Source organism: Oryctolagus cuniculus, chromosome 4, assembly GCF_051225735.1.
Source record: "Oryctolagus cuniculus isolate XC-2025 breed Fujian yellow rabbit chromosome 4, ASM5122573v1, whole genome shotgun sequence".
Lineage (NCBI taxonomy): Eukaryota > Metazoa > Chordata > Mammalia > Lagomorpha > Leporidae > Oryctolagus > Oryctolagus cuniculus.
This window is the reverse complement of record NC_142870.1, coordinates 32,203,069-32,491,426: the sequence shown is the minus strand read 5'-3', so window position 1 is coordinate 32,491,426 and position 288,358 is coordinate 32,203,069. Positions and strand designations below refer to the sequence as shown.

Sequence of the window (288,358 nt, the reverse complement as noted above, 5' to 3'; positions counted from 1 at the left end):
TTTACAGTTGTGTCCATTTTGTTGCAAAAGACATGATTTCATATTTTTTTAACTGCTGAGTAGTATTCCATAGGATATAATACTATAAATTTCTACCAGTCATGAGTTAAAGGGCATTTGGGTTGATTCCATATCTTAGCTATTGTGAATTGAGCAGCAGTGAACATGGGGTACAGATAATTCTTTCATATGCTGATTTCTTTTTGGTAGGGTAAATTCCCATAAGTGGGATGGCTAGATCATAAGGTAGATCTATTTTCAGATTTCTGAGGTATTTCCATAATGTCTTCCACAGTGGTTGCACAAGTTTACAATTCCACCAACAGTGGATTAGGGTACCTTTTTCCCCACACCCTCAAGAGCATCTGTTGTTTGTTGATTTCTATATGACAGCCATTCTGAATGGAGTGAGGTGAAACCTCATCGTGGTTTTGATTTGTATTTCCCTGAGCATTTTTTTCAAGTGTCTGTTGGCCTTTTGAATTTCATCTTTTGAAAAATGCCTATCCAAGTCCTTTGCTCATTTCTTAAATGGATTGTTTGTTTTTCTGTTGTTTAGTTTTCTGAGCTCTTTATAGATTCTAGGTATTAACCCTTTATCAGTTGCATAGTTTGCAAATATTTTCTCCCATTCTATCAGTTGCCTCTTCACTTTGTTGAGTATTTCTTTTGCAGTGCAGAAGTTTCTCAGCTTGATGTAATCCCATTTGTCAAATTTGGCTTTGATTGCCTATGGTTCTGGGGTCTTTTCCAAGAAATCTTTGCCTATGTCAATGTGTTATAGAATTTCTCTAATAATTTGATGGTTTCAGGTAATAAGTTTAGGTCCTTGAGCATTTGGAGTGGATTTGATATAAATTAGGGGCCTTGTTTCATATTTGCACATGCAGAGATCTAAATTTCCCAGCAGCATTTGTTGAAGAGACTATACCTGCTTCAGGGATTGATTTAGTTCCCTTGACAAAGATAAGTTGGTTGTAGATCAACATGGGTTGATTGTTGAAGTTTCTATTCTGTTCCATAGCTCTACAAATCTATTTCTGTGCCAGTACCAAGCTGTTTTGATTATAACTGCCCTGTAGTATGTCTTGAAAACTAACTAGTATTTGTGAAGCCATTGGCTTTGTTTTTGTTGCATAAGATTGCTTTAGCTATTTGGAGTTTCTTGTGTTTCCATACCAATTTCAGCATCATTTTTTCTATATATGAGAGGAATGTCCTTGGTATTTTGATTGGTATCTCATAGAATCTGTAAATTGCTTTTGGCAGTATGGACATTTTGACGATATTGATTCTACCAATCCATGAACATGGAAGATTTTTCCATTGTCTGTGTATACAAAGGCTATTGATTTTTGTATATTGATTTTATATCCTGCCACTTAATCAAACTCTTTTATCAGTTTCAATGGTCTCTTGGTGGAGTCTGTTGTTTCTGGTATATATGGAATCGTGTCATCTGCAAATACAGATATATGATATCCTCCTTCCCAATTTGTATCCCTTTGATTTCTTGTTCTTGCCTAATGGCTCTGGCTAAAACTTCTAGTATATTGAATAGCAATGGTGAAGAGTGGGCATCCTAGTTGGGTTCCAGTTCTTATAGGGAATGCTTCAAATTTTTCCCATTCAATAAAATGGTGGCTGTGGGTTTGTCATAAATTACCATGATTGTGTTGAGGAATGTTCCTTCTATATCCAATTTGCATAAGGTTTTCATCATGAAACGATGTTGTATTTTATCAAATGCTTTCTCTGCATCTATTGCAATAATTATGTGCTTTTTGTTATTCAGTTTATTAATGTGATGTATCACATTATTGATTTTTGAATGCTGATGCACCCTGCATACCCAGGATAAATCCCTCTGGGTCTGGGTGAATGATCTTTCTGATGTGCTGTTGGATTTGATTAGCTATTATGTTGTCGAAGATTTTTGCATCTATGTAGATAAGGGATATTGGTCTATAGTTCTCTTTCTCTGTTATGTCTTTTTCTGGTTTAGGAATTAAGGTGATTCAGGCTTCCTAGAAGGAGTTTGGGAATATTCTTTACCTTTACATTGTACTGAATAGCTTTGGAAGAATTGGAATTAGCTCTTTTTTAAATGTCTGGTAGAATTCAGCAGTGAAGCTACATGGTCCTGAGCTTTTGTTTGTTCAAGGGTCTTAATTACTTATTCAATCTCCATTTGTCCCTTTCCCTTTCAGTTTGCATGTATCTTTGTTGATGAGGTGTGTTTCTTGCAGGCAGAAAATAGATGGGTCTTTTTTTTAAACCACTTTGCCAGTCTGTATCTTTTAATTGGAGAATTTAAGTCATTTATATTCAAGGTTATTATTGATAAGTACTGACTTTGCCCTACCATTTTTCTTTAAATATTCCTATTGTTTGCTTTGGATTTCCTTTGTATTTTACTGGGAGATTTTCTGTCTTCACATTCTTTCATCTTTCTGTGATTTATATCTTTCGGTGATTATGTGTGTAGATGTGTAAGCAAATTTTGTAAGGCTGGACAAGTTCTGACAAATTCTTTCAATTTCTGTTTGCTATGGAAGGTCTTTATTTTACCTTCATTCATAAATGAGAGATTTGGAGGGTACAGTATTCTGGGTCGAGTTTTTTTTCTCTTAAGAGTTGGACTATGTCACTCCATTCTTTCCCAGCCTGTAAGGTTTTTGATGAGACATCAGCTATGAGTCTAATCGGATATCCTCTGAAAGTAATCTGGTGTTTCTCTTATATACATTTTAAAATCTTTTCTTTATATTTTATGGTTGAATGTCAACTACAATGTGTCATGGTGAAGATCTTTTCTGATCATGTCTATTAGTAGATCTATGAGCACTGTGTACTTGAATGTCCATTTCTTAGGGAGGTTTTTGTAATTATTTCAATAAAAAAGGCCTTATAATACATTCTCTCTTTCCATACCTTCAGGAGCTCCTAAGACCCCTACATTGGGTCATTTGATAGTTTACCAGAAATTTCCAACACTGTTTTCATTTTTTCTAATTTCTTCTTATTTCTTTGGTCTAACTGAAAAATTTCCAATGATTTGTCTTCTAGCTCAGATACTTTTTCTTCTGTCTTACGAAGTCTGTTTTTAAGTCTTTCCACTGTATCTTTTATTTGACATGTTCAATTATTCATTTCTAATATTTCATTTTGATATCTCTCCAAAATCTCAATTTCATGGGATAATTTTTCACCCATATTGTGCATGGATTTCTTTAATGGATTTGTTTCTGAGTAATCCTATGATTGCTATAATTACTGAGCAATCCTATGATTAATCTTAAATTCTGTTTCAGGCATTTCATCAATTTCTTCAACTTCACATTCTAATGCTGAAATGTTCTTTTGTCCCTTTGGGGACATCATGTTGTCTTCCTTATTCTTGAATTTCTGCATTTATTTTTGAGCATTTTTGGATGTACTTGTTGTTGTTTTTTTCCCTCTGATGGCTTTTATCTTAGGACTTTGACTCTATGGCTTAGTGGAGTGTCTGCTGTTTCTGTGAATACCCAGAGGCATGTGGTGGGTATGACTAGCAGCTCTGATAAGTGTTTCAGGGTGGCTTGAGTATCCAGTGTGATACCCAAGTTGGGCATGGTATAGTTCTTGTTAGCAGGAAGGAGGGTATGATCAGCTATGTTGGCTTAATCACATCCTCACCTCCTCTCTTCCAAGGTGATCAATGCCCAGGTGTTAGCCCACAGTGGACGCAATACTCAACTGCACTGCTGCATGAACCACACAAAGGATCTGTGCAATCCTCAAGGTTAGCACTGATCCCACTGCAATGAGTCATCTCAGACAACCAGGGGGCTTTGTGCATGTGTAGCCACACACAGTGATTGCCCAGAAACCCAGCTACACCCTGCATACTCTCATGCAGTCAGAGTTACCATTGTCTCACCACACAGGGCTCCCAGTCATGGAGTGCAGAGGATCCACTCTGCCCTGGTAGCCTGTCCCATTCATGAAGAGCCAGAGATGTTTCTGGAGCCAGCTGTCTATGGACGCTCCACCTAGGTTGTTTGATCCCCAGAATCTGTAATACGTTGAGAGGCTGGGGCACCTCATATTAATATGTGGGTACCCAGCACCCTGTCAATCCTTCCAGCCAGACTCAAAGCCATTGGGAAATACAGATTTTTCCCTCTGGTAAAATCTCTGGATCACATGTGTACCCAAAAGCTGCCTGCCACAGCCCTTACTCATTTCACTATGGTACCTTCTCCCTGCTGGTTGCTAGGAGTGCACAAGAGCTTTTGCAGCTGGTATTGATGTCAGAATGGCTCCTTTTCCCAACCCATTGCCGGGTGCATGCACCTGAGTTGCTGCTGCCACTACTGCTCTCAAGATGGCTTCTTACCCCCCCAGTTCCTTGGTGTGTGCTTAAGAGCTGCAGCAACAGCTACTTATGTACAAAATGGTACCCGCCCTCTCTCAGCTGGTTTTTAGTTGCCATTGTGGAGGGATATATATAGAGAAAAATGTGCCCCTTTTTTCCACTGGATTTTCAGGTACCCTGTCCCACTTCGGACCCAGGCCAGAAGCAGTGACAGTGTAGTTCACCAGGCTCTCCCTCCAGCTACATCGCCTGTGACAAGGGCTGCTGCAGTCTGATGTCACCTCTCCAAAGCTGGCACTTTCTCCAGGTCTCGGCTGCTGGGGTTGTGTTTTATGTCTGTTCTCACTGCTACACATCTGCACCTTCCACACAGATCTGTGGTGCCCTTCTTCCTTATACAGAGTTTTCATGCAGTTTTTCTAACACTCCCCTGAGAATGTACTTCCTCCACTTTTTGTTTTGTTTTGTTTTCTTTTCTTTTGTTTTTCCCTAAGTTAAAGCAGTACTCACTTTTCCTATTCTGCCATCTTGGAATTCTACATTTTTGTTTTTTACAGATGCAATCTGTTTTAATAGCAGAGATGTAGGTATAGATAATTTTTTTTTCTTAAAAGAAACCAGTCCAGCTCTCTGCTGTGGCCTGGGAATGCAATGGAGGATGGCCCAAGTGCTTGGGCCCCTGCACCCGCATGGGAGACCAGGAGGAAGCACCTGGCTCCTGGCTTCAGATCGGCACAGCGTGCTGGCCGCAATGCGCTGGCCATAATGCGCCAGCTGTGGCAGCCACTTGGGGGGTGAACCAACGGAAAAAGGAAGATCTTTCTCTGTCTCTCTCTCTCTCTCTCACTATCTAACTCTGCCTGTCAAAAAAAAAAAAAAAAAAAGGAACTGGACTAGAAAAACTAAAATATTTAGGCTTTTGGAACCCAACTTGTTCTGATAAATTGTTTTGTGTTAACCAATAGCCACAATCTTGTTGTTGATCTATGTGAATATCTTTATAAATTAAAACATCATCATCCATCAATTTTCACTAAATATAGTCTAGCAAAGATTTTTCATCAGGCTTAAATGCTACTAATATGGGTCATGTAGAAAAACCATTTTTATATTGAAATTGAGGGAAATATCTGTGTGTGTGTGTGTGTGTGTTTGAGTTTGTAACATATTCTTTGGAAGCTGATATCACTCCTACTACTTATATTCCCTAAGTATTTTCTTTTATTGAGACTGTCTTTACAATTTTATCATTAGTGCCCATTAAAATCATGGACTGTGGATGATAGCAATGATGCACTTTCCCATCTTCATCTCAATAAACTCCAGAGATGGCTTGCCTATGCACAGGCACAGTAAACCACTTTTAAGTAATGATGCAATTAACAGCTAAAAAGTAGCATTTGAAAATGAGAGAGAAATATTATGGGTTGATAAGGATGGCACTAATTACCTAGAAATATTCTGAGCCTTCCAAATGGAGCCACTACTCCCATAAAATTTGAGTCAACTTGTAGTTCTGCCTCACTCCCTGAACTATTTCTTTCAATTTATATTGGCACTAACAGCCTTGGTCTCAGGCCATCAAATTTTTCTAGCATGGCATTAATCCCTAGGAAATGTCCTGTGACTCAACTGCTACTGCTAAAATGTCAGCTGAACTTCTTGAATACGAACTCACACATACACACACACACAGACATGCCAAACACACATTGTCATTTAAGAAGCTGAGAAATATCAGAGCTGAGAAATATTCTGTAAAGTTGTTCATTTTCCCTTCTCTGACAAAGTACACTTCATCAATCAGAAACACGTCACTTAAGGTCAAGATCCTTTGCTACTTTGTCAGCAAACCTTTAACAGGATTACCTGCTTAAATTAAAACAAACAAAACACAAAGGAATCATTTCATAGAAAGGCAGTTTTAGAAAATAGAAACTATATATATATATATTTTTTTTTTTTTAATTTATTTGACAGGTAGAGTTATGGACAATGAGAGAGAGAGAGACAGAGAGAAAGGTCTTCCTTCTGTTGGTTCACTCCACAAATGGTAGCTACGGCCAGCATTGCGCTGATCCAAAGCCAGGAGCCAGGTGCTTCCTCCTGGTCTCCCATGCGGGTGCAGGGGCCCAAGCACTTGGGCCATCCTCTCCCGGGGCAAAGCAGAGAGCTGGACTGGAAGAGGAGGAACCGGGACTAGAACCCGGCACCCATACGGGATGCTGGTGCCACAGGCGAAGGATTAACCAAGTGAGTCATGGCACCGGCCCAGAAAATTTAAGGAGATTTATAGAAAAATTTATAATTAAAAATAATCTACAATACAGTTATACATTATTTATCATAGATCAATATACAATAGTGTTATCGGAGTGATCAGTGATGAATGGAGTCATAGATGGATAGACAGTGGATGAATGAGTGACAGAGCATGTGGACGAATATAGCTGGTATCTATGGATGAAGGCAGTCAAATTAAAACATAACAATTTTAAAACTTTCCCTTTAAGTAAAAGAAAATGTTTCAAATAAGCCTGAAATGTTTCACTTATTTATTACACATAAAATTTTAAATATTTTAAAACCCAATTAAATTATTAATGAAAATTAAAATATTTCAAAAGAAAATGTTTATTTTCATAAATAATAGCTTTTGAAATCTAAGCTTTGTAAAAAAATGTAAAATTTAATCAGAATGTATAATCACACTATTAAATTTAACTATGAAACTATGTTAAAATTTCCTCTGTCCAACAATATCAAAAAATCTTTTTCATTTAAACATTATTGATAAACTCCTAAACTATCAATAACTAATATCATTATTTCTTGTCCCAAGAACCTTGTGGAGAAAACACCAAGCAAATCAGTTTCTCAAGCTGTTGTTCATCTCTGTGAAATCTGAAAACTTTCTGTTTTATTCATTATCTTTTCAAAGTAAGTTTAATTAAGAAGTTATTTATTATTAATAAATTTTTAAGCCTCATTGCTAATTTGCTCTTCCCAGGAATTTTTAAATTATAAAAATAATGCAATTTTGTGTTGATAATAAAATTTATTTCTCCTAAATTATTTTAGTAAATCAAAATATAACAACTATTTATATATTGATGTTACCTTTCCAGGGCTTTTCTATGTGCTGATTTTTATGTATTTTAAAATTCTTTGGCTGGTGCCGCAGCTCACTTGGCTAATCCTCTGCCTGTGGTGCCGGCACCCCAGGTTCTAGTCCCAGTTGGGGCGCCAGATTCTGTCCCGGTTGCTCCTCTTCCAGTCCAGCTCTCTGCTGTGGCCTGGGAGGGCAGTGGAGTATGGCCCAAGTGCTTGGGCCCTGCACCTGCATAGGAGACCAGGAGAAGCACCTGGCTCCTGGCTTCGGATCGGCGCAGTGCCAGCCGTAGCGGCCATTTGGGGGGTGAACCAACGGAAGGAAGACCTTTCTGTCTGTCTCTCTCTCTCTCTCACTGTCTAACTCTGCCTGTCAAAAAAAATTTTTTTGGTCATTAAAGACATTCAAATACTATTTGCTATTGATTCTTCACTTTTTACTTCAACAGGCAACTTAATTATATTTCACTTCCTTTTCGTGTGTGTATGTGTGTGCTTGATTTATTATGATATATTCCATTCTACCTTGTTTTTTCCTTTTTCCTTTTTAAGTAGACCACAATGCCCTGTTTATTTTAAATGGTGAAAGATGTAAATTTTTCTTACCTGCCCTTTAAACTACTTTGAGAAAATGCAGAGTCAGCTAAACTAAATTTAGCAATTACCTTTTAGCTGACAGGGCCTTTTGATGTGGGAATCATTTTCAGGCTTGCTGGGTTCCTGCCAGATTATGTCATTCACAGTTTTTCCTTCTAAAGTAAAGCAGAGGATTGGTTAGCATAATTCACAGCTACATTTAAAATCAAAACAAATTCAGCACCTGATTGCAACTTGGTAAATGAGATTTTACGAGTGCTCTGTGGCCTGTTCTGGGGAATTCTGGTCCCTGATGGCCAATCCCTAACGGCCTATGCACTAACATAAGCACCTGTGCATACATGGTAGCATGCTGTCACCAAATGTCTTCTGATAAATTATGATTATACTATTCTTGGGAGTTTTCTTGAATTTGTTATCATTTATTTTATGCATAAATTAACGTGTCTCCGTCTTCCCAACTTCAATCATTTTTAAGGCAATCTTAGAGGGAATATTGAGCTGTGGTAGCTCTAAGAAACTGTTAAGATTCTTGAATGAAAGGACTCTAATTTGCCTTGGCCTCCCAACAGTTAGAGTATTAGGGCCTGGACATGTGAAGAAATGACTGCATTAAAAGAAAAATTGGAATCCTTCCTAATCTGCTTATCAATGATTAATCATTCTACATGTTGTACATCCATAACGCAGATTTGAAACAGGGCAGACAAAGTGTAGCACGGAGAGAAGCTCCAGTTTCTGTATTAAAGTCCCTATTTTCTCTTGTGTATTGACTATGGAACAGGCAGTTGGTTCTCAAAAATTGCTAGGATAGAAGCATTCGTGGTCATATATGCACAAATGGAAAAGACTGCTATCAGAATAGATCTAGATGGAAAAGATAAATTTGCCCTACTTCCTTTTATTTAAGAATATGCATTATTCAAATCAGGCCTGTTATTCAAAATAGTTGATATTTAGGGCTCTCAGGACCCTGAATAAGGAGATAGGAGTCAGCCTCTGGAGATGCCATTGTCAAAGGGATATCAACCTGAATAAAACACGATCTCCTTAGAAGATGTATTCATTGTGCATTATCATCTTGGTCATAATGAGGTCTTTAGATCCTACTTGGAAATTGGTTTTGAAAAGAGAAAAAAAAAATGAGCTCTCCTAATCTCTGTTGAAGAAAAGCAAAGGAGAAAGTATACACACAAATTTGACCACTGAATAAAACAATGAATTATTGACTATAATACAAAAGTTTTGCCACCGTGAATGCTTGGTAATTACTGATTCCCTATAGTATGTAAAAGAAAGAGAAAGATAACCCATTAACTTTCTAAATATTATTAATAGAATTAAAATGATACAAACTACTTGCCTTTATTTTTGCTATATTATAACCACTGAAGAGCAAATCTGCTGTGTACAATGCTAAGAAAGAGTCTTTCAAAATAAAACCATTTTCTGTTTCTTTTTTAATGACATCCACATTCATAGATCTGAAAAAAATCTCTAAAAAGCCACCTTGCCATGGACCAGCTAAGCTACATGTGGAAAGCTAGAAGATAATCAGCCAATAAGCCAGCAAAGAGAATTTTTCTTTTTAAATAAAAGAGGAAATTATTTTAAATATATTAATGATTTCTTTGTCTTGGCCATTTAAAATTAAAATGGAGGCACATTTCTCTTTAAAATTTCTTCTATAGGGCTCAGTGCTGTGGTCTAGCTGGTTAAGCCACTGTCTGCAGCACCAGCATCCCATAGGGGCGCCAGTTAGGGTCTCAACTGCTCAACTTTGATGTGTCTGGGAAAGCAGCGAAGGATGACCTTAGTGCTTGGGTCCCTGAGCCCATGTAAAAGACCCAGAAGAAGCAGCTGGCTTTGGCCTAGACCAGCTCTAGCCCACTCTGTCTCTCCTTCTCTTGTTGTAACTCTGACATCAAATAAATAAATACATCTCTTTTATTTTTTAATTGCTCTATAGAATTCAAAGATAATGCAACATGACATTCATTAATCAACTGTGGTTGCTATATGGTGGTAACAAAAGAAAGGAACTTTTAAAAAAGATGTATTTATTTATTTGAAAGATGGACAGGCAGAGAGAATGCTGGATCAGCAGAGGAATACATCCTGCATCATTCCCAAATATCTGCAATAGCCAGGGCTGGACCAGGCTGAAGCCAGGTGCCAGGAACTCCATCTCCTATGTGGGTTTCCCACATGGGTGTCAGGAACTCAAGCTCTTGGGTTACCATCTGCTGCCTCCCAGGTGCACCAGCAGGCGGCTGGATCAGATCAGAAGCAGAGCAACCAGGACTCGAACCTGGCACTCCAACATGGGATGAGGGAACTCCAAGTGGCAGCCCAATCTCCTGCCTGGAAAAGAACTTTTAGGAAATAATGCATCATTTACTCAAGAAATCTTATGAATAACTTACCAAATATTTTATTTTCAGAACTACATCTTCGGAATGACCTAGAAGAACAAAATAGAAAGAGATATTTAAGTCCAGATTTAATAAGATAGATTATAATCAAGCAGAAATTAAAATGTGTGCAAAGCCTTTGAGAGCAGGAATAAATTCTACGTCAAACTAAGGTCACCCCATGGTCTTGAATTACCTGATCTTATGTGGTAAACTACAGCTAACACAATTACAACCTTGCTCTGGAAATTTCCATATGGAAAAATGAATATTCATAGAACCTGAAAATGAAAAGAGTAGGCATTTCTAGCTGAATATATCTCAAAATAACCAAAGTATTAGTGGGGGCAAGTTCTTTTCCAAACACAGTCATTCCTTGCTTTTGTCAGGGGATTGGTTCAGGGAACTCCCTCTCGCCCAACTTGAAAATCTGATAGCAATGGAGTCCTTTATACAAATGGCAGAGTATTTGCATATAACCTATGCACATCCTTCTGCATGTTTTAAACCAAAGCTAGCTTATTTATAATACCTGAAAATGCTGTACAAAGTTATACTATATTTAGCGAATAATGACAACACAAAAATCTGCAAGTGCTCAGTACAGACACAGTATGTTTTCAAATATGTTTGATCGATGGTTGGTTGAATCCATAGATACTGAACTGTGGATACAGAGGGGAATAGTAATTCTGTTTAATAAATAAATAATGATACAAGTTAATACAGCTCTTACATAGTCTCTAATAAAACAATAGAAAGTAATAATCACCAATTACTGTAGAGCTTTTAGTTGAAAGTTATGTGGTCAACTTTATTCTGGATGAATCACTATGATACCACTGGAACCTACTGAGCAATATCACTGTCAGAAAAATAGGGGTTCGCAGACATGTGGATTACAGTGCGATGTAACAGGGAGTATGCTATCGCTTAAGACCTACTTTTAAAAGTATACATAAAGCTTCAATCCTGAAACTCGTTTTAGCTAAAAATTTTCAGAAAATAAAGTACAGAAGAATCTGACTTTTAGAAATATTAGAATGATTCAATCGGCTTAATTAAAAATTATAGGAAATTCCTAAGGACACGTAACCCAGTTTCTTTTACAAATAAATGGAGAAACTTATAAATTAGGAGACATGAACTGAATGCATTGCATAGAACTTGTTTGGCTCCTGATTCAGACATCCCAACTCTAAAAAAGCACTTCAGGCTATCTGAGATATTTTAACCCTGTCTATTTGCCAGTATTATGCCATTTCTCTTCTTTTGTTCTAGTACAATAGAGATATTGTTGTTATGCTTTAAAAAACACAGGTCTTTTTTTATAATGATATTTGCTGCAGCATGAAATTATGTGCCTGAAATTTGCTTTATAAAAACCAAACCCAGTGGTGGTGAGGGTGCAAGAAGTAGAATGGCTAGAGATGAAATCAGATTAGCTATAGATGGATACTCAGGCTTGGCAATGTGAGTTCATCATCATTTCTTCTTTGCAATAAGGACTGAAAATGTCCATAATGGAATGTGTAACAGAGGATGAGACTATGCATGCCTGACCTGGTGAATCTGTGAATCAGTTCAGCAGTGGGGTTACACACATAGGCTGTACATATTAACTTACTTTGTTATGTTAGCTTATGTCTTTGCCACTATGGATATACAATTGTCATGAAAGTAAAGCTAATTCCCCTTTTTTTATAAGGTCAGAGTTTTAAGCAGAAACCTGCATATATAAATTTGCTTTTTTTTTTTTTTTTTTTTTTTTTTTTTTTTTTTTGACAGGCAGAGTGGACAGTGAGAGAGAGAGAGACAGAGAGAAAGGTCTTCCTTTTGCCGTTGGTTCACCCTCCAATGGCCGCCGCGGCCGGCGCGCTGTGGCCGGCGCACCGCACCGATCCGATGGCAGGAGCCAGGAGCCAGGTGCTTTTCCTGGTCTCCCATGGGGTGCAGGGCCCAAGCACCTGGGCCATCCTCCACTGCACTCCCGGGCCACAGCAGAGGGCTGGCCTGGAAGAGGGGCAACCGGGACAGAATCCGGTGCCCCGACCGGGACTAGAACCCGGTGTGCCGGCGCCGCTAGGCGGAGGATTAGCCTAGTGAGCCGCGGCGCCGGCCATAAATTTGCTTTTTCTCTTAGCCATTTTTGTTTTTTAACATAAATAACAGCTTCATTTAATAGAATGTTTCTCTTTAATTTAAAAGCTTATAAAATAATTAAATTATATGAAATTATAACTCTGAGATAATTTTAAGTAAAATAAACTTGCAAAATAGGACATTTGTTTAAAAATCCATACATATGCTTATTTGTACAAAATTCTAAGCATATAACAAGACTCTTCTCCTCTCCCAAATAAGCTGTTTATAACAAAAAGGTGAGGTAGGTAATTAACAATGTGAAATGCTATTCCCCTCGGTAGAGTTGTGAACAAAAAAAGCTGAAGAATTCAAAGGAGTCTTCAGTTTTATTTTAAGCAGTTGAGATCCTGAGAGCACCTCAATTGATTTGGTTCCTTTTGGAAATCCCACCAGCATGAAGCACTCTCCCTTTAATTCATTCTCCTTCTTCCCCTCCATATTTTGGGGATCCTCAGATCTGTGGAAATACCAGGTAACCCAATGCTTGCAAGTTCACTATAGTATTTGACTTGGAAGAGGTGTATTATTTATCCTTGCACAGAATAAACATCTACATAGGTGGATTGATAAGATTGAGACCAGCCCTGCCAAAATCCCTTCTTTATTCAAACTCATGCTTAAAGTGTTATAGTTTAAGCAGTTAAATTTGTCTAGAATACAACTACCATTGCCTGGTAGGCAACCTAAGCTATTAATCACCCAATTACCTACTTAAAATGGAAGGCTTTTATTTCCTTAGTGGGGTAAAAGCTTTGAGGTGGACAGGTAGGAAAGAATAAGAAAGCAGAAAGCAAAGATTGTTCAGAGAGAGGACAACGTGAGAGATTTTCACATAGTTGACAATTTGGTTTCAGACCAGTCTAGGGTATAAGGAAGCCATTCTTCTGTATCACCAGCAAGCAATCTGGAAATTTCCCCCCACAAACCAACGTCCTGCCCCTATGATTTCCTGCTTACAGCTTAAAATTCCATTAACTTAAGCAACATGTGCATGTCACGTCCTCTGGTAGCTACACGTGCTGACTGTAAAGCCAGGCCTGACCTGACTAACCCACACCTCCCCGCGAACATTTTTATTTGGATTTGAGACTTCAGAAGATTAATAGGTTCTGCTAGGAACGAGGCTCCCCTTTTAATCTGAGCCTAGTTTAAACACATTTCTTCTTCTTCTGAAAATTTAATTTTTGCATCCTTGGGTAAACAAATGTCACAACACAGGTTTCCAATGCATCAGCATAAACAGGAAAATGTCACAGGGTAATACACAACGAGGTTTGTACATAGCAGTTTTTTTTTTTTAACCCTCTGGCAGGACGCTTGCCACAATATGCATGTTCAACATTATAAAACTAAGAGAACATGAAGTTTACTGGGTAAATTTGACTTACTTTCTCCTGTTCGGTTTTGCATTCTCGAAATTAGAAGTTTCCTGTAAAATAAAATAATGTGAAATTAAGTAAAGCTAAACCAAGAAATCAAAATGAGAATTCAAGCACAGTTATTCTTAGCATTTAACCCAAGGGAAGTGCATTTGCCTTTTTCCTAGTGAAAAGAATAGGGGTTTCCCCCATGTGGTTCTATTAATGTATCACAGCATCTTAACGCAAGTCTTTTGTTTATTTCTCCTTTTGTGTATAACTTTGAGAAAGTTAAGATGTGTCCTTTTAAAAATAGGTTTTATGCCTTATTCGAAGCCCTTGACAGTTTTATTTTTTAAAAAGTCTTTTGAACAAAATATTTGCAATTAAATCCTTACAACTTCAACTTTCTATTCCCCATCAATCCACCAAAAACCAAAGGAGAACTACACATCAGAGCATTTAATTATATCATATAATACTTTCTTTTCCAAAAGATGGAAAATAGTTGTTAAGTTGAAATGTGTCTGTGATTCATCTGACTTTTTTTTTGAGAGGAGGGGGAAGAGAGAGAGAGAGAGAGAGAGAGAGAGACTGAATGTTGCATAAAATCCCATAGACTTTTGGGAAAAGAATATGCCACATCTTTCACCATCCTTGAAAAAGCTTAAACCGCCCAAGGCACTTTTTTTAAGGATTTATTTATTTGAAAGGCAGAATGAAAGAGAATAGAAAAGATAGCAAGAGATCATCCATCTTCTGATTCAATCCCCAAATGCCTGCAATCGGCAGAGCTGGGTCAGGTAGAGGACAGGAGCCAAGAACTCAAACAAAATCTCCTGTGTGGATGACACCATTATCTGCTGCCTCCCAGGAGCATTAGCAGGAAGCTGGATTGGGAGTGTTGAGTAGCTGGACTCATATAAGCACTCTGATGTGAAATGTAGGCATAGCCCACTGCACCACAATGCCCACACCACCTTGGTATCTTTAAAAATCCTTTAGATTCTCTCTTTATCTGCTCCTTTATTTAAAAGACACTTCCTGAACAGCTACTACATGATAAACAATGGATCATGTTCTGGAAGGATTTAACTGAAACGGTAGGAATGTGAATACAATACATGCTCAAGGAGGAAAACTTGAAATCTGTTTTCTTAGTTGTTGGATGAGCTTTACCAAAACCTATTAACACTGGAAAAAATCAGTCCTTGAACTTGAGAAACAAGTTCTGCCAAGTTTGAAATGTCTGTGAATCACCCAGAGGAAATTATCTGAGTGTGGGAGAGGGATAAAGATGTGGGAGTAAGAACCAAGTCTTGGGACAAGCACTGTGGCACGTTCACACCCTGCCACCCAAGTAGGGGACCAAGATGGAGTTACAGACATCTGGCTTTGTCCTGGCCCAGTACCAGCTGTTGTGCCATTTGGGGAATGAACCAGTGGTTGGAAAAAGATTCTCTCTCTCTCCCTTTGTAACTTGCCTTTCAAAGAAATAAGTCTTAAACAAATGAAAACCAAGCCCTGAGGTGACCAGCAAACAGGCCTTCAAGCAATTTATGATCAGACTGACCACTCCTTCAATCCTCCATACTTTGTCTATCCAATGTCTTTTGATGAAATTACCAATGTCTTGATCCAGATATCTTCAAACCTCATCCCAGGCTATTTTCCTCACACTGTCATTTAACTAGCTTTGTGTTGGTCATCAAGACAGAGCATGGCTGTCCACCTTTTGTTTTTCCTATTTTATGTATTTAGAATCTTCTAGAAAGGCAAAAACTTCAGGGTCCCACAACCTGTGCATTCTGAGAAAATTATGTCCCAATAGTTACAACCTGTTATCCTGAGTCTCATTAATTTGTAATAAGGGTTTAGATAAACTTGCCAAGATTACAGTTATTGGATTCTTCAAAATAGATTCTCTCTCTTGTGAGAACAGAGAGAAGGGGTCCAGTCTAGAGTTAGTCCATAATAAAAGTAGATTTTCAAGAAGCTAGATAGGAAACATTAGATACCCTTTGTATTTTTATCATTTGGATCATAGCACTTTAAAACGTTATTTATTTTATTTATTTGATAGATAGAGGGTTTGGGAGCTCCTATCTGCTGGTTCACTTCACAAATGACTGAGAGTTGTGAAGTCAAACCAGGTCTTCCACATGGGTAGGAGGAATCCATCACTAGAGAGCTGAGCTGACTTGAACTTGAGTTCTCAGATACAGAATGTGGGCGCCCAATGTGCATCTAAACCACTGTACCAAATATTCACCCTCTACTCACAGTATGTTTCAGTCAACTTCTCAATATCTCATTATCTTTGCTATGTTATCAAACAGATGAGCTCCAAATGGTTCACAAGATATATGTGCACTAACGAAGTTATGGAATTACTGAGAGAACGTGCCATTTAAGCAGTCTCCTGCTTCAAACTTGGGCAAAACTTCGTTAATGCTTATAGACTGATGTTAGTCCCACAGAGCAAGTTAAATACTTGTGACTGCTGATTGTGGTGAAAGGGACACAGTTAGCTTCTGCATTGAGGTTAAAAAACACCTGCACTAAGACCACAGATAGAGATTAGTTATTTTTAGGACATATCACAGCATTCTCTAAGAACTATCTACTTTGTTCTGATTTACTGGAATAAGGATAATCTAATTGTTTGCTGTCATGAATCAGTTTAAATTCAGGGTCTTTTGTTAAAAAATTTTTTCTTATAATGAACATTTTAGAATATTTTTTGAGCTGAAACTGCCTTTTTAGCCCCTGTAATGGTGAAAGAGTTAATGTAGTTCTCCTTAGGCAATCTACTTCCTACAAATTTAGGGAGAGTCAAGCACATTAAATGTGGGTCTGAAGTGTGATTATACCAGGAAAAGGGATTACTTAAACAGGGCAACATAGACTTAATTAGAATCACAGGTCTGTTCCCTGGGTGTTGCCTAGTTGTAGATTGCCACTGAACTGGTTAAGCAATTTTTAGTACTGCTTGTACCAGTCTCAAAACAGCTGTGGAAAATATAAACTGCTTTCATTTCTGATTTCTGCTTACATAAGCAGACCGTCACATACTTGGAGTTTAGACTTTGGGTTCTTCATTCCTAGAGGGGAAAGTCAAAGAAAGACTACATACAGCTTCATTTTTAGAACTACAGCTGTGTGTGTGTGTGTGTGTGTGTGTGTGTGTGTGTCTGAGAGAGAGAGAGAGAGAGAGAGATTCTGAACTCTAAAAGGAAGGTACTTCTTCAGAGAGTCAGCAAAATCATTCTGTCTAGTCCACTAATTTGACATTTACTATAAATACCAGGTAAAATTTACTCCTAAAATTTATTTCATTATCCCCTAAATAAGTGCTAATCATCGGTCTTACCTTCCATTCACTAGGGAATCTGTGACTTAATTTAATTTTTATGACTGGCATTTGTTAAGAAAATTAAAGAATGAAATGTAGGCAAGCGACTATGCACTGGCTGGTAGAAACTTAAGAATCTGTCCACTGTGTGTTATTTTAAGGTGAATGAAAGTAGGCTCCAGGAGCAAAGTATTTCCACATAACTATGAATCTAGGTCAAATAAAAGTACATGTAAATGAAGAGAAGACGCCACTTAAAGAAGAGATGCATCTTAGACATCAAATGCCGCATTTCTATTTTCATGTGCTGGGTACAGATGACTGTCTTTTGGGGTTGAGGCTCATGTGTGCGTGTTTCTTGCAGTATTGGTTTTTAAATCACTCAAATCACAAAGTCAAAAGAAAAAGGAAGTGAATATGTTAGGAGTTGTTGTTGCCTGGCTAATGGAAATGTGGAAGTTGTTTCTTCACCAGAGAAAAATGACTGACTGTAATTGATGGTGTAAATCCCATGGTGAGTTTTTAACACTGTGGAATTAACGCGATCTACCTTTGATTTGCAATTGCATAAACTGAGGCTCAAAATGATAACTGACTTATGTATTGTCATGCATTATAATGCTTTATTTTATTAAATATACATTGCTTTTTTGCTCTAATATATTCCTTTGGAATTATACAATTCATTCATTCCTACTTTTACAATTAATTAAAAATAATTATTGAGCATCTACTATATAATCAGACACTGTTATAAGGCAGAAAAGATTTCTTCTCTTACCCATTATACAAGGTTCAAGGTTGAAACTCCTAAACAAAGCCAGATTAACAAGAGAAAAGCATATAAATGTACTTAATAAAAATTTTATGTGGCACAAGAGCCTTCAGAAATGAAGACCCAATGACCTAGGAAAAATTGTGTATTTTTATGAACTGTTGTGCAGACGAATGATTGGAGCACAAGAGGCTATGACCTAGTGGTCATAAACTGGGAGGAATTTAACCGGGTTTTTTGTTCAGATTCTTCTTGACCTCTCTGTGTGACATTCCTTTCCTCCAGGTACAAGGCAGGATACTTGTCACCTGAGGGTCTTCAAGAGATCAGGGGAGAAGTTCAGAGAGTGACCTCCTTGGGTTTTATGGCCTGCTACAGGGATGAAGGACCAAGGGTATTTTTTAATTATTAACCTGTAATACATACGCATGTTATAGGATACAGCATGACATTTCAACACATATAAAGCATAATTTGATCAAATGTGGCAATTAGCCTTTCTATTTGTTCAATTTTTCTTTAGGCTTGGAGACTACTAGTTCCCTTCTTCCAGCTCATTTTACATTTTATAATATATTGTTGTGGATGGCAGTTAGAACACGGGAAATTCTAATGCCTATGGATTGCTTCTGGAGAGCAAAAGGCAAAGGGAGTTCCAGTTTCCTGCTCCTCCCACAGCAGGAAAGAGGAGGCAGAAGAACAGAGCCAACTTCCTCATTCTGTGTGGTTTTTTTCTCAGTTTCTTTCAGCCTAAGAAACTCAGCATGTCAAGGTTCCATATTCTGAGGTAGGGTTCCCTGCACATTTTCAGGTACAAAGAAACTCAAGCAGTCTTTCAATTTTCTGATTCCAGAGTCCTATTGGATTTATTAACTTTGAAATGTAAATGAGCTAACCTTCATAAAATCCTTACCTGGTGCCAAATACATTAAAGATCCTTATGGATGATGTGGCTTCTCATTATGTGAAGTACTCATTAATAGTTATGAAGAATTCTAATATTGAAGTAAGAATTGAACATAAACATAGACTCATATGTATACATGTGTTCATACATATAACTTTCCATTCAAATAAGTAACTCACTTTTTATTTTGTTCATTTTTTTCTCTTGCAAAAATGAAGATTATTCACTTGTTTGACTAAAATGATTTTTATTAATATTGAAATCCACTGATTCCAACAATAGCACATCCAAACTGAATGCGTGTGTTTCTGGGCATTTTTTAGCTTTTTATGCTCAACAAAGTTCCTACAGATATTTGAAAGGGGCATAGCAGTTAACAGAAATTCCTTTAAAGAATTCTAATAGACATTTTTCAAAGAGAATGATTATACTCCTTAAAAGTTAAAAAACAAAAGCAGATGGATTTGGCATGTAAAGCTACTAAAGAGATGAAAAACTATATATCCAGCTCTGTCCACAATACAAAGGAGAGATTTATATGGTGGTATAACTAATGATCAAAGAGGTAGAAGAGTTCTACCACCCATTAGCCCCTCTGCCTTGCCTTTATACCTGATTGCAGAAGTGTAGGGAAAAAAATGTCATGTCAGAGAAGTTTCCTGAGTTATAGACCAGATCACATGGCAAAGGGGAGTGCTGATAAATAAACATAGTTGAGTTCACCTGGTTAAAGGAAATCTATTAAGAATGGCAAGTCTTGAATCCTCTCCCTATCCTAATTGATTGATTTTAGACATTTACAGAACAATAATGACAGAAAAACCATGAAGAATCAAGCACCGTTCTAAATACCTGATGTGTAATAAGTCATTTGATCCCACAACGACCCTGTGAAGGTGATACTGCTACAGTACTTGCCGTTTATAAATGAGTAAACACAGGCAGGGGGGAGTAGTTATTCTTGTCTAAGTCCATAAAACTAGTTAAGTGGTAAAACTGTGATCGTATGGGGTTGTCTTCACTTCTTCACAATAGTATGTCTGTACTGACAACATAGATTCAAAGTCCACTTCTCATCTAATGATTTCAAAAAATAAGCCCTCTTTGCCCCAGGTGAGATCAGCTATGAAAATGCAGAGAAAATGCAACATCATATGTCCCCAAAAACCAACAACTCAGAAAGCACACTCTTCTAGAAGCATTAACGCTGATAATTGAGTACTATTTGAAGACAAGGGTGTAGACTGCATATTGATGTGTTTGAAAAGCATTACTCTTTCTGTGACTGCTATCATCATTATCAAAGAATGTCCAGTAATTTATGACCAAGCATTTAATTAAAAGTGGTCACTGGAGGAACTAATGAATTCAGATGAAAGTCTGTACGTTAGAGGTCCCAGTATATCACTATAATACTTTTATGGTTCTCAGAGAAAACAGATTTCATCCTCTCATAAGAATGTAACCAAGATGAAAAAGCAATGGTCAGCTCATTTGGATGGGAAAAGTGGACTTTCTCACCAGCATGAGAGATAACAACCCTATACACCTAATGAACTCTGATTTCCCTGGCAGGGTGGAATACAGCATGGCCCTTCAGCTCAGGGTAGATTGTAGCTGCAGTACCTAGACAACATACACAGTGACCATATCTAATCCATCAGGGATAGAGCTCTAAATTGCCTGTGAATTTTACCATCTGTCCATTGGTGTGCCAAGTGAGCTTTCTATTAATCCTGAAGTAACAAACTCTGCTCACAGCACTATAAACATCTAGGATGGCGAAACAGGTCATCTAGGAAATGGTTATTTGCATCATAAAGGAGTCTTCCTTTTCAAAAAAATTTCATTCTAGATTTCTTGAAACAGAGTTCATGTACATAAACTTAAAGGCATGTGATTTAAGAAATTATTTCTGCACAAGATTTTAGAAAGGAAAAGAACAATTACTAAGTTCCATGTTTCCTGCCACTTACTTATTTTTTAGATCCTCATAGCCCCAATGGAACATGAGAAAGCCAAACACCCTTGGAAGATGAGTGCTAGGAAATAAGATGGGCAAAAATACCAAATTTCATCTTTACAACGGAAAAGCACTGAACCAGCACTTGAGAATCTGGCTTGCTTTCCAAGGGCTGCTACTAAACTGGATAATGTCCAATGACTCTCTCTGAGCCTCAGACAGGCCTCCACATCTACAGAAATGAAGTTGATGAACAAGAGCTGTAAAGCCTCTTCCAGTAGAAATGTTCCACGGTGCCTGATCTATCCAAAGTCAGTAGAGATGACAAAAGCTTTTAAGAGAAATTGAAAGCAGGAATGTGCTCTTTCTGCTTTACAGCTTTTTCTTTAAAGCATGATTAAAGAGATACCATGGCTTTCATTAGATTCAATTAGTAATTGTATCATAAGCCTGGGAAGTAAAAAAGAGAATAGGGCATAATTAACCTTAATCTATTGATTTCATTTTATTTTAACATAAGTCTCTATTTATGGGAGGAAACTAATTAAAACCACCAGAAAGTGTCCACAAATGAATTGGTGGCAGAAGAATAGCTGTATGTGATTGTAGATACAATGGGAAAAATTAAAAATGAAAGAAAATTGCAGTCTTTCTAATGAGCGTAATCCGTTTTATATGTGGGCTTGTTATGAGTCATTTGACAATCTAGAAATGCAGAAAAGGATCACACGCGCTGTTTTGACACTGACTCCTCTCGTTCATAATTTCATGAAGACCTAACTGATGGGATGCCATTGTTAATCTCATTGTCTCTCCTTAGTGTCTATGTTATTAATAGCTCTGTCAATGCTGGTGCTAATACAGAGACAGAACAAAAAACTCCCAATGTTAACAGTTTGGAGCCAACTAAGAAATGCGGTTAAGTGGTTAGAATACCAACCTGCAAGTCACCTATCCTGATTTACTCACCTATTCTAAGATGATACGCCACACTTCCATGTGTCTGTTTATTCATTTTTAACAAATTAAACTCTAAGCTTTTAAAGGCCTTTTGTGAAAGGTCCTAGGACACTGGGAAGTGATAATGTATTAGACACCTTTCACCATTTTCAACCTTAGGTTTACATTTTAAAGTCGTTGGTCACAACACTGGCAACACAAATGGCTCCATTCCCAATCCAATTCCCTGCTAATGGCCTGGGAAAGCAGCAGTATATGGCCTAAGTGTCTGGATCCCTGACACCCACAAGAGAGACCTGTGAGAGGCTTCTGGCTCCTGACTTTGGCCTGCTCCACTCCTGGCCAAGTCTTGGCCATTGCAGCCATCTGAGGAGTGAACCAGCCGATGAAGATTCTCTCTCTCCCTCTCTCTCTCTTTCTCTAACTCTTTAAAAAATAAAATTGCTAAGAAAATAAATATAGTTCAGCCTAAATCTCACCATTTCCTTGGCACGTCCATCTTTAAACTATAAACCACAGCAGGGTTAAAAACTATTGGTGATAATTTACTTTATGTCAGTCACCAATGTTAATACTGTGAAATACATCAAAATTTCTAGTCCTACAGGATGACGAAGAGGTAACAAATAGTTTTTTCATTTTATAGAAGGAATCAGGGCTTAAAGAGTTTAAGGAATTTGTCTAAGATCACATAGCTGACAACTCTCAAAGCTGAACTTTTTGTTTGCTTCCTCAAATTTTGTGCTCCCAATTAAAACATTATGTTATTTTTTGGAATTTCTTCTGAGAATTCTTATTGAGGTTAAGTTTGATACTCATAATTACAAAATTTCTTAAATTATTCTCTAGGCCAGCGCCGCGGCTCACAAGGCTAATCCTCCACCTTGCGGCGCCAGCACACCGGGTTCTAGTCCTGATCGGGGTGCTGGATTCTGTCCCGGTTGCCCCTCTTCCAGGCCAGCTCTCTGCTGTGGCCAGGGAGTGCAGTGGAGGATGGCCCAAGTGCTTGGGCCCTGCACCCCATGGGAGACCAGGATAAGTACCTGGCTCCTGCCATCAGATCAGCGCGGTGCGCCGGCCGCAGCACGCTGGCTGCGGCGGCCATTGGAGGGTGAACCAACAGCAAAGGAAGACCTTTCTCTCTGTCTCTCTCTCTCTCACTGTCCACTCTACCTGTCAAAAAAAAAAATTATTCTCTAGATACTTTGGACATATGAGGGTATTTCAAAAAGTTCATGGGGAACAGAATTCGAAGTTTATATTGTTGTATAACATGTTGTGAAATCTATGTATGTTTGTTTGTTTGTTTATTTATTTATTTATTTATTTATTTTTGACAGGCAGAGTGAGACAGAGAGAGACAGAGAGAAAGGTCTTCCTTCCGTTGGTTCACCCCCCAAATGGCTGCTATGGCCAGAGCTATGCCGATCTGAAGCCAAGATCCAGGAGCTTTCTCCTGGTCTCCCATGCGGGTGCAGGGGCCCAAGCACCTGGGCCATCCTCCACTGCCTTCCCGGGCCACAGCAGAGAGCTGGACTGGAAGAGGAGCAACCAGGACTAGAACCTGGTACCCATATGGGATGCCGCTGCTGCAGGCAGAGGATTAACCAAGTGAGCCATGGTGCTGGCCCTATGTATAGTTTTTTACAGTACACATTTTCCATTAAGTTTATTCCATGAATCTTTCAATGATTAATTTCAAAAATTTTGCACCAAAATAAATTTTTAAATTAACTGCATTCTTCATGAAATTTCTGAATGACTCTGATACAGGTTAAGTATCTTTTTTCCAAAATGCTTAGAATCAAGTGCTTCTGATTTCAAAATTTTTCACAGTTTGGTATACTTTCATAGAATTGGACAGTTGAGCTTACTTAATCCAAAATATGATATGCTCTAAAATATGAAATATTTTGGGTGTCATGTGGGTGCTCAAAAAGTTTCAGATTTTGGATTTTTGGCATTTTGGTTTAAGGATCCTTAGCCTGCATATATTCCTTGGTGAAGTGGACATCTGTCATTCATTGATCATATCGATGTGTAGAAGAAGGAGGAGGAAGAGGGAAAGGGGAAGACAGACAGGAAAGAAAGCAGGAAGGCAGGGAGGCAAGGCAAGGAGGAAGGGAAGGTATACTTCTAACTTCCTTCACCAACAGAATAAAATACGTTGCTCAAGTCCCATCCATCGAATGACTGATAAAACTAAATAACATGGTGTGGGCAGCCATTTTTTTTCCTTTATTTTTTATAGAAAGATCTTCCTTCTGTTGGTTCACCCCCCAAATGGTCGCTACGGCCAGAGCTATGCCAATCTGAAGCCAGGAGTCAGGTGCTTCCTCCTGGTCTCCCATGCAGGTACAGGGCCCAAGCACTTGAGCCATCCTCCACTGACTTCCCGGGCCACAGCAGAGAGCTGGACTGGAAGAGGAGCAGCCAGGACTAGGACCCGGCACCCATATGGGATGCCGGAGCCACAGGCAGAGGATTAACAAAGCGAGCCAGGGCGCCGGCCCCAGGCACCCATTTTTAATGCCACAAAAATCAGCAGACAGGAGCCTGCTACCGTGGTGGGGTAGCTTCTCATCTGACCACTTGCTAATTGTGGAAGAAGCTGCAGCTCTCTTGGGTGGAGGGTTTTACAGTGTGTTTCATGGAGTAACATCTGTAAGCTCAGAAAAGCAGCAATTCTGGCTCTCTCTAACCTATAATATATTCTTTTCTGCTTCAATTAGCTAGCATGGGTTTGGTTATCTGCAAATAACTGATCAATTTTACATCATATTAATTTTAGTTACTGTACCAGTTACCTACTCTGTACAACAAAATTACTCCAAAATTCAGTGTTTAATACAGACATTTGCAATCTTACAATCTCTGTGGGTCAAGAATACAGACATGATTTAGAGAGGTCTTCTGTCTATTTCAAAGTCTCTGACAGAGTTACAATCAAGTTGTTGGCCCAAAGAACTGAGGTCTCATCTGAAGTTTCAGCTGGGGGAAGAATGTTTGTCCAAGCCTGATTGTTGAAAGCTTTCTGTTTTTTTAAGGCTGTTTACTAAACACCTCACTTCTTTGCTCTCTGTAGACTGAAAACTGCTTTCAGTTCTTTATAGCATGAGCTCCTTTAACGGGGGGGGGGGGGGGGGGGAGGCTTGTGTTTTGTGTTATCATAGCATGCAAACAAGGAGGGCAAGAGAGACTCCACTTGCAAGTCTTTTGTCATCTAATCACGATGTGACTTCCTGTCATTTTGCCATATTTTATTGTAATCAAGACACATGCCAACAGTGAGAATTAATCAATAACATAAACATAAAAGGTGGATGTGGTGGTTAATTTTATGTGTCAATATGGTTAAACTGCAGCACCCAGATATTTGACAAAACTCATCTAGATGTTACTGTCCAGGTATTTTTAAGATGAATTTACCACTTATATCATTAGGCTTTGAATGAAGCAGATCACCCTTCACAATTTTGTTGGCCCTCACTCAATTAGTTGCTAAGGCCTTAAAACAAAAAGAATGTGCCAAAAAAAAAAAAAAAAAAAGAAGAGGGAATTTTGTCTCCATTCTAAGGGAATTCTGTCTCCATACTACCATCAGCAAATGGCTTATGAATCCTTCCCTGGACCTCCAGCCTGTCCTACAAATTGTGGACATGCTAGAACTCTTTTGGACTCTCTCTCTCTCTTTCTGCAGAGAGCGAGAAATATAGAGAGAAATAGAGATAGAGATATATAACTTCACACAACTTAGCATAATGAAATTCACTGGAGTCCATTTTAGAATTCTGCCCTTGAAGTACCAAAAGGAAAATAATAGTGTTCAATGTTAGACAACCCTTCCCCTTTCAAAAAAAAAACAAAAAAACCTTTAAATACATTCATGGAACCATTTCACACCAGCAAGGGATGTTATTCTAACCTGAGATTTTACAGATGTGGAAACTTAGCTGCAGATTCAATGCCATGCAGAAACGAAGCCAGGGCAAGAACTCAGTTTTGTTTCCTAACACTCTCACTATTATCCAGCAAATCATCTTAAGTTCAAGTCTGAGAATTGCACTTGGTGGCTTTCAGACTGAAAATAGTGAAGGAAAATCTTCTTGGACAAATGAGGCATGTCAGTTCTTCCCTCATGTTCTTCCTACAGTGGGTAATTGTTCTGTACTGATGCCCCCTGTACTCCAACCAAGATTCATTAATGACCAGTGGAGAGCAAATCCAAGTCAGCTGGCTGGGGTCCCGAATGCTGCCACTGGCCATGGAGCAGAGCAAGACTAACTGGCCATAAGGGGATTAACCCTTGACTTTGGTCTCATTAGTACTGAGCTATAACCAACTCTTACAAACACATTGTATTGTTTGTTCTGAAAACTATGCTTAATCTGCTATATTGCTCTCTCCTTAACATCTGGTAACTGGGAACAATTTAAATAATTTCTCTAGTGCTTTTTATTAGTGCATAATGTTGATGGGTATATAAAACATCAAACTTGCATTTTAAAAAATATTGACGTTTAAAAAACTCTAAAACATAAAAGTAAGTGAACAAGCATTGGTATGATAGATTTTCTTGTTTACAGCTGTCTATACGTTGTGGGAAATCTAAGGCTCAATGGTCAAACACTGCACTAAACCTAAGTATTTGAGGCAATTTGTGGAGATTAAAATCTTAGGTTTCCTAATGCACATCAACAATAAATACTGTTGCTTCTTCTCGTCCATCCAGGTAAAAGTCAATGCTTTTAGGTAAGAAGTGGTAATTGCAAATTTTTAGCTGTTATTTTTAGACGACACCGCAGCTCAAGTAAGAGTTTGACTTAAAGTCATTTAATCAAAGATATTAAATCAAAAGATCACTCCGCCCATGGGAAGGTTTGCAGGGGAAAGGAACTGATCATTAACATGTACTCTATCAGGTTTTCAAAGTGTGTTATCACCTTTGTGTGTTATTACATTTGATTCCCCACAACAAACCAGGAGACAGACATTTTTATCCTTACTCTATGCTCAGCAAATTTAGGGTTAGGGGTTAGTGAAGTTCAATAATATTTCCAGGGACTCAAAATTTCCAGCCTATGAACGTCATTGTCCATCTCAAGTTCTTTCACTGTCTTTTAGGTATCAGATTCTATTTAGCACATATATTAAAAGGTTGAGTTCTTTCTCCTACCAATTTTCTTTCCTCCACATTTTGGCTGTCATATAAACCTGTTCTCCCATTCACCTCTCTCTTAATATCTCTTATTCTATTCTAAATGTACATGCACATCCCACACACCCTTAAATTTAGCAGAGAAACAAAAAAAACAAACAAAACAAAACAAAACAAAAACCATAAGTCTTGTATTTGGGAAGCCGAACTCTAGCCTTGACCCTGTTTCTTAAGACATCTTACTTTCTTCACTGGTATATATGCATGCCCTAAAATCTTACCTGTTTATAATGCATATTACTAAATGTTTATTATCAAGTATTGTTACACCTTAACCTATGTTCTTTCTAAGAGTACAGAGTTAAATCCTTCTCATCAAGTATTTTTATATTTTCACATCTATACTCCCTTGAAGAACTTATATTACCTGGTTATTTTGATGCTCCAAGACCACTTGGAATTTCAAGACTTAATTCTACGATGTTCGTTAGGGAAAATGCCAATGGCCCCATGTTGCCATAGAGTACTTGATATCTGGCTCATGCAACTTTGGAACTAAATTTCTTTTTTTTTTTTAAGGGAAAGAGTTTACTGGGGAAAACCCAACAGACTGGAAGGAAGGGGCGAAGAAGGAAGAGGGAGAGAGAGCGCATAACAGAGACAGAGACAGAGGTCAGGAGATGGAGAGAAAGAGAGAGAGAGAGAGAGACGTGTTCAGGAGCAGGTCCTTTTAAAACTTTGCAGGGGGCGTGGGCAGGGAAGTAGGAGCAGCGAATCCCGTTAGGATGCGGGTAGGGCTGACACTGGTGGTTGAGCCAAGTGGCCACCTGGCTTCCAGCAAGGGCAGAGGGGGCTAGAGCCTAGGATGATGTCAGGATGTAGATAGCGCCATTGATAAGACTGCGCCATTTTAGTAACATTCCCCCCTTTTGTTTTGTATAAAGCAGGAGTTGTTTGGGATTACATTAGTCCCGAAAGTCCAGGAGGGGTGGAGGGGTGATGATCTGCTTTAGAGCTACTTCCTGCTGACATGGGGCAGTGAGGTACTCTTTGCTGGCCTGGGGCAATGTCTCAAGCCGCTGTCTCCTGGGTGGGGAGTATATCCCTGTAGCAGCATTTGGTTGACCGCCTGGTTGCTGAAGGCCTTGGTTCATGCAACTAAATTTCCACTCAGGTTAAGTGAATTTTAATTTAGAAACAGAAGTTGGGTAAAAAATACATAACTTTTGTTGTTTCCTGGGAATTGATTTCCCTTTTACAATGGAAATTTTAGCATCTGAATTGAGATGTGTTGTTAAGTATAAAATTAACACCAGATTTGAAAGTCTCAGTTTAAAATGAAGCAAGAATATAAACTATTAATTTTATATTAAATACCAATTTAAATAATAGTTTATATTTAGTTTAAATATATTAAAACCCATTTTACTGTTTCTCCTTTTAAGAATTTTAATGGGGCTACTAAAGTGTCTAAATTAAATATATGGGTCAAGTTGTTTTAGATTTCTAATGGACAGGGCTGCCATAGTTGCGTTTTTCCAATGTAGTGTGTCTATAGTGAGGGTTGAACATTTATTTGTGCTTTCAGATGATTCTAAAGTCCAGCTGTTGTTGAAAACTGCCAAAAGTGATACCAAGATTTTTGTCTAGCAATTCCTTTGTGATATATTCTCTCCTTTTTGATTATGCAATGAGAATACTAAATACTTTAAGGGGCCTTTTGTCATTCTTCTCCATCTTAACTGAAACAAATGGCAAGTCCTCATTTATTAACATTTTAAAATACCCCAAAACTGCAGGGGAGTTGTTATATCCAACCCACTTTATTTTTTAATTAATTAATTTATTTATTTGAGAGGCAGAGACAGAAGACAGAGAGACTATTGCAATCAGCTGCCTCACTCCTCAAATGTCCACAATGGCTGAGCAAGGAACAAACAGCATCCAGGAGCTAGGAACTCAAACCAGTGAGTGGCAGGAAGTCAGCTAGTTAAACCTTCACTGCAGCCTCCCAGGGCTTACATTAGCAGGAGCACACAAATACATGAAGTGGGAATCTTGAATGGTGTCTTAACCACTAGATCAAATGCCCACAGCCAATTCATTTTACTTTTTTTTTTTTTTTTTTTTGGACAGGCAGAGTGGACAGTGAGAGAGAGAGACAGAGAGAAAGGTCTTCCTTTGCTGATGGTTCACCCTCCAATGGCCACCGCGGTCGGCGCGCTGCGGCCAGCGCACCACGCTGATCCAATGGCAGGAGCCAGGTACCTATCCTGGTCCCCCATGGGGTGCAGGGCCCAAGCACTTGGGCCATCCTCCACTGCACTCCCTGGCCACAGCAGAGAGCTGGCCTGGAAGAGGGGCAACCGGGACAGAATCCGGCGCCCTGACCGGGACTAGAACCCGGTGTGCTGGCGCCACAAGGCAGAGGATTAGCCTAGTGAGCCGCGGCGCCAGCCCAATTCATTTTAAATATCAGCATAAAACTATGAGCCTAGGGTAGGTATATTACAGGTTATTTTGGCTTGAAATGGGGGAGAGACACTTTAAGATAGCACCCTCTGTACCCACTGTACAGTTCCAGTGGTGAGAGGGCACTGTTCTTTATTGAGCAGATAACAATTACAACAATTATAATAAGAAGGATTGAAAGGCACTTACTAGACTCACACTGAACATCTCACTTCCCTTCTAGGATGTCATCTGTGCAAACTCTGGCAGCCTATAAACCACATTCCACAAGTTTCACCAGAGCCTGGCAAACGGGTATGATTTAATTTGGCAGAACATAGGTATTCACATAAAATTCGGAAGGGGGATTATGAAAGCGAAGCCATCCCTAGTAGTCACGTTAAACAAAAACTAAGAATGGGATGGGAGAGGGAGTGGGAGATGGGATGGTTGTGGGTGGGATGGTGGTTATGGGGGGAAAAACCACTATAATTCAAAAGTTGTACTTTGGAAATTTATATTTATTAAATAAAAGTTGAAAAAAAATAAAAATTAAGTGGAATTTTGTTGAACCTATTATGTCTCAAATATTACTATTTCAGCACATAAATAATCTGCAATTACTGATGACCTACTTACACTCCTTTTTCATATGAAGCCTTAAAAAATATGGCATCTCGGGGCCGCTGCCGTGGCTCACTTGGTTAATCCTCCACCTGTGGCACCGTCATCCCATATGGGTGCCGGGTTCTAGTCCTGGCTGCTCCTCTTCCAGTCCAGCTCTCCGCTGTGGCCCGGGGAGGTAGTGGAGGATGGCCCAAGTGCTTGGGCTCCTACCCCCGCATAGGAGACTGGGAGGAGGCACCTGGCTCCTGGCTTCGGATCAGTGCAGCGCAGGCCGTAGCGGCTATTTGGGGGGTGAACCAACGGAAGGAAGACCTTTCTCTGTCTCTCTCTCTCATTGTCTATAACTCTACCTGTCAAATAAATTAAAAAATATGGCACCTATTTTGTCCTTATGGCCCATCTGCCTTTGGATTAGATGCTTTTCAAGTACCCAGTAGCCACCTGTGGCTGCATGGTGCAGCTCCAATCTTGGGGTTAACACACTTTTTCTGTGAAAAGCCAGACACTTTATATTGTAAGCAAAATACAGTTTCCACTGCATTCTATTTTCCCTTGTTTTGGTTTTACAACAAACTTATTAAAACAGAAGAGCCATTCTTAGTTCATGGGCATTGCAAGCATAATACAGGCCGCCTTAAGCAGTACTTTGCCACTGTCGTTGCTACAGCATGACACATCTGCCCTTCCGGTGGTTCCTTAATTTTTTAATCCTTCCTGCTTCCATGAGCAAGAGTAAACTTCGTTCTCCACAATGAAACTTGGCAAATTTATGCAAAGGCTGACTCTTCCCATTCTATAGCAAAATGAAACGGAGTTTAAGAGACTTCAAGCAACAGTCCAAGGCCCTGAAGCTTGCCAGTAGAAGAACTAGAATGAGAATTCAGAGCTGCTCAACTCCAAAGCTCATGCTTTTTGAACCCGCATCATTGCTTCTCCATTATTATTAAGACTTTGTAATGAACCTTCACTAATCCATTCATTTAGCTTACAAATATTTATTGAATGACCACTATGTGCAAGATCTAAATAGGAACACTGCCACTGCCCCACATTTAAGCTCCTTTTTGAAAAGGCTCATCTCTCTTATCAATTTAATTTATGAGACACAAAATGAAGTGGAAAATTGACAATTATTTGCTTACTTCAATCAATATAGATAGTAAGCCAGATGATTCAGGCTTGATCCAGTTAACCCCAAATTGGCAGAGTTACAAATATTTTATGTCCTCACTCTTTCTCATTTAATATATTTTATTAGCTTCAGACTTAATAAAGAGATAGTAAAATAGGTATAGACTCAAGTAGGTATGTTCTACATTTAAAATGACAACAAACTAGTCAGTCCTTAGTAGCCTAGTATGTCATTTTATTTTTTTTCCAGCACATTTATTTAACTGCATGATTATTTACTCCATAGGACCTTTGCTCTCTATTTTTGACAGTAAATCCTCCAAAAATCCATGAGTTCACTAATCTACTGCAAGTGGGTCACGTATTATTCCTCTTTTAAAGTGTAATGAAGTTTTATATTTTGCATGGCTTCCTCTCTGGGCCAGCTCTACAAAGCAAACCCCTCCTAGAACTGCAATTAAAATGCAAGGTGGATATTTGCTATGTTTCTTGTTTAAAACCCAAGATAGAATCATTTCCCCTCAATACCACCACTACCTTGATTTGTAATGGATCATCCCCTTTGAGATGCTAGATAATTTTATGTGAATCTATGGAATGCTCTACCATGCTTTGAACAGTGTTTTCTGAGAAATAACATTCTTAATAAATATATCTAAATAAAATATCTCATAAAGAAAATTGTAAAGCCAAATATTTTTCTCTTATTTTTTCTTTTCATTCATGTGACAAATGAGAATATTTTAAGCATGAGCTATAATTTTGACGGTGGCAATTAGATGCACTGTCAGGTTCATTCTAAATATTTTGGGAGAAGATCTCTTCTCTGGGAAGATCACAGATGCACTTGGATTTGACCACAGAGAGCTCAAGGCATAACTCCATTTATTGTTAGAGGTGCTTTCATTATTTCTAGAGAAGTAGTTCAAACAGAATAAGTTTCTCTGATAATGTCAAGACGGATTCAACGCATCTTTTTCTTAAATTGGGGAAGGGGAAAGGAAGATTAAATACCAAATGGGAAAAAAATCTATTCTTCAGAAATTAGAGGATGTCAGAAAAGCTCTAAATCACAAGAGACTAAGATGACTAACAATTTCAAATATTTTAAATTATTATTGTTTTTGTACTGACTTATCCAAGCTATTTTAAGTCTTATGCTGGTGCCAGGGCTGTGGTGCAGCAGGTTAAGCTACCACATGTTATGCCACCATCCCATTTCAGATTGCTGGTTCAAGTCCTGGTGGCTCAGCTTCCATTCCAGCTCCCTACTGGTGCATCTCGGAAAGCACCAGGAGATGGCTCAAATTCTTGAGCTCCTGCTACCAAGGGAGAGACCAGGATGGAGTTCCAGGATTTTGGCTTTAGTCTGGATGAGCCCAGGCTGTTGCAGTCATTTGGAAGTAAACCAGTGGATGGGATATTTCTTTCTGTCTCTGTCTCTGTCTCTGTCACTCTGCCTTCAAATAAATAAATATAAGAATAAATAAGAAGACATACATCTACTAGGAATATAATAAATATCAATAATAATTTGATAGGATTAGTTTAATAAAACAAATGCTAGAATCAACAGTTGATGCAGTATGTATATATGCTTGCCACATGTTTATATAGGCATATACTTTTTTTTACGTTTGTGGGGAGCAACTCAGACTAGACTAAGTTACTGGAATTAAGACTTATTCTATGCATCTGCTCTCCCACAATATGGCGCTGAGAAGGGAGAAACAGCTTCTACACAGCTGCCTCCAGTTCAACCAATAAACTGTAGGACCTACTCCTGATTGGAGGAGAGCAGCATACTCGGCGTGTGGGTAGCAGAGTTGGGATTGGTGGAAGAGGACTATAAAGGAGGAGAGAGACAACATGCACCAGGAACATCTAGGGGGAACATCTATCTGAAGGAACACCTGTGCAGCCCCCAAGAGAGCTGGCTGGCGGTGTGCCGCTCCCCCGCGGAAGTGGGGAATGTGGCAGGGGGAACCGCCCTTCCACGGAGGTGGAAGGGTTGGCAGCCAACCCGGGAAGAACCAGCAGCAAACCCGGGAAGGGCGGAGCAGACAAAAGAACAGCGCAGGGTCCTGTGTCGTTTCTCCACGAAGACGGGGAGCGACATAATGGTGCCGTGACTCGGATATGAAGCCTAGGCAGGGCTTAGTGTCGTTCCTCCACGAAGAGGGGGAGCGACATAATGGTGCCGTGACTCGGATTAGGAAACCTAGGAGGGAAGAAGCAGGAAAATACCGGAGAGAGAGACTAGAAGAGCCTAGGGGAAAGCCGGACGGAAAAGGTGCCGGAAGAAGCTATTGAAATCCTAGACATAGACTCGGATACGGACTGTGGGAAAGAAGTTAGGATTTAAAGTGAAAGCAAGAAGAAACTTAGACTCAGATACGGACTGCAGGTTGAAAGTGAAAGTGAAACCTATAAGAAACTTAGACTTGGATACGGACTGTGGGGAGAGGCCAGGAGAAATGAGGGAGGAATATTGTTGGAAGAAAACTTAGGGAAACATACCGGGTAGAGAAAAATGTTAGGGAGGATGAAGCCGCGAGTGCAGGCTGAGGCAGAGACAGAAGCCATCTTGGAATTCTTCAAGTCAGCCCGGGGAGCAAAAGGCAAAAATCTGGAACCAGAGGCAGAGACGTGGGCCGCCAGGTTGGAATTCGCCAGGTTAGTCCGGGGAACTTGGACTGAATACCGGTGGTGGCGGAAACGTGAGCTGTGCTGTGTGACTCATGGAAGCCGCCGTGTGCAGAGAGAGCACGGGGCGTGAATAGATAGGGAACGCGGGGCTGGCGCGAAGGCCGTGGTGCGGGCGCGAAGTGCGTGGAGACCGCGGAGTGTGCGCGTGAAGCCGAGCCGTGCAGAGCCGGGAGCCCGCCGCAGGGCGGGCGCCGGGAAGCCGCGCAGATGAGAGAAGCAGCTGAAGCGGCTCAGAGCCGGGAAGCCGCCGAGAAGCAGCCTCGGAGCGGGCGCCGGGAAGCCGCAGGGATAAGAGAAACAGAAGTATAGAAGTAAAATGAGAGAAATAGGAATGCTGGTAGATAGAAGTAAAATAGGAGAAATAGGAATGCCCGGAGATAGAGAAAAATAAGGCCTCCCCTCAACATGGCAATGAGAGAGCTTGGATTCGGTCTGCCTGATTAGGGAGGTGGTGAGCACCTGTGGGCGGCTAGCAGCTTATGCGCCGCAGGTCACCGAAGACAGGCACGAATTAACATCAATAAGTCTCCCCACAATACCGCAATGAGAAGGCTTGGATTCGGTCTGCCTGATTAGACAATAAGTACCTGCTGGCGGCTAGCAGCTTACCCGCTGCAGGTCACCGAAGACAGGCACGTTATCAACACCAATAAGTCTCCCCACAATATGGCAATGAGAAGGCTTGGATTCGGTTTGCCTGATTGGTAGGGCTTGTAAGCACCTGCAAGCAGTTCTAGCAGAGTAGAGCATGTGCTGCAGGGCACCGAACACAGGCACGCATCAGCGCCTAAAAACCTCCTCACAACATGGCGAAGAGAGGACCCGGATTCGGTTTGCCTGATTGGTAGGGCTTGTAAGCACCTGTGGGCAACTCTAGCAAGCAGAGCAGAGTGTGTGCCGCGGGGCACCGAAGACAGGCGCGTATCAACGCCAAAAAATAAAAAGAAAGGGGGATCTGTAGGGAGCAACTCGGACTAGACTAAGTTACTGGAATTAAGACTTATTCTATGCATCTGCTCTCCCACAATATGGCGCTGAGAAGGGAGAAACAGCTTCTACACAGCTGCCTCCAGTTCAACCAATAAACTGTAGGAACTACTCCTGATTGGAGGAGAGCAGCGTACTCGGCGTGTGGGTAGCAGAGTTGGGATTGGTGGAAGAGGACTATAAAGGAGGAGAGAGACAACATGCACCAGGAACATCTAGGGGGAACATCTATCTGAAGGAACACCTGTGCAGCCCCCAAGAGAGCTGGCTGGCGGTGTGCCGCTCCCCCGCGGAAGTGGGGAATGTGGCAGGGGGAACCGCCCTTCCACGGAGGTGGAAGGGTTGGCAGCCAACCCGGGAAGAACCAGCAGCAAACCCGGGAAGGGCCGAGCAGACAAAAGAACAGCGCAGGGTCCTGTGTCGTTCCTCCACGAAGACGGGGAGCGACAACGTTTTACTTGTTTATTTGAAAGGCAGAGTTACAGAGAGGAAGAGGCAGAGGCAGAGGCAGAGAGAGACGGGTCTTCTATCCTCTGGTTCATTCCCCAAATGGCCACAATGCCCAGAGCTGGGACTACTGGAAGCCAGGAGCCTGGCGCTTCTTGCAGGTCTCCCACATTTGTACAGAGACCCAAGGACTTTGGCCATCCTCTACTGCTTTCAAAGGTCATAGCAGGGAGCTGGATCAAAGTGGAGCAGCCAGGACATTACTGGGTGCCCATATGGGATTCCAGAACTGCAGGCAGCAGCTTTATCCACTAAGCCACACTGCCAGCCCAGCATATACTTTTAATTAAATAGTGAGACATTATACACACATATTTATAGGGAGAGCAGCAGCAATTATATCATGCTTTTATTATTCTTATCTAGTTTTGTAAGATAAGCAATGTTTGAAAAAATTCTAGTTGACTGATGGCCATGAACTTGTTTACCGTTAATGCATACTTAGTAAACTAACACATTTAAGTACATATCTTCAAGATCTTCAGCCGATTCAATTTTGATTTTCTATTATAGGGTAAAATGCCTACAGACATTTTTGCAATGTCAATTGGCAGCCTCCTTGCGAATGGCATCTTTCACATTAATGTGCAAAGTATTTCATCGCCTCCTTTTCTGTGTATCTTGGTCAACTTCAATGTTTAAGGATATTGAAAAGGCTCAGAGAACTGAGGGATGAGTTTCTGTTGCATTTATATACGTTTGTATTGTTTTGACCTTACTGAGACTTAATACTGAACTTCACCTGCTAGGAAACAAACCTGCTATAAGCTATGTAAAGAATTTTTAATCAATCAAAAGACAAAATAGGTAGATGTGAGCCGTGTATAAAACTCCAACATGCTTTGTTGTAAGCCTTTCTCTAAAGTAAAAAGATTGGAAATTGAATTCTGGCTTATCCTCTTTTTAACTGGGAAACTTATTTAACCTTTCTCAACATTTATAAACCTCTCAGAAGTTATTATGAGAATAAACATGAATAATTTCATATGCACACATCACCTAATGCAGAACCTTACAAAAGGAGGCACTGAATAAATGATATTTTGGAAAAGTGTAGTTAGAAGGTGTGAAGGGGCACCAAAGTCTTCAAGTATAGGAATATTCTTTTTTGTAGCAAATATATGCTGTTTTGTATTATCTTATACCACGATTGATCAGAATAATTTTATTAGTATGGGAACAATTTAAGTACAGCATAATTACCTAAGGGCAGCTGCTACTGTTAAATAGCTACCATATCAGTGTTCCTACACATAGAGAACTGTCTGTCTTTAGTAATTTTAAAGATAATTCAGCAAAATGATTTTTACTTATAGTCTTTTAAATTTTTTTAAAGTGAATGAATTTCATGTGTTTCGTACATACAGACTTAGGAGCAGAGTGAAACTGCCCACCCTACCCTCCCTCCTGCCCATGCTCCCCCCACCACCAACACCTCTTTCTTACTTTTTTATTCTTTCTTTCAACAACCTAAGTACAGTTTTTTGCAACAGTCTAAGTCCAGTTTATTTTATGGTCATAAGATTAACCCAACACTAAGTAAAGAATTCAACAAATAATAATAAGAAAAAAAACAGGGACCAAGGCTGTGGCATAGTAAGTTAAGCCTCCACCTGCAGCGCCAACATCCCACATGGGCACTGGTTTGTGTCCCAGCTGCTCCTCTTTTGACCCCATCTCTCTGCCATGGGTTGGGAAAGCAGTAGAAAATGGTCCAAGTGCTCTGGCAGTTTTGGCCATTTGGGGAGTGAATCAGTGGATGAAAGAACTTTTTCTCTGCCTTTCCCTCTCTCTGTCTGTAATTCTACCTCTCAAATAAAAAAATATTTTAAAAAGAAAAAAAAAAACACTGTTCTTCAACAGTAGAGACAAGGACTATAAATAGTCATGAATCAAAAATGTCAATTTGCTCATAAATAGTATATTTTAGATACTCTATTAGTTACCACAGCTCAGGGAAAACATACACTATTTGTCTTTTTGGGGTTGGCTTATTTCACTAAGTATAATGGTTTTTCACTTATATTCTGATAACATTTTGTAAGGTGATGGTATACAGTTGCAACATTAAGACAACATTTAAAAAGTGATTGGCGAATAGCTTTGAAAGCAGTCAAGTGGATGCTGGAGCTGGACTTGAGATAACTGATGGGTAAACATTCAAATGTTGCGCACTTGTGGTTAACCATTGGTAGCTTGATATAGGCCATGGTGAGAATATTTACACCAAGGAAATTGACAAATGCTACAGATCCAGATCTTCCAACTTCAGGCATGCAGTCATGACTTTCCCGAAACTACTGAGATGGAAACATCTGCTTAAATGCCAGTTTTAACGTTAATGGATTAAAAAGATTTGTTCATTTATTCGAAAGGCAGTTACTGAGCGAGAGGGACAGAGAGACAGAGGAAAGAGAGATTTCATTGGCTCATTAATGACCCAAATGGACACGATAGGCAGGCAGGGACCAGGCTGAAGCTAAAAGTCAAGAACTCCACCCAATTCTCCCAAGTAACTGGTAGGTCTCCAAGTACTTAGGGCAAGATCCACTACCATCCCAGGTGCATTAGAATTAAGCTGGGTTGAAAACAGATCAGCTGGGATTTGAACTGACACTGCAATATCTGAATACCAGTATCATGAGTGGTGGCTTAACCCACTGCAAAAAAACATCAGTCCAGAGGGTACAGCCTTTAAGAAATGACCTTGCTTTTCTCTTGAGATTTCTTCATCTAAGAAATTGAATAATTACTTCTATAGCCAACGTTTCTGTATCTTAGATTTCTTTATATCTTAGGTTGCTTTGAGGACTCAGTTAACTTACATAATCATCCAATATATATTCAATAAATGGTAGTACATATTAATAAGCCAACATTATGAAGGAGACAATGATTAAGAGAAAAGCAGGAACGAGAAAGAAATTAAGAACCATATAACAGCAGTGAAATTTTGCTGTATTCACAACTATCATTAATGAAGTGTTTTTAAATACATAATACGGAAGATCCATTCAACTCAAGGGTTGGCTTCACCTACCATGAAGAGATTATTGTGTGCTTGTCCACTGTCTCCACAGGATGAAATAGGAGAATCAGGTCTACCAAAGGTGCTTTCTTGAGTAGCCCGTTGCTCTGGGACGGGCTCATATAAGCTATCCATAGACCCCTCCTGTAATAGAGATATTTGTAAGTCAAAGAATAAGAGAATAATATGTCAAAGAATAAGAGAATAATAATTTTCCTTGAGAAGCTACCTAAATTATCTATATACCTTTATATACTACAACATTTGAAATCCTAGACATAGAGATTAAAAGTTGAGGGTAACAATGAGCAAGACAGTAAAGAAAGACCTTCTCATCACTTACATAGAGTCAAGAATTCAAAGGGGGAGGTATATAGAAAATGAAGCACTTCCTCAAGAGGCATAAGGAAGACATTAAATTCAAAGCACAAAATTAGGCCCATTTAAGATGCCAATAAACCATGCTGGGCATAGGTTTTAGTCACATGTATATCTACCATGTCCTTGTATAAGAAACACAATCTGCTGTACTTATGCACTTTCTCATTCTCTCACTCTCGTTCTTGCTCTCTCTCTGGCTCTGGCTCTTGCTGTTTTAGTTTATTAATTTATCTGAAGGCAGAGAGACAGAGATATTCCATCTGCTGAAGTCACTCCCCAAATGCCTGCAGCAGCCAAGGCTAGGCTGAGCTGAAACCAAGAGCCTGGGATTCAATCCAGGGCTGCACATGGGTGACAGTGACCCAAACACTGTAGCTATCACCTGCTGTCTCATTCTTGCATATTAGCAAAAAGCTGGAATCAGAAGCTTTCTCCAAGGTAAAACAGTAGTTTTATTCACCTTACAGAGGAACCCAAAGGATACAATGAACACAATGCATTGTAGGAAACAGCAAAAAGTACTTCATTTTCCAAGAACAGTCAAGGCATTAATAGTAACTTTAGATATTAGTGAAATAATAGTTTGTTTTTTTCTTTTTAAAAAGATTTATTAATTTATTTGAAAGGCACAGTTACAGAGAGAAAGAGGCAGAGAAAGGAAGAAAGATCTTCCATCCACTGGTTCACTCCCCAGATGGCCACAACGCCAGGAGCTTCTTCCAGGTTTCCCATATGGGAGCAGGGGCCAAGGACTTGGGCCATCTTATACTGTCTTCCCAGGCCATAGCAGAGAGCTGGATCGGAAGTGGAGCAGCCGGACTGGAACTGGTGCCCATATCGGATGTCAGCACTGCAGGCAGTTGCTTTACTTGCTATGCCACGTGTTGGCCCCTTGTTTTTATGCTCCAATGGAAGAATGAATTCTAAAATGCATGAATGTGGATTTCAAACCATGGCAAACTACATTGTAATTCTTCTTTGTATTTGTGAACCAAAGGTATTAACTAAATTGACTTTCTTTTTAGAAATTGGTTTAATTATGACATCATCTGCAGTATTCTAAAAAGAAAGAGATACTTTATATATTGCAAATTTCTAGCTATTAATTACTTATAATGCTGATAATGACATTGTCAACATAAAGATCTTCTGGATTATGAAAAAATTATGTACAATTTTTAAAACTTAGCACTTGGGCGAGCATTTCGCCTAGCAGTTAAGACATGTACCACATTAGAGTACTTGGGTTCAAGTCCTGGCTTTGATTCTTAATTCCAGATCCTGCTAATGTAGAACCTAGCAGGGAGCAGTGATGGTTTAAGTAACTTGGTCACTGAACCCATGTGGGGGACCTGGACTGAGTTCCCAGCTATTGGGTTTGGCTTAACATAATCCCAGTCATTGTGGGTATTTGAGAAGTGAAGCAGACAATGGGAGTTCTGTGTGTGTGTGTGTGTGTGTGTGTGTGTATGTCTATGCCTCTCAAATAATATAATAATAATACTTTTTCAATGCAGTACTGATTTTGAATATGTTCTCACCCTAAAATATATATTTTATGAACATATAAGGAAAAATTGAATGCACTGTCTAAGTTGAGATCTTTCAGCAAATATGCTTTGCAGTTTACTATCTTAAGTACCCTCTGTTCTAAACACATGGCAAATTATTGGGAAAGCGATAAAGAGTTTAAGACATGGGTGTTGTAAAATACATAACATATATGGAAACCCAGGCCCTAACAGAAACACAAAGTAGTGAGTATGACTAAAACTTTGAGCCTGCCAATCCCCCATCCAAAACCAAGCAGCATTAACTAAATCTTAAGTCCTACTGGGAAGCACAGAACAGAAGCCCTCCACGTAAAGCACACTCCATACTGACATCTGGGGGCTGCAGCGGCACACACAGCAAAGGAAGCTGAAAAATCTGCTGCCAATATTTGCTGAAGCTCTTACTGATAAGAAGCTGAGAACCAGAAAACCAACTTCAACAACAGCCAGCAGGGGTTCAGTGTTTGCATCAATAATACATCCAGGGGCCGGCGCTGTGGCACAGCGGGTTAAAGCCCCGGCCTGAAGTGATGGCATCCCATATGCCCAATGGTTCTAGTCCTGGCTGCTCCACTTTCGATCCAGCTCTCTGCTATGGCCTAGGAAAGCAGTAGAAGCTGGCCCAAGTCCTTGGGCCCCTGCACCCATGTGGGAGACTCGATAGACGCTCCTGGCTCTTGTCTTCAGATCGGCACAGCTCTGGCTGTTGCGGCCATCTGGGGAGTGCACCAGCAGAAGGAAGACCTCTGTCTCTGTCTCTACCTCTCTCTGTAACTCTGTCTTTCAAATAAATAAAATAAATAAATCTTAAAAAAAAATGCATCCTTACATCCCTCTGAGTGAGGTCTCTGGACCTAAACTGGGGTCTCAGAAAGACCTGAACTTATGTCTCAAAAGTCAATGGAGAAAGGCAGAGAAGCCAGGAAGAGGGAGAGAGATGAGGCAGAGAGAGAGGGATCACTCAAAAGTAGCCAAAACACACAAAGAAATTAAATTGTGAGAATGAAGGACAACTGAATTGACAATCGGAAAATAAGACCAATTCATTCCAGATGAAATTAAAACCATAAAATCCATGGAAAAATAATTAAAGAAAGAGAATTTATCATCTATACAGAGCTAAATGAAAAAGTGACATCCAGTTAAAAATGCATTATGATGTAACCAAAACAGAGAGGAATGAACAGGAACCATGCAATGGGCACAAAAGTAAACAACTGAATTCTTAAAAATGAATAATGTAATCATGGGAAATTATATTAAAAGTTGGGATGCGGCCGGCGCCATGGCTCACTAGGCTAATCCTCCGCCTAGCGGCGCCGGCACACCGGGTTCTAGTCCCGGTCAGGGCGCCAGATTCTGTCCCGGTTGCCCCTCTTCCAGGCCAGCCCTCTGCTGTGGCCAGGGAGTGCAGTGGAGGATGGCCCAGGTGCTTGGGCCCTGCACCCCATGGGAGACCAGGAAAAGCACCTGGCTCCTGGCTCCTGCCATCGGATCAGCGCGGTGCGCCGGCCGCAGCGCGCCTGCCGCGGCGGCCATTGGAGGGTGAACCAACGGCAAAGGAAGACCTTTCTCTCTGTCTCTCTCTCTCACTGTCCACTCTGCCTGTCAAAAAAAAAGAAAAAAAAAAAAAAAAAAAGTTGGGATGCACTCCAGACTTCCCAGTGGAGGATTAGATCATGTGGACGAGCTCACCCAGGGTGCAGCGTAGAAAGCAAGTGAAACACACCCATAAAGTATAGCAGGCAGATTAGGAGACAGCCACATAGGACTAATAAAAATCCTAGATAGATAAAATGATGGGATTTTCTTGTTGATATTTGAAAACAAAAGATTAATTTTACTTACTAGCATAATTCCAAAAATCCTAAATTCAAGATTAACAAAATTAAATGTACTAGTGTATAAATAAATACATCATTTCCAATCCATGTTTAACACGGGTATATAAGGATTTTTTTAAAGATATATTTATTTATTTGAATGGGATAGTTTATAGAGAGAGAAAGAGACACAGAGAAAGAGATTTTCCACCCACAGGTTCACTCCCAACAATTCCGCCATGGCTGAAGTTGGGCCTGTCCAAAGCCAGGTGTCAGGGGCTTCTTCTGGATCTACCACATGGGTGCAGGGGCTTAAGGACTTGGGCCATCTTCCACTGCTTTCCCAGGCCATTAGCAGAGAGCTGAACTGGAAGTGGGGCAACCGTACTTGAAGTGGCATACTTCTAGGATGCCAGTGTTGCAGGCAGCGGCTTTACCCAAGCTATTCCACGATGCCAGGCATGATAACATAGATATTCAAAGGAAAGTATATCTCAAGAAATATTCTAAGGCCGGTGCCGTGGCTCAATAGGCTAATCCTCCGCCTTGCGGCACCGGCACACCGGGTTCTAGTCCTGGTCAGGACACCGGATTCTGTCCCGGTTGCCCCTCTTCCAGGCCAGCTCTCTGCTGTGGCCTGGGAAGGCAGTGGAGGATGGCCCAGGTCCTTGGGCCCTGCACCCCATGGGAGACCAGGAGAAGCACCTGGCTCCTGCCATAGGATCAGCTCGGTGCGCTGGCCACAGCGCGCCAGCCGCGGCGGCCATTAGAGGGTGAACCAACAGCAAAAGGAAGACCTTTCTCTCTGTCTCTCTCTCACTGTCCACTCTGCCTGTCAAAAAAAAAAATCAAATAAATAAAAAAAAATAAATATTCTAAGGTATTTGAGAAATTTACCATTTACCCATGACAGAACCGTAGCAAACTGCAAGCAGACAGGCATTACTTAACCTCTTTAGGGTTATCTCTTAAAATCTTCAGGAGGATTCACAAATGTTAGGAATGAGACTAGAATGCCAGCCATCATAGCATTCTTATTTGTTAGGGTCATAAAGACAGAGAGAAGTTGAGATTAGCAAAACTGCTGAAAAAAAGAGGAAAATGTATATATTATTTGCATAGAAAATCACAGACCTCCAGGACTTTTTAAAGTCGCAGAATTAGTTATTTGTAATAACAATTATAATTATCTAAAATCTATCTACAAATGGGCAAAAACAAACTAGGAAAATAATTTGTGTATGGCAGCCAAAATTCTTAGATACCCTAGCAGTTGAATTTGACAAATTATGTGTGAGAATGTTTATGGAGTCAATTATTATTAAAGGCCATGAAATAACTGCATAAATGATGGGGCCTATGCTGTGCTCAGCAGTTAAGCCTCTGTGTGTGAAGCAGGTGTCCACATAGGCACCAGTTAGAGTCTCATCTGTTCCACTTCCCATCCAACTCCCTGCTAATGTTCCTGGAAAAGCAGGAGAGGATGGCCCAAGTGCTTGGGCCCCTGCCACCCATGTCAGAGACCTGGATAAAGTTCCAGGCTCCCAACTTTGGCCTGGCTGAGTCCTGGCCACTGTGATCATTTAGGGAGTAAACTAGCAGATAGAAGGTGTATCTCTCCCTCTCTCTCTCTTTCCTCTTCCTCTGTAACTCTGCCTTAAAAAAAAAAAACAACAAACATATTTTATTTATTTGAAAGACAGAGTTAGAGAGAGAGGTAGAGACAGAGAGAGAGGTCTTCCATCCACTGGTTCACTTCCCTGATGGCTGCAACAGCTGGAGCTGTGCCGGTCCAAAGCCAGGAGCCAGGAACTTCTTCCGGGTGTCCCATGCAGGTGCAAGGGCCCAAGGACTTGGGCCAGCTTCTACTGCTTTCCCAGGCCATAGCAGAGAGCTGGATCAGAAGAGGAGCAGTGGGGACTAGAACCGGCACCCATATGGGATGCCAGTGCTTCAGGGCAGGGTGTTAACCCGCTGCACCACAGCACCGACACTGTAACTCTGCCTTTAAAATAATTGAATAAGTCTTTTAAAAAATAATTGAATAAATGAAAAACTACATATGTTTGTGGACAGTAGAGTTCAATACCATAATGAAATCAATTTCCCTAAAATTATATAAAATTCAAATCTATTTTAATCAAAATGCCACCAAAGATTTTCATATACTTTGACAATGTTTCTAGATTTATGTAAAAGAACAAGAACATTAAAACAAATTTTGAAGAACAAAGAGAATTCTTTGAATAAAATATCTATTTGGCATTACAATTATCTTCATAGATATTTTAAACAGAAATATGGATAAACCAATGGCATATAATAGATAATCCAAATAGAGAGGAAAGCATTTCAAGTCACTGAAGAAATGGTGCAGGGATAATTGATTTGTAACCTCAGGGGTCACAAAGTCATGTTCAACTCAATAACTATGTGATGAGCTCAACAGGAAAATCACCTTGCTTCAAATGAGCAAGCTTTCTAAAAGCTTCCTCACTAGGTAAAACTCTAAGAAAGATTATGGAGTCAGAGTGGCGTATATAAAAGGGGTTCCCTGCCTTTTCTAAAGGTAGCCCCTCATTGCAAGTTTATAGATCCAAAATAATAGCAATCACCTTTAATGGATTATTTATAGTCTCCTTAATTCAGAGTAGGAAATTCATTAAGTTTCTGCCTTTATACTTCTCTTAAAAATCCCATTTACCCAAAGATTTACAATTTCCCCCTATACTTAAATAAGAGGATGTTTAACTCTTTCATTCTTTACTCAGTGGTAATCTTTATGTGTTATTTAATGTTCAAATCACTGCTCCTCTGAGATTTAAAGGTCTATCTAACCTATCTATCTCTCTGTGTGTGTGTGCGTGTAGTTTTAAATTCTGTAATCTGTCTTGCCTCTAAATCAGTGGTTTTTATTGTCTTTTCTTAAATTCAGCATCCCATATGTTCACATTTCTACAGGCACAGATAAAATATGTTTTGTATTATGCATAAATTCTTGGTGAAAGCTGTACCACCACCTCTTTTTCACAGTTCATAACAGCACAGTAGGGTGTCACAACATCCTGGATGAGAACCCATGCACTAAATGGTTTTACTTATTTATGCCAAAAGAAGGAAGAAAAATAACCGAAATGGTTTTGATTTTTTTTCTTAAGTACATTGTGTACATATTCTTACTAAAGCAATTAATTTTAATGATACACAAATTTTGGAATCCTGGAACAAAATATTCCCAATGTTCAAAATGGTTTAGTCTAATCAAATATGTTATGGAGCAAATAATTTTTAAGAACAACTTTAAGAGAAAGGAAAGAGTCACAGTTTCATTGATCCATGATCCAGGACTTTGAAGCAAGCTTTTTAAAGTATGCGCTTCCTTTCCTATATTACAGAGAAAGACAATCGTGCTCATTATATGGTTATATGTCTTTAGCAGCAGGATTACAAACGTATGCCATGCTATGCTATGCTATGCTGAACCATGTTGTTATAAAACATTAGCATACTGATTATACTAACATCCAAAGTGATTTCAGAACACAATTGTCCTTTGTTACACTGCCTATTTCCATGGGAAGTATATTCATATAAACCACACTCATATAAACCATATAGGCCTTTTAGAATAACTAGAAAAGAATGCACCATAACACTTAAATCACCTGAAATGGAATTTCTCCAGTCAGATTGATACGGCACAAAGCAAAGTTGAGGCCTGGAAGTTATTTTGTAAATTGGACTATATAAGCAACTCAAACTCGATGATTCAGCCTTCCACAACTCACAATGGCATTTTACTTTTCAAGATGCTCTAAGATTAAATCCCCTATCTGGGCTTAAAATGCCTCCTGTTTAGGTATTGTAACGCACGTCAGTACCATCCCTAGCACTTATGGTAATCTTATTTGCAATTTGGAAAGAAAACAAACATCAAAAGTAGAGCATTTTATTTTCCCAGATGAGAGGGATCTCCCATCAACAGCTTGAAAACCCAGTGAATAGACATGATGTCCTGCTGTAAGCAGAGATAGAAATGAATAAAATTATTTTTAAATCCATTTTAAGCATTGGCAGATGTGCACAATTGCAGGTTAGAATTATAAACTATATCCAGATCTATGAGTACCTGATAACTTTCCCTGATCTACTTCAGGCTAAAGGGAAAAAAAATAAATAATTTTGAAAAAAGAATCTGGGAGGTGTATATATCCTTGAGTGAGCGCATCTTCAGGACTGGATTAATCTATTGTACCCTTATATATACAGTGCTATGTAACTCAGAAAACTGCCTCCATGGAAGTTTAACCAAGCCAACAGGGAAAGGAATTCATTACTCAAACAATAAGGGAAAAAAACTTGATTTCTGGATGTCTAAAAGCAAGGCAAGTAACTCAAATGCAGCATATTTGGCATACTTTTTCTCATAGTCATAACAAACAGAAGAAGATAGTTCCTCAGAAACCAACATTCACAGAAGATCGTGCTTTAAAATTAGGCATCAGAAACGTTAAACAGCCAGTAATTATTATACATGATTGAATTTTTAAAAATTCCTTGTGTCTCAATAAATTTGGATCAATGCTTTAAAGTAAGTGTCCTTTCTATTCTTCCATGTGAACTGTCTTATGAGATGCTAAATATGTTAATGTTATCATACTGGAAGTTTAAGATACATTCATTTCTTTAATTGACACAATAGAATAAAATTGAAAACATAAATGGCGCATGTAAAGGAACTTACCAGTGAGAAGCAGAAAAGATTCATTTTGGTCAGCTTCAGTCACTCGCTGCTGTGCTTCAAACAATACGATTGCCACTGGTAGCTCTCTCGCTTGCCTTCACAGCTGTTTGGACAGTACTCATGGGAGATTATTACAAAGTCAAATCCCTGACATAATCCGGGGGATTCAGAGACCATTACCAAATGACATAGGTCTTTATTGAACAAATAATTTCCTAAATTAATAAAGAATCTTGACTAATAAAATGAAAGAATTAGACTTACCATGGTCTGTGTAAACAGTTTTAAAGGTGACAGTGATACTTCTAAAATAAGGAGGAAAACTGTAGTGAAAACTATAGGCTGACTTAATTAGAAATATGAAGCAAACCAATATAAAATTATCAACATCCTTTTAAAAGTAGTAGATGAAGGTTCTACCTCATGCTCCTTTCTAACTTCCATCTTCTCATCTCCTACAAAAATATTTGATCCCTTACCTGAAAAGATAATTAGGGCACCTGTCTGGTGACAAAATATACATATTAGAAAATTTACTGTTTTCACTATTTTAAGTGTACATTGTTGTGATATTAAGCTTATTCATATAACAATATGCAAACATCACTGCAATCCATCTCTAGAACTTTTCAACCTTTCTTAACTGAAAATTCTGTCTCCTCCTTAAATACCATCTCTCCATTCTCCCCTTCTTCTTCCACCCAGAAACTACCATTTTACTTTGTGTTTCTAAAAATTTGATGACTCTAGGTATCTCACAAAACTGAAATCATGAACTATTTGTCCTTTTGTAACTGGCATATTTCATTTAACAAAATATCTTTAAGGTTTATCTAAGGTGTAGCATGTGTTAGAATTTCCTACTTTTTAAAGACTGAATTATGTTCCATTTATATATACACCATATTTTGTTTGTTCATTCATTGATTGGTAAACACTTGGGTTCCTTCTATCTTTTAGTGATTAGAAATAATGATCCTATGAACATGGGAGTAAAAATATCTGAACAGGCCTTGTTTTCAGTTCTTTTGGGTGCATCACCAGGAATGGAATTATTTCATATGGTAATTCTATGTTAATAAGTAACCACCAAAATGTTTTTCACAGTGACTGCACCACTTAACTTTCCCACCAACACAGTATACAAGTTCTAATTTCTCCAATCCCTCACCAACAATTGCTATTCTCTGGGTTGTATTATTTTGTTTTTTTATACTAGCTATCCACATGGCTGTGAACTCAGTTCTTATGATTTTTATTTGTATTGGCTTAATGATTAGTGATGTATTTATTGGTCATTTTTATAACTTCTATGGATAAATGTTTATGGATGCCATTTTTCATTTTATCAAGTTATATGTTATTTTGTAGATTTGTTGCAGTTTTTAAATATATCTTGTTGTTCAATCTCTTGTCAGATATATAATTTGTAAATGTGTTCTATTATTAAGTTCCCTTTTCATTCTTTTGATACACAGAAGTTTTTAATTTTGAAGAAGTCTAATGTATCCAGTTTTATTTTTGTTGCCTATACTTTTGATATCATATCCAAGAAGTCATCGCCAAATTCACTGTCATGGAGATTTTCCATGTTTTCTTCTAAGGCTTTAATAGTCTTGGATCTTACTCTCAGTTACCTATTTTGAGTTAATTTTTGTACATGGTGGAAAGTAAGAGTTTAACTTCATTGCGCATCTCCTATTTTTTCAATATCATTTGTTAAAAAGACCATCCTTTATCCATTGAATGGTCTTGACACCCTTGTTGAAAATCATTATATAAAAGGGTTTCTCTCTAGGCCTTCAGAACTATTCCATTGATCCATATGTCTGTCTTTATTCTAGAATCATACTATTTTGATTACTGTAGCTTTATAGTAAGTTGTGAAATTAAGCTCTCTTTATGCTCTTATTCCATCTTCACACAAACAACTCAAAAAGTGTTATTCCTATTTTAAGGATTAAAAAAAAAATGGGCCTCGGGAAAAAAGTAACTTTTCCAAGTAAAAAAAAAAAAAGGTAGATTCTGAAATCTAGCCCAGGAAATCTCTCGCTCCAGATTTCGTGTTTTCTTATGCTCTATATCATTCTGTGTAAACTTGAGGATGATAGCTAGCTTCTGACCTTTCAGTAAACTCATCTGTAAAATGGTCTCGGTAAATCTTGCTATCTAAAAGTAGAAGCTGGTAATCAATAATTCCTTGATATCCACTTAGTCCTTTAGTTTTAGATATGGTGGAGATACAATTATTTTTTAGAATATTCATTTTTTTTAAAAGCAAAGTGAGAGAGAACAGAGGGAGAGACAAACAGAAAGAGAGAGAGGAAGAGAGATCTATCTTTCTTCTGCTGGTTCACTCCTCAAATATCAGCAGTTGCTGGAACTGGGCCAGGCCAAAGCCAGGAGCCAAGAACTCCATCCAGGTCTCCCACTCGGGTAGCAGCATTCCAAGTACATGAGCCATCACTTGCTGCTTCTTAAGGTGTACTGGATTATGAATTGGATGCAGAGGTGGGACTTGTTCCCAGGCACTATGATAGTGGATGCCTGTGTCCCAAGTGCCAGATCAATCAGCAGCTTAACCGTAATGACCACTCTAGTTATTTTAAAAATACACTAATATTTCTAAAAATAAAATTCATTGCTTAAAATGTATTTTAATTTTTCTTATTAATTTTAATTGAAAAAATTATTATATATATTTCTGGAATACAGCATAATATTTTGAGATATGTGTGTGGAATAATTATATCAAAATACTGAACATATACATTAACTCACTTTTCATTTTCTATGGGAAGAACACTTCACCTTTACTCTCTTGGCAATTTCAATTATCTAACACACAGTTGCTAACTATAGTCACTGTACAGTATGAAAGATTTACTGAATTTTCTAACTAATGAAATTTTGTATCCTTGACCAGAGTATCTCCTCCTCTTAGTTCCTGGTAACCACCATTCTACACTGTTTCTATGAATTCAGCTCCCTTACATTTTACATGTAAGTGAGACAATGTAGTATTTGTCAATATCTGACTTATTTCACTAAACATAATATCCTCTAGGTTCATCAGTACTGTTATGAATAGCAGAATTTTCTTCTTTAAGGTTAAACAGTAATTCATTCAGTACATGTCACATTTTCCAGTGGTCTCACTGCTGTGTACACACACACATACACACACACATACACACATATATATTCAAAGGAAACTAAATAAAAATGTCAAAGGGATATTTGTTCTCTTATATTTGTTGAAGTATTATTCAAGATAGGCATGATACAGAATTAACTAGGTTTTAATCAACATATGTATAGATAATGAATGTTAAAGTTAGATCTTGCAAAGTTTCCTTAGCTAGTTCTGGACTGATTTTTTTCTTAAGTAACATTTACTTTTCTCCCATGTGGAAAGAAGGGATATAGTCCTATAATTAGCAACACCTGAAGAGTTACAATGACCTCTTCTTCTTTTAAGTGTTACTAGTTATGAATGCTTCAAGTTGCAGTAACAGACTATATGAAAATGAGAATTTATGGGGGAAGGGTTATTCTTTTTTTTGGTACTTTTTTATTTTTTATTTAGTAAATATAAATTTCCAAAGTACAGTTAATGGATTGCAATGCCCCCCCCATAATTTCCCTCCCACTCACACCCCTCCCATCTCCCGCTCCCTCTCCCATTCCATTCACATCAAGATTCATTTTTCAATTATATAAAGGGTTATTCTTCTCATGTTAGAATAGGTCTGGAGATTGACAGTTCTTAGCATTAATGAAGAGGACCAGTGAGATCAGAGTCATGGCTACAGGCTGCACTTCCCTTACCTTTCCTTACATGGTTTGAAGATGGCTGCAGAAGCTCAAAGCATCAAGCTCCGAAACAATAAACAAATATTACAGGCACCAATGTTAAGCAGGCCTCACATTTTGATGTCTTTATATTGTGTCTCTCAATAGCCTCCGTACCTCTGTAAATTTCTCTATTTCTGCAAATTTTCCCAAGCTTGTACTTTTCAGGAGTATTATTTAAGGAATATTTAAGGAAATACAATATTAAAATTTAATCAAACATTAAGTAAAAAATCTTTACTTAATATATACTAAATTGATTTTCTGTAAAAAAATTAATCAAAAAACAAAATGAAACTACAATTTTGAATCTCTTCCTTATAATCTTCTCATTTTGGAACTATAGTAATACTTCAAATCCTGATATTTAAAAAACATGAAAATGTCCACACACACTCACATCTATAGTACAATGATCCCTCTAGATACCCTTCACCTACACTCAGCAATTAGCAAGCTATTGCAACAGATACTTTACCTACCCCATCTTGTACTTATCATTTTTCCTACTAAAGTATTTTAAAACAAACCCCAGACATCTTGTTTTTCATTCCTACACATTTCATTTGTGTCGTTAACATTTTTTGACATTTTCATAAATAATCATATTACCATTGCTAAATCTAAAAATTATCCCATCCCATGATATCTTCAAATACCTTCCTGTGTCACTCCCCTCAGAGAAAAATGTAGTCAATTTCTTCAGTTTCTTAATGTGGACAAATACTATAATTACAATGATAAATGCCATATGGATGAAATATCATTATGCTAGTGTTTTTTTCCTCTTATGTCTTTCTTCTATTTTCCCTGTTTTATTAAGGTATAATTGATTAAAGTTGCATACACTTACTGTGTACCATATGATAGCTTGAAATAGGTATATGTTGTAAAATAAATAGATTATTAACATACCTATCACCTCACATACTTATTTTGTGTTTGTGTTGAGAAAACATAGAAGAGCTAATCTCTTACAAATTTATAAATACATAGTAACATTATTATTACCTCTTGTCATTATGCTGTACAATATATCTCCAGAACTTACTACAAAGTTTCAGTTAAGCCTAATTTTAAGAGGATTCCCAGCTTCTGCTATCTCCTCGGGAACCCCACCAACTATCCTGCTGTGAGGAGCTCAAGCAGCATGTGAAGAGACCCACACGAAAGAAAAGTACGGGCTCCAATGACAGCTCCAGGTGATCTCTAAGATGACACAGCCCCAGGTGGTCTCAAAGCACCAATGTGTTAGCCCTGAGAGTGATGCCATCTTGGACATCATGTCTCTCAAGTGTCTGTACTCGCTCTTTCTCCCTAATTATTAGCTTGCTGTGAACAACTGTAAAATGTATCACATTCTGAATTTTTTTCTCTTTGTTTCTTTGTGTATCATTTCTGTTCTTCTATCATTTGTATATTCTACAAATGGAAGTTGATTATTCTGAGTCGAATTTTCTGCAAGAACATTTAATGAGTGCTGGGTGCTGTCTTTTGCATAATACCAGGAAGCACACAGTATTTCCTGCCCTTGTTATGGCTAAAATAATTTCATCTATTGAATATCTAACTTAAGAAAATTATTAAAGAAATACAACATAATGTCTGTCTTAATTTTGTAACTCATCAAATATTAGCTAGAAACTTTCGTAAAGCAAAATTTCCCTCATCAGTTAGTTCTATCATTAAATACAGTTCATAGAGGAAAAAGAAAGACATGTACCATTTCCAAACTGAGGAATTTACACATTTTTTTTCAATGATGTCCAATAAACTACTTTTATCTTCTCTTCCCTCCTCCTAATGACATTGTGAGCTTATAAACTTTTATATGTACAATGTGCTTCAATTAATATTTCCATATTCTTCTTGGTACATAATTTTGTTCTATCTTTACCCATTGAGAGATTTTCAGTGAATGTGTGGCTATATTCCTTTGAACTAACTTATTGTTCTTTGATTTTATTGAATTCTAGCTCTACAGGTTGTACCAGGCTCATTTTCCCTTCCAATCCAGTCACTCACCACCCAAGGAAATACAGAAATACATCCACAATTTCTGAAAGCCCACATTCACATGTCATGATATTTTACTTTTCCTTTTTCCCCTCTGGTGCTCACTTCTGTGTCTGAGGAATGCCAGTTATTTCCCATGTACTCAGCCCCATGGATATGTAATGATTAGAGAGCTTATTTCTTCAAACCACCTGTTGGTCATAAAGGTGGATTAACAAAGTTCAAGACAAGACCTTTGGTCAGTTTAAGAACAGAGATAGCCCCTCATTATCCCTCTTTATGTACACTACTGTGATTAGGGAGAAGATGTCCACTGGGACAATGTAAAGGTAATACAAATACTGTGGTGTCTAACTTTCTTAATCTTTGTAAAAATATATTTCTCTGTACTTATTTTCCAATTTAATTTTTTTCCCAAATCCTATGCCTTGTAGTAGCAATAAAACATCCGACATTCTTTTTCAAAAGGTCTTGACATGTTCGAAATTACTGCAGAATCCCCATTACCCCCAAGCCATTGCTAATTCAAAGAGGAGAACAGGTCCTGACAGCTACAACCAATGCCTCATTGCCTCCCTTAACAATCTTCCCTTCTCATATACTGAAAATCAGCCACCTTGTATCTATTCCCTTTGAAGGCCCAATTCTTTTCCCTTGCAAGTTGACAATTACTGTTCATTATGACAACTAGTTATGATATTGGTTATGATATTGTGCAAAGAGCATAAGCTTTGGATTGAAGCAGATCTGTATGTGAATTCTATAACTTATTCTGAAGTCTCTGACAAGTCACTTCACTTCTCTGAATGTCAATTTCCACTTCCATTTAAAAAGTGATGACAGAATCTATCTTAAAGCCTTCTTATACAAATTTATAAAAAAATGCAGAAAATAAATTCCAGGAAAAATTCAGCAATTAAGGTATATACCAAGATCAGAAACTCAATTTTACTGTCTCATTCAACAGGAAAGAAAGAAGTATGTCATGATCACAATGCATCATAGCAAAAGCTAGAAAAGTCTGGATTTTATGCCTAGCATTGCATCTAAGGAACTCTGTAATAAAGTCACACTCAAATGATTTCAGCTTCTTTATCTACAAGAGTTATGATTAGTTCTTCTCAACACTTACATGTAACAGAACAATAAAAGTGGACAGTATTTCAAGGCTCCACTAATCCTATCAAGATCCCAGGAGCTGGTATCACCACACAGCTGTAGCCATTCTGGGCATAGCAGTGTATCACTACACACCGTTTGGGAAACTCTGGAGGATCTTTAGAGTTCCATGTATATGCTGTATATGTATATATGCAAATATATACATATACTGTATATGTGGTATACTGTATATATCACAGTTCCATGATACCCATGAAGGAGATTTCAGAACAGGTGTTAGAGTTGAGACAAGGAAACTCTTTCAAACTCCCTAGGGAAATCCACTTTCTATATCAAACAATATAGAGTGCTGCATGAAATTATTGTTCAGATAATTCTGAGACTATCCCCCACTAAATCCCCAGTTGGTAGTTCCTAAAGTTAGACTGAAATAAGAGAAATCGTATAGTCCTTCTCATTCTGAAGAAATAAGTTTTAGCTTATGCAGTAATCATATATTGTCTCACGTTTATCACTACAATTTCTTTTTTTAAGATTTTTATTTATTTGAAAGACATGTTACAGAGAGAGGTAGAGCCAGAGAGAGAAAGAGGTCTTCTACCCACTGGTTCACTCCCCAAATGACCACTACGGCCAGAGCCGAGCTGATCTGAAGCCAAGATCCAGGAGTTTCTTCCAGGTCTCCCACTCAGGTGCAGGGTCCCAAGGACTTGGGCCATCTTCTCTTGCTTTCCCAGGCCATAGCAGAGAGCTGGATCAGACGTGGAGCAGCTGGGACTCGAACCGGCACCCATATGGGATGCCAGTGCTGCAGGCTGGGGCTTTAACCCACTGCACCACAGTGCGGATCCCACTAAAATTTCATAAAGTACAGGAGTAAAGTTACGAATTTCAAAGAATGATAATTAGCATAGATTAACACAAAAATAACCATGTTTTTGGAGATGATTTACAGAAAGGATTATCATCACATCTAATACCCACTGAGACCAGATGCCATTTTCTTCTCATTTTGAAACATCTAGTGTTAAAGGAAGAGAGACCAAGAGAGGGAATGAGAGAAACTCCCACAATGTGTACATTTTGGTGACCCACAACAAGCATTTTACCTTTTCAGAGACTGCTTTTGAGAGAAAGTTTTGGAGAGCCATGCCTGCCTCATAAAGGTTTGCAGAAATATGTTTATTTTTTGAAATGGTGAAATTCTAAGCTTTGGTAGAGATCTGCCATGTTTCTTGCAAGCAAAACACTATTTGTCAAGGAATAAGGTTGTAAGAAGTTTAAGAGCTGTTTTAGAAAGTAGTAATCTGAAGATAGAGGAGAGAAGGGAAATGTCTCTTTAAAAGGGGTTTCCAAATAGTGACAGAGTTCACAAATGATATTCCTGTGTTTCATCTTCACCTGCCAAGTCCATGGCAGAAGACAGCAATCTCCGAGTTCTTCCATCTTCTAAATTCCTGTGGAAAATCAGAGTGAATGAAACACTTTGTGAGAAACCTTGATAAATTAGAGGTTTACAGCATTTGATAAAACTAAATTTTAAAATGTATTTAATTTATAATAATGCATTATGACTACAAATGAAATGTCATTTTTATTAGTGTCCTTTAAGGTTTTAATTAATTTGGGGGGGGGAGGTGTGGCAAGAGAAAAGAGTTTATTTTAGGAGGCCAACATCTTAGGGAAAGTGATCTCTTGATCCAAAATGTGCTCCTCATTATTATTTTTTTTTTTTACTTATTTGAAAGGCAAGACATTAGAGAGAGAGGGAAAGACAGACAAAGAGAAAGATTGTCCATCTACTGGTTCACTTGTCAAATGACCAGAACAGCCAGCTCTGTGCCAGGTTGAAGACAGGTGCCAGGAACTCCATCCAGATCCTTCACATGGGTGGTAGGACCCAATCACTTGGACCAACATCGGCTGCATTCTCAGATGCATTGACAGGTGCTGGATAGGAAGCAGAACATAAAGGCGTAGAAGCAGCCCTCTAATAAATGCCTGCTTAAACCTCTGCACCATGAGGTCAGCCCATAAGGTTTTAATTTAACAGTTATAGACAAATCATACCAGACATGACTAGTGTCTTCTACCAAATTTCAACTAAAAAAAACCCTTATCAATAGCTCCAGAGAATAGTCAATATAAGCCCCATGATGCCAATGACTAGAATACCACATTTCTTCCCACTCAAATGCTTTTCCCCTGGCAAGAATTTATGACACTGTGAAATGCACATCACTGCTTTAGATACCATTCGGGGGTGGGATTTTGGCTCAGATGTTGGGACACATCTTGAGACACGGGTTTCTCACATTGGAGCCCCAGAGTTGAGTTTGAGTCTAGCCTCAGCTTCTTGCTAACGCAACCTGGGAGGCAGCAGGGGATGATTCAAGTATGCGGATCTCTGCATCCATGTAGGAGACCCAGATGGAGTTCTTAGCCTGGCTGTTGCCTGTCCCAGCCCTAGCTGTTGTGGGCATTAGGGGAGTAAATCAGCAGAAGGAAGATTCATTCTTTCTCTCCCCTCTCTCCTCTCCCTAATGTTTGTTTGAGAATGCTAACATAGTCAATATTTTTATGGAGTTCTCCAAACTAAATTACCAGTACATTGACATATTGATTCCTCCAGCTGCCAGGCAAACCCTTGAAGATCTAGGGATCCCAGACCTGCGTTCTCCGGCTGTGTAACCCGGCAGAGAACCACAAAAATACTAGCATTGTCTATGTGCGCTATGATGAGACCAAGACTGGACGCTATGGTGTTGGGATTCCAACCTCTGGAAAGCAAATGCTTGAAGAACTTACCAGCCTAAAAAGAATTAGATGTTTTTTTCTCCTAGATATTGAAATGGTAAAATCTCTTCAGGAAAGAACATCTTTGGCATTTTTTTATAAAATGAGATATAATTTAGACAAAGCAAACATACAGAATACTTCTATACATATATACACATATATATACATGTGTATATACACATGAATGGATGCATACATATATACACATATGAAGACATTTATATGCACACACATATATACATTCAGAGATCCACCAAGGATGTTAAGGCTACTTTGTGTCATCTCCATGCAGTACCTTCTCCATCTGTAACCCCAGGCAACCACTATTTTGACCTCTTTCATCTATATTAGTTTTACCTGTCTTCTAAATTTAATCTAAATGGTACCATGTAATATGTACTCTTTTTATTTGTCGTCTTTTCTTCAACATGATGTCAGTGAGATTCATCTGTTATAATTTATTCTTCATTATGTTGTGATATTTTCTTACGTAACCATTTGATAATAGTTTTTACACATGCTATCATTGACTGACAATGTGAGTTTTTCCCACTTCATTCTTTTTCAGATTGTTTCTATTTGCTAAGTAGACAGAGAGAGAGTTAGAGAGAGAAAGAGAGAGAGAGAGAGAATCTCTTCCATCCACTGGTTCACTCCCCAGGACAAGACAGTCTTCAACACGGGAGGCATGGGCCCACGTACTTGGATTGTCTTCCACTGCTTTTTCAGACTCATAAGCGAGGAACCAAGTGAGCAGCAGAGCCGCTGGGACTCCAACCTGGATGCCAGCACAGGTGACAGCTCAACTTGCTGCAGCACAATGTCGCCGTCCCCACCTCAGCCTTGATGAACAAACCCTCTGTATACTCCCATCTATGTATGTCTTCTGAGGGCCACGCACACTCCTTTCTCTTGGTATACATGTAACTAAGAGTAGAAAAGGATGATTAGCTTTGGTAGATATTGCTAAACAGTTTTCTAAAGTTTTGCACCAGTTTACACTCCCATCAGCAATGAAGAATTCTAGTTACTTCATATATGACTTATATGCCAATAATCTTTAATTTTATCTACTGAGGTACATGTGTTTTCATGGTGGTTTTGACAATATTGATCCACTTTTCATGTTTCTTAACCATTTTGACATGATAAAATATCTGTTTAAGACTTTCATTCTTGGGCCAGCACTGTAGTACAGCGGGTTAACGCCCTGGCCTAAAGCACTGGCTTCCCACATTGGTGCTGGTTTTAGTCCCGGCTGTTCCACTTCCAATCCAGCTCTCAGCTATGGCCTGGGAAAGCGGAAGAAGATGGCCCAACTCCTTGGGCCCCTGCACCCACGTGGGAGACCCAGAGGAAGCTTCTGGCTCCTGGCTTCAGATTGGTGCAGCTCTGGCCATTGCGGCCAACTGGGGAGTGAACCATTGGATGAAAGAACTCCCTCTCTCTCTCTCTCCTCTCTCTCTGCCTCTCCTTCTCTCTCTGTGTAACTCTGACTTTCAAATAAATAAATAAATCTTAAAAAAAAAAGACTTTCATTCATTTATATTTGAATTTTCTGCCTGCTTCTTTGATTTGTAAGAGTTCTTTACATTCTGCTGATGAGTAATTTGATAAATACAAATATATTACCTAAATTATTTACCAACCTGTGGCTTTATTTGTAATTCTCCTAAGGATATCACTTTATGAGCAGAAATTCTCTAACATCCCATTTATTAACCTTTTTTATGGCCAGTGAATTTGTGTCTTAGTTAAGAAATCTACATATTTTAAAGCAATGAATATATTCTCTATGTTTTAACAGAATGATCAATGTAAGTTTTGTATTTTTTGTACTTGAATCCATTCAAATTTATTCCTCTGTTTAGTTTGAGGTAGGAGTGTAGATTCTTTTTAGATTTTTCTTGCTACATCCTATTAAGTGCAATTTTTTGAGAAGGCCATTGATTCCATTTTAAAGGGTAGGGACAGTCTTATATCTGTGCATCATTTTAGTGTAGATGTATTTCTATCATTATGCCAATATTATATTTTCTTAATTGCTGTAGTTTTACAGCAAGTTTACCTACCTGGTACTGAAAGTATAACAGCTTTTCTCTTTTCCTTAATTTTGTTTTGGCTATCTTAGGTCCTACAGTACACCGTTTTATAGCATTAAATTAATAATCCAGAGAGAAGTGTAAGTTTTTTGGCTGCTGACTAGCTATGACCTTGTGAAAAACATTTAACCTCTCTTTCTCTGCTCCCTCATTTGTAAAATGTGCAGAGCTTGGATTAGGCAATCCCGAAGATTTTTTACATTTGTGATTTTTTGGCCTAATTCATACAGTAAGGGAAGGCAAGTAACATTTATAAATAAAACACAGGAAACATCTCTTGGAGGGATGATGACAACACACAGCCAAATTTTGTCTCCACAAATGTTTCACATTTAAAATAATGCATTTTGAAATTGGGTTTAGAGACCAATTGTTTAATATAACACCAACAGCATTACAAATTAATTAAGTTCCTATAATTTGCCTCTTTACAAGTGACAAAACAAAATGCATTGCTTTTATTGGAAGCAAAATTTGTATAAATTGGAAGAATTGGTTCACATGTATTTCTCTGACACTAGAACTAGAATTTAAATCTTTAAATCCTGGCACTACTCAAGCTTTCTAAAAATTATCTCAGGGCTCGGCGCCATGCCTTGGCTGGTAGTGGGCACCAGTTAGAGCCTCGTGTCGCCACTGAACCACTTCCTGTCCAACTCTCTGCTAACATGTCTGGGAAAGCAATGGAAGGTGGCCCAAGTGGTTGGGCTCCACACCCATGTTAGAGTCCCTGAAGTAGCACCTGGCTTCTGGCTTTGGCCTGGCCCAGCCCCGGTCATTGTGGCCAGTTGAGGAGTGGACCAGTGGGTGGAAGATATCTTTGTCTTTGTCTCTGCTTTAATCTCTCTCTCTCTCTCTCTCTGTAACTTTGCCTTTTAAATACATAATTAAATCTTTTTAAAAAAATCTTAAACCTATAATACATCCTCTCCATTTTACTGAACTAGCACCACAATTTGATATTGAAGAACTCTTAGATTGAGTGTGTCAGTTGTATGTGTTATCTCATTTGAGAGCCACTACATTTGTAGTCTCCCTCTTTTTTTTTTATTATGAGGAAATCATGATTATTAAAATTAGTTAATATCCTCAGTATCACTTTCATTATCTGGGTCTCTTCTTCCCTCAGGGAAATAGGAACCACTAAAAATTGGCCTTTACAACAGCAATGGAAAACAGTATGGAGATTGGAGACTCCTCAGAAAGCTGCAAATGAAACTACTATATGACTCAGCTACCCCATTTCTGGGAATGTATCCAAAGGGAATAGAAATGAAAGAGACACCTACACTCCCATGTTTACAGCACCTCAACTCACAATAGCAAAAATAGGAGATCAACATAGATGTCCTTCAGCTGACTACTAGATAAAGAAAATATGATATATATACATCATGGAATATTACTCAGCCATAAAAAGAATAAAATACTGACATATTTAACAAAATGGACTAGAGATCACTATACTAAGTGAAATAAGCCAGAGCTAGAAAGAAAACCTAATGTTTTTTTCTTATCTGTGGAAAACTTAATATATCAACAGTATAAAAATTGTTTCAATATCATATCATTTGGTAAATGGCTATAAAAATTGTTTCACTGAATTGTATCATGTATGTGACAATATACCCTTCTTTCCCCCACATTATGATAAATGCTATCACTTACCTTGTAATATTAATATTAATGTAATATTAATTAATATTTTTAGAAAAAAATACATATGTATATAATATCCACACATAAAGTAAATGAGGCAAAATGTCAAATAATTATTGAATCTTTAAATGATAACTATCAAAAATTAGCTTAGATGGCATAGCAGCCATTAGGGACAGGGAGAGGTCTTTCAAGGCAGAGCTGGACAAAGGAGTTATTATTAGCAACAACAAGAGGTACTAGAGCTAGAATTGACTATGAGAGAATTAACACATTCCATTCAGAGTATAGGGTAAGAAATCCAAGATGCATGTCAAATCTACAAGAGTAAAAAATAGGGATATAAGACATAGCACAGCACAATTTGAAACTAAGGGGTGAGACAGAAAAGGGGAGGAAATAAAGCAATAGAAAAGGGGAAAAGTGAACGAACATTTACAAGATGCAAACATTCAGAAATAAATGGGTAAGTTACAAGGTATACATGAGAGAGATATCAAAAACTTATTTTGAGATAGGAAACATTGGTCCTGGGGAAAATGTTAGTATTATTTTAAAGAATCAGGTTAGTCAGAAGAAAAAAAAAGGCCTGGCGAATACATATTGAGACGGATTTTCGACAAAAGATAATCAACAATGTCCAATAGGTAACTGAAAATGTACGGAGCTTAGCAGCCTACAAAATGTGTGACATACTTTATCTTTCTACCCAAAATAATGAAGTAATGAAGAAATGGAGTTTGAGAGTTTTGTGACTTGCCCAAAGTGACACAATTAATGGGTTGAAGATCCAAAATTTCAACTCAGGTTTCCTATAATAAAATCCATTACTCATTTTATTACATCATACTGTCTCTCATTTAAGAGTGAGTAAATCCACAAAAGCAACAATTAAAAAAAAAACAGATAATATGATTGTATTTGGGCTGCAAATATGACAATGCCTTATGCTAATGGGCATAGCTGTAGGTGACAAATGAAATTTATCAAATACAAGTTGACCTTCCCGTTCATCAAAGATATTTTTTTCACTTATTCCAGAGTGACTTGCTTGCTGCAATTTGCCTGCTGGTATGGACATAGAAGACAGCATCACCTGCTTGCTGAAAAAAAATATAAATGTGCTGGAAGCTGTTAAGTGGATTACAACTTTGTGCCACAAAGTAATATGAATAGCATAGACAAAAATTTTATCTCAGTCAAATGTGTTTCTAAAAGCTCATAAAAAGAAAAGAACACATTTAGAAAGCTTTCCAAAGTAGAAGATGCAAAGAAATTGCATACAAAGTAAAAATTTGAAAATTTGCCAAATACTTGGAAGAAGGTGCTGAGCAAAGAAAAAACTTGAACATGAAAAAACAAAAGCAAAAAAAAAAATACAAAAAAACCCACTATGCACTTTGCTGTTTTCCAGAATACTCTGGAAGTTAAGAACATATATAAAAAAATGATGCATTAGTGATCTATTGCTGCTTAACTGGCACTTTATTTTCCCCAAATTCTATCAGTGAGAGGAAGTCAAACTGTAAGGTAAAATTCAAGTACTGGGAAACAGCTGCCACCTTTTGAAGAAACAAGCTGAAAAGCCCCAACGCAATGGATGTAGACACAGATGACAAGAACGCCTGCAGCCATTTGGTTACCAGTACGTCACAACCTGTATTTGGTGGTTTCACCTTAGACAGTTAACCTCTGCTGGCTTCAGTTTCTTCATTCCTAAAATCAAATTTAGGAGCAGTTTTCCCCCCACGATTTCATAAACTTCTCTACTTCTAAGAGAATACAGAGCTCTTCTAAGGCAATATTTTCCAAAACTGTTTTTAAGGCCAATTAGAAGACTTCTAGGAATCTCCAGGAAAAAAATCTACAAGCAAAGTGACACTACGTAGTTGCTTGGTTAAGCATAAAGCCACTTACTGGAAAGCAAAAATTGCACATGAATAAAAAAATAGAACAGGAAGATGTAATAAAACCACACAATGTTAAACAACCGAAGTTTAAAATGATTGAAAATCTCCAGTTTTGCCATTCAACATCACTAATGTAAGTCATGTGGACAGAAACACTATATGCTGGAAACTAAACTGGCAACTTCATTTAAACTTTTAAACCCAGCTTGGCATTGGATCATAACCAATACTCCACGTTATTGATTTGTTTTCATCAATAATTCAGGTAGTGAAAGTGTCCAATATTAGAATTACTTGGATTGACTGTTAGCATAGTTTAAATTAAGTGGTTAATTGCTTCTTCTACTATTTCACTTAGACCATAAAGATTAAACTGCTTCTGTGAAACACAAACTTTAGCAAAGCAAATATTAAGCGAAGGAAATCAGTCAACCAGGCCTACAGTGCTTCCTCTTTCAATACCTAGAAAATGTGCATACTTTTAGTAAAAGTCCCAACTGCAAGAGAGGACTGAATGTTTCAATTTTCTCAGACTGTTGAGGAAACATGGCTAAAAGAGAAAGTGCAATTGCCCACAAATAAAAACAGGCTATCTTTGAATGCAAAAAAAAAAAAAATATTTTCCATTGGTTTAATTTGCAAATATCCGTATGTATTTCTTTTCTACAGGATACATGGTGGAAATGTCAAAGTACTGGCATCTGGAGATTCATTAGATTAGATCTTGCCTAGTGTAAAGCATGCTCAAGAAGTTAACCCTAACCGCCCCATTTTTCACTAAGAAAGAACATGTCTGAATTTAGCATGAATTGAAACTTACAATGCTCTGCAGTCAGGCAAAAAAAAAAAAAAAAAAAAAAGAGGAAATGCTCATATCTAAATGGAGCTATCACTGTAAGAAAACCATTTCCTTGATATCTGCATGTTCATCATCTTAACTCTCAGGCCCCCAGACAGCTGTCTCTCGGACTTCAGGAAATCAGACACCAGAAAAGAAGATCTGAAAAACTGAAACCTTCCAGCCTGTGCCCTGCAGCCAAAGGCCCAGCACAGCTATATTTAGGAAGAAAAACCACTAGAGTGATCGCTGTGTACAGCTTAGGTCGAATTTAGAGAATTTAATAAGTAAATACAAAGAAGTAACAACCTACTGCATTAAGTCCAACAGCATTCATTGACTCTCTCTCCCTCCACCCCTTTCTCACTCTGCATTTCAAAAGAATTTTTCAAAAGTAACAACAAACACAATTTATGTGACATTAACAATGGGAAACTGTAAAACAAACAATGTGAAAAGTTTATCTTCCAAACTTCACATTGCTTCCAAAAATAGTTGAAAATGAGTAGTACAAGCTTCAGAGGCCCATTTCCCAAATCGATTTCCCCTCTTTCCTCACTCCCTATTCTTGGTTATATGTATCACCTTCTTTTTCTGTGGCACATGGCGGAAGACCCAGGATCACAAGTACAACAAACACTGACTTTCTTCAGGCACCTGGGTATTTACAAACACTAGAAAGCAACACTAAGAAATAACATATAGTATATTCTCTTAAATCAGCTTCCTGATTCCTTCATCTATTCATGTGTCTAGCATGTGAAGAGCTTCTCTTTAATTTGACAAAAAATGAGGTGAAACTTCTTGCAATGTTCATGAACCCCTCCCCCTACTTCTTCTAGAACAAAGACCTTATTTGTTCTAGCCCTGCAGACTATACATCAGCTCAAGCCCTCCCTACCTTTAAAAAAAGAATCTGAATTTAAGCCTCCTTCCATTGAGTATGTCTTTTTTAAAGATCAGTGTATTTATATTTAATTATTTTAAAGTCAGAGTGATAGAAGGAGAGAGAGAGAGAGTGAAAAGGAGATCTTCCATCTGCAGGTTCACTTCCCAAATGGTTGGAACGACCAGGGGTGGGCCAGACTGAAGCCAAGTGCCAAGAACTCCATCTGGGTCTCCTATGTGTATGGCAAGAACTCAATTACAAGAACCATCATCTGCTGCCTCTCAGGCACATTTCCAGGAAGCTGAATCAGAAACAGAGGCGGAATTCCATCCCAGCCACTCCAATGTGGGATATGGAATCTCAAGTGGCAGCTTAACCTACTGTGCACAATTCCTGTGCCAATCCTCACTCTAGTTTCCTTTCCCTGACAACACAAAGACTTGTTCATTATCTCTTAGTCACCGTATGTGTTATTCAATGTGTTCTAATCAGAGTTTTGTCCCCATCATTCACTGGAAAGCAATTTGTGGAAGATTATTAATGATTAGTTTTCTAATCCAAAAGACTCATTGCAGACGTCATCTTTCTCGAGCTCTTAGGACATTTGAGTACTCATGTGTCCTCCCTGTGTTGCTCCCTCCCTTGGACATTAACAATGTCTCTTTAACTGTTTCCTCCCGGTCCTCCCTACGGCCTTAATTCTACCACTCCCTATCTCCTGCCCTCGTATTCCCCCAGCACCTCCATTACTCTCCATCTCCACTCTTGTGCATCCTAGTGCCCTAGTTCAGTCTTGGAAGTCTTTCCTTGGGCTCTGGCAATTCTCCTTACTGGTCTTCCTACTCTGGTTATCTTTCACTCCCACTTCATATGGCCCCTCACAGTCAAGGTGATCTCTCAAAATATGATGGAACTGATTTTTTTAAATATTAATTTTATTTTACTTGACTCAAACAGGCTCCTATATGGGATGCCGGGGCTGCAGGTAGAGGCTTTACCTGCTATGTCACAATGCAGGCCCCCATGTTATGATCTTGATAGGAGCTCTTGAATTGGAAATTTGGGAGGCTTTTGTCTTATAATCTAAATCACAAAGTGTGTCCCATGTGTCTATACCTAAAGGTAGTTGTACAGGTACACTGAATCAATACTAACTTCAAGGAGAATAATATGTAACTGTGCTACAGAATTAAGAAGGAAATTCCACTAAATATTTCCATAGAAATTGTCCTTGGAAAACTGACAATCATCCTTGATTCTTTCCATTTTCCTTAAAGAGAGAAACCTGCAAAATGTGTATCAAATAGAAGTTAAACACACATGATAGAGGCATGCATTTTGCCTGCTGGTTAAGCAACTGACCAACACTCCACATCTGAGTGCCTGGGTTCAAGACCTATCTCTGGCTTCTGATTCATTTCCTACTAATGTGGACCCTGGCAGGCAGCGGTGATGAATCAGGTATTTGGGTCACTGCCACCCGTGAAGAAAACAAATTGAGTTCTGGCTCCCAGCTTCAAATGAACTTTCGTGGCTGTTGTGGGCATTTGAGGAGTGAACCAGAAGATGACAATACTGTCTCTCTCTGTTTTTCTCTCCCATCTAACTGTGTGTTCTGTCTCCCTCTTGAGCTCAAATAAAGAAACAAATTTAAAGACAAATTATTGATAAGGCAATAGTGCATTAAATATGTAACATTGGAGTCCTTCTTAATATTTAAAATTATCAGTACTGAGTAAAAAGGGATATTTTTAAAAACTTTCCAGCTATTAAAGTTGACCATTCATGATTTTCTGCAAAGATAGTAATAAGTTTATAGTCTTACTAACCTGGATGCTACTCTTCTTATTAATGGAAAGAAGGAAGAAAGGAAGGAAAGGAAGAAGAGAACACAGTGAGGAAGGGGAGTGGAAGGGGAGAGAGAGAGAGAATCCACTCATAAATGCAGCAAGGGCATTTGGTGATATAGACAAAATGCAAACGCACCACAGGCTGACTTAGTGGAACCCTAGGCCTCTGACCTACCTGAGGCCTCAGCCTGCACTACACTGAGCTCACATCTTGTGGTGCCTTGAAGTCAGTTAGATTCATACTTCCTCTTTCCCAAACCACTTCAGTTGTCAGCCACATATAATTAATCATAACTTACTAGGAATGTTATACCCATGCCAGGACTCAAATCTGAAGGCAGCATCCCTCCTGCCTCCCTTTCAGTGACCATACTTCTGCAATGGCTCCCCAGGCTCACTGCACACACGACTCTCTTAAGCACCAACAGACTCCTCCCCATGCTGATAGAACTAAATATGCCCCTGCCCACAATGAGGTTACTGCTTCTCCTTTATCCAAAGTACCAGATGTTAGTCTATGATCAGACCTGAAAGCTTCCTGAAACCTGTACTTATTTGATTCTTTCTGTGTAAATATGTATTTCTCTTGGTAGGAGATGTATTATGTCCTTCGAAACATGTCTGGAACACTTTCAACGTAAACACTTTGAAGGCAGACCAAAGACTTTCGTGTGGAGTCCAAGATGCTTCATGATCTATCCCCAGATGACCTGTGCCATCCTAGTGTCACCATCTGCCTGGAATACTTAATGCCCATCCAAACCAAACTCCCTTTGGTTTTCTGAATGCGCTAATTCTCTATTTTTTCCCTGCTTTTGCAATGGTGCTACTTTTTCTGAAGGACTCTGGCCTCTCTACCTCCAATCACTATTTAACTGCAATTCCACCTTTCAAAAATCAACTTACAGGTCAGTTTCTCTGTGAAATCTTCTCTGCGACTCCTACACTGGTGTGTACCTTTCTTCTATGTTGTCATGGTACCTGGGTATACCTGTATCACACCACTTACCAAATATGGCAGATATCTACAGAGTGTTCCACAACTGGAGAGTTTCAGAATGCAGAATTTGTATTTTGTGTTGGCAAGCTCAGAGCCCAGCAGTACCTGACATGAGTAGGTTCACAACCAGAGTTTGATGAGTGAAAGAACAGAGTCAGCTGAGCAAGAGGACAGACAGCTTAGATGGAAACAGAGAGCTTTGGGGCCAAGTTCAATACGTGGAAATCGTCCCCAGGGTAATAATTAATACCAATAATTTGGCAGAGCAGGTTGCTGGGCATGTACCCCTTTATAAATAGAAGTGATAAAAATAAGAATAATACTTAGGTATGCTCAGAGTGAGGTAGGCATTAGGCCCAGCAGTTAAGACCCCAGTTAGGATACCAAAGTCCCATATCAGAGTATTTGAATTTCATATCAAGCTCCAGCTCCTGACTCTGTCTTCCTGCTAACACAGACCCTGGAAGGGGGCAGTGCCAGTCCAAGAGATTGGATTCTTGCCACCCATGTGGGAGATCTGGGCTGAGTTCCTAGCTCCTGACTCCACTCCCCATCACAGTCTAGGACCACTGCTGGAATTTGAAGAATGAAACAACAGATGGCATCTCTCTCTTTCTCCTTCTCTCTGCCTCGAAATGAGGCAAAAAATAGATTCTTTGAGCAATCATATGGACAGAGGCTGAGAACTGTCTGCTTAGAGCAAAAGGAATTTGAAATAAGGAAGTGATGTCCAGGGCAGAACCACATGTTACCTAAGTAGTTCAGCTGCGTTTGTGTAGTAAAGAAATTAACAACTGAAACCAACCCTGAAGAAAATTATTTTCACAATTTTAAGTGGTTAAAAATAACCATTTAGGGGCGGCACTGTGGCATATGGGGTACAGTCACCACCTGAGGCAACAACATTCCATAGGGTGACTGTTCGAGTTCCAGCTGCTCCACTTCCAATCCAGCTCCCTGTTAATGTGCCTGGGAAAGCAGCAGAAGATTGCCCAAGTACTTAGGCCCCTGTACCCATGTGGGGAATGAGAACAAAAACTATATGCTTATCTGCACAGATGCAATGAAAGCATTTGATAAAATACAACATCCTTTTACAATGAAAACCTTAAGCAAATTGGGTATAGAAAGAAGATTCCTCAACAAAACCAAGGCAATTTATAATACACCTACAGCTAGCCTCCTATTGAGTGGGAAAAGCAGGAAGCATTCCCCTTAAGATCCAGAACCAGACAAGCACGTTCAGTCTCACCATTGCTTTTTAATATATTCCTGAAAGTTTTAGCCAGAGCCATTAGGCAAGAAAAAGAAATCAAAGGGATACAAATTGGGAAGGAGGAAGTCAAACTATCCCTCTTTGCAGATGACATGATTCTATATATTAGGGGATCCAAAAGACTCCACTACTGAGACTACTCCACTAAAGAGACTATTGGAACTCACAGAAGAGTTTAGTAACTAGCAGGATATAAAATCAATGCACAAAAATCAACAGCTTTTGTATATACAGACAATGCCATGACTGAGAAAGAACTCATAAGATCAATCCTATTCACAATAGCTACAGAAAAAATCAAATACCTTGGAAAAATTGAACCAAGGATGTCAAAGATCTCCATGTTGAGAATTACAAAACATTAAGGAAAGAAACAGAAGAAGATATAAAAAATGGAAAATCTTCCATGTTCATGAATTGGAAGAATCAACATCATCAAAATGTCTATACTACCAAAAGCAATTTACATATTCAATGTGATCTCAATCAAAATATTAATGACATTCTTCTCAGATCTAGAAAATGATGCCAAAATTCATATGGAAACACAAGAGACCCTGAATAACTAAAGCAACTTTAAACAACAAAAACAAAACCAGAGGCAACACAAAACCAGATTTCAAGACATACTGCAGGGCTATTACTGGCATAAAAACAGATCTGTAGACCAACAAAACAGAATAAAAACTCCAGAAATCAATCCACACATCTACAAACAACTTAACTTTGACAAAGGAGCTAAAATCAATCCCTGGAGCAAGGACAGTCTCTTCAACAAATGGTGCTGGAAAAACTGGAACTCTGCATGCAGAGGTATGAAACTAGACAACTACCTTTCACAGTGCACATAAATCCATACAAAATGGATCAAAAACCTAAATATATGACCTAATACCAGCAAATTACTAGAGAACATTGGGGAAACTCTGCAAAACACTGGCACAGACAAAGGCTTCTTGGAAAAAACCCCAGAAGCACAGATAATCAAAGCCAAATTTGATAAATGGGATTAATTCAAGCTGAGAAACTTCTGCACTGCAAAAGAAACACTCAGCAAAGTGAGGAGGCAACTGACAGAATGGGAGAAAATATTTGCAAACTATACACTGATAAAGGGTAAATATCCAGAATCTATAAAGAAATTAAGAAATTCAACAACGAGGGCTGGTGCCGCAGCTCACTTGGCTAATCCTCCACCTGTGGTGCTGCTACCCCAGGTTCTAGTTCCAGTTGGAGCGCCGGATTCTGTCTGGTTGCTGCTCTTCCAGTCCAACTCTCTGCTGTGGCCCGGGAAGGCAGTGGAGGATGGCCCAAGTCCTTGGGCCCTGTACCTGCATGGGAGACCAGGAGGAAGCACCTAGCTCCTGGCTTTGGATCGGCGCAGTGCACCGGCTGTAGCAGCCATTTGCAGGGTGAACCAATGGAAGGAAGACTTTTCTCTCTGTCACTCTCTCTCTCTTTCACTGTCTAACTCTGCCTATCAAAAGAAAAAAAAAAAAGAAATTCAACAACAGCAAAACAAATAATCCAGTTAAGAAATGGGCAAAGGACTTGAATAGGCATTTTTCAAAGAGAAAATTCAAATGGCCAACAAATGTTCAGGATCACTAGCCATCAGGGAAATGCAAATCAAAACCACAATGAGGTTTCACCTCACCCAAGTTAGAATGGCTCTCATACAGAAATCAACAAACAAGAAATGCTGTTGATGATGTAGGGATTCCACTGTTGCCAGGAATGTAAACTAGCGGTAACTGTGGAATACAGTATGGTGATATCTCAGAAATCTGAATATAGACCCACCATATGATCCAGCCATCCCACATCTGGGAATTTACTCAAACCAGAATAAATCAGTATATTAAAGAGTTACCTGCACCGTCATGTTCATTGCAGCTCAATTCACAACAGCAAAGATAAAGCATCAACTTAAATGTTTATCAGTTGTTGACTGGATGAAGAAATTATGGTATATATACACTATGGAGTACTAAACAGCTGTAAAAAAAATGAAATCCTGTCTTTTGCAACAAAATGTATGCAACTGGAAACTGTTATATTTAGTGAAATAAGCCAGTTCCAAAAAGATAGACAGCATATGTTTTCCCTGATGCAAAGTACTAATAGAGTACCTGAAATATTGGCATAAAATAGGCATTTTGAGATTTGATAATTGCTTACAGCCCTTGTCTCTCCTGTTGAGGCACAGTGTTTCTTTTATTCATACTATTTGTTGAAATATTACCTAGTATAGGGTTAATTTATGATCATTAAGTACACTGAAAGTAGATCTTTGTAAAAATTAAGAGTAGGAATGGGTAAGGGAGGAGGAAAAAGGGCTGGAGTGTGGGCAAGAGGGAGGGTAGAGTGGGAAGTATCACTATGTTTCTAAAATTGCATATATGAAATATATGAAACTTGTATAATTTAAATTTTTAAAAAAAATTTTTAAATCAACAGAACAGAAATATCTGATTGTACTATTTTTTAAATGAGATTAAAGTAAAGTAGATTTTGAATATCCTAACCTTTTGGGTTATTCATAAGGGACTGCCATAAAGATTCAAAATGCTTTGCAAATATCCCTGGTGCCAGACTGATGCTTTTTCCAAAACAGCACCCAATGGTTGGATTTTGGAGGCTAACATGTATTTTGGATGCTTTATAAATAACTATGATCTGTTTCTACTTCACCTAATTTATCCAGAGCGCTTCACAAAGAACATAATTGAATGTCCCACATTTCCCTCCACCTCTTTTCCTGACCTTCTGTACAGATAACCAGAGCAATGGTTGAGAACACAAGTTGTGGAACCAGACTGTCTGGCTTACTATGGCAGTAACCGTGGGAAGGGTGTTTGCATTACTTGCCTCACTAGTCTAAAGAGGATAATAATAATTCCTCTTGAGTTTGTTACAAGAGTAAGTAGAATTGCAGTAAAGTGAAGCTCTCAGCTCAGTTCCTGGAACATTAGAAGCTGTGTACGTACATGCTAAATAAACAGCTCAGCAATGAGTAGGTAAAGTGAAGCATTGGATAAGCTGCTCCTTCATAGTGAACAAAGCAAAATTTATGGGATTCCCACCATGTGCCTTAAACACATTTGTGCATGCCTGTGGTAGTGCCAGCAATGACACAGTGAGAACAGCTCTCATTATGGTCTCCACCCATAAACAAGTTAAAAGAATCACAGAAAAGCCAGAGGATGTGTTCACATAGCCTGTGCCAAGTCAGAGGCAGAGCTCAGCAGACTCAAGACCAGTGCTCTGACTGCACTCTAGTTCTAATGGTACTACACAGATCCCCCCTGCTCCATCATTCATGAGCAACTCATCTGAGCTGCCTCCTGCTGCAATTTCTCTGCATACCACAAGAAGACCTCCATTCCCATCCTGAACGGCAATGCACAGAAAACTCAATAACTCTAGAGAGGGCTGGAAAGATCAGAGCTCTAATACCTTGCCCTTTATTTTCACAAATAAGGAGACTAAGAGAGTTCAAGAAACATGTGCAAAGCCACATCCTTATTTAGTACCAGAGTCACAGTGCAAGCCAATTTCTCCTATCAGCTCAGCACTCTACATTACATCCATGCCATTAGAGCAGTTTTGGTAGAAGAACAGAAGGAGGCCATGAAGCCAGGCACCCTTGAAGAAATGTCAGGGAGATGGTAGAGGCAAAGAAAAGAGAAGCTGGGGCCCCAAAGACACAGCTGCCTTTCAGTTCTTTGTAAACATTTCAAATTGGTTCAGGCAAATAACTTAAAATACACTTTGACTGCAACAGCTAAGAGAATGGATTAACAATGTTTTCAATGATAATTTTGGTTAACTTTAATTGATAATAAAGTGCATTTCTAGTTTAAGAAGTTTAAAGTAACCTACTTGAAAATTCAATCCTCAAGTTTAACAGTTTACATAACTCAACAGGAGTAAATAATGGTGAATTACTTTGGTGTCATAATTTGCCTTTGGGAGTTCTTGAAGTGGGTCTGTTTTATTTATTTGTGTATTTCAGCATCTAGCACAACATGCAGCACTCAGTAAGTAGTTTTGATTTACTATTTTAGTGTACATCAGTGGCCCTTGAACTTTACTGAACATGAGAAATCACTCAGGAGAGCTTGTTAAGGAGGCAGATTCCTGGTAGAGCTCCCATAAGGGGGTTCATCCCACAGGCCTGAGGGGCATTTTTAACAATCTCCTCCTTATTCTGTGAGAGGTGGTCTTACGTAACATTCAAATTCGAAATATAAATAATAAGCTCATATTAATTGTCATTTTTCTCCTTTTTTTAAAAAAAAGATTTACTTATTTATTTGAAAGGCAGTTAGAGAGAGAGAGAGAATCTTCCATCTGCTAGTTCAGTCCTCAAATGGCCACAACAGCCAGAGCTGGGCCAGGCTGAGACCAAGAGCCAGGAACTCTCTCTTGTTTTCCCACATACATGGCAGAACCCCAGGCATTTGGGCTGCCTTCTGCTGCCTTCCAGGTGCATTAGCAGGGAACTGGATCAGAAAAGGAACAATTGGGACTCAAAGTGTCTCTCATGTGGGATGCTGGTGTCACAGGTAGCACCTTAAACCACTGAGCCACAACACCAGCCTCCCTTCTTTATTTGACCTAAACTGTGCTCTACCTCCAAAGGCCTCACCAAGCTGTGTTATACATGCTCTCTAACTCACATGCCACAGAATTTCATCAGCATCATTTTTTTCTTCACTGAAAACTGTAATAAAACTTATAAGCAGTATTCTCATGACACCAAACTTAATTCTGTGTCCTTCTGAATTATTGCTTATTACTGTTATTGGGAATTGATTGGAGAGAGTGGTTCAGAGCAACACTGAAGGGCTAATGTTGACATTTTCAGCACAATGGAAGATTTTCAGTCTCCTGGATTAGACTTGGTTAATATACTGTAATCTATCCTTTTGCTGGTTTCCAAGTATTTTAAATTAATATCATGATCTGAGAGCTGGGCTCACATTGTAAGGAATAGGGTGATGGCAGAGCAATTATATGACTGATATTAGTCTTTGAGGGCAAGCTTCCATAAAAAAGTTGTGTGGGGTCAAAATAAAAAAAAATGGGACATTCTAAAAAGAAGTGATACAGCACATACAAACATATCCACATTCAGGTCTAAATTCTTCATCTTCAGAGGTCTACATGGTGCCAATGCTTTGCACACAGGGCTTTTTCGGTTTGTTCATTTTGTTTTGTTTATGCCAGTAGATGTAGCTGCCACAAGAAGTGACAAGATCCTAGCTTGGACTGAAGAAAATCTCAGGTTTACACAGAAAATGTTATCATTTACCATTTGTTCCTCCTTCATAAATATTTCTTAATGAAAATATATTTAGTGGTTTAATTATCATCAGTAAGTAATTAAGAGACTGGATACACAGCAAGGACCATACTAGGTATGAGACAATATAAACTGATCAATAGAAAAGTGATATTTCAGATAATGCTATAAACAAAGTAACACACTGGCCACTGCCAAGGATGTGAATAAGTAAGACGCTAACATTATGTGCATAAACATAGAGTCAGAGCTCTTTTGGGTGCATGGGAAGGCCCGGGAGTTGTGATATACTACTTTCCTTCCTTCCTAGACTTTCTACAACATGGCCTGACACGCTTGAGTCTGTCTACTGTGTGTTTCTGGGAGACAATCCTGTTGTTATTTCAAAGAAGCATGGTAAGATCTGAGATAGAAACCTAAAGAAATAGAAAGTAAGAAAGATGAGTTTGAGCACAAAGTAACATAATCTGCCCAAACTTGAAGAAGATCAAAGGAGCATGGTAAGTAAATGAAACCAACTATGAACTGACAATGGTAAGCGTAGGCTCATGATAAAGACAAAAAAAAAAAGATTATAGGGATGCTGTTCCTTGGGAATTTAGAAACTGTGGGTGATGGTGAAGAAAACAAGACAAATGCAGGTGACTTTAAAAAATATATACCAAACAGACACACATAGCAGGAGACAGCTACAAAAAGATAGAAATTAAATGATATTTCATTGCAGTAAGTGGCCCAATTTAATGAAAAAGAATGAAGAAGCTGTTTTACATGATGCCACAAGAAAATCTTAAAGTTAGAAAGTAAGTAAAACAGGATGGTAAATAGTTTATGTCCAGCTACAAAAGGGAAGAGAGAGCAACATTAAAAAAAAATCGGAATAGAAAGGTACAAGATGGACATTGAGAGTATTTTATGTTGATGCAAATTAAAACTAAGAGTACATTTATAATTATTTATAGACAATGACATAATCAAAAGGATGATTGCAGAAGATTATTCCTTGTACTTACAATTGGAGAAAGAAAAGGGGAAAAAATGTGTGTGGATCTGCTGACTTTTTAAACTCATTTTAAAACATCTATGGAAGATAAACTTACATCTAAACTTAAAAGAAGTTCACAACACTTCCTCAGAAGCCCAGGTGGTCTTGGCAGGAAAAGTGAGGACACATCTACACCAGACCACATCGCCTGATTAAAAAAAAAAAAAAAACCTCTTCTTCCATGAAAACAAATAACGTGTTCCACTCCTGCCAAGGTCATTCTGCATATACAGATGGCTTAGGTGGCTCAGTGTAGTTAACTCCTTTGGCAGAGGAACACAAATTTCCATCACATCCTTCCCTGCTCACTGATACCTGGCCCCCAGCCTTGCTTGAGCCTGACACATTAGAAAAACAGTGCTGTTTGTGAATTGGGTGCTCTGACCCTAATGTCTTCTGTAACAAGTAGTAGTGACAACAGGAAGAAGATGAAGATAATTCGGCATTGTTTGGAAGTGAGGATGAAGCTCCTCTTCTCTGTCTCATTTGCCAAAGTTACATGCTTAGGAAAACTGTCAACACAGCTCCTCTTGGCTAGGATTCACTCCAGTGTTTATAATTTCTCTGAAGACCCATTGAGCAACCTGGCCTGAGTTTGAATTTGTGCAAAAAAGCCTCTAACCAGGTGAGGTGCACATTGTTTCCAGCTCATTAGAGATGTTCTGGACAACTTCTCTAATAAGGTTTGACGTCTGACTACCACTGCACATGTGTCTTCCTCTACCATGTCACCCCCCCTACTCCTCCCCTCTGCTTCCTCTGCTTTTACTCATTTTTGTGAGTGAATTATCTGATCCTATGCCTTGTAGAACTCTGCTCCCATTTGATTAATCTGTCTCATCAACCCTCTTTCCTGAGTCCTCTGATTAAATCTGGTCTTCTCCCTCCCCTCTTGGTAATACATGGGCCCTTTTAGCAGCTATTAATTATTGAAGAGAATGCTACTTTCCATTGTGCCCACCTTAGTCACTTCAGTTTTCTGTTGACCACGTGTCTTCAACAATTAAAAATTATTGAACCCAATTAAGAAAGGCTTTCAAACCCCAAGTCTAAAAATCTATATGAGATATTCCTTTTCTGTTACATTACTGAACTTGCCACATTAGCAGAGGAAATAGATGCGCAATGTCTCACCAAAACACGCATCGGCATTCTATTCTAAATAGCATATGGAACTCACCAACAGATTGAGGAAATGTGATTTAAATCGAATCAGCAGCAGGTGGCTTAAAAAAATTTCTAGGGGTCATTCCCAAGGAGCAGTTTTACTAATGGGTGTTTCTGATTCAAGTAGTCAGTGTTCTGATGGGAGACTAGATTTGCTAGTCCTTTATCCCATGTTAATTTTTTGCTTTAACAGTCCAGTTAGTGGATTGTTGAAAAGTGATACAATAAATTGACCAGTTGTTTAGATCAAAATGATCGAAACTAATCAGACTGATTTTTCAGATTTGAGTGAATCAGCTGGAAGTTAGGTCATCGTATAGATGGTCTTTGTTGAATCCTGCTCTCTAATTAATTTTCTGAATGTGATGAATTAGCTGAAACCAGCTAAAATAAGACATGACCTTTATAAGCTGAAATAGCCTGTGGGTCTAAATAGGATGAAGTAATAATATAGTGCCAGGTGCTGCTCACATCAATTAGCTAAGAAAAAAATAAAATATCCAGAGAAAGCTAGACTCATTTACTGAAGCCAGACAGGCATCTGAGGTCAGAACTGACCCCACTTTAAACCTGGCATAATAACTTAGAGAAGCATGGTTCTTAGGTGTATTAATAGAAGAACAGCATGTCTGGAAACATGAAGCAATTTTCATTAACAATTGCCAAGCAGGGATGATACTCAGCTAGTAAGCACCCAGATGCACACAGGCAAAATGGCTCATTTCAACTGATCAGTGCCCTTCGATGTTAAGTATTTCAGATTTCGTGATGTTGTGATCATGAGCAACATTAGTGTGATAAGAGGGTATGATTTTGATGTTGATTAAAGGGGAAGAATGGTCACTGTAAAGTTTGCTAAAGATATGGATCATAGTCTTGCCTTTAATTAGGGTCTAGTCAATTATTAAGGCCAACTCCTCTCTAGTCCTTTGTGCCAATGCAGAGAGATTAAGTGACATAGACTATCACTTCTTTTTTTTTTTTTTTAGACTATCACTTCTAGCACTAAAATTACCACTCTAAAGAAACTTATATCTGGATTTCTCAAACTGAATGATTTTATATCTAAATTAAAATATAAAATTAAGTATACAGGATCCATATAAGACTTGTGCCTTAAAAAGCCTGGTTCCCAGGTATTTATTACTATCAAATTTTTACATTACCACTAACTGTATATGTGTGTGTGAACTTCATGCCTTCCTATAACCGTAGACATGTAAATGAATAAAATTAAAATGAGACCTCATCATTTAGCAATACAACACATGTCTTAGGGATACTGATGTGAATATGCAATTTAACTTTCCTTTTTTTAATTCAGTAGTTATTTCTATTCCATTAAAGAGGTTTGTGTGTTTGGACATAGGAAAGGGTGGATGTATCAAAGGAAAAGAGGAAAAGAAACTGCCTGAAGTTAAATTTACAGAAAAAAAAAAAACCCTCTATTTGCTTTTGATTGCTCACATGATCATCCTATGTAATACACTGACCATACCACATGCAATTAAAAGGGAGAACATGGAGTACTGATGCCAACATAGATCACAAATCGTCAGAAATGTTTCCACAAATGCCATGCCACACATTATCGTTAGAGTAGACTAGTTTAAAGTATGTCAATTGTGTCTTTTAAAATAAGAGAAAAATTGCCTGTGCAATCTTCCTGGTTCGAAGATTTCTTGGGCATTTTCTGTGTAATGCCTCAGAGGTGTGTTGATTAAACCAGGCTTATTAGGCTAATTGCCTTTTTTATAAGCATTTACTTTAGTATAAGAACTGAAGAGTGAAGTCAATACAGAGGAAAATTATATAGTAAAAATTCAGCAAGCTGATTCTCCTGAGTTTATTCATCCATTACATAACACATGCACAAAAGCATGTGATGAGGAACACCAAGTAGAAAGAAACAAAATCCATTCAGGCTAGTAAGAATGCAAATTTCTTTGAGATTCTTTTCTTTTTAAGATTAGAAGAGGTGACAGAGAGGAGGGATAAGATATTTTCTATTTAAGAATGAGGAAGAACTGAACATGGGGGATTTATTTAACAAGAAAAGTCACATTATTGAGATTACACATCTCTTTCTCAAGGTGCTCCTGGGAGATAATGGCTCTCATACCTATAATTCAGTGGAGGCATTGGCTTTGTCTGGTAACATAAAAATGGATCTGAGGATAGAAGTTAACACCTTCATTTCTACATAGCTCATAATGATTTTAAGAATATCTTTAGAACATATTTGTTCTTCTATATTACTGTCATTTCTAAAACTTTCTTTTAACTATTATATTGTATAATTTCTTAAAAGAATAGTCAATTTTAAGACATTTGAAAGGTAGAAAGTATCAAATATGTATTTTATGAATGAGTAAATTACAGTATCATTCTCACTGATAAGTACAGTCAACGCAGGAAGATATGAAAATGTATTGTGAAATGGTCAAGATAACTTGAAATATGACTCTTCATTTGTATAGGTATAATATCTATGTTTTCTTAAAATAAATTTTAAAATAAGGAAACATTGTTTTAGCATTCATTTTGATCATTCTCTATATGTTCATCCTAGGGAAAATGAGTAAAAAGGAATAAACATTGAGCTTACTCATATAATCACTGAATAAACCATGACTTCATCAGCAAAATTACCCTTTCCGCTCTAAATTAACCCATCACAGTCTCTTTTCTGTCTTATGATTATAACCAAGTTTTAAACTCCTCATTTGATCTCTCCATGGGCAAGGTCCAGAGTTATAAATTCTTTTTGCCCCAGACTCTAGCACCTGACACCTCAAGCTCGATACAGTGTGGCATCTGCCCCAGGTATTCTAGCTTGCCTTGAACTAGCCCATGTTGCCACACTGAACAGGTTTGTTCAAAGTCTACCCTTTTGTCGGAACTCAAGTCTTACTTCCAAAAGCTCCCCAGATTTCTAGAGCCCAAGAAGGAGGTTTCTCCTAAATTCACAGTAATGTTGTTTCTAAGCATTACACATTTACCTTGCTTTTTGACATCTATCAAATTGTATTATATACTGTTGCATAAGTTTACATCTCAATTTGGTAAGTATTAGTCTAGTAATGGTAATTAGCACAGATTCTCTTTTTAATCATTTTCATTAACAAATATTTTAAATTTTACATGAAATTTTCATTATCGTTATTATTCTCACTCTACATATAAGCAAATGTGGTACAAGTGTTAAATTACTTTCCTGAGACTATATGAATACCATAAGCCAGATCAGAATTCTATCATATGTATATAGAAGGCAGATAGCATTGTTATATCAGACATTAAAAAATGTTTTTCTGATTGATTTATTTTAAGCACTAAACTTAAAACTGTCCACATTATCATAAGTTGTGTTTCATGGCATCAATCAAAACTAAAATTTAATGTTTGTTTTAGAGGACAATGAGTAGGTTGGTACTAAAACAATGCAACCAGTAATGATAAAATATAACTGCTTAGAAAGAGAACAAACACTTGCATGGATGACTTATCATGTATACACACTTTAGACATAAACATTGACTTAGATCAAGACAATTTCTCTTTGAAATTATAAAGAATAGGTGAGAAGACCTGTTAAGATAAATATAATGCAAGAATATTATGGTATTCTCTCCAGAATTCAAGGGTAAAATTTGTGCACATTCAAAAAAATGTAGTTGATAAATATGGTTATGAAATGGCATAATAATGAAAATACACAAGAACTAGAAGACCATGGGCATGTACCAATCCAAATGGAAAAAGAAAGAATTCAGGATGAATACTAACCATGAACAACCAGCCTGGCCCTCCTCGTGCACACTGGCTGTGAACCTGTCTTGGTTATGAACTATGGATTAGCTAAAATTCTTATTGAACAAATGCCTCTCAGCCCTCAGCCTGGTTTTTTGCCAGTCTACTATGATTTTCCTATCTCTGGAATCATTAGACCCTGCACCCACACCACTTAGAACATCATGATTCATTTAGCCAATGTTTATGGATTACCTACTCTATGATATGTACTTTGTAACTCCATAGGCAAAGACAAATTAGACACCAGTCTTGAGAGGGTGGGCACAACTTTGCGGACTTTTCACCAAAGGTTATACCTGGCCTGGAGCAATTTTAGGAGATGTTTCACCACGTTTCAAAGGATAAAAACAACATACATAGCTAAGAACTCTGAGTTGAGTTCTTTCCAAAAGCAGAACCTAGGTTACAACTGTCTGTGCTTGATCAATAGGTATTATAGACTATTTTTATCCTTCCAAAATTCCTATATGAAATCTAATCCCCTATATGATGGTAATGGTAGGGGGAACTTTGTGACATAATTAGGTCATACTCTGTTTGTTCCATGCCAAGGAAAAGACAGCAGTCTGCCACATGCAACACCCAAGAGGGCTCTCACAAAAACATGACCATGCTGATATCCTACCCTCAGACTTCTCCCTTCTAGAACTGTGAGAAATACATCATTGTTGTTTAAGATACCAAGTCTATTGTATTTTGTGATAGCATCCTGTACTAAGACAAAGGGCATCTTTGGGTGACCAGCTAGAGAGTCAAAACCAGTAATCTGCCAATAAATTCTCCTGTCCTTTTAGATACATTAGGAAAATCGATTTCTATTACCTGCAAACAAAAACATATGACTAAAACATGGCAGTGGGCATGCATGCTTGAGATATGTATTTTTTGGGAACTTCAACCATAAAAGTGGTGAGTGGAGAGGTAATATGGTAAAAGAAGACACCCAACAGGCTGCATTGTCCCACCAGCTACTATAATGGGTGACCAGCCATATCTATTGGTTGTTAGTCAAGGGTTATCCCTGCCACAGATTCCCAGGAGCAGGCCTCTAACAAACAAGCTAGTGTTACTATTGAGAAATTTCTAATGAAATGTAAAAAAATTCAAGAGGAAATTGACACTCTGAAAATTTCTACTGCAGTCTTTAATTTTTATGAAAGTTAAAGACTTTATATAATTATTTTTTAAAGCTTTATTTATTTGAAGGCGGAGTTAGAAAGAGGCAGAGGTAGAGAGGGAGAGGTCTTCCATCCACTGCTTCACTTCCCAGATGGCTGAAATGGCCAGAGCTGCACCAAACAGAAGCCAGGAGCCAGGAGATTCTTTTAGGTCTCCCATGTGGGTACAGGGGTCCAAGCACTTGGGTGATTTTCTACTGCTTTCCCAGGCCATAGCAGAGAGCTGGATCAAAGTGGAGCAGCCAGGACAAGAACCAACCCCCATATAGGATGCCGGCACTGCAGGTGGCAGATTTACCTACTACGCTACACCACCAGCTCTAAGGACTTTATATAATTATTACAATAAATACAGCTACCAACAAATGACAAATATTGGAGATATATTTTTATTAAGATAATACAGTAGTAACTGAGAAAGAAGGGATACCCAAAGCTTATTTATATTTTATTTACTTATATATTTATATTCTACATTATTTAACATTAGCCCTCAATTTGATAAATTTTTGCCTGCAGAAATCTAGAGTCTAATTTTGTGGGTCAAGTTACATACAAAGGGGCCTGAGCTATGGCGTGGCGGGTGAAGTCGCCACCTGCAGTTCCAACATCTCATATGGGTGCCGATTTGAGTCACAGCTGCTTTACTTCAGATCCAGCTACCTGCTATTGCCTGGGAAAGCAGTAGAAGATGGCCTAAGTCCTTGGGCTCCTGTACCTGCATGGAAGACCTGGAAAAAGCTCCTGGCTCCTGGCTCCTGGCTTCAGATCAGCACATCTCTGGCCATTGTTGCCATCTGGGATGTGAACCAATAGATAGAAGACTCTCTTTCTTTCTCTGCTTCTGCCTCTCTATAATTCTACCTTTCAAATAAAATACATAAATATTTTTAAAAAGTCACATACAAAATGATATTCCATAAGTATGTATTATTATTCATGATTCAATTAGCAACTTTCATCTTCAAGCCAAACAATTTGGTTTTATTTAATATATGAAGAGAATAAAAAAAAAAAAAAAGATGTGTTTGTTGTTTGTTCTGTTGTAATGACTTCTGGCTCCCAAAAAATATCACTAGAATAAGCTATTGATTAAGGGAATCTAAGTTTATGAGATCTACTACACCAAAGAAAACCAACAACTTGACAGTATACTACTAATGTTTCCTAAGAGGTATCCTTAAGGGAGGATAAATATAAGATTTGGGGGCCTGAGTGTAATGGCTTTTAAAGCACGACAACAAGGCAGAGAAAATTTTGGCTGAATTTATGGTATCAAAGATTTAAATGAGTAGGTTGTTTGAGGCAAAGGCCTTGAAATGAGCTTTGATGAGCAGGCTGTTAGTCTTCATTTTAATTATATCACCATCTTATCTTCCAAGAACACGTTTACCTTGGAGCAAGTACTGAGTGATATTTGCTGGCTCTCAGTATTGCCTAATACAGACACAGGGAATTATGTTGGCTTCAGTTCTCACTGAATAGCCAATAGAATTAAAGGAATACAGAAAAAGTGGATCTCTGGAAGATGAAGAGCTAGTAACTCAGGGCACTCAATGGCATTCACACAAACAAAATAAGTCTCTTTAGGACACCTCCATCTGAACATCATCTTTTATCCCTGAGTTTCTCAGTTTAGGGATCAAATTCTCAGTAAGGTGTCTAAACTTGTCTAGGGTAGAATATACAGCAGCACTATGGTCAATAAGGACAGCATCTTGAATTTTACATTCCAGAAAAGTCACATGGAAAGGGAAAGAAATAATTTTCTCAAGGATGAGAAATCAAGCAGATGGCAACAAGATATAAATTACAATATTCAAATCCCTCTCAGATTTCTTTCTCCTCATGAGTATTGAATTTTGGATGAAACAGTTTGTTTTTGTTGAAAATTTTAAATGTACATTGAACTGTATGTCTTATTTTTTTCCTATCCTCTCATTACTTTACTACAAGTAACCAGTGGAGTCAAAACCTGTTAATTCTGTGTACATGATGTGCTTTTCCTACCCACTCCTTCCTTTCTAGTCCAAGTATAACTGCCTGAATCTGTCCCTACAGTGTGTCCTTCCCAAATTCCAACAAGAGCAGGAATTTCTACTTGCTTTTCCTTATACAGAGCCTCTTATCTACTTTGTGATCAACAACTTTCATGAACCACAGTCTCATGCCTTTCATTCCCAGTTTGTCATGATTCAGTCGTTCCCCATTTCCCATCACCTAAGTGTCATATGATATGTTCTCACCTTAAAGGCCACATACAACTGCTACCAGCTCTCTAACAGACATACTATTTACTATTCATATTCATGTTGACATTTTCTCTAACCGAACATATGGTAATATTCCCAGGATATTCCTTATGACTTCTTAACTCCAGATTCCTTGAAAATATATTGTATGCCTAATTCAGCTAGATAGTCCACAAATGCTTAACACGATTCCTTAGGTTGCAATTTGAGTGACTACTATGACCAACTAAAAATGTGTGCCTTAAGTGCTGCCCTAGAAAAGATCGTGAGTTCAACTTCAGGACGAGAGGAAAGGAACTACATGATTCATTACTAATATCTGTCATGGGCAATGGGTATAGGAGAATGGCAGTATTTGTGCCTGGAATTTCCCATAAATTATTGCATGTTTAATGGATATTTTTTCAAGAAGCTCCCCCAAGAATTTAGAATGAAGGGATCCCAGGAAAGGCCTCTTAGTCCCTTTGGTTTGAGAAGTGAGACCACTCTGTTCACAAATCCTAACAATGGTGAAAAATGAAGCCAGCTCCCTTCTCATGACTTAAACACTTGTTACAAAAAATTATTGCCCAAGAAGTTGAAGTGGTAAATCAATAAATGAGTTTGTTGTCAGCTTTAGGAAAATTCCTAACAAACCAACCTCTGAGAACAAATATTTTTGCTTTATCAGTAAAATAGATGGCTCACCTGAGCACAGAACTCACTTCTCAAACTTTAGCAAGGGTCACTTCAAGTCCTTCCCTTCTTTAGTCTGCCAATATAAAAGTATTATGTCATCAGTGGTTCCCAGGCCCAATTACTTCTCCATCTTAAGCAACATGACCTAAGATCCACTTAAGCCCAGATTCCAAACCCTAAAAACAACCTCTGCTGACACTTGCTTTTTTGAAACACTAAGACTCAATAATGCTGTCCTTACTCTAGTAGATAAACTTTGCTTTGTTTGTTAACATAGTTTGCTTTGTTCTTTTTTTCCTTTTTGATATATGACACTTCATAGACTCAGGGAATACCACATACCACAATGGAAACAAATGCATTGAAACTGAGAAAGCTTCTGCAGAAGATAAGTTGCACATTCCTGGTTTTCTTGAACACTTTCAGTAACAAGTAACTTGGAAAGAGGTGGAGAAGTGGCTGACGCTTTGTAAAGCAATACGGTATCTTCATTCTTCCATAATGCAAGGAAAACCTTAGGTCTATAGGTCAAGCACCCAAGGTGAATACAACCATGTTGAGGTTTACAAAACCATGTAGAGGTTTACAAAAAATAATATGTATAAGAATTTCAAAGGAGTCTGTTTAAAATACTGATAACAATACTGATAAAGGCTCAACTCATTCAGAAATCTATGTCAGAACTCAGTCACTTCTCAATCAAATAATCTGGCAGATGATTCTAAAGCAAGGAGATCTTGGACCATAATCCTAGACTATCTAAAGTCCACCTGAAACTATTCCCAAGTGTTCAATTTGCTCAATGGCCATTTCATATAAAATTAAACTTGTTTTGACTGTTTTTATATTAATATATTAATTTATATTAATTTAAATATCTTTTTGACCTTTTAAGGATTTCAAAAGAAATGGAGTTGGAGGGGGAGGGGGGCACACACACATACACAGAGAGAGAGAGAGAGACAGAGACAGAGAGAGAGAGAGAAAGGGAAGGAGAGACAGCTTACTTATAAAACATAAATTAAAATATTATGTAACCTGCATAAAGATTTGTGAAGAAAATGTAGTACATTTGCCAAGGATTAATTTGGTTTTCTGTTAACTAACTTATTATATGGTTGATCTCAGAAAGAACTTTTCTTATACCATAACAAGCTTTAGATTTCCATAAGGAATGAAGATAAGGGAATTATCTCTCTTTTTGTCCTCCAGCTCACATACACCAAGGGCTAATATAAGAGTGAAGAGAAAGGAGAAGGTGAGAGGGGATTGCAGGTTAGTGAACAACAAACTCGCCTTTTTGACAGTTTGCCTAAGGACAGCACTGTGAGTCCTGTTTGAACTCAGCTTTTAAAAGCTGTTCTCTGGACAAATGATAAGGGATAGTGAAATAATTCCAGGAACATTGCCATCAATGTGATATATATATATATATATATATATATATATATATATGTATATATATATATGTGTGTGTGTGTTTGTGTGTGTGCTGTTAACAACTTTTTCTTGCAAAAGCCAATGCCTTGTGGTGTTTATCCTGACAAATTCAAAAAAAGGAAAATATTTACACATCAAAGATAGTACCTTTCTTCTAGAGCAGCACAATTTCCCCAAATACCTTTTCTAACTCCCCTGGAAGATTTTTATTGTCAAGTTTATTGGCCACAAGCTTTTCCAGGAGCATGTCCTATTTTACCCATTCAGCAGGAACTGTACCAATCAAATTTGCAATACAACTTTTTGCATTATAGTTGGATTTGGTGATTGACATTAAAAATATATGCTTTCTAGCTTTTATAAAATATAAGCTAGATAAATTCTTAATGCTTTAGAACTCTCTAGGCTATATGAATAATGGAGATTTCTGTGTTATCCCTGATAAAGTGGAGGATACAGAAAGCAGTTTTAATCCTCTTTGTACTCTCAGCCCCTTTGCCTGTTGAAAAAGTTCAGGGAGTTGCTCTACAGTAGGAACAGAGTGGCGAGCTTACTTTTTAAGGCCAGGAAACACTACATGGTCACATATTTTAAACCTATTGAAAATATAAGATAACTTAGGCTGGGGAAGTGGCATAGCAGTTAGGACACTTGTTGGGAAGCATGCACTCCATATCCGAGTACTAGGTCTTGTCCCAGCTTTGCTCCCTATTCCAGCTCTCTGCTAATGTACCTCCTGGAAGGCAACAGGCAATGGACTCCCACTCTACCATGTGGGAAACCAGGATTGATTTCCTAGCTCCTGGCTCCAGCCCTGTCCCTGTCCCAGCCATTGTAACATTTGGAGAATGAACAAGAGAATTGGGAGCTCTCTATATCTCTCCCCTCAATAAATGAATATATGTGTGTGTGTGTGTGTGTGTGTGTATTTTAGAAAATTACTTTTTAAAAAATAACAAAACATGAAATAACTAAGTAAACTGACCCAGGCAAAGAAATTGTTATACTTAAACAATGAATAAATTTTTCAAAAGCTGAATTCTGGCCAGATGAAATTTCCATTTGTTTGAATTATTACTGTCCAAAGTACCAATGTTTGGTAAAATTTTAATCTTTCATTAAAAATAAACCACCACTTTTTATGCAAGAAAGGGCAATGACAAATATAGCCAGAGCCAATTTTTTAATTGTACCTTGAGTGTTCTGTCATCTATATCTAATGTGTTTGCTTCAATTCTCTGACTTGGATGATATTCAACCCCATGCATTTTGTCTTCTAATTACAATCAGGATGTGTCTATATGAAGTGGAAAATGTGAGCAATTATTTAGAGTGTTCATAAAGAAAAGCAAATTCAACTGAAAACACATAAAGAACTGGAGTTGAATGAGGTATTTTTAGATAAGAACTCTGAATCATCCCCAGTTTCTCTATCTCACTTTTGTAAACAGTCTCTCTACATCTTAAATTTCTTACAGTTTGTGGATTTGGGGAACTGGCTGTAAATCTCTTTGAAGTCATTATGAGGGCATTGATGTTCACAAACATAGCAAGGTTATCTGTGCCTTTACACTAGATCTTAGCCAAAAGGTGGAGAAGCGATTATCTGTGCCTTTAGAGTTCTAATCTCAAAGGAGTTTAGGTTTCCATGAATGCATGAAAATATCCCTTACGTTATTTGTTGGCAATGTTTCTCTTTCCCATTTAGATGAATAAAATTCAGAAGCAACTTCTATGTAAAGGTGGTGTAGTAGTAAATAAATCTTTCTACTCCACCCACCACTTATCCACCATCCACTTATCTGCCCTGTGTCTCATTCTTTCAGAAGCCAGGAATAGTTCCTCCACCATCTGCTACTCACCTGACTCCTCATTTCTTGATATTTTGCTTCAGACCAATGTTGGCATCACATACCACCTTGGAGTTGTCAGAAATAAAGTCTTGGGTCATATCTGAAGCCTACTGAATCAGAATCTGTCTTTTAATAATATCTTTCAGATTTTTTTTGAGGACATGAACATCTGAGAACCTCTAAGTTAGATCTCATTAAGTTATATAATGTGTCCTCTAATTAAACCACAATCAAATTGGAATTCAGTAAGCATATATTTCTGTAATTTTACATGAGACCCAACCTCATCATTCCTCATTCTCTATTACATGTCAGGAGCCTAGGAATATCTTCTGTGTCTTCTCCCAAAATAGACAACTTCAAACTCCAAATGCATGGCTCTTCACAATAATGAGAATTACAGACACAAGAAAGGACAATGACAGAGATAGCGTGTTAATATCCCTTAAATCACATCATGTAGGTAATAATACACATATCTTTATGTGAGGAATGTCTTATTTATATACACTTTCCTTGTAGAGGAAATCAATCAATCATAACTCAAAATCAATGTTTGTTTGTTTGTTTACAATAGAGTAATTCTAGCTGTGTATTTCATGGGCTCTGCTTAAGTTTCAATGAAAGGATCTTGGGCTTCTCCATGTTGTATTTGTATGAAATTCCCCCTACCATTATCTTTTAGGATCTTGTGCTAAATATAATTTTGATGCTCATAAGACCATTGGCTTTTTACTTTATAAACATGGTAAGTGATTATTCATTGGAACAGTGAAATTAATTCCACCATGAGCAATGATTCTCATTTGCCCAAGCTGAATGATCATAGGAAATCCCTCAGTCCTCCTCATTCTTTCTCAGGTTACTTTCTGACAGTATTCTCTCTTCATTTTGCGACAGGGAAAGGTCATTCCATGACACCTACTTAACACCCAGTTAAGCATACTCTATTCAGATCCTATTGTGAACAGTGTAGAGACTACTACAATGGGGTTTTGGAGAAAGAGATTGGCCTGAACTCCAAATATAAAACAAAGAAAAGTAAGACTTGATAGCCCACGAATTGGCTGGAGGAGAGTGAATGGAGAATTAGTAAGAGATCCTTGGGGTAAGGGTGAAATTCTGGCTAAACCAACTTAGAAGCAAGATTCTTGCTGAAGGCAGGCTAGGATTATCGGACATTACCTAGGGGACAGTGATGAGATCTGAAGGTGATTACCTATCAGGGTTATGTAAACTGATTTCTCTGGATTCTTGCTAAAATTAGTCTCTCTGACTCTGGTTTGACATACTTTCTAAAACATACTTCTTTTTATAAAAAAGGATTTGTTTTTTTATTTGAAAGTCAGAGTTAGAGAGTGTGCATGCTTGCACCCACTGGTTCACTCTCCAGATGGCCACAACAGCCAGTGCTGGACCAGGCCAAAGTCAGGAGCTACACCTAGGTCTCCCACATGGGTGGCAGGAGCCCAGATATCTGCACCATATTCCTCTGCTTTTCCCAGGCTAAGAGCAGGGAGATGGATCAGAAGTAGAGCAGTCAGGGCACAAATTGGCTCCCAAATGGGATGCCCGCATTGCAAGCAGGGGCTTTACCTGTTAATCCACAAAACCAGCACCCTAAAATATACTTCTGTCTGCATCCAGTCCTACTCATAATTCTTCAGTATTTCCCAAATGGTCTGCCCAGAGACACACAAATTACTCAGCAAGCTATGAAGCATTTTGGTTTGTTAGGATACTGCCTTCCTTCTCAGTTTCATGCTGCCTTCCTTATTCTTTCTTCAAGAACTCCTGAAATCAGTTACTTCATAAACTCACTTACACCTGGATTCCTTCACCTAGAATACTTTCAACCCTTTCTGACTTTTATTGCTCATTCATTAAGTCTCAATTCAACCATTGCTTCCATAAACACATTCTTAGTGTATGCCAGAAAAGCTAATTATCTTCTTATATTTGTATTTCACTTTATCCCTCTATTATAACACACATTTTATATAACTACCAGTGTACCAGACTATCATCTCCCTGAAGGAAAATCTATTTCTGTTCTTCAGTTCCAACTTCAACTTACCTGAAAAGGAAATAGTGTAGAAGCTCGATAAATATTACTAATAGACTTACTGAGATGAAGTATAAAAAATTCATGAGCTTTAAAGTAATGGATTTTTAGAGATTGAAGAATGGAAATATCAAAGACCTATCTGTACATCTGCATTCAACAAGTTCATAGATAAAACTAGACTCCATGCTGCAAAAGACATAGAAATTCATTCAATGTGTTATCTGTTTCCTGTTTATTCAACTTAAGCATGACATTTCAGAATCACAGTTGAAGGATAAACCCCACTCTAATTTGAGTGGTATGGAACCCAAGACTTCTTACTCATACTCTAATCTACTGGGCTTAATTAATCAGAATTCAAATGAATAATACAAGAGAGGGTGCTTTCCATTCATTTAGCTTTCAGTAGTTTACAATAGTGCTTTTCAGCACATATACGAATGCAGATTTCATTATTAGGCCAGAAGTGGGCTTCAGATTCTGTTTTTCTCAGAAGCTCTCAACTGAAGCTACTTGTCTATGGACCCAATTTTATTACCAAGAACTTCTCTTATCCCAAGTTGTCAGAGCTCTCACTGATTTCTTCTGATCTATGGATCATGATGGAGTAAAGATGGAATAAAGATGCAGCCAAGTAAAGCCTGTGGAGTGCTTGCTAGAGAGGTCTAGTGTTAATCCTTCCAGAGTTCTTAGGGTCACAGGAGCAAGGAAGCGAAGAGGAAAAGGTCCTCAGATGATATTGCAATAAAGTAACAACAGCAGCTCTCTAGAAATTAAAGCTGGTCTCAATATGGCCCGCATGATGGAGAAACAAGAATCTCTGGATAGTAACAAACTTACTATGGACATGCCCTTTTCTGGCTTCTGTAGGAAAATGCCTTATATTGACTCCTCTCCATTTTTCTCAACAGCCATGATGGTGCTCTGCAATGAGTAGAGAGGCTAAATGTGTACAGAATGAATGAATGGCCTTTATTTCCTAAGACAATTGAGAGGTTTCAGGATTTAAATGATCAATCTTGTTCCATAACATAATAATTATAAAAGAAGGCTTAGGCTTTTTTGAAATGCTATTGTTAAGCAATAAGTTAGTTTAAAAATTCCAGAAAAATACACATCTCACAAAGTGCCTTTTAATTGAGTAGGATGGCTGGCATTTAAGCGCTGTGATTTTTATGTTCTCTGTTAGTTGTCTGACACAGTCGAGCTGAAGTTTAACATTAAATAATGTTGAGTATGTGAATCAGGAGAGAATTTGCATTTATATCTCATATGGTTTGTTACCCCAGTTGAATTGAAGGGCTGCATTTTTTCTCTTTTTTTCATGTCTTATTTTGTTATTCCTTCCAAACACATTTGTTCCATTCCATAAAAATGAGCGGCTTACCTTCCACCTTTGTAAAATTACTGTTAATCATTCTCTAATGCCTGCATTATCCTATTTAAACCGCTCCCCTGTGGTTTTACAATTCCTTCTGCTCATTAATCCAACAGAAGGAATGGTGTGCAAACAAGGAAATATAGAGAAACAAATAGGTTTTTCTTGTGAGTCATCATTGTAAGCTTCATCAGCAACATTAGAGTTTCTCAAACTGTTATTTAAGAGTCAAATAAATCTATAGGTAAGGCATTCAAACCAATGATCTTGAAATTCACCCAAGTGGTGATATAAGCTCAATATTAGACAATGGTTTCATATCCATGATTCATCCCCGTGTCCTGCACCAAGCCTTAATCTTGACTGATAGAAATATTCTTAAAACTGTGGTGAAAATATGCAAGAAATATGGAAAAGAAGCAATACATACCATTTCCTAAGAACTACATCTTCCTTGCTAACCCACATAATCTCAGATGATAAAGAATTACATATCACCATGTTATGTGAGCAAATGCATTTATAAATACTGCCAAAGATCTGCAGTAAATATAGAAATATGCTATCAGCTGGATATATCTTAAATATCTGAATATTTAACGTTATATAAGTAAAATATCCAACAGACATTTAGTTGTAGTTTATCATTATCACATGTGGGTGTTTCATGCTTTGTACTTAATACTTGTACATATGTGTGTGTGTGTGTGTGTGTGTGTATATATATATATGTTGAACCAATGTTTATATGGTTTTCTGGGATTACATCTAAAGTATTATATACTCAAGACGTTGTCTCATTTTTTTTTTTTTTGGCAGAAACACAGTTCTAGAGATTTATTGTTGCATTCTAGTTGAAATATACAAATTTATGGCCTTATGGAATTACAGAGAAGTATGTAATATGATCATAACAGCTATTACATCAGAATATTGTCATCAATGCTGATAGCATTAGAGTGGTGTCTATACTGATAAAATTAAGCAATCTTCCTATAACTGGATTTTTTTTCCAACAGAATACTTTATTTGTGTTACATAATATTTTCTTCTATCAGTTAGTATTTGCAGACACTAGTCTTGTTTGTGTGATCCCTTTGACTCTTAGACCTATCAGTGTGATCAATTGTGAACTGAAATTGATCACTTGGACTAGTGAGATGGCATTGGTACATGCCACCTTGGTGGGATTGCAATGGGATCCCCAGACACAACTAACTCCACCATTTGGGGCAAGTCCGATTGAGCATGTCCCAAATTGTACATCTCCTCCCTCTCTTACTCCCAATCTCATATTTAACAGGGATCACTTTTCAGTTAAAATTTAAACACCTAAGAATAATTGTGTGTTAATTACAGAGTTCAACCAATAGTACTAGAACAAAACAAAGAAAAAATACTGAAATGGATAAAGTATTACATTGTACATCAACAGTCAGGACAAGAGCTGATCAAGTCACTGTTTCTCATAGTGTCCATTTCAGTTCAATAGGTTTCCCCTTTGGTGCTCAGTTAGTTGTCGCCAATCAGGGAGAACAAATGATATTTGTCCCTTTGGGACTGGCTTAATTCACTCAGCATGATGTTTTCCAAATTCCTCCATCTTGTTGCAAATGACTGGGTTTCGTTGTTCTTGACTGCTGTATAGTATTCTATTGTCTCATTTATTTTTGTGAATTAATGTCACAATTTTTCCATTCAATAATTTAAAAAGTGATCAGGTTTATACCGAGCCTATCTAGATTCTAAACCAGTATTACCAAATAACAGTTTACCTGGGACAGAGGACAGGTGTTAGGCTTGGAAAAGAAGCAGAATGGGAACACTGCTAGAGCTATATTTCATTGGATTATTTTATTTCTATCACTCTCTTGGCTATTAAACATAAAAAGGGGATAAAATGATAATAAAAATAAAAAGTTGAGTAGATACCAAGTACTATTACTAAATCCTGAAGTAAAATTTTCTCTTTTCTCCATCAGGACACAAGAATTTTGACCACCTCAAAAAAGATCACTCTTTACTACAATCCTAATTTTTCCCTTTTTTAGTCTCTCTTTCTATGGATCTTACAATGATGCCACCCTAACATTAAGTTCACGTGTGGGTGAGTAGGAAGAGATTATTCCTCCATCACCTTCTCAATGCCTTGCAGGAAGTCACACAAGGATGTCAAATATTTTTACATATATTGTGCTAGACCTCTGCTAATCAGGCTGTTAGACTACCATCACAGGAAAAATTGATCCAAATATAAAACGCACAACTGCTAATTTTGCCTTCCCTATATAGTCAATACAGAAATCAATATAGGCTGAAGTTTCCTTCATGTCTAATGGTTTCCACAATTTGGATGTTCTTTTTTAACATACAGCACCACTAATATAAATTCATACTCATGCTCTTATCTCTACTGAAGTCTTTTATAGACAACCCCTTTCGATGATTTAGACTTCATTATAAAAATCAAATTTCTTGGCTGTCAGAAAGAAATTGAGTGCAGCAAGCTGGGAAGGAGTCCTCTAACATCCTGAGATGGCATATCAGCCTGTGGGTATAATGCCCCAAGCAGATAGTTGGAATTATAGATACCACCTACCTTCATTCATAAGTAGCAGAATTAATGATGGCATAGGATAGTGACTTTCAAGTCATAATGAAAAAGATGCCAAATAATACTCTAATCTAAGAAGTTGATTTATGATTGAAAATATCAAAATTCACCAGGACTCATTTCCCTCCTGCACCGTAAATTAATATCACATTTATCATATTAGGAAAAAAAAACAGAAATATTAATGACTTTAAAACGAAATGCAGTATTTCAGCTCTCTCAAGATGGAAGATTTACCCGTTTTTTTAAAGTTCTACTCATGATTAAGATAGAATGAGTGATTTTTTTTTTCTATCTGAAGTTCAGTCTGCTTTTTTTGCCCAGTTTGTGGAGATGTGTGGCATAGAATAAACACAGAATTTTCAAACAAATTATGAATTAAAGTTCCTTAAATAAGTTACACACATTTGTATCATGTGAAAAGACTGAAAATTAGACTTAGGATCTTTCTAAATCATTTTTACTGCATTAACTATTTATTAATTTATCCATTTTATAAGAATCAGCAGATTCTTCTATTATGCAATGTGTTCCACTTACCATCCCCTCACCAACAGCATCAAACACTGTTTTCATATGTTCAGGAAATGTCTGTAATGTATTTGTACATGTACACATGTGTGTGTGTGTGTGTGTGTGTGTGTGTCTTTCTTATTAATCAGAAAAGCTGGGAAGTGTCCATCCCCACAGATCTTCAAGAAGTGAATAAAATCTATATTTTCTCAGATGCCATTATTCCCCTCAGGAGCCTGGACCATATGATCTCTTAAAGCCATTTTTTGATCTATAACTCAATGATAAGTGAGCCAGCTTCAGGTCACCCTGTACTCTTTAGTACGTAGCACTGTTGCTCAAGAGTACTAAATGGTGCCCCTGGGCCCTGAAAAAATTAATGTATAATCCTAAGTGTTCAAATTACTGCCAGGGAGTGATTTAGGTAGTAGAAATAAACTCCATTAATATCTAGTTAATCTGCAACTAAAATAATAATAAAATATATCTGTTTTTATCCTATCCTCCATAGACAGAAAGAATAACTGCTAAGTGTACTCCTCATAAAAAAATCTTTAATAAAATTTAAAGTAGTGATCAAGACGTCCCTTGGGTTTCTCATCTCTAAACCGAATAAACTCTATTTCTTAGTCTTTACACATAAAATCTGTTTCCTTCTCTTAATCATTTTCATTGCTCTCATCAATATTCTCTTCTATTTATTCATTCTTTATCAATGTGATGCCCAATAATATTAATATAATAAAGGACTATAATATAGTTTAAGAAGTACTTCTTCATGACTGTGTTTTAAATGATATCTTAATCTTGTGAAAAGATTGACATCAGCTTCATAAATGGCATATCTAGAGATTTTGCAATAATTCATTGCAATCATGGATAATCAGTTCAGCCAGTTAAATCAACACCTACAGTTTTTCTGATTCATAAACCAAGTTTATGAACCAGAATCTGGTTAAAGGTAATATTGTCAATCACCAAGTATTTCACTTACCACAGGCAGGTAGAGTGGTTCAAGCAACGCCATTGTGTGAACTACTAGGACAGAAGACTAGAAAACATGCATGCAAGTCTTCCAGTTCAGGAACAGCTGTCAGTCTTCAGCCCAACTATGTTTCTCCCTCAATAACTGGGTCTATGCCTAGAAAAATGCATAGTATAATATAGAACACAACATAAACTGCAATTTATTGTTCTTTGTTAGTGTGGTAGCCACCACTTGGTAGTTTTCACTATTACATTTTTATTAACTATATCAAAAATATAGCTATTTGAGCCTCCTGAAAACAGCCACTAGTACCTTTAAAACAAAATAAAGTTTAAAAAAAAAAAACCCACTAGTGATCTAAATAGCAGATGGAGTTCTACAGCACACTTTTACATTCATTCAGTTGCCTGAAGTTTATTTTGGTGCCAAATAATTTGAAATCCATGTATTAATTTTTTAATCTAAATGCGTATTTTCAATAAACTTTTAAAGAGCTGTTATAGCAACAAATCCATCAAGGCATGCTTTTTTTTTTCTGTTTGAGAGACTATGACCCCACAGAACTTTGCAGTCAGTAAGGAAAGAAAGGAATCCAGTCAAGGAAGACCAAAAACAGATGTCCCTGTTCTCCCTAGTTCATGTCTTCACCAGTGCAATAATAAATTCAGGAAGATAAGCCAAAGTGTTATTGTCAACGTTAAACATATCCACACTTAGATACACCACAAAATGGGGAAAGACATAGGGATGGCATTGGCCCTACCAGCTGATGCACTGGTGAAGATGCCCGAGTCATTCAGCTGTGCCTGGGTTTGCTTCCAGGCTCCAGCTCTTGATTCCAGCTATCCATCAATGCAGAACCTGGAGTGAAGCAGGTGATGGTTCAAGTAGTTGTCACCCACGTGGGAGAAATGTATTAAGTTCCTGGCTCCTGGCTTTGGCCTAGTTTAGTTCTGGCCATAGCAAGCATTTGGGAAAACTTGAATTACTAATGGCTAAAAATTTCTGAAGCTTGGTAAAAGATAATTTTCAAGTGCTTAAAGAAAAGAACTGCTAACCCCAAATATACCCCCTCAAGAATGAAAACTGAAATAAACCTCAAACAACAGCAACCTAAAATAATTTTTCACAAGTAGGTCTTGCCCTTTTATGATGGCTAAAGGAAGTTTTTAAAACAGAAAGAAAATGATAGCAAAATGAGATTTGCAGTTTCAGAAAGGAAGTCATAAAAACTAATGGGTAAAAAAATAAATATAAGTAGATTCCCTTCTACTCATGAGTTTTTACAATCACATTTGATGATTGCAACAAACTTCTACCACCTTCACATATGGTGCTCAATATATAGACAGAAAATATTTAATTATATTTTCAAAGTAGGAAAATGAAGAGACTTATATGTATGAAAGTTTTATACATTTCACTGGAAGTGTCAAAGTGTCAATAACAAATCAGCATAATAAGATATATGCGTAGGGCAGGTGTTGTGGCATGGGAGGGCAAGCCACCACTTAGGACACCTACATCGCATACTAGAGTGCCAGTTTGAGTCCTGGCTTCTCCATGTCTCCAATCTAGTCCCTCCTGATGCACCGTGGAGACAGCAGATGATATTCCAAATACTTCAGTTCCTGTCACCCAAGTGGCAGACCATGGATGGAGTTCCTGGCTCCTGGCTCCTGGCTTTGGCCTAGCCCACTTCTGGCTATTGTCAGCACTTGGGGAGAGAACCAGCAAATGGATGATGTTTCTCTCTCTTTCTGTCTCTCCTTTCTCTATCATTCTGCCTTGCAAAAAAAAAAAAAAAAAAAAGCAATTTTCTTTAAAAAAATGGAGTTCTTTAAGATTATTTATGTGTATGTTACAATACCTACAGCAACCACTAAAGAAACTTTAGAAATATTGTATTATTCAGTTGACTACCATAACAAAATAGCATAGCGTGGGTGATTTAAACGACATGAATTCAGTTTTCACAGTTCTGAAAGCTGGAAAGCCGCAAATCAAGGTACTAGAAAGGCAGATTTTAGTCTTAGTCCTCTTGTTTTGGCTTATAGGCAGTTCTCATCTTACTGGATACCAGCATGATTTCTATGTGGTAGAACTGGCAGGAAGGAAGAAATCTCTGATTCTTTTCCTATAAGGCCACTAATTCTATCTGAGAATGTCATCCTTATGATGTCCTCTAAACCTAATTACCTCATCTCCAGAACACACCACACTGGAGGTCAGAGCCTTAGCATATGAATTGGAGAAAACACAATTCAACCCATGGAAACTGTAATCAAAAACATAAATGAAAATTAAATCCACCCCCCAAAATGGTGCAGCAACTCATAAGAAAGCAAGAAAAAGAGAGACAGAAGGGTGGGGAATTGATGAAATAATCAAAAAACAAACACTGTGGTTGACTTAAGCTCTCTCATTACCTTCCATGTAAATAATCTTAACACAACGATTAGCAGACCTTTGCAGAGTGGGTAAATAATATAATCCAATTATATGCTACCTAACAAACTCAATTCAAGAAGCATAGGCAGATTGAAAGTAAAGGACACAGTAAAATATACTGGGCAGACATCCATTTTTTGGCTCTAATTTTCTTTTTTTGTTTATTAATGTAATTTTTTCAAACAGTAATAGAGGAAACTCTTTGTTCCTAAAACAGGTGGGCTTCCATCTTTGTGAAAGTTTTGCATACTTCCTTAGCTCATCCTGAACCAGATTATTCAAATACTAAGCACACATCTGACTTATATATACATACATACTATATATATATATAAAAGATATATATATCTTTGAGAGAGAGGTAACTAGAGAATCATTCAGATGAGCACATAGATTTGAAATTGCTGGCAAGAGATTGCTGGTTGAAGAGAAGCCAAAGCTAAAGGAAACACAGGCAGGTTCATGTTTTGCATGTAAAAGGACATTTTCATGCATTACAAAAATAGCCTTATTTTTTTGTTGTTGGAAAGATGATTTTATCCTCAGTTCTATGATTTGGCTTATGGTTTTGCTCTTTTCAACATCTGTCAGCCTCCATCAATAAATAAATGCTTGCATAAGAAATCAGGGAGTTATCATTTGAAAGGTTACAAAATTGTCCACGCCCTGAAATTCACCTTCCAAGTTAGAGTTTGACAGCTAGGTTGATAAGTTAAATCCAAATAAAATTAGCCTTCAGTGATATGCTCTCCCATTACTGTAATAAACTTCCAGGGACATCCAGTGAATGCCCTTTGGAGGACCAGGAGCCCGACCAGAACAGACCTGAAAAACTGTTGGCCACATTTGACAGCATGTAATCTACAGAAGTGACCAAAATCCCCAAGAAATATAATACGTTATTTCGCCTTCTCCCTTCCTCCTCTGAGCCACAGTGGGAAATGGAGGGTTTTTTTTTTCTTTCTTATAAACATAAATGAAAATATAGTACGTTTTCTAGATTTCTATCAATTTTAGGACATCCCATGGTATGCAGAACCAACCAGAGCTATCCTGATCTTATCAGGAAATCAAATGATTGCCCTCAGCTAACTTATAACTCTTTATATAAGAAATAGCATAGATGAGAACCTATTGACAACCCAGAACTAGGTCTTCCACAGTTTGATAATCGCCAGAAGAAATATCAACCTACCATTAGAGCAGAAACAAGATACAAACTTCAAATAAACCTCATTCCTACTAGAACTATTGATTTAGATGTTTAGTCTCAGTGTAATCAACCTTTTTCTTTTTTTAATCTCAGCCACATTTTCTCCCTAGCCAAATTCAGCAAGCGGACATGGTCTATGAGCAGAGGGATAAGTAAACTGACTTCTGTTTCTAACACCAGATTGTACAACCACGTTGGGCAGGGGGTTTGCAGGGGTGGAGGATGATGCGCTTGGATCATCTTTCCTAACATGAATTTTCTTCTCTCTATTCAGTATAATTCAATTTAACAAGTATTTGTTACGCACTTGGCATAATAGATGCTCACAGTGGCAAGAAAGCAAGGGAAGACCATAAGCAGCTGTCAGTCAAAGAAAGGAGACAGCGATGACAATGTCACCAGGAAGATCCCTCCCTCTTCCCTTCCTTTTTTTCTTGATTCCCATTCTTTTTTCCCCTTTTCTTGTTGCTTTATTCTTTTTTTATTTCTGAGTCATTATCTTTTTCAGAGACATAAAGAAATTCAAACTAAGGTTAATTTCCTCTTGTCATTTCTCTAGCAGCTTGCATTCACAATGTGAGACATCAATATTCTCCTATGGTAGATACCAGAAAAGTAGTCATTTGCTTTGCAGAAACCTACAGTACAAAGAAGACTTTATCAAGGTCACTCCTACTTTGCTGATGCACATAAAGTGAGCACCAGCACCTCTACTGTTTGGTAGAGGCATCTCTCATACTGCAGTTTTCCGTCGCCAACTATAATGCACTACTGGTGATTTCCATCGACTTCTATATGAAAACATGATAAAATGTGCCTCTTCCCTGGGTTATTTCCACAGCTAGTGTATTTATTATATTAATGTTTATCACTTGGAAGTCATTTAATGAATGTTGGCGGGGGTGGGGAAGTGAGAGGAGAATGCTCGCTGAAAGAAACTGTGCCATTAATTCAAGTGGATGGTAAAGACAAGCATGTGCTTTCACATGGCCAGATGGGGACTGTTTTAGGGCACTGAAGCACTTAATTTTGCTTTAAAGACACAAGCTTAGATAAAACGAACTCTTTTTTACTTTGTTGGAAATTAAAATTGTAAAGCATGCAAGGCTTCAGATCAAAATGCTATTTTATTCTCTGCTCCCCACCTTATCTGAGGAGTGTAATGCCCTTACAATGGCTCACTTCTTGAACTCTGCAATTTCAGATATTTCCTATCTCTTTTAATACCTCATTGCTTTTGCATCAATTACAGCCTGACCTAAAGCTGCACTGGAAGTGGAAGTGATATATAGTGGGATCCATTTAAATGAATTTCTGATGAAAGAATAAAACTGTTAAAAGAATAAATTTACTGCACACAAATTTATACAAATCCTGTATATAGTATGAAATCCCCTGAAATGAAAAACTGATGAAAGATTAAAATGTTAAATGAATTAAAATCCACCATACTAGTGAAATATAATGATGATTTGACCTACTAAATGAATGGCCTAAATGAAGATATAAATTTGAAGTGCTCCAATGTATGTCAATTTTAAATGTGAGGTGAGCCAGCAGAACACAAAAATATGGCTCTAGCTATTAAAAGAACACATTCTTTGCGGAGCCAGCCATTACACAGAAACATCTGTATTGGTTCCTTGTAGAATGAAAAAGGCAAAATGCCTTCTCTCTCATACAATGTAACATATGCATTAACTTCTCCTCTTCTCTAATATTTTCTCTCTTGATCTCTGCAGGTTATGCAAGTATTTCCTTTTCATCTGGTATCTAAGACATTGCAAAGAATCGGGACTAACCTATGAGAATTGAGCAGAAGCCCTTACCAAAACTGAACTTGTATTGTGTAATATACAAATACAGAACATACAAAAGATAATATTAGGATATAAATTTTCAATGAAACATGAAAATGTAGCCAAGTAATCCTTACTAAGAATTATCACTCTACCCACTTAATTCTCAATTTAATATTTTTTTAAAAAATGACATTATAGAGTTCTTAGCAGTTACAATAAGTTTGAAAACTAACTTCTTGGGCAGGAGAATTAATGGGTTCCAACTTGGTTTACAGCACAGGTGAAATGTTCTTGGTTGGCAATAAATTTAAGCCTTGGCTACTTAAAAGTCATACTCTCTAATTAGGCACAACTGGAAGGCTTTGTTCATTGCCAGGAAAAACAACAATGCAATTGTACTACAGGAAACTTCACCCTGTGGTTCTCTAACCTCTGTTCAGATTATGGTATTACAGTCATTGCCATCTGGAAGTCATGACCGGAAGAGGTCATCATCCCCACAGGCACCCCTGGCAGTGCCCAAACTTCTGGGCACATGGCCAAATGCATGTGACCGTTAAATTCAAATAGATCTACTGACCATTGAATGATATATATCTTGTTGTAAGGGAAGGAGGGGAGTGGTTTCTATGCTTATTAGGTTTGGCCTATCCTGAATATATTTCTTAGGAGTAACAGAAAGTTGTTTCAGAAGAACTCCTTGCATTTTTATCAACTTTAGATATTCTTGGATGGGGTATCATCCCAAATTCCAATGGAATTCCTAAAGAGAGAGTCCTAAGGCACAATAGTACATGACCCAAGGTGGTTTGTGGTGGCAGTTGCCATACCCTTGAAGTAAATGTCTCAGGTACTCTAATATCTCTTAAATTACTTTGGTGAAAAATGTCAGGCGTCTTGCCGTAAGATGGATAACATTATTGTGATTTGTCAGGGGTGGGAATTACCATGCCAGCATCCCTGCATCAGGACCTAAGACTGAGTCTTTCTAATCTTTGCAATCCTAAGGCAACCCACAGCATTCAATAATATTTGATGAATTAAACTGAAACTGCAATGTAAAATTTCACTCTGGCTGAAGCTAAAGGTAGACAAGATTGGGGGCTTTAGCATCCTCTGGCGTTGCCATATTTGTCCATCATTAAGTCCCTTTATTCCTTCTAGAATATTTATGAAGTGCCTCTCATGAGGTGTTAGGTACCAAGAATGTAATTCCTATGCTCAGGAGGCTTACCATCCGTGAGAGATGCTCAAATGCCTTAGCTGATTGCTCTTCAATGATTATTTATTATGCAACAACTACCAGCAGGGCTTATAGGAGGCACAGTGGTACAGTGGTAAGCAAGGTTTTAGTCTGCAGGAGAGATGAAAGGTAGAGGCAGTTACAACTGAAGATGAGAAGTGTTCTGAGAGTGGTAAACAGGAAAAGGGAAGGAGAAAGCCTAAAGAATGAATACAAGTTTAAAAAAGGAGTGCACAAATAATAAGAATGGAGATACCCCCTCATATATTGATGGGTTCATTTGTTCCAATATGGATTTGAACTTATAACCTTCATTCACATAAAGCTATTTCCACTTTTCAGGTAAGTAACTAGAATATTTAACTTTACCATAGGTTTGACACTTTTTAAATAGTTGATAATTGTCCATAGTTTATTCTTATGATTTTTCTTGGTATATACCTACCAAATGGATCAGGTTTTACCTTGTTAAATAAATTAAATACTTACTGGTATTACTATTATCCATAATTTTATCTTAGGGCTTAGGGATTTCAAAAACTTAGAGTCAGAACAAAAAAGAATTTTGACATCACCAAGATAAATATACACCAAACAGCTGAGGATAAAAAAATACGTATTTATGGGGCTGGTGCTGTGCCATGGTAGGCTAAAACTATACCTTTGGCACTGGCATCCCATATGGACACCGGTTAGTGTCCCAGCTAATCCTCTTCCAACTTGGCTATCTGCTATTGGCCTGGGAAAGCAGCAGAGGATGGCCCAAGTACTTGGGCCCCTGTACCCATGTGAGAGACCCAGAAGAAGCTCCTAGCTCCTGGCTTCAGATCAGCCCAGCTCCAGCCGTTGCGGCCATCTGGGGGGTGAACCAGTGAATGGAAGACCTCTCTCTCTCTCTGCCTTACAAATAAATAAATAAACTTTAAAAAAAATAAAAATATGTATTTATAGCCTTAAAATTGTACCTAAAATAATCGTATACCCTTATGTTTTGATAAAATTCATTGTAAATAAGGCTTTATTTTCACTCAATTTTCATTTAAAATCTAAAATAATTAGGATTTAGAGCATGGTTATGATAAATAAATACAATTATATATACATAATAAACTTTAAAATCAATATGAAAGGCAACTAGGAAAGTCAAAACATATTTTTGAGTATTTCTAAGACTTTGTTTTCTCCAAATTGTTCTTTCTCAATTTTGTAGCCTTATTAAATGTTTATTTTTATTTTATTTGAAACCCACATGGTAGACCTGGATTGAGTTCCCCAATATCAGATTTTTTTTTATTATTATTATTTTTTGACAGGCAGAGTGGACAGTGAGAGAGAGAGACAGAGAGAAAGATCCTCCTTTGCCGTTGGTTCACCCTCCAATGGCCGCCGTGGCCAGTGCACTGTGGCCGGCGCACCGCACTGATCCGATGGCAGGAGCCAGGTACTTCTCCTGCTCTCCCATGGGGTGCAGGGCCCAAGTACTTGGGCCATCCTCCACTGCACTCACTGGTCACAGCAGAGAGCTGGCCTGGAAGAGGGGCAACTGGGACAGAATCCAGCGCCCCAACCGGGACTAGAACCCGGTGTGCCGGCGCTGCAAGGCGGAGGATTAGCCTAGTGAGCCGCGGCGCCGGCCTCAATATCAGATTTGACCAGGCCTTGCCCAACTATTGCAGGAAATTAAGGAATCAACCACCAGATGGAAATTGTGTATCTTTCTGCCTCTGTGTGTGTGTGTGTGTGTGTGCACGTGCGCCTTTCAAACAAAATGAAAATAAAAACTTTAAATATAAATTTTAATAAGAAATTCTAAAGCTTTTATTCAAGAAATATGGGGGTGGGGAATCTTTTATCCTCTAGTTTATTCCTCAAAGCCTCCAATCAGAGCTAGGCCAAAGCCAGGAGCCTGGAATTCAATCCAGGTCTCCCATGTGGGTGACAGGGACCCAAGTACTCGAGGCATAACCTGATGACTCTCAGTGTCTATTGGCATGAAACTGGATAGGAAGCAGAGATGGGACTTCAAGCCAGAAACTCCGATATAAGATACAAGCATACCAAGCAGTGTCTTAACAGGTATTGCCAATGTCCATGTCTTGAATAATTTCCACAATATATATCACACTATATACTTTAAGAAGATGCAATTTATTTCAAATAGAATATATATATAACTGAAGTTAATTAAAAATTACAAGAACACACCTCATTTGTGTCCTGATTTTTTTTAAAGATTTATTTTATTTATTTGAAAGACATAGTTACAGAGAGAGGTAGAGACCGAGAGAGAGGTCTTCCATCTGCTGGTTCACTCCCCAGATGGCCACAACAGCAAGAGCTGTGCCGATCCAAAGCCAGGAGCCAGGAGCTTCTTCCAGGTCTGCACATGGGTGCAGGGGCCCAAGGACTTGGACCATCTTCTATTGCTATCCCAGGCCATAGCAGAGAGCTAGATTGGAAGAGGAGCAGCCAGGCCTAGAACTGGCACCCATATGGGATGCAGGCGCTTCAGGCCAGGGCTTTAACCCACTGTGCCACAGCACTGGCTCCCTGATTTTTTTTTAAGATTTATTTATTTATTTGAAAGGCAGAGTTACAGAAAGAGAGAGAGTCAGAGAGGGATCTTCCTTCTGCTGGTTCACTCCCAATGGCTACGACAGTAAGAGCTGGGCCAATCCGAAGCTAGGAGCCGGGACTTTTTTTTGGGTCTTCCACGAGAGTGCAATATACAGGTAGGCCCAGTGTAATGATAAGAATACTCAGATTGAAGAACAGCACACAAAAGTCAAAGAAGGGGGTTGACAATGGGAGTGGAGGTGGAACTGATGGCGACTGCTGGCTTTGAAAATGGAGCAAGGAGCCTTGAGTTGAGGAAGGCAGGGTATCTCTAGAGGCCAGGGAAGTGAACCCCGTTTGGCCCGTGGGAGGATGAAGCCCTGCCAGTGAACTGACTCCCGCTCAGTGAGACCCTCACCTGACTCCTGACTTCAGAACTGCCTGATAAAAAAACTGAAATTGCTTGAAGTCACTAGGTTGGTGGTATTTTTCCAGAGCAGCATGGGAAGCAATGCGGTCTCCAGCCACCTCCGCTGTGAGATTATCTCAAAGAAGGAGTACAGGTGTTCTAGATCACAACAGTTGGGTGCCAGCCACTATTTTTGGATTGTTCACACAGGTGCAGCAAAAAGTGTTAGTGAAGACTTCCTGAGACTGGTTTGAGAATCTAGAAATATACAATATTAAATAACCAATGAGACTTCAAACTTAATTTCTGTCTGGAAGTTTCCAGAAGAAATCTGGTTGGACCCTTAGAAATGTCTTATATTTATTCTCCTGAGACTAGAAAATCAAGCCCCCCCAAAACATCTATACCCTCAAGATCTTACATATTTTAATTAATTGATCTATTTATTTTTATTTGAAAGGCTAACAGACAGAGACAGACAGAGAGACAGAGATATTCCACCCACTGGTTCACTCTTCAAATGTCCTAACAGCCATGACTGAGCTAGATTACATCCCCAAAACTGGAAGTCAGTGTGGGTCTCCCACATAGGTGGCAGGACACATCTACTTGAACCATCACCTGCTGCCTCACATGGTGTACATCAGCAGGAAGCTGGAGTCAGAAGCAGAGCTGGTGTTCAAACCTAGGCACTCCGCTACAGGACATGGGAATCCTGAGCACATCTGAATCCCTGCACCAAAGGACCATCTCAGCATCATATACATGTGAGTGAGTTTCTTTCTTCTAGGAATCACTCACATTTTGTAAAGCTCTAGAAAGTGACCTTCATGCCACCTGTAAGACAAGGCTTAGTAGGCATTATCTCCATATGTAAAATCACCCTTAGTTCCATCATTTAATTAAAACCTAATTAAACTTGTATTATTTTCAAAAATGACATTTTAGGAAAGGCCTTGGTTGAATAATTGATTCATTCAATCACAGTTGTCTCCCCTTTATCTGAAGTTTCATTTTACATGGCTTTAGTTACCCAGCGTCAGCTACAATCTGAAAACATTAAACAGAAAATTCCAGGAAAAAAAATAACAATATGTAAGATTAAATTGTGCACAATTCTGAGTAATGTGATGAAATCTGCCATCCTACTCAATTCTTCCCAAGATGTGAATCATCTCTTTGTTCAGGTTATGGGTCCACATTATGCCACCTGCTTGTTAGCCTCTTACTAGCTGTCTTAGTTATCAGAGAGAGCGGCATCACATTCACATAACTTTTATTAAAGTATATGCTTATAATTGTTCTAGTTTATGAATTATTGTTATTACTTTCTTACTGGGTTTAAGTGATAAACTGGTTTTTATGGTAGACACATATGTATATAGGAAAAGACATATGGGGTTTGATAACTATGTGTGGTTTCAGACAACCGCTTGCAATGTAACCTCCATGGATAAGGGAGCAGTGCTATATAACCAGGTAAAACTGAGGACAGATATCTATTGAAACTTCCCACACAAACACATTACCATGAAAAGTAAAGACACTAAAGCTTTCAAATACCAGAAAGTAGTAAGAATAAGCTACTATTTAAAGATATTCCATTCCAGTTAAAAAAAAAAACAGTTTACTAAACAGCTGTGGGTTGCAACAGCTTAGGAAAAGATAGGACTTCCTTGTATGTCCAGGAAACAGAAAAGTAAGACAACAGTCCACACAAATTACTGTAATAAAAATTTCCCTGTCAGTTCATTTAGATCAATTAATTCTTGTTCCGCTGGATCTTGTCTTGCCAGTTTTAAGAGCCATATGCTTTTCAACTAAAAATAGTTGTGGAAACCCAGATCCATCCACTGGTATAGTCTGAGGAAAAAAAAACTGTGTCTGTAAAATCCCGGATCGTAAATATTCTTGGATTTACACGGCAGATTCTCTCTGTCACAACTATTCAGCTCTGCCATTATAGCAAAAAAGCAGCTAGAGGCAATATAAAAATAAGTGGTCATGGTTCTGTTTCAATGAAACATTATTTACAAAAACAAGCCATGGATATTTTGGGAAAGCAGGTCATAGTTTGATGACCCCTGCTCTCAGCAATGTGAGATCAGCTTTGATATGTCAACAGTTTGGAGAACAGTCCCATTCCTTGAGGCTCTGAAACGCTTCTTTACTGCAGACACAAACTCTGCACGGTGCCTTATAGCAGAGCCTGCTTGCAAGCACCGGAGCAAAACAAGTGCTATCTAAAGATGGAGGAGAATTAATCTCTATAGTTAATGTAACACTAATAATTTTAAATATGAAAATTTAATGAGGTTTCTGATATGAATAACACAATTGACAAAGGTATAAATTGTTTCCGTGACATGAGAAACAAAGAGAATAATAAAACATCCCAAACCCACTAAAATCCCTAACACTAATGATCAAGTCTATTTTTAGAAATGTCATTGGATGTTGTATCTGGCCTGTAAACTGGATGAACAGTTTTAAAGAGAAAAGATCTTAAAATATAGCATATAATGATTACTGGTATACATAATATATCAAAAATGTCAAGTAGATTCAGTAATTCTTGACTGTAATCTAAACACATTTAAAACTCCTTTTGTAAGTCCAATGTGCATCTTCAATAGAGAGCAACTGGCCTAGCAGAAATCAGCTTGTTTTTAGATGTGAGATTTGATTTTTCTACTACTACATAACTGAAATCTGCTCTTACTGTTTTACCTATACTGGCAGGAAATAAGAGACTATATCTCATATACAGGACCATATTATCCCATCACAGCAAGCAGCACGAACATTGCAAGTTGTATTGTCTCTTATCCCCAAGTTCTATAAGGGTGACAGAGAGAGCTCAGACAGATGCCATACATTCACAGTTTTTGTGAAATAACCGAAAGTATGCTGAATTTGGGGAAATTCATCACTTTTTCACTAAGAGGTAAGAAAATCTTTTTCTCTAAAGGAATCTTTACTTCATTCTTTTTTTTAACTTTTATTTAATGAATATAAATTTCCAAAGTACAGAATATGGATTACAATGGCTTCCCCCCCATAACGTCCCTCCAACCCGCAACCCTCCCCTTATCCACTCCCTCTCTCCTTCCATTCACATCAAGATTCATTTTCGATTCTCTTTATATACAGAAGATCAGTTTAGCATACATTAAGTACAGATTTCAACAGTTTGGTCCCACACAGAAACATAAAGTGAAAAATACTGTTTGAGTACTAGTTATAGCATTAAATCTCAATGTACAGCACACTAAGCACAAAGATCCTACATGAGGAGTAAGTGCATAGTGACTCCTGTTGTTGACTTAACAAATTGATAGGGGGCTATGGAAGCCCCCTGAGTTCACCGACTCTGATCATATTTAGACAAGGCCATGGTCAAAGTGGAAGTTCTCTCCTCCCTTCAGAGAAAAGTACCTCCTTCTTTGATGACCCATTCTTTCCACTGGGATCTCACTCGTGGAGATCTTTCATTGAGGTTTTTTTTTTTTTTTCCCCAGAGTGTCTTGGCTTTCCATGCCTGAAATACTCTCATGGGCATTTCAGCTGGATCCGCATGCCTTAAGGGCTGATTATGAGGCCAGAGTGCTGTTTAGGACATTTGCCATTCTATGGGTCTGCTGTGTATCTCACTTCCCATGTTGGATCATTCTCTCCCTTTTTGATTCTATCAGGTAGTATTTGCAGACACTATTCTTGTTTATATGATCCCTTTGGTTCTTAGTCCTATCATTACGATCAATTGTGAACAGAAATTGATCACTGGGACCAGTGAGATGGCATTGGTACATGCCACCTTGATGGGATTGAATTGGAATCCCCTGGTATGTTTCTAACTCTACCGTTTGAGGTAAGTCAGCTTGAGCATGTCCCGAATTGCACATCTCTTCCCTCTCTTGTTCCCACTCTTATATTTAACAGTGATCATTTTTCAGTTAAGTTTCAGCACTTAAGAATAATTGTGTATTGATTACAGTATTCAACCAAAAGTATTAAGTAGAACAAACAAAAAAAATACTAAGAGGTTTAACATATTAAGCTGCTCATCAACAGTCAGGGTGAGGGCTGATCAAGTCACCATTTCTCATAGTGTTCATTTCACTTTAACAGGTTTCCTTTTTGGTGCTCAGTTAGTTGTCACCTATCAAGGAGAACAAGTGGTATTTGTCCCTTTGGGATTGGCTTATTTCACTCAACATAATGTTTTCCAAATTCCTAACAGGGATCACTTTTCAGTTAAAATTTAAACCCCTAAGAATAATTGTGTGTTAATTACAGAGTTCAACCAATGGTACTAGAACAAAAAAAAAATACTAAAATGGATAAAGTATTACATTGTATATCAACCGTCAGGACAAGAGCTGATCAAGTCACTGTTTCTCATAGTGTCCATTTCATTCTTAAAAGTAACTTCTGAGAATACAATCTTGAGAAGTGCCGCAGGAAACAGGGCATTGTCCACAACATATAAACAGTGTGAGCAGCCCCACAGAGTGCTATCTCTTTCAACAGATTCAGATGGAAAAAAGGAAGGTTTAGGTAAGCAGACATTATAAAAGATGACCACAGATCCTTGTTCCCTCAACATCATCACATAAAGCACACTAGGATCTGAAAAGCACATGACTGTTTCAGAAGAATTTTGATCAGTGCATATCATTCAGGGCCTGATGACCAGCCTGCCCAGTGGGTACCACCACCACCAAAACTGCACCCCCACCAAAACAAACTCTAAAAACACTTGTAATCTAGGCCACCGAGATATTCACAGATATCAGTGATGTTGATTATAAACTAAGAAACCAAATGGAATCTATGCTGCTGTGTCTACCCAAGAAGCAAAGCCAAAGCACCTTAACCAACTGACAACCTAGAATTCATCTGTAGGAAAATATAGTTCTCTATGAATGCTTCTCCATAAAATTTGAAGGGGCAATTATTACAGAGATGCACAGATACCACTATAAGGACACATGTAGGGGCTGGCACTATGGTGCAACATGTTAAAACACCAGCCTGCAGTGATGACACCCCATACAGGCGCCAGTTCAAGTCCTGGCTGCTCCAATTCCAATCCACCTCCTTACTAATGCTCCTGGGAAAGCAGTGGAGCATGGCCCAACTCCTTAGGCCCCTGCACCCATGTGGGAGACCTGGAAGAAGCACCTGGCTCCTGGCTTCAGATCATACCAGCTCCAGCCGTTGCAGTCATTTGGGGGGTGAACCAGCAGATAGAAGACCTCTCTTTCTGTGTCTCTACCCCTCTCTCTGTAACTCTTTCAAATAAATAAATCTTTAAAAAAGGACACATGTAAACATAACACAAAAGAACTCAATAATCTCCAGTAATGACCTCACAGAAAATGAAATATATTAAAATGCCTTTAAAAATTCACAATGACTGTAAAGGAACTCAAAATGATAAAAGAGAATAGAAATAGATAATTCAAAAAATCATGAAAACAATTCATGATCTGAATGAGAAATTCAACAAAGACTAAAAAGAACATCATTAAAAATAAGCAAAAAAAAATTTCAAGCTGAAGAATTTAATTAGTAAATTGAAAAAAAAATAGTAAGAGCTTCCAACAGACTGGAATAAGAAGGAAAGTTTCTGAAATTAAAAACAGGTCTTTGGAAATAACCTTGACAGGCAAAGAAAAGAAGAGAAACAACAAAAAAAAGAATTTTAAAATGATACAGAATGCCTAAAAGACTAATAGGACACCATCAGAAAACAAATATTTCCATTATGGGACTGCACAAGGAAAACACACAGGGAAAGACATAGCCAATCTATTTAATGAATCTAATCAAGTGTGGGGAAACATACTGATAGCAAGCTGCAGGGAGCTCAAAATACCCAAGTAGACTCAACCCATATCGGTCCTCTATCAAAAGGAAAAGAGAATTATAAAAAAATCAAGAGAAAAGCTTCAAGTCACATATAAGAGAACCCTTATTACACTAACAACAGATTCATTTTTCTATATTTTAATTTTTATTAATACATGGAGAACAGATATCATGTATTTCATAGGTACAGTTCTAAGAGGATAACCATAATTCCCTCCTTCCCACTCTCTAATTCCCAATCCTCCTCCTTTCCTCCCTTCTTTTCAATAATTTTTGAAAAGGCAAAATTTTAATCCACTCTGTAGACAAATACATAATAATAACAACAAAAAACACAGAAAACTATAAGACAATAACCCTGATAAACATAGATGCAAAAATCTCAACAAAATACTAATAAACCAATTCCCAAAGTATATATAAAAAAAGATTACATCCCATGATCAAGCAGTCACTTATCCTAGGGCTGCAAGGATGGTTCAATACATGCAAATTTATAAACATGATACATCATGCATCAAAAGAAAGGATAAAAATCATATAATCATTTCTAGAGATACCAAAAAAAGTGTTTTATTAAATTCAACATCCCTGTATGACAAAAACTCTCATCAAATTATATGTACATCAACACAATTAAGGCCATATATATAGCACACCTATAGCTAACATGAAGCTGAATACAGAAGAAGCTGAAAGCTTTTCATCTAAGATCTAGAAAAAGACAAGGATGACCACTTCCAACACTGTTACTCAGTATACTGCTGTAAATCCTTAGGCTGGGCAACCCAGCAAACCAACAAAACAGAAGGCATGCAAACTGGAAAGGATGTAGACAAATAATCCTGAATTGCAGATGACAAGATTTTTATACACACACACACACATAGGTAAAACAGTTCACTAAAAAACTGCTAGAACTCACAAATGAAGCCAGTACCAACCACAAAGATAAGGACCATTTTATATACTAAGAAATCCTGGTTGGAGTGCCGGTTCTGTCCCGGTTGCTCCTCTTCCAGTCTAGCTCTCTGCTGCGGCCCGGGAAGGCAGTGGAGGATGGCCCAAGTGCTTGTGGTCTGAACCCGCATGGGAGACCAGGAGGAGGCACCTGGCTCCTGGCTTCAGATCGGCGTAGCACGCCGGTTGTAGTGGCCATTTTGGGGGGGGTGAACCAATGGAAGGAAAAAAAAAGAAAAGAAAACTAGCTGAAAAAAGTCAAGAAAGTAATCCCATCTAAAATAACAATACAAAACAAAACTAAACAAAAACCTAGCAATAAATTTAACAACGGAAGTTAAAGATCTTTGTATAAAACACTGATTAAAGATGGGGCCGCCACTGTGGTACAGTGAGTAAAACCGCTGCCTGCAGTGCTGGCATCCCATATGGGTGCCGACTTGGGTCCTGGCTGCTTCTCAAGTCCAGCTCTCTGTTATGGCCTGAGAAAGCAGTGGAATATAGCCCAAGTCCTTGGGCCTCTACACCCATATGGGAGACCAGGAAGAAGCTCCTGGCTTCTGGCTTCAGATGGGTGCAGCTCCAGGCTTTGTGGTCATCTGGGGAGTGAACCAGTGGATAGAAGACCTCTCTGTCTCTCTGCCTCTGCCTTTGTGCCTCTGTAACTCTGACTTTCAGATAAATAAATAAATCTTAAAAAAATCAATAAAAGAAATTGAAAAAGATACAAATAAATGGAGAATATATTCTGCGATCATAAATTGGAAGAATTAGCATTGTTAAAATGTCTACATACTCATTGCAAAGTGATCTACAGACTCATTGCAGTCTCTACCAGAAAAGAAAAAATCAACAGCATACTTCAGCAAAACAGAAAAACAATCTTAAGATCACTGTGGAGCTATAAAAGACTAAAAATACACAAAGTAATCTTGGACATAAATATCAAAATTAGAAGTATACTACATGTCTTCAAAATATATTACACAGGGCTGGTGCTGTGGCAATAGTGGGTTAATGCCCTGGCCTGAAGTACCGGCATCCCATATGGGCACCAGTTCTAGTCCCAGCTGCTCCACTTCCGATCCAGCTCTCTGCTATGGCCTGGGAAAGCAGTAGAAGATGGCCCAAGTCCTTGGGCCCCTGTACCCCTATGGGAGACCTGGAAGAAGCTCCTGGCTCCTGGCTTCGGATCAGCACAGCTCTGCCCGTGGCGGCCATCTGGGGAATGAACCAGCAGATGGAAGACCTCTCTGTCTCTACCTCTCTCTGTAACTCCATCTTTCAAATAAATAAATCTTTAAATATATATATACGTGTGTGTGTATATATATATATATATAAATAACAATTTTGTAGTAATGAAACAGTATGGTACTGGCATAAAAACAGGTAACTAAAGAAAAAACAAAGGGTACTGTACCACATTAGAAACTCTGGCCAACAAAGAAAACAATACAATAGACAACCAACAGAATAGGAAAAGGTATATGCAAACTATTCATTCTACAAGGGTTTAATATCTAGAATATATAAGCATCTCAACGGTTTTTTTAAAACATTTAGTCAAAAATTAGCAAATGATTATGAGCATTATAGTATAGTGAGTTAAGTCTCTGGAAAGTCCACATCCCAAACTGGAGTGCCTGGGATGGATTCTGATCTCTGGGAAGCATTAGATGATGACTCAAGTTTTTGGCACCCCATATGGACAACTCCAGTGGAGTTATTAGCTCCTGGCTTCAACCTGGTCTATCCCTGTGTTGCAGGCATTTGAGGAGTGAGCCAGCAGATGGAAGATCACTCTCTCTCTCTTCCAAAAAGTTCATATAAATGAACTTTTTAAATCAATGGACAAATGATCAGAATAGACATTTCTCAAATGAAAATGTGTAATTGGCCTACCAGCATATAAAAAAATGTTCAGTATCACTATTCATCGAGGATATGCAAATCAGAACCATAATGAAATATAATCTTAGAATGGATATTGTAAAAAAGAACAGAATAAGAAATAACAGTAAAGATACAGAAAAATGACAACACTATTGGCTGGAATATAAATGGTATGGCATTATGGCAAATAGTACAGTGTTCCTTAAAAATCTGAGAAATAGAACTATCATATGACAGAGCAATCCCACTATTAGATATATGTCCAAAGGAAATGTGATCCGTATATCAAAAAGTTCCCTGCATTCCCACGTTCACTGAAGCACTATTCATGATTCCCAGGATATGGACTCAACCTAAGTATCTATCAACAGATGACCGGATAAAGAAATTCCACTTTCCAACCTTTAAACTTCCTTTACATTCTTTCATATTCTGGAACAAATTGACTTTATTTTAGGACACATTTCATAGGGTTCAAAAGTAAAAATGTTTTCCATAATAATGCTAGATACATATGCTAATCTATAATGCACTTATCAGTGCTATATCAAAATAAATTAATATTTTTAAATTGCTGTGTTTATATCTTTTTTCTTTTCTTTTTTTTAAACTTTTATTTAGTAAATATAATTTCCAAAGTACAGCTTATGGATTACAATGGCTTTTTCCCCCATAATTTCCCTCCCACCCGCAACACTCCCAACTCCCGCTCCCTCTCCCATTCCATTCACATTAAGATTTTCAATTCTCTTTATATACAGATCAATTTAGTGTATATTAAGTAAAGATTTCAACAGTTTGCACCCACACAGAATATAAAGTGTAAAATACTGTTTCAGTACTAGTTATAGCATTAATTCACATTGAACAACACATTAAGGACAGAGATCCTACACGAGGAGTAAGTACACAGTGACTCCTGTTGTTGACTTAACAATTTGACACTCTTGTTTATGGCCTCAGTAATCTCCCTAGGCTCTTGTCATGAGCTGCCAAGGCTATGGAAGCCTTTTGAGTTCACCAACTTCAATCTTATTTCAACAAGGCCATAGTCAAAGTGGAAGCTCTCTCCTCCCTTCAGAGAAAGGTATCTCCTTCATTGATGGCCCCGTTCTTTCTACTGGGATCTCACTCACAGAGATCTTTCATTTAGGTTTGGTTTTGTTTGTTTGTTTGTTTGTTTGTTTTTTGCCACAGTGTCTTGGCTTTCCATGCCTAAAATACTCTCATGGGCTCTTCAGCCATATCCAAATGCCTTAAGGGCTGATTCTGAGGCCAGAGTGCTGTGTAGGACATCTGCCATTCTATGAGTCTGCTGTATATCCGGCTTCCCATGATGGATTGTTCTCTCCCTTTTTGATTCTATCAGTTAGTATTAGCAGACACTAGTCTTGTTTGTATGATCCCTTTAACTCTTAGACCTATCAGTATGATCAATTGTGAACTGAAATTGATCACTTGGACTAGTGAGATGGCATTGGTACATGCCACCTTGATGGGATTATATTGGGATCCCCAGACACAACTAACTCCACCATTTGGGGCAAGTCCGATTGAGCATGTCCCAAATTGTACATCTCCTCCCTCTCTTACTCCCAATCTCAAATTTAACAGGGATCACTTTTCAGTTAAAATTTAAACACCTAAGAATAATTGTGTGTTAATTACAGAGTTCAACCAATAGTACTAGAACAAAACAAAGAAAAAATACTAAAATGGATAAAGTATTACATTGTACAACAATAGTCAGGACAAGAGCTGATCAAGCCACTGTTTCTCATAGTGTCCATTTCACTTTAACAGGTTTCCCCTTTGGTGCTCAGTTAGTTGTCACCAATCAGGGAGAACATATGATATTTGTCCCTTTGGGACTGGCTTAATTCACTCAGCATGATGTTTTCCAAATTCCTCCATCTTGTTGCAAATGACAGGATTTCATTGTTTTTGACTGCTGTATAGTATTCTATAGAGTACATGTCCCATAATTTCTTTATCCAGTCTACTGTTGATGGGTATTTGGGTTGGTCCAGGTCTTAGCTATTGTGAATTGAGCTGCAATAAACATTAGGCTGCAGACTGCTTTTTTGTTTGCCAATTTAATCTCCTTTGGGTAAATTCCAAGGAGTGGGATGGCTGGGTTGTATGGTAGGGTTATATTCAGGTTTCTGAGGAATCTCCAGACTGACTTCATAGTGGCTTAACCAATTTGCATTCCCACCAACAGTGGGTTAGTGTCCCTTTTTCCCCACATCCTCTCCAGCATCTGTTGTTGGTAGATTTCTGAATGTGAGCCATTCTAACCGGGGTGAGGTGAAACCTCATTGTGGTTTTGATTTGCACTTCCCTGATTGCTAGTGATCTTGAACATTTTTTCATGTGCCTGTTGGCTTGATTTCTTTGTAGATTCTGGTTATCAACCCTTTATCTGTTGCGTAGTTTGCAAATATTTTTTCCCATTCTGTTGGTTGCCTCTTCACTCTCCTGATTGTTTCTTTTGCAGTACGGAAACTTTCAATTTGATGCAATCCCAACAGTTAATTTTGGCTTTGACTGCCTGCGCCTCCAGGGTCTTTTAGAGTCAAAAATAGAGACTGCATACAAAAATAAGAATATATATAAAGTTATGCTTAGTTATCTTCATTCCAATATTCCATATTATTAAAAAACGTGGTAGTCATCCAATGAGTTTCATTAATTTAATTTAGTCAAAGACCTGAACATTTCTTCAAGCTGACATAAAACAATTGCTGTTAAAATATAAATTTTTATATAATTGACTCATATGTATATATATATATTTTTATATCTTAAAAATTAGTACAGTAATATTAGCTTATTTTATAACTGAACTTACATGTTTTTTAAAAAGAACTAAGCAAAATAAAATGTGTGCTTATATTTTACTTTGCATCAATAAATCAGAGAAGACCATAGTTGTTTGAAACAAGTTATGAGTCTAGACTTACTTACCAAATATTAATGTTGAAATATAAGCTCGAATTCTTAAATCATTTCCAAGTTGACTTAGATAAGAATGTTTTAAGTTGTAAACATTTAAAGTGTTAAAGTTTGATTTTATTATTTTTCTAGGCATTTTTAAAGAATTCAGTTTTTTTTTCTGGCTGTTTATAATTGAATCAGAACAGAGTTCCTTTGAGTTTAGAGACTTCATAATTTAACATAACAAATATCATCTGAAATAAGAAGAAATTTTACACTAACTCAAAGAGATAAAGCCTCAGACTCAGAGAGCTTCTAGCTTCAGATTCAATATTTTTAGCAACAGGTCAACTATAAACAGAGAAACACAAAAATCTCATCAGTCCAGATATCAAAAACTATACTCGTTCCCACTGGGTACAAAATTCTTAAGCAATTTAAGCATACGCACAGACAAGTCAACAAACAAACAACTTGAAAAACCAGATTTTCTCGTCTCCACTCAACAGAGAATATATATCTCTCTCTCTGATCTAGAGACATCACAAATAGACCATAAATCCAAATCCCAAATCATCACGGTACCAAAGGCACATAATGGTGTATAACTTATTAGCCAAACACAAACCAGAAGCAAAAACAAACCAGAAAATCATTAGAAAGGGAAAAGAACTACAGAAACAGAGATTAAGGCAATTTCTTGCTCTTTTGCCAATTGTGACTCACCTCTGGGAGTCAAGAAGAGAGGTGGCTAAGCTAAACCCATCCTGTGAGCTATGCTCCTCCAGCAATGCAGATTACCACACTACATCAGGTGAATTCAATGGGTATTGTCACGGAACCGCCAAAACTGTTAAAACGTCATTTACAACCCTGACTACAACTACGACCCACACACATGTAAGAGGTTTAGGTAAGTCATCAATTAATGAGGGAACCTATGTGATGTACATGTAAAAGCAGTACAATGCACAAATGAATGCAAAACTGGCTTATTTTTTGAGAGGGAAGATGTGGAGGGGAAGATTAATTGCATTCCCACAGGGAAGAATTCATTTGAATGTCTGTGGATATGAATCATTTGCATTGTTATTAGTTGTCTACAACAGAATGAGTTGTAAAATATTTCCCACACAACAAAAGGCATCGGGAATCCATGGAGTCATAGAAGAAACTAACTCAGATGTGTTTAGACATAATCTTTTTGGCCCATTTAAAAAATGTTCTTGATTTTTTTTCCCTACATTGATAAGGTAAAGTTTATATACTATCTTTCATTTTTTATTTTACATTTTAGATGCCAAAAATGATTAAAAAGGAGTAGTCTGAATTAGAACTGCATCTTCCAAAAAACAGAAAGCAAGATTTAAGCAGAAAATTTCCATTAAATGAACTTCATTTTCTATCCCTCTTAAAATAAATGTACTTGTGATTTGTTTTGATTATAAGAAGACACAATTAAAATTACATTAACTAAAATAACCCATGAACTAGTAGATCAAATAGACAAAAATGAGTTTGAATGAAATTTATCTGGTTGCTAGCTGCTGAAACAACCTCCCATATCTCAATTTTAACAAAATTATATTTTATTTCTTGTTCACAGGAATTCCTTGGGCTTTGGACAGTTTCTTGGATGTCTGTTCTTCAGACAAGTGCATGAGGATCTGAATTTCTTTCATTACATGCTTTCACCAGTCTGGAGTCTTTTACTTCCACACACACAGAGCAAGCAAAGGCAGGATCTCAAGGGAAACTTTGGGCACTCATCCTGGAGTTTTCTTTCAGTATTTGTATTCACACTGTCTTTGTCTCAGCTAAGAACATGTCCCTAACTCAACTGCAAGAACTGTGAGAGGAGCTGGCCTGTGGTGTAGCAGGTAAAGCCATCACCTGCTTTGCTGGCATCCCATACGGGCACTGGTTCATGTCTTGGCTACTCCACTTCTGCTCCAGCTCTCTGCTAACTTGTCTGCTAGAACAGTAGAAGATGACTCAAATGCTTGGGTCCCTGCACCCATGTGGGAGACCCAGAATAAGCTCCTGGCTCCTGGCTTTGGAGCAGCTCTGCTCTGGCCATTGCAGCCAGTTGGTGAGTGAACCCAGGGATGGAAGCTCGCTCATTTTCTTCCTCTCTCTCTCTCTCTCTCTCCCATTCAAATAAATAAATCTTAACCAAAAAAGACAAAAGAATTTTGAGAAAAGCATTGATCCTGTGTGTATACAAAATGGCAACAGTTCTGTGTGCAGCCAGCCTATTGGTTTCCCCATGATCATCCTGATAGAATGAGTTGCCAGTTAAAAATGGTTTCTCAAAACCGTGAGAACTGATTTGACTTATCTTTCTCAAATTCATTTATCTCTATTGCTTTATAGTCAATGGAAAAATTGCCAAATTCTGACTCTCTGGCACTAAAACCAATGTTCAGATACTTAACAGAGCAAAAGCTGCATCATATTCAGAAGAGGACCACCACATGCAAATAAGCCAGAGAAGCCGGCAGAGGTAACACCACGTCTTTCAATGCTGAAGGCATCTTCAGTTGTTTATTTCAATAGTTTGTATATCGTCAGCTCTTGGTCTGACAGCTCCATTTGTTCCGTTTTCATAGTTCTTTTGGGGAACAGCACTATAAAAGTTCCATTTGAGAACAGTGCATTAATTTTCCCTTTTTAAGGGATGACTTGTCCTCGTGCTTATCATTGCACCTCTCTTGTGATGTGACCTCATCCTCTCATTTGCTGAGATAAATGTCAAACAACAGCAACAAAAAAATCACACAGGCGTCTGAATTTCTACATTTGTCTATTTGATTTGCAGCACAACTTAGAAATATAGGGGAAGGGGGACAGTGGTCATTATTGAAGTTTTGTTCTTGGCACTTTTACATTTTCTACAAGATTTGTACTTAATATTCAGGGAGTCTAACAGTCAATTAATTAGCGCTCCCTGTAAGTTAAATCAAGCTGTGTCAGAAAAGCCAAAGATCCAGACATCTAGTATAAAATGAGGTGAAGCATGCCTCTTTGCCCTCTGGCATCCATGAAAGGCTGTCTTCTGGAGCACTGAGCAATATTAACCAGGAGTCAATCGCTGCATTCAAAGTAATTCTGGAAGTTTTCCTTAAAGAAAACAGGCCATGAAGATTGTGATTCATTTACAAACAACACATGAGTTAAGTCCTACCCAGAAAGTGATGCTGAACCCCTGCCTACTAGCAATGTCTGTGTGCTTGGAAAGGCCATCTAATAGTATAGCAGTGTTTCACTACAGGCTATACACCATCACTACGTTCCTAATCAAACTCTACTTGGACCACTCATTTCCTGTGATGACCCTAAGAATCGTATCTCTGCTCTAATTCCATACCCCTACTGTTTGTGATCTGAGCTTGAACTCAGAGTTTTGGAAATGATGGGAAAGTAGATGAATGTATTATGATAGACATTCACTATATAGATATAATGAAACTGTAAAACATACAGTTATCCAAATGAGATGAACAGGTCTCTGTTTAAAAAGGTTATAAAATGCTGACTTACAATTTTGAATGAAAACCATGTTGGGTATTTACAATATTTTATCCACAAGACATGGGTATAAAGATCTGCAAGAGTAGAAAATTAGGGGGAAACTAAATATCAACAAACAGGAAAATGAAACTGAAATACTAGGTGGTAGGGAAGAAATAAAATACAGTTATATCTACCAATGTGGAGGACTGTCATGAACATAAATTTGGAGAGACTTGGTCAAGTGAGCAATTAATAATACAGTATGGCAGATGGCGGAATAGTGAGGGCGCGCACCGATAGTCCGGGAAAATTTAGGTTAATAAAAGGGGAGTTACGGTAGCCTCAGAAAAAAGAACCAGGAAAATATTGCAGAGGAAACCCTTCTGGATTGAGTGGTCGTGAATCGGAGGACCTACTGGGAGAACAAGGTCGCCCACCGCGCGGAAGCCGAGCCGCGGGACCGAGCCACTGGAACGCGAGGTGAGCCCGAGACACCGGCAGGCAAGCGGAGAGAGGAGACTAGAGGGAACGACCCCTGGGGGGGGGGGGGGGACTTCACCAGGCTAACTGGAAGAGAGAGAGAGGAAAAAAAAAAGAAAGGTGACTGGTATGGACACGGGTTTCTCTCTCTCCGCTCACCTCTCAAGGGCGAGCAAGACAAAGAGCAAGTGCCATCTTGGACATACGTCATAAGCAGAGCGACCTCAGGTCTGCACCGGCCCTGAGCCTAGCAGTAAAACCTGACTCTGGGTGGGGCGAATTAACAGGAGATTAGGACTTAGTAAATTTGTGGTGCTACTGAACTGAGACTGTGAAAAAAGAGACGGTGGGGGAGAGAACTCACGGAATTCACGTGAGCACTCTCCAGAGACGCTACAATTCCGTAACTTTGGCAACCCAGTGGGAGACTGAAGGAGAATTTGAGCCCACTCTGAGGGCCGAACAGATTCCCTGTGTGGTCCTTGGGAAAGAGCTTCTGATCTCTGGCTCCTGTGGGTATATCATTTGCCTGCTAACTACCTCCAACTTCGTTCAGCTGTGCAGAATTACTTCCCTTTTGAATCAAAAAAAAAAAAGAGAGAGAGAGAGAGAGAGGTTTACCATGCCTAACCTGGGAGTGTCACCTTTGGCACACCAAACAGAGCTCTCAGGCCACACCCATCTCAAGCCCTAAGGCTCCATCAAAAACAGATAGTCCACTTAATCTAGAGTCATAGTATAACAAGAAAAAGCACCACAGTGAAGAAACCAAATATCTCCAATATGCCAAATAACAAACGCAAAAACCAAGGTAATAAAAACAAGGAAGTGGCCGGCGCCGCGGCTCACTAGGCTAATCCTTCGCCTAGCGGCGCCGGCACACCGGGTTCTAGTCCCGGTTGGGGCACCGGATTCTGTCCCGGTTGCCCCTCTTCCAGGCCAGCCCTCTGCTGTGGCCCGGGAGTGCAGTGGAGGATGGCCCAGGTGCTTGGGCCCTGCACCCCATGGGAGACCAGGAAAAGCACCTGGCTCCTGGCTCCTGCCATCGGATCAGCGCGGTGCGCCGGCCGCAGCGCGCCGGCCGCGGCAGCCATTGGAGGGTGAACCAACGGCAAAGGAAGACCTTTCTCTCTGTCTCTCTCTCTCACTGTCCACTCTGCCTGTCAAAAAATAAAAAATAAAAAAAAAAAACAAAAACAAAAAAAAAAAAAAAACAAGGAAGTCACCATGAAGCCCTCAAATGAAAAAGACACCCCAATTCAAGATTATGAGGATGATGATATAGAAGAAATGCAAGAAGCAGATCTCAAAAAATTGATAAGAACATTAAGAAGTTCTCAAAAACAAATTCTTGAACTACAGAAATCCTTAATGGACAAGATAGAAAATCTCTCTCGTGAAAATGAAATATTAAGGAGGAATCAAAATGAAACGAAACAACTAGTACAACAGGAAGCTGGGATAGTGACTGAAGTGAATAATTCAATAGATCAAATGAAAAACACAATAGAGAGCCTTACAAACAGAATGGGTGAAGCAGAAGAGAGAATATCGGACTTAGAAGACAGAGAACAGGAAAGGATACAGTCAGACCAAAGAAAAGAAGAGGAAATTAGGAATCTAAAACATATTGTCGGGAATCTTCAGGACACTATTAAAAAAACCAACATTCGGGTTCTAGGAGTTCCTGAAGGCATGGAGAGGGAGAAAGGATTAGAAGGCCTTTTTAGTGAGATATTAGCAGAAAATTTCCCAGGTTTGGAGAAGGACAGAGAAATCCTAGTACAGGAAGCTCACAGAACCCCTAATAAACACGACCAAAAGAGAGCCTCACCACGACACGTTGTAATTAAACTCTCCACAGTGAAACATAAAGAAAAGATCCTAAAATGTGCAAGAGAGAAACGTCAGATTACTCTCAGAGGATCTCCAATCAGACTCACAGCTGACTTCTCATCAGAAACTCTACAAGCTAGGAGGGAATGGCGAGATATAGCCCAGGTACTAAGAGAGAAAAACTGCCAGCCCAGAATATTATATCCTGCAAAGCTATCATTTGTGAATGAAGGTGAAATAAAGACTTTTCATAGCAAACAGAAATTGAAAGAATTTGTTGCCACTCGTCCAGCCCTGCAAAAGATGCTTAAAGATGTGTTACACACAGAAACAAAGAAACACGGTCATCAATATGAACGAAGGTAAAGGAAGGAAAGCTCACAGCAAAAGATCACAGGGAATTCAAAGCACATATTAGAACTTATCTTTGGCAAATGGCAGGGCAAAGTTACCACTTATCATTAGTCACATTGAACGTGAATGGCCTGAACTGTCCAGTTAAAAGACATCGATTGGCTGATTGGGTTAAGGAACAAAACCCATCTATTTGCTGCTTACAAGAAACTCATCTTTCCAACAAAGATCCATACAGACTGAAAGTGAAAGGCTGGAAAAAGATATACCATGCCAACAGAAATGAAAAAAGAGCAGGCGTAGCCATCTTAATTTCAGACAACATAAACTTTACCACAAAAACCGTTAAGAGAGACAAAGAGGGACACTACATAATGATTAAGGGATCAATTCAACAGGAAGATATAACAATTATCAATGTATATGCACCTAACTACAGGGCAGCGGTTTATCTAAAAGATTTGTTAACAGACTTAAAGGGAGACTTAGACCCCAATACAATAGTACTGGGGGACTTCAATACTCCACTCTCAGAAATAGACAGATCAATAGGACAGAAGATCAACAAGGATACAGTAGATTTAAACGACACTATAGCCCAAATGGATCTAACAGATATATACAGAACTTTCAATCCTACAGCTAAAGACTTTACATTCTTCTCAGCAGTACATGGAACCTTCTCTAGGATTGACCACATACTAGGCCATAAAGCAAGTCTCAGCAAATTCAAAAGAATTAGAATCATACCATGCAGCTTCTCAGACCATAAAGGAATGAAGTTGGAAATTAGCAACTCAGGAATCCCTAGAGCATATGCAAACACATGGAGATTGAACAACATGCTCCTGAATGAACAATGGGTCATAGAAGAAATCAAAAGAGAAATCAAAAACTTTCTGGAAGTAAATGAGGATAACAGCACAACATACCAAAACTTATGGGACGCAGCAAAAGCAGTGTTAAGAGGAAAGTTTATATCAATAGGTGCCTACATCAAGAAATTGGAAAGGCACCAAATAGATGAGCTTTCAATTCACCTCAAGGATCTAGAAAACCTACAGCAAACCAGACCCAAATCTAGTAGGAGAAGAGAAATAATTAAAATCAGAGAAGAAATCAACAGGATTGAATCAAGAAAAACATTCCAAAAAATCAGCCAAACGAGGAGCTGGTTTTTTGAAAAAATAAACAAAATTGACACCCCATTGGCCCAACTAACTAAAAAAAGAAGAGAAAAGACCCAAATCAATAAAATCAGAGATGAAAAAGGAAATGTAACAACAGACACCACAGAAATAAAAAGAATCATCAGAAATTACTACAAGGACTTGTATGCCAGCAAACAGGGAAACCTATCAGAAATGGATAGATTCCTGGACACATGCAACCTACCTAAATTGAACCAGGAAGACATCGAAAACCTAAACAGACCCATAACTGAGACAGAAATTGAAACAGTAATAAAGGCCCTCCCAACAAAGAAAAGCCCAGGACCAGATGGATTCACTGCTGAATTCTACCAGACATTGAAAGAAGAATTAACTCCAATTCTTCTCAAACTATTCAGAACAATCGAAGAAGAGGGAATCCTCCCAAATTCTTTCTATGAAGCCAGCATCACCTTAATTCCTAAGCCGGAAAAAGATGCAGCACTGAAAGAGAATTACAGACCAATATCCCTGATGAACATAGATGCAAAAATCCTCAATAAAATTCTCGCCAATAGAATGCAACAACACATCAGAAAGATCATCCACCCAGACCAAGTGGGATTTATCCCTGGTATGCAGGGATGGTTTAATGTGCGCAAGACAATCAATGTGATACACCACATTAACAGACTGCAGAAGAAAAACCATATGATTATCTCAATAGATGCCGAGAAAGCATTTGATAAAATACAACACCCGTTCATGATGAAAACTCTAAGCAAACTGGGTTTGGAAGGAACATTCCTCAATACAATCAAAGCAATCTATGAAAAACCCACAGCCAACATCCTATTGAATGGGGAAAAGTTGGAAGCATTTCCACTGAGATCTGGTACCAGACAGGGTTGTCCACTCTCACCACTGCTATTCAATATAGTTCTGGAGGTTCTAGCCAGAGCTATTAGGCAAGAAAAAGAAATTAAAGGGATACAAATTGGGAAGGAAGAACTCAAACTATCCCTCTTTGCAGATGACATGATTCTTTATTTAGGGGACCCAAAGAACTCTACCAAGAGACTATTGGAACTCATAGAAGAGTTTGGCAAAGTAGCAGGGTATAAAATCAATGCACAAAAATCAACAGCCTTTGTATACACAGACAATGCCATGGCTGAGGAAGAACTTCTAAGATCAATCCCATTCACAATAGCTACAAAAACAATCAAATACCTTGGAATAAACTTAACCAAGGATGTTAAAGATCTCTACGATGAAAATTACAAAACCTTAAAGAAAGAAATAGAAGAGGATACCAAGAAATGGAAAAATCTTCCATGCTCATGGATTGGAAGAATCAATATCATCAAAATGTCCATTCTCCCAAAAGCAATTTATAAATTCAATGCAATACCAATCAAGATACCGAAGACCTTCTTCTCAGATCTGGAAAAATTGGTGCTGAAATTTATATGGAGGCACAAGAGACCTCGAATAGCTAAAGCAATCTTGTACAACAAAAACAAAGCCGGAGGCATCACAATACCAGATTTCAGGTCATACTACAGGGCAGTTGTAATCAAAACAGCATGGTACTGGTACAGAAACAGATGGATAGACCAATGGAACAGAATTGAAACACCAGCAATCAACCCAGACATCTACAGCCAACTTATATTTGATCAAGGATCTAAAACCAATTCCTGGAGCAAGGACAGTCTATTCAATAAATGGTGCTGGGAAAACTGGATTTCCACGTGCAGAATCATGAAGCAAGACCCCTACCTTACGCCTTACACAAAAATCCACTCAACATGGATTAAAGACCTAAATCTACGACCTGACACCATCAAGTTACTAGAGAACATTGGAGTAACCCTTCAAGATATTGGCACAGGCAAAGAGTTTCTGGAAAAGACCCGGGAGGCACAGGCAGTCAAAGCCAAAATTAACTATTGGGATTGCATCAAATTGAGAAGTTTCTGTACTGCAAAAGAAACAGTCAGGAGAGTGAAGAGACAACCAACAGAATGGGAAAAAATATTTGCAAACTATGCAACAGATAAAGGGTTAATAACCAGAATCTACAAAGAGATCAAGAAACTCCACAAAAACAAAACCAACAACCCACTTAAGAGATGGGCCAAGGACCTCAATAGACATTTTTCAAAAGAGGAAATCCAAATGGCCAACAGGCACATGAAAAAATGTTCAAGATCATTAGCAATCAGGGAAATGCAAATCAAAACCACAATGTGGTTTCACCTCACCCCGGTTAGAATGGCTCACATTCAGAAATCTACCAACAACAGATGCTGGCGAGGATGTGGGGAAAAAGGGACACTAACCCACTGTTGGTGGGAATGCAAACTGGTCAAGCCACTATGGAAGTCAGTCTGGAGATTCCTCAGAAACCTGAAGATAACCCTACCGTTCGACCCAGCCATCCCTCTCCTTGGAATTTACCCTAAGGAATTTAAATTGGCCAACAAAAAAGCGGTCTGCAGCCTAATGTTTATTGCAGCTCAATTCACAATAGCTAAGACCTGGAACCGACCTAAATGCCCATCAACGGTAGACTGGATAAAGAAATTATGGGATATGTACTCTTTAGAATACTATACCGCAGTAAGAAACAACGAAATCCAGTCATTTGCAACAAAATGGAGGAATCTGGAACACATCATGCTGAGTGAAGTAAGCCAGTCCCAAAGGGACAAATACCATATGTTCTCCCTGATCGGTGACAACTGACTGAACACCAAAAAGGAAACCTCCTGAAGTGAAATGGACTCTATGGGAAACGGTGACTTGATCAGCATAGCCCTGACTGTTAATGAACAACTTAATACATTATCCCTCTTAGTAGTTTTTTTGTCTGTTCTACTTAATAGGACTGGTTTAATTCTTTAATTAATACACAGTTATTCTTAAGTGTTAAAAATTAACTGAAATGTGATCCCTGTTAAACATAAGAGTGGGAATAAGAGAGGGAAGAGATGTATAATTTGGGACATGCTCAAGCTGACTTGCCCCAAATGGGAGAGTTAAAAACATACCAGGGGATTCCAATTCAATCCCATCAAGGTGGCATGTACCAATGCCATCTCGCTAGTCCAAGTGATCAATTTCAGTTCACAATTGATCATAATGAAAGGACTAAGAGTCAAAGGGAGCACATAAACAAGTCTAGTACCTGCTAACACTAACCGATAGAATAAATAAAGGGGAGAGTGATCCAACATGGGAAGTGAAATACTCAGCAGACTCATAGAATGGCAGATGTCCTAAATAGCACTCTGGCCTCAGAATCAGCCCTAAAGGCATTCGGATCTGGCTGAAAAGCCCATGAGAGTATTTCAGGCATGGAAAGCCAAGACACTCTGGCAAAAGATCTCTGCGAGTGAGATCCCAATGGAAAGAACAGGTCTTCAAAGAAGGAGGTACCTTTCTCTGAAGGGAGGAGAGAACCTCCACTTTGACTATGACCGTGTCTAAACAAGAGAAGAATCGGAGAACTCAGAGGGCTTCCATAGCCTTGGAAACTCATGACCGGAGCATAGGGAGACTACTGATGCCATAGACAGGAGTGTCAATTGGTAAAGTCAACAACAGGAGTCACTGTGCACTTACTCCTCATGTAGGATCTCTGTCCTTAATGTGCTGTGTATTGAGATTTAATGCTATAACGAGTACTCAAACAATATATTTCACTTTGTGTTTCTATGGGGGTGCAAACTGTTGAAATCTTTACTTAATGTATACTAAACTGATCCTCTGTAAAAAAAAAAAAAAGAAAGAAAAGAAATTATCAACTCCCAACTTGACTCTCACTGGGATTAAACATGACAATAGGTCTGATCTGATTTCATCATCATTTAATAAAAATCATCTATTATTTTTCACTTTATGTTTCTGTGTGAGAGCAAACTGTTGAAATCCTTACTTAATGTATACTAAGCTGATCTTCTGTATATTAAGATAATCGAAAATGAATCTTGATGTGAATGGAAGGGGAGAGGGAGTGGGAAAGGCGATGGTTGCGGGTGGGAGGGACGGTATGTGGGGGAAGCCATTGTAATCCATAAATCGTACTTTGGAAATTTATATTCATTAAATAAAAGTTAAAAAAATAATAATAATAATACAGTATGGTATTATTTATATAACTTTTAAAACATGCAAAAGAGCAGTAGATACTGCCTAGGGATAGATATAATTGATGTATTAGAAGCACATTCCAAGATAAACACCAGTGGCTCCCTCTAGAGGCAGGGAAGAAGTAGAATATGATCTGAGATGAGTACACAGGGGACTTCAATGCATAGTGATGTGTTATTTGTTTAGCTGAGTGGTGTTTACATTATTGTTCTGTATATGTTTCTTGCGTATGTAAATATTTATAAAATAGAACTTAATAAATCAGTGTATGTGGTGGTCCTTGCCCTTAAAAATTGAAAAATCTAACTGTGGGGTAAAAGGTATTGGACATAAAAATGGTAGGCAGAATTACAGATGTATAAATTCCAAATGCTTATTTTCTTAGGATTATGTCTATGAAATACATAAAATCTATACCCTCTATATTAATAAAAAAGTCCAAAAAGACAAGTACCATATGTTTTTCCTATTCTGTGATAACTAATAGAATACAAAAAAAAATGTATATGAGCAAAATTGACATTGTAAGAATTTTTTTTTTTTTTGACAGAGTAGATAGTGAGAGAGAGAGACAGAGAGAAAGGTCTTCCTTTTGCCGTTGGTTCACCCTCCAATGGCCGCCACGGCTGGCGTGCTGCAGCTGGCACACCGCGCTGATCCGAAGGAGCCAGGTGCTTCTCCTGGTTTCCCATGGGGTGCAGGGCCCAAGTACTTGGGCCATCCTCCACTGCCTTCCCGGGCTACAGCAGAGAGCTGGCCTGGAAGAGGGGCAACCGGGAAAGAATCCGGTGCCCCGACTGGGATTAGAACCCGGTGTGCTGGCGCTGCTAGGTGGAGGATTAGCCTATTGAGCCGCGGCACCGGCCTGACATTGTAAGAATTGATTATTGTTTATAGCCCTTGTCTCTACCGGTGAGGAACAGTGTTTTTTTTTTTTTTCCTCTTACTTTTTTGTTGAAGTCTTTACTTAGTGGAGGGTTAATCTTATGATTATAAAATACACTGAAATTATGTCATTGTAAAAATTAAAGGATAAGAAAGAAAAGAGGGGGGTGAGGGTAAAGGCGGGAGGGAGGGTAGGATGAAAAGTATCACTATGCTCCTAAATCTGTATATATGAAACACATGAAATATGCTCAACATATATAAAAAAGTAAAAAGAATTGAAAATTAAAATCCAAATAAGTGTTACTGATAATATTTCTGAAGTCTTTAGGAAAAATCTTTTTGTAGAAGAAAGATGTTTTATTATGAAAGAAGTAGACAGAAATGGAAAGAAGACTCAGAATATGAGCTATGTCCATAAAATCATGTGTACTTCCACTAGAACATTGTCTCCGTGAAGGCAAGATTACCTGTTGTACTCAGTGCTGAGTTCCCAGTCCCTGCCACATTATAGGTAATCTCTATTTGGAAAGACTGAACAGAAGGAAGATTGTCATTCCGGGACAGTGGACAGAGAGAACACACAGGAATTGTGAGGGTTGGTAATGTACTATGCACAGTGGTTCTCAACTATAAATTACTCTTTCCTCCAGAAGAAACATAGAGGTATTTCAAAAGTTCATGGAAAATGAAATTAAAAGATGTTTTTACTTTGGCGCAAAAAAAATTTGAAACCATGTATAGTTTTTTTTTTAAAGTTTTACTTATTTTATTTGAAAGTCAGAGTTACACAGAGAGAGGAGAGGCAGAGAGAGAGAAAGAGAGAGGTTTTCCATCCACTGGTGCACTCCTCAGCTGGCTGCAATGGCCAGAGCTGCGCCAATCTGAAGCCAGGAGCCAGGAGCTTCTTCTGGGTGTCCCATGCGGGCGCAGGGGCCCAAGCACTTGGGCCATCTTCTACTGCTTTCCCAGGCCATAGCAGAGAGCTGGATCGGAAGTGGAGCAGCCAGGTCTCGAACCAGCACCCATATGGGATGCCAGCATTTCAGGCCAGGGCATTAACCCACTGCGCCACAGCACTGGCCCCAATGTATAGTTTTCCTATAATATACATTTTTCATGACTTATTTGAAGAACTCTCCTATGCATGGATTTTAAAAGTTTTGTGCCAAAATAAAGTTATCTGTTTTTAAGATTTTTATCTATTTATTTATTTGAAAGAGTGAAACCAAGAGGCATAGAGATTGAGACAGTGATCATCCATTCACTGGTTTATTCCCCAAATGGCCACAACAGCTGGGGCCAAGGCAGGCAGAAGTCAGAAGCCAGGAAGTCCATCTGGGTCTCCCACGTGGAATGAGAACACAAGCAGTACCCATCATCCACTGCTTCCCAGACACATTAGCAGGGAGCTAGAACAAAAGCAGAGCAGCCAAGACTGGAAGCAGCACCCTGACATAGAATGCAGGTGTCTCAAGGACTTGCACAACTAACTCACTGCACCATGGTACCACTCCCTAAATTTATCTTTCAGTTGCATTTTTCAATGAACTTTTTAAAACATCCTTATATAGTAGGTATTTTAATTTAACATCTGTGGCTGATAACTCAACAATGAATTGGAAAAGCAACTAAAGCGTATCTGAGAAAGCAATTATTCTGATCTTTTAAAAAACTATTTATATAAAACAAAAATATGGAGTAACAATAAAACCTAAACCACTGCAACCATTGATATTAAAAATATTTGAGAACTAACAAGCCTCAGTTAAGATCTACTTTACTATTTACACTTGTTACTACTGAAGTAGGGTGTAGACAAAGCATAATCAGAGCATACTGATATATTCTAAATAGCTCGTGTGCTTTAAAGAGAAAAGGTAAACCACAGAGGCACTGGCAAGCTTCACACTGCAAGACCAGATGAAAGGTAAGAGGTCTAACGCAACTGAATGACGTGGGTGCCCACCAGAAGCCCAAGAAATCATACGGTTTGGTATATTAAGTCCAACAACTGCAGATTCAATGGAAACTCCACCCAAATATTGCAGATGCTTACTAGTAGACTATCTTTCCATCTTTTTGGCTATCACTGTGGTGACTAAAAGAGTACCTTAGAAGAACTTGAAATGAGATATACATCAGAATGAAAAAGAGTACATGTAGAAGACTTGTGGCACAAGAGACAGATGCCACTTGGAATGCCCATGTCCCATATCATAGTGCCTGGGTTTGAGTCTTGGTTCTCCACCCCCTGACTCTAGTTTCCTGCTAATACATGCCCTAGGAGGGGGGACATAATCACTTAAGTGTTCGGGATCCTTGCCACACACTTAGAGGACCTCAACTGTGTTCCAACCTCGGATTTTGGCCTGGCCCAGCCTCAGGAAATTTAAAGGCATTTGAAAAGGGAATCAGTGGATGGGAGATCTTGCTCTTTCTATCTATATCTATCATGTCTACCTTTCAAATAAAATAAAAACAAGTAAATAAAAATGTTTTAAAAGATACTAGATGTATAAAACATTTAGAACACTGTCCACTGTGTCCTAAGATGTCAATAAGTAGTAGCCAGTCTGCCAAAGTAAGTATATTAACAACAAAATTGTTTGCTATTGAATTTCAAAACGCTTTTTGATTGTACTCATAAAACCTAGCTACTTCGTTGCCATCTACCCTTTTACCCAGTAGCTCAGTGAGGGGTTCTTGCACCAGAATGCACTAAGAAAACCAAAGAATCTGAAGTATGCATGATGGCGATTTCCGCCATGAAGATAAACAGGGCTTATGCAATCCGGCTGACATTCAGTTCCCCAGTGTGTACTATTTGGCCTCAGTTTGCCCTACTCTCTGTGGCTCTGTTCTACTTATATAATTTTCATCAAATGATGGGCTTAGGTAGAGCACCAGAGGTGGAGAGTGAAGGAAGAAGCAAAATATATGAAACCTTCAGCTCACCAGAGTAGCTTCATATTACTGGTACGGTGGGAGATTCGATACAAAAGTACAAAAGGTACATAAATTTCCACATAACAATCAGGAAATCAAAGGAATTGTTAAATTTTGGGTACTGTCTAGATGACTTCGATACTAATTTCTTAACTTCTGTGACTGCGATAATATGCTGAAATTAGAAAAGGATCCTTTGCAATTCTAAGTTTTATGATTTATCAATCCTACATTTTCCTAGATACCAAAGAATCAGCTACAAATAGGAAGGGGCAGATATTTCTCCCCTCTCAACAAATTTTCTTTTCCAATATATACTGTTACTCTCTACTTTCTTAAAGGAGACCCTCTAGCAAAGCTAATGATTTCTCCATTACTTATCATGAGCAAAGGGTCATATTTACTTCACGACTGCCACAAATACCCAAATAACATATGGTATAATGACATCAATCCTGAACCTGGAAGATTAGGGCACAAGCTTGATTTACCATGTAAATCTAGCAGTTTGGTACTTTAGAAGTGACATAGGAATTCTAGTATTGGCAGATCCTTGGAGATGTTGTCTTCCATTTCATTCAGTGTAGAGAAGAACACACACCCTTGGTGGGACCAAGGATAGGTGCTTCTAGACATGATGTGAATCCATTCTAGATGTTTCCTTAAATTATTTTTTTAAGATTTATTTATTTATTTTGAAATCCAAAGTTACAGAGAGAGGGAGAGAGAGAGATCTTCCATCTACTTGTTCACTCCTCCAAATGACTGCAATTGCTGGGGCTGGGCTAGGCCAAAGCCAGGAGCTTCACCCTGGGCTCCCAAGTGAGTGCCAGGGGTCCAAGTACTTGGGCCATATTCTCTGCTTTTCCCAGGCCATTAGCAGGGAGCTGGATCAGAAGTGGAGCGGTTGGGACACAAATTGGAGCCCATTTAGGATGCCGGCACTGCAGGAGGTAGTTTAACCCACTATATTACAACTCCTGTCCATTTTCCCCAACAGTTTGAAACCAATGGCAAGTTGGGGTGTGGGCAAGAGTAACAATAAAACATCCTTCCAATAAAATGTAATGTGCAACTTTAATTTATGGTCAGATCAAAATGATGCTACTTTGTCTGAAGAGAACAGAGAGCCTTAAGGACTTCCTCTGAATCTTTCTCCTCCCTTCCTAGCCCCTGAGTCCAGGATTTTCTGAGTCTAGGACTCCCCCAAAGGCCCTCCTCAAGGTGGCCACCAGCATCACCTGGGGGCATGGTGACAATGTAGAATCTTGGGTCCGATCCCAGGTTCACTGAACTGGAATCTACCAGGTCACAGCCTCCCAGTTGTTGTATGTGCACAGCAAACTTGAGAAAAATTGATTTAGAATACAATTAAAAACCAACAAATCACCCCATGTTGCTTCCCCTGTTTAAAATCTATGTCCTAACTTTCTCAATGCCTACTTCACAATGTTGTTGAGACCACAAGTGTGAACGCATTTTGAAAAGTATGTATTTTTTTAAAAAAGAAAGGTATACTTACTAGTTCCAAGTGCCTGGAAGTTTCAGTTACCATCCTGCTTGTGTCCTAGCTAAAAATATCCTTTAAATTCTCATTAAAAAGAGTAATTCTACATGCTAAGTCTATTCTCACATCTTAAACATTCTGCAAAAAAAAACTTGTTTTATTTGATTATAGAATATCTATTCAACAAATATTTCCACATGAGTTCTTTCTCTGATCTCTCCTTATCTAAGTTACTTTCTGTGACAGAAGTAGCTGACTGGGTACTGATTTCATTGTATTCCAGATGAGCTATATTTGATGTTAACCAGTGATCTATACAGTAATAATACTTAAATTCCTATTCCAATTAGTATAGCCCATATCAAATATCTCAAATTATGAAGTTAAATCCATTTTCAAAGTTTATACGGTGAATAAAATCACCCACAGAATATTAAAAGTGACAGATGCAGGAGCAGGCTTTTACTCTAGTAGTTAACATGCCTGTATCCCTCACTGGAGTACCTGAGTTCAATTTCTGACTCCGGCTCTTGACTCCAGCTTCCCAGGTGGCAGCAGTGGTGAGTCAGTCAACTAACTGGGTTTCTGCCACCCACAGGAGAGACCTGGATTGTGTTCCAGGTCCTGGCTTTGGCACTGGCCCAGTCCCAGCTGTGGCAGGCATTGAGAGAGCTATGTAATAGAAGCAGATGGGAGTTTCTCTCCCTCTGTGTGTGTGTGCGTGTGTGTTTGTGTTTGTGTGTGTGTATCTAAAATAAGCAAAATTTTAAAACATAGTTAACATTTTAAAATAATAAATAATTCAAAGACAGAAACCCAATAAATACCAACACTGATATTGTGGGAGAAGCCCATGAAGGAGAGAGGGAAGGGATGAGAACCAGACAGAAAAAAAAAAATGGGTTAGAGAAGACAGCTGGCAGATAATCAAAGAGGAGCCTTTGATGAATATCTATTAAATATTCAAAACAGAAAGCAATTGTGATCTTAACAATGGCTGTGTGTGTATAGTTAGGAAACTAGGAAGGTAAACAGACTGCAGTGAGATTAAGTAGGAAATGAACATCCACAAAGAACTTAGAATCTATTTTTCGGCTTATAAAGTCATAAGAGACAATTTCATAGCTTAATGTAACATTTTCTGAAGTGAAGCAAATATAGAAGCAGACGTATCCAAAATAAGGAAAGTGTGGAGATCATAGAAGGTTGTCCTGTGCAGGGAACTCTGGTTCAAGAGTAGGATTCCCTCAATAAAATGTCCTACTTGGGAGAAAATGGGATTTCAAAGTAATAACTGGTCATTGGAGAAAGAAAATGCACGATTATTAGAAACAAGAAGCAAGAAACTACAAATAAGACTAGCAAAAAAGTTGACTTTTAAAAAATTTTTTAGATTTATTTACTTATTTGAAAGGCAGAGTTACAGAGAGAGAGAGATCTTCCATCTGCTGACTCACTCCTCAAATGGCCACAACCATCAGAGGTAGGCCCAACCAAAGCCAGGATTCAGGAGCCTCCTCCAGGTCCCCCACGTGGGTGCAGGGGCCAGGGACTTGGGTCATCCTCTGCTGCCTTCCCAGGTGCATTAGCAGGGAGCTGCATCAGAAGTAGTGCAGCCAGAGCCGGCGCCGCGGCTCACTAGGCTAATCCTCCGCCTAGCGGTGCCGGCACACCGGGTTCTAGTCCCGGTTGCCCCTCTTCCAGGCCAGCTCTCTGCTGTGGCCCGGGAATGCAGTGGAGGATGGCCCAAGTGCTTGGGCCCTGTACCCCATGTGAGACCAGGATAAGTACCTGGCTCCTGCCATCGGATCAGTGCGGTGCGCCGGCCATAGCTCCTGCCATCAGAAGTAGAGCAGCCAGGACTTGAACCAGCACCCATGTGGGGTGCCGTTTCCACAGGTGGTGGCTTTACTGGCTATACCACAGCATGGGCCCCAAGTTGACTTTTGATATATGTCTTGAAATTCCTCAAAAAGAATAGAATTCCTTAAATAGCCCAGACTATAGTTGGGGCAAATTCCAGAGAAGGTACTGGGCTTGAATATGAAAATAAAGATCGGTTGATTCCAGAAACAGAAGAGTATGGGCAAGAGGCATTAAGGAAGCACAGGATAGAATTGACAAAGGAAAATTTTTATTTAAGTGTTAAGTATGGCAGACATAGACAAGGTGGATACCACAGGTAAATTCCTAGAACATTTAGGAGTCGTGGAAGTGAATTATCAAAAGGAATGATGGGGCCAGCGCCGTGGCTCAATAGGCTAATCCTCTGCCTGCAGCACCGGCACACCAAGTTCTAGTCCCAGTTGGGGCGCTGGGTTCTGTCCCGGTTGCCCCTCTTCCAGGCCAGCTCTCTGCTGTGGCCTGGGAGTGCAGTGGAGGATGGCCTAAGTGCTTGGGTACTGCAACCGCGTGGGAGACTAGGAGAAGCACCTGGCTCCTGGCTTCAGATCAGCGCGGTATGCCAGCCACGGCGGCCATTGGAGGGTGAACCAACAGCAAAGGAAGACCTTTCTCTCTGTCTCTCTCTCTCTCTCACTGTCCACTCTGCCTGTCAAAAAAAAAAAAAAAAAGGAATGATGGGCAAACCAAGGAAGAATAGCATTTTATTTAAAAAAAAAAATAGCATTTTAGAAGTCAGTTATATATAAGAAAGCATCTATCCCCGGCTCATGGAAATTATTTGTAAAGGTTCCTGCGATGAACATAAATGAATGTATAAACAAATCAATGGAAAAATAAGAAATGAGGAGATTGGTAATAGTGTTTGTTTTATTCCATTATGCCTAAATTAAGATGGCAACATTATATCATTTTTCATGTGAAATTGCCACTTTATAGGTTACACATGAATGACCTCCCACACCCACATCTTTCTAGACAAAATTAATTTTGAAAAATTTATAATTTTCCCTTGTAAAATCAAATCGAATCCATGGAAGCCACTGATGGAAAGCATTTGCAAACACTCCACCATGGATCTATTTTCCAGTGTCCTCTAAGAATTAGTAGGAAACTTATCAATCTGGTTTTATCATAGAACCCTATTTTTACATTTAATTAAAGATACAATATATGCACCAAGCATACTCACAGTGAGAGAAAACATTAACAAAGACAATGCAACATGCTTCAATAACCCAGTAGGACCAAACCCTGAGAGGATAAAAAAAAAAAAAAAGATAACTAAGTAACTGTCAGAATAATCTGAGAAAATAGGAAAAAATTTCATATATGGAGGACAAAATGATGGAAAAATAAATAGAAAATGATGAGGTTGGGGGAGATTCCAAGATGGCAGATTAGGGGGAAACAATGTACTTGACTAGGGATAAAAAGTGAAAGAAAAGAAAGAAAAGGGGGTAGGAAGTGCACTCGCAGGGGAGAACTGGAGAGAAACCCACATTAGAAATCCTACAAGAGTAGGATGAACACCATGGACCTGTGTAGAGGGTGCAGATGCACAGCACAAATACGAACACAACGCACAAGTGCAGCCAACAAGAGCTGGAGTGGGTGGAGGTTTGGAGACGGAGGTGAGACTGGACTGCAGCAACCTGTGGTGATGCAGGCAGAGGGAGAGCGTGGCTTGAGTCCAGACTGGAGCCCTATGGGCTAGAGTTTGCTAGTGGTTGCCACAGACCCAGGAGAAGTAGAGGGGGCATGTTTGTCTCTCCCCAACTTCCTCACAACCGTGCTGGTTGCCTGGCTGAGAAACAGCAGGTGCCATTTTGGGTTTGGGCAGCAGCTGTACAAGCCTTTGTGTGCGTACACAGCAACTGGCTGAGACGGGCCACCATCTTCACAGCAGTGCTGGCGGCAGTGGCAGAGCCACATTCATCCAGTGGATCTTGTATACCCGTGTGACCCAGTGATTCTAGAAGAGGAAACAATCCGCAGGCCCCACTGACTCTGAGTCTGGCTGGGAGGTGAGTGAGTAACCACACAGGATGCTGCAGCACCTGCAGCCTTCCAGGATCAAGACGCCTAGGTGGGACTGTCTCAGGGAACATCTGCCTCACTGTGGACTGGCAGGCTGGTGGGGCAAACAGAAACCTCTGCACCCAGTGACTGTGGCACTCAGAGGTTACAGGAGAAGGTGAAGGGAGTAGCTGGGTCTCTGGGCAATCACTGGGAGTGACACCATGTGCTCACCATGCTCACAGTGAAAACTACACAGATCAATTATGCAGATCATGTGGTGGCCCAGAACACACTGGGAGATAACACCCTGGCATGGAGATCTACCACACCCAAATTGGGTGTTACCCTGGATACTCACCCCACCCTGGGCCACTGAAGAGAGCTCCCTGGTTATACCCACCAATACCCCTAAATAGTCACTGAAAGTGCTGATATCCCACTAAGTCACAGAGGCATAGTTCAAAGAAGAAAAGCCATCAGAAGAAAAAAAACAAAAACCAATCCCACAAATGCCTAAAAACAAATGCAAAAATTCAAGAAACAAGAATAAGGAGGACACCATGACCACCCCCCTCAAAGGAACCCAACATTTCAATAATAGAATGTGAAAATGAAGAGACTGAGTAAATGCCAAAAATGGAATTCAAAAAATTAATCATAGGACTACTCAAAAGGAATCAGAAGCAAATCCACAAACTAAAGAAAACCATAAATGATATGAACGAAAAATTTTCCCATGAAATTGAGATTTTAAATATAAATCAAAATGAAATATTAGAAATGAAGAATTTAATATATCAAAAAAATAATCCAGTGGAAAGCCTTAACAGCAGACTTGGCAAGACAGAGTAAAGAATATTCAAACTAGAAGACATAAGTTTGGCAATCTTACAGTCAAAAAAAAAAAAAAGAAAGAAGAAATCGGAAAGCTTAAACAGGGTTGGAGATTTATGAGATACTATCAAAAGATCCAACATATGGGTCTTAGGAGTTCTTGAAGGTATGGAAACAGAGAATGGACAAGAAGACCTATTTAGTGAAATAATTCAGAAAATTTCCCCAAGTTAGAGGAAGAAAGGGACATTCAAATAGAGGAAGCACACAGAACTCCTATCAGTCCCTGATACTTCATCATGGCATGTTGCAGTCAAACTTTCCACAGTAAAACATAAAGATCCTAAACTTTGCACGATAAAAATGCAGTATTACTGTCAGAGGATCTACAAATAGACTCACAGCTGACTTCTTATCAAAACCCTACATGCTAGAAGGAAACAGAGAGATACAGTCCAAGTCTTGAGAGGAAAAAACTGTCAACACAGAATTCTGTACCCTGCAAAGCTCTCATTAATGAATGAAGGTGAAATAAAGACCTTCTACAACAAATAGAAATTTAAAGAATTTGTCACCACTGACCAAGCCTTACAAAAGATGCTTAAAGATGTGCTACAAACAGATAAACAGAAAGATAGTCATCTTTTTTTAAAAGATTTATGTATTTATTTGAAAGTCAGAGTTACACACAGAGAGGAGAGGCAGAAAGAGAGAGAGAGAGGTCCTCCATCCACTGGTTCACTCCCCAGTTGGCTGCAAAGGCCGGAACTGCACCCATCCAAAGCCAGGAGCTAAGAGCTTCCTCCGGGTCTCCCACGTGGGTGCAGGGGCCCAAGGCCTTGGGCCATCTTCTACTGCTTTCCCAGGCCATAGCAGAGAGCTAGTCTCGAACCAGCGCCCATATGGGATGCTGGCACTTCAGGCCAGGGCGTCAACCCACTGTGCCACAGTCCGGCCCCGATAGTCATTTTGATGAAAGAATGTAAATGTAGAAATCCACCAGTAAAAGTACAAAAAGAAGTCTGAAGTAAAAAATAGGAATAGTTATGGAAGAATGGCAGAGCTAAGTCATTACTTATCAATAGTGACTTTGAATGTAAATGGATTCAACTCTCCAGTTAAAAGATATAGGCTGGCTGAATGGATTAAAAAGCAAGACCCATCTATTTGCTACCTACAAGAAAAACATCTCACCAACAAAGATACACACAGAATGAAAGTGAAAGGACACAAAAGGACATTCCATTCTAATGAAAAGCAAAAAAGGGCAAGTGTTACCATCCTAATATCAGACAAAATAGAATTCTACATAAAAAAACTGTTAAGAGATGAAGAAGGGCACTATGTAATCATTAAGGAATCAATTTAACAGGAAAATGTGACTATAACAAATGTATACACACCAAATCACAGGGCATCTGGCTATCTAAAAGAAATATTAATGGATCTAAAGGGAGGCACAGTCCCCAATACAATAGTGATGGGGGACTTCACCACTCCACTTTCAACAATGGACAGATAAACAAGACAGAGCTAATTGACATTATGAATCAAATGGACCTAACTGATATCAATAGAACTTTGCACCCCACAGTTGCAGAATATACATTCTCTCATGAGTGCACAGAACATTCTTTAGGGTAGATCTAGGCCATAAAGCAAGCCTTAGCAAATTAAAAAAAATATCAAAATCATACTATGTATCTTCTCTAATCACAATGGAATGAAGTTGGAAATCAACAACTCAAGAATCTCTAGATCATATACAAACATGGGGATTGAACAACATGCTCCTGAATGAACAATGGGTCACAGAAGAAATCAAAAGAGAAATACAAAAATTTCTAGAAACAAATGAAGACAACAATACATCATGTCAAAACTTACAGGATACAGCAAAAGCAGTGTTAAGAGGAAGTTTATAGCAATTGGTGCCTACATGAAAAAATTGGAAAAGTACCAAATAAATGATCTATTAATGCATCTCAAGGACCTAGAAAAACAACAACCAAACCTAAAATTAGTAGGAGGAAAGAAATAATTAACATCAGAAGAAATAAATAAAAATGAAATTAAAAAAATACAAAGATCAGTGAAATGAAAAGCTAGTGTTTTGAAAAATAAACAAAATCGATACATCATTGGTCCAACTAACCAAAAACAAAAAATAGGGAGAAGATCCAAATCAATAAAATCAGAAGTGAAAACGGAAATGTAACTACAGATACCATAGAAATAAAAAGAATCATCAGGAATTACTACCAAGAGCTATATGCCAACAAATTGGGAAATCTAGAAGAAATGGATAGATTCCTGGACTCACACAATCTACAAAAGATGAGTCATGAAGACATAGAAAACCTAAACAGACCAACAACCAAGACAGAAATTGAATCAGTCATAAAGACCCACCCAAAAAAGGAAAGCCCAAGATGGTGGGAGAGAGAGAGGGGGAGGGAGAGGGAGACCAGATGGTGGTCTGGTGTTAGGTCTTCCAACCATTGGTCAAAGCTGTACTGAGACTGAATCTGTGGGCAGAGTGAAAGGGATGCCTGAGTAGGAAAAGGGAAGTCAGTGGACCAGTGACTGTAACATAATTAGGCTCTCCTTGCAGATAGAGTCTGGTGCAAACAGGGCATGGGGATAGAAGGCCCCTGGAAGTCCCCACCCTGCCCTTGTACTAGACTAAAGACATGTTTGTCTTCCAGGAATATTGAGCCCTGGGTTCTCCTGTGGTTTCTATCTCTTGCTACTTAGTTGTCTGTTCAAATACCATCTCCTCAGGATTGCTTTATTTGATCACTTGTAGGAAAATAGCTAGCACCTCTCATCCAAAAATCTATTATGTGTGTGTGTATAATAAATAAATTTATTTTCTTTATAAAACTTACTAGTATAGAAAATCATACCTTGTAATGTGTCCATATATTGCATGAGTCCTTCTTATAAAATATCTCTTTTATCTTGTTCACCACTGAAATCTCAGACTCTGGCTTACAATTTATTCATCACAAGTATTTGCAGAGGGAAGGAAAGAAAGAAGAGAGGAGAGAGTATTTTAAAATTGGGAAAGTATATTAGAAAAAATCAAGCATTACTGAAATAACAAATCATGCTTGCATATATTTAAATACCACAAGCTCGCTATGATTTAAAGGAATTTCATGGACTGCTGTTTGCATTTTCCTCATATATCAGTGAAACCTGAACAAAGCAAAGATTTTTGTGCTTATGTATTATGCTTTAATTTTCAGGCTATATTTGGGTGAAATTGGGGAATGAAGAAACATAAGAAATGCTCTCAGAGCACAACCAAGATGTCAGCATTCACAATCCCACGTGCTACCCCTCTAAATCACACTCTTCCAGCTGGCTTCATTAATTTTGAAGTGGATAAGGGTAACAGTGCCAGATCACACCCAAACAGTTTAAAGCTGTGTAAGAACACAATAAAATGGTGACAAACAAGAGATTATTCTGGTGGCATATGGCTGATGCATTCAGGCTACCCTCAAATGCAACCTTTGGATTCTGTTTAAAAATCAGTGTCTGAATTACAGTGTTAGCATGCAAGGCAGTCTGCAGGCAGAAAGCAATTATTCCGCAGAGAAAAGGAGGGACAGAAAAAGGAAAGAGAGAAAACACATGGTCATCAGAGAAGAAACATGGGCTCAGATTAATGAGTATTGCCTACATGACAATCTACAAGAGGCAATAGAAAATGCATGAAAGTATTCAACAGGGAGAGGTGGCAACTAGTAGACTGACATTAAGGAGAAGAGATACAGAGAAAATCAGAGAAAAGAGGAGCCAGAAAGAAAAAGAAAAAAGCAAATGAATGGGGCTGGCCCTGTGGCATAGTGGGTAAATCCATCACTTTTGATGCAGCCATCCAAAATGGGTGTTGGTTCAAGTCCTTGTTGCTCCACTTCCAATCCAGCTCTCTGCTCATGGCCTGGGAAAAGCAGCAAAAGATGGCCCAAGTGTCTGGCCTGCTGCAACTCATGTGGGAGAATCGATGAAGCTCCAGGCTCTGGCCTGACTCAGCCTAGCTAATGTGGCCATCTGAAGAATGAATCAGCTAATGGAAGACTGAGTCTCTCTCTCTCCCCCTCTCCCTCTCCCTCTCCCTCTCCCTCTCCCTTTCCTTCCTATCTTCCCCCTCTTCCTCCTCTTTCTTCTTCTTTTTCTCCTCCCTCTCTGTAACTCTTTCAAGTAAATAAATAAATCTTTTTTAAAAAGTGAATGAACAAATGAAATAAACCTTCCCTCCTTTCTTGACTATCTACATAAAATAACGTTTTCATTAAAATGATGACAAAGTTCATGTTGCATCTTAAAGGCTGGAAATGTTGCTGTAACCATTATCTCCTCCATCTCTATACGAAAGTCCCTTCTTCAGAACATATTTCACCACTCACCCAATTCCCCACTAATCTTCAGGTTTAGGGATTCTTCAGAGCAATAAGCACTCATTCCAAATTACTGGGAACAAAGCTTCCAATTCAAGATCCTAGGGTATAGCCTATTTTTTACCTCTTAGTATCCTTTTTATAGTGTATAATTCAATGTAAACAAAATTTCTCCCATATCAGTCAAAAGACTATAAACCCGGTGCCGCAGCTCACTAGGCTAATCCTCCGCCTTGCGGCGCCGGCACACCGGGTTCTAGTCCCGGTCGGGGCGCCGGATTCTGTCCCGGTTGCCCCTCTTCCAGGCCAGCTCTCTGCTGTGGCCAGGGAGTGCAGTGGAGGATGGCCCAAGTGCTTGGGCCCTGCACCCCATGGGAGACCAGGATAAGTACCTGGCTCCTGTCATCGGATCAGCGCGGTGCGCCAGCCGTAGCGCACCGGCCGTGGCGGCCATTGGAGGGTGAATCAACGGCAAAGGAAGACCTTTCTCTCTCTCTCTCTCTCTCTCACTGTCCACTCTGCCTGTCAAAAAAAAAAAAAAAAAAACCTGGACTCTAAAAACAAAGTATTTTTCCAGAAGTTGCAAGTTCTTGATTGTTCAATGCCAATAGCTACCCCTGTGACCTCAAGTAATTTTCTTGTTAATGCATAGTGATATGAATATAGTTAATTACCTATACACTAAAACATTTCAAAATTATTTAAAATTGGAGTGATGTCAGCAAGGTAAGTAGATTGGAAGTTCCAGCACTCATTCCTTAAAAGAAACATTCAGGGGCTGCCACTGTGGCATAGTAGGCTAAGCCTCCACCTCCAGTACTGGCAGCCCATATGAGTGTTGGTTGCTGTCTCAGCTGCTCCTCTTCCAGTCTAGCACTCTGCTAACACATTTAGGAAAGCAGTAGAAGATGGCCAAGTGCTTGGGCCCCTGCACCCACACGGGAGATCCAGAGGAGGCTCCTGGCCCCTGGCTTTGGATCAGCCCATTGCATTGTGGCTGTTTGGAGAGTGAACTAGCGGATGAAAGACATTTCTGTCTTTCCTTCTCTCTATCTGTAACTCTATTCTTAAATAAATAAAAAAATATTTTTAAAAGAAAGAAACACCCATTTGATAATGCTATACAAGCTAAGCACCTATATCAGAATTTCAGATTCTAGTCAAGATGTTACAGTACCCAAAGTAAGCACAAAATGAGAACAGTCGCATTGAAACAGATAAGAGTAATTGTACTTATCAGGCATCAACCCTACCTTAAGTTGGAATAGTTTAGTGCCCAGAGAGAAAGCCTCAGTCTGTTTCCTCTACAATGAAGAGTAGAGTCTGCCTCCAACATCCCAGTTTTGTGGAGAACACCTGGAGAACTGGGTTCTGACTGGCCTGAATTGGAGCCCTGACATAGTTTGAATGTTTGGGAGCCACTGGAAACAAAGGACAATGGCACAATGAGGAGAAAGTGCCAAGCTTGATGTTACAGCTGATTTGAACTCTGGGAACTTGTCTTATCAGTGACAAAGTATGAGGCCAATGAAGGAGCAGACAAGAAGGTGGTTATAGCAAAGTTTTACTAAAAACATGAAGAGACAGAAACTCCTATACCTGATAGACCAGGTGGGCATCTCAGAAGGGACTAAAGCAGCAGTCTTCATTCAGACTGGGTTTTTATGGACAAGAGTATGGATCCCCCATTTATTCTCCCTCCTCCCTCTTCTAGGAAAGTATGGGTGGAGGAATTGTGGGTGTGGAGTTCCCCTAAACAAACCCCTCCTGATAATACTGGCCATCAAGGGTCTTATCTATTGGAGAAGCAAATGATTCCTTCAGCCCTGTGATTAGAATCTTCTCAGGCCAGCTGTAGCTCTCTCAAGCCAATGCATTCTTTTGATAAATGACAGGCAAGGACACCCAGGGCTAACGGAGAAAAAAGGCTGGGTCCTGCTGTCAGGAGTTGCTTCCTCATTCCAATGTATATACGTTTCTTTTTTTAAATCTCATTTTTGTTCCCTTTTACACACATAGGGTAATCTCTATCTAGCTGCATTAACACTGAGATTTCTCCTCTGACAGAAGAGAGAGGTGTGGAGGGTGTACTCAGTACTCGGGCTCTTTAGGCCACACACTGAGGAATTACTTTGTGTCTTGTCTCACTAGAAGTACTTATGCAAGTGGCATAATTTGGATGCCCTTGGGCCACTAAGAACAACCGTAAGCAGCCAGAGTGCGTCAGCACTATCAGGAGTGGGGATACAACTTGAGATTTCCCTCTCAGGAAAGAAGAAGAGGAATGGAGCTTGAGCTTGAGTCTGGTATTCTGGCTTTTTGGAGAACTGCCGAGGGACAAATATCTGTCTGCCTGACTCAGGTTGCTGATGAAGAGCTGGCATATTCTGAATGCCTGCTGACAACAAATAAGAAAAGGCATCTGGGAAGCTTGCTTTGCTGAAACCAAGAATGTACAATACCACAGACAGAAATGAACAAGAGCAAGAGATTAAAAGGTCCTGGGAAACACAAGAGCAAGTTTCTCTAATTGAGAAACTTAATGTCCAGAAAGGCTGTATTCCACCAGAAACTTTTGAGGTTTTCTCTCAAGACCATTTGGTGAGTTCCTTCCCTGTACAAAGTTCATGAAGACATGAGGCACATGAAGCAAAAGGGAAACCTGGCTCAGTCAAAGGAATAAAATAAAACTCCAAAAAGTAACCCTACAAACATAGAAGTATTTAAATTTCTTGAAAAATAATTCAATATAATAATTAATATGCTCAACAAACTGAACAAAATGATGAATGAACAAAATTAGGTATCAATACAGGCATACAATACATTTTTTAAAAACAGAAAATTTGTAGCTGAAGAATACAACTAAACTGAGAAATCAGCCAAGGAGGCTCATGATAGACTTGGTCATGCAGAGAAAAAAAATTAAAACTGGAAGACAAATAATTTGAAATTATCACTTGGAGAAACACAAAAAAATTTTTAAAAAGAGTAAGAAACCTAAGGAATTTATCATGATGTTGTCAAGTACCAATATACATAATAAGTCTATTTCAAAAATGAAAAAGTAAGAGAATAGGATTGAAATCTTATTTTAAAAAACAACAGCCAAAAAATTCCCAGATCTGGACAAAACAAACCTAATGCTCAATAAGGAGGATGTATCTGAAGATATCCAAATTAAGATTTGCTATAATAAAATTGACAAAAGCCAGAAAAAAAAAAAAAGAATCTCAAAGGCAGCACAAGAAAAGCGTCTCTTGTCATGTACAAGAGATGCTCCATAAACCTATCAGTAATTTTCTCAGCAGAAACTTTGCAGGATACAAGGGAGTGGGTACCAGCATACCGCACCAACTTCATAAAAAATGGAATAAAAAGAAAAGTTTATGTTGGTTCTGAAATTTTAAAAGATTGCAAATCAAGAGTACTATATGTGAAAAAAGAATTATCATCCAAAAACTGGAGGCAGCATAAGTATTTTCCCAGAAAAACAAAAATTAAGAGTTCATTGGCACTACATCTGCTTTACAATACTTATTAAAGAAAGTTAATCCAATATAGACCAAGGGGTGTTAAACAGCATTATGAGAATACTTGAAATCGTAAGGTTCACTGGTTACGGTAACTACGTAGACCCATGCATACAGAAGAGTGCTGATGAAGTTTGAAAGTTGTATCCAATCAAAATTCATATATTGAAATTCTAAATCCCACATTGATGTTATTAGGAAAGACAACTTTGGGGAAGTAACTAGGTTATGGGGTCAGATTCCTAATGAATGATACTAGTTTCTTTAAAAAAAAAAAAAAAAAAAAGAATATCCCCAGAGAGCATGCTGAATCCTACCACCATGCTGAGACACAGCAAGAAGATTCTATTACACAGAAAGTGGGCTGTCACCAGACATCCAATCTGTTAGCACTGTAATCCTGAACTACCCAGGCTCCAGAACTATGGAGATAAAATGTTGCTATAAGCCTCCCAGTTTTTCTGTTATAGCACCCTTAATGTACAAACAGAGCTGTAATTTTGTAATGATGGTATATAAATTGCTTTCACTTATGGTCTATAAGTCAATAAAAAGATAACTACAAAAAAACATTAACAGGTACACAGTGCAAAAAAAACTTGTGTGTATAGGTGAGTAACATTTAAGAATTTTATATGTAATTGATATTATTATCATTTTAGAATAGATTACCGTTCCTATGAGATGTTTTATCTAAAATTCATAGTAACCACAAAGGAAACATCTATAGAAGACATTCATAAGAAAATGAGAGAAAAATTCAAACACTGCACTAAAAAAAAAGCAATGAAACATAAAAGAAAATAGCAATGATGGAAAAGAGAATCAAAAAAGCTACAAGACAGATAGAAAGTAAATTTTAATGGGAATGAAAGTCTTTATTAACAATAATAACTTTAAACATTAAGGTATTAAAATTTCCAACAGAAAGATACAAAGTGGCTGCATGTATTTTTTAAAAAAAGAGACAATATATGTTGAATAGAAGAGACTCATTTTAGATTTAAAAATATATAGGCTGAAATTGAAAGAGAAAAAATATTCCAAGCAAATGGTAGCCAAAAAAGAGGAAGATAGCCATACTTATTTCAGAAAAAAATATTTTAAGTGAAAAACTGTCAAAAGAGACAACGAGGAATATTATATAACAAAAACAGGTCAATCTCTCAAGAAGCTATAACAGTTTTTGTTAAATGGGTACCCAATATGAGAGCACCTGAATATACGGAAGCAAGCATTAACTGAATGGAAAAATAGTGCACAATATAGGATTTCAATCCTCATCCTCAATAAACAATACAGCATTCAGAGAAAAAAATCAGTAAAGAAATAGCAGATTTGAACAGTATAGATCAAACAGATCTAACAAATATGTATGGAATATTCCATCAAGAGCCAGATACACATGATTTCTCAAGCACATGTGGGACATTCTCCAGGATACATCATATGTTAGGTCAATAAAAAACTCTCAACAAATTTAAGAAAATTGAATCATATAAAGTATGCATTAGAATGAAAAAATAATAGACTGAAACTAGAAATCGACAGTAAAGAAAACTAATAAATTCACAGGTTATGAGCACATTAAAAAATACACATAAAAACTCAAAGAGTCAAAGAAGAAATTATAAGAGAAATTTAAAAATATCTTGAGGTAAATGAAAATTAAAATACAACATACTAAAACTTGGGTGATATAGTACAACTAGTACCAAGAAGGAAGTTTATATTCATAAATGACTCCATTATAAAATAAAGATATCACTGTAAAGGTATTAAATAATTGAGCTATCAATGCATCTCAATGACGTAGAAAAACAACAAAACCACTAATTAGTAGGAGAGAAGAAATAATCATAATTAAAGAGGAAATAAACAAAATTAAAACCAATAAAATAATATAAAAGATAATGAAATTAAAAGCTGGTTTTTTGAAAAAATAAAAAAAATTAATATACCAGTGGCTCAACTGACCCAAAAAATTAGGGATAAAACCCAAATTAATAAAATCTGAGCTAAAAAAGGAAATGTAGCAACAGATATCACTGAAATAAAAAGAATCATCAGGAATTCCTACAAAGATCTATATGCCAACAAATTGGGAAACCTATAAGAAATGGATAGATTTCTGAACACATATAATCTACCCAAGCTGAATCATGAAGACATAGAAAGTCTAAACAGATCAATAACCAACACAGAGTAATATCAGTAAGAAAAACCCTCCCGCTTCCCATGTTGGATCGTTCTCTCCCTTTTTAATTCTACAGTTAGTATTAGCAGACACTAGTCTTGTTTATGTGATCCCTTTGACTCTTAGACCTATCATTACGATCCAACATGGGAAGCAAGATACACAGCAGACTCATAGAATGGCAGATGTCCTAAACAGCACTCTGGCCTCAGAATCAGCCCTTAAGGCATTCAGATCTGGCTCAAGAGCCTATGAGAGTATTTTAGGCATGGAAAGCCAAGACACTCTGGCAAAAAAAAAGGGGGGGGGGCAAATGAAAGATCTCTGTGAGTGAGATCCCAGTGGAAAGAAAAAGAACGGGCCATCAAAGAAGGAGGTACCTTTCTCCGAAGGGAGGAGAGAACTTCCACTTTGACTATGGCCTTGTCGAAATAAGATTAGAATCGGCAAACTCAAAAGGCTTCCATAGTCTTGGCAACTCATGACAAGAGCCTAGGGAGATTGCTGACACCATAAACAAGAGTGTCAATTTGTTAAGTCAACAACAGGAGTCACTGTGCACTTACTCCTCATGTAGGATCTCTGTCCTTAATGTGTTGTACAATGTGAATTAATGCTATAACTAGTACTGAAACAGTACTTTACACTTTGTGTTTCTGTGTGGGTGCAAACTGTTGAAATCTTTACTTAATATATACTGAATTGATCTTCTGTATATAAAGAGAATTGAAAATGAATCTTGATGTGAATGGAAGGGGAGAAAGAGCAGGAGAGGGGAGGGTTGTGGGTGGGAGGGACGTTATGTGGGGGAAGCCATTGTAATCCATAAGCTGTACTTTGGAAATTTATATTCATTAAATAAAAGTTTAAAAAAATAGGTAAAAAATTAAATTCCTTGGAATAAATTTAAACAAGGATGTGAAAGATGTATATGATAATTACAAAATTACAAATTATTACAAAATATTAAGGAAAGAAATAGAATAAGACAACAAAAAATGGAAAAATTTTCATGTTCATAGATTGGAAGAATCAATATCATTAAGATGTTCATACAATCAAAAGCTACTTATAGATTCAATGCAGTCAAAATGTCAATGACATCTCAGATCTAGTAAAAGTGATGTTAAAAATCATATGGAAACAAAAGACATCCTGAACAGGTAAAGCAATTTTATACAATAAAAACAAAGCCAGAGGCATCATAATACCTGATTTCAAGACATACTAGACATATTACAGGGCAGTTACAATAAAAACAGCCTGGTACTGGCACAAAAACAGAACTGTAGATAAATGGAACAGAAGAAATTCCAGAAATCAATCCACACGTCTACAACCTACTTATTTTTGACAAAGGAGCTAAAATTAATCCTGAAAGCAAAGACAGTCTCTTCAACAAGTAGTCCTGGAAAAACTGGATCTACATGTACAGAAGTATGAAAATAGACCCCTACCTTACACCTTACACAGAAATTCATTCAAAATGGATCAAAGACCTAAATCTGTGACCCAATGCCATAAAATTACTTGGAATATTGGGGAAATCCTGCAAGACATTGGCACAGGCAAAGACTTATTGGAAAAAATGACGCCACAAGCACAATCAAACCCAAAATTGACAAATGGGACCATATCAAGCTAAGAAGCTTCTGCGTTGAAAAAAAAAAAAAAAAAACTCAGCAAAGTGATGAAGCAACTGACAGAATGGTGACAAAATGGGAAAAAAAATATTTACAAACTATACAAGTGATAAAGGCATGACACCTAGAATCTATAAAAAGCTTAAGAAAACAACAAATAATGTGAACAGGCACTTTTCAAGAGAGAAAATTCAAATGGCCAACTAACACTTAAAAAAATACTCAGGATCACTAGCCATGAGGGAAATGCAAATCAAAACCACAATGAGCTTTCACCTCACTTCACTCAGAATGGCTTTCATACAGAAATCAACAGACAACAAATGCTAGTGAGGAGGTGGGGGAAAAGGTACCCTAATCCTCTGTGGGTGGGAATGCAAACTGGTATAGGCCACTGTGGAAGATAGTACAGTAATATATCAGAAATCTGAAATATAGACCTACCATATGATCCAGCCATCATACTCCTGGGAATTTATCCAAGCCAAAAGAAATAAGCATATGACAAAGTTACCTATCCACCTTGTTCATTGCAGCTCCATTCACAATGGCTAATATATGGAATCAACCCAGGTGCCCATCAACTGGGTAAAGAAATTATGGTATATATACACTATGGAGTACTACTCAGCTGTAAAAAAAAAAAATGAATCCTGTATTTTGCAACAAGATGGATGCAACTGGAAACCATTATGAAACAAGCCAGTCCCAAAAAAGGCAGATACCTTATGTTTTCACTGATCCAAAGTAACTAATAGTTACCTGAAATGTAATATATTGGAGTGAAATGGACATTTTAAGATTTGATGACTATTTATACCCTTTGTCTCTTCTGTTGAGGAACAGTGGTTGTTTTTTTTTTTTTTTTTCTCTTCTTCATACTATCTGTTGAACTCTCATACTTGGTGCAAGGTTAACTTTATGATCATTAAATAAACCAAAACAGATCATTATAAAAATTAAGACTGGTAATCGGAGAGGGAGAAAGAAGGGTTAGAGTGTGGGCAGGAGGGAGGGTTGGGTGGAAAGGATCACTATGTTCTTAAATCTGTATGTGTGAAATATAAGAAACTTGTATAACTTAGACAATTTTTTAAAAAATGAAATTATCTGGTTAGCATGTCTGTTACAGGAGGAAATATTGATTATCAAGCTCTAACTGAAAAATAAAGCTTTTCTCAACTCTATGCCCTTTAATAAGAAAACTGTAAATAAAAATTCTCAATTTTTGTGTGAAACATAAAATATCAATGTCACCCTCTACTGAAAAGAGAGGAGCGGTATTTGCTTAAAGCTAACATTCATATTTTTTGCCTCCCTGGAGGAACAACATCTGTCCTCCGTGACACTGCCATCACAGTCTAAGTCATAATAAAATGATAATCACAGGGACTTCCCTAAAAAATGAAGTTCACTGCATAGTGCTGAATTGCTTTAATGTAAAGGACAGTAACCCACAAGTATATATACATAGTATGTCAATGTACTTAAAGTGTCAGGTTGATGAAAAGTACCAATTATAGCAAGAGAAGTGGAAGAAGTTCTGGTGTTCTTTGGAATATTAGGTTGACTGTAGAGGAAGACAATGCAAACGTAATGGCTTCTGTAAAAATAATGTTAGTATTTTCAACATAAATAATCACGTAAATAATCAGAATTTCACTTTGTCCCTAATTGCTTACAGATTTGTGTTATTGCTATATAACTAAAATTAAAATCCTTTTCATTAAAAAAAAAGTTAATTAAGAATGCATATTTGGCAAAAAAAAAACTAGGCATGGATTTCAAAAATGTTTTGTACCAAAGCAAACTTATAATTTAATTTCGTTTCCATGAATTGTATAAAGTGCGCTCACATTTTTCCTTAAAAAAATTCTAGGAGAGAGGATTTGAATGTTTCCACCATGAAAAATATGAGTTCTACTGTTCACTTCATTCATACTGTCTTTCACATAATATATACCCTTTAATCTTGACATTGTTAGTACAGTCTTCCAAACAAATGAAACTGATTTTTTCTATTTTTCCTACATGAACAGGAAAAACTCAGATATGGACATACAACTGGTGAGCCCTGATTCACCATGGACTGTTAATGAAATTGTTAGAAAGTAGGAGGCTAGGCCGGCACCGCGGCTCACTTGGCTAATCCTCCACCTACGGCGCTGGCATTCCAGGTTCTAGTCCCAGTTGGGGCACCGGATTCTGTCCTGGTTGCTCCTCTTCCAGTCCAGCTCTCTGCTGTGGCCTGGGAGGCCAGTGGAGGATGGCCCAAGTGCTTGGGCCCTGCACCCTCATGGGAAACCAGGAGGAAGCATCTGGCTCCTGGCTACAGATCGGCACAGGGCGCCGGCTGTAGTGCCCATTTGGGGGGTGAACCAATGGAAGGAAGACTTTTCTGTGTGTGTCTCTCTCTCACCATCTAACTCTGCCTGTCAAGACAGAAAGACGGAAGGAAGGAAGGAAGGAAGGAAGGAAGGAAGGAAGGAAGGAAGGAAAGAAGGAAGGAAGGAAGGAAGTGTGGGGAGCAACCGGACTAGACTGAGTTACTGGAATTAAGACTTATTCTATGCATCTGCTCTCCCACAATATGGCGCTGGGAGAGAAGTAAACAGCTTCCGCACAGCTGCCTCCAGTTCAACTAATAAACTGTAGGACTTGCTATTGATTGGAGGAGAGCAGCGTACTCGGCGTGTGGGCAGCCGAGTTAGGATTGGCGGAGGAGGACTATAAAGGAGGAGAGAAACGGCATGCACCAGGAACATCTATGGGGAACATCTAAGGGAACCCGTGCAGCCCCCGAGAAGAGCCGGCCGGCGGTGTGCTGCTCCCCTGCGGAAGTGGGGAATGCGGCCAGGGGGAACTGCCCTTCCACGGAGGTGGAAGGGATAGTAGCCAACCCGGGAAGAACCAGCAGCAAACCCGGGGAGGGCCGAGCAGACGAAAGAACAGCGCAGGGCTTAGTGTCGTTCCTCCACGAAGAGGGGGAGCGACATAATGGTGCCGTGACTCGGATAGGAAACCTAGCTCGGATAGAAAACCTAGCTTGGATAGGAAACTTAGGACGGATAGGAAACTTAGGAGGGAAGAAACGGGAAGAACTGGGAAAATACCGGAGAGAGAGACTAGCAAACAGCCTAGGGAAAAGCCGGACGAAAAGGGTGCCGGAAGAAGCTATTGAAAGCCTAGGCATAGACTCGGATACGGACTACGGGGGGAAGCTGGGAGAAATCTCTAAGGTCGAAAGCGAAAGTGAAAGCTAGAACAAACAGACTCGGACGCGGACTGTGGGGAGAGGCCAGGAGAAATGAGGGAGGAATATTGTTGGAAGAAAACTTAGGGAAACATACCGGGTAGAGAAAAGTGTTAGGGAAATTGAAGCTGCGGGGGGCAGGCTGAGGCGGACACGAAAGCCACTTTGGGGTTCTCAAGTTAGCCCGGGAATAGGGGGCGAAAAGTTGAAACCAGAAGCTGAAACGTAAGCCAGATTGGGATCCGTCTGATTAGCCCGGGGAGCAAAGGACGGGAAGCCAAACCGTGGGGCGGAGACGTATGCTGGGTTGAATTCGCCAGGCTAGCCCGGGGAACTTGGATTGAATGCTAGTGGCGGACACGTAAGCTACGCTGTGTTACTCGCGGAAGCCGCCGCGTGCAGAGAGCACGGGGCGTGAATAGATAGGAAACGGGGCTGGCGTGAGGCCGTGGTGCAGACGCGAAGGGCGTGGAGACCGCGGAGCGCGCGAAGCCAAGCTGCGCAAAGCCGGGAAGCTGCGCAGATGAGAGAGGCGTGGGCTGAAGCGGCTCAGAGCCGGAAAGCTGCCGAGAAGCAGCCTCGGGGCAGGCGCAGCTGGGAAGCTAGGGGGATAAGAATGAGAGCGGGAAGCCGCAGGGATAAGAGAAACAGAAGTATAGAAGTAAAGTGAGAGAAATAGGAATGCTGGAAGATAGAAGTGGAATGGGAGAGATAGGAATGCCCGGAGATAGAGAAATAGAGAAATAGAAAGGCCTCCCCTCAACATGGCAATAAGAAAGCTTGGATTCGGTCTGCCTGATTAAGTGAGGCAGATGAGCACCTGCGGCGGCTAGCAGCTTATGCGCCGCAGGTCACCGAAGACAGGCACGAATTAACATCAGTAAGGCTTCCCCACAATGCAACAATTAGGAGGCTTGGATTCGGTCTGCCTGATTTAAGGCGGTAAGCACCAGCAAGCAGCTCGACCAAAGCATGAGCTGCAGGTCACCGAAGATAGGCACAAACCAACATTAGTAAGTCTCCCCCACAATACGGCAATGAGAAGGCTTGGATTCGGTTTGCCTGATAGGTTTTGTAAGCACCTGCAGGCAGTTCTAGCAGAGCAGAGCATGCGCTGCAGGGCACCGAACACAGGCACGCATCAGCGCCTAAAAACCTCCTCACAACATGGCGAAGAGAGGACCCGGATTCGGTTTGCCTGATTGATAGGACTTGTAAGAGCCTGTGGCAACTCTAGCAAGTAGAGCAGAGTGTGTGCCGCGGGACACCGAAGACAGGCGCGTATCAACGCCAAAAAATAAAAAGAAAGGGGGATCTGTGGGGAGCAACCGGACTAGACTGAGTTACTGGAATTAAGACTTATTCTATGCATCTGCTCTCCCACAATATGGCGCTGGGAGAGAAGTAAACAGCTTCCGCACAGCTGCCTCCAGTTCAACTAATAAACTGTAGGACTTGCTATTGATTGGAGGAGAGCAGCGTACTCGGCGTGTGGGCAGCCGAGTTAGGATTGGCGGAGGAGGACTATAAAGGAGGAGAGAAACGGCATGCACCAGGAACATCTATGGGGAACATCTAAGGGAACCCGTGCAGCCCCCGAGAAGAGCCGGCCGGCGGTGTGCCGCTCCCCTGCGGAAGTGGGGAATGCGGCCAGGGGGAACTGCCCTTCCACGGAGGTGGAAGGGATAGTAGCCAACCCGGGAAGAACCAGCAGCAAACCCGGGGAGGGCCGAGCAGACGAAAGAACAGCGCAGGGCTTAGTGTCGTTCCTCCACGAAGAGGGGGAGCGACAGGAAGGAAGGAAGGAAGGAAAGAAGGAAGGAAAGCAAGCAAGCAAGCAAGCAAGCAAGAAGGAAAGAAAGGAAAGAAAGAAGGAAGATTTATTCATTTCAAAGTCAGAATTACACAGAGAGAGGGGGCAGGCAGAGAAAGGGAGGTCTTCCATCCATTGGTTTACTCCTCAACTGGCCACAATGGTCAGTGCTGCGCCAATCTGAAGCCAGGAGCCAGGAGCTTCTTCCAGGTCTCCCACGTGGGTGCAAGGGTCCAAGCACTTGGGCCATCTACTACTGCTTTCCCAGGTCATAGCAGAGAGCTGGATCAGAAGTGGAACAGCTGGGACTCGAACCAGCATCCACATGTGATGCTAGCACTATAGGCGGCAGCTTTACCCACTACACCACAGAGTTGGCACCCCATTCAGGTCTTAAACTTAACTCCTAACATTATGAAAATATTAAAGGTACCCAGTAATTTATTTTTTGTAAATCTTTCTTTAAACAAACTCGAATGGATTACTTTTCACAATGCATGCATGCAATGTTAGTATTATCTCATTTAAAGTTAATGATCAAATTATTTATGCCAGTAGCTTTACATTCTTATTAAATAACTTACTGGACTCATTCACTCATTTGCAACAGATGGCTGAGCCTTCTACCTACAGACAAAACAGCAGTCGTCATTCATAAATTCCACATCCTATACTTTATCTGTGTTCTCTAGCATTCCCTCATTTCCCCTGTCCCAGCGTATGTCTTCCAAAAACTTTTATTTGTACTCTTGATTTCATCTCCTTGCTTCTCTTCCTATGTTCCTTCAATAAACATTTTGGCATCACGATAGTCTAAGCCTGGGACATAGTGTCTAAAAAGAGAGACAAATTCCTGTCTTCATGGACTTTCCATTTTCTCATATGTTCTAACAACTTTGTCAACACTCACTTTTTATTTTCAATACATCCTCTCTCAGTTTCTCCTCTCCTTCACCTTACAAACCTGGTTAACTAACCCCATACTTAAAAAGCACAATCTTCTCATTATGCTAGCCTTGAATGCCTGTAACTCTTTCCTTGACTGCTAAAGTAGTATTTTTTTAAACCACGTGTTTATCTATTCATCCTTCCCTGGAAGATGGGATTGTTTCCTGCTATTTCCTTTTTCATTGTTTTCATTTTAATTTTTAAATAGTTTTTAGCAGATTCAATGTGATTTGTAGATACAATTTTATCAATTTTTTTTCATTTATATAAATGAAACAAATTTCATGTGTCTCATACATAGTTTTAAGAACCTAATGACACTTCCCACCCTATCCTCCTTCTCTCCCTCACTTCCATTCTTTCTCCTACTTCCTTTTTCTTTTTATTTTTCTTTTTATTATTGTGATAATTTTTTTCTTTGAGAACAAGTTTTATAATAAAAAGAATCACCTAAGGGAACAAGCAATGGAGTTGGGCACTAAGGCTTATTTAAAACCTAGGAGAAATAAGAATATCTTCCACTCAATAAACTAAAATGAAGTAAATCTTTGAGGACAAATTTTACTATTAAGTCTCATAATAAAACTCTTCGAGGACAGAGGTCCTGCATGGGAAGTCAGTGCACATTGAATCTTTGTGTTAACAATTAACACTCATATATGAAGTCAATGATCAACTGAGGCTCTTGACAACAGTTGGTTAGGCTATGGAAGCCTTTTGAATCCATCAACTCCTTCCATGTTTAGACAAGGCCATAGCAAAGTGGAAGTTCTAGCCTCTCTTTAGAGAAAGTATATCCTTCTTCAATGACCACTTCTTACCACTGGCATCTCATCCACAGAGGTTCTTCATATAGGATACTTTTTGTCACAGTGTCTTGGCTTTCCATTCCTAAATTGCTCTCCTGGGCTTTTCAGCCAGACTAGAGTACCTTAAGGGCTGATTCTGAGGTCAGAGTGCTACCTAAAGCAATTGCCTTTCTATGAGTTGGCTGTATGGACTGCTTCCGATGTTGCAGGGTTCACACCTTTTTAATTCTATCTATTATTATTACTACCAAACATTTAATCCTATTTGTATGATCGTTTTAATACTTAATCCTATGTATATGATCATTTTAACACTTAATCTTATCCTTATGATCACTTTAAGACTTAAAATCCTTCATTTTTTAACCCCCACCCCACTTTTGGGGATTTGGTGTTCCATGGCAAGTTTGAAACTGTACCCTTAGAGGTAAATACATAGGAATGTATGCAGAACTATACAGCTTTACAGTTGCAAGCTTCATACATAATTTCAACTTTAGGAACATGGTGATTATTCTCACATGACCCACCCATCAACCCACACTTTTACCCCCCTCTCTCCTCCCTCTGTTATTCCAACACTTATTTTTAACTAAGATCTATTTCCAATTAAGTTTATACACATATGATTAACTCTATATTAAGAGTTCAATAATATGAAAGAAAAAAAAAACTGTTCCTCAACAGTCAAGACAATGGCTGTTCAGAGAAATTGCTTCCCAAAGTGTCAATTTCACTTCTACAGATTGCCTTTTAGATGCTCTATTAGTTATCACAGTTCAGAGAGAACATATGATATTTGTCTTCTTTGGTACTCCCTTATTTCACTAAGTATGATGTTTCCCAGTTTTGTCCATTTTGTTGCAAATGACTGGATTTCATTTTTTTTACTGCTGTATGGCACTCCATGGTGTACATTTCCCATAATTTCTTTATCCAGTCTTCAGTTGATGGCATTTGGGTTGATTCCATGTCTTTGCTATTGTGAATTGAGCTATAATAAATATGGGGGTGCAGATAACTCTTTCATATGCTGATTTCCTTTCCCTTGGGTAAATTCCCAGAAGTGGGATGGTTGGATCATACGTCCCTTCATTGACATCTGCCCATTTGCTATATTCATCCCTTTATATGGAGGCTTTATTGTAAAAGATCTTATGGTTATTTGCTAGGCAGGGTGTCACTTGGCTTGCTCCTTTGGCTTTGGTTATAGGTGAGCCCAGGAGTGTAGTCTGAGTGATTTCTTTTGTCTTAATCAATGTCAGCTGTGTCTATAAGTGACACAGTGGATTAATGTGCTGCAGTTCTTAGGGACAGAAGTGTGGCTTTGAGATAAAGAAAGATTTCCGTGGGTGTGTATCTTTGATACACAGAGAGTTCAGTGTCAGTTGCTCTGGAGAATGAGATAGCCAGAGCCTGAATCTTGGTAGGGTGGCTGCCCCCTTGTCCTACTGGCAAGGCTGAGTGATGTCAGGGCTTGTGGCACCAATTGCTGTGGCTCTAGGACGGTGTGATATGGATAGACCCTTCCTCGGGTCTTGCTAGAGTCCAACTGGTGCTGAAGCTAACAATGCTAACAATGCTATCTTGGACCAGGGTCATGAACTAGACCCTGTTCCAGTCACCCATAGGGTGACTATAAGGTATACAGGAGATTTTTATCTGGGAGTTATGAGTCAGAGAAGTAGAAAGCACGTAGGTTCTTCCCATTGTCCACTGTGTACATTTCAGTTGCACCAAGAAATTTAGAATGAAAGTTCCAGTCCTAGCGTGCAAGGTATTTTGGGGTCATTATCCAGATCACCCAGGGTGGAAGTGGATTGTTTTTATGGGCTGTTTCTGGTGTCAGTCCCCAGAAGCTATGGAGAATGCTCCTTGCTCACTTAGAGTGCCTGCAGCTAATGCCCCAAAACTCCCACAGTCACAAGATGCAGCTATTCTGTCCTTTTCTCTACACATTTCCCTGACTCCAACTACAATGCTGGTAGGAGAACAGAGACGCACTGAGGAGAGAGGAAGAAAGCAAGGCAGCTTCCCTACTCTAAGCCCAGCAGTTGCTCAGACCCCAGTCAGCTCTCTAGGCTGAAGTAAAAGTCCGTGATTGGCTGTGGAATTCCCTCTCAGCTAAAACTGCTAGTGGTGGAGTGTGCGGCAATTTTTTCCTACACTGACGTGGTAGGATGGTGTCTCACAGCCAGCAGTTGGCTATACCATGCTGCTGGCTGCAGTGGTGTTTCTGTCTTCCCTCATCTCCCACTGAGTTGTTCTTTTTTTTTTTTTTTCTTCACTTTTCTTCACCAAAAATTTGTCAGGCCGCTGGAAATGTAGTCCTTCCTTGGTTCTTGTCATATCCTAGAGCAGCTTAAATTAATGTGGCTATACCACATTCAGCCATCTTGGATCCCTGGTGACTGTTGTGATTTCTACAATCAACTGTGCTTTGTTTCTACTTTGAGTACCCTTTCCAATCCTCAGTGCACAGCAGGTTTCCTTTTGGTTGCTGAACTTCAGTGGAACAATATTCTCAGCCTTTCACATAGTCTTCTTTCCCCTGAATTCTCATGAATTCTTGGACAGAATGTAGTTTATTCTCTTGATCATACTTTTTGGCTACTGCTGATTTTTCTGCCTGCATCTTTAATCCTGAACAACAAAGGATTCCTTTTTTGGACTCTGTTCTTATTCTATTCATTCTCCTAGAATCACTCCCCCTACACATATGATTTCAACGACTAGCTCTGGACTAATGACTCCAAAGCTCTATAAATTCAGACTCTCCTGAATCTGTTATCCATATTTTCAAGTATCTGAAAGACATTTTTCAGTTAAATGCCCTTAGGCAATATATGCTAAAATGATGGCACCTATTGTGACCAAAAACCAAAAAGAAAAGTGTTATCAGTTGTGACAACAGAAACTCTCCCAAATCTTAGTAGCTTAATGGAACAGAAGTATTTTTCTTGCTCATACAAGGTCCAATTGGCAATAGTAGGGACAATCTGGTATGGGGGTTAAGATAGTTCTGGGACTCAAATTCATGGTGATTCTGCATTTTTTATTATGTGACTTCCAATGTCATCTAGGAGGGTTGACCTGGCCCACAGATGGGACAAGCTTGGAGAGTAGTATGGAAGGTTTTCATGCACCTTTTCTGGAACTGGCATATTTTCATTCATTTCCTACTGATCAGAATTCTGTCACATCGTCCCACTACATGCAAAGGGAATGGGAATGATGATCCATAGCTGTGTAGCCACTTCACAACAACTTGTACATCATGGGAAGGCAACACAAAGCTTTAGTGGACAGTTAGCAGTCTCTGTCAGGGTAGTCCACGAGGGACCTTTGCACGAGTAGAATTTTGTTTCTAGTCAGCTTAATAAGGATTAAGAATCATGAAAGTGAAGACTAAAAGCCTGCTTCTCTTTCTGACAGCACAAGGTTGACATACAGGTGTACACTGAATGTTCACAGAACCAAAAATGGGAAAGAAAATGCTTGGAAAGCAATTGATTTTTCTGCCTTCTCTTTCTATCTCTAGTTCAGACTTCATGTAATAATCAGTTTTATATATTTCTCTTTCATTCCTTTTTTTTCTCTTCAAACATAAAAATTTTCTAATGAAAGTTAAGCTTCAGTAATTATTTCAATCCCTGAGTTAAGGCATTCAATAGTTTTCCACCAATGATCCCAAGATGCAATGTAAGCACATATTATGTCATAGAAGTCCAGCCAACTTTACTCATCTTTCACAGAGCTCAACTGTTTGCCATCAGTTTGGTACCACCCTAGCTTCTCTAAGAGCTGGTCTCCACTGCCAAAAACAGAATAGCCACAAAGAGGATCCTTGGAATACTCCTGCCATACAGTTATGGGTAGTAGTCTATCATTGAGAAGCATTACACAAGACGTGAAAGGTAGCCTCAAATTGAAATTCCAAAATTTCATTATTCCTCAGATATATCTGAGCAGGTACTTGGGTGGTCATGAGATCCAAAGAGCTTTCTGAGTGAGTTCTTGTGAATCACCTCACAGATGTTCACATTCATATACTTTTAACCTTCCCATGAGCAGAAGCTTCTAATTCCTCATATTAAACATTTCAAACTAGCAATATATAGAGTGGCTGAGATTTTCTTGAAGAAACTTTGACATATATACCCACCATTATACTATAATGCTTGCACGTGCTTGAGTGCTCACATACACACACACACACACACACACAAATTCTAGCCACTACCAAAATCCAATCCATTGCTTTGATACATGCTGTTCTGCCTCTATGGCATGCCCTTTCCCTGACATTTCTGTCTGAAAAAAAATATCCTGCTCATATTTCAAATTCAAATATCACCTTCTATTTGAAGCTCTCCTAATTCCCCCAATTATTGACACACTCTCCTTTGGGAGTCCACAGCAGCTTGCTCATACCTCTCACAGGGTGTTCATAACATCGTTTACATGCCCTTGCCTTGTAGAGAGGAATCATGTTTTATTACACTCTGGCTCCAGTTACCTCTGCAAAGACTGTCATACTGCAGACATTCCATAATGGAGGTTAGATATGCGGTCCATTTAGAAATAAAATGTCATTCATGTAAATTCACATTTTCTTCACAGCATGTGCTGAAAATTGGGAAAGTAAACCTGCAGGTTAGGGGTGCATCCCAGGAACCCCTCTTTCCAGAAGCACATAAGCACGAAGGGAATGGAAAGGCATACATATCATCCGTCCTCTCCTTGTCTTTTCTCTCCCAATCTCTTCATCACTGATACATTGAGATACTCGTGTACAGAAATCCTAGGAGCGCTGTTATCCCAGTTCTGGACTCTGATAGCCTCACACATTTTCCTCCTGCAGATCTGCCCATGAAATGGGGGATCCTCCATGTTGTCACGCGAGGGTGCTGTGTGACTGACCTTCCTGCCGGAGAGTCCCAGCTGCCCAGGCAAGTGGCACCACCTGCTGTTGCAGCAGCAGCCCTGTGCCCTGGGATGTGCTCCTGCCACATCTGCAAGGCAGCAGCCGCCCAGCCAGGAGAGGAGCCCCAGCTGTGATGTCAGTTTCCCCTCATTAACATGGGGTCAAAATGACTCCGCTATTTAAAACGGCTCCGCTTTAATTAAATTGATGTCAGCTTCTGAGTCTCATCCTATCCCAGGGACTTTCAGTCCATTATTTAAGACAAAGACAGAGGCAAAAATAAAAATGTAATTAGTCCTTTTGCTTGAGTTTTAATTTCCATGAGCAGTTCTTTTCAGATCAAATACTATTAAACAAAAGTCACTCACAGGGGCCAGCATCCTGGTGTGGTGAGCTAAGCTGCTGCCTGTGATGCTGCCAATTAAAGTCCCACATGCTCTGCTTCCAAGCCAGCTCCCTGCTAATGTGCCTGGGAAAGCAGCAGAGAATGACCCAAGGACTTGGGTCTCTGCTACCCACATGGGATACCAGGGTGGAGTTCCTGGCTTATGATTATAGCCTGGTCCAGCCCTAGCTCTGTTGCCATTTGGAGAATGAACCAGCAGAATCTTTCGCTCTCCCTCTCCTTCTCCTTCTCTCTCTCTTCTACTCTGCCTTTCTTTTTTAAAAAGTCATTCATAAATCACACATTCACTTGATTCATCAGCAAATGTGAAATTTATTGGGCAGTGTCATTGCCAATGTTGTCCTGGAAGCCACAGTAGACTGATAAAATAAATGTGTTCCTAGCTCTCTATCTCATTCATTCTCTCTCTCTCCCCCTTCTCCCTCCCTCCCTCCTTTCCTCTCTCTGTAACTGTGCCCAAGTAAATACATAAATCTAGTAAATACATAAATCTTTTTAAAAAAAGTATGTTCCTTGCCCTCTTGGAGCTTAAAGTTTGGGGGTAGGGATAGAAGGAGAAAATAAACAACAGATAAATGTACAGCATAGTACAAGGTAAGATGTAAGTGTTATGAAAAAATTATATAGCAAACTTAAAAGCTAGCAAGGGCCAGAGGAGGCAGATGAAACACACAATATTCTCTTGAAAAAAAGATTTATTTACTTGAAAGACAGTTACAAAGAGAGAGAGAGAGCCGGCGCCGCGGCTCACTAGGCTAATCCTCCACCTTGCGGCACCAGCACACCAGGTTCTAGTCCCGGACGGGGCGCCGAATTCTGTCCCGGTTGCTCCTCTTCCAGGCTAGATCTCTGCTGTGGCCAGGGAGCGCAGTGGAGGATGGCCCAAGTGCTTGGGCCCTGCACCCCATGGGAGACCAGGAGAAGCACCTGGCTCCTGCCATCGGATCAGCGTGGTGCGCTGGCCGCAGAGCGCCGGCCGCGGCGGCCATTGGAGGGTGAACCAACAGCAAAGGAAGACCTTTCTCTCTCACTGTCCACTCTGCCTATCAAAAAAGAGAGAGAGAGAGAGAGAGAGAATCTTCAGCCCACGGGTTCATGTCCCAAATGGCTACAATGGCCAGGGATGGGCCAAATAGAAACCAGGAGCTAAGAACTCCATTCAAGTTTCCACATGGGTGCAGAGGCCCAAGGACTTAAACCACCTTGTGTGCTTTCCCAAGCGCATTAGCAGGGAACTGGATCAGAAGTGGAGCTCCTGGAACTCAAATCAGCCCCTTTATGGGATGCTGGCATTAGAGGTGGTGGCTTAACCCGCTGAGCCACAACACCAACCCCAAGAACAGTGTTCTAGATTGTGCGGTCAAACATCTCCACCAGGATGAGGAACCATCAGTGATCGATTTGAGTAAAGTAAGCAAGTAAGCCGTGAAAATATCTACTGGAAGAACATTCTAGACAAAAGAATAGGAAGGTCCTAGAGCATGAAATCTGGAGTGACCAGAGAACAGCAAGAGGGGACAATGTGACTTCAACTGAGGGGTAGGAGTTAAGTTGGATAGGGCACAGGGGCAGATCTGGTATAGCCATCAAACAAGGGACAAGACTTCCAAGCAAGTCTAAATTACTAATTACTAGGACACTCTGACAAGACTTTGAGATGTTCTGAATATTCCTTACTCCTCTTGAGGAATGAAAATAAAACAGGCAATCTTAGAGTAAGCAAAACCAAAGAAGTTATTCTTGGTGCCAACTGTTCTGTAATTTGTTATGCTACCTGTTTTCTAAAAAGATATTACCTTGTTAAAATATCTCATTCACTTCTACCCAAAGGACTCTGCATAAACTGAAGTCAAACAGTTATGAGGGTTTTCACAAAATTAAGGGCAATTACCTCTTAGCCCGACAGCAGTAGAGGATATTTTGTCAATGCCTTTGCAAAATCCTTTTAAATTCCTAAATATTCAGTTATGTTTTCAGATCCTTTTGACTGGACCTTAGACATGGTTCACTTTTATCATATGAGAATAGCAATTTTTTTTTCCAAAAAACATCACGGTTAATACCAAGGACCCGTTAGACTGTGACAGCAGCTCAGAAGGGAGAGTGGGTTATAAACCAGATAATCTCAGCCTTACAATCTATTCACAATGCCTTGGCCATTCTGGCCTCAGTCTCCCCACATTGGTTAATGGTAGAATTCAATGTAGGCACATGGGCTACTGCCTGGTCACCAAATGCCCTTTAAAATGGTGTTTCCGCCTCCTTGGCACCAGTTACATTTCATGAAGCTGGTAGACAGAACGTTTCTGGACCTTTTCCTTATACAATATTCTTCAGATTTTTCTTCTCCTGTCTCACTTGCCTTTCCCTTACCTTAGAAGCTAAGCAAGGGTTAAGAAGAGCGACCTTCAAACTGAAATAGGTCTCTGAGGTTTCCAAGAACTCTGTCACACCACAGATGTAAGAAACACATCAATCCCAAATGAATGAGGCAGGACTTTAAATGCTTACCCTGGGGCTCTCTATATCATCTCACAAGTCCACATGCTGCTACACTTTGATTTGAAAGACATTTCTACACGTGGAAATACACACCCATTGATGGGTCAGCCCCATAATTGCAGAATAAAGCACTATCTGTTGCCAGGACCCATGACAGCAATTTGCAACTTGAAGAAAGAACACACCCAGTGGAATGCAGCATATTCCTGCCTCTGTGACTTAGGAGCCAAGACCCTCTGTGATGTTTGCCATTGTTTCCAGTTTCTAAGCTCCCAAAGAAGCACTTTGAACACACACACACACTTAACACACACTGTGATATAAGGGAGCATTTAAGGACAGTTATTCCAGAATCCACAAATCATTAGGACAGGAGGCAAATCCAGGGCTTCCAGACTGGTAATTTATCCATTTGCTTCAAATTCATTGCCACCACTAGATAAAAATGACCTAACTTACAGAGGACACAGACCTATCTGCCTATTTTGCATGAACTGCCCCCAAGCAACTAAGCCAGAGACCATGGTTTGACTATATATTAATTTATGGTATTGTCCCTGCATCCATCCAAACTGATGTGATAAGATTATTTTCAGTTTATGAAAACTCAAAACACATACGTAAAAAATTAGGTAGTAAAAATGCATCTAGATATTAGACATTCGTGTGTAAAACCCACTTGCCCCCACCCCTGGCCATCGGTGCTCTTTCCTTCGGAACAGGCATGCTGGGTAGCAAGTAGTGGGGGAACCTACTTGAGCGTCAGACTTCCTAGACTTCAAAGCACTGCATGCAGACTCTTGGAGGTGTTGAAGAATATATTTCCCTGCATTTCCCTTCTGAGTTCTGAGACGCTAGCCGCCAGGATGGCCTACGCTGACCAAAGAAGATTAGAGAACTGAAAACCCACTGTGATCTCATTGCAAAAAGGTAGAGTCACATCTTTTTCCTTTGTCTTTGATCTGATTTCCCTTCCTCTCAGACTTCCACTCGGTTCTACACTCCCGATCCTTCAAAGCCCACGCCTACTGCACCTTCCATATAGCCTTGTCACATTTTTCACTCCAGCAAATTGGACACAAATATTTCCTTAGAATATCTGTTTCACAAGATGGAGAATCACATTTAAATCAGAATAAAAAAATTTTCTGGAAACTACTTCCCTTCCTTTTACTGATCTATGCTTAATTTTCATATGGTAATATTTAGATAAAGGAATAAAGGATTAAAAATAATTTCAACATTGTGTGGTAAATAGAAGGAAATGTCCTAGATACCATTAACTGGGCTGCCTTCTGTTCACATCACCTGTTTCTTTCATGTCTCCATTCTATGTACATTACGTGACATAGTAAATATATAACTGCCGCAACACATTTATTGTAGGTTTCCCCAAAGAAAATGAAGAAGCAAAATTGTTTCTTTGGTAAATCAAGAAAATAGAAACAAAACAGTCTAAAATAGTGATTTTCAAATTGTGGACTCTCCATCTGTAGTCACATCAACAGGATCATGCTAATACAAATATCAGGGCTCTGTCTTATGGATACTGAACAAGAAATTCATGAGCACAGCCCAATAATGTGTTTCAAAAAGTTCTTCATGTGATTTTGTTGCACTCAAAATTATTCTTAGTGAAATAAGCCAGTCCCAAAAGGGCAAATATCATGTTTTCTCTGATACATGGTAGTTAATATAGAATAGAAAAAAATGTATAGTGAAGAAATGGACATCTTGTGATTTGACTGTTGGTTTTGGCCCTTGTTTATAGTCTTAAGGAACTGTGGCATTTCTGCATTTTACTTGCTGAATATTATGGTTAGTAGTTCATTAAGCCTGCGATTATGAAGTGGACTGAAATCATGTTTTTGCAAAAAGTAAAGGGGAAAGAAAAGAAAGGAGGTTGTCTGAAGGAGGAGGAGAGGAGAGAGTGAAGTATGGCTATCTTCTTGGAACTGTACCTATGAAATAAATGAAATCAGCTCTCTTCATACTAATAAAAATTTTAAAAATGGAAGCAAAAAGAAAAAGTTGTCTTCCTAGCAGGTATGCATGACTGATGTATAAAATGCACTGTTACACCTACAGTGGAGTAAAACTGGCTCCCCACAGACCAAGAAAGAAAAAGAAATAGTGACATAAGGGGTTTTTATTCCCAGAGTTAGTGCATTATCCTCATCTCTGTTTATACTTAGAGATCATTAGAGCCCCACTTCATGGCCAACACCAAAGTAACAGACTTGTTACACAAGTAGCCCAGAGATGACGATGGCCATGGTGCAGATTTTTGTATGTCCAGTTTATCATATCTACATTGCATTTTGATTACTTTATTTTTACCCATGTGTTCTGCATTTTTCATAGACTGAAAATGATCTACAATATCAGTTTGTAGCAGAAAACAATCAGGGGCAATACAATAAGTTAATATACAACCCAGTCATGGTCTCAGGCTTAGCTTCCTTAGTTCATGACAGAATAGCAGAGAAAAAAAAACAAATGTTTTATCACAAAAGATAAAAATGCAGACAAGTGCATCTGTGGAAGTCACAATGTCATTACTGTAATGCCACTGCACCTTTGTAACTATTCCAAAGTGACACAAAAATCTGTTTAAATAAACTGGGGGATGTCACCTAAGGCTGTGTGCTAAGCAGAATTCCAGCCCCTAAAGTCTTTGTTCCCAGGTACTCCCTGGAGTATATTAGATTAAATGGCAAAAGGGACTTTGAAGATTTAATTAAGGTTACTAATCAGCTGTTTTTAAAATAGGGAGATTATCCAGGTGAACCTAATCTAATTATATAAGCCCTTAAAATCAGAGCTCTTTCTTTGGCAGGTAGCAGAAGTTAGACATTCAAAGCACTGGAAAAATTTGATTGCTTATTGGTGACTTGAATATGAAACGGCCTCATGTCAGGAAATGGGGATCTCAGTCCATAACTATAAGAAACTGGGTCCTGAAAACAGTCAGTGAACTTAGTAGCAGATTTTTCTCCAGGGCCTACAGGTAGGAGCTATTTAGGTGACAGATATGCTAATTAGCCCAATTTGACCATTACACAACACATGTTGTGAGAAAATTACATAGTACCCCATAAATCTGTACAATTATTATGTCAACAAAAATTAAATAAAACGTAAAGCAACAGAACCTGGCCTAGCTGCTACCTTGATTTTGGCCTTGTTAAAACTGTTGAACTGAAAGTGGCAAACTGAGCCATGTTATGATAGAATTCTGACCAAGCAACTGTGAAATTTGAGTGGGTATTATTTTAAGCAGCTAAATTTGTGAGAATTTGTCCCAGCAGCAAAAACTGGGTAAAAACTCAAAGCAGAGTTACAGTCAGTCCACTCTGCAAAGAACCTGCTGCTTTTGACAGCAAAAGAACCAATTGGCAATTTAACATTCAGAACATGAGGTCTTCACTTCAACTTTTGTAACATTCGGAATATCTAGACGATCCCTTTGATTTTCTAAAAGCAAGCTCTCCTTCAGTACATTTGTCTTGAGGGCACACTCACTTCCTTGTTGGCTAGACAGCAGCATCTGCTGTTCACATATCAATCTCTAGAAAGCAGAAAAAGGCCCTTATCTCTTCCCTTTGTTCTTGTGCTTCAGAGGAATATTTCTATGTAAAAGAAACTTAGTTCACACAATTCACCCAAGAGCCACGAGATAGCTCCATTGCCATATCTTGACAGACTTTAATGTGTGACATATTTTCAGACCTCAGCCCTTGCAGGAAAATGGAGTCTTTCCAGTGTGGGCTCAGTTCAGCAATTTTCATGACAAAGATGATACCTTTAATTCTGTCTGCGTGGGGGAAGCTGAGAGGCTCCTTGTGAATTCATGGGCACTGTCCACATCAAGTCCTCAATCCCTTGGAGAACGCATGCTAACAAGGAAACTGGCAGCAAAGGTGGCAGGTGGCGTATTAGTTTGCTAGAGTAGCTATAACAGCTTACCATAGACTGGGTGGCTAACACAGAAATTAGTTTCTCACAACTCTCTGAAGACTAGAAGTCTGAACAGAGACTAGAAACCCACAATAATGCTTTAATCAGCAGAGCTGGATTCCTCTGAAGGTCTTCTTCCTTGGCTTGTGGATGGCAGTAGTCTGGTATCTATGTGGTCTTTCTTCTGTGCAAGTCTGGCTCCTACTTTCTTCTTATAAGGACACTAGTCATTCTGGATTATGACACATCACCAAGAACCCTCATTTTTAACCTTAATTTATACTTTAAAGAGCTTGTTTCAAAGTACAGTCACAGTCCACTTGCAGAGGCTAAAACATGAAATTTGAGGGAGGGCATAATTCTGCCCATGCAGGGGAGATGCAGTTACTTTGGCAATGTCAGCTCACCTATTCTTGACTGCCAGCAGCTCTCCCAGACAAGGCACCAGACACTTTCTCACTGTTATCAAAGATCCCTTAAAATAATCCTTGATGTTTATTCATTTATTTATTTGAAAGGCAGAGAAAATGAGACAAACAGAGGGACAGACACACAGAGAAAAAGCTCCCATCCACTGCTTCACTTCTTAAATGGACTCAAAGCCAGGGGTGGGTCACATCAAAACTGGAGCCAGAAACCTAATCTGGGTATCCCCACATGGGTGGCAGGAACCAAACTACTGCCTCCCAGGGTGTACACTAGCAACAAGCTAGAATCAGGAGCAGAGCCAGGACTGAAACCCAGATACTCTGATACGGGATACAGGCATCCCAACTGGTGTCTTAACCATTAGGCCAAATGCCCACCCCAATCCTTGACATTTATTGAGTTAAAATGTGACAGATTCTGTACTGTTTTATGCACGTCCAAAGACACTCACAATAATGCTTTAAATACCATGATTACCCCAATGTTAGAGAAACAGAAGTTTAAAGAGATCCAATACTTTGTGAAAAGTCACACAACCTATGTATAGTGGAGCCAACTCTACCATGGTCTATCCCAACAGTCTCTTCCACGGTCATTATCTTCAGAATATAAGGCAAAACTTCAGAAAATGATGAAAAGCGATAGCATCACTCATGAGTCCCCATATACAACAAAAATATATATTGGCATGAGGTAATTCACTATAATTTTTATATTGCTACATAACATAAGCTCTGGTCATCAACTTGCTATTTCAAAGTTTGGGTGCTTTTGTGAGTGAAAAATTTCATGGGCTTTTAATGGTGATAAATCTCTTTCTATTTCATACCAACTTACAATACAAGAGTCTCTAAATAAAGCATCAAATTCACATATTAAAATGAAATTAGCAATAAAATATAATTGTCAGACAAATGGCCAAGTACTCAGAAATCCAAGTTAAAAATCATTGACTGTCGGGGCAGGCGCTGTGGCGCAGTGGGTTGAAGCTCTGGCCTGGAGCGCCGGCAGCCCATATGGGCGCCGGTTCTAGTCCCGGCTGCTCCTCTTCCGATCCGGCTCTCTGCTGTGGCCTGGGAAGGCAGTGGATGGCCCAGGTCCCTTGGCCCTGCACCCAAATGGGAGATCCAGAAGAAGCTCCTGGCTTCTGCCTTTGGATCGGCACAGCTCCGGCCGTTGCGGCCATCTGGGGAGTGGGCCAGTGGATGGAAGACCTCTCTCTCTGTCTCTACCTCTCTCTGTAACTTTGTCTTTCAAATAAATAAAAATAAATCTTTAAAAAAAAATCATTGACTGTCTAGAGGTAGGTTATGACTACCTACTGCTGAGACAATTCTACAAAGTTAAGAGAATTTTCAGAGGAAAAAAAATGGGAATACCCCTAAAAAAGTTCATGGAAATGGAATAAAAGTCATATTTTTGCAAACAATTTTGAAATCTATGCAGTTTTTTCATGAACTATCTGAAGATCCTCATATGCATGCATTTCATATTTTTTCACACCAAAATAAACTTAATTTTCAATTTTGGTTTCCACAAACTTTTTGAAGTACCCTGGTATGAGCATCACGCACTGCCATCAAGAAGACAGACTGCCTCTTATCCTGAGAGCAAATTTCGACCAAATCTTTCTCAGAAGCAAAATTAAGCTATAATACACTAGTAAACTTCTTACTAGGAAAAAAATCAATATTTGAACAACACTGCAAATTCCTGTTGACCTGCCTCAAGTAAACTATTACCACTTCCTCGTATTGTTCTTAGTTATCCATCAGACAGTGGAGAGCAGCTCCTTTCTTTAGTTTTGAGTTGAAGCTATCCCCTGGGAAAATTCAGCACCAACACCAGGACTCCAGCTTCACTGAGAGCGCCCAGGCCTGTTAGAAGTACCTCTGCACTTCTCCTCATCCCAGACTATGGTGAGGCACAGCACCCTCTGCTGGTTAAAACAATGGGGTCACCGAATAAATACTCTGTTCAAAGGGTGAGATCAGGATTTCAGATAAAGATATACTGCAAAAATTTAACACAAACAGATCTGCACTTAAAAATCAAGAGGTTAAAGGAATTTCTTGAGTCCCAGGAAAATTATTCATGATGGAGATTTGAATATATACGAAGAAATTAAGAGCACCAAATATGATAAACATACAAAGATTGTGCTCATTTTTTTTTCTTTTTTATCAAAGGTTTTATTTTTCTATTTTTAAAAAAAATTTGTATTTTTAATTTTTAATTAGTTTGGTTCTCAGTTCCTCCCTGTGTCAGAGACAGCCACAAAATGTAATAAATTGCCTGTCACTTCCTTGAGACATTATGGTAAAAGTCCAAGCAGGCAGATTTGTCCATATTGGGCACCTGGATACCAGAGTTGCTTTTAACGCCAACAATGAGATTATCATTTCCAATGATTCCTTCATTGGATAAGCTACATGACCTACTTGTTCCAATATGACTTCACATATGGCAACTTTACTGGCACTGTCCAAGCTGAGAATGAAAATCTTGTCAATGAAAAAATAATCTACTTTCCAGAAATAAGATGCCAGCATCAAAATGGGATGACACTCGTGTTTTGACTATATTGCAGGGTCCAACTAGGATTCATTTCAAGGGTAGAACCAAGATGGTAATCATTTTTCCTTCTACTGATTGAAGAACCTTAAAAATCAAACCAAGATGGAGTGACTTAAGCTAACACTATTAAAAACAAGAAGTCACCTTTGCCCCAAATAAAATTAAAGTTTAAAAATTATAGCCCTAAACTTTTTCCCCCAAAGCTAAAATTAGGTGCAGCTATAAAAATAAGGGACCCTATGCTTAGCTAGCTGCGACACTTGTGCCTGGCTGTGCTAAGACCTAACCCAGTTTGTATACCTCCTAATACTCAAATAATGGTGTGGGAAGCGGGACGCTGCTGTCCCTCCAGGGGAACGAAGGGAGCGAGACGTTGTGCCCCTCAGGGTGAACAAGATGACGCTGACAGGGAAAGGAACTGCTAAAGAAGTAAACAACAAAATGGCGACAAGGTGCATGCCTCCCATGTGATCCCGTAGCTGATTGGATAGAAGACGCATGCCTTTCACATGATCAGCTCACGGATTGGACTGCTGTGTGCATGCCTCCCATGTGATCCCGTAGCTGATTGGATAGAAGACGCATGCCTTTCACATGATCATCTCACGGATTGGTCTGCTGTGTGCATGGACACTATAGAGCTTTTGATTGGCCGCTGCAGGTATATAAACCGTGTGGCTTTGTGCTGGGGGCGCTCTCTGGACTCCCGAGTTCAGGAGGCCCATCTGCGCAGACGCCGAATAAATCCTCTTGCTTTTGCATCAGCTGGTCTGGACTCTGAGTCTTTGGGGTGTGCCTCTCGACGTGTTAGCATCCTCACTCAGAGGGTCTAACACTGATAACCCTCTATTTGTGATGCTCCCAACTTCATCCCAGACTCCTTGAGTCAGAAGAAATATGACGACTCCTTCAAAGTTGTCAGCAGTGCTTTCTGCACCACCAACTTCTTTGTCCCCCTGACAGAAGTCATCCAGTCTAACTCTGGCATCATGGAGGGCACAATTCACATAATCACTAATTCCAAGAGACTGTGGGTGGCTTGTCTAAGAAACTGGCCTGACAGCATGAGGCTGCTCATAAAAAACCCCTGCATATACTGGAACTGCAAGGGTAAAGGCAAGGTCACCCCAGAGCCGAATAACAAACACAAATGTCTTCTTGTGTGCCTACTCCTAAACTTCCTGAATGAAGTTTTCAAATATGATAAAATCAGTGAGGTAGTAAAGCAAGTATCAGAGGGTCCCTAACTGGTATCCTGGTCTACACAAAGAATCAGTTGTTGCCTGTGACTTTAACAGTGATATCTACTCTTTCACCTTTGATATGGAGGCTGCTTTGCCAAGTTCATCTCTTGGTATGGCGATGAATTTGATTACAGCAGTAAGCTGGTGTAGCTTATGGCCCACATGCTGCCAAGGAGAAAGAGCTCCTGGGCCACCAGTTCCAGCAGTAGCCAGGAAGGGAGAAGGAGCTCTTCAATTGCTTATGGGGGAGGGGTCCTTGTCCCAAGTCAATATCCCAATATACTAAGAATATTCCACACAGATTCTAAGAACTACTGATACAGCGACAACATAGATGACTGTAAAAATGTTATGTTGAACAAAAGAAACACACACACATACACACACACAAACACACTCCCCAAAAAATGTAATCCCCTTTATATGAAAATCTAGAAAAGCAAAACTCTTTTACTATAGAAAGTAGGTAATTTGTTGCCTAGGGGGAAAGATATGGTGAAATTGACTAGAAGTGGCATATGGACAATTATGTGGACAATGATGACAGTACTCTAAATCTTGACTTGGGTTGTATATTTGGGTTATACATTTGTCAAAATCTCATACTGCAATATTGTACATTTCAGAGTATATATTTTATCACATGCATATTATATGTCAATAAAATCTGAAGAGGGAAATATTGAAAGCCTAGGAGTCTTTCTCCAACCTATGTGAGCATCTACTCTAGCTACAGAATCTTCTGGATTCTACACAGTTTCCAGAAATCTCCTACTCTCTCCTCACTTGTCCCTAGTATCTACCCTTGGAATTTCTTAAGAAGCCATTTCCCAGCTCTACCCTATTATCTTCTCATTACCATCCGCATGTGGTCCCCCAGATCCTTCTGGGAAATAACAGATTTCTCAACTTTGTCCTAATAATTAACTTGGATTTTTTTTGTTGTTGTTGTTTTTCTTTTTACGGCCAGACTTAAATAAAAAGGAGAAGTAGATGAGATGATAATCATGAATGGGGAAAGTTACATATTCATCAACTTTTTCATGAGTTACTAGCATATACATTCCATTCTAATATTTATCTTACTCTGGGAAATGCTAAATATTTGCCTCAGTCTATAAGAGTTCCCTAGATGGTAGGATAAATTGTTCCATCTTGGTCTTTCTGTAGACCTTAATCAGATTTCTCACAGCCACTTGTATGTTTCAAATAGTCCTCACAAAAATAATTGATGACTAAATGAATAATTTCAGGGTTCTCCTAAATAGACACTTCACTGAGAACTTTATAATGTCAAATTGTTAAAATAACTTAACACATAACACAGACATCTCTCTGATATCTTATGTAAATATACCCAATAGGCCTCCTTAAAATTTGCTTTATGTAGAAATTCAGAACCTTGAAGACTTGGTCAAACACAGGAAATTCCCTAGGAAAAAAGTCATGGGAAAAATTCAACAAATGTCTTCTTAGACCAGGGCTTTCTGCTGCTTGCACTACGTAATCAGTAAGATAAGAACTTTCTGGAGTTTATGAGCTAGTGTCACAGAAAACACCATTCGAGGGCAGGGTGTGCAATCCTAAGAGTCTTACAAATGAAGCAGAGCAGCAATGCTTTCTTTGATAGAAATTAAGGAAAACCACTCTCCCTCCCTCTGCGGTCAGTTTCTCAATGAATGATCCTCCTATCATTCCTATCTTTGTAGAGTCCCCTCCCACTTTCTACAGGGCTGGGATATATGATCAGAAAAACCATGGCATATGTGATACTATGGCATTTTCAAAATTAGATTATAAAACCTTGTGGTTTCTTCCTTGGGTTCTCTTTCTCTCTCTCTTTCTCTCTTTCTTTCTCTCTCTCTCTCTCTCTCTCTCTCTCTCTCTCTCATCACTCATACCAGGGAAAGCTGGCTTCTATGTTGGGAACTGTGGGGAGCAACTGGGAGCAACTCGGACTAGACTGTTACTGGAATTAAGACTTATTCTATGCATCTGCTCTCCCACAATATTGCGCTGGGAGAGGAGGAAACAGCTTCTACACAGCTGCCTCCAGTTCAACCAATAAACTGTAGGACCTGCTCCTGATTGGAGGAGAGCAGCGTACTCGGCGTGTGGGTAGCAGAGCTGGGATTGGTGGAAGAGGACTATAAAGGAGGAGAGAGACAACATGCACCAGGAACATCTAAAGGGAACATCTATCTGAAGGAACACCTGTGCAGCCCCCGAAAGAGCCGGCCGGTGGTGTGCCGCTCCCCCGCGGAAGTGGGGAAAGTGGCTAGGGGGAACCGCCCTTCCACGGAGGTGGAAGGGTCGGTAGCCAACCCGGGAAGAACCAGCAGCAAACCCGGGGAGGGCCGAGCAGACAAAAGAACAGCGCAGGGTCCTGTGTCGTTCCTCCATGAAGACGGGGAGCGACAGGGAACTTCTCTACAAAGAGGCCAAAGTGGCAGTGAAGTGAGAGAGGCCTCTGGTCAACACCAAGGAAGTAAAGCAAATCCTCAACCCAACATTCTGTGAGGAACCAAGGTCTGCCAACAACCATATGAATCAAAAGCAGATCTTCGGGCCAGCGCTGCGGCTCACTAGGCTAATCCTCCACCTTGCGGCGCCGGCACACCGGGTTCTAGTCCCGGTCGGAGCACCGGATTCTGTCCCGGTTGCCCCTCTTCCAGGCCAGCTCTCTGCTGTGGCCAGGGAGTGCAGTGGAGGATGGCCCAAGTCCTTGGGCCCTGCATCCCATGGGAGACCAGGAGAAGCACCTGGCTCCTGCCTTTGGATCAGCGCGGTGCGCCGGCCGTAGCACGCCGGCCGCAGCGGCCATTGGAGGGTGAACCAATGGTAAAGGAAGACCTTTCTCTGTCTCTCTCTCTCACTGTCTACTCTGCCTGTCAAAAAAAAAAAAAAAAAGCAGATCTTCCCCACTCAATTGAAACTTTGGATGAGACAGCAGTCCTGGTCAAACGATGAATGAAGCAACCCGAGTGACCCTAAGCCAGAAGTACCCAGCTATACCATTCTACATCCCAAACCAAAAATCTGTGAAATAAAAAATGTTATTGGATTTAAAGTTTTGTCCTTAATAATTTTCCTTGCCATTAAATTAATAAACATTTTATAATATATAACTTCTAATTTCTAACAATATGAAAATCTTATATATATACAGCTGTGTATGTATGGAACAATCATTGATCATTATAAAATTCCCCTTTGTACAGGATTCTAAAACTCTAAGTGATATAGATTTTATTTTGCTCATAATGAGTAATACAATAAGATAGTATTCCTATGGCTTTTGTTAGACTAACACAATAGGCACCATACTTTTCTAACTTTCAAATAATGGAAATAGAGAAAATACAGTGCAATATTTATACAATTACCACATACTGCTTTTCAGCCTTATCTCAATACTAATCACAGATAACATTTTAAAGCAAAAATTCTTGTTGTGCTATTCAACACTATAAACAAATTTCATTGAGAGATCCATATATAGAAGATTTAAAAATACTTTAAAAGTAAAATGAAAAAGAAATGGCAAAATGACTATTTTTCTTATTATGAAGGCATCCTAAAAGTTCAGTGCATACTTGAAAATGTCCTACCTTGACATTATTAAAATTTGAGATTTAAATTGGATTAAACATGATTTTCCTCTAGCTACACTGGCTTGAATTGATTAGCCAGTTGGATGATTTTATCAAATTGTGTGATTTGCAGTAATATAAAAGCTGACATAATGAGTATTTATAATAAATCCAAGTTTGTGCACTTGAAACACTTGAGCACAGATCTTTATAACCTGGAGCAAGCTGAAGCTTTTAAAATTATAACTAGATTATTCATGGTTCTACTGTTAGTACGAGACAGAGGATTTTCCCCCAAATTGTCTTGCTATTGAATTCCTAGTTTACCACAGTACTGTGATCTAGTAGCACATGATGGATAATCCGCTTCTCCACCATTAATCATAATTTCCCACCTAAGCTCCTACAGCCATGGGTACAGTCTTTTCCAGATATGCAATTAAATGTTTGTATCCCCCCAAATTCATATGTAGTAATCTAGTCCCCAATGTAACGGCATCTGGAGGTAAGGCATTTGGCAAGTGACAAGGTCACCTTTCAAGGATGGAGTCCTCAAAAGTGGGATTAGTTTTCTTATATAAGAGATCCCCAGAGAGCTCGCTCTCCTAAAGAGGTGAGGTCACATTAATAAAGAGGTGAGGACACATTAATAAAGAGGTGAGGACACATTAAGAAATCGACCATCTATGAACCAAGAAGCAGACCCTCAGCAGACACCAAGTCTTGTTTCCTTCATCTTGAACTTGCAGCCTCCAGATCTATGAGGAATACATTTCTCTAGTTCATAGGCCATCGACTGTAGCTTTCCCTTATCATAGCTCAAAAACAATGACAAATTGGGGAACTAAAAATTCTTGTGATGATGATAATGATGACTGCTTCATATATTAAGGACTTAATATTTTCTTCTCCTAAATACTTGCTTTACCAATACTTATTCAGTTAACTCTCATAATTTTTATTTAAAAATATAGGACACATGAGAAGTGTCCATTTTACAAAAGTGAAAAATGAGGCACATCTATATAATAATTTCCTTATTTACCAAAAATTGGTTAAACATTATTTCATCCCAAAAAATGTTTTATTTAATTACACCTTGAAATATAAGTCTGTATTTACTACATGGTTTCTATCTACCCGCAAAAGTTGGACAGCTACATGAGCACTGAAGAATATCTATGAGCTCTAATTTAAGAGAACAAAAAAATGCTCCTAGTCTCCATATTAGAAATGTGTTTCAGTGCTGGTGACCTGGCAAAGGAGGAAAAGCCGCTATCGGTGACTCCAGCATCACATACGGGCACAAGTTCAAGGCCTGGCTACTCCACTTTTGAACCAGCACCCTTCTAATGATGTAGGGAAAGCAGCAGCAGATGGCCCAAATATTTGGACCCCTGCTATCCATGTGGGAGACCCAAATGATGCCCCTGGTTCCTGGCTTCAGTCTGGCCCAACAGTGGCCTTAGCGGCTATGTGGGAAGTGAACCAGCAAGTGGAAGATCTCTTTCTCTCTCTCACTCTCACTCTCACTCTCTGTCTCTCTTCCTCTCTCTGTAACTCTGACTTCCAAATAATTTTTTTAAAAAGAAAAGGAAAAATAAATGTTTTTCTTTCTCTCTGAAAATATGTAGATGTTGAAAGGCATGATCCACTTTTTATAAAGATGTATTTTATTTACTTGAAAATTAAAGATAAAGAAGTAGAGATGGGGGGAGAGAGAGAGAGAGAGAGGGAGAGGGAGAGGGAGAGAGAGAGAGAGAGAGAGACTTGTATCCGCTGGTTTATTCCCCAAATAGTCTCAATGGCCAGAGCTGGGCCAGGAGCTTCTTCTGGGTCTCCCAAGTGGGTGCAGGGACCGAAGCACTTGGGGATCATCTTCTGCTGCTTTCCCAGGTGCATTAGCAGGGAGCTGGATGGTAAGTGGAGCAGTCAGAACCACAAACCAGCACCTTTCTCTCTGTCTCTCTCTCTCTCTCACTGTCTAACTCTATCAAATAAATAAATAAATAAAAGAACACAAACCAGCACCCATATGGGATGCTGGCGTTGCAGGCAGAGGCTTTTCCCACCACGCCACAATGCCAGGCCCCAAGAAATGTTTTTCAACCACATCTTTAAGTCTGCTTCTCTGCTGCTCTTGAACGCATTGGTGTCTGTTTTGATAACATCTACCTCAAGAACAATATTGTTTTTATCATAAAAATGCATGTTCTTCACTATTCTATTATTATATGTAATATTAATATATAAGAAATTTATGTAAATTTTATTAAAATGCTGTATGCTATTTAAATTGAATTTTGATTTCTAGGTATTCAATGATTTTCATTATTGTTTCTCCAATTTTGTATATAATTCTGGGATTGTCTTTTTACTGTCAAAGCCAGACTCTGGCTTCCATAACAATCTATCATTTGACAGACTAAATGATAAAGTGCTTTCTTAAATGTCAAATAAACATTATAAAATAAACGGCTAGTGTCAATATGCAATATAATCTTACCCTAATAGTTCTGGGTAATTAGCAAGAAGTCTATCCTTCTAAATCCAAATAGGTTAAACAGAATACAGAATAGATCAATTATTAGCTACATGTCATGAATTTGAATCTATATAGTAGTGATTGAATATTTGGCAATGATGTCAAAAAGTCAAGGTCACCAAACATGACACAGACTAATTATAAGTTTCAAAAGTAAATCCTATTATAACTGAAGGAGTAAAAAATTATTTCTGCATGATTTTTTGGATGCCAACTGACCTAAACTTTACAAAGCCAGTTTTATAACATATTCCTCTATCAATTATTATGGCATGTATTCCTGAGTAATAACCAGGATTCAAGAAGGAAAATTAAAACATCTATTTTTATAATATATCCTCAATAAATAACTAATTCTGAAAATATGATAAAAATTTGCAAATAATTTTAGTAACAAAATAAAAACTGTAAGTATCTACCAAAAGTTAATAGAAAGTCTACGTTTGTGTGGGAGCAAACTGTTGAAATCTTTACTTAATGTATGCTAAACTGATCTTCTGTATATAAAGAGAATAGAAAATGAATCTTGATGTGAATGGAAGGGGAGAGGGAGTGGGAAAGGGGAGGGTTGTGGGTGGGAGGGATGTTATGGGGGGGAAGCCTTTGTAATCCATAAGCTGTACTTTGGAAATTTATATTCATTAAATAAAAGTTAAAAAAAAAAAGAAAGTCTACATTTAACTTTTTAATGAATATACCACCTTATCTGCTATTTTAAAAACCTTCAAATATCTGCAAAGTAAATGATATTTTAGTATACGCTGTATGCCAAATATTTTGCTAATAATTTGGTGTACTTTACCCCATTTGACAACTACACTAAATCTGTTATGCTCCATTGTGATTATTCCTATTTAACCCATGTCAGAAATAACACTGAGACATTACATAATTTGCCAAACAGTAAGTCGCATATTTGGAAACTGCCACCCACATATGAATGCCTAAATCACTAACAATGCTCCTACCTTCAAGAAGTCAAAATCTTTGACTGATTTTACCATTTCTCTAAAACTGTTTAAATGTTCTAGCTACTCCACGCTAACTACGACTTCATCCATTTTATGTAACCAATCAATCATTCAGTCAGGAGACATTTAAACAAACAATGTGCTGAGTGTCATGTTAAACCCTGGACAAAATGTCATGTTCATTATTCTCCAAAACATCCTATTATTTAAAGATTTATTTATTTATTTATTTGAAAAAGTTACAGAGATAGAAGAAGAGACAGAGAAAGAGATCTTCCACCTGGCTTGCTCACTCACCAAATGGCCCCAACAGCCAGGGCTGGGCCAGGCCAAAGCCAGGAGCCAGGACTTCTTCAGGTCTCCCATATGGATGCAGAAGCCGAAGCACTCGGGCCATCCTCCAGTGCTTACCCAAGCACATTAGCAGGGAGCTGGATCTGAACTGGACCAGCTGGGACTCAAACCAGTGCCCACATGGGATGCTGGCACTGTAGGCTGCAGCTTTAACCAGCTGAGCCACAATGTGTGCCCTTTTCAATCCATTTCTTTTGTGTGAAAAGCCTCCACTCATCCACCACCACCTCAAGGACCTTCTACATGACCTGCTTCAAATGTTATTTCCCTTGGAGACAAAATCCTTCCTAGAATACCAGCCTTTTTATTGTACCTACTACCTATTTGCAAATCAACATAAACCAATTTTCTGTATTATTTCTTCTTTCATGAGATTACATAGTAAACCCTTGAGAACAGGCTGTCTTAAAGTCCCAGCCCCAATACTCTGCTTTGCCAGTAAGAAACACTCCAAGAATTTATAGTGATGACAAAGAAATATGGTTTAGCTTATTCAAACCAATCCATTTGATGACAACTAATAAAGCACGATAAAAAATAAAAAATATATTTAAAAGTATTAAAGGAAATAACAAAAATGGTAAGAAATTATCAGACTAAAATCAAAGTTAAAATAGGTAATCAGTATAAGGTAACCAGTATAAGGACTCTCAATTGATATTGAACGCAACTGATTATGATGGTCTTGTAGGATGAAGAAGTATAAGGCTGAGTTAACTAAGATAACTGATGGTCAAAAAGGCACTCCAATATCAGTCTAGGATGTTGAGAAAATATACCATCCAGATAAGGATGAAATAAAGGTAAAGCTCTCTGTCCCCAGGAAACAGGGTTCTTCAGTGATAGACACAGGAGGAAAAGGTGAGAAAATATTCTCAAGATGGTAAATGTGAAGCCACAAGCCAGCCTCTTGGGTATTTATTGCTCAAATTCACATTACATGAGTGATGCGCAAAACGAAGCAAGCAAAACTAAAATTGAGAAATTAGTTTTTAAGCTTCCCAAATGAGCAGAAATGAATACACATAGTCTTTGGTGGAAATATCTTCACCTTCATATGTAAACTCACTAACAGAATTCAAAGCCAATGAACAAAACATTAACTGAGTGTACACACACCACTTTGAACATAAATCTACAGAATCAAGCAGCCGCAATAAATCTATGAAAGTATTTATATAAAGTTACCAAACACAGATGTTTATTATGTTTAAAGAAATAACAAATAAGGTTTAAAACATCTGCAGGAGTCAGGCATTCGGCTTAGTGACTAAGATGCTCAGTAAGATGTAAGTAAGATGTAAGTAAGAACCTGAGTTCGAGTTTCAGCTCTGGCTCCCAATTCTAGTTTTCTGTTAACATGAACCCCACTGAAGCAGCAGGTGATGATCAAATACTTAGGTGCCTGTCAACCACATCATAGACCTAGATTAAGTCCTTAGCTCATGGCACCAGACTGGCCACGCCACAGCCATTGCAGGCATTTAGGGAATGAACCAACAGATAAAAATTCTGTCTTTTGAAATCTCTCTATCTCACTCTGTATTTCTAGCTGTCTCTCAAATAACAATTATAGAAAGATATATATAAAAATATGTAAGATACAGAAAACCGGATACTTTTCCAGAGCAAGCAAACAAACTAAAAAAAAACACCAAATATCTTTTTTGGAATTAAAAACAGTATGACCAAAAACTTAAAATTAAATGAATAGCCTTAATTACAGGGTACAGTGAGTAAGATTAGTGGGAAATATGGGAAATGATTGATTAAAGAGTGTAAAATTCATGACAGAGGCTAAGCAAGGCTTCCATGGAATATAGGGAAACTTGCTGCTGTTTTGGTATGGTCTAACTCCCTGCTATTCATGTAATTTACTATTTGGACTTATTTTCATATTTTGTGAAAAAAGTATTAAGCTGGAATGAACTAGCATTTTCATTTTAATGTAAAATTAAGTACCTGTTTCTCCAAAAGAGTTGATGATGAAGAAGCAAGTCACACAAAATACATGTCAGTATTTTTCTAGGCAACATGGGGCCATGAAAAGCCTAGTGACACACACACAGAAAAAAAAAAAAAAAAAACCAAACATAAAAATCTGTTCAGAAAATATCTGAATCACCTTAAAAGTTCGAAGTTGGTGACATCAGGAAGATGGAAGAACAGGTGGGTCTAGCCCTCTTCCCACAGAGAAATTGTGATTTTGGCGATCATCCATAGGTAAGTATACCTTTCTGTGACCCCCAGAGCCCAACTAAGAGGTTCCACAACCTCGGTGAAGAAAAAACAAAACCAAGTGGATGTGTTTAGGAGGAAGAGAAGAACATTCTCACTTTGCCCACCCAGCTCTTCACTAGGACGGCACAGTTTCACGCTGAGGTGGGTTCCCTTTGCTCACAACTTCGTCCTCAGAAGAAAGTCCCAGCAGTAAGTGCTCAGCTTCTCCAGGCTTAGGGATGCTGCCCACTCAGAGTACTGGGAGGACTGAAGCAGTCAGGTGACCTGAGGGCAGCTGGAAACAGGGAGAAGGGGTGCTAGGTCACAGGAACTGGTATGTTGATTTAAATAAATAGCCACAACCCCTTCCACAAGACTGAAGACCCCATGGAGAAACCTGCACATGAACTCCACAGGACAACTAACCTGAATACCTCCCCAACCAACCAATGTGTGGCTCTAGCACCATAGTCATCTCCCTGATGCATCACATGCCCATACAAAGTACCCTATATGCTCCTAAAAACATTGTGTACAAGACTCTGCAGACAGCCAGAAATCTGAATATAACCCTACCATGCAACCCAGCCATCCCACTCCTTGGAATTTACCCAAAGGAAATTAAATTGCCAAATAAAAGAGCTGTCTGCACCTCAGTGTTTACTGCAACTCAATTCACATTCAGTGGTGAAAAGCTGAAAACTGTTCAGAGCCAACACTGCGGTGCAGTAGGTTAAGCCACCAGTTGGCATCTTATATCAGAATGCTGGTTCAAGTGTCAGCTACTCTACTTCTGATCCACCTTCCTACTAATGCACCTGAGAAAGCAGTGAATAATGGCCCAAGTACTTGGTTCGCTACCACACACGTGGGATATCTGGATGAAGTTCCTGGCTTCTGGCTTCGGGCGTCAGCCTGGGCCACCATGACAACTGCAAACACTTGGAAGAGAGAACCAGCAGTTGGATGATCTCTCTCTTTCCCACCTCTTACCTCTCCCTATCTTTCTCCTCTTTGTCACACCACCTTTCAGTTAAATATAGAAACAAATATTTATAAAGAAAAACTGACATCTTTTTCTCTGTCAGGAACAAAACAAGGACGCACACTTTCCCTATTTCCAATCAACATAAAATGGGAAATCATTTCCAGATCAATAAGCAAGAAAATAAAGTCACACAAATTGGAAAAGATGAAGTAAATTTATACCATCAATGATATACGATGCTATATTTAGAAAATCCTAAAGATTCCACCATGAAACTGTTAAAAACAACTAAATGGGGGATGGTATTGAGGTATAGTAGGTAAAGCCACTGCCTGTGATGCTGGGATCCCATATGGGCAGCAGTTCAAGATCTGCCCCATTTCCAATCCAGCTCCCTGCTAATATGCCTTGGAAAGCAGCAGAAGATGCCCCAAGTGCTTGGGCCCTTGCACCAATGTGGGAGATCCAGAGGAATCTCCTGACTCCTGGCTTTGGCCTGGCCTAGACCTGGCTGTTGCAGCCACTTGGGGAGTGAATCTATCTTTCTCTGTCTATTCCTCTTTCTGTGTGACTCTTTCAAATAAATAATCTTTAAAATAAATAAACAATACAAAAAAATAAATGAGGTCAGTGAAGTCTCAGGATACAAAATCAATGTGCAAAATTCAGTTATATTCCTATACATTAACTGTGAAATATCTGAAAATACAGATAAAAGAAGAGTCCAAAGTACAATACCATTAAAAATTTTGTGTAAACTTAACAGGACAATACAAAGAAACTATAAAATACTGATGAAAAGAATTGCGCATGCACTGAAAAAACTAACATTGCTAAAAATGTCCATACTACTCAAAACAATCTTCAGATTCAGTGCAATCATTATCAAAATTATGGTATAAAACTACTTTATCAAAACAGTATGGTAATGACATAATAAAGGACACAAAATGGAACAGAACAAATAACCCAGAGATAAACACAATGCATATAAGTCAACTAACTTTTTTTTTTTTTTTTTTTTTGACAGGCAGAGTGGACAGTAAGAGAGAGAGACAGAGAGAAAGGTCTTCCTTTGCCGTTGGTTCACCCTCCAATGGCCGCCGCGGCCGGCGCGCTGCGGCCGGCGCACCGCGCTGATCCGATGGCAGCAGCCAGGAGCCAGGTGCTTTTCCTGGTCTCCCATGGGGTGCAGGGCCCAAGCACCTGGGCCATCCTCCACTGCACTCCCTGGCCACAGCAGAGAGCTGGCCTGGAAGAGGGGCAACAGGGACAGAATCTGGCGCCCCAACCGGGACTAGAACCCGGTGTGCCGGCGCCGCTAGGCGGAGGATTAGCCTAGTGAGCCGCGGCGCCGGCAAGTCAACTAACTTTTAGCAAAGGAGCCAAAAACACAAAATGAGATAATGGTAACATGTTTAATAAATGGTATTGGAAAACTAGATATCCACAAACAAAATAATGATATTGGATCCTTATGTTACACCATATAAAAAAAACCATGTCAAAATAGTCTAAAGACAAATTTAAGACCTGAAACCACAAAATTCCTAAAAAAAAAAATAGGGAAAATGTTCATTAGCATTGATGTTGACAATGACTTTTTTCCTTTGACACCAAAAGCTCAGGCAACAAAAGCAATAGTATGCAAGTGGGATTACATTAAAGCAAATCTGCACAATCAATCAAGTTGAAAAGATGGTCTATAGAAAGAGGATAAATATTTGGAAACTATGCAACTGATAAAAGGGTTCATAGCCAAAATACACAGGGAACTCACAGGACTCAATAAGAATACCCTGACTGATTTGCATAGATTTTTCTCCAAAGATATACAAATGGCCAACAGATACATAAAAGAATGTGGAACACTACTAACCATCAGTGTAATGCCAATCAAAACCACAATGAGATATTACCTCACATATGTTAGGATGACTTTATTTTAAGAAGATAGTAAGTACTGCCTAGACTGGGGAGTAAGAGGAACACTTTAATGTAACATGGTACTGCCATTATGGAAAACAGTATGGACTTTCCTCAAAGGTATGCAAATATAACCTCCATATGATCTAGCAATCCCATTTCTTGGTATATATTCAAAGGAATTGAAATCAGGATTGAAAACCCTATCTATACACTCAGGTTCACTGCAGCATTTTTAACAATAGTCAAGATATTAAAACAATCCAAGTGTCCATAAATGAATGACTATGCAAACAAATATAGCATAAACCCAAAATAGATTATTTAATCATTTGTAAGATGCATTTATTTATTTAAAAGGCAGAAAAGTTACACAGAGAGAGAAGGAGAGACATAGAGAGAGATCTTCCATCCACTGGTTCACTCAAAAAATGGCCTCAATGACCAGGGCTGGGCCAGGCTAAAGCTAGGAGTCAGGTGCCAGGAGTTTCTTCCAGATCACGTCGGGGCAGGGGTCCAAGGACTTGGTCCATCCTCTGCGGCTTTCCCAGGCACATTAGCAAGGAGCTAGATGGGAAATGGGACAGCCAGGACATAAACCAGCACCCATATGGGATGCCAGTGCTGTAGGCCATGGCTTACCTGTTGCACCACAGCTCTGGCCCCTCAAGTAAACCCTGCTATTTGTGACAACATAAATGGATATTGAGAGGCTTATGTTAAGTGAAATAAACCTGACACAGAAAACAAGCAAGGAATGATCTCACTTGCATATAGCGTATAAAATAGTTAAACTCAGAGAAGCAGAGAGTAGAAGGGTGGTTGTAAGGGACCTGGGGAAAGAAGAGATGTTGGTAAGATAGTTACAAGGTACAAACCTTCAGCTTATTGACTATACAACATAGTGCTATAGCTAACAATGCTGTATCATCTACTTGAAACCTGCTAGGAGAGTAGATCTTACATTAAGTGTCCTGACCACACACACACACACACACACACACAAAATAATAAAGTAGGCAAGAGGAAACTTTGAGAATTGCTAGATACATTAATGGCCTTGATGATAATAATAGATTCATGGCTATATATCTATGGCCATACTCTTCTACATGTATACATTAACTATGTACAACTTTTCATATATCAATCATACTTTAATAACACGGTTTTAAAAGTAGAAGCTATTCTCAGTGACTTCAGATGACAAAAAATTAACATGAACAAAAGCAGAAAATGCTTCGTATATCATGCTTTGAAGTAAGACCTTCTCTCCAGATGAAAAGCGAGTTTTTGCGAATTGAGTTTTCTCATTACTTACTCTAAGACTCTTCTGTGTATGTAAAAACTGACAGTTTTCCTGTCCATGTTTTGGTCCCTGTTATTAGTTTCCTATTTTACAATAAAACAAGTTATCATATACTTAAGGGCTTAAAACCACACAAGTTTATTATCCTGTAGCTTTGGAGATCAGAAATAAAAAGCAGGCTCCACCAGGCTAAATCAGTCCAGCTATTTTCTTTCCGAGAGGCTCCACGTTCTTGCCTTTTCCAGCCGACAGAGACTGCCCTCCTTTCTTGGTTCATGAGAGCCTCATTCTATTCGCAAAGCCTGAAACCTCCAGTCAAGTATTTCTTACATCAAATCATTTTTTTTAAACTTTTATTTAATGAATATAAATTTCCAAAGTACGACTTATGGATTACAATGGCTTCCCCCCATAACATCCCTCCCACCCACAACCCTCCCCTTTCCCACTCCCTCTCCCCTTCCATTCACATCAAGATTCATTTTCGATTATCTTAATATACAGAAGATCAGCTTAGTATATACATCAAGTATGGATTTCAACAGTTTGCTCCCACACAGAAACATAAAGTGAAAAATAATAGATGATTTTTTTTAAAATGATGATGAAATCAGAGCAGACCTATTGTCATGTTTAATCCCAGTGAGAGTCAAGTTGGGAATTGATAATTTCTTTTTTTTTTTTTTTTACAGAGGATCAGTTTAGTATGCATTAAGTAAGGATTTCAACAGTTTGCACCCCCATAGAAACACAAAGTGAAATATATTGTTTGAGTACTCGTTATAGCATTAAATCTCAATGTACAGCACATTAAGGATAGAGATCCTACATGAGGAGTAAGTGCACAGTGACTCCTGTTGTTGACTTTACCAATTGACACTCCTGTCTATGGCATCAGTAATCTCCCTATGCTCCAGTCATGAGTTTCCAAGGCTATGGAAGCCCTCTGAGTTCTCCGACTCTTATCTTGTTTAGACAAGGTCATAGTCAAAGTGGAGGTTCTCTCCTCCCTTCAGAGAAAGGTACCTCCTTCTTTGATGACCTGTTCTTTCCACTGGGATCTCACTCGCAGAGATCTTTTGCCAGAGTGTCTTGGCTTTCCATGCCTGAAATACTCTCATGAGCTTTTCAGCCAGCTCCGAATGCCTTTAGGGCTGATTCTGAGGCCAGAGTGCTATTTAGGACATCTGCCATTCTATGAGTCTGCTGAGTATCTCACTTCCCATGTTGGATCACTCTCCCCTTTATTTACTCCATCGGTTAGCGTTAGCAGGTACTAGACTTGTTTATGTGCTCCCTTTGACTCCCAGTCCCTCCGCCATGACCAACTGTGAACTGAAACTGATCACCTGGAACAGTGAGATGGCATTGGTACATGCCACCTCGATGGGATTGAATTGGAATCCCCTGGTATGCTTCCAACTCCACCACTTGGGGCAAGTCAAAATCATTTTAACACTTTTCTGCGTCCCTCTTCCAGTTTTAAAGATCCTTGTGTTGGGCCTGGCGCTGTGGCACAGCTGGTAAAGCCACTGCCTGCAGTGTCAGCATCCCATATGGGCTCTGCTTTGAGTCCCAGCTGATCCACTTCTGATCCAGTTCCCTGCTAATGCACTTGTAAAAGTCTCAGATGACAGCTCAAGTACCTGCGTCTGTGTAACCATGTGGGAGACCCAGAAGAAGCTCCTGGCTTCGGATCAGCCAAGGGCTGGCTGTTGCAGCCATTTGGGGAGTCAACTAGCAGATGGATGTGTGCTCGCTTGCGCGCGCTCTCTCTCTCTCTGCAACTCTTTCAAATAAATAAATCCTTTTTCAAAAGACCTTTGTGTTTATTATAGATCCACCTGGATAACTCAAGATAATTTTCCTCACTTTAAGATCCACCGAGTAACAACCTTCATTGTATCTGCTAACTTAATTCCTTTGCATTTAATATGGTCACCTGTGGAAGGCTATTTCTCTGTCTACCATGTCTGCACAATCAACAGAAGAAATAGGGAGTTAGATGATGGCATTTTATGTATATAATCCCTTATACATTAAGTTAAAAATGTCAGTAATAGTCTCGGAGACATTCAAGGTCATGAAGAGTGGACCGACCTCAATGAACATTCCAATTGTTCAGCAGAATCAAGAAAGAGCACACAAACAAACTCCACTCTACCAGTGTCCTAATGAAGCTTAAAAGCAAACTTGAAATGATAAAAGACACACTGTAGTAAATAAACTATCCACTGGAACAAAATATAACATTCTAAGAAAGACCATAAAACTCAGGTACTTAGAAATGTAATATCAAAAATTTCCAGCATCCAGTAAAACATTCTCAAATATGAGAAGAGGAAAAGATAAAACAAAAATCAATCAATAGATACAGATCTCAAAACAGCAATAAAAATTATCAAATTACCAAAGACTTCAATGCAGTGATTTAAAATATATTGAAAAAAAATGAATAAAATGTATTGAAGGATTCAAAATAAAGTATATACATAATAAGGAAACAAACAGGAAATCTCAGTAGATAAATGTAAACTATTCTATGTGGTAGGTTTAGGAGATTAGACAATAGTAGGGAAAAGAAGAGTGAATCTGAAAGAAGGATACTAGACACTATCCAAACAGAATCAAAGGAAATATTAAAACTATTAGACCAATTTTTTGATTAAGATATTAGAGGATTTAGTGAAAACACTGGCAACTATTAATAAACTTGTATAACTGCAACAGGAAAAAGAAAATGATAAGAGGTAAAAGGCATTGCTGCGACGCTGCCGCGGCTCACTAGGCTAATCCTCCGCCTTGCAGCGCTGGCACACCGGGTTCTAGTCCCGGTCGGGGAGCCAGATTCTGACCCGGTTGCCCCTCTTCCAGACCAGCTCTCTGCTGTGGCCAGGGAGTGCAGTGGAGGATGGCCCAAGTCCTTGGGCCCTGCACCCCATGGGAGACCAGGAGAAGCACCTGGCTCCTGCCTTTGGATCAGCGCGGTGCGCCGGCCGCAGCGTGCCAGCCGCGGCGGCCATTGGAGGGTGAATCAACAGCAAAGGAAGACCTTTCTCTCTGTCTCTCTCTCTCACTGTCCACTCTGCCTGTCAAAAAAGAAAAAAAAAAAGGCATTGCTAGAAATAAAAACCAGCGGTAGCAATGATGAATGCTGCCACTGTGATTCGAATGTACACCTTGGAGCACTAATCCCCAATCTGATGCTACTTGGAGATGAAAGCGTTGTTAGAAGCTAATTACACTTAAAAGAGGTCATGAGAGGGACCCTTATGTTGGAATTAGTGCTTTTGTAAGAACGGACACCTTAGAATTTTCTCCTTCTCTCCTTTTCTACCTGTACACATCAAGGGAAGGCCATGTGAAGACAGAAGAAGATGGTCATCCACAACTCAAAAGAAAGCTCCCCCCCAACACCTAGCCTGCTGCCACCTTGATCTTGCGCTTTCAGTCTCCAGAACTCTGTGAAATAAATTCCTATTGTTCAAGTTGCTCAGTATATGTTCTTTTATTATGGTAACACCAGCTAAGGTAAATGCCTTTGAGAAACTCATCAGCAGACTTAACACAAGAAAGTAATCTGTAAACAGAAAGTCAATAGAAATTAAAAGAAAAATAAAAACAATGAGGGAAAAATAGAGAATTAAAGATTAGTGAAAAAATATGATGTAGACAAATATAAATGTAACTGGAATTCCAGTAGGAAAATATAAAGAAAGAGGGCAAGGAAAACAACACAGGTCCAGAGACATTGAATTCCAAATAGTGCAATATTAAGACAGAGAAAACACTACATGCAGACAACAGACATATTACATAAAAAGAAACAAAAGTGAGGATCAGAGCACAGTTCTTTAAGTACTTTTTTTGAAAAAAAAAAAAAGGATTGATTTATTTGAGTCAGAGTGACAGAGAGAAGGGAGGGAAGGAGGGAAAGAGAAAGAGAGAGAAGGAAGGGAGGAGGGAGGGAGAGAGAGAGAGAAAAGAAGGGAGAGAGAAGAAGAAAAGGAAGAGGAGGGGAGGAGGAGGGGACGTCGAGGGGAGGAGGAGGGGAGAGAAAAAAGAAAGGAGAAAGAAAGAAAGGAAAAATAAAAAAGAGGGAAAGAAGGGAGGAAGGGAGGGAGGGAGGATGGATCTTTCATCCACTGGTTCACTCTGCAAAGCCCACAACAGCTAGGGCTGGTCCAGGCTGAAGCCAGGAGCCTGGAACTCCATCAAGGTCTCCAGTGCCTGCTTTCCCAGGCATATGAGCAGGGAGCTGGATCAGAAGCAGTTGGGACTTGAATTAGAGTTCTGATATGGGATCCCAGCATTGCAAACTGTGGTTTAACCTCCTTCACCAAAACACAAGCCCCTAGAACATAATTTTTTTTTATTTATTTTACTTGAAAGTCAGAGTTACACAGAGGAGAGGCAGAGAGAGAGAGAGAGAGAGAGAGAGAGAGAGAGAGAGTGTCTTCCATCTACTGGTTCACTCCCCAGATGGCCATAATGGCCGGAGCTGTGCTGATCCGAAGCCAGGAGCCAGGAGCTTCTCCCACATTAGTGCAGGGGCCCAAGGACTTGGGCCATTCTCCACTGCTTTCCCAGGCCATAGCAGAGAGCTGGATTGGAAGTGGAGCAGCCACGACTTGAACCAGCGCCCATATGGGATGCTGGCACTGCAGTGGCGGCCCTACCAGCTATCCCACAACGTCTGCCCCCCTAGAACATAATTCTTAACAAAAACTATGCAAGCCATCCTATGGAAGGACAGAAAGAAAACACTGAAGAGAGAAAGAAATTTTTTTTAAAAAAAGTATGTATTTCCAGACAAAATAAAACAGAGAATTCATCACCAACAGACCTGCACTGCAATAAATGCTAAATGAAGTTCTTCAGCAAGACAATGAAACAAGACAAAAACCTAGAGGGGGAAATGAAGATCGCTGAATCTGATTAAAGTAAGAGTAAATACAAAGGACATTCCCATCTTTCACAATCACTTAAAAAGGATAACTTATTATCTAAATCAGAGATTGGTAAACTTTTATTTAAAGGACTATATAGTAAATATGTTTGGCTTTCTGGGCCGTAAAATTTTTATCAGTTTCACAATTATGCCTTTGCAGCACAAAAAATGCCATAAATTACATACAAAGAATGAGTTTAAACAGTTTTGGCCTGAGGACTTTCGTGTTCTGATTTCCAAAGAGTTTATGGCAATAGTACCAATATATTGGGAGGAATGAATTAGGAGTACACTCCAATTAAAATTTCTGGCATTGCAGATAAAGTGATAAATATTACCTAAAGGTAGACTTTGGGGCCGCCACTGTAGTACAGTGGGTTAAAGCCCTGGCCTGAAGCGCCAGCGTCCCATATGGGCACCAGTTCTAGTCCCAGCTGCTCCTCTTCCAATCCAGCTCTCTGCTATGGCCTGGGAAAGCAGGAGAAAATGGCCCAAGTCCTTGGGCCCCTGCACCCATGTGCAGACCTGGAAGAAGCTCCTGGCTCCTGGCTTTGGATCAGCACAGCTCCGGCTGTTGCGACCATCTGGGGAGTGAACCAGCAGATGGAAGACCTCTCTCTCTGTCTCCACCTCTCTCTGTAACTATGTCTTTCAAATAAATAAAATAAATCTTAAAAAAAAAAGTAGACTTTGATCAAAGATGCATATTATAAAACTTAGGGAAACACTAAAAATAACATTAAGGTATCAATAGTAAGCTAATAGATTCAAATGGAATCATAATAAAAATTTAATCAGTGAGAATGGAGAAAACTGGAGGAAAAAGCAGGTACAATAAATAAAAAACAATTAGTCAGTTAGGTACATTTTAATGAAACCACAGAAACAGTTACATTAAGGGTAAACTGCCTAAACATACTAACAAAAATACAGAGGCTATACAATCGAGCAATAAATAGAGCCAAAAATATGCTGTCTACAAGAAATGCACTTTATATAAAAACATGGAAAAGTTAAGGAAAAATGATGGGAGAAACATGCAAAATCAAAGGAAATGGGTGGGTGCTATACTACAGTGCATCCTGTCCTGCAGCACAAGTCCAGATTCCTGATACAGTATCCTGAGAAGGCAGCAGATGTTTCTCAAGTGCTTGGGTCCCTGCAACACACATGGAAGAACCAAGTGAAGATTCCATCTCCTGGCTCTGGCCTGGCCCAGCACCAGCTTTTGTAGGCATATAGGAAGTAAACCAGAAGATAAAAGATACTTCTCTCTCTCTCTCACTCTCTCTCACTCTTTCTCTCTCTTTCTCTCTTTCTCCATCCCCCTTACTAACAATGTCATAAAAATTACCAGGATGACATTAAAATCCTAAATTACATATATACCTAGCAAGGGTTTCAAAACAAGAAGAAAAAGCTTGACATAATAAAAAATACACAAATTCACAACTGTTTATCAATACTCCTACACAACTCTCAGTAATTGATAAAGTAGGTGCACAGAAAGTCAAGATCAACTGCTTTAACTCAATAGCAATCTAAACATTATTTTCAAATGGACATAAGACATGTGGACAATTTGTGCTATAGCCTCAACAAACTGAAAAGAAATGGTATCACTCAAAGTATCTTCTCTTATTGTAAACAAAATGAAATTAGAAATAACAGAACAATATCTGTTAATCATCCAACTCTTTGCAGATTAATCAATATATAGTTAAATAATATATTCAAACACAGGTTGAAAAGAAAATTGGAATATACTTTGAAATAAAATTGAAACACAAAGTATCAAAAGGTATAAGAAGGTGTTAGGCAGGAAGTCAGAAATAAGCTTATGTGTGTGTGACAAAGGCCTAAGGAGTTGACATCTAGGTCCAGCATCCACATCTCAAAGTCATCTCAATAACCTTCCAGGTGTAGCCTAGTATCTACACTTCAAATGCCCTGCCCCTTCTACCCGATAACCATCCTTCCTCTAAGGCTCCTCTAAGGCGGGGTGATGCCAGCCAGGCTTCCCCCTGTGTGATAACTTCAGGGAGAAAATTCAGATAGGAATATTTTGTATTTACATCTAAAAAGTCCTTTGTTCCAGGAGGAGAAGAGGTGGGGAGGCAAGACCCATCCCTTGACTTTGCGCTCAGCCCTCTGCCTCTCTGCTGAGCCGCCCACCTGGCCTGCCCAGGTGTATTCTCTCCACTCAACCATGTAACCTCACTCTCCCCCAGTCTGAGCGACTGGGCACTCTCTCTCAGGTTCTGTCTGGAGAGGTGCCCATCCGTTCTTACAGATGTCCCTACCCTAATAAACCTTGCTATTTTGCTTTCCACTACTCTCTCTCACACCTGAATTCTTTCTTGTGCGAAGATAAGAACTCTTGCTTCTCCGGTAACAAAGGTACTAAAGCAATGTTTGGAGGGCAATGTATTGTATAAAATGCTTACCTTAGAAAAAAAGAAAGAAACCGTTTTGGATGAATTATCTAAGCAAAATAATCCTAACAGGTGTTTCCTCTTCCTTTCCATCAGAGTGAATTATCCTTAAGGAAGACCCATATGTCCAAAAGATTTTCCAAACACATTCGTGTGCATTTTGAAACCAGACATTATAATCAATTAAGATACATTCCTAGAACATCTGGTTACCAGCCAGGTAACAAAGTCAAGAAATAGCACTTTAAGCATTAAACACAACTGCTTTTTACAACATTTTGTCTCTTCCTTTTGAAAACAAACTACTTGTTTATCTTACAGATAAAGAAAAGGCAAAACACACAGTAAAAAAATATAATAGGTATATGAGAAAATGAAGTTACAGTCATACACAATGTGCCATGAATTTAAAATAACTGACCGGCCGGTGCCGCGGCTCAATAGGCTAATCCTCCACCTAGCAGCGCCAGCACACCGGGTTCTAGTCCCGGTCGGGGTGCCGGATTCTTTCCTGGTTGCCCCTCTTCCAGGCCAGCTCTCTGCTGTGGCCCGAGAAGGCAGTGGAGGATGGCCCAAGTGCTTGGGCCCTGCACCCTATGGGAGACCAGGAGAAACACCTGGCTCTTGCCTTCGGATCAGCGCGGTGCACCAGCCACAGCATGCCAGCCGTGGCAGCCATTGGAGGGTGAACCAATGGCAAAAAAGGAAGACGTTTCTCTCTCTCTCTCTCTCACTATCCACTCTGCCTGTCAAAAAAATAAAATAAATAAAATAAAATAAAATAACTGACCATAGAAGACTGCCCAAGTCTAATGAGATTCTAGGGACATTGAACTTTCAGTGCTAATCCAGTAATCAGGAAATTTACTGGGAAAACCAGTACAAGACGGCAACCCAAGGTATATGCCTCTAACAAATCATAGCTATTTTACTTGAACCACTATAAACATAAATTATTGGGGTGAACACTGTGATACAATGGTTAACCTATTTATAGGGATGCCCAAATCCCATACTGAAATGCCAGATACTGCTTCCTGCCAATAAGCACCCTGAGACAGCAATAGGTGAGGTTCAAGTACTTGGATCCCTGAAATCCATATAAGCAACTCAAATGGATTTCTATGCTCCTGCCTTCAGCCTGACCCAGCCCTGGCTACTGCAGGCATTTGGGTATTATTTTTTTCTATCACTCTTTTAAATAGAAAATATTAAACTAATAAAATCTATTAACTAAAAAATTATCAAATTCTAAAATCAAAATAATAGAACACTTGTCTTTACATGCTAACTTGATTTTTTACTTATTCCCAAAGAATTAAAATTTGTGTTGATAAACCCATGGATTATGTCCTTGTGGCCTCAGTCCTGGGACCTTCCTAGATTGGTTCTGTGGTAGTTATCACTTTGATCTCATTTTTTTTTCATAGCTCCTATTACTTTCTCTATTTTTTGGGCTTAGTATTCAAGACGGTTGGCAGAAACATAGTTGGAATCCCCAGTTCTACACTTCCCTATCGTTCTAAATGGACAACAAAGTACCTATATGAGGCCTGCCACTGGCTAGTCTTTTCTCCTTTTTAGGGGCTATAGTCCTCACAAGGGATCTCAATGATGTGTGAGTACCAATGTGTCAATGTTTAAGAATGTGAATGAGGGGCCTGCTCTGTGGCATAGTAGCAGTAAAGCCACCACCTGCAGTGCTCTCATCCCATGTGAGCAAAGGTTTAAGTCCTGGCTGCTCCACTTCCGATCCTGCTCTCTACTATGGCCTGGGAAAGCAGTAGAAGATGGCCCAAGTTCTTGCGCCCCTGCACCCACGCGGGAGACCCGGAAGAAGCTCCTGGCTCCTGGCTTCAGATCGGCACGGCTCTGGCTGTTAAGAAGGGAGTGAACCAGCAGATGGAAGACACCTCTCACATAAAGTATTACTGTGTTTCAATTTTTCCCCTTCTGTAATTCCCTATGCAGTAAAAAAAAAAAAAAAAAAAAAAGAGAGAGAGAGAGATCGGGGGCCATAGTTGTTATATCAGAATGAAGGGAGGGACCAGCATTGTGGCGCAGTGGGTTAAAGCCCTGGCCTGAAGCGCCAGCATCCCATGTGGGTGCCGGTTTGAGACCCAGCTGCTCCATTTCCTATCCAGCTCTCTGGTATGGCCTGGGATAGCAGTAGAAAGATGGCCCAAGTCCTTGGGCCCCTGCAGCCACATGGGAGACCCGGAAGAAGCTCTTGGCTCCTGGCTTCGGATCGGCGCAGCCCTGGCCGTTGCGGCCAATTGGGAAGTGAAGCATCAGAAGGAAGACCTCTCTTTCTCTCTCTCTCTCTGCCTCTCCTCTCTCTGTGTAACACTGATTTTCAAATAAATAAATAAATAATTTAAAAAAAAAGTTCATCCCAATTAACAATCAAACATTTAAAAAAAAAAAAAGGATGAAGGGAACACATTGGTTTCATGTGAGATGTAGCAAGTCTGGGAAAGCCAAAACTCAGCTAAATTTCTTCAGAAAATATTCAGTGGGATTCACACCCTGGGCTCGCCTCATCATTGTTTTTTGATCATTTGCTTAGCCAAGATTAGACATTACTCAATGAAACTTAAGTTTGTCAGAAACTTTCCCATTTAATCTATTTCTGCAGAAGATTCCCAAAAATATCCCTATGGATTTAGATCAAGATGTTCTCCTCACTGGGAAATGAATTTGGTTGGTATCTGCTTTTTTATTTGTTTGTTAGAACAGACAGCGCTCCCATCCTCTGGTTCACTCCCCAAATGCCCACAATGGCCAAAACTGGGCCGGGCCAAAGCTAGGAGCAGAAAACTCAATGTAAGTCTCCCACGTGGGTGGCAGGGACCCAACTCCCTGAGCCTTCACCTGCCTCCCAGACCCTGCTTTGGCAAGAACCTGGAACTGCATGCTGGAGCTGGATACCAAGCCCAGGCACTCTGATAGGGGATACAGGCATCTTACTTGTTAAGCCATGTGTGTGCTCCTCCTCCTTTATTACTCTGTCCTTAAGTAAAACAAGGTTGTTCTTCACAAGTTGTTTGAGAGAAAATTTCCAAACGTACTGCTTAGCCGGCATGAAATAAACATTCTTCTTTTTCTCAGCACCGATGATTCCTGAAAACAAAACTAGGTCATACCAGGGGAGATACCTAGAATCCCTGACATCTGTTGCTTGGTTTTTGATGGATTAAATCCTTGTGCTTGCTAGTAATCTAAAATGCTAAGAGGATTAAAAAGAATCTTAAAATAGTTAGAAAGTATTTACCCAACTTAACATTATTATGTCTGAAGGTCAAGATAAGGGAGAGGACAACAATCACCTTGCTTGCAAGCATTAAACTGGGTCATCAGTATCCAAAGAACCACCCTCAATACTAGTAGGAGGGTAACATTGTGCGATTCTTAGTGAAGTCTCTAATTCACTAATAGAGAATTTGTGACAATTCAAATAGAGACTGAGTTGTAACTTTGTGCTCTAAATGAGAATTTAAAATGCAAAAAAAGGAAAAACTTAAATATATTTGAAATGAAAGTGAAATATTTAAGCATTTCAATAAAAATAGTACTAACAAATTCCTAAAGAAAGTAGAATAGTGCTGGATAGGGATTAGAGTAGAACAGAGTCAGGAAAAGAGGGTCATGGGGATCTTATTAATATGTCTGTACACGTTAAATTTCAATTTGGGATTCTGAAAAAGTTCTACAGATGGGTAGCAGTGATATACAACCATGTGAATACTTAATGTTTCTGAACTGCCTACTTGAAATGGTTAAATTGGTAATGTATTTGTATAAATAGTTTTGGGCAAGCACTGAGGCACAGCCAGTTAAAGCCATGGCCTGTAGCACTGGCATTTCATGTAAGCACCAGTTGGAGTCCTGGCTGCTCCACTTCCAATTGAGTTCCCTGCTAATGTGCTTGGGAAAGCAGCAGAAGACGGCTCAAGTCCTCAGGCCCCTGTATCAATGTGGGAGACCTAGAAGATGCTCCTAGCTCCTGACTTCGGCCTGGCCCAGCCTTAGCTGTTGAGGCCATCTGGGGAGTAAACCAGTGGATCGAAGATCTCTCTGTCTCCCCTTCTCTCTCAGTATTTCTGCCTTTCAAATAAATAATAAATCTCTACCAAAAAAAACCCTCTTTCTAGTTTTAAATGTATTAGTAGCTATATTTTTTAAAAGATTTATTTATTTGAAGTATATAGAGAGACAGAGAGAGAGACAGAGACAGAGAGAGGTCTTCCACCTGCTGGTTCACTCCCCAAATGGCCACAATGGCCAGGCCTGGGAAGACTGAAGTCAAGAGCAGGAGCTGCTTCTGCATCTGCCACATGTGTGCAGGGGACCAAGGACTGGGGCCATCCTCCTCTAGAAGATATCAATTACATATATATAATTTATATAATTTAATTATGTACTATATGAATTTAATTCTATATTTATATAAATTACATAAAATTTTATGTGAATTATATAAATTTAATTATGTTATATATAATTTATATATAGTTTAAAATGCAAACAGTGATTTCACGTCTTATTTCAGCTATTGTGTTCCACGTTAGTATTGTGCTCTACATTAGTACTCCCTAATTTTGAAACATTCTATAATTCAATTCTACCCACTACAAACATTTATTCTGAGCTACGCTAAAACAGGAAGTACATGCAGTAGTCCACAGGCCTGACTCCATAATCAGACTACCAGGACTGAATTCTTACTTTACCAGTTTTTGGCTGCGAGTAGGACATATTTGCAATTTCCCAAGATCTAATTTTTTTATCTATTAAATGATGCTAAAAAAAAATAATTCATAGGATCTCTGGAAATCGAAATGTGTACGTGTGTGTGTACATATATGTATGTGTGTGTATATATTGCTTTGAATAATCCCTAGCATGTAGCAAACATTCAGGAAACACCTGTCTATTTTACAGTGGTATAACAAAAAAGTTAAGTTTTACTACTATGTAAAACATTTATTTATACACTGATGATAGGGCTTACTTCTGTGCTTTTTTATGTTTCCTTAAACACTTTTATTTTAATGTTTAATTATTTTAGAGATTCAATATGGTTTGTAGATACAATTTTAAGAACATAATGGCATTCTCCTCCTTGCTCCCTTCCTCCCTTCCTCCCTCCCCACTTACTCCCAGTCTCCCTTCTCTCTTTTTGTAGTTTTTGAGATAACACATTTTAGATTTACATTACAGTAAAAATGCATAATATTTCACCAAATAAGAATTTTAACAAGTAAAATACAAGAAGACCTTAATTTAGTGTGCATATAAACAATGGCTATAAACAATAACGGAACAGAAAAATGACTACTTCTCCCATAAACAGTAAATTTTAAAGTAATCACAGATCAGTAAAATTCTAACAGTATATCATTCTTAATCATTGGTTTAACAAAAGTATAAAACAATTTCACAAAATTATATTTGCTAAAATGGAAACTGAATCAGTAATAAAGACCCTCCCCAAAATGAAATGCCCAGGACCTGATAGCTTCTCTGCTGAATTCTACCAGACATTTAAAAGAACTAACTCCAATTCTTCCCAAGCTATTCAAAACAACTGAAGGGGAGGGAATCCTCCCAAACTCCTTCGATGAAGCCAGCATCCTTAATTCTAAACCTGAAAAAGGTAACAGAGAAAGAGGACTATAGATCAATTTCCCTGATGAACAGACAGAAAAATCCTAAAGAGAATACTAGCCAGTCGAATCAAACAACACATCAGAAAGATCATTCACCCAAACCAAGTGGGATTTATTCCTACTAGGCAGGTATGGTGCAACATTCACAAGTCAATGTAATACATCACATTAACAAACTGAAGAACAAAAACCATATTATTATCTCAATAGATACAGAGAAAGGATCTGATAAAATACAACATGCTTTCATGATGAAAACCTTAAGCAAAGTGGGTATACAAGGAACATTACTCAACACAATCAAGGTGCTCTATGACAAACCCATGGCCAACATCCTACTGAATGGGGAAAAGCTGGAACCATTATGCTAAGATCTGGAACCAAAGATACCCACTCTCACCACTGCTATTCAATATAGTTCTGGAAATTTTAGCCAGAGCCATTAGGCAAGAAAAATAAATAAAAGGGATATAAATGTGGAAGGAGGAAGTCAAACTATCCCTATTTGCAGATGATATGATTCTCTATATAGGGGACCCAAAGACTCCATTGAGAGACTATTGGAACTCATAAAAAAGAGTTTGGTAAAGTGGCAGGATATAAAATTAGCACACGAAAATCAATAGACACAAACAATGCCATGCCAGAGAAAGAATTCTAAGATCAGTCTCATTCATAATAGCTACAAAAAAATTAAATACCTTAGAATATGTTTAACTAAGGGCATCAAAGTTCTCCACAATGAGAATAACAAAACATTAAGGAAACAGAACAAGACACAAAAAAATGGAAAAAGCTCCCATATTCATGGATTGGAAGAATCAACAGCATCAAAATGTCTATACTACTGAAAGCAATTTACAGATTCAATGCGATACCAATCAAGCCGGTGCTGCAGCTCAATAGGCTAATCCTCCGCCTGTGGTGCCAGCACACCGGGTTCTAGTCCTGATCGGGGCGCCGGATTCTGTCCCGGTTGCCCCTCTTCCAGGCCAGCTCTCTGCTGTGGCCAGGGAGTGCAGTGGAGGATGGCCCAAGTGCTTGGGCCCTGCACCCCATGGGAGACCAGGAGAAGCACCTAGCTCCTGCCTTCAGATCAGCGCGGTGCGCTGGTCGCAGTGCGCCAACCACAGCGGCCATTGCGGGGTGAACCAACGGCAAAAAAGGAAGACCTTTCTCTCTGTCTCTCTCTCTCTCACTGTCCACTCTGCCTGTCAAAAAAAAAAAAAAAAAGAAAGAAAAAAAACACCATACCAAAAGACATGCTTCTTAGACCTGGCAAAAACAATGTTAGAAATCTAAAATTGAAAATGGCTCTGAGGGCCCACGCTGTAGCATAGAAAGTAAAACTGCCACAGGCATCTCATATGAGCACCAGTTCGAATCCTGGCTCCTCCACTTCTACAAACACTGGAGACCCCGAATAGCTAAAACAATCATATACAACAAAAACAAAACCAGAGGCATCACAATACTACCAGATTTCAAGACACACTATAGGGCAGCTATAATCAAAACAGCCTGTTACTGGCAAAAAATAGATATGTAGACCTATAGAACTGAATAGAAACTCCAAAAATTAACCCACTCATCTACAACCACCTTATCTTTGACAAAGGAGCTAAAATCAATCCCCACAGCAAAAACAGTCTCTTCAACAAATGGTGCTGGGAAAACTGGGTCTCCATATGCAGAAATATGAAGCAAGACCCCTACCTTACACCTTACACAAAAATCCAATCGAAATGGATCAAAGAACTAAGCCTATGTCCCGATACCATCAAATTATTAGAGAACATTGGGAAAACCCTGCAAGACATGAGCATAGGCAAAGAGGTCTTAGAATAGACCCCAGAGGCATAAGCAATCAAAGCCAACATTGACAAATGGGATTACATCAGAGAAGCTTCTGCACTGCAAAAGAAACTCTCAGCAAAGTGAAGAGGCAATCAACAGATTGGGAGAAATTATTTGCAATCTGTGCAATTGATAAAGGATTAATATCCAAAATATATAAAGAGCTCAAGAAACTCAACAACAACAAAACAGTCTAGTTTATAAAAGGACTTAAACAGGCATTCTTTCAAAAGAGGAAATCCAAATGGCCAACAGACACATGAAAAAATATTCAGAATCACTAGTCATTAGGGAAATACAAATCAAAACCACAAGGAGGTTTCGCTTCACCTCCTATTAAAATGGCTTTCATACAGAAATCAACAAACAACAAATGCTGGCGAGGATGTGGGGGAAAAAGGAAGCCTAATCCATTGTTGGTAGTAATGTAAACTGGTACAGCCAATATGGAAGACAGTATAAAGATACCTCAGAATTCTGAATCTAGACCTATCACATGACCCAGCCATCCCACTCCTGGGAATTTATGCAAGGGAAATGAAATCAGTATATGAAAGAGTTATCTGTACTCCCATGTTTATTGCAGCTCAATTCACAATAGCTAAGATATGGGATCAACCCAAATGTCTGTCAATTGAAGACTGGATATTAGAAATCATGGGATATGTACACCATGGAATACTATACAGCAGTAAAATAAAAATGAAATCTTGTCATTTGCAACAAAATAGATGCAACTTGAAAACAATATATTTAGGCTGGCGACGAGGCTCAGTAGGCTAATCCTCTGCCTACGGCGCCGGCACACCGGGTTCTAGTCCTAGTCGGGGCGCCGGATTCTGTCCTGGTTCCCCTCTTCCAGGCCAGCTCTCTGCTGTGGCCCAGGAGTGCAGTGGAGCATGGCCCAGATCCTTGGGCCCTGCACCCGCATGGGAGACCAGGAGAAGCACCTGGCTCCTGGCTTCGGATCAGCATGAAGCACCAGCCGCAGCACGCCAGCCGCGGCGGCCATTAGGGGGTGAACCAACGGTAAAAGGAAGACCTTTCTCTCTGTCTCTCTCTCTCACTGTCCACTCTGCCTGTCAAAAATAAATAAATAAATAAATTATACTTAGTGAAATAAGCCCGCTTCAAAAGGACAAATTCCATATATTGCCTTATATGTAACCTAAAAGATATTCTATCTATAGATGTGAAATTGACACTTAGAGCTGCGACAACATTGAACATCCCTTGTCTTGATGGCTGAGGAACAGTTTTTTTTTATACCATTTGTTAAACTATTTACTTAATGTAGGTTTAATCTTATGTGTATCAATTAATTTAAAGTAAATGTTAGTAAAAAATAAGAATGAGAATAGGAGTGGGAGGAGGAAGAAGTGTGGAAGTGTAGGTGGGAGGGTGGGTAGGGTGGGAAGAATCACTATGTTCCTAAATTTGTATTCATGAAATGCATGAAGTTTGTATACCTTAAGTAAAAGGTTTCTGGTTACAAAATTGTATTAGAAGCAATATTTGTACGCACAGGAATTTATTTTTACTATTTGTTTTTTATATTTTAGCCCCCACATATAAGAGAATATGTGATATTTTTCTTTCTGGGCCCAGCTTATTTCACTCAACAGGATGACTCTTTCAAATAAAATATATGACAAAAATGTGAATCAGCAAATAAAACATGTTAAAGAATTTTCAAAAAAGATTTTAATAAAACTATTTCAGTTGTATGTTTACAATTTTATTGATGATATATTTTTCCATTGTGCAAAGCTTCAACTCAGTAATAACATCTGTAAAAGTATGTCCTCCAAATAGTAGACCATGTAGGATACCAGCCTTTGCTACTTTTCAGTTAAAGATTACTAATGGACAACATTTTAATTGTTATTTATATATGTTTAAAATTTAATGAAGATATGAATAATTTTGTTTTAGTTATGTACAGAAATGGAATATTAAATTTTGAATGCATGTAGCCATCTCATTTTCTAGAAGGACTCATATATCAAGTGGAATTTATTACAGGAAATATTTATTTAAAATGTGAATAAGCGTGAATAATGAATATTGGGAGTAGCCATTACCTATTAAAACCCTCATTAATCATAAAGAAGGAAATAATAAAACACTATAGAGTCACTACATAGTCCTTGACTTTTGATGGTCTGATGTACAATTTTCGACTTTACCATGATGTGTAAGGCATACTTATGCAGTAGAAACTGTACTTTGAATTTAAATTCTGATCTTTTCCCAAGCTAGCAATAAGCAGTGCAAAATTCTCTTACAATGCTGGGCAGCATCAGCAAACTGAAGACAATCAGTCAGCCCAGTGATCACAAGGGTAAATGCCCAACAGTCTAAAGCATACTGTGTTGCTCAGCTCTGAAGTTCAGTAGGCTAGGTGTATTAACGTATTTTCAACTTATGGTATTTTTCCATCGATGAAGGTTTATCAGACTTAATCCTATCATTAAGTCAAGAACCAAATGTATTTCCTTTCTCATAAATCTTATTGAGGGGACCAGCCTTCCTATGAACTGACACTAATTGTTTACACTCTATACCAAAATTTCCTCCAACTGTTGACAAACCAATCACAAGGGTACACAGCAGGGATGGGACCATTTCTTCTACTAATCTTTTCGGCAATTTCTCCTACATATCTTGGCAGGAAGCCTGTAACAGTTTGAACAGAATTGTGCACAATATGTGCAGCACAGCCAAAACTCATTAAGTGCCTTTGTCTCATGCATCTTGTGAAACACAATATTGCACCCCTGATGAGCAATGCTTCCAAATGTTATGTTAACATTAAGATCACCAGAAACCATTAATTTGCCAGTCAAATTACATTTCTCAGCAGCATTTAGACAACATTCTTGGGAATAATCTGCCTATCACCAAGTATAAATGAAATTTTAATGAGTGTTTCCCAGGTACTTCAGACAGAGGTTAAGAAAGTACTCTAGAATACACTTAATGGCTAGTTTGTTATAGGATGACACCTGAATTTAAACCTAATTCATTCAATATATTTTTCTAGGTGTAAACATGACTCTCACAGCACTCTGACTTCATTAAAAGACTTCTTTCAGAAAATTAACGTGAGTCTTCAGTTTTCACATGCACCTTCTATGTGTTTCATTATTTGTATTCATTGGTAGGTCCTCACTGTACTTGGCCGCCAGCACTAGCATATCACTGTACCCATATTTTCCCATGTTCTAGGCTAATCTTAAAATGCCTTTCTTATCTCACTCAGATAAAGCTTACTAACAGTCATGTTCTTCTCTTTCTTAACTTCTCTTGAAAACGCACACCATCATTGAATTATCTTTGGCTGGCTAGAAGGCAGGGTAACTGCCTCCTAAACCTCTTTGTTAAACACTCTTAAACAGTCCTACATGCCACAGAACGCAGTTATCACTATTCTTTTCCACATATAAACAGATTTATTTTTTAAATTTACCTTTAAAAGTTATGCTGGCTTAGCCCTCTGCTGTGGCCAGGGAGTGCAGTGGAGGATGGCCCAGGTGCTTGGGCCCTGCACCCCATGGGAGACCAGGAAAAACACCTGGCTCCTGGCTCCTGCCATCGGATCAGCGCGGTGCACTGGCCACAGTGCGCGGGCCGCGGCGGCCATTGGAGGGTGAACCAACGGCAAAGGGAAGACCTTTCTCTCTCTCTCTCTCACTGTCCACTCTGCCTGTCAAAAAAAAAAAAAAAAAAAAAAGTTATGCTGGCTTTTTCTGTCTAAGATTATAAAACATAAGCTTTAAGAGTCTTTGTCTGACTTGTTAAAGAATCCAGGTCATCCCCACATATGAAGCACCATCTAAAATGTACTATGCAAATAGTGATTTACAAAATTTGGCCAATATAATAGCCAACCTGATATAATGAAATACTAAAAAAGTTATATTCCTTAATATCAGTGATTTCTTTAACTGAATTATCTAATGTCCTTATTGTCTATGTTTACCTGAAACACAGCCTTGACTGGTGAGAAATCCTTTATCTTTCAATGACAGAAATCAAATAAACTACATGACAACCTAAGCAATAAGGCAAAAATCGATCTTTAAAGTGGCAAAAAAAAATCAACAAAAAATAGATCACTCTAGTCATTAACTGAGGACAAGGCCATCACATGTAGGTCAAAATTCAACTGCATTTGATCTAACAATCAAGAAGTCATTTCTCCTTCCCTTTATAATTTGTTAAATTCCAGATTCAGCTGCACACCCTTAACTAGTTTTTTAAAAATATTTTAAGACAATGACAATGATAACACAGTATTTACTGATTTTGAAAATAAGTTCAATTTAGAAAATAGTGATAACCCACAAAATTTTACAGGGTTTGTTCATAATAGACAATGGGCTAAGATATAAAACACATTTTACAAGTGTAAATTTCCTTTTATTTGAGTAACACCACAAAATAAATCAGTGTTTCTTGATTTGATGATAATTAGTATTAAAGGAGAAAGTAAAAATGATTTCTTCAAGTAGCTGAGCTCATCATTCAATGGAATCCCTAAGAATGATATAGGTCATATCTTATAACAAATTTTTTTGGAGATCTAAAAATGACAGTATTAAAAGTTCAGCCTTTTTCATATTTTGTGACTGTTGATTCAAAGGCAGGCCAGAAACAAAGGTTTAGGGCAACTTATCAAAAGTATAAAGCTCCAATAAAGAAGAATAAAAAAATCATTTTTATGTTTGCCCAAATGTTTACTCAAAGGAACAATGTTAGACAAAACCACCGAAGGAAATGTCTACAGAAAAGACATCATAGTTTGAAGCCTGTAAGAAAATATGGTAGCTAAAGATTGACTTTGGTACCAAATTTTAGTGCAAGCACCTTCCTATAGAGTGATTAATGAAAGTTTTTACTTTGTCTTGCTTTCTTTTTCTCAACTATCCAAGATATGAACAATATCTACCTCAAGGCTTCCGTATTAATAAATTAACAACTCTTACAACAAAGATATAGGAAGTACTACATTCTGTTACTAGGAGTAGGATTAAGCTCTCATGTCATTTGTGTGTTTTTTAAAGGCCTCAGAATATTAGCCTCTGTTTCCTTCATTTGAGGTTCTTGTGGCTTAAGTCAAAAGATGGAAGTAGCTGCTTTTTCTCTCCTAACTATAAGAGAATGACATCTGTTCGAGTGAAGCTTTCCTTTTAGAGGAGCAACTGAAAGTCCTCAACATGGTAAGTCTCCCCAAGTGAATGATGGTCTGCAACTGAAAATTCAAGTTATAAAAAGAAATTTCAAAATATTAAAAAGTACTTTACTACCTTGAAATGTAATTGCCAAAGATAAAGATGGCAATTGTTGCTAAAATGAGTGCCAATCAAAGGTCACAGGAGTCCACAAGAGTCTATGTGTACTCTATTATAATGACTAATTTGAGTAAATAGGAATGGCAGTATTTGTATGCAAATTGTGCAAAGAGAACATATTGCAAATATATTTCTAGAGCTATGTTACCCAATTTATAGCTGCATGTCTAATGAACAAGGGACCTCCAGTCTTTATTATTAACCTACAGGAATGCCATTTGCTTCACAAAAGTATTGTCAATAAAAGGGGAGCTCCCAGAAGTTATCTACACAATAAGACAGGTCATTTACTACCGACCCATAATTGCCCAGCACGGAATCAGAAACCTGTATCACAGTGTTTTAAACACTCCAGACATGGATGCAAAATGGCCAACAAGGAGTGTCTGGGCAACAAATGCAAGAAAACATTTCAAAATCATCTTTGCTGTGTCCTACTGTGTCAAGCACTTTGCCCAAACATTCCTACAATGTGCTCTCCCATTGCAATGACCTGGTCAAGGATATTTCAAAATAGTTGTATCATTTTAAGAAACCCATTCTTGTTGTTTTCTAAGGGAAAAACTTGTATATTTCCTTCACAGACCTTTAACAATAAGTATTCATAAGGTAGGTTTTACCACAATGGGCTACTAATTATGTACACGTCACACTAAGTTTTAGAAAACATAGCAATAATACACAGAATATGGTATCAATCATCACTTTCAACCATCAGTTCTTTTCTGAGGGTCTGCTGCCATTAGGGAACATTAGTTAGCAAAACATTCCCCTCCAGAACCACTTCTCCTGTAGCTTTCCAGAAACACCAAATGCTACAAGCCTCCTGGGGATGAAAACATTTTTGCAAACATGGATGAGCGCTTCATTTGGCGCCTTTTTCCCTAGTCCTCAACAGAAGCATTTCTGCACTGATTACTTCTGATGCTATTCTGTTTTGAAATGGTTTCTCTGATGAAAATTCATGTCAAAAAATCACAAAAATAAGAAAAATAATACCTATTTCCATAACACATTATTTAACAGTATTTTCTTCAAGGGACTGCCTAATTGTTTTTTCTTATGGAACATTCTGCTTTTGAAAGAGTATTTTATACTGACAAATGTATTTTCCAAATGAATTATTACAGGATTTCTGCAAAGATGCTAAATTATCGATACCAGGAACATTGTTTCAGATTTTTGCACAGATTTTGTAACCCTACCTTAAAGAAAACCTTTACAGAAAACATATGATCAAGATCACTCTAGGTAAATAGAAAATTGAAGCAATCATCTGCTACAGACAGCAACAGAAAGAAACTAGCGTAAGTCAATTACGTAAATAACTTACAGAAAACTGATGACAGGAGTTTGGTTCAACTAGAAAACCTTTCCTTCCTTTATCTATTTAATTATACATGCATAGACTTGACCCTGGATAAACAGCAGAAATCTGAACACAGGTAAATGAAAACAAATTACAGATGCGCCTCAACTAAGAATGGACTTTCATTGTCAATAAACCCACAATGAAATTGAAAATATCGCTAAGTTGAAAATGCATTTAACACATGTAGCTTAATAAACCTCATAATGTATCAAATCAGTGCCCTAAAGGGTTGGTTAAGTGAGCTATGGGTCACTGCTGCCATACAACATCACAAGAGTATCGTATGGCAAACTGATAGCCTAGCAAAACCTTAACACTCAAAATCAGTTTCTACTGAATGCATATCACTTTGGCACTATCATAAAATAAAAAAAAAATCAAACTTGGGCCATCATACATTGGGGACTCTCTGTAATACATGAACATCTGATTTTCCAATTTTAATGATTTCCTAGGTAAGTATGTTTTACTTTACTTTCTCTGTTGATAACAGCTGTAAGTAAAAGATGAATAAAATAACTTTTAAATTGTATATGTGACAGTTTAATTTTACACTATGCAAGTTCAGATATTACTGACTTTTTAATAACTCATAATCAATTAACTAATAAATCACACTGTCATTTTTAAGAAAAATGCTCATATTATCTAAGTCTAAATTTTGTTGCTATATTATTTCTATTATATATTTTAGAAATAGATATATTTTTAATTTTATTTAAGTTATAGAAGTTTTCATATATTTCATATATAGATTTAGAAAAATAGTGATACTTCCCTCCTACCCTCCCTCCCACCCACAGTCTAATCCTTCCTCCTCCTCCTTCTCATATTCCCACTGTTAATTTTTACAAAGATCTATATTCAGTTTATTAAATCATATAATTAACCCTACACTAAGCTAAAGAATGCAACAAATATTATAAAGAGGGAAAAAAAAAACACACACACTGTCTCTCAAGGGAGGAGTCAAGGGCTGTAAACAATCATCCAATCTCAAAATGTCTATTTCACTCCAAAACATCACATTTCAGGTACTCAGTTACCTCAGTTCAGGGAAAACATAGGATACCTCTCTTTTGGGGACTGGCTTATTTCACTAAATGTAATGGTTTCCAAATGCATCCATTTTGTTGCAAATAACAAGATTTCATTTTTTTATACAGCTGAGTAGTACTCCATAGTGTATATATACCATGATTTCTTTATCTGGTCAACAGTTGATGGACATCTGGGCTGATACCATATCTTAGCTATTGTGAATTGTGCTGCTAGGTACAGATAACTCTTTCATACTGTTTTCTTCTGGTTGGGGTAAATTCCCAGGGGTGGGATGGCTGGATCATAAGGTAGGACTACAGGAAATGGAAATCTTTTAATCTTAAAATAACTAAGTAATAAAATAAAATAGTAAAGGAAACATAAATGTTATATATCTAACTTTTTAAAAAAGATTTATTTACTTGAAAGTCAGAGTTACAAAGAGAGAAAGAAAGATAGAGAGGGAGATAGAGAAAGAGAGAGAGAGAGAGAGATCTTCCATCTGCTGGTTTACTCCCCAGAGGATCACAATGGCCAGCACTAGGCCAGGCTGATGCTAGGAGCAAGCAGCTTCTGCTAAGTCTCCCACGAGGATAGCAGGGTCCCAAGCTTGAGTCATCTTCCATTGCTTTCCCCAGCTCATTAGCAGAGAGCTGGCTTGGAAGAGAAGTGGCCAGCACACAAACAGATGCCCATATGGGATGCCTACATCACAGGTGCCAGCCTTACCCTACTATACCAGGATGCCGGCCTCTGCATCTTAGTCTTTATTTTAAACTATTAAAATCAAAGTCTGGGGGACAGGCGTGACACAGCAGGTTAAACTGCCACCTGGACCTTAGCATCCCATGTGGGATGTTCCACTTCCAATCCAGCTTCTTGCTAATGTACCTGGGAAAACAGCAGAAGCCCCTGCCACTCACTTGGGAGGCCAAAAGGATGCTCCTGGCTCCTGGCTTTGGAACAGCCCACCTATGGCCATTGTAGCCATGAGAATGAGCAAGCAAACGGAAGATAGATTCAATGTATCTATCTCTGTAGCTCTTTCAAATAAATAGATAAAATTAAAAAAAAAAAACTGACAACTCCCATTCACAACCAAAGGAAAAAGAAAGCATATACCTCATTACACTGAATATGTATATGAAAAATGGATAGATCGATAGATAGATAGATAGATAGATAGAATGAATCAAATTGGATAAGCTCTGCTTGGTCAGTACGGTGGGTTAGTTACTGTTGTACTGATTTTTTTAATTTATTTTTAATTGACATAGTTATAAATATTTATGGGAATGGGATACAGTGTGATAATTCATACCTAGTGATCAAATCAGTGTAATTAGAATTTTAAAAGATTAGCCCAGATGGCACTACCTTTGTTTGTTTTATGTGAAAAATTACTTGGCTATTCAATAAACTTATTTCCCAAAAGAGTGCTTACTCTGCCAGGAACACAACATTAGAAACAGTACACATAAAGAAAAATAGGAAAAGATAATGTCTTCCACCTTTGAAATTTCACTAATATTTTAATGTTAACAATGATCTCTTTTTTTCCTGTATTAGTAGTAACATAAATATTGAAAAATATTGTTAGATAAAAATATTGTTAGATAAAAAACAAGAAGCTGAGAGAACATTCCAGAAATGGGTCAAATGCATTGTAGAAATAAAACTACAACAAAACCTGTGGAAATTCTTTACACAATAAATTCTTCAGCATTTTTAACACAAGGCTTTGTTGAGACATTCCTATACTACTTCAATAATTTACCATGTTATCTGCTAATCACTACTTACTAAGATTGCTAAGGACAGAAATCACACTAATTCCTTTGACAATATCCGGTTAAGAAGCATAAAATATAAAATCTTTATTCTTAATATTACTGATTAAATATTAAATCAAATAAAATTTCTGAGAAGTAATAATTTTGATAAGTTATCTATACAAAATATAAAAATGTCAGATCCAAATCTATTTCTGCTCTTGCCAATTTAGCTCCCAATACAAGTCCAATCCATGTTCAGGTTTATTTAATCATATTCAACTACGCAGAATTTAAATATGAGAAGGCATTGTAAAATAGGGTTACTCAAACTTCCAGCTAGCAAACATATCTTTAAGCAGACCCCAAAGAAAAGCCCGGTCAAGGGAGAGTTCTCCTCCTTCGAAACCCATCTCATCATAACGACCAAATCATCAAAGAAATGTCACATCCCTTGAGTATTGTCTAGCCTTTATGCTCTTATGTATTATCAGTATCTTTTTTCGAGTACAATCCAGATTCCCCCTATATTAGTTTCCATAATTTTATCTATTACATGCTATTCTTTCAAAACATGTTTATAGGAAAAAATATGAAATCCTCACTGAGCAAAGAAAACTCCTAACAGCAATAAATTATCTTTTATGAATTTATGGTCAAAAAATGACCTTCAGTAAAAGGTCAAATGAGTCAAAGTTCAAAATACATACTGCAATTCCATTTAGGTTTTACTTTAGGTGGCCAACATTTTCTCTTAAGGAAAAACTTCTGCCTCTCAACAAATCAAAATATTTTTTTCTCTGACTAGTTAATGAACTGAAAAGGTAATTTGGATCATTTCTTGAACATACCAAACCAACTAATAAATTCAGCCAATCAGCATGATGGCTAAAACAACCAATTGATATAGTTTCTATTAATCATAACCAATGCAGTCACTTGAATTTAGCTTTGAAATATTATGTGTTATTTTAGTATGCTACTGCTACTTTTAGAGCAGTGTGATTTTCTAAACTCTAAGGCCCTAAGAATGCTTGCAAGGTGTTGACACTGTCATCACTTTCCCAGCTGACTTCAGTATTACAGGCCAAAAGCTACATCTTGCTTCATCTCACAAATAAAGCTGTGTTTTGACTCAAGGCCTAAGTACTCTGGTCAAGTACAATTAGATAGGCAAGCATAATTTATCTCATATTACATTATGAGTTGATGAACTGAGGCTCTTCATTTGCATACAGACACATGATAGGAAAGGAAGTACTGAATTAACTTTCAGAATGTTAGGCCCCGAAATCTATTTTGGTAGATGAGTCCTTTGAGATGCCTCTGGAAAAAGGGTCAAATTATTAAGCCATAATGCAACAGTCTACGGCAAATAAAGAGTTTGACTATGTGAATGAAACAAAACAAAAAAACTCCAGGGGATAGAGGAATACTTTAAAGGTAGGATAAAAATTATTGTGTATCTGTCACATATTACAAAAATATAACTTCAGGGACATTTATTTCTGTTTTTGGTTTTGTAATTTTAAGTTTTAGTCAAAAGCTAGTGCTCAGTCATCTCTCTCTTCCTATTACAGAGATATATCTCATGTGATGTAACAAGATGAAGGCTGTTCAGACAGCTGCTCAAAATAAAAGGTCTCTAAAAAGCAATCACTTCAGCAATATCAAGTCTTCCCTGTGGAGCCATATTCAGACACATGAGCCAAAGGCGTATCGTGTGTCTTCTTCCTCTCATACAAACTGAAAGGGAAAAACACTAAGGGCAAAAAGACAGTAAAATCAACATCAAGCCTGTCAAAACAACTTAATTATTTCAGTACCAATTGTTGAATTTTACATAATGGAAGTATCCAAAATTATGTATTCTTGGAAAACAATCATCTCTGATAACAGGTATTGCTTAACTTGCAGCTTATCTTCAATTTAAAAACTATGGTTATTTAATGTCTTACATTGTAGACAACAAATGAATTTCTCAATAAAACATAAGGCCTCAACAATACAACCTGTTTGCTCTTCCAGTCAGAAATGGTTCTACTGTGAAGTGATCCAAGAAGTCAACAAGAACTCACAGATGAACTAACGATACAGTCAATTTCATCTTCACATAACAGAAATAATAATAAAACTTAGTTTTCCAAGATATGATGAAACAAGTATATTACTCCTCCTTTCAGAATTCTAAACAGAAGATATGTGTACTATCAAAGCAATATTACTATGATGTCAAGAAACCATTTAAGCTCAGAGTATCACTAACTCTACAACAACCTTTATTTCAAATGGATTGTATAAGAGGAAAACAATTAGACTCAGACTGAATGCACATTTTATCTACTCATACTCATTGAGTCAACTCAGAATTCTGTCATTTTATTTCACTCACCAAACTGTATAATACTGCATCCAATTCCCTAATGCAATATGTATATATGACAATAAATGTGTGGGAAGAAACAAAAAACATTCATGCTCTTAAATCCAATGACTCAGTTCCCGAGACTTTATCCTATGTAAATAATACAAAAACAACATCAAAATAAATATATGCACAGACATGCTCAATGTACTACTATTTTAAGGAAAAATACTTCCACATGCTTTCTAAATTTTTCTATATTCACTGAATGGCATGCTAGGCAGCTATTAAAATGAGGCAAAGTATATGTACACTGCTATAAAAAATAAAGACAAAATTTGAAGTTTCTGTTTCTGTTTGCTCCCTTATTAATACAAGTTGGTATTCTCTCCCACTTTTCTTTTTAGCCATACAGGGTCAGGTCACCAAGAATTTCCTAACAGTTCAATTCAGTGTCACCCTCTCAACCTGTAATTTTGGCTGACTTCAACTGCTTCAACTGCTTCCAGTTCCTTCCCATCCTAATACACCCTCTACTTTCTCATTACCTGCTATTTCAAAAAACACTCATTTTTCTGGTAATATCAGTATCTACTTAAAATCATCAATGCTTTGAAAGCTGCAAAGCTCAACTCATTTGCATAGAATGCAAGAAAGTCTTTTCTCAACAATCTCATTTCTCACTGCTTTTATGCATGATTCTCTGCTCCCACAGAGCATCTTGCATCTCTTCTGAATCTTGGACCTGTCAGAAGCCCTACTTGCAAGTCTTTCCCTCATTTGTTCCACTGACTCATCCTCTTTAGAGAGAACTCTTTACATATTTCCAAATTAATTTACATGGGCATCTTTCTACAATATTATGACCTCTTCTAGTCAACCAACATGTCATATTCATTTTTGTAATTCTAAGTCACAGTACCCAACTCTCAGTAGTCACTTAAGAAATACTTCTTGAATAAATAAATGGATAAATAACCTACAACAATGTAAAATTTGCATACACATACACATGTCTAAAAGCAAATGTGAGAAAATGAAAACATTCCGGCGCCATGGCTCACTAGGTTAATCCTCCACCTGCGGCGCTGGCATCCCGGGTTCTAGTCCCGGTTGGGGCGCCGGGTACTAGTCCCAGTTGCTCCTCTTCCAGTCCAGCTCTCTGCTGTGGCCCAGGAGGGCAGTGGAGGATGGCCCAAGTGCTTGGGCCCTGCACCCACATGGGAGACTGGGAGGAAGCACCTGGCTCCTGGCTTCAGATCAGCATGCTGCGCTGGCCATTGCGGCCATTAGGGGAGTGAACCAATGGAAGGAAGACCTTTCTCTGTCTCTCTCTGTCTATAATTCTACCTGTCAAATAAAAGTAAAAATTAAAAAAAACTAAGAAAATGAAAAGTTTACTTCTGCTAAATGGGTTAAAAACTTTTTCTATTTTAGTTAATTTTAAAAGATACAATTAAGAAAGATCTTTAAAACTCATAATAAATACCTACTACAGCAAATATCATCTTAAGTAAATGCTGATTAGCAATACTCCCATTGCTTATAATACTTGCAACTTTTGTGTACAGTAGAATAAAATTAGTAGAGATTTTATTTATGTATTTTTCTTTATGGAAAGTTTTAAACCAAATAGATTTTTTGCATACAGAATAATTGGTCCTAAACCACACTATTCAAAATCATTCAACATATTAGACTCTTGACAGTTTTTGTTATTTAAATTGGACAGGAAGTTTTCAAAATGTTAAAGTTAACTTCCTAAGTAGCAACTTTGTAAGTTCACAAATGCAGTTTTGTCTATAAACAAAATATGAGATTACAAAGAGGAAAGAATTTCTCATCAATCACACATCAAACACCAATAGAATCCAGGAAATACTTTGCATTTCCAATTATGCTACATATTATTTCACACATCCTAAGATCTCCAGCATATAACTTTTCTGAGAGAATAAAATATGCCTTTTAAGATTTTTCACATGTGCATACCTATAACTACATAGATGTAAATCTACACAGAAAATAACAAGAACATTCTATAAGAGACACTCTTTTTAATCTACCATGATTAGTCATGCATTTCTTTTTTTTTTTTTTTTTTTTTTTGACAGGCAGAGTTAAACAGTGAGAGAGAGAGAGAGACAGAGAGAAAGGTCTTCCTTCCGTTGGTTCACCCCCCAAATGGCCGCTATGGCCGGTGCGCTGTGCCAATCTGAGGCCAGGAGCCAGGTGCCTCCTCCCAGTCTCCCATGTGGGTGCAGGGCCCAGGCACTCGGGCCATCTTCCACTGCCTTCCCGGGCCACAGCAGAGAGCTGGACTGGAAGAGGAGCAACCGGGACAGAACAGGCACCCCAACCGGGACTAGAACCCGGGGTGCCAGCGCCACAGGTGGAGGATTAGCCTAGTGAGCCGAGGCACTGGCCAGTCATGTATTTCAACTGATACTGCTTTCCATATTCTTTGTTCTTGACTTTATCACTAGATAAAGATACAGTTGGGTGAAAACTTAAAAAAAAAAAAAAAGCTTAAATAACTTTTGTGCCTTTTTAAATTGTATGATAGCAGTAAGTTACCACAATGCTCACTGGCCTTCTCTCATCATGGCCTAAGATAATTAGAAGTATGAAAGAATAGAGAGATGACCCAAGACAGAGCTCCTGACCTTTTACACATCCTGTTACACAGAAAATGACAATATGAAAGCAGAACCCTATAGGAGGGAGTGACAACATGGTGAACCACTACATGGAGCCATTCTTAAAATCTTAGGCACCACAATTTCAAGAGGTTTACCAAAAGAGCCATGCAAATACTGTAATGTAATTTCCACTATAGATGAAATTTTGAACAGTTGTAGGAAAAAAAAATGTTCACATCCTAAGAAAAATTATGCCTCCAACTTTTTTTAAAAAAGTAACTATAAAGTTAATAACAGGTTTCAACCCACAAACTATTTTAAATAGCACACTTCATCTCAGAATGAGGATCTGAGCACCCTGTTCTGGCCTGTGGTCACAGGGATTGGGGAATTGGTGTAGCTGTGCCTTCAATGGGCAATGATGTGTCTGAACTCTGCCCTTGCCTCTCCAACTTCTGCTTTGAGCGGGTCCCAGAATCTGGATCCTCCCACGGGGCGCCTTGGTTGGGACTTCTGCCCTCTTTAGACTCAAAGTTTACCTTGGTATGTTCACTGGTTCCTGGGGCGTCTTTCCCTTTGGAAGTCAGGTCTCTGTCGCGGCATCGCCTGGCCCTCACTTCCGTAACTCCTATAGCAGTCCTCCCGTTGGTCTTCTCCCATCCCTTTTTCTAGCTTGGGCTGCGGTGGCAGCGCTTCGTTCCTGGAGCCTCCAGATGAACTCGCTGAGGGGACCTGGGGCCCGCAGCCCTTCTCCCGCAGCTCCCTGGTGACGTCGTCTATGTCCTCTGAATCCCGAGGCGGGCGGTAGTTGCTCGCGTGATCTACCCGGATAGTTCTTCCCTTGATCTTGATTCCATTAAAATTGTCAACGGCCAAAACCGTACTCCTCTGATCTTCATAGCAGATGAAACCAAACCCCCTAGACTTCCCTGTCTTCTTATCCCGCACGAGATGAATGTTAACGATCTCCCCGTACTGCGAGAACACACAGAGTATATCTCCTTCAGTCAGTTCATACGGAAGCCCTCCCACGAAGACCCAAGCGCTGTCCCGGTACATGGAGTGCCAGGACACCTTAGGTGGCACCATGCCAGCTTCCCTTTCACTCAACTCTCTCACCAGCTTCACCTTGGTTAACGGATTCATGTCCGCCGGGTGGGACACAAAGCAACGACTCCAGCCTACCTGCCTGCCGGGCCACTCGCCTTCCGGAAGATGTAGGCGCACACTGCTTCCGCTTCCGGTGGAGGATGTAGCACACACGGCTTCCGCTTCCAGTACCGCCCCCTGCAAAAGTGCCAAGTCCTTGCCCAGCACTCTGCACATGCCATTTTCTGTCACTAAACATCCACCATTTTTGGCGGATGCTGCCCCGCGGTAGGCGAAGCCATTCTCTGCAGCGCTGGATTCCCATGGGCGCTCTGGTTCCTGTACAGGATGCACCTCTTCTAATCCAGCTCTGCTAATAGCCTGGGAAAGCAGCAGAAAGTGGCCCAAGTGCTTGGACCCCTGCACCCACTCTGGAGACTCAGAAGAGACTCCTGGCTCTGGGCTGCTGCGGATAGCCCCAGCTCCTGCCATAGGGGCCATTTGGGGAGTGAACAGTGAATCGGAGGCCTGTTGTGTCACTCTCCTTCTCTGTAATTGCCTCTCAAGTAAACAAATCTAAAAAAAATCCAACTTTAAATGATAGTCTATTCACCGTTCTCGAATGTACTACTGATGGCTAACATGAGAGTTTTACCCTAATCCAGTTTCAAAATAGAATAAACAGGTTGAGGCAAAGATTTCTTTTCTTAAATGGTACTTTATCACAGAAGTTGTAACTACTCTTTCATTTTTTTCTCCATGTAATAAGTCCTTTTGAGAGTCTACAATGTGCTCATTTCAGTTTGGCCCAATTAGGAAGTGTAAATACTTGATATGCTATACAGCAGGCTCTGACACTGAGCTTTACTTAAAGAACTAATGGGTGCATACATAGAAAGAGATTTATTGTGAGGAATTAACTCACTGACTATGGAGGCTGCCAAGCCCCAAGATCTAGAATCAGAAAGTTGGAGACCCAGTACAGTCAATGTGTACTTCTACTGTGGGTTCACATGCATGAGAATCAGGAGAGTCAATGATATAAATTCCAGGCTGAAAGGCAAAAGGCTGCAGACCCAAGAAGAGCCAGTGTTTTGATTGGAGTCTGAAAGTGGAAGAAGAGTAGTGTTGCAGTTCAAAATAGTCAGATATGAGTTCCCTGTGAAATATTGAAAGCTCAGCCTGCTTTGTTTTTTTTTTGTTTTTGTTTTTGTTTTGTTTTTTTTTGTTTTTTTTTTTGTTTTTTTTTTTTTTTTTTGGATGATGGCTACCTATATGAGTACTAAAAGGCTAGCTAGACTTTCCTGGAGTCCATGAGTTGTCCTGGACCTTTTCATTAATTTCTGGCATTTCAGTCTGGCTATTTAAAAATTATTTTCTGCTAATTTTTAAGAAATTTATTGACTTTCACTTCACTTGAAAGATAGAGACAGAAAGAGAGAGATCTTCCATCTGCTGATTCACTCCCCAGATGACTTCAATAGCCAGAGAGCTTTGCCAGACTGAAGCCAAGAGCCTGGAACTCTATTCTAGGTCTCCTACTTGGGTGGCAGGGACCAAAGTACTTTGCCACCATCTGCTATCTCCCTGCTGCAAGTTAGCAGGAATCTAAATTGAAAGCAGAGGCATCAGGTTGCAACCAGACACTCTGATATGGGATGCAGATATGTAAGCAGTGTCTTAGCATTTACCAAACACCTGCCCCTCTGCTCATTTTAATCTTGAGTGCTATATTAGTTTGCTAGGGTTGTTATAACAGTACCACAAGCTGGATGGCTTAAATAAGAGCAGAAATTTATTGCCTTACAGTCTGGAGGCTACAGGTCTGCAAATAGTTATATTATTTTAGAAGGTGGTTACAAGGTTGTTGTTTTTTTCTAAGAACTGTCAGTTCCAGGCCTTCTCTCTGCCTTGTGAATAGCCTTCTTCCCCCTTTATCTCTTTACATTACCTTCCCTGTCTGTGTCCAGATTTCCTCCTTTTTGAGTATACTGTCACATTGCATTAAGGTCAACCCTCATAGCATCACTTTAACTTGATTACCTCTGTAAAGACTCTTATCTCCAAATAAGGTCATATTAAGAAGTAGTTGGGGTTAGGACTTCAACATATGAATTAGAAGTTATTCCACACATAACAAGTACTAACTAAAACAAGTGAATCGATGCAGATTAAATTTTTGAGTGTCCATTTATTATTGTTATGTATTCAAAAGTTTACAAATTTATTCCATGTTTGTTGAATCTTAACTTTTAATAGACATTTTCTATGTTTCCTCCTCCTCCTTTTCTTTTACATAGCTACCATACCTGAGTTTTCTTACATATTACTTAGGATCTTAAGTCTACAGAACAGAACACAATATCCCATAATGGGAAAGAACATAAATTCTTCAGTCAGACCAAGTTCAAAGTCTGCTTCTATTACAATAGTAATTGTAGACAAATTTCCCTGTGCCTCAGGTTCTGCAATTATGAAGTAGAAATAAAAGGCGTATCTACCTTGGGCCTGGTGTTGTGGCACAGTGAGTTAAACCACCACATGCAACACCTGCATCCCATATAAGCCAACACTCCGTATGAGTGTGGGTTCAAGTCCCAGCTGCTACTTCTCATCCAGCTTCCTGCTAATGCACCTGGGAAAGCAGTGGAAAATGTCCGAAGTGTTTGGACCACTGCCACCCACATGGGAGACCTGGATGTAGCTCAGGTTCCTCATTTTGGGCCTGGTCCTACCTGGGCCATTGCAACCATTTGGAGAGTGAATCACCAGATGAAAGCACGCTCTCTCTCTCTCTCTGCCTCTCCCTCTTTCTCTATAATTCTGCCTTTCAAATAATTAATAAAACTCTAAAAATAACAGGTATATCTAACTCTTGGGAGTGTGTTGAAAATAGATGACTTGATATATTTAAAGTGCCTTGTGCAGAGCAGGTACCATGTAAGAACCTGCTATTTGGCCGGCGCCGCAGCTCACTAGGCTAATCCTCCACCTTGCGGCGCCGGCACACCAGGTTCTAGTCCCGGTCAGGGCACCGGATTCTGTCCCGGTTGCCCCTCTTCCAGGCCAGCTCTCTGCTGTGGCCAGGGAGTGCAGTGGAGGATGGCCCAAGTGCTTGGGCCCTGCACCCCATGGGAGACCAGGATAAGTACCTGACTCCTGCCATCGGATCGGCCGCGGCGGCCACTGGAGGGTGAACCAACGGCAAAGGAAGACCTTTCTCTCTGTCTCTCTCTCTCACTGTCCACTCTGCCTGTCAAAAAAAAAAAAAAAGAACCTGCTATTATTTTTGAGTCTGAGCCTTCATTTATATGCTAGCTATCCAATGTAAAGTTTGACCATCCAAATGATCAAAAGGCAGTGTTCAGCTGCCTGTTTTTGGTAGGTGCCTGCTTTTGCCTGGGTTCAGATCTGCCTCTTTACTTCCCCCGAACCATGGAGTATCTGATTTCAGTTTCCTTACCTATGAAATAGAGATAAAAACAGTACCCGCAAAAGGAGTGTGTTGTCATCATTGAATGAGTTAATTTATGTAAAGCACTCAGTACATACTGAGTGTACATTTCATGTTATTATCATCATTACCATTAGATGAATTAACCAGGTGGCAATCCCTGACACTGACCATAGCACCCAGTGACATAGCACTGAGTCTGATGAAGTTCATCACCAGACGACTGCTGTGCCCTGCAGTTTTTTGAATTTCCAGGTACAAGAAAAATATAGTCAGAATAAAAGACCAACTATGAGTGCCTTTGGTCTATGTATTAGTTTTGTTTTTTAGTTATATATTACAAGAGCTATGCTCAAAAATTATGAATCTCAATATCCAGATAAAATATCCATAACTATATGCCATAAAATTAAATATTTTGGACAACTCTTTTAGCCTTTTAGCTAGTAAAATAATATACAGATGATTTACTGATAGGTATACCATATATAATACACTTAATTTGTTTATCCCCTTTTGGGGAAGAGAATATAAATCTCTTATAATTAAGAAGAAAATTAATTTCCCTCATTTAGAAAAATCAATTGAATTTGTAGATATTTGATAACAATTTGATGACCACTTTTTTCAAAGTCCATATATATACATATATATATAGTGTAAAGAAAACAATTACACAGACAATATGCAATACATGCTTTTGCTTTATTCGCATTTCAGAGAAAGCAAACTGACAAATATTATATTGCCTGTATTATAGAAGAGGCAAAAAAAATTAGCCACACATCTGATTTTTTTTTAAAAAATCATTCTGGAACTTCATAGTTGTATAATCAGGGAAGTCCCATACATAGAAGTAACAACATTTCCCACAATCATGCTAATTACTACAGAGCATCCATAACCTTTAGAGCACTAAGCATAATTCAAACAAAAATAACAGATGGTGTTTCAGGAAAACAAGCTTTTATATTGATTTGATTTTTTTTCCTTTTCATATGTGATGTTAGAGAAAACTATATTGGAAGTTCACTGAGTTCTAATTATATTTTGTATTCTATTTTATATTCTGTATATACCTTCCAATAAACAGTATAATTACATTAAAATTATCTCAAAAAAGAAATATTATACTAGTTAAATATCATATTGGAAAAACAAAAGAATAAGTTCTCTTACATATTATAAGAAATTACATATTGTATTTCAGAACAATTTTTACATGTTTTAAGTTTACTTTTGGTAGTTGACCATGTTGGGAGAATTTGAACTAAAGAAAATTGAAACACTGGGTACAGCTCAATGAGACTGGCATTGTCCTATGTCAGTTTATATCTATAACATTCTCTGTTACTAAGAAGAAGAACCAAAGCCTGGGCAAATCTACAAAAAATGATGGAGAGACTTGTAGGCAGACACATGTATAGAGGGTCTCTTCAGGGAGTGACATCAAGACTTGTAACAATCTTGTTAAACGTACAAATGAATTCCTATTGAATATGACAACTTTGCCTGCAGAGTTTTGAAAAGCCTACTTACTTGATTTTGTGACTTTTTGTTCCTTTCCTCATGTGATTAAGTAGACAATTTTTCAGTAGAAGGCCACTTATGTAGTTGTTATCTGGAATGGTACTGAGCAATCCCACTCCTGATGTAAATATCAGCTCAACGACAAGGGCCACAATGCAGACTTGTGCCTCTGCCTCTACACCTGTTTGCTTCCTTATTTGTCTCTCTACTTCTATGACTATAGCAATTCCCCTTATCTGAGCAGGACACATTCCAAGATCTCCAGTGTTTACACAAATCCATGTAAAAATACTGAGCCCCATATAAATAAAGTTTTTCAGAAAGCTTGTGGAAAGTAAGTACTATGAAAAAATTTCAATTTCTGTATAAAAAGAAACATCCTTTAAATCCATTTTCCATAAATTTTGAGTTTCTCTTATATAGTATGTTTTATCCTATACATACATACTTATGACAGAGTTTAAATAAAGATTCATAACAATAATGAATACAAAATAAGCATGTCAACACACTGCAATGCAAGTTATGTAAATATGGCCTGTCACTCTTTCTCAAAATATCTTGTATCATTCTCACCCTTTTAATCATAATGATTATGAGATAATACAATGCTCATGTGAGTTTATGAAGTGAATCAAATGATATAGGCATTGTGATGTCGCATTAGGTTACTGTCAGTGTCACCTGAATTCAAGCACTTGAATACCTTGACAGTCCCGGTGAAGACTGAAATGACTACTATGTGTCTAGCAGGTGGGTCTGTACACAGCATGGATACACTGGACAAAGGGATGATTCATGTCCAGAGCTGGATGGAGCAGGATGGCATGAGTTGTCGTGACACTACTAAGAATGGTGTGCAATTTAATACTCATGAATTATTTCTGAAATTTGCAATTTGATATTTTTTGGGCCATGGTTGACCACAAATAACAGACTGTGGAAAGTCAAAGAATGAATAAGGGAAGAGTTCTGCATTCATTTAGTTCAACCAAAATAATTGGATACCAACTCATTAGTGATGGCATTAAACAGCCCAACCTTTGAATGTTTAGGAAGAAAAGAGAAATTTCACTGTATAATAAGTCAAACCAAATATATAACAGAACTACAAATATAGAATGATCTACTCTGTTTATTATTTGTATTAGCAACTACTACCCAATTTAACATACAGATAAAATAGCTGATTTTAATCATCAATATCCTTGGGTAGGGGCCGGTACTGTGGTGCAGCAGGTTAAAGCCCTGGCCTGAAGCTCCCACATCGCATATGGGCACCAGTTCTAGTTCTGGCTGCTCCTCCTCCCATCCAGCTCTCTGCTGTGGCCTGGGATACCAGTAGAAGATGGCCCAAGTCCTTGGGTCCCTGCACCCACGTGGGAGACCGGAGGAAGCTCCTGGCTCCTGGCTCCTGGCTCCTGGCTCCTGGCTCCTAGCTTCAGATCAGCACAGCTCGGCTGTTGCGGCCACCTGGGGAATGAACCAGTGGATGGAAGAACTCTCTTCTGTCTCTACCTCTCTCTGTAACTCTTTCAAATAAATAAAATAAATCTTAAAAAAAATATTCTTGGGTATAAACTACATGATCAATTTGCCCTGATATTGCTGTTGCATAACCAGTATTTGAAAATATCTTCTAATTCAATTTCCTACCTCATGAGCAAATTTCAAAAGAAATTGATCAATGAAAGCTGTTCTTTAAGGCTCAGTCCTTAAACCTGGTGATATTGCTATTTTCATTCACTTTTGTTCCAGCTTTGAAATGACCTGTCCAGATTCTCCCCTACCTTGTGTTTCAGGAGTTCCTGCTGATAAAAACTCATAATTACATACCCTTCGCCTGACAATCATGACTGTACTATAAAAGAGTTGATACCTTTTTTGATCATTTGACAGAGTCCAAAGCACTCTTGAATTAAGTGGTTTTTATGCTATTTATTGTAAATGATGCCTGGACATTTTAGTGTGTAGTATAGGGCCTATGCTAAACTCTCCTTTACTTTGACTACCCTTCCATGATACTATGGTTAAAACCACACAGAAAGGGCCTGATGTTTCAGCACTGTGGTTTAAGTCACTACCTGCAACACCAACATCCCATCTTGAAATGTTGGTTTGAGGCCCAGCTGTTCTACTTCCAATCCACCTCCCTGCTAATGTACGTGGAAAGGCAGAAAATGATCCAAGTGCTTGGGCCCCTGGCACCCACATGGCAACCCAGAAGGAGTTCTGGGCCCCCTGGCTTCAGCCTGGGGCAGCCCCAGCAGTTTCGGTCATTTGGGGAATGAACCAAAGGATGGAAGATGGCTCTCTCTCTCTCCCCTCCCCTACTTTGTAACTTTTCCTTTCAAATACATAAATAAATCTTTTTAAAAATCTCACAGATAAGCTAAGAATAAATCATTCCTCACATCAGAATATATAGAGCCAGAATTTGGCTCTTATGATTAGACTGAAGATGAAATGGTTGTTAAACCATGAACCATACTTGGCAATAGAAATAATATTTTTTTCAAAATGAATCACATCCTGAAAGCCATTGGTCCACTCATTCCATATCCTTGCTGAATCTACAGATTTATGTTTTCAGTCTGGCCTTTCTTTAAATTATTGGAGAGCTTTAATTTCTTTTCATTACTAGAGATTCTCTCATTTTCTTTTCCTATTTTCAGTGTTCTGCATATATTACACACCTGTATTTGTCTTTGATAATGGAAAAAAAGACTCATCACTTTCAATGCTCTCTCAACATATCTTCATTATCTTGGAAATATCTTCACCAAAATATATTAAAGTGTCACTAGAGAAAAATTAATGCATATAGATGTATGAATATTGCCGGGCTAGATCTCTATCTCTTTCTCATTAGTCAGCGTGCAGCCGCCTAGCTGAATGCCTACATGTGATGCCCAGCCAAAACAAAACACAAGAAAATGAAGTAAAACATCAACAAATATATTTAAAATATACAAATGAAAATAAAATGTTCTTTTACTGATTGTGTCAACATTTCACCAGATATTTATCAATGTATATCATTTCTTTGGGCAACGTTTTACCTGAGAGTCAAGCAAATTCCATTTAATCCTTCACTTCACATATCTTGTGTACTTTCCATATGCCAGAGGCTTTGGAGGCATTAGAACAGCAGAATGGGCAAAATTATGAAATTCTCTGCTTTCATTAGGTTTATGTTCTAATGGAGGTGAGAGGCTAATCAATATACAGTATGTCAAATGATTGGTAAGAGCTAAGGATAAAATACCAAGGCAGGGTGAGAGCTACATGAGTAGAAATGCTGTATCTCAGTGATATCTGAGTGAAAATTTAAGGGAAAACAAAGAAATCAGTTTCATGAATACAGGGAAAATGATGCTCTTCACAGAAAAATATATAATGAAATTCTCATGAATTGATATGAACTGATCAGAACTAGCCTGGGTAGAGAAGTCTACAGTCAAGTAATGAGCAAGTCAGAAATAGATATCCCGCAAAACATTGTATGCAATTGCATTTTCTTAGAAATTTTGCAAAGGTTCTCTTGACTTCCTCCAAGTTTGTATTACAGAACTGCTGATTCTAAACCAAAGTTCAGTACGTTTAGGTTGTTTTGTATTGTCTAATCAGTGGTGGATAAATCCAGTGAAGTTTCATTGGACTCTGTAGTGTTTGGTTACTTGCTAAGAAAATTTCTGCAGGTTTTCAGATGGTGGGAATACGAGGAACAGAAGGAGCATAGCCATATGTCCTCCTTATTGCAGAGCTTAGAATCCAAGTGACACTTGCATACTTTAAGTGTAGACTCCAGCTTTCCCTAGCAGTGTGAATGTTTTCTATAACAAGATCCTGTGATCTTTGAAAGTGAATGCAAATCCCAGTCCTCACAGGCAGGCAGTCTCTAAAGGCAATCTGATAAACGCATTTAGATGTTTGAACATAAACAGCCAACGCAAGAGGAAAAGAGTACTTACCAAAGGGAGTAGAATACAAATGGAGTACAGGCTGTTTTGTTCTCTGAGAGGAACAATGCGCCTCCATTATCTTACTCCTTTTCTTTAGGATTGAACCTATTAAGTGGTTCAATTTATGTTTGGCATTTTTACAACAAACATTATACCCTTTCCTCTTTGACTATTAGAGCAGCAGGAATGTGAAGAGAGAAAAAAGCAAAGATTTCCACAGAGACTCAAATTACAAGGCACCAAATTCAAACAGGTTTGGGAAGACAAATGAGAGACAGCACTTTCACTTGGTTTAATCTTTAACCTGAAAAAAAAAATCTGAATTTCAATATAGATTATTATCTAAAGATAACTCCTTTGGGAGAACCGCAGATGAATTTATACACCATAAAAATAATTTGAGATGCTAGTTTCCTAAGATTTTTCCTAAAACTAAGAAATATTCATGGAGACCAACAGGAGACTCCCATTCAAAATAATATGAGGTAGTTTGAAATTTTATTTTTGCATTTTGCCTTTATTTTCAACATCTCATATAAAGAGCTCAGTAGTCATTCTGTCGTTTGTCTTCTAAATACAAGTATAAAATAGTAAGAGTGAAAACATTCATTTTTATGACTGAACCAAGGTTCAGAAAAAATTTCAAAGAGCTAAATGGATTATTAAAACAATTAAACAAATAATTCATGCAAAAAAGGTGCAGATGTGGTTATCTGAGGTTAAAACATTGCTTTGTTAGATTTGATGCCTATATATTTTAGATAATCACCTTGATTTCTTCTTTACTATTCATGGAGACATACAGGCTAAGTAATTTTTGTAACATATATTACCTATATTCTGCTTTTGCTACCTCATCTGTTTAATCAATATTTATGCTTGGTTGACTTTTCTTAATTAAAAAAGGAAGATTAACTTAGTCATTAATTTATGATCTAAAAGTATAAGCTTCTACCTTGCCAAACAAACATCTAGTGCTTGCAAACGACTGTGTGATTCCACTTGACTAATTTTTAGTGACAACATGGCATCGTGACCTTACAGGGGATAACACAGTGCTAATTCATTTTAAAGATACATCAGGTAATGTTCAGTGGGAAAAAAATAGAATACACTATTGCATCTCTGCTGTGATTAAAATGGTGTTAAAAGTGTGGAAGGGATTGAATGGAAACAAGGAGAAAATATAAGGAGGTTAGTTAATTGCTGTCACGAGAAGTTGGATTCAAGAAGACATAGGTTCAAGTGAAATTTATGGAATGCACCAAGCAGTGTGCCAACCTCTTTCATCTTCTTCATTTCATTATATCTCAGCAACCCTGTAAGGAGGCTGTTGTCACCCTCATTTCACATAAGGAAAAAGCAAATCCAGAGAGAAGATTCAGGACTGTACAGTTTTGTGAAGAACTGAAATGTAAGCCAAGAGTCCTGATTTCCTTCATGTATTCCTACAGCAAATAATGCTTTAAAACTAAACAAATATAGTGGCAGGTGTTGTGGCACAGCATATTAAGCTGCCATTTGGGACACCCACATCCCATATTGGTGTGCATGGGTTTAAGTCCCACCTCTGCTTCGGATACAGCTTCCTGCTAAGGTGCTCAAGATGCAGCAGCTAATGGCCCAAGTACTTGGCTTCTTACCATCCATGTGAGAGACCTGATGGAACTTTGACACGGCTAGGCCCCACCCATCAAGGACATTTGGGTAGTGAACCAGAAGATGGAAGATTCATTCTCTCTCTCTCTGCCTTTCAAATAAGATTTTACATATAAAACATAAGTAGTCTTAGTTCGACTACCCCATTTAGTAAGTTCATTCTCTATGCTATATTTAGTATACCAAGCATCACTGTCATTAGTGTAAGATTTCAGGCAAACGTGGAAGTTCAGGTGTATATATGGAGATACCCAGAAAATATCATTTTCAAGAGTCTTTTCTGAATTCTTTTTATCTCCCTAAAAGCAGAGTTTCCTGTAAGAATTCAGCTATCACAAATTCCCTCTCTAGGAGAATTTTCGGCACAAAGAAGCTGAAAAGAGATAACTTGTCCTTGCATAAACAACACTGCCACAAATATTCTTAGGTCCCATTTGCTCCCCTACCAATCCATTGATCGTTCCTAAATAAAAGCATGTGTTCTTCCCATTCAAGACTTTAGTCTCCTCTCCTTTCCCCTTCAAGTATCTAAGCACCTCATATAAGTAATTTTGTGAGCCAAATATTCTATGGACTCCCCTAAGATTATAAACAAGCTTTGTTTTTTTACTTCTCCTGCTAATCTCTCTTTTGTCGGTTTAATCTGCAGTGATACAGTTTCCTTCTCTAGCAGTATGGCAGTAAGATAGGAAGGTTGGCACTCCCCATCACTCTGAAGGCTGTGGCTAAGATCTCAAGACCTCGATCAAGACAGGAAAGATAAACATCCTTACCAGCCAGACTCCCTGCTCTCTGCATGCTGTCCAGCTGAGTGTAGACAGTAAGAGCCTCTCCTTGTCTTTTGACTTTCCAAGATTAGATTAACAGAAAAAAACCACTGATAGTGAATAATTCCTGTGGTATTGTGACTCTCAGTTTCAACACTGTTATTATAAATTCTTTCTCTCCCAGAAAAAGCCATTAGGTCCTATTTGCCTAGTTTTGAGCCCAACAGTTTGACATGGATTTAATGATAATGTTCTATCCAGATTTTCTGTCTGCCAGTGGTGTAGATTGTGCAGTCTGTGCACAGAACTTGGAGTCTTGAAGACAGAAATCTAAGTAACCTGGGTACCTCATTTGTGGCTGGCATCCTACCAATCACTGCCAGCTTTCAGGGACTCGAGCTCTTTCTTTCTCTGTAGCAATCTTTAGGACTGACTTAGGATCATATCATGTGGGTGTCATTTTCTGCACCCTTTTGGGGGATGTCTCTTCTATCCATGGTTAAGTCATAAAAAGGCTGATTGGATTCGAATCACATTTTGGACAGGCACAACTTTGGAGATCCTAAATCATCAATGGCCAAATGACAGATCTTTAATTTAGAAAGCTTCTCTATTTAAAAGGGTTTGAGAGAGATCCACCCTAAACAACAATCCTATTTGTACCCATGAAAAGGTCAAATTGAGAAAAGGATAAAAGCATGATGGATAAGGCTAGAAGAGTCTGGACAAAATTAAATAGCAGAAATTAGATTTACAATAAAAATTACAAACCACACCTGACATAAATACTCCCACCCATAGTTATTCCATAGTCATGTAACATGCCTGCAAACACTCCTCCTCACCAAGATAACAATTAGCCAGACCCTCTTCTAGGTTCTTGTGGAAGTAAACAGAAGTTTATTTCTCTCTCTGTCTCTCCCTCTCTGTCACTCTGCCTTTCAAATAAATTAATAAATCTTTAAAAAAAAAACACAAAATAAATTTTTCTAAAATATTTTTGGCAAGTCTAAACCTTAAGGTTACATAAATTACATGACAGATATTAAGTATCTATATACTTTATAAATGAGATGAAAATTTGATGAAATATTGATTATTAAACCTATGTTTTAATTTACCTACTTTTGGCTTCTTAGCTTCTACAAAGATATTTGGGTCTATCAATAAACATACTCTTCTTTTTTTGAGCAGCTATTCCATAAGTAAGCATGTGGCTCCTGAAATTATGAAGTGGCGCATTCATAAATTTGCTAGTCTTCTACAAAATGCTGCTTTGTGACTGTTCACAGTTATCTGCTTCATCATTTTCTTTGAAAATTGAGGTTACTAAGGGTTAAGAATTCTAAATCAATACAAGTAAATGAAACTGCTAGGAATAATAAGACTGTGTGTGGGAGGGGGATTCTCTGTACGCAAAATATTCAAGGAATGTAGGGTATATTTTTGTTAAGGCAAAAATAAGAGTAATAATGTCTTAAAATAGATACTGACAGGTTGTCTAAATGTTGTTCCAGAATGAGAAAGAGGAAAGTAAAGGACGAAATATACACGGATAAATAAAGTTATGAGGGGTCTGTTGAAGAGTGAGAGATAAGGTGGATACATAGATAGATAAATAGATAGATAGAGATGACAGAAAGAAGATAGAGAGGAATTTATATAGTAAAGCTGGCTAAGAGCTAATCTATTTATTATAAGGTTTTTAAAAGAGCTTCAATATCCACAATACACTGATGCAGAACTAGAGTTTGGTTTTCTTTCTCAGTTGAAAGTTCAGACTAAGAGATTGTAAGAGGTTCTTCATTGCCTTTTGAGTGACCCATCTACGAAACAAAAATCCCATGACTTATACTAATGTCCTGTGCTTCGGAGCTAGCACTGTGGCACAATGGATTAAGGCACAGTCTTCGACACCAGCCTCCCCTATTGGAGGACCGATTGCAGACACTGCTGGTCTACTTTCCATCTAGCTTCCTGCTAATGCACCTGGAAGGCAGCAGAAGATGGCACAAGTACTTGTACTCTTACTATTCATATGGAAGCCCTGGAAGGCGTTCCTGGCTCCCAGCTTCAGCCTGGCCCAGCATGCTCACAGCTTTTTGGGGAGTTAACCAACAGAAGCGTTCCCTCTCCCTCTCTCTCTCTCTCTGTGTGTGTGTGTGTGTGAGAGAGAGAGAGAGAGACTCTGCCTTTCAAAGAAGTAAAATAAATCTTAAAAAATCATAATTTCCTGTGCTTTATGTTGTCTTTATCACATCCTCAAATTTCTAAGAGAACCAAGTCTTCTCAATGTTAAAAGTGAAGCTCCTTCTTTATTTTGATAATTATGTCACTTCCTACATGTACTTTAAAAATCTTCATTGTAACTTTAGTTGAATAAATAAGTGTTCCATTGTTATCAGTGATCTTATTTTGTCAACTGCTCAAACATTGTGACACTTTTGACAACATTCCAAAAATCAAACACTAAATGAAGTTTTCTTGACTTAAAACAGACTTTGAAATTCCTGAGAGGGCCCTTGGAAAATTGCAGGATTTGTTCTCTCCCCTTGTAAAAAGGGAAATGCTAAACTACTTAGGATTATTTGATGTGCTAAATTGCATGGGAAGCATTGTCAAGTGAGCACTGTCAGCCTTCCGTAGGTTGTATTTACAGGGGTATATATGTCACTAATATAACTGTGTCAGAAATTATATAAAGTTCACAGATTATCTTTATGATTCTAGTTATTATCTGTAAATGTATTATAAAGAGACAATGAAATTTTCTTATCAATCACATTGTAATGAACTTTCCTCAGAGCCCTAACCATGACCATTTTAATTCTGTCATTCACAGTTATTGTTCCACTCTGCTGAGTTCCTGAAAGCTCTCAGGTCGAGGTTTCACCGGAAGGGGCTATCTCTTGGAAAGGACTATGACAGGGACTCTGGTGTTCGGGCTTCTGATGGCATTCCTTAAATCGTTTTAAGATCATACTGCTGAACGGAGTAATGATTTTCAGCACAAATGGAGATACTGATAGGTTCATAAAACCACTAACCCAAGATCAAGCAGAACAAAAATTAATTATGTGAGGCTGAATGAACTGATGAAGAATGATTGTGATTTCTTATGACTCTTGCTCAGAATACTGCTGCTCTTTAATATCCTATTTTCCAGATATAAAGAAGTTCATTCATTTTTCTCTTACGCTATCTAGAAATCACAATTAAGTATATTATACCTTTGTATGGAAAATTAAGCATTTATGGTTTTTTTTTCCAACTTGACCCTCCCCCCCAAGATTTGGGAACACATATAGAGAATTCTTTTTTTTATTATTTATTTATTTGATAGGCAGAGTTAGACAGTGAGAGAGAGAGAGAGACAGAGAGAAAGGTCTTCCTTCCGTTGGTTCACCCCCCAAATGGCCACTACGGCTGGCACACCGCGCTGATCCAAAGCCAGGAGCCAGGTGCTCTTCCTGGTCTCCCATGGGGTGCAGGGCCCAAGCACTTGGGCCATCCTCCACTGTCCTCCTGGGCCACAGCAGAGAGCTGGACTGGAAGAGGAGGAACCGGGACTAGAACCCAGCGCCCATATGGGATGCCGGCGCCGCAGGAGGAGGATTAACCAAGGGAGCCATGGCGCCAGCCCCTGTATAGAATTCTTATGTTCATGGCAATAGAGTCACTCATGTACATTTAATAAGAATCTATTTCTGTACAATCTCTTAACCCAATTTGTGATTTTTATAACAATACTCCTGAGACTGGGTAATTTATGAAGAACATAAGTTATTGCCTCAAAAATCTGAGTGTTGAGAACTCCAAGGAAAAGAGCCAGCATCTGGTGAGGGCTATCTTGCTGCATTATTCCATGGCAGAGGGAAGAGTGTAGAGGGAAAGTCCAGAGAAGGAGGGAGAGGGGGAGGGGGAGGGAGAGGGGGGAGGGGAGAGGAGGAGGGAAAGGGGGAGAGGGAGCAGGAGCGAGTCAGAGGGTGCACAAGGTAGGGGGAGGTGGATCAAACCCAGTCCCAGAAAAATAGCATTAATCTATTCATAAAGAAAGTGTCCCTGTGACCCAACACTTCCCATTAGGCTGCACATCCCACAGCACCATATTCAGGATCAAGTTTCCAATACACGAAGTTTGAGAAACACAGTCAAACCACAGCACAGGCTATTCTTCAAGTGTCATTTTATTACCAAGCCTCTCTCTTGGGATGCCACATTTGAGAATGATATGCATGAAATAAAACATGATAAGAGACTTTTTGATATAATATGTATTTTTTTATGTATTTAAAAGTCAGAGTTACAGAGAGAAGAGGAGAGACAGAGCATGAGAGAGATCTTCCATCTGCTGGTTCACTCCTCAAATGGCCACAGTGGCCAGGGCAGGGCCAGGTTGAAGCCAGGAGACAGAAGCCTCTTCTGGGTCTCCCACATGGATGCAGGGGCCCAAGGACCTGGACCATCCTCTGTTGCCTTCCAAGGCACATTAGCAGGGAACTGGACCCGACGTGCAGCAGCCAAGAATCAAACCGGAGCCCACATGGGATGCCAGTATCCCAAGCAGAGGCCTAACATGCTACACCACAATGTCAGCCACTGATCAGAGACTTTTAAGGAACTAAGGCTGAATTTCTGGAGCCAATATTTACAACATCCTCTTGGAAATCATCCTTGGTATCTCAGTTATAGTGTTCTTAGCATTGCAAATGTGAAAGGAAGACCACTTCCTGATAGGCCCAGAAGCCTTAGGACATTTGAGGGACAGTAAAAAGAGAGACATTGAAACAATCAATGGCTCTGCAGTAAAGCCTGCTAGAGAGTTCTTGGCTCAGCTTCTTATTCACAGAAGGGTTAAAAGTCTAATCTGAGATTCCTTATAAAAGTTCCAGCAAAGAAAATAAACAAACAAAAAACCCACTCCTGCAGCATTATGTTAACAATCCCATCGTAAGACCTGTGCTATTTTGTAAATAAGAGTAATCTTACTTTCATTATCTTTGATCAAAGTGGGGGTGACTGTCAAATGTAGAAAAACTGTAGTCTGGGGGTGGGTGCTGTGGCCTAGCCAGTAAAGCTGCCGCCTGCAGTGCCAGCATCCTACATGGGCACCAGTTCAGGTCCTAGCTGCTCCACTTCCCATTCAGCTCTCTGCTATGGATTAGGAAAACAGTGGAAGATGGCCCAAGTGCTTGGGCTTCTGCACCCATGTGAGAAACCTGGAAGAAGCTCCTGGCTTTGCGTCAGCCCAGCTCCAGCCATTGTGGCCATTTGGGGAGTGAACCAGCAGATGGAAGACCACACTTTCTCTCTCTCTCTGCCTTTCAGATAAATAAATATTTTAAATAGAAAGAAAGAGAGAGAGAGAGAGAGAGAGAGAAAGGAGGGAGGGAGGGAGGGAGGGAAGAAAGAAAAAGAAAATTGCATTCCAACCTGGTGTGTTCAGATTCTAGTCCTGCTATTCATCACTGACATATTTTCCGTCCTTTATAACAGGCCTGCTATCTTGTGCACATTGTCAGGCAAAACTAAAGCCACCCTTTTCCTGAAGCCCCATAAACTGAAGATGAGAAACTTGATGAAATTCAAAGGCATTTATCTCCATCACAGTGTGGGATACTCAGTTGATTAGAACAGTTGCATTTTTGCAACTCCAGAAAATAAACATGGCTGCCACAGGCATCCTCATTCCACCATTTAAAGGCACTCTGATCCCAACATTTAGAAATCTTCTCAACTGGCTTACACTGAACTGAACAAACTGAAATAAGCAAATAGAAACTAGATTAATTAACTGTCCCAACTACTACTCATCGCTTTCCTTCTGTTTCCACAGATACATCCCTTATGAAATGATTGATGGGCTAGTGCCGCGGCTCACTAGGCTAATCCTCCGCCTTGTGGCGCCGGCACACCAGGTTCTAGTCCCAGCCGGGGAGCCGGATTCTGTCCCGGTTGCCCCTCTTCCAGGCCAGCTCTCTGCTGTGGCCAGGGAGTGCAGTGGAGGATGGCCCAAGTCCTTGGGCCCTGCACCCCATGGGAGACCAGGAGAAGTACCTGGCTCCTGCCATCGGATCAGCACGGTGTGCCGGTCACAGCGTGCCGGCCACGGCGGCCATTGGAGGGTGAACCAACAGCAAAAAAGGAAGACCTTTCTCTCTGTCTCTCTCTCTCACTGTCCACTCTGCCTGTCAAAAAAAAGAAAAAAAAAATAAAGAAATGATTGATGGCTCACATCATTTAAAGACCTAACTTTGGTAAAGCATCACCATCGCCTGAAATGAAACACAACCATTTAAATGGACTGACCCTGACCCAGGACTGGGAAACCGAAGCAGTAGGATGTGGAGCAATCCAATGACTCACCTCTTCATTTGTTTGTGAAATTTCTAGCATAATTTCAGGTGGTGGAAATGTTGACATCCGGAATATACCATTACGAAAATTCTTTTTCTGAATGCCTTTTTCTGTCTAGTAGCAGAAACTTCCAAAAGCATTAAACTTCCATAAATCCCCTCTCTTGTGGAGACTCATTGCCATGAAAAAAAATGCAAATAGAATACTCAAATCTACACAATCAATCACCAAAACTTCCGTTCCCCCACTTGTCTTCCCTAAAAGAACTTCTGTGTTATTCCCATCAAAGTCTTTTCTCCCTCTTGTTTTCCCTTTTATCTTTTTTGTAACTGAAAGATAACATTATTTTGCTACAAAAAGTTGAAATTGATACATTTTTCATAATTCATATTTTCTATAAGCATTTTATTTTGTTTTTTTAATGTATTTAATGTATACAAATATCATGTATTTCCTATGTACAGATTCAGGAACATAGTGATACTTCCCATCCTACCCTCTTCCTGCCCCATGTGCCCATCCTTCTTCTACCCTCTCCTATTCCCACTAATAAGTTTTACAAAAATCTATTTTCAGTTAACTTTAACCTTGTAAGACTAACCCCACACTAAGGAAAGAGTCCAACAAATAGTTCGAAGACAAAAACTACTGTCCCTCAACAGTTGAGATAAGAACTGTAAATAATCATCAAATCTCAAAGTGTCAATGTCACTCCTATAGATTACCTTTTAGGTACTTAGTTACCACAGATCAAGGAAAGCAAAATATTTGTCTTTTTGTGACTGGCTTATATATAATGGTTTCCAGTTGTATCTATTTTATTGAAAAACAAAAGATTTCATATTTTTTACCACTGTGTAGTAATCCAATGTATGTAAGGGTAAGGATCACTCTTTCATATGCTAATTTCATTCCATTTGGGTAAGTACGCAGGAGTGGGATGGCTGAGTCATATGTAGGTCTTTATTTAGATTTCTGAGGTATCTCCACACTGTCTTCCACAGTGGCTGCACAAGTTTACATTCCCACCAACAGTGGATTAGGGTACATTTTTCTGCACATCCTCAGCATTTATTGTTTGTTGATTTCTGTATGAAAGACATTCTAACTGGGGTAAAGTGAAACCTCACTGGTTTTGATTTGCATTTCCCTAGTGGCTAGTGATCCTGAGCACATTTTCATGAGTCTGTTGGCCATTTAGATTTCCTTGTTTGAAAAAATGCCTGTTCAAGTTCTCAAATTAAATAGTTTGGAATAAATTAAACCAAGGATGTTAAAGATCTCTTAAAAAGAAAATTATAAAACATTGAAGGAAGAAATAGAAGAAGACAAAGATATGGAAAAATCTCCCATGTTCATGGAATGGAAGAATCAATATCATCAAAATGTCTATATCTCTGAAAGGAATTCACAGTATAAAATACCAACAACATTCTCAGATCTAAATAAAAATGATACTAAAATTCATATGGAAATACAAGAGATCCCGAATAGCTAAAGCAATTTTATACAATAAAAACAAAGCTGCAGGCATCACAATACTAAATTTCAAGATTTACTACAGGGCAGTTATAATTAAAACAGCCTGGTACTAGCACAAAAATAGATATGTAGACCCATGGAACTGAAATAGAAACTCCAGAAATCAATCTACAAATCAACTTATCTTTGACAAAGGAGCAAAAATCAATCCTTGAGGCAAGGACAGTCTCTTCAATAAATGGTGCTGGGAAAATTGGCTCTCTACATGCTGAAAGAATGCATGCAGAAGTATGAAACAAGACCCCTACTTTACACCTTACACAGAAATCGCCTCAAAATGGATCAAGGACCTAAATATACAACTCGATACCATCAAATTACTAGAGAACGTTGGAAAACTCTGAAAGACATTGGCATAGGCAAAGACTGCTTGGAAAAGACCCAGAAACACAAGCAATCATAGCTAAAATTGACAAATGGGATTACATCAAGCTGAGAAGCTTCTGCGCTGCAAAAGAAATACTCAGCAAAGTAAAGAGGCAACCAATAGAACGGGAAAAAATATTTGCTGACTGTGGAACTGTTAAAGGATTAATATGCTGAATCTATAAAGAGCTTAAAGAACAACAACAAAATGAATGATCCAGCTAAGAAATAATTTCCCTTTTTAAATGAGATTATATGAGCTTTAACTTTTGCCATAAGTAGGCCACTTCATATGAGTACATTTTGGATTTTTCCCTCTTGTTAATCTGCCTTTTGTCAGAGTACTCTGGGATCCCCAACCACTGAAGCTAAAGAGGGAAAGGAAAAATTTCTTCCCTCACTGTGGCTAAGCATTTCATTCTGCAAAAGAAATGAGGCCAGCAGATTTAAAGATAGCAAACAGATGAAGTTACCTGCTGAGGACCAAGGGGCAAATGAGCAGAGGAGAAACTTAGGAATGGCAAAAGGTCAATAGAAACAGAATGTTCTTTGGTTACTATTAAAGCAAGCCTATAGCCTAATAATTACATAAATAAATATGGCAGGGTAAGGCTCAACCACCTAAAATAAATTCTTTACCTTGCGTAGACCATTGAAAAGAGATGGAATGAGAAGAATTTTATACTATCCAAGCACAATTTGTACAATAGTTCAATTCTCACCTAATGGCTATATTTAATTACTTTCAAAAATGTAGAATCAGAAAATTCATGACTGTTCCTTATGGTTCTCATGATCATAATGCAATTTTCTCATATAAAATAGAACTTTGTGATTTTGTACTCAAACAAAATCTGATATGAAAGTGACCATGATCTTTGGGGAAGATTTATGATACTGGAATGAGAAATCTTAGCCTTCATCTTTATGGTTCATGTATCACTCATTGTAGATGTCTGTGCTTTATGACAGACACCTTGCTGGTATGAATCAGCTTTCTAGTATTAGCCTGATACAACTGACACCTCAGGCTTCCAAAGCTGTGAAGTCTAATTCTCTAAAGCAGATGCAATAATTATGACTGAAGGCTACAAAACAGGAGCACTTACATAACCTGTCACTACCATCCCATCCTCACATACACTAATCACAATGGGTGTGTCTTTCCCTATGTCCAAAGACAAGACTGCCTACTCACAGGCCAAGAAGCAGCACTGAAGGCTTTTTTCTCTAACAGTTGTTCTTCTAGCCTCACTATTAAAACCTCCATGACAAGAGACGTTATCTTCAGATCAAATTGATGGTGCAGGGGAGTGCATTTGGTGAAGATACCGCTTGAGACGCCTGCATCCCGTACGAAGGTTCAAGTCCTGGCTCCACTTCTGATTGCAGCTTTCTGCTAATCTGCACCTTGGGGTGGCAGTGATGGCTCAAATTCTTGGGTTCCTGAGCCCATGTGGGAGACCTAGATTGACATCTGAGCTCCTGGCTTTGGCCTGGTCCAGCTCTGACTGTTGCAGGCATTTGGGTGAGTGAACCAGCATATAAAAGAGCTCTCTTTCTGTCTATGAGAGTCTCTCTCTCTCTCTCTCTCTCTCTCTCTCTCTCTCCCCCTCTCCCTCTCTCCCTCTCTCCCTCTCTCCCTCTCTCTCTCCCTCTCTCCTGATAATACATAAACTTTTTTTAAAGTTGCTGAAAAATTTACCTTTGTTTCCAAATAAATACCTTCAATAATAAATGCCCTATTATAACCACAATATAATCAATATTGACCATACATTTCTCAATCTTTCAGGTATGTAGAGAAGTTCAGAGCTTTTCCACCTTTCTCTCCATTTATCCTGCCTCATTGCCTTATGATACTGAGTCTTAGGGTCAGAGTAGTCTAGAAAGAGTGTACTCACAATACCCCTTTTTGAAACAACTGGCTACTAGCTCATTTAAATCTGGATTCTCCTTTACAACTACCAAAATGTGCCAGCTGAGATCACCACAAACTTCTTCGTTGGTAATTTTAGGAAATGCTCTTCAAAATTCCAGTAGCTTTATTCCTCTTTATTTATGCTTTGAAATACTTGTGTCCCTAAAACTCACTGAGCCCATTTACATGAGACACTGTCAGTTTTCTTTTCTTCCTCATCTTTCTTTTCCAAACTCCTCTTTTAGGTATGCTCACCCTGTCACCCCTTACATGTTGATGTTCCTCGTGGTTCTCTCCTTGACTTTCTTATCTCATTCTGTGTACTTTCCTTGAGTGATCTCAATCATCTTCCCAATTTAACCTAACTTATGTCCTCGAATTTCACTCTGTGACACGAACTATTCTCCCAACTTATAGAAAATATTCGTGTTTCTTAACAGGTGCTTTACTAAGGCTTTAAACTAATCATTTCAAAATGGAACATTTCTCCAAATAACCTCCTTCAGCAGGAATTTTAACTACAGCCACTATCCAAAAAACCCCAAGATTTGTCCATTTTAAATCATGAATTTGGGGCCAGTGCTGTGACTTAGCTGGTAGAGCCACCAACTGCAGAGCCTGAGTGCCATATGGGCACCAGTTCAAGTCCTGGATGTACCATTTCCAATCCAGCTCCCTCCTAATGCACCTGGGAAAGCAACAAAGGATGGCCCAAGTCCTTGGGCCTCTGAACCCAGGTGGGAGATCTGGATGAAGCTTCTGGCTCCTGACTTCGGCTTGACCCAGCCCTGGCTATTGCAGTCATTTGGGGAGTGAAGCAGAGGATGAAAGATCGCTCTCTCCCTCCCTCCCTCTCTCTCTGTCTCACTCTCACTCTCTCTGTATCTCTGTTTCTACCTCTGACACTCTCTGTAACCCTTTAAAATAAATAAATAATTTTTTAAAAATCATACGTTAATCTTGAATATGTCTCACTCCTCAATCTCCACCATTCTCCTTGAGATCCTTTTTGAACAACTATGGCAACTTACAATTCTTTCCCTTAGTTACTGACTTCATCCTACTCTCTACAATGTCTCTTCACTATCAACAGAAAAAAGCCTAATTTTTTTGCCTAGAAAACATATTCATCTCCTACCATTGTTCTACTATTTATTTATTCATTCAAGAAATGTTTATTATAATTATTTAATATTTATTAATTCAAAATGGCAGAAATATTATGAATATGTCACGGTTACTGAATTTTTGAAATTTAGATCCTACTGGAAAGGAAAGATAAACAAGTTTACAAAAGTGGTAGAAACTATGTTTTGGGGGTATATATTTATATGTTCAGCACAGTAAGAGCATGTGATAAAAGCAGTGGAGATTTTTCTAGGAAATATACATTAGGAAAAGATTCTTCAACCAGATTATGCTACACAGGAATCTTAAAGAGCAAGCTTTGGAAATTCCTGTGCTTGTATAAACTGATTACTTGATGTTACTTTTATTCTCATTGTTTTTCATACTCCCTATATTTATGCATACTGCCATTAATTAAAGCATCTCTTCACTCCCACTAAACCATCTCAAATATCTCATATCATATTAATCAATTGACTCTTTGAAAGACTGAATCATCCTCTTCTCTTTGACCCAGGGCTTGTTCATAACTCTGTTCTGCACTTTTGTTGTTTGCCGCCTCTGTATTTATTTGGAGGTAGACATGAGATTTTTGTCTTTGCATCCTTATGTCCTACTCAAAACAAACACCATTTTTATTATCATCTGTTGAACGCTTATAACACACCAAACACTGGGTATGCATTGAATCTAATTTTCACAATAAACCTAAAGTGTAGACATCATTATCATGGCCCTAAATGACAAAACTGAAAATCACAGAGCACACACTAGCCTAACTCAACAGAGCTGTGAAGTAGTGAATCTGAGATTCAAAAGTAGGTGTCAGTCTGCTCCAAAGTTTCCATCTCTTTAATAAGCCATAAGGATACCTCAAAAAGTTCCTGGAAAATGAAATTAAAGATCTGTGTACTGGTGCAAAAATATTTTACTCACATGCATGCAGGTGGTTTCCAAAAAGATCATGGAAAAGAATGTTATGAAAAAAATGCATAGATTTCAAATGTTTTTGTGCCAGACTAAACCAGCTTTAATTTCATTTTCCATAAACATTTTGAAGTTCTTTTGTAAAAGCAATGAAGGATTGTTGAAAGGATAAACAGATGAATTAATTAATAAATCAGTGGTTGAGTACATGATCTTCTGGAATTGAACTGATAAAAAATTAGTACCGCCTCCACATTTGGTAGAGTCTACTCACATATGAAATAATGCCAAATCCACAACATTTCAGTAAGTCTTATTGCATATATTCTAATCATCGGTCTTCATCTGTTTGTATCTTAACATATCTATCCACCAAATACTGATTTTTAAATAAGAGATTACATATTAGAAGAATTCTAGTAGAACATAAAATACTGCAACTAAAAGTTATTAAATAATAGGGTGCAAAACATAAGAAATTATCCACAGACTAAGAAGTCTTTTGACTAGATAGGTAAACCTAATAAATAAAATGTGGCTACTCAATTCATTAAGTAGAATTTTGAAAGATGTTTTACTCCTTTTAGATAATTTACATAACATCCTAAACTGTGATTCTTTCCTATGACTTTAGAACCTCCAACGTTCATCACTATAAGATTATATATTTGTTTTGGTCTAATCCACTTAGTTTGTAGTAATTTGGTACAATAGTAATAGGAAACAGACAAAGTATCTTATCATACAAAGTGTTACCACAATCTCCAAGTTCATCAATGTCATGGCAGGGGCCTTTCTTTAGTTAGTCAAAGACTAAGATTAAGAGAGACTATCATGGGGCCAGCACTGTGGCATAGCAGGTAAAGCTGCTGCCTGTACTATCGGCACCCCATATGTGCGCCGGTTTGAGACCTGGCTGCTCCACTTCCAACCCAGCTCTCCACTATGGCCTGGGAAAGCAGTGGAAGATGGCCCAGGTCCTTGGGCCCCTGTACCCATGTGAGAGACCTGGAAGAAGCTCCTGGCTCCTGGCTTTGGATCAGCCCAGCTCTGGCTGTTTTGGCCATTTGAGGAGTGAACCAGTGGATGGAAGACTTCTCTCTCTTTCTCTCTCTGCCCCTCTCTCACTCTGCCTTCCAAGTAAATAAATAAATAAATCTTTAAAAGAGAGAGAGAGAAAAACTATCATTTGAAATATCCCTGGCCCCTAGAGCAAGAGAAAGAGGGTACATGGAAATCTCAGACCTATTCCTGTATACTTGGATTCTGTTTTGTATACATTAACCAGAAAGTCACATGATACTGCCTACCTGAGAAAGAGCTGGAGAGAAGAAGTGGATGTTGCTGAACATTGTTAATGTCTACCTCTGTCTCATAATGGTGAGTGGGTGAAAACTTTATCAGTAAACACAAAGAAAAATGCCTCCCCTCATGTGCTCTAGATTCCCCTTTCAGTTTTGGATCTGCTCTTCCGTGCCAGTCTGTGTTGGGATTTTCTGCTCCTTATATCATCAAAGCCTATATTGTTAGTTACCGAGAACTCTCGATAGCTGAAATTCTTCACATTTAGATATCATATAAAGAATCTTTATTAATTATTTCTATGGCTCTAATTATAGTAAACTCTGTATGAAAAATTTAAGAAATTTGTTTTTCCAATATTGTATGAAACATCAGTTACAGATTCAAATCCTATCAGGCCTTAGCAAATCTTTTATTTCTTTAGTATTTCTGTTTTCTATCTTATTTGACAGTGCATCTTTTCTCTTTATAGAAGAGAATCACTCACAGGCAGTGTGAAACCAGCCCCTTAAAACCCTAGTGTACAGTAACCCCATTAGAGAACACAAGAGATGAATGGTTTAATTGAATCATGCAAATTTTGTGTAATTTCTTCCTTTGTATTCTCAACATTCTCACTAGACTGTGACATTACGGTATATGTAATTAAATGTAGTGGACACTAAACTTACATTTAATGAAATATTTACACTAAAGAGAGAGAACATTAAGACAATAACAATTGGCCAGTTCTAGCTATGGCAGGCAGACTTCTAAGAACAACCCTACTGATCCCCATTTCCTGTATAGTTTCACACCACTGTGTGACCTCTTTCTCTTCAGTGTGGCCTGGATCAAGTGAGGTGCTTCTAAAAACTAGAAGAGAGCAAACATGATGGCTTATCTCTTTAACCTGGAGTTATAAAAGACTGACTTTCCTCTTGCAGATTCTCTCGACCTTTCTAGCACTGAGCAAGCAAGCTGCCATATTGAAGAAGCCATGTTGCAAGGCACGGAGGCTAGTCTCCAGCCAAAATCAGCAAGGAACTCAAATCCTGATACCAAGAGTCTACCATGAATTGAATTCTGCCAACAGCCACATGAGTGAGCTTAGAAGTGAACCCAGCCTCAGTTGAGCCTTGAGATGAGAACACAGCATCAAATGGCATGACTATATGCTATCGAAGATCCTCAGCAAAAGATACCAATAATTCTCTCCTAAACTTCTGCCCTAAAGAAACAGTGAAATACTAAATGTGTGCCATTTTTTTATTCAACTCAAGCAAACTTTGTTGATTGCACAAGCAGTTCTTGAGTGGTGCCTTGTTTATAACAGGCATGGTTGTAGGCGTTAGGTGAGCAGAATGAAGGAGGTCCATACCTACTTGAGGCTGACAGTAAATAGGTAAACAAACACCCAATAGAATTGTAGCCTGCCCTGAGTGTTTGAATGAACAGAATAGGTTTCTTTTTTTTCTTTTTATTATTTAATAAATGTGAATTTACAAAGTGCAACTTTTGTATTGTTGTGGCTCTCCCCCCAACCTCCCTCCCTCCCGCGGCCCTCCCCTCTCCCGCTCCCTTTCCCATCCTGCCCTTCATCGACTTTCATTTTCAATTACCTTCATATACAGAAGATCAACTTAGTATGCATTAAGCAAGGATTTCAACAGGCTGCCCTCACACAACCGCACAAGGTATAGGGCATTGTTTGACTAGTAGTGTTGTTTTTAAGTTTCATAGTTAAACACATTAAGGACAGAGATCCTACGTGGGGAGCCTGTACCCAGTGACTCCCATTGTAGATTTAACAAATGGCACTCTTATTTATGGCGTCAGCAATCACCCGAGGCTCTTGCCATGAGCTGTCTAGGCTATGGAAGCCCCTTGAGTTCACCAACTCTGAACTTGTTTAGTCAAGGCGGTATCACAGCGGAGGTTCCTTCCTCCCTTTGGAGAAAGGCGCCTCCCTCCTTGATGGCCTGTTCCTTCCGCTGGGGTCTTGCTCACCAGGATCTTTCATTTAGGTTGTTTTTGCCACCGTGTCGTGGCTTTCCATGCCTGTGAGACTCTCATGGGCCTTTTAGCCAGATCCGAATGTCCCAAGGGTGATTCTGAGGCCGGAGTGCTGTTTTGGGCGTTTGCCATTCTATGAGTCTGCTGTGTGTCCTGCCTCCCCCGCAGGATCACAGAATAGGTTTCAATGACAAAGGAGCTCCCTAGAGGACTCTCTAGGAGGACTCTCTGAGGAGATGGCATTCACAATGAAAAAGACAGCCAGGCCAGTGTTGGTGTAACAAGGGGATTTCAGGCAGAACAAAGGGTATGAGCAAAGGCCCTGGAGTGAATGTGTGTTTTAAGTCATTACACAGCAATAGACAACTAACACATTAGAGGTTCGGTTTGGTTTGAGATTTTTTTCTCTTTTCATTTTTCATGTTGTTCCAACGTGATTGTTTCTTCCTTTCCAATTGGCACAAAGATAGTAAGAAAACAAAAAATTAAAGTTTTGGAATAACAGACCTGCATTTTGATGCAGCAGGTTAACTTGCTCCTTCTCTTCCCCACCACCACCCACCCTTGCATGCAACAGCAATATCTCATATCAGAGTGCTGGTTCGAGTCCTGACTGTCCCACTCTGATCCAGCTCCTGTTAATGCACCTGGGAAAGCACCAGAAGATGGCCTAAGTGCTTGGGTACCTGACACCCAGGAAATGGAGTTCCTGGTTCCTGGTTTTGGCTAGGTCCAGCTCTGGCCATTGCAGCCATTTGGGGAGTAAACCAGCAGATGAAAGCTCCCTCTTTCTCTCTCACTGTGTGTGTGTGTGTGTGTGTGTGTGTGTGTGTGTGTGTGTTCCTCTCTCTGTCACTCTGCCTTTCAAATAAATAATTCTTTAGAAAAAACAGTGGGGGCCAGTACTGTGGCTTAGCAGGTGCTGGCATCCCATATGGGCAACATTTCAAATCCCTGCTGCTCCACATTCAATCCAGCTCCCTGCTAATAAGCATAGGAAAGTAGTAGAGGATGGCCCAAGTGCTTTGGCCCTTACTCCCATGTGGGAGGCCCAGATGAAGCTCCTGGCTCCTGGCTTCCCATCTGCCCAGCTCTTGTCATTGTGCCCATTTGGAAAGTGAACCAGAGGATAGAAGATCGATCTCTCTCTCTCTTTCTCTAACTCTGCATTTTAGATGAATTAATTTTTTTTGACAGGCAGAGTTAGCCAGTGAGAGAGAGAGACAGAGATAGACTTATAGATAGTGAGAGAGAGACAGAGAGAAAGGTCTTCCTTCCGTTGGTTCACTCCCCTAATGGCCACTACTGCTGGCGCTGCACCAATCCAAAGTCAGGAGCCGGGTGCTTCCTCCCCGTCTCCCATGCGGGTGCAGGGACCCAAGCACTTGGGCCATCCCCCGCTGCCCTCCCAGGCCACAGCAGAGAGCTGGCCTGGAAGGGGAGCAACTAGGACTTGTACCCAGTGCCCCAACCGGGACTAGAACCCAGGGTGCTGGCGCCGCAGGCAGAGGATTAGCCAAGTGAGCCACAGTGCTGGCCGAATTAATTAATTTTAAAAAGCAGTAACATGAACTAAGCAATAACATAATATAGATTTTAATTTGTTAATTGTGAAAAATACATATTTGTGAGAGATTTTTTGTTTAAAGTAGTTTCTCTTGGATCTACTCATTATTATGCCCCTAGGTACTGGTTTGAATTCTAGCTGCTCCACTTCTGATCAAGCTCCCTACTAATGGCCTGGAAAAGCAGTGGGGAATGGCCCAAGTGCTTGGGCCCCTGCACCCATGTGGGAGACTTGGAGGAAGCTCTTGGCTCCTGGCCTTAGGCCCAGCTCCAGCCTCTGTGGCCATTTGGGGAGTGAACCAGAAGATGGGAGATCTCTCTCTCTGTTTCTCCCTCTCTCATTCTAACACTGCCTTTCAAATAAATCAATAATTCTTTTTTAAAAAATGTTCCTAAGAGGTATTTACAAATTACTACATTTACACATACACAGAAACTAATTTAAAGCTTAGTTTACGGGGATGATTTCTTTCTAAAAGTAAGTTATACCTTTAAATAAGTTTAGTATTTTCTTATTAAGGCCTCTAAGTCATATCTTCTTCCTAATGAATATCAAAGTTTTAGGGGGAAGAAATAAAAGTAGGAGAGAAACAGAGATTTGAAATCGAGACTTGGAGGCTTTTATTAGACTTACAGTATGTGTGGAAGAATTGCTCTCTCATTGGAAGATTCAGTGACCTATGACAAGGAACAATGTAATCAAAGATTTATTTATTTGAAAGGCAGAGTTATAGAGAGGCAGAGGCAGAGAGACAGACAGAAGGGTCTTCCATCTGCTGGTTCACTCCCCAGATGGCCACTACTGCTGGAGCTGAGCTAATCTGAAGCCAGAAGCCAGGAGCTTCTTCTGGGTCTCCCATGTGGGTGCAGGGACCCAAGGTCTTGGGCCATCTTCCACTGCTTTCCCAGGCCACAGCAGGGAGCTGGATCAAAAGTGGAGCAGCCAGGACTAGAACCGGCACCTATACGGGATGCCAGCACTTGCAGGTGTCAGCTCTACCTGCTACACCAGGTGCCAGCCCCCAAAACTATTTTTTTTTACATTTTATTCATAAATCCTTAAATCTTTCCTCCCTCTCTCTCTCTCTCTCTCTCTCTCTCTCTCTCTCACACACACACACACACACACACACACACACTAGCTTAGGCTGATAGAGGAAGAGAAATCAACTTTCTTCAGAGCTCCTATGGATTTATTGTAGTCAACTAGTGACACTACAACACTGGCATAAAGGCACACACTCAATAAATTAATGATAATTGGAGTGAATCAATTCCAGTGCCATATGTTTTGAAAACCTAGTTCTTAAAGTCAAATCAGCACCAAGAGAAAGAAAAATGTACTTGAGGAGCATTAATTGTTGCCCATCCCACCTCCAAGAACCTTAAAAAAAGACTAAAAATTTTTACATCGTTAATAAACCACTATATTAGTATATTAAAGCATATCAAAACAAGATTTCTGCTGAATTACAGGAAATCATATTAAACACAAAACCATTAGAACAGCAAACCAGTCTGCATCTACATGCTTCTCAAACCAAATATCATTCTAATAAGATTCCACAACAGCTATATAGTTTAAATTTCCTAACCCATACTTTTACTTTTATATATTTGCCAGAGTAACCTTAACTATGCTTTCAAAGTTTAGGATTTTATTTGCAGTTGGAGTTTTGGAGAAGTCACAAACTGACATAGTGTGGTTGTTGTATGTGAACAACAATTCGAATTGCAACTGGAATTCAATAGGAAACCAGTCCAGTCCTCAAGGGACACTTGGGTTTCACAGGGTTAACCCCCTCGAGCAGCAAAAGCCACTACAAATTCAGCACATCAAATGAAGCTTGTCTATTGCCAAAGAGGGTAACTCCATGAGAATGATAATTTCTGTGATGCAGTACATAGGTTGGCCTTGGCAAATCTTTAAGCTTAACCGTAACACTAATGAAAATAATTCCAGGAAGGATTGTTTGGCACACTATTATTTGGAATTAGCTGGTAAGGGTTGAGAAAATTGTCAATAATTACTTCTGGCTTTTACAAAATTCAAAAATAGTTTCCTCCACTTCAAATCTGGGAAGTTTGGTTGCATTATAAAGTTAGGGGGACTGTAAATCCCAACCTCAATTTTCTGATCCCTAATACGAGAAATCTGGGACAAAGAATCCTTTACCAATCAACTATTGCTCCGAATCAACCACTCCTAACGCAATGTCTGAGGACAACAGCATTTCTTTATTTTTCTTTCAGGTGATGGTGGGGCGGAGCAGTTCTGATCACGCTTGCCTGATCTCAACTGATCTCACTCACGCATCTGCTGTCAGTTGGCTGGTTAGCTGCAACTAGCTAATTTTGATGACATCACTGGGAGAACTCAGCTTTCCTTCACTGAACCCCTCTTCCTTTTCTCCTGCAAAAACGTCCTGGCATGTTCCCACGGCAGTGGCAGGGACCTACCAAGGGACACAGAACCGATTCTCAGCCTTCTTGCTTGAGTTCTGCTACAACCTCATTCCACCAAGTTAGGATCAGGGTGAAGATGGTAGGTCACTACCAAAGTGCACGGAACAGAGGCGTGGAAAATGACCTCCATTAGCACAATCACTTTATCACAATTTTTAAGGCCCCTTTTCAGCATATGAGTGTGCTTCAGAAAGCTAATGGAAAATGTGTATTATCTTTTAATTTCACTTTCCAGAACTCTTTGAAGTACTTTGAAGTACTCTCCTGTGATTGGCTTAGTATAAGGTTGTTGTGTTTTTCTTAAAAGGACTTCAGCACAAAATATTGAAAATTATACTGAGAGTAAAGAAGGAATATTGAGGGTGAAAACAGGAAATAGGGGAAAAACTATAAGCAACCTCTTGCCACTAAGGCTCCATGTAATTGGATATGGATATGAATCGCTTATCTGAAAAAGATTAGACATCTTTTCCCCTTTATTTTTTATTAATATGAAGAGAACAGATTTCATGTATTTCATAGACGCAATTCTAAGAAAACAACCATACTTGTCTCCCTCCCTCAAACCTCTCTCCCTCCTTTCTATTGTTTTCTTCCATTTTTGCAATAACATACATTCAATTTACTTTGTAATGACAGGCTTAATTAATGTTCAACAAGTAGAAAGTAGATCTTTAATTAAAATTTAGTGCCGTAAAAGTAACTGACCTACCTTTCATTTTCCTTTTAATACTTTTTAAGATTTATGTATTTGAAAGGCAGAGTGTCAGAGAGGGAGGGAGGGTGTGAGAAAGAGATAGAGGGAGAGAGAAAGAAAGAACTCTTCCATCTGTTGGTTCACTCCCCAAATGCCCATAGGGCTGGGCCAGGCTGAAGCTTGGAGCCAGGAACTCCATCTAAGTTTCTCACACGTGTGGCGAGGGCCCAAGTATTTGAGCCATTATCTTCTGCCTCCTCAGGTGCATAAGGAGAAAGCTGGATCAGAAACAGAGAAGCCAGAGCTTTGACACTCCACTACTGGATGTCAGCCTTGCAAATCATGGCTTAATCCACGGTGGCACAACACCTGCCCCCATATTTTTTTAATCAAAATTTGTCAAAACAAGATAATAATTGGGCAAGGAAAATTCGAAGGATAGCCATGTTGATGAATTCAGGATTTCGTTCATTAACATCCAATGCTCATTCCCTTTCAAAGAAGAGCAGAAAAAGAAAAGGAAATCAAAAGAAAGGAAAAGTGACACAGTATTTTTAAGAGAATCTTGAGGGTTCTATTTTTGCACATTTCTTTTAATGATCATCATGGGCTCACTATCTTTGTAGTATCAAAGGGCACCTTTTCCTTGGGAGGGGGAGTGGGTAGCTGTTCTGATAGAGACTGAGGAATAATTTGGATCAAGTACAAGGCACTGAGACGTCATTCCTAGGATGACAACTAGATGAAACAATTCTTCGCTTAACAGTTTGTTTTAGAATAAACCATGCTAGATAAAACAGATCTTCCCTTGTAGACCTCTTCTTTTTAGGTTCAGAGAGGCAAACTATTAAATTTCAACCTCAAATTATGCCCATAGGAAGTCTTAAAACCCAAGGTTATAAGTCATAATCTTGGCTCCTGGTTAAATCATCCAGTAATAAAAAATGCATTTCTTCCCTGTTTTGAAGGATAACCCTGAAAGCTAAGGTATGGTAAAGGACAAAGCTATGCAGGCTCACATAAATCACAGTTATGTTTTTGCAATCTGCCATGATACCTCGGCTCCATCCTTCTGTCTTCTTTTCTTTCAAGTAGATTCCAAGATTTTGAATAAACACACTTTATGGGGATGGTTATACATGGATCTACGCAAATCAGTGAAAATAACATTTCAACCTATAGTCCTAATTTTCTAATCATTTGGGGGCTGGGTTAAAAGCTGTGACCAATTTTACTAATGCATGAAAAGCTAACTGACTTGTCTGTGATCACATCAATCACCCGCTCTGCCAAGACAGGAAACCTGAGAGTTTGGCTACCAAAGCATTTATTTATTTAGTCTACCTAGGGGGAGTGAGCCACAGTAGTTTGTATTAAGATTCTTCTTAAACAAACTGTCTTAGACTTTTGGGGATTCTATAACAAAATGCCCTAACCTGTCTAGCTTATAAACACTGGAAATTTATTTCTCAGAGTTCTGGAGGCTCAGAAATCTAAAACCAAGGTGCTGACCGATCTGGTGTCTGGTGAAAATCCACTTTCTTACACACAGAAGCGCCTTCATGCCGTGTTCTCACATGGCAGAAAGGACAAGGACTCTCTGGCAGCTTTTAGAAAGGCGCAGATCTCATTCCTGAGGCCTTTGTCTCCATGACCTGGTCACCTGCTGACACTTCACCTTCTAATATTATCAATTATGGTATGAGGATCGCAGCATATGAATCTGCAGTGTCACAGGGGGCATATATTTTCAGGTCACAACACAAAACATTAGAATTTTATACTCAATTTCATAAAAGTTTTAAGATACCATAAAATTAGAAATATCTTTCTGATTAAAATATTAATCTTCTATCACCCTATAGATTGGCACAATAAGAAGGAACTGCAGGCCTGTCCTGTGATTTTGATAACCCATGTCCAAAGACCATGTATCACAGTTTGAGAAACATGACCTTAAGACAGACTTTTCTGTACTATCTGCATGATTCCAACAAAGTTTCATGTTCTCTAAGTTAAAACAAAATCCTAAAGTAACTCTGTGTCATGCATATTGCACTAGGAATTACTGACTTTTAAGTTAACTGGAATTTCAAAATCATTGAAGATATATTTCTTGCTTTCTCTGTCAGGACCTAATTCTTGTTTGAAGAATTACTTGAGGTCAGTTTCAATTTCTTTTGCAATTTCACTTGGATAACACACAATGTCACCATTTTACCTCCTAAGTCATGATCTGGTGAGTTTTTCTGTCCTACCATTGAAAGTATCAGGCCACATTTATAAGATGGACCCAAAAAGAAATTTAGAAAAGAGGTAAAACTCAGTGCACATAAGAAAGGAAAGAAGATAACCTGGAGGTATGTCCCCAAGTGGAATGAAATGTGCTTACCACTTCTGGAGGCCTCTCAGAAGCACCACATTTCTTGGAATACACAGCTTGCAGCTAAAACATCAGACCACATGGCCATTCCCTTCCTTTTGTATTACTACTCAACGCATGATTGTAGAAAGCCCCTCCCAAATGGAGATTCAGGGCGAAACCAGGCTTCTGTAACTCCCCTTTAAATCATCAAGCCAAAATGGGATTCTTTGCTCTTAATTTACTCATAATGTGTATCTGGTGAGGAGCCCATCATTGAAATCCTCCCTGAGACGTTTTCCAAGGTGAATTCAGACTGGGAAAGGGGGCAAAGGCGACAGAAGCAAACCCTAGCAACAGAAAGAACAGTGGGAGGAAGGGAAGTGGGAGAAATAACCAGAGAAGGTTAGACTAACAGAACCAATGTAAATTCAACAAACCCTGCGTTTCCCCTTTCTTCTTTATTTGTAAAACTAGAGAGTAAAATATGTCTTCAGTTTAGTTCTTAATTGAAGGGGGAAGAGAAGTAAAGTAAGAGAAGCCCCCTGCTGGCCACTCTAATTTCTGCCCTATTTACTACTTAACAAATTAAAAGATAGATAAAAAAAAATCCCCTTACTTTATCTACTTTTAAGCTGTTATTTAATGATCTGTCATTAATTGTGATTTATTACAATTATCTTTCATCAAAATAAATTCACTATAAAAATATGTTCCTAGAGGCAATTCCATGGCTTCTCTCTTTTTGATAAGAAAACCAATCTTTTAAATATGTGTTTTACTTTAAAGTTGCATTTTAAATTATATCACCTGCAGATTTTTTATTTGTCCCTTCATCTGAGCCTTCCAAATTTGAATATCTCAAACCCACAGAAATCTGTAAAGTAAAACAATAAGTAAATAAAATAAAACTCTTAAGTTTAATTCAGAGTAATTTATAACTGTTTTTTGTCTTCTTCTAGAAAGCTAACAGTACTGCGCATAGCAAAAATCCCGAGGCTGTATTTGTTTCATGCTGTAACTTGAACCTGTGATGAAACCATTTCCTAGACTTACTCTTTATAAAACAGAATTCCTTAGGGCAGCCTGACCTAAGTTGTACAGTATTGTAAATAATGATTGACTATTTCTCTCTTTATATATAAGAAATATTTACTATATTGCATTACACACCGTGATCGCCTTATTTATGTCAGATAGAGAAACATTAGCGCCTACCAAAGCCTTTATAAAGCCCACCCAGCAGTAGAGATTGACATCATTTACATTTAGTCACATTTTCAAAAGGAAGTCTGATTAGTGAAACAGAAGTGTTCTCGTGGAGAGCATGTGCCCTGTGATAATGACAGATACATCAGAACAAACTACATATAACAACCTTCGTTTTGCTGCAGGATCTGCTGAGAGAAACATTTGGGTGCGTGTGGGAAGTGGAGGGAGACTGACAACTTGTTTGGTATTGACTCGGCCTTTGTCCAGGCTCTCCTCCGTGACTGACCCCGTTCCTCATCCGCGCTGTCACTGACTTCAAGAAAGTGCATGGTTCAGCCATTTGAAATGTTCTCTGCAAGCCCAGGGATGCGTGTGCTATGCATAGCTCTGTTCATGAGTCAATGTTAAGGGCATCGCTCGTCTACCTTGACCTCTCAGAGTTAGTAAGCATAAAGGTTGCCAAGACACACTCAACTTCCCCGGAGACAGAGTCCAGTCAACAACTTTAGGACAATCCTTCTGGACTAAGCTTGGCTAATGCCTTCAAGTCGGTCATGAGACAGTCAGGGGATTGGAAATGTCTCACTTGACAAGGTTTCCAGACTGATAACAAGAGGGTAAGCAACCGTGTCATCGAGGAGGCTCCGAAGTCCAGGGTCCATTGAGGGGTCAGCTACAGCAGTTCCCCTTTCTACGTGCAGGAGTCTCCTAGCACCTGAAGCCCAGTAGGGGGCAGCTTCCCAAAGCTAAACCTAAAAAGACCGGAGCCGGCACAGTCAAAAGGCAAACGAAAGGGCAAGGTTGCCTAAGAGTCATGAGGCAGTTGGAAAAGTCCCTGCATCTGCACAGGCTGTTACACAGAGCCTCCCAGACGTGTGCAGAGCACTTACAGAAGGGTGTGGAGGTCACGGCAGAATCTGCATTAAATCAGGGAGGATTTGTTTGGATCTCCAGTTTAGATGCAGAATGATAACCGCTCTGAGATTTCTGTTGCTTTGTTCATGTGTTTCAGAAAATAACAGTTCTCTTTCTGTCCTGACCACATACGAATCTTTGAAGTGTTCCACGGTCATCGAAACTTCCTCATTGCAGAGCTGTTCCTACCGGGAACAGCACTGAACCCAGTCTGAGGACTGTTTTCTTCTCCCTGGCCGGGTGTAACTTCCCTGTGCATGAGTAACAGCGTGGCCTTCACAGATAGGACTTCACTGGCCTTAAAAGGAAAAATGCCTGCATGCCCAGAGCTGCACCAGCCCGGCACAGCAACCTCTGAGAAGCCCTAAGTTGCATCTTTAACTCTTCCTGTTTATTTCCCCTAGGAGAGAGATTTATCGAAGAAAATCAGACCTCCTTTCTAAGTAGTTTTCACGATTCAAGTTACTCAGCTATGCTGAATCAAACAACCTTACAGTTATGCACAATTTTAATTTGTTTAATCAAAATATTTATTAAAACATAATAAAACATATTCTATTTTGGGATCTATATACTGCACATTCTCAGTTATTTAAATATAGGAGGCATGCTTGGCAGCAAAAATCTTAAGCATTTCACAGGTGTTCATTGCTCAGGAAAAGTTTGGTGGGGAAAAGATGAATTTTCAGACAGCAGTTTTATACTTCATCGTAGAAATATTAAATGAAATGGTCTTATAGGCTTGGAAGGAAAAACAAATCTAGCAGAGTAAAAACTGCAGATGCCTATCTCATCTCAGACCTCCATCTTAGGAGAACCTTGCCTGCTTCAGGAATTGTGTGACATTAAGAATTGTGGGAGATGGTAAAAATCAAGGAGAATAGCTACATTTACACGTAGATGTGCATACAAGGCCATATCTAAATATATCAATTCTAATCAACTACACTGGCATTAATGTGTTGAAGTAACTTAGGCATTCATATTAATAGGAAAAACATCCTGATCTAGTAGAACTTCAATGCTATTCAAATACATGTTTTGAGTAATCAGGCCATTTCCTCTAACACACTTCCATAGCTTGACATCCTTACTGGTTCAAGACCTTTTCCTGTTTTTACTGATGACCACCCATTGATTCCCAGTGCCATGCTTTCACTCTTTTATCACCCTCTGCTATTTTCCTCAGCCTTTCACAGCTAAGTGTCTTCATTTCACTACTTCACACTCACTAATCAACTGCTGTGAACTTGGCGGTTACCTTGGTATCAGATCTCTGAAAAGTCCGCAATGATCTACCAGGGCAAAATAAAAAGTTTTTTTTCTCTATGTTCATCTTTGTATAATATTCATGTGGCTATGAGTTGAATTTAATCCTTTACCAAAAAAAAAACAAACAAATGTGTTGAAGTCCTAACACTCACTACCATTGAATGCTGCATTATTTGAAAATGGAGTTCTTGTAGATAAAATTAGTAATAAGATCAGGGCACACTGGAATAGGGCTTGCCTACGGGCATCCTTATAAGAAGATGAGCATCTAGGGGCCGGTGCTGTGGTATGGTGGGTAAAGCCTCCACCTGCGGCGTCAGCATCCCATATGAGTGCCGGTTTAAGTTCCGGCTGCTCCACTACCCATCCAGCTCCTTGATAATTCCCCTGAGAAAGCCGTGGAAGATGGCCCATATACTTGGGCCCCACACCCATGTGGGTGACCTGAAAGAAGCTCCTGGCTCCTGGCTTCAGATTGGCCAACATTGCAGCCATGTGGGGAGTGACCCAGCAGATAGAAGATCTCTCTCTGACTCTGGCACTTTCTCTCTCTCTCTATCTCTCTGTGTGTGTGTGTGTGTGTGTGTGTGTGTAAGCCTTTTTTCACATAAATAACTCTTTGGGGGAACAAGAAGATGTGCATCTGAACACAAATACACAGGGAGAATACACTGTAACAACAGTCAGAGACTGGAATTATGCAGCTGCAGCCAAGGAGCCCCAAGGCTAGGAAGAGCAAGCAAGGATTGACTGCCTCACAGATCGAAGAGGGAGGCCGCCCTGCCGACACCCTGATTTTGGATTTCTGGAGTTTCAGAACTGTGAGACAACGCGTTTCTGTTGTTTTAAGGCTCCCAGTTTATGGTACTTTGTTATGGGACCCCTGGCAAATGAACACAGTTACTATTCACCAACTCTTTAGTCTACACTTATCCCAGTTTCTTTCAATGCTCTTGAGCACAGGGTTTCCAGCACCAGCTGTTCCTGGGAACCCTGCCGCACACCTCATAGGATTCTTCATTGTCCCTCATGTGCCGAGGTTCTTTAAAAACCTCAAACAATTGCGCAGTTTCAGCTATCGCAGATACTTAGGGTGTCTAAGTTCATAATGACCATATGGACCTCTTGCAAACTCCTTGGCTCAAACCCTTGCCCATCTTCTATGGAGGAACAAAAACCTCAATAATACTCAGAAGCCTAATTCAGGTTTCAGAGTTACCAGTTGTGCTGTCATCCATAGCCTAATGTCTCCCGAGGGGCGTTGCCATGAGGTGTGTCACCTCTTCTAGTTTTATAATATAAAAAAATGCAAGAAATAAATCTTTCTGAATCTGTGTCCTAAACGTAATTTGAAGAAGTCTTGAAAACTTTTCGAATGCATGGGTATATTTTCCCTTTCTCCCATTGCTCAGGTTGCCCAGCAGTGGAGGCTGGCATCGTCAAAGTCCAAGGGTTGTTTCCACGTGGGTCTCTACGTGGAAATAAGCCTTCTCCACTCCATCTTTGGCTCCAGGTGAAGGGAGGGAAACCAGCTGGACAAAGATCAGAGTTAGGTAAGGAGACAAACGTGACACATGGAGTGTCTGCCCTTTACACAGTAGGAAGGATCCACTTCTGCTTACTAACCTCAGACCTTCCTTTCACAGCTTTAAGATAAATTTTATCCTGCTTTGGAACAACTTTAACATAATAAAGTTCTGAATTATCGGGGGGAATAGTCTTCTTGTGTATATTTACTTATAATTTTTTTCATGCTAGAGTCTTCATTTGACTCCACTCATGGCTAGAATGCAGGCGTGGCATTACCCATCTGTTTGCCATTCAAAAAACAGGTCAGAATGAAAATGATTAGCTTTTTCTGCTCTATTGTTTTAAAAATGGTAAACAAAGTCAGACACTGTAAATTACATTTAACATTATTTCAATATAGTTTATAACTGTGACATAACACCAAATGCTGACTAGTATGAAAATTACTACATGAATACTTAAGAAATCATAGCAAGACATAAATTTATTTTTAAAGCAATTTTAACATTGATAAATAGAATTCTATCAATGATAGCAGAAAGCTCTTTGATAAATGCCAAAAAATAACTGGAGAAAATACCATGACAAAGTAAGATTAATATTTTTAAATAATTCAACATCCTTACCTAATGAAGCTTACAGAAAATAGGAAATAGGAGTCTTACGTAACATGATGAAGACTATTTACCTTATATCAATAACCAGAATGATGATTAAGTGTCAAAATGTCAAAATGATGATTAAGTGTTAAAATGTTTCAGATAGTAAAATTAAAGTGAGGAGCAAGATAAACATTCTTGCCTGCATCATTTGTTTTTGGTATTTTGAAAGTTTTTGCCAATTTAATAAGACAAGAAAAGATAATAAAACTTGGAAAATAGAGCCGGCGCCGTGGCTCAATAGGCTAATCCTCCACCTTGCGGCGCCGGCAAACCGGGTTCTAGTCCCGGTTGGGGCGCCGGATTCTGTCCCGGTTGCCCCTCTTCCAGGCCAGCTCTCTGCTATGGCCAGGGAGTGCAGTGGAGGATGGCCCAGGTGCTTGGGCCCTGCACCCCATGGGAGACCAGGAAAAGCACCTGGCTCCTGGCTCCTGCCAGGATCAGCGCGGTGCGCCGGCTGCAGCGGCGGCCATTGGAGGGTGAACCAGCGGCAAAGGAAGACCTCTCTCTCTCTGTCTCTCTCTCTCACTGTCCACTCTGCCTGTCAAAAAAAAAAAAAAAAAAAAAAAAAAAAAAAAAAAAAAAAACTTGGAAAATAAGAGATAATTTAACATTTAATACACATGATAAATGAGTATGCTTTGGAAAACCTTAAGAGATACAACTTAGAAATTTTGACAGTAATGCAAGAGTTAAATAGTTCCCTGATTATTACATGAGCAAGTAAAACATCAATAAATTTCATATTCACTAGCAATCATAACTTATCAACAATGTAGAAAATAGTCCATTTATAATATGAATGTTAGACATGCACAGACCAAACATAAACTTGGGAAACCACACATGTAAAATCTGTACAAAAATAATCAGGAAATTTTGAAGAAAAACACAGAAAAAACTACACATAAATAAAAGCATATCATATTTTAACATGGGAAGCCACAACTTTGCACACATATGGTCTCCTCAAACTATTTTATAAATTAAATAGAAGTTCAGTTTTAAAAAGAAATCTTTAATAAGTTATTTTAATTTGATGGACTGATTTTTTAAATTATTCTGGTGAAACCATCAAAATTAGAGTGTACTTCAAAACGTTTGTATAAAATGGAATTAAAGACTATGTTTACTTTGTTATAAAAAGCCATGCATTATTTTTTCATACTATGAATTTTTCATGAACTTTTTGAAGACCCCCTCATATTTTTAGTAGAAAAAGGAATATTGTTCATATTACCAGTTACATTTAAAAGATACAGCTAAATAAAGGAGACAGGGAAACAAGATTAGCAACAGACTCAGATATTTTATAGTTATAGTAAATGATATAGTTGGAATCACAAATTGTTGGGGAAATGTGTTGTTTAGTAAATTGTGCTAGGAATAATGGTTACGGATTTGGGGATTAAGCATACAGTAAAATAAAGTCCTGCTGAATTAAATAGATTTTTAAAAATGAAAATATCAGAATATATAGATAATGATTTTTGTGATATTATTGGTTGGAGCTGTTTCTAAGTATTAATCTAAAGTAAGAAACTACAAAACAGTAAAGTCATTCCTCAGTGCCCATGGGAAGTGGGTTTCAGGACCCTGAGAATAACAAAACCTGTGGAAGTCTAAGCCATGTCTATAAACTGCCATAGTAATTCTATATAACTTTCCAACATTCTCCCTTATGCTCTAAATCGTCTCCTGGTTACTTACAACACCTAATACAGCATACAGGGTTATTACGTTGTATTGTTTAGAGAATAAGGACAAGGAAAAAAACGTCTGTAGATGCTTTATACAGATGTGACTTGTCTTCTCCTGAATATTTTTAATCCATGTTTGGTTGAATCCACAGATGCAAAACACAGATACAGAGGGCCAAGCATCTTTCACAGTATGGTTTACAGTTTCCTTTAGGGATACACATGTGGGGTACACATGAATGCAACTGCCAGGGCCACACCAGAGGATCACCGCATAATATACCCTAGTTCTGGGACCCAAGCACACGTGATTCAGAGAGCACACAGTTCTACTGGACATCCAGTTAGCAACAGGAATCAAGTGTCTAAAAATTATTAATACTTTTTGACCCAGTACGTTTACTCTTCGGGAATTATCCTAACAAAATAATCAGAACTGTCCCAAAGATTTATGTAGACCGAATAAATAAACACAGAAACTCGTCCATTATCTGTGTTCAATAATGGAATACAAAAATGGCAAAATTATTTGAGTTATTTAATAATTTTAATACATTATTTCATAAGTTAAATCAGTTTAAATACAAGTTATTTAATAATTTGGAAGACACAAATTATATAACTTAGAGTGGAAAAGAACAAGACAAAGAACATTCCTCAAATATATAATTCTAACTTTGTAAAAAATATATATTTATATTTACTCTTTAAATATATATTCTTTTTTAATGTACTGAGAAATAAAATTCTCAGAGAATTTTTAGAATGTAGTTGTCCCTCCATAGCTGCAGATTTTATGTCTAGATTCAACCAACCACACATTGAAAATATGAAACAAATGTATCTGCACTGTGAACATGTGCAGACTTTTTTCTTTGTCATTATATAGCATAATAAGTACTTACAAAGCACTGAAACTGCGAGGTATTATAAGTAAACTAAAGAAGATACAGTGAGGGGCCGGCACAGAGGCTCAATAGGCTAATCCTCCACCTGAGGCGCCGGCACATCGGGTTCTAGTCCCAGTCGGGGCGCTGGATTCTGTCCCGGTTGCCCCTCTTCCAGGCCAGCTCTCTGCTGTGGCCTGGGAAGGCAGTGGAGGATGGCCCAAGTGCTTGGGCCCTGCACCCACATGGGAGACCAGGAGAAGCACCTGGCTCCTGGCTTCGGATCGGCATGGTGTGCCGGCCATAGCGGCCATTTGGGAGGTGAACCAACAGAAGGAAGACCTTTCTCTCTGTCTCTCTCTCTCTCTCACTGTCTAACTCTATTTGTCAAATAAAAAAAAAAAAAAGATACAGTGAGTAGGAGAGAATTTTGGGGGTTATATGCAAGTATTACACCATTTTATAAAGGGTCTTGAGCATCCACAAATTCTGATATCCATGGAGGGTTCTGGAACCCATAGCCTGCAGATACTGAGGGATGATGTTTTACGATGGTTTCAGTTTTCTTTGTTCTTTCCTCTTTCAAGTTGGTTAAAATTATGAAAAAAAAAAATAGTTAACATATTTCCTCAAGCAATACTGGAATGCCATAAATATTTCTGAAACTCTCGTTTGGAAATATATTTCTGTAACATGCATAAAGCTAGCCTGTTTTTCAAAATGAGTTCCTTTTCTTCAGTCAAAAACTCTTGTTTGCTAGTGCTGTTGACTTAATTGTGCTTCCTACAATTTCCTACATTGAAGCGCCAATCCCCAATTATCAATTTAGAAATAGGGCTCCACAGAAATAATCAAGGTTAAATGATACCATCAGGAAGCAGCTCCTGTCCGAAAGGGTTGGTGTCCTTAGAATAAACAAGAGGACGCGTGAGCACACACTGGGAAGGCCGCTGCCTACAATCCAACAGTAGAGTCAGAAGGTCACCTGCTTTGCCAGCACCTTCATCATGGACTCTCCAGCCTCCATCCACCACTGGGAAAAGTAAACTTCTGTGGCTTAGGCCCCCTACTCTATGCTATGTTGCTATGTCACCCTGAGCTGTCTAAACTCAGACAGGTAGTTCTCTCCATCGCCTTCTGTGCTTTGAAACTAGCACGTCGATTTGCTCAAACACGCTCATCCACTTACTAAGTAGCAGGACAGCACTGCTGTGGATAAAGGAAAACACACTAAATAAGCAAATCAGAACCTTTCACGAGGAGCAGCATTACCGTGTGGATGTGTTCCATTTCCTTACTAAACAATCTGGTCATATTGCACATGAGAGGGAACTGAAAAATGGTCAAAGTTACTGCTTGCTTTTATAGTTTTTTTTTTTTAAATGAGTTCCTGTTTTACCAATGGTGAATTTTTGAATATCAATTATTAGATAAGAACCACTCCCAAATAAATATCGACCACCCTATATGTATACTTAAGTTCACATTGCACCAGATACAGTAATAGAGAAGGAACAAAGAATGAGGTTCAGGTCCAAGTGGCTTATAAAGTTATAAACACAAAGAAGAAATGGCTTAGTGTTTAAGATTTCCATTTTTTAAAAAGATTTATTTACTTGACAGGTAGACTGACAGAGAGAGAGAGAATATTCCATCTGCTGGTTCACTCCACAACTGGCCACAATGAGGGGTTGTTCCAGGCTGAAACCAGGAGCCCAGAATCCCATCCAGGACTCCCACATGGGTGACAGGGGCCCAAGCACTTGGGCCATCTTCAGCTGCTTTCTCAAGAGCGTTAGCAGGAAGCTGGATGGGAAGCAGAGCAGCTGTGGCTGGAACTGGTATAGGTGGAGACTTAACCCACTATGCCACAAGCCAGCCTCTAAGATTTCCATGTGTAACGCATTCTTGTTATTTTATAAAAAAGGATTTTTTTATTTGTAATGTATTATACTTGCATATTTCATATGAAAATAAATAAACTTCTCACTGGGCTGAGACTATTCCTTATATGCTCAGGGAGAAACACCAAAGCCATTTTAAAATCTGTATCCTTAAACTTTCATCTCACTATACAATTGTCTATACAATTACTTTTTTTCCTGAATTATTTATTGAAAATGAAGACTAGCCGGCGCCGCGGCTCAGTAGGCTAATCCTCCGCCTTGCGGCGCCAGCACACCGGGTTCTAGTCCCGGTCGGAGCACCGGATTCTGTCCCGGTTGCCCCTCTTCCAGGCCAGCTCTCTGCTGTGGCTAGGGAGTGCAGTGGAGGATGGCCCAAGTGCTTGGGCCCTGCACCCCATGGGAGACCAGGAAAAGCACCTGGCTCCTGGCTCCTGGCTCCTGCCATCGGATCAGCGCGGTGCACTGGCTGCAGCCGCGCCGGCCGCGCCGGCCATTGGAAGGTGAACCAACGGCAAAAGGAAGACCTTTCTCTCTGTCTCTCTCTCTCTCACTGTCCACTCTGCCTGTCAAAAAAAAAAAAAAAAAAAAAAAAAAATGAAGACTAGATCCAATGCTAGTGGCTAGCCTATCTGCACAGATCTACATGAAGGGTATATGAGCATGCATTCTACTATGTGTGCTTACAATTTTCTGTAGATTCAAAAGTTTTCCCAAAGCAAAATTGATGGAAAAGACATACAAGAGCATTTCCAATTACATTCATTCTGCTTCAACCATTTGTGTTTCCAAATCCCTTTTAAACACTCTAAAATACTAGCATATTTGCAAAGCAGTGGTATACTCGCAGGACCATATTGCGGTCTTTCTATTCTTTGAATAGATTCATGGCTTTAAAAAAAAAAAAAGATGTCACACATAACCTTACCTCTGGTGACACTAAAATGGGAAAAGAATTCTTGGCAAGGCTCGAAAACTCATGCGTATAATTTCTAAATCAGTGCTGCCACGCATGGCCCAGCAAACGAGGTGGCATCTTGATTCCTCCCCAGGAACCTATCCTTCTTGTCAGGAACCAGAATCTCAGCTTCTGCGCTCCCTGTCTGGGAAGCAGGGTCTTCTCTGACCTGGTCTTTCTCCCCTGACAAGGAGACAGATTTTAGCTTGCCCAAGAAAAGATAACCCCTGCTGCTCCTTGCTTGGAAGGAAAATCACATTCTCCTTCCTGGGGGAGATTGAAAGAAGAGTTGAGCACAAAGACTATGTATCAAGTCTCTTTTCAGCTGAACTCCTTTAGATTTTTATGCTCCGGTCAGCCTTGCCTTGAGTGATAGGGAAACAAGCTGAATTTCCCCTTTGTGCTCTGATGGCCACTTATTTTGACAACCATTTTTAGGTAACAAGAAATCAAGCCTGTGTTTCTGCATTTACTTGGGAAGAATATGGGCTGTTTGTAGGTAGGATTGTCACATATTTTTTAACTCCTGAATGGTGGAGTTTGGGGACTAGGAAAAACAATGAGAAGCAAGTTTCACTGGTGGGAAAAGCAGTAATGCAGCACCCCTACGTTGGATAGAACAAAGCTAATACTTGTACTTCTTATTTTTAAATGTCTTTGTGGTGTAGCCAAGTTCTTGGAATCCTGAAGAATCATTGGAGGCAAGAAAATTTTTTGAATGTTTCAGAGCCTCAAAACTTCTACACAAGATGAGTTAAATATCAGAGAGGTTCTTTTCAATTTATTCAAAAGGCAGACTTAGAGAGAGGGAGAGAGAGGTAGAGAGAAAGAGATCTTCCATCTGCTGGTTCCCTCCCCAGATGGTCGCAATGGCCAGCACTGGGTCAGGCGGAAATCAGGAGCCAAGTGTTTCCTCCAGGTCTCCCATGATGGGTACCACTGCTTTCCCAGGCCATTAGCTGGGAACTGGATCAGAAATGGAGCAGGCAGAACAGGAACTGGCACCTAGATGAGATGTCAGAATCACAGGTGGTGGCTTTACCCGCTGTGCCACAATGCCAGCCCACATAGGGTTCTCGTGCAAGAAGATGTGAGGGTACTTGTAAACCAGCTGTCCGCTGCATAGTCAGACTTTAAAGATGAAAATTAAGCAAGAAAACTTATTTTAGCTCCTTAAGTGAAGAAAGGAGGTGAAAAGAGAAAGGGACAGAGAGAGAGAGGGAGGGGAGGAGGGAGGGAGAGAGGGAGAGAGGGTGAGAGGGGAGGAGGGAGGGAGAGAGGATGGGAGGGAGGGAGGGGAGGAGGGAGGGAGAGAGGGAGAGAGGGTGGGAGGGAGGAGGAGAAGGAGGGAGAAATTAAGCAAAAGAAGGCAGCTTGCTCCTGGTTCACAAAACATTGTTTGAGTGTATTGAATACTTTACTTCAAGAATGGACGAGATGGTCGGTTACACCAATATAACTTTGTTCATAGTCTCAAGCATGAATATGTAAAATGTATATGCATATGGATTTATTTCCAAGTGAAATATAAAAGCGATCTATGCTGTCTCTTCATTTGCCTCTTTAAAAATGGAATACAGCATATCATATCTATTCATATTATTTTGACTTATTCAATCTTTACATATATAAATATTTTTCCTTCAGCAGAGATTGCACAGTGCTTTAATAATTAATCAATTTCACCACTAGATATGAACTATTCCTCTATGGGCCACAAACAGTTGAAGTTGATTTGTCTTCATCAAAGCAAACAAGTTGCTTAATGAAAGAAACATTATCAGAATACTTTCCACTAACTGAAGAAGGAGATAGGAATAAAAGAGAGTCACACAACACACACACACACACACACACGTCCATTCTCTCCTTCTCTCTCTCACTGCTTTCCCCAGTACTGTCGGCAGTGGTAGCCATACTGAGAAGGCACCTGGACTCTGTTGAGAGACACTGAACCTTGAAAGGAGAGGGGATTTAAAAGGTGCAAGCACCATATTACTGTTCAGTAACTTTGCAAATCATTTTATTACCTCAAGGCTTCATGGTTTCGTGGTGTCCTCTGCTGTCACATTCATGGTTTGTGGTCTCTCGCTATCACATCTTCTAGTTGTGTGCAGACTTCTCTCAGTCTCCCACATACTCATCTATAGAGGCATACATATTAAAAATGTGTGGGGGATTTCTTACCTAATGCTATTTCCATTCCAAACTGAAGATCCACTAACAGAGTGATTCTCTTCTCACGTTAGAATAAACTACCTGAAAGTGGGAGCTGAGCATCTAAGCGGCCTGTGTCTCACGTCAGAGTACATGGGGTCGATTCCTGACTCTGGCTCCGGCTCCTGAGTCCAGCTTGCAGCCAGTGCAGACCTGACGAAGCAGCAGTGGTGGCTCAAGTCATTGGGCTACTGCCACTAACACGAAGACCTGGACTGTGGGCACTCACATAGTGAAACAGCAGATAAAGAGTTTGCATTCTCTCTCCAACTCCCAAATTAATAAATATTTTTAAAAATACTCTTTATAGAACAATATGAAATAATGTGAGAAATCTACCAAAATTTAATAACAAAGGAACACATAAGGAGATGCAAAAGTAGGAAGCTCTCTTTTATCACTTCCCCATGTGAAAAACAGAAGTGGAGGGTATAACACTTGTGAAAAACTTTCAAAATATAATAGTTCCACTTTCAAGCTTAGTCTCCATAAATCACTTATGTAACCTCACTGTCAACTTACATGCCAAATAAATTAATAAATAATTTGATCCTACACACTAAATCCAAACATTCTGCCACAGATCCTAAGGTATTTTCTGAATAAAAACACTTTCCTCCCTTCAGGCCAAGCCCTGTGGGTGAATAGAGAACTCGCACAACTGGTTCTACTAGCAAACTACAAAACCTTCATGCCCTATTTACCACATTAGAAGAAAGCAACGTTCTCGTTTTTTTCTCATTCTTGTTTTAGCCTGAACACATGGCTTGTTCTGAAGCCCTGCCAGGTTCCGATCAGATGCTATTAGGCAGCGATGACCGTGGGTTGCTGCACACCGTCCCCCGTGGCTTCTCCTGTGAGGTGGCTAGTGAGGATCTGGTCTGCTTCCACGTGAATGTGTGTGTCTGAGTACCTCTGGAGGAGAGCAAGTCGCTGTTGCATCAGCAGATGCTAGCGATGCTTATCTCTACACTTCTCGGGATTCTAGCATGCAAGACCTTAGAGATGCCCTACTAAGATAGAGATCTAAGTGACATGTATTAAAGTGAAAAGACACCATTGGATTGGAAAAGACTTAAGAAGAAAACGAGGAGGTTACTCTCTGTAAAAAGGCACACAGGATGACTATTCTCCAGTTCTCATCTTAGAACCTTTAAGGCTTGTGTTCGATTTACTGTAATAAATAGTTCTGTTCAATATGGTGAAACAAGGTAAGAGGCAAGAATTTAGTTCATTATCTAGTAATATCCAGTGGATTCAGAATACTCAGTAAAGGCGTTATGTAGTTTATTTTTTAAGATAGAAGTGTGGAAGTGTTCTGGCTCTCTTTTTTTTGATGTTTTTATTCCTTGGAAGTGTGAAGGCCTCTATCATAGAGCTCTTATCTCCATACTGCTTCCTCCTTCCTTTATCTGCCCTACATTTATTCTTCCCCTGTTCCCCTAAGCTTCCTCTGCCCATCAAGTATTTGAGGGAGAGAAGGAGTAAGGACAAGGCTTACTAATTTTCAGAACCATCGCAAACCATATCTTGAATGCTCTTGAAATGTTTCATAGGAAGATCAAGTAGTCATTCATATTCATTAGCTAAGTTAATCTCCTGAAGTAAATATTCCCCAGAATGTAATGGGTCTCATGAAGTAGAAGATTATCTCTCACATAATAACCCAAGGCTAGAGATTCAGGTCAGTATGTAGGTTGCAGGGTAGGAAGGACAGAGGCTCTGCTCACTTGGTCATTCAGAAATGCAACCCAGAACAAAGGTTATGCTACCATCTTCACCCTGTGGCTGCTAAGGCCCCCTCCTAATCACAAATCCAGACCCCTGGAAGGAAGAAAGAGTTGGAAAAGCAAGCATGCAGGTTCTCAAGGCAAAGCTTGTGTGGTGTCCATTATCTTTACTTGCACTTCACTAGTGATAGCTTAGTCTCATGATCACAGCTGGCTGCAGAGGGAGCAGCAAAATATAGTCTATTGCTGGGCAGGTTCGTCCTAGTTACGTTCTATCTCATTGTGGAAGAAGTAGGCCACATAGTTTGGTGGACAACTTGCAAACTCCACCTCACCTCTAGGTTCCTTTATGATCTTAAAAATAATGCACTACTCACCTCAAGTAGATGAAGGTAAGATAGGACTAAGAACCTGTTCTGGGTCCTTTGCAGGACAAACTATCCCTGTGACTTGTATTAGTCATCTGTAATAGGAAGGCATTGCAATTGCTGGATTAATTGTTAAAATTCTCCTATTACTTACCAACTTTGCAGAAGTATCATGAGAATAAAACAAGAAAATTTGGAAATTTTGAGAAAGCTAAAATTCATCAATCTACAGTGTTAGAAATTAAATAACTTTTCACTTTTTGAATCTAACAAGAAATTGGTTGGAGACTATAAAGTCAGTGTGAACATCTCCTTAATCAAGTAAAAGATAATGATCAATAAGTACACTGAGATAGCAACCACTCCTCAAATAGAGGCCCAATAGAGCATACATAAATTAGAATAGAATATTTGTCATAGTTAGGCTGACACACCTTTGTTGACAATGGGTCACACAAATCAAGAAGAGTTAGCAACATAGCAAATTTCAATCACTCATTCAGTGCCACAACTCAGAGAACATATAAACTCACTACTATTCTGGCAGCCTCACTAAAGTTTGGAGGATCAATGAAGTTTGAAGTTCAAAGATAGTGGGGAGGCCTAAAGTATGTGAAGACCTTCAGTGATTGAACCCTGTATACGGAGTTCTCAGAAAAAAATTGCGTAAAGAACATAATCGTAAGGAAATAAGAGGTAAAAACAAGACACAAAGCAGACCCCCTTTCCTGGGATCAAATAGAAATGTAGATCCTAAGAAAAGGTCATATTTTTGTCTAGACCCAATTTTTAATGAATGTTAAAAGAGGTGTACAGAACTTGCTGCTCAATCCCTCCTAACAACCCTGATCAATACTCTGATATGTCATGTAGAGAGGTCAGCTAAGTTAGGTAATGGAAGTTTCCTGACCTGTTGACCTTGTTTCAGCATTAGAGAGTCAACATTTTGCCATTAAATGTCAGATCAATTCCCAATGATTTAAACATTACCCAGAAGTCTCTGGCTTCCTGGAATCTTTAATAATAATTAAAAAAAGAACCTCGAACATTACCATTTTCACGAGTCTAAGGAATTATTTTTTACTATATTAGCTTAATCTATCTTGCTTACTCAGTTTTTTAACATTCTAGTCTCAGCTGGTTTCTAGAGTTTATATGGCGGTGATTGTGTTTTTTAAAAATCTGTATGATTGGGGCCAGTGCTGTGGCATAGCAGGTAAAACCACCGCCTACAGTGCCAGCATTCCATATGGGCACTAATTCGAGTCCCAGCTGCTTCATTTCCGATCCAGTTCTCTACTATGGCCTGATAAAGCAGTAGAAGATGTCCCAAGTCCTTGGGCCCCTGCACCTGCCTGAGGGACCTTGAAGAAGCCACTGGCTCCTGGCTCCTGGCTTCAGATTAGTACATCTCCAGCCATTGTATCCAATTGGGGAGTGAACCAGTAGGTGGAAGACATCTCTTTCTTTCTCTCTGTCTCTCTCTCTCTGTCTCTCTCTCTCTCTGTCTCTCTGCCTCTCCTTCTCTCTCTTTATAACTGTGACTTTCAAATAAATAAAAGTTAAAAAAATTTTAAAAATCTATATTATTATTTTCTATGTATGTTTGTGTCTATCTTTTTATGTCTATGAAATAATCTTTCTCTGTGGGATTTTTTTTAATAAACAGCTTAGCATAAACTGTCTGTTTCTCACATATCCCTTACCAGCATTACTCTTTTACATGTTTTTAAAAGATTTATTTATTTGACAGAAGGAGAAGAAGAAACAGAAATAGTTCAGTGGTTCACTCCCTAAATGGCTACAACAGCTGGAGCTGGGCCAGGCTGAAGTCAGGAGCCCAGAACTCCACCCAGGTCTACGATGTGGAAGGCAGGGACCCAGGCACTAGCGCCATGATGTGCTGCCTTCCCAGGAGCATCAGTAGGAAGCTGGATCATAAGTGGAAGTCAGGACTGGATTCAGGCGTCCCATGTGGAGGCTTAACCTCCTGTGCTGCAAAACACTCACCCTAATGACCCTTGTGTTACAATTATGCATGAAACGATGATTCTATCTTTAGGCCAAGGAGGGCTGTGTTTAACTTACCATACCCCGTATGATAGCATATATTTTGTAGACATTCAATAAGTGCATTAGTAAAATTTCAATCCAACTGTACCTCCCTCAACTCAACATGGCCCAGTAAATATAAGAGGAAGTAATATGAGGGTACTTCAAAACATTTTTAGGGAAATGGAATTAAATGATAAGTTCATTTTGCTGCAAAAAGAAGAGATTTGAAAGCCACAGTTTTTCCCCTATCGTGGTAGGCCATTTCCACAAACTTTTGAAAGGCCCATGTGCAACCATCATGTAACTTTCTCTTCAAAGAAAAAGCAAGCCAGTCTCATTAACCTTCCACAAAAAGAATCAAGTCTTTTTTTTTTTTTTTTTAATTGGAGGCATTAGGGTATGGAGCAATGCTCCACGAAACACGAGAGCTTCTCTGGGGGCATGTCCTCTGAGTCCTAGCAGTACTGGATAAACAAGCATTTAGCAATGACAACTCCTAGCTCCCTGTTTGTATCTCAGGATCACCACGAGATTCCTGTTTCCAGAGCCTGACACATCTCTCTGCCGGGCATGATATCTATTATTTGAATGACTGATCAAATGCGTAAATGTACTCATAATTCCCATCCTTAGATACCCACACATTTCCAACAGGCATCTGTCTGCTTGACAGTGTCATTTCCATTAGGTGTGACAAGTTGTAATCTGAAATAACACCTAATTTAGTTACTAGTTCACTTTCAAATCTGCTGGGGGAAAAAAGGGAGATTACAACTCCTTTGCAGTACCAGCCTCCCACTTTCATTGTACCTGCTGCACAATTATTGCTGTCTTGCCTGCCAACGTTCCATTAAGGGCTCTGGAGCTCCTGGCACTTGCATAGATACTCTACTAAATTTAATCCCCAAAGATGACTTATTCTGGCCAGCTGGGTGCATCAAACCAAAGGAATAATATCAGACAAATATATGGGGAACCATTTTATCTAAATGTATGAAGGAAGGAAGCAGAGACGAGGGGCTTTCTGCTGCTGTGATTTTACAATTTTCTTTTACCGTCAATTCAAATATTCATGCCAAAAAAGATAATATTGCCAGAGACAATAATCAGCTGCAGAGAATCCATCAGTCTTTGGCTGCTTCTAGAAGCAAGGTCTTGGCTACACAGCTGAGTTGGAGTTGTGTCCCCATCCCAATCTGAGTGCAGTTAGGATCAGCAAAGGCTACAATCGCACTCTGCTCCCCCACTTAACTTGGGTGGGGTTAGGGCAGCTCAGAAATGGGATGAGGTGCTCTCCCATCATTGTGGGGCTCAGGGACACTGCTTTAACAGAGTCCTCACTACAGACTTCTCATACTGCATTATTTGGCACTGGATCCCTCTGTGTTGTGCTTAACTCTCTGTACTTCCATTGCCTGAAGGTACAGATCTTTTTTAAAATATATATATATATATATTATTTATTTGAAAGGCAGAGTGGCAGAGAGAGAGATACAGAGAGAAAGAGAGAGACAGATCTTCCCTCTGTTCATTCATTCCCCCAAATGCTCACAACAGCCAAACTGGACCAGGCTGAAGCTAGGAACCCCAAACTCCATCTGCAATCCCTCGTGGATGGTAGGGACCCAAGTTCTTGGGCTGTCATCTACTGCTTCTCAGGCACATTAACAGGGAAGTTGACCCAAAGTAGAGTTAGCTGGAAATCCAAATGGCACTCCGAAGTACAATGTACACACGGCAAGCATATGCTTAATCTGCTGTGTCACAATGTCCGCCCCAAGGTACAGATTCTTCAAAAAGAAAAATAAGAAAAAATAAGAAAATAATTGAAAAAGAGAATCATCATTGCTGCCCTGAATTGAGGCCCCTGGAATTTGCCATCCCTGACAACAGTGTGGCACAGGGCTTTCTTCCTTTTTGTTTTACAAGCGCATCATATTTGCCTTGTGATGTTTTCCATCGGTGAAGCGTGCCTTACAGACAAAACCCAATGCTTTATTTCCTTTCCAGTTGTTGATGGAACTAAGTGGCCAGGAGACAGTATGGCCTGTTTCATGAAGACAGTCACGCTCTGCCTGTGACCTCTGACCTCCCTCCCCAGGGGTTATTGAAACTGACATGATTGCCCCCTGTGCATTTACACCGGAAGCAGTGTATTCAAGACTAGAAGATGTGGGAGGAATTTAGTGACCGAGAAGAGTTTACTGGGCAGAGAAAAAAACTGGGTAATTTTGCCCACCAAAACCCCCAATTAACAGTAATTTACAGCCCACTAGCCTGCAAATCAGCAAATTCAATGGGCTGATCAGACATATTCATATTAGTGCAGTGCCTCGCTCAAACAGTGATCACCTGCTCTCAGAGGAGGGTGGGAGACAGAGGAGTTAGAAAGTAGAAGGAAACTAGTTCAAAGCAGCTGAGAGCGGCGGTGCAGCTGGGCGGGGAAACATCTGGGATGTGAGGGAAGCCAGTGCGGCTATTTGGCACTTTGACCAGGCAGTGACCTGGGCTGCCCTGCTGCCAGGGCGACGCAAACAGGCCTGCAGCCAGCCAGCCGGCCATCTCTCCTTCTCCTCTGTGTGTGTCTGTGTAAGGGTCCTATGCAGCATCCTCTAGTCCCACACCACTTGCTTCTCGGGACCAGGGAGCTTGAGAAAATGATTGCTAATTCCACTGCAAATGCTTCATTTCAGAGCTTCGTGGTTCCTGTGCTTCCCAGCCGCACTGGGAGGGTCTCTTTTGTAGATGAAAAAGAGGACAGAATGTTGGAAGAGCACTCTGCTCGACAGATGGGAATGAGAGCGGTGTGAGTAGCTAACTGAAGGCAATAAAGGTGTTAGCAAATAGCAGGAGGGAAGAGTGGGCCCCACAGAATACTGGCTGTCCCACGTGCTGCGTGTTGTACAAGTGCCAGTGAGAGCTGCCTGTCTAAGCCTCGGCATTAGCAGCATGTGGCTCGGGCAGATTCACAACGTATTTGCTGGCTTTGTCAGTATCACTCGTGTTGACTGGGTCCCCTCCAACTGAGGAGCCTGCCATCTCTTTGTCACCCTCCTTTCTAACACCTTGTCTCCTGGTCATCCCTGCCTTCTTTGTCCTGCCTCTTTTGTTCTTCCTCCTCTTGTCCTTTATGCCTCCTTAAGTGTGATACTTCTTTTCCTTTGGGATTTTTGGTTTTTTTCTTAAAAGAGCCTAATCATCAATGTCAAGTCCAAGCATTATGTAAATAACCCTACAAACTGTAACCACTGATGCTTATCTTCCCTGTAGCACAGCTGTTGCCTAGAATTCTATTTAAACATGAACCACAGCAAGAATACTTCAGGCAAGAATATCGTTGTATCAAAGAGTCAGTGTAAGAGAAAGGGCTCTTAGATAATTTTTACCTCCTTCCAACTGCATTCCTTGTAATAATCAAGCAAATCGCAACTTGAAAAAGTTAAATGAGTTCCTAAGGTTTCACAGCCAATAAGGGTAAAAGGACCACTGGGGACCCAAATCGTCTGACTTCCATCCAGTGATCTTTCTCTTTAGAAATTTTAATCTAAAGTAGAAGCTACTGCTCCTCCTGACCCCTCATGCTGTGGAGGGAAATATTTCTTATCCCAATAAACAGAAACCTCAGAAGCAAATACAGCTGATGAATGTAGGCCACTCCTTTGTTCTATGAATTTTCTGACCTTAAGGAAGCCACTCAGCCTACTGGTTCTCAGTATTTCCAAGTGAGGGAGCCCAACTGATAATCTGTGGTTGCCTCTAGCTCCAGAATTCAATGACCCTTTAAGCTTAACTTCTTTCACGGGAATACCTGTCATTTCTAGGTAAATAGTGTTCTCAGTCTTTTCTGCTAAAAGAGGTTAAGTAAATAAAAAGGAAAGATCAAGCTATGCTTTTTGGCCTAGATTATAACTTCGTGATCAGGGATGAAGGAAGTTAATAGCAATAAGAAGGCTTCCAGGGTCTACCATTTACAATTGAAATACTTTACTTGAGAGGTTAAAAGTTCAAAGTTGAGTCACAGACTGAGGTGGCTCTGCTCTTCCTTTTTAATTATCTGAGGTCAGGAAGTTAATAATACCAGAAATCCCCAGTGGAGACCTCTTGTGCACTGTGTGAACTTTAAACTTGCTCATTTTTTTTTTAAGGGTAAAAAGTTCAGTAGAAACACAGTGGACTTTTCCTCTTAGCCTCCACCCATTCATCCCCCAAGGTCAAAAGTTGAACTGTAAAACAGAAACCCTTGTTCTCTGATCCACATTTAAACAGATCACTTATTAAAAGGTAAACATTCCTAATGCAAGCCAAAGTCCAAGGCGAATCTGTTCAATAAAAATGAAAATATTGTAATAAAACAAGTCTTTGATCTTTATCACTTGTCTTGGAATTGAACATCAGAATTTATTTTCTTATTTTTTAAATATCAGAAAAAAAGCAGTCACATAAGCTCTTTCTTCACCTAACTCCACCCTGAGATTGACATATCTAGAGAAGATAAGCCTAAGCCCTTCTAAAATAGTAGTATTTATAACCTTACCTTGGACAATTTCCACAATTACTCCACACCGTTTATATTCATGTATTGGTTTTGCTCAAAAAGTTCAACAATCACAAAATGTGGTTTTAATCAAAGAGACATAAAGTACTGTGGAATTAGCAGTATTTGCTGAAAATGGAAAGAGATAAGGGGAAAACTTTTTAAGAAATGGATTAATGAATCACAGGGACTCCATGGGAATAAAGAATGGATCATACATGAGCTCTTCAAAAAGCTGACAAGCAAAGCCAAGATCACAACTACAAATATGTATTCAGTGGTGACAACTCTAGCTTTCTTTAAGTGATGATGAGAAACTTAAGCATGGGAGAGGCTTCCACTGAAAATTAGCCCATTCCAATCAGCTTGCTCAGGAAAACTCCCTGAGGCAGCATCACATGAAGCTGGTACTGCGTGCAGACCCCAAGTGTCTGATACAGTAAGTCACCCAAGTGTCCATTGTCCTCCATGCATACCTATTAGCAAGGCTGCTACTTGCTTAAGAAATGTCCACTCCGTGAATCCACATTTGCTTCAAAATCTTCAAGAAGGTGTCTTTGTCACATTTTAACTATCCACTCCCTGCTTCCCACCTTACCAATGTTTGTAAAGATTAATGAGAATCCTAAACTGCATAAAACAGTAAAAACACTGAAATAAAGTTTACACAATAAACATCCTCAGAATAAACACTTTTCATTCCTATCAGTTTTAACACTATCCATTAGGTATAAGTGACTTTCTTATTACTTTCAGCACAAATCAAAGCTAGAAGGTACGACTGTGAAGAAGTCATGTCCCAGCTCCATCTACACTGAATGCTCACCTCGTCCCATGGGACTCTTGGACGCAGCTGGACGACCCAGGCCCAGGATTGACACAGCCAGGAAGGAAGTCGGGGAGCACACCAAGCTACTTCCTCTTGTTCTGACGGCTCCCTCAACAACTGTAAGTAAAGATAGAAACCCCTCATGAGTCAAATGCGACTTCAAAGTATGGGATGAAATTTGAGAGACACAATCATATTGATTAGGATGTTGACCAAGAGGAAGTTGCAGCACTAAAGAGGTTGTTCAGGGCAAACCAGGTATTAAAGTAGATTATTAAGGAGGTGAAGGAGATTTGGACATTGTTTAGACACTTAAGCTGCTTTTACATTCATGAGAATAACTTCTGGTTTCAATTCATCTTGTGAATATTTTCCCATGAATATTTATGTTCCTTCTTTTTCCATTTTTAAGTCACTTAATTATATTTGAACTAGCTGTTTCCAACCTTCTGTCTGACTGAATTCTCTATTTCTTTTTCTTTTTTCTGCAAACCACTTTAGTTTATGACAGATTACTATATGGCAAGGACTGTGTTCTGTTGTTGGCATGATTGCCCTCAAAGTCTTAATAGGACAGAAATAGGAGTAGATCTGTATACAATTACCAGCACATGACAATGTGTGGAGTATACTCGAAGTGGTATTAACACAGTACCATGAGCAGTCTGGGTCTCTATCATGTTCTTTGATGCCTCCATGTATTAAATGGTTTGATACCTCTGCCTGAATAACCCTCTCAGCATTGATCCCTGGGTCTCTGTACTCTGCCACAATACCACTCTTTCTTCACTGTTCACCTCCTTTTCCCTCTCTGAATGGGAATGTCTCTTCTGCAGCAATGGTGCAGGAAATAATACCGGAGTAACTACCATATCATAATGTTCAGTTAATGTTTCTACCTCCAACAATAAATTGTGATTAGATTAAGGGAGATTATTCCAGTGCAATTCTCAGGAGATCCTTCTTCAGAAATACAGAATCAAATCTGACTGGAAATGGACTTAGTGTGTATGTCAGGATACGGCCACGGAAAACAGACAACACAGAGTGGAATGCTGTGTGGTCTTGCACAGTCCTGCCAGAACACCACCAGGCAAGCAATTCTCAACTTTGACTATACTTGGTACCACCTGGGAGCTTTAAAATATCCTTCATACCAAGGTCTCAGCTCTGGAAATTTTGAATTAATTGGACTGGGGTACAGTGGAATCATTAGAGTTTTTAACTGCTCCCAGGTGACACTGGAGTGATCCAAACTTAAGGATGAAAACCAGTGCCCGGGAAGATGATGTTAAATAGGAGTTGCTGCTAGAAGTCACCATTGGCATTGGGAGTCACAGGTGGATTGTCAATTTAAGATACTTTATTTTTCAAAATTCTCTTGAGGAGTAGTTTACTCTTGAACCTGAACTGATTCAGCAACTCTATTATCCTCACGCTAAAATCAAACATTGTGCCATGTCATACCAACTCTCTGAAAGGACCCCTTCTTCTTTTTTTGGTTCCTCATTAATCTCTTATATACTTGAGTCATGCAAAATTGCTTGCTATTGCCTAAGGGTACCATGAAACTCCTTGTGTGTGCTCCTAGGAATGACTTTCTTCTTATCCCCTCAGGGGATTCATACTCTACCTCAAGAACCAGCTCCGGCTGGTCCTTCTCAGCAAGCCCTTGTCTCAGCCCACTGGTGTTCATAAGCACTCCTGTTCTGTGATTTGCACAATGATATTACTACTGAATCACAGCAGCTAACATATTGGTTGGAACTAGTTCTCTGTTTTCCACTTCTCCTCTTGGTTTCTTCAAGTTGCAATTGCAAAATATGATAACCCAGGGAGCCTGTAAACAACAGAATTTTCTCTCACAGTTGAGGACCGGTGTCTTGATTCATATGCACCTTGTCTCTCTGTCCATACATGTGAAAGGAGCAGGGAGTCTCTCTCAAGACATTTTTTATAAAAGCATTAATTCCATTCATGAGAGCTCTACTGTCATGACCTAATTATTTCTCACAGGATCTAACTCCTAGAAATGTTACCAGAGAAGCAAAGAGTCCTTGTGTTCATGCAAGAAAGAATTCAGGCGTGAGACAGAGAGCAGTGGAAAGCAAAGTAGCAAAGTTTATTAGGGTAGGGACATCCGTAAGAACGGATGGGCACCTCTCCAGAAGGGACCTGAGAGAGAGTGCGTAGTTTGCATAGTTCACATTTAGGATGGGGCTTTTACGGGATTGGGTCATGGCTTCCGCCTTTTTCCCTCCCCCTCTCCTTCTTCTCCTCCCAAACAAAGGACTTGTTGGGTGTAAATATGAAAAATTCCTTTTTGAGTTTTCCCCCTGAAGTTACCAGACAGGGGAAGCCTGGCTGGCGTCACCCAGCCTTAGAGGAAGGATGTTTATCAGGCCAAGAAGAAGAGGCAGGACCCCCTGGAAGGTCATCAGGATCCGGGTGGGACTTTGAAGTGCAGATACTAGGCTGCACCTGGAAGGTTATGGGGTGACTTTGAAATGTGGATGCTGGACGGCTGTAGATGTCAATTCCTTAGGCCCTTGTCACACACACATAAACTAATTTCTGACTTCCTACCTAACATCATCATCACCTTGCACTATGATTTCAACATATGATTGAATTTGGGAAGAATATAAATAATCAGATCACAGCATTTACATTGGTGTTTTGTTTTGTAGAGATTCCTAAGAGCAGAAAATGTGTCTCTTCTCTGAGCCCCCTTTTTGCTTGTAGCCACACAGTGGTTGAAAGATGGTTGAAAATGAGTGAATAATTATTGAATAAATGGAAGGATGGATGGAGAATAAGTAGGTGGGGGGGGGGGGCATGAGGAGTATTCAATACATTCATTCCCCCACCTGTGTAACCTCTATGAGGATTTTCATGGCACCCATCACGGAGGAAGAGACTAATGACTTCCTCCTAACTATCAGTCACATGCATCTTCCAGAGGTTGAAAGCTCCAGGAGACCACCTGCATTGGCCTGGAGGCTCTGGGCAATTAGGCCTAGGGCAGGTGACCTCAGGAAAAGTGATTGCAATCGGGATTTCCTTGATTATGTTAGGATTTTCTGGATGAAGAAACAGAAGCAAAAAAAAAAAAAAAAAATCTGCTCATGCTATGTTTAAAAAATTCAACTTGTAGGTAATTGCTTAGCCTTGAGCCACATCACTTTCCTTCTTCCCGCCTCTGCTACTGGCCTTGGGTTCTTAGAATTACAACATTTACTCATCTTCTATCAATTCAGTGTTCAGTTGGAATTTGAAAATAAATGAATCACTCACAGATTGCTATAGCTCAAAAAAATTGTTGAGATCATATCATTCCAACCCTACATTTTACACACCTAGAAGTACTTGGGGGGAAGTTTAAGGAATGCACAGTCTACAGCAATGACCAGTGGACCTGGATGATTCTCAGCTTCTTCAGTGCAGGAGACCCAATAAGTTCATGTCAATGTTAACACCCAAGTTTTCTAGGAACGTGGGCCCCTCTCAATGTCTCCTTTACTTCCAGGAAGACTCAGGAGGAAAGCTCATGCGTGTTCAAAAACAAATAAGTTGATGTTCTTTGTTCTTGGCCTCTTCCTCGAAGCCCACTGCTCAGCAAGTCCCTGCTTCAGGTCCCTCTTAGAGAACGGTACTCATTATGTACTACCAGGTTCTGTGGGCAGCTCTACAGCTCCAGGACTGATGCACAGTAGTCCTTTTTGGGAGGAGATTGGGAGGAAGGATGAGAGTTGATGAAGGAAAGGTGCTGAATGGCATAAGAACAATAAAAATTCTCTATCAGCTTTTGAGTTGCACTTTCGTATCAGTGAATCAGCAATACAACCTGAAGTTATAGAATTTAGTTCTAAGATCATGTCTGGACTCCAAATTTATCTCTGCCATTTGCTATTTTTTTTGACTTTCAGAGAAATATAAAACCTTTCTGAACTTGAATTTCTACTTTGTCCTTTTTTTAAAAAAAAGGTTTATTTTAAAATTTATTTTCATCTACTTTAAATGGGGAGAGAGAGAGACAGGGCCAGAGAGAGGGAGGGAGAGATCAATCTTAAATCTTTCAGGTCTGATTCAGGCCAAAACCAGGAACCTGGAACTCCATTCAGGTCTCCCATGTGTGTTACAAGGACCCAAGCAGTTGAGCTACCGTTGGCTGCCATCTCAGGATGCATTAACAAGAATAGCTGGGACATGAACTGGCACTCCAACATAAGATGTGGGTGTCACAAGTGGTGACTGAACCCACTGAACCACAATGCTTGCCCCTTCCTTTTTTAATAGGGTGTAAACAATAATTCTGTGTTCATAAAACCATTGTAGTGGTTAAGTGAAATAATGTATCATTATATGAGCTGCTGTGGAGAGTGCCCGAAGTTGGTATGCACTCAACAAACAGCATAAATACTACTTTCATCTGCATTGTTCTCATCACTACCACTTTATTTGTTCATTGATACAGCCCCTTCAGCTTCTGCTTATGACCCATGTTTCAGCTGGGGCTTAATGGCAGATCCTCAGGCCAGCTGGCGGAAACCAGTGCCTCCTCAACCTCTTTGTTTCCTAACTGCCTCCTGTCCAGACACCTGTACATAAAGCTCTTTGTTCCTTCATTACTCCATCCAAGACAGTTTGGTTACCAATCAATACAAAGAATTATTCATATAGCCAAATTTTCATCACATTGGAAGTTCAGCCTGGGTTGCCAGTGGTTTTATTAGCAGTCTGTACTTCTGAAATAATAGAATTCAGTGGACATGTTTTAGATTTTCCTTGAAAGGGCCTCTTCCTTCTACAGTAATAGAGTTCAAGGAAGACACACAGTTTCTTGGAGACAGTATTTCCCACCTCCCACACCCCAATGAGAACAATACTCAAGAAATGGGAAGTATAATGTGACATTAAGTAACATAAGACCCTGAATAATTTATCTACCTGGTAGCTCTAACATGCTAGACAGTTTGAGCAACTATATTTAGAAATTTGTGTGCTTGGGTGTCAGCACTGTGGTGTAGTGGGTAAAGCTGCCATCTGAGGTGCCAGCATCCCATATGGGCAATGGTTCAAGACCAGGCTGCTGTACTTCTGATCCAGCTCTCTGCTATGGCTTTAGAAAGCAGTGGAGGATGACCCACATGGGAAACCCAGAAGAAGCTCCTGGCTCCTGGCTTTGGATCAGCTCAGCTCCAGCCATTGAGGTCATTTGGGGAGTGAACCAGTGGATAGAAGCTCTCTCTCTCTGCCTCTGCCTTTCTGTAACTCTTCCTTTCAAATAAATAAACCTTGAAAAAATGTGTTTTCTTCCTATGGCCCTAAATACTAGGTGGTATAGTTTATAAACTCCACAAAGTCTATTATAATGATGTTTAGACCTCAATCCCAGCCCCCAATACAATGTTTATTATAATTGCTTCTATTACTTAATTTATATTGTTATAAAATAATACTTATACTTGCATATATTTTATATAACTACATTTAAATATTATAATATATAAGTTTATAAATGTATATAAACATTTACATATTTGTTTATATTATACCATTGACTACATTGTTACAACTGTAGTCATTTGTTCACAAAAACGTTGGGAACACAGATGTCCTTCCATTCCCAATATAAAAGCTTCAATGTTTATACTGCAAAAGATTTCAAAAGTCTCTGATTCAACCACACATTAAACATTCATGGCCATGGTATGAAATAAACATTTGTGCCCCATGCTAGCATGCCAAATTCATATACTGAAGCCCTAATTCCCAATGTGGTTTTATTAGGAGGTTGAGCCCTTCAGAGAGTGTCTGTTTTGTGGTGTTGTAGCAGAACACTAGAGACTGGGTAACTTAAAAAGAACAAAAGTTTATGTAAGATTCTGCATGCTAGAAGTCTCCTGATAAAGAGGCCAGCCTCTAGTGAAGGCCTTCTTGTATCATCACATGGTGTGTGGGGAAGGGAAAGAAAGGGTGAGACAGAGAGAGAGAGAATACAGTCTATTTCACCTTGCAAGTAAATTATGGGTCTCCAGGTCAGAAAATGAAACTCTGTATAGAAAGATCTAAGGAAACTGCCCTAAGAGTTCATGGCCTCTTAGTCTAAACCACAGGAATGAGAGATTGTTAGCTCAGTTTTGGGGCAAAACTGGGTATCCCTAGCTTGGCTCAGGTTATCTCCAATTTGGTTTCATTAGAAAGCTCACAATGTGTCAGGAAGCAAAACAGACACCCAAGCGAATTTAGGGATGCACTTAGACTTGTAGCCTAGACTGACAGCCCTGATATTACATTTTTGATGACATATATTTATGTTATAAGTTAAGGTACTTCAAAAATTTGTGGAAAATGGATTTAAAAATAGTAATGTGCATTTCTCACAAAATTGTAAGTAGCTCTTTATATATTGACCTAGAGATTTTTGAATAAATATTATGAATTATACATATATGTATAAAATAAATCAGAATTTATGTATTGTCCTTTTAATGGTCTCATCTATAAGATTAGTTTCTGGACTATAATGAATCCATTTGAGGTAGCTGCAGCCTCTCTAAACCTACTCGTTCATTCTACCCATGCTGGCATAAAACCAACCTTCAACACTGAGGACACAATTCTCCATGGAACCAGAGAGCTCATGCCAAGGAGTGGTAGATTAAAAATAGACACAGATGGCTATATATGACTCCTTTCCATGATCTTTCAAACCTCCAAAGGACAAAATTCCTGATTTGGTGCCAAAATGTTCTATTTGTCTTATCAAAAAGAATTACTGTATAGAATGATGTACCTAGGAGGACATCATCACCAGGGAGCAGGGGAGTGCTGTTCTTCTACCCCTGACTTAAGTAGTTAAGCCTATATCTTTTCATTGATCATTTTAATGATGAAACTGTTGAGATGGTTTGACACCAGCTGTCTTAGAAAAAACAATGCATGTCAGTACTATCAATAATGACTTTTCCATGATAATCTGCTTGTTTGTCTTCTAAGATTTAAAGCACCGCAATTTTATTAGATCATGGCCTATGTTTGGCAGCATTGTGATAAATCTCTTATCTCCTATCCTAGTCTCCAATGAAGACATCAACTTTGTACCAAGTGGTGTTTGTTTTTGTAAGTAATCTAATGCCCACTGACTCAAGGGTAATAAGACAGTACTAAGAGTTATTGCCTACTTAGAATTAATGTGTCAGGCAACGTTGAAACATAACTTGCATATTAGCTCATCATGTACAATGTATATGAATTACCATAACAAACTTGAGGAATAGGTGATTTTGTTATTTGTATTCTACAAATAAAGAAACTAAAGTTAAACATCTCAGTCAGTAGCATGCCGCTAAGAATTAGTAGGGCCAATATCCAGTGCCAGATGATCTAATAGTGTGATAGAATGTAGTGGTGCTATTCCCATTTTACTGAGATTGCTGAGAAAGAAGTGATAGGGGATTTCAAGATGGCGGAACATGGAAAATATATGCTGGTTCTGACCAGGGGAAGACAGCAGAAAAAAAGCAGAGGAAGTGTATTGCCAGGGGAGAGTTGGAGACAAGTTTGGAGTGGGAATTCTACAGAAAGAAGAGGAACGCCATGAAGTAGTGTGGAAAATGCAGACATGCAGCAGCAAGTGAGGACACCATCCATGATGCCTGTAGCGGGAGGCTGGAAGAGATGCCAGGTCCTGAGAGCAGGGTAAGGGCAGCCGGCTGCAGCCGGGGCTACTGGTGATATTGCCTGAGGGAGAGCTTTGTGGAACACAGTATCTTTGAGTCTGGCCTGGAGCCCCAGTGGAGGGGCAGGGTACCCCCTTCAATCCAGCAAAGGAAAAGCACATTTCTTTCTCTCCATCCCCCAACAAGGGAGCCCAGCAACCAGCAGGGAGAAGGTGTCACTTGACACAAATAGAGGCTACAGCAGCTCTCACACACATGACAAGAAGATCTTATCAGATGGAAAAATCCCAGTTTCCCACTGCCTTTGAGTCTGCCTGGGAGGGTTGACTGGCAGCTGGGTACCCACAAAGGATTGTGAGGGGCCCCCATCTTCTCAACCTATCACAAGCTCCAGGACTCAAACTGCCAAGGTGGAACAGGCTCACAGGTGGAGAGGGGACAGTGGGGGAATTGTGCTCTGTGACTGTGGGAACCCTGGGACTGTATGATAAGGAAAGTGGAGTAGCTGGGTCTTTGAGCAATCACTGTGTCTGGCCTCAGAGCCTCAGGGCTCCCTTGACTGCATGGAGTGGGTCATTGCAGAGGGTTCCATGCTCACATTGAGGACTACACAGATCTTTTCTGTGGTTCATGGCCCAGCATGGGTGAGGGTTATATCCACTATGAGCTAACCCCAGGCACTGACCACCTTGGAAGACAGGAGATGAGGTTGTGACTATACCAACAGGCCTGATTATATTCTCCCCTTTGCTGACAACAGAGGAAATCTACCACACCCAACTTGGGTGTCGCTCTGGATTCTCACCTACCCTTGAACACTGACCAGAACTCCCTAGCTACACCCAGCACACATCTCTGGTTATTCACTGAAGAAACAGATATTCCACTGAGCCAAAGAGACATAGTTCAAAGACAAAACCCAACAGTGAGAAAATCAACAAGTGTTTCCACAAATGCCTAAAAATAAATGCAGAACTACATGAAAAAACAACAAGTAAGACAACATAATTCCCCCCAAAGGAACACAACAACACTTCAGTACTAGAATGTGAAGAGGAAGAGACTGATGAAATGACTGAAAAGAAATTCAAAAGGATGATCATAGGATAACCCAGAAACAAAGAAAAACAAATACATAGTTAAAGAAATCCACACATGACATGGATGAAAAATTTCCCCATGAGATTGAGATTTTTGAAGAGAAATCAAACTAAAATACTAGAAATGAAGAATTCAATATGTCAAACAAAAATACATTGGAAAGCCTTAACAACAGAATTGATGAGGCAGAAAAAAAAGAATATTCAAATTAGAAGACAAATCTTTGGAAATAGTTCAGTCAAACCAAAGAAGAAGGAGGAGGAGAAGGAGAAGCAGCAGAAGGTTAGAAAAATTAAAAACAATGTTTTAGATTTATAGGATATTAACAATCTATGGGTCTAGGGAGTTCCTAAGGTGTAGAAAGAGATAATGAATTAGAAAGACTATTCAATAAAATAATAAAAGAAAACATCCCTGATTTGGAAAAAAAGAAAGGGATGTCCAAATTCAGGAAGCAAATAGAACTCCTAAAAGACATGACCAGAAAAGATCTTAAACATAACACACTGAGGTCAACATTTCCACAATAAAACATAGAGAAAAGATTCTAAAATGTGCATGAGACAAATGCTAGATTACCTTTAGAGGATCTCCAATTAGACTGACAGATGGTTTCTCATCAGAAACCCTACAAGCTAGAAGAAAATGGAGAGATATAGTCCAAGTCTTAAAAGAAACAAACTGCCAACCCAGAATATTTTGCTCAGTAAAGCTCTCATTTAAGAATGAAGGTGAAGGGGCCAGTGCTGTGGCACAGCAGGTTAACGCCCTGGCCTGAAGCGCTGGCATCCCATATGGGCACCTGGCTACTCCATTTCCAATCCAGCTCTCTGCTGTGGCCTGGGAAAGCAATAGAAAATGGCCCAAGTTCTTGGGCCCCTGCACCCATGTGGGAGACCCAGAAGAAGTTCCTGGCTCCTGGCTTCAGATCGGCGCAGCTCCAGCCATTGTAGCCAATTGGGGAGTGAACCATCAGATAGAAGACCTTTATCTTTCTCTCTGCCTCTCCTCCCTCTGTGTAACTCTGACTTTCAAATAAATAAATAAATCTTTAAAAAAAAAAAATGAAGGTGAGGCAAAGACCTTTCGTAACAAACAGAAATTGAAAGAATTTGTCACCACTCTCTTAGCCTTACAATGATGATGAAGGATGTGCTACGCACAAAAACACAGAAAGACAGTCATCATTATAAAAGAATGTGAAAGCACAAAACCTCCTAGTAAAAGTACAAAGGAAATCCAAAGCAATCAATAGAAATATTTCTGGAAAAATGGTAGGTCATGTCATTACTTGTCAATAGTAACCTTGAATGTAAATGGCCTAAATTCTCCAATTAAAAGACAGATGGGGGCCGGCGCCAAGGCTCAATAGGCAAATCTTCCACCTGCAGTACCAGCACACTGGGTTCTAGTCCAGGTCTGGGCGGCGGATTCTGTCCTGGTTACTCCTCTTCCAGTCCAGCTCTCTGCTGTGGCCCAGGAGTGCAGTGAAGGATGGCCCAAGTGCTTGGGCCCTGCACCCACATGGGAGACCAGGAGAAGCACCTGCCTCCTGGCTTCGGATCAGCGAGGTGTGCCCACTGCAGTGCACCGGCTGCAGCAGCCACTGGGGGGTGAACCAACGGAAAAGGAAGACCTTTCTCTCTGTCTCTCTCTCACTGTCCACTGTGCCTGTCAAATAAATAAATAAATAAAATTAAAAACTAAAAAAAGACAGATGGGCTAAATGGATTAAAAAATAAGATAAATGTCTTTGCTGTCTACAAGAAACACACCTCAACAACAAAGATACACACAGACTGAAAGTGAAAGGATAGAAGAAGATATCCTATGCTAATGGAAAGCTAATGAAAAACAAACAAGTGTAGCCATCCTAATATCAGACAAAATAGTCTTTAACACGAATACTGCTAAAAGAGACAAAGAATGACATTATGTAATTACTAAGGTATCTATTCGACAAGAAAATGTGGCTATAATAAATGTACATGAACACAATGCCAGGGTGCCTGGCTATTTAAAAAAATGTTTATGGATCTAAAAGGAGACCTGACTCAAATGCAATAGTAATGAGGGGCTCCAATACCCCACCCTCAGCAATGGAAAGATCTACTATACAGAAAATAAAAAAGAAACAACAGAACCAATACACACTATGGACCAAATGGATCTAACTGATATCTACAGAAATTTTCATCTCATAGTTGAGAATATACATTCTTTTCATCAGTGCCTGAAACTTTCTCTAGGATAAACCATATGCTAGGCCATAATCTAGTCACAACAAATTCAAAAATCTTGAAATTATACCAGATATATTTTCTGACCACAATGGAATGAAGCTGGAAATTAACAAGTTAATGATCTCTAGAAAATATGCAAACATATGGAGATTGAACAGCATCCTCCTGAATGAACAGTAGATTTTGGAAGAAATCAAAAGGAAAATAAAAAAATTCTTGGCTATGATGAAGATGACAATACAACATACCAGAACACATGACATACTGCAAAATCAGTGTTAAGAGGGAAGTTTGTAGCATCAAATAAATGAGTTGTTATTTCATCTCAAGCACCTAGAAAAACAACAACAAACCAAATCCAACATTAGCAGGAGGAAAGAAATAATTAAAATTAGAAAAGAAATAAACAAAATTGAAACAAAAAATACAAATATGAAGAGCTAGTTTTTGGAAAAAAATAAACAAAATTGATGTATCACTGACTGAACTAATGAAAGAAAAGTGAGTGAAGACCCAAATCAATGAAATCAGAAATTAAAAAGGAGATATAAAAATGTATACAACAGAAATAAAAAGAATAATTAGGAATTACTACAAAAAACTAGCTATATGTCAACAAATTGGAAAATCTGGAAGAAATGGACAGATTCCTGGACACATACAATCCACCAAATTTGAATCACGAAGACACCGAAAACCTAAAACAGACCAATAACCAAGATGGAGATTGAAGCAGTAATAAAGACCTGCCCAACAAAGAAAAATCCAGCACCAGATGGCTTCTTTGTTGAATTCTACCAGATTTTTACAGAACTAATTCCTATTCTTCTCTCTTTTTTTTTAAAGATTTATTTTATTTATTTGAAAGTCAGAGTTACACAGAGAGAGGAGAGGCAGAGAGAGAGGGAGAGAAAGGTCTTCCATCCGCTGGTTCCCTCCCCAAATGGCCGCAATGGCCAGAGCTGCACTGATCCAAAGCCAGGAGCTTCTTCTGGATCTCCCACGTGGGTGCAGGGGCCCAAGGACTTGGGCCATCTTCTACTGATATCCCAGGCCATTACGGAGAGCTGGATTGGAAGAAAAGCAGCCGGGACTAGAGCCGACACCCATATGAGTTGAGGGAGCTTCAGGCCAGGGCTTTAACCCACTGCCACAGTGCCAGCCCCTCCAATTCTTCTCAAACTACTCAAAACAATTGAAAAGGAGAGACTCTTCCCAAACTCCTTCTATGAGGCCAGTATCACTTTAAATATTAAACCTTAAAAGGCTATAGCAAAGAAAGAGGCCAAAGATGAATATCACTGATAAATACAGATGCAAAAATCCTCAGCAAGATACTAGCAAATCAAATCCAACAATACATCAGAAAGATCATTCATCCAAAGTGGGATTTATACCTGGCATGCAGAGATGGTTCAACATATGCAAATCAATAAACGTGATACATCACATTAACAAATTGAAGAATAAACCCCATAGGACTCTCTCAATAGATGTACAGAATGCATCTGATAAAATAGAACATCTTTTCATGATAAAAATCTTAAGCAAATTGGGTAGAGAAGAAACATTCCTCAACACAATCAAGGCAATATTACAACAAACACACAGTCAGCATCCTATTGAATGGAAAAAAGTTGGAAGCATCTCCACTGAGATCTGGAACCAGGCAAGGATGCCCGCATTCACCATTGCTATTCATTATAGTCCTGGAAGTTTGAGCCGGAGCATTAGGCAAGAAAAAGAGATGAAAGAGAAACAAATTGGAAAGGAGGAAGTCAAACTGTACCTATTTGCAGATGAGTATACGGACTTGCTGGATGAAATGAAGGGTGCCAGGAGAGGGTGATAAGGTTAGAGAAACACAAGCCCAGACAGGCTTTTAGTTTAGTTTTTTTTGGCAGCACTGGACTCTAGGAAGTGATGGGGGAAATTCTAATTTCTGAGAACTCTTTTCACTAGAACGACAGAAATTAGAGTTTCCCATGAAGAAGACATTGCTGCAATAAAAGACAGCAGAGTGCAACACAGCTCTCAGGCCAGATGGCTTCTATCTGAGTGTTCTGAAGGAAATAAGATGTGAAACAGCAGAAATCGATGAGGACATGTACCATGTCTGCCGTGTAGCAGGTGTTCTCCAAGACTGTCTGATTTCTACAGCAGTGCCTATGTGCCCATCTTTGTTTCTGTTGTTTTGAATTGTTTTGTTTTGCTTTGCTTTGTTTTGTCTTGTTTTAAGGAAACCAAGAGAGATTCCAGGAACTTAGACTTTGTCCCGGTGCTAGGATACTGCTTGAGGAAAAATATCTGACGATATCTTTAGGATTGAAACTTGACAGGCTCCCATCAACTCTGCAGGAATGGGAATTTCCACCTCTCCCATCATAAAACTGGCAATCACGAGTACAGAGCAAAATCAGGCACTGGCCTTTCCAAAAGGTTTGAGAAAGAAGAAACAAATGTTTTCTTGGATCTAAAAACTAGCTAAAGAAATTTAAATCCTTTTGTGTCTGCTTAGACTAGAGAAGAGATTAGCAACAGTGTGACTGTAATAAAAGGTGTTGGTATGTGTAGAAATAAAATGTAATTTCTCCTGCGTTTTTTAAATAATTGAGAGTTGTATGTGACGTGACCCACAAGTGACTGATCCTCTTGTGCCTGACACTCTGTAGAGGCAAGCAGTGGGAAGAGAAAAGTTCATCACGTGATCATGCAATAATTATCAGCAGCATTTCTGTGCTTACTGTATGTCAGCACACTGCTTCGTGTTTGACATCCTTCATCTCAATTATTCCTAGTCTGGAGTGATGGTATAACCTACTTCAGAAACACCTGCTATTTCAGAAAGAAAATGCTGTAAGGTATAGGATGGAGTATCAGCCAGGATCAGAATGCAGATGAGTTCCCAAACAAAGCTTGTCTACGATATTCTGAATAAAATGCAGTCTCCATTTATAATTGAGTGGGAGCCAAAAAGGGTCGTAAAGGGAACTTGAGATGAAATCTGTTTCTGCCCCATCAACCACTGGGCCGGTCAGGAGCTCGCGTTCTATACCTCAGAGCAGTTTGGCTGATGTTAGTTTCAGACTTAACCGGAGTCCCCAGCCTTGGCACAGCAGAGTTGTCCTTACTCTTTTTTTATTTCCTGATCCTTAACCTTTCTTCCTTATCTGACTTCTGGCCCCTGCTTATGATAATTTTTTTGTGTGTTATTTCCTGATTCCTCGGGCCCAGCCCCTTTTTAACCAGGATTTCTATCTGGGTTTCCCACCTGGGATTTTAGATGCAACAGGTTCTAAACCTTTGGCTCAGCTTTGTCTAGAACTCTTGGTCCACAGCCTCCTGCCGCCCTGCCTGGTGCTGACAGGGAGAACTGTCTACAGCCACTAAAGACTAGTACTGTTCTATTAGTCAATGGCCTTTAACAAATGAAAATACTTAGCTCAGAGTTCTTCACACAATGCTCAAAGTGCTTTCTGTTCAATAAAGACTTGTTGACTGAATTTACAGCGTACACTGTACCATGAACTGCAGACCAAAGTCCAAATTACAACACATGACCCCTATGGCCAGAAAGAGTGAAAAAATAAAACAAAATAATTGGACAGATGCCAGATGACACTGGATACGTGGAAAACTCCAGAGACAGAAACATGCACGGAGGAATAGTGCACACACCACAGCCTTGGCCTCCGATCGTTTGTGAGCTGTGAATGGTCTTTCTCACAAAATTAGAAACCTTCTGCGAGCAAGGTACAATGAAGTGTGCAGTGCATGCTGCCTGTCTTTCTCATCTCTCCTCCTGCCACCAGGGAACTTGCAGGAATGGAACTTTCTG

The 288,358-nt window shown here is 39.2% G+C and overlaps 1 protein-coding gene across 27 annotated transcripts; it reads right to left on the bottom strand.

The window, feature by feature from the left end:
• Positions 1-54,557: 54,557 nt before the first annotated feature.
• Positions 54,558-265,242, bottom strand: LOC100347331 (RNA-binding motif protein, X-linked 2). 27 transcript variants are annotated; one of them, XR_016232345.1, is made up of 8 exons: positions 250,752-250,955; positions 196,521-196,673; positions 182,058-182,236; positions 181,684-181,772; positions 140,515-140,598; positions 94,668-94,814; positions 57,539-57,763; positions 54,558-55,494 (listed from the first exon to the last, which is right to left on the bottom strand). XR_016232345.1 is itself a non-coding variant. In XM_051859456.3 (3 exons), the coding sequence occupies exon 2, from the start codon at positions 216,772-216,774 to the stop codon at positions 216,178-216,180; it is 597 nt and encodes a 198-aa protein (XP_051715416.3). In that variant the 5' UTR covers positions 216,775-216,915; positions 250,752-250,982; the 3' UTR covers positions 54,558-55,494; positions 216,168-216,177. The 27 variants fall into 27 exon arrangements, 1 of the variants encoding a protein (XP_051715416.3); XR_016232352.1 differs by lacking the exon at positions 196,521-196,673 and having other exon boundaries at positions 250,752-250,959; XR_016232350.1 differs by lacking the exons at positions 94,668-94,814; positions 140,515-140,598 and having other exon boundaries at positions 250,752-250,954.
• Positions 265,243-288,358: the final 23,116 nt, after the last annotated feature.

Excerpts from the sequence above, each read along its gene's own strand:
- LOC100347331 (XM_051859456.3), bottom strand. The coding sequence starts at position 216,774 with ATGAATCCGTTAACCAAGGTGAAGCTGGTGAGAGAGTTGAGTGAAAGG.